The sequence below is a fragment of the Muscardinus avellanarius genome (genome assembly GCF_963383645.1).
Source record: "Muscardinus avellanarius genome assembly, chromosome: 20".
In the NCBI taxonomy this organism is placed as follows: Eukaryota; Metazoa; Chordata; class Mammalia; order Rodentia; family Gliridae; genus Muscardinus; species Muscardinus avellanarius.
This window is the reverse complement of record NC_137806.1, coordinates 5,062,561-5,350,918: the sequence shown is the minus strand read 5'-3', so window position 1 is coordinate 5,350,918 and position 288,358 is coordinate 5,062,561. Positions and strand designations below refer to the sequence as shown.

Here is a 288,358-nt window from a genome sequence, read left to right as displayed (position 1 = left end):
TTCAAGGAAGTTCTTCAAACAGAAAGAAAATAATAACCGATGGGAATTTCAGTCCAAACAAAGGAATAAAGATGCCAGAAATACTAAATATGTGAATAAATATGAAAACAGTCTTTCTCCCACCTCTTTAAAGACACTTGACAATTCAGAGGACACATAAAAAAGTGTCTGGGTTAATAACGTAAAAGGAAGAGGAGGAAGTGTATTGTAAGGTTCTCACGTGTTCTGTTAAATGACACAATATTGTTTGAAATGAGGCTGCCTGGACAAAGTACGATTTCAGATCAGGTGTCATGATAGCAAAGGAATCAGTTCGTCATAAGACATACCAGTGCAAAGAGGCAAAGGTAGATAAAATAAAATACACGGGAAGGAAGTCAGGAAGAACGCATGAGGCTTGAACAGTGTTATTGACCCATCTCAGTGATTTGGCATTTATAAAATACCTAACACACGCAGAATAAACATTGTAAGTACACATAGGACATTTATCATGATAGGACTATATTTGGGCCACCAAAGGTCTTAATATTTTTCTGTGCGTATGTGGTACTGGGGATTGAAGCCAGGAGTATTCTGCCTCCAAGCCACACCTCCAGTCCTATTTTTTTTTTTTTTTTTGAAACAGGGTTCACTAAGTTTCTAAGGCTGTCCTCCAATCTGTGATCCTCCTGTCTCAGCCTCCCAAGTACTGGGATTACAGGCATGTGCCAGAACACCTAGCTCAAAAAATTTAAAGGATTAATAGCCAAAGCATATTTTCTGATGACAATGAAATTAATCAGAAATCAATAATAGAAAGATATCTGGAAATATTCCAAAATTTAGAAATTAACATATTTCTAAATAACACATCTTAAAAAATTGCAAGCAAAATTAGAAAATATTTTTTAACAGAATGGCGATGAAAGCAGTAGTATCTCTGAGAAGTGGGGGAATCACCCACAACAGGTCTCAATGAGAAATTTATAACTTTAAATGCTTATGTTGGAAAATAAAGTTTAAAGTCAAATGTCTCAGCTTCTACCCTAGAATTTAGAAAGAAAGAAAAAAAAAGAGCAAGGGAACCCAACGTAAATGGAAGAACTAACACAAACCATCTCTTTTCAATAGGAATTTCCAGCTAGTATTAGAAGGCAAGAGGCAACATAAAAGTTATGAGGTTTGGAAAGGAATATATGAAACTCTTATTACCCGCTGGCTGTGAGGCTGTGTGCAGAGTTCATCCTAAGGAGTTTACCAAAAACCAGCTACACCATGAAGTAAATTGAAGGAGGTCACAGGGTATAAAATCAACATGTAAAAATCTATTTCTATGTGCTAGTATAGAAGTGTGCTAGTATTAGAAATTTCTATTTTCTATATGTTAGTATTGGAAATTGAACTTTTTAAATATATCCAGTGGTGTCACAAAATGTGAATTTGGAAATAAATTTAACAAAATAGCCATGACGTGTAGATGAAAGCTCCAAGACTTTGCTGAGATAGATCTATATCAATGGTGAGACGTACTGTATTAATAATTCCGTTTATTCGATGCCATGAAGATGCCAGTTGTTCCTGAAATGATATATTCATTCAATACAATCCCAATCAAAATTCAAGAAGGATGTTTTTGTAGAAAATTATGTAGAAATCCAGAATCTTAAAAATAGCCAAAATAATTGTAGAAGAGATGAGCAATCACTGCTTGATTTCAAGGTTTACTACAACGCTAAAATAATCAAGACAGCAGAGTGTTAGCGTAAGAATAGACATAAAGATTCATAAAACTAGCTGAGTGTCCAGAAACAGCCCCATGCACACAGGGTCAACCAGTTTTGCTAAAGGTGCCAATAAATCGAACAAATCAAAACAAAGGACGCCTTTACCTTTATTTTATATCACCAAAGAAAATTGACTCAAAATGTATGCTAGACCTAAATGGAAAATCTGAAACCATGCTACTTCTACAGTAGAACAGGAGGAAAAATTGTTCTTAAAACACAAAATGTATAATCCACAAATAAAGAAAACTGGATATAAGAACATTTAAAACTTCTGCTCTCCAAGCCAGGCATGGTGGCGCACACTTATAATCCCAGCATTCGGAAGGCTGAGACAGGAGGATCACGGTTGGCAGACAGCCTCAGCTACTTAGTGAGCCCCTTTGCAACTCAGTGAGACCCTGTTTCAAAATAAAGAATAAAAAATAGTGCTGGGGGTGTAGCCCAGAGGCAGAATGCCCCTGGGTTCCATCCCCAGACCCCCCCCCAAAAAAAAATCCAAAAAACAAAACAAAACAAAAACATTTGCTCTTCAAACTGCAGTTAAGACGGGAAAAGGGAAGGCACAGATGGGTAGAAAATATTTTTTAAATATGTAAATTTAATAAAGGAGGTGTCAAGAACTTTTAAAGAATTCTCAAAACTCAATAATAGGACAAACCACCTGATTTTTAAATGGGCAAAGAATTTGAAAAGAAACTTCATGAGAAAAAGATTATACTAATGGCAAAAAAAAAATTGAAAAAAAACCTCAACATAATTAATCATTAGGGAAATGAGAATAAAACCTCAGTGGGCTACCACTGTATGTCCTACGATGCTAGCTTGCTCTTTCTTGCTTTCTTCTTTTCTTTCTTTCTTTCTTTCTCTTTCTTTCTTTCTTTCTTTTTTCTTTTGAAGTACGGGGACTGAGCCCAAGGATGCTCTATCTCTGAGCTACCTCTGAGCTACACCCAGTCCTAGTTTGTTTTTTATTTTGAAACAGGGTCTCTCTAAGTTACCACGTGCTGGCCTCAAGCATGGCAACCCTCCTGTCTCAGCCTCCCAAGTACCGGGATAACACATGTGCACCACTATGACCCGCTCAGCTAAATGTTTTTCAACTAGCAGTATGAAATGTTGGCGAAGGTGTGAAGCAGCGGGGACTCCTCCAAGCTGATAGGAAGGTGCTTTGGAAAACAGTTGAAAGTGTTTGGTACAGTTAGTCGGTACTTACCATGGGAGCCCACAACTCCATTTCTAGACATTGATCCAAGAGAAATGAAAGTTACGCCCACTTGGAGGTGTCAGTGCTCTTAAGAGCTTGCTTGATAATTGTCCAAAACTGGATTACGACAGACATCATCAACAGTAAGTGAAAAGCAAACTGTGGCCCATACCTGGGCAAAGAATTTGAAAAGAAACTTCGTGAGAAAAAGATTATACTAATGGCCAAAAAATGGAAAAAAAACTCAACATAATTAATCATTCCACAGAGGAGCGAACACACATCAAGGAGAGCCGCGTGGAGACCCTTCCTTGCTTACGGCTGCTCCTTCTGCCTGCCGCCACCACGCTTCAGCACCCTCAGCTCCTGACGCCAGGGACTCGCCCCTTTTCCCTCGCCAGCCTGGTGCCTCGCAGACTGACACAGCGTGCGAACCCAGGTAATGTTTACTGATTTAAAGAATGGCGCTGCTTCCCAGTGTCCATGGAGTTCTCAGCAGTTCTTGCCATGGGTTCCTTCTCATGCACGCTGTTTGGGTGAGGCGAGCGCCCTCCGTCTGGCTCCTGGGAGACTTACGGCAGAGTCTATAAGCATGGGGAAAGGGCTCCTTGGTTCCCATTCCTTATTCCCAACTCTTGATCCACAGAGTCTGGAGCTGAAGTCTCTTCTCTCTCTTCTAGACGCAGCCTGGCATCTGTTCCTCAACCAAATCTTAAGCTCATTGGGCCAAGATTTAGGATCCAGCTTGCAGCTGGGCTTCGGAAATATGTCCTCTTCCGTGTGTGGTCTGGGCTCAGTGGTCTCCATAAGCCTGCAAAGAGGCTCTGTCCAGCACTAGGCAGCAGAAGGGCCCTTCGCCGGCTCCGCCACCACATAGGCCAGGCTGCTGTCCCACCAAGAACAGCCCAGACACGTCTTGAAGAGTTCCTTAGGTTCCTTCCAGATGGTTCTCCGGGCTCAAGCTGGGCATTTCAGCCTCCAGCAGTGAAAACCCAGAGGCCCATGTCACCCCAGAAGGCACTGACGAGCTTTTCGTCTCTTGGAGCACCCCAGTGTGGTTTTCACTCGGTTAAAAATGTTCGCCGATTTGTCACCACAGCTCAGAAGACCAGGGTGGAGAGTAATGTCCTCTGTGGCTGAGGGCCGGCCTGGAGCCAGGGAGATTGCTTTTTCTTGGAATAGGTTATGCTTTCTGCTATTTGTTTCTTGATGTTTTGTGAGATTTTTTTTTTCTAGTAAGGTCAGGAACTTATAACATAAACATGCTTTTGCTTTTCTTACTTAACCCATGTTCCAAAATAAGCACTTACTTCTTGTTTGATTATATTAACTAGCACACACACATATGCATGCACATGTGTGTACATAAACTGGGGAGTTGGGGGAGATGATCTGTAGGCGGCACATTTTCAGAGAGTTCCAGTATATGAAGGCCTCCTGCTAGCTATGGTACAACTGTAATACTAGAATGTTCTAGAATGTTCTATAGAATACTAGAATGTTTCACATTTAGAGTACACACTCCATGCCAGACACGGTGTTAAGTACTTTTCGGGATTCATCTTCTTTAGTCCTTACGATGATCGGGTGAGGCCGGCTAGATGAGGGAGCTGAGGTTTATCCAGGTGAATGATCTGGCCAAAGTCACTATTCTAGGAGGGACAGTGGCGCCATCTCAGCTATCTAACTCCAGAAGCGTGACTTCTTATCCCCATGGGTTGAGACTGATAGTTTAGTCCTTGAAGTAAGAATGTCTCATGACACTTGTCATTTCATATCATGTCCCTAAGGTAAAAGAGTCAGTGTCTGAGGTCTGACTCTGCTTATTTATTTATTTATTTATTTATTTATTTATCTATATTTATTTTGACAGAAACAGCTGCTTGGTCTTTCTAGAACATTCTCTATCCTAGACCTACAGGAACTTGACCAAGCTTCTGGAGGGTTGAGAGGACAGTAGTGATTTTCTAGGAGGCTGCAAAATCCTGTAGCTCTGCTGGGAAGACAGCTCTCCACCATATCTAGAAAAGCCCGTTAGGCCCTTTCTATCCTCAGCCCATCCAACTTGTTTAAGCAATTCTTTCTGGAGGTGGTAAAGACAGCATGGACCCTAATTTCATAGAGCTTACAATCTAGCAGAAAAGACAAACAGACACATAAGTAAGCATTACAAGAGCTTGCCATGCAAGCAGTGCTTGGGGAGGGACGGGAGCCACAGGGCACCGCTCACCAGGATGGCACTCTCTGCAGAGGGGGAAGTATGGGGTTGGGGACCACGGGACAGGAACCGAGGTAAACACCGGGACAGTCGCAGCCAGGAGAGGAGACAGAGCAAGACCTCAGGGTGCTGAGGATGGCGTCAACTCAGGCTGCCCCAGGACATTTTCTTAGCATGCTATTCTTAACATCCTTTGATTGGTACATTGTAACCATGCATCATAACAAGGCTTAGTGTGACAGGTGCATACATGTACACAGTGCCTGGTCACCTCTCACAGGGGGAAATACACACGGCGATGAATATACGACAAAACATTCACCATCACCAGCAACCAGGGAAACGCAAATCAAAACTGGACTGGAATCCCACCTTTTACTCCAGTCAGAACGGCATCCGTCAAGAACACAAACATTAATAAATGCTCGCAAGGATGTGGGGAAATAGGAAACTTGTGCTCTGTTGGTGGGAATGCAAATTAATACAGCCACTGTGAAAATCAGCACGGAGGTGCCTCTGAAGACGGGGTCTGGAAGCGCCGTCCGCCCCGGCTATGCGCTCCCGGGGTCTTTCCAAGGGAACTGAAGGCAGATCGCTAGAGTGGTGCGTGTGCATCCGTGTCTGTAGCGGCACAACCGCACACTGTGGAACCAGCCCAGATATTTGCCAACAGGTGAAAGGGTTATGGGACTGTGATATTACATGCAATGGAATTTTAGTCAGCCACAGAAAAAGAAAAAACTACGTCATATGCAGGAGAATAGATGGAACTAGAGAATATTATGTTTAATGAGATTAGCCCCTCTCAGAAAGCCGAAGGCCATGTGTTTTCTTACATAGTGGAAGGCAGGGAGAAACTGGGGAACAAAAAAGGCTTCAAATAACCAGGACATTTTAGCCGGGCGTGGTGGCGCACGCTTGTAATCCCCGCGCTTGGGAGGCTGAGACAGGAGGATCGCACGGGTTCGAAGCCAGCCTCGGCTACTTAGTGAGGCTCTCAGCAACTTAGTGAGACCCTGTTTCCAGATAAAGTATAAAAAAAAAGTCTGAGAGTATAGCCCAGAGGTAGAAAACCTCTGGGTTCCACCCTCGGTACCACCAAAATAACCAGGACATTTTATTTTTTATTATTTTTCATTTTTCTGCATCTCACAGAAACATTTATTCATGCCACACAGTAAATGGTACGTATACAAAGGCATAGCGATGCTCGGTGCTCCTATCTAACACGGCGTCTTTAAATGTACCGGCAGATTGAAGTTTCCTCTATGTGTACTCAATAAGCTGGTTAGTGACCACGAGCAGGAGCAGGACCTTGCAATGCCTTACTTCTCTTATCAGCACTCCTGATGTTATAAATGATGACGCTCATCAACCCCGTTCCCATCCAAATCTCCTGGTAAACCTGGGTGTAGTAGGTTCATGGGGACCCAGGTTTTTTTTTAGTAATGGTTTGAAACATCTTGGCAGGACCAACCACTAAGGCTGCGGTGGACCCCCAGGCAACTCGGAAGAAGTAACCAGGACATTTTACTGACCATCAAAGAAGCCGTTTGACCTCCCTGGGACACCACAGGGGCTGGGGGACAACCAACAAAAAATATTTGATACAGTTAGGATTCTCGTGTTTCTGCTGGTGAATGCACGGGGCCAGGACATTTTTTATTCTCGTTATATATATAAACCACACTTCTTTCTTTCTTTTCTTTTCTTTTTCCATTTATTTATTTATTTATTTATTTATTTATTTATTTATTTATTTATCTATTTATTTAGTACTGGAAGTCCCCAGTACCAAAAAAATCCCAGAAGCATTTTATCTCTGAGCTACATCCCCAGACTTTTTTTTATCTTTTTTATTTTGAAATAGAGTCCCACTAAGTTCCTAGGGCTGTCCTTTAAAATTCGATCCTCCTCTCTCAGCCTCCCAAGCAACAGGATTACAGGCGTGTACCACCAGGCCCAGCTAAACCACATTTCTAACAGGCTTCACCCTGCAGAAACGTGATCTCACCCCGCCATTGCTAAGAGAAGTGTCTTTTGTCGGACATGGGAACTGCCATCCTCCCAGGGAGAATAATTCATTTTCCAAAGTTGGTATTTCTATGAAGTAAATTCTCCTCGACTTTTAAAGATTCCACAAAGCATCTGACAAGCCAGGAAAACCCTGAGATAATTATAAGACAACCTCAGGATGGTCCAGCTTTGATCAAACAGCCCAGCCACAGAGGGGAGCATCCCTGCCCAGAGAGACTTCGGGGTTGCTCTATCAGTTCTCAGAAATGTCTTTGAAGTGTCCTCGTTTATTTTAGAGTATTATATGAACTGAGCATGAATTGTGTAATATATCAGGTTATCTTAATATGAAAAGAATACATGGCCTCCAAATCTGTGATTCATTAATGCTCAAGAAACCAAGCCGCGGCACACCCCGGAACAAGAAAGTGTTTTTCACTCTCTACCATTACACATTGCTTTTTTTCCCCCTAACCATAAAAATCAATACTGTGCACATGAAATTCATAATAAAATCTGAAAATATTTCACAACACTTAGCAGTTGGGGCATACTGATTCCAACTCTAAACCCAAAACTTGGGACTCCTCCTAGACTTCTTTGGAGCTCTAAGTCAAAATATTTAATTTTTTGTTTTTGGTGTGTGTGTGTGTGTGTGTGTGTGTGTGTGTGTGTGTGTGTGTGTTGCTACAGATTGAACCTAGAGCCATTCTATCTCCAAGCTCCACCACCAGCCCTATTTTATTTTTAATTTGAAACAGGGTCTTGCTAAGTTGCTGAGGTTGACCTTGACCCTGCGGTCTTCCTGTTTCAGCATCCCAAATTCTGGCATTACAAGCATGTACCATCACTCTCAGCTTAAAGTTTAAAATAAATGATTAGAGTTCTGAAACCTTAACTGCTATTTTCAGCTGCCCTGCTGACTCCAGAAAGTCATTAATTCTTCCTGTGCTGTGGTCTTTTTGTCCAAAAGTTGCAATAACAATACTGACTTGTATGAAAATAAGATTTTAAGAAGACATTTTAAACATACATCAGTGACTGAGGTGTGCAGAGCACCCTTGACTGTGGTTTTCCAATTCCATTTGAATTGTTTAATGAGCACCATTCTGATAGGATAGGAATTCCTCGTCTCCTAGAAACAGATAAGAAATAAGGGGAAAAGATGGGCCAGGCTGCCCAAGGGACATGGTAACCCCTGAGCCGGCTAACATAACATCAACTTCCTCAACGCCCGCCCAATGCAGACAGCAGCCTCTAAGCTACAGGTCAGCCCAGTGTTAGGCTGACATTGGAAACACATGATCAAAGACACTCTTTTTGTTTATCTGTGTGTTTGCTTCTTTGTTTTGTTTATTCTTTTTGTAAACTCTTTTATTTTATTCTGGCTATGAAGGAAAGAAAAGGAGGAAAGAATTTACAATATCCTCTGGCAGTTACCAACTCCCTGATGGGGATAAAGAAAGAGGCCCACCTAAACTTCCTAGGACCGGCTGTGACATGCTCCTGATCTGGGCACCAACGGGGGCACCGACTGCTGCCGCCAGAGAACAGAGACCCGCAGACTCGATCGGAGCGCACCAGGAGGATGCTGGGCAGGGAGGCGACTCTTGGCGGGTTTCTTTGTTCTTTTTCATCGTAGTGAAGGAAGACTGAAAACAGGAAAGGAGAAAATGTCGTTGGTCTTCAAATCTGTGACTTAGGGTTTTTTTATATTACAATGTGGAATCCTATATCCACAAATGAAATTTAGGTGGAGGTCATTGGTCATATGCTATCAAACTAGAGAGTAATCCCATTCACAGAACGGCACAATGAGATCTAAAATGTTAGGCAATACAGATAAATGAATTCGCGAGAGGTAAGAATGAGATAAAACTCTGAATTAGAATTTTTGTATAGTAATTGCAATTTGTCATTGTTTTCATATCCAAAAAAAGAATTTTTATTTTATTTTTGGTACTAGGAATTTAATCCAGGGACATTCTACCACCCAGCTACACCCCCAGCTTACAATTCCTCTTTTCTTTCTTTTTTTTTTCTTTTTTTTTTCTTTTTTGGTGGTACTGGGGTACCTAGAAGCACTTCTACCTCCGGACTACACTCCCAGACCCATTTTACATATTTTTTTATTTGGAAACAGGGTCTCTTAAGCCAGCGCGGCCGGCTTCGAACCTGTGGGATCCTCGGGTTTCCGCATCCCAAGCGCGGGCATTACAAGTGTGCGCCACCATGCCCGGCACTCTTTTTCCTTCTCTTCTCTTCTCTTCTCTTCTCTTCTCTTCTCTTCTCTTCTCTTCTCTTCTCTTCTCTTCCTCCTCTTCTCTTTCTCTCTCTTTCTCTTTCTCTCTACCTCTCCCTCCCTCCCTCTCTTTTTTTTATTTTTATTTTTTTTTCTCTCTCTCTCCCTCCCTCTCTCTTTTTTTATTTTTATTTTTTTTTCTCTCTCTCTTTCCCTCCCTCCCTCTCTCTCTTTTTTTTATTTTTTGTGGTACTGGGGATGGAATCCAGGGCTTACTACTCTAAGCTATACTCCCAGACCCATTTTATATTTTATTTGGAAACAGGGTCTCACTAAGTTGCTGAGAGCCTCACTAAGTAGCTGAGGCTGGCTTCGAACCTGCGCGATCCTCCTGTCTCAGCCTCCCAAGCGCGGGGATTACAAGCGTGCGCCACCACGCCCGGCTTTTTTTTTTTTTTTTTAGACAGGGTCTCAGTAAATTGCCGAGGGTCTTGCTAAGCTACTGAGGCTGATCTTGAACCAATGATCCTCCTGTTTCTGCCTCTCAAGACTTGGATTAGAGGCCTATGCCACCACGCCTGGCTAACCAAAGAACCTAAAAATATTTAGTTGTGAGAGTTGAAGTGCGGGGGGAAAAGCAAATAGCACTGGCTTTGTTGGCAATTGACAGCAGCAGCTCCGTTTTTAGTTATCTTTTGTAACTTTGCTAATTAAATGATTTCCTGATTTAAGAAAATATTTAGTTGTACGTTAGCAAGAGATATTTTTATACCCAGATTCCTCTAAAATTAATTTTGCTAACTTGGACCATTTTAAGTAAAGGAATATTACAAAGGTTTTGTTAGAAAGTAGAGAAGAAGGAGAAGGAAAAAGAGGAGGAGGAGGAGAAGGAATCACCCTATTGCTAATGTAAACGTTTCCTTTTTTGTCTTGATAAAGAGCAAAAGGTTTCATCAGTTCCTATAATACCTTGAAGACTCATTATATTTATTTGATACCAGGTGGCAATGGCATAGAAAAAATCATCTAGACACAGGGTAACATTTCCTTGTGCACACAGGATTCTCATTCGCTCTGTTAGATATGTTTATAGCACACAAGTATCGCTGGCATTTTCCTTAATCTTTTTTGTCTATTTGCTGCCTTTATAACACTGGTGCCCTGAAAGCAGAGTCTCACAAATTTAATCTTTTCGATTAAATTTAATTTTCATATTTACTGGGCTATTTGTGAGAAGAAGGAGCAGAGGAAACCTTGATGTCAGAATATCACACAAAATTAAATCTCTGTCCTTGCAAATGAAAGAGTGTGCTCAGCACAGGGCTGTGCCCTTGCGGAATTAGATCTAGTATTGTTTCTGGTTTTTCATGTTGCTAAGAACTCTTTCTTGCCGTCTGGAAAATTCCTTTCTGAAATCATCTGCGCAATGTTTCATTTAAATTACAAGGTAGAATAATCATATGCATTTCACTATCATTTCTAGAACCACAAGGTCAATAGGCCCATCACACTAAAGGCACAGCACCACTTTTATGTGCAGTAAAAGAAACACACAGAAAAAGTACTACATTTCTGTCCAGCCATCTGCTGCTGCTGCTAATTATCAAGTATAACCTTTTGCCTGATTTGAGCTGTTCATGTTTGAAAATCTACTTCCTGAAATGGGCGCCTTGTCTCGAATATCGAGGCATTTGAATTTTCAATGAACCCAGAGGATGCAGAACTATTTTAATTTCCTAACAATTATAATTAGATTTTTCATACATGTGTGCTTTATGTTTGCTAATATGAACAGAATAACATTAGTTATGATGCCATGAAGTGGTTGTGTGACCTCTGTGTTCCAGGTCTGTGCTCAGCACTTTACAAGACTACCCCCTTTAATCCTCATAGAACTCTATGAAGTCAAAACTATTAGAACCACTTTTCAAATAAGGAAATGGAAGCTTAGTGACACTGAATAACTTACTATGCTAATGAGATTTCCATTGCTATAACAAATACCTGACAAACTAATAAGGAAGAAAAAGGCTGGGCCTGGTGAAACATACCTGTAATCCCAGTACTTGGGAGACTGAGACAGGAGGAGCGCAGGTTCGAGGCCAGCCTCAGCAACTTAGTGAGGCCTGTTTCAAAATAAAAACAAATTAAAAGGGGCTGGAGGTATGGCTTGGAGGTAGAAAGCCTCTGGGTTCAATCCCTAGTACTCCTCTACCCAGAAAAAGGAAAAAAAATTATTTGGGCAACAGTTTCAGAGGTTTTGATCCACGGCCACTTGGCCCTGCTGCTCTGGGCCTGTTGTGAGGAAGGAGCACAGAGCAGAGGAAACAGCTCACCAAGTAACAGCAAAACGGGAGAAGAGGGGCCAGGTCCCAACCTTCCCTTCCAGGGCACACCCTCGTGACCCAATTCCCCCCAAGGCCCCACTCCTGAAGGGCCCACCACCTCCGATAGCGCCAGTTTGCTGACCAGGCCTCCAACACATGGGCCTTTGGGGCCATTCCAAATAAGAACTCCTAGCGTTTACCCAAACAACAAGGTACAGTCAGTAAACAATGAGACAGCAGTTTGAAAGGAAACATTTTGACTCTAGATCTCCTATTCCTTTATTAGTATCTATATCAAAAAGAACTTAATGTAGCTTTGAAAGATAAGTGCTATATCTTGCACATAATTGGGATAGGGACTAAGAATACAAATGGGGCCAAGGATTAGCCCAGTGTATGAAATGCACAGTTCTTGCTTAGACTGAGCTCCAGTTTTACCTCCGGCTTTCTAGCAGTCTTGTCAAGGGCCTACAGGCACCTTTAAGAACCTGGTGCCTCTGTTATTAAACTGAATGATTAGGTCAAGTGCAGCACACCTGTTCTTCGTCTATCTACACTAAGATTCTGAAGACAGTTTCCTAAGGATCCCCATAACAGAAGCCCATGCAGTATAATGAAGTCTAGTGTCAACAATACTTGTGCAGCACTTGTGATGACGAATTGTGTTGGGCTGTTTCTTACTGATCTGCTGACACAGGCGAGTCGCACAATTTCATTAAAGCCACACAGAAGCACAATCCCATTAAAGCAATTCTCCAGGAGGTCACAGCGGCGTGTTCAGATATGCAGGGACCATCGGGAAGACCAAAGGCACTAATGAAGCCCAGAAAACTGCTTTGGATATAGAAAGTGAAGCCAAGAAAAACAAATAATAAATTCCCTATATTGTTTTCCTTCTCAAAAGAAAAAAACTGGCTTTTGTCTGTAGCTCTGACCTGATTGTAATATTTTTCAAGAAGTCAAAGTAATGCAACACAGATTTATGAGTTTTTATCTTAGTAATGGGTCTTTCCAAATACTGGGTACAGTGTCAACTGATCACTCCCTCTACTCTCACAAGTATTTTGTCTTTGTTTGTATAATTTGTGCTCACTTCACAAATATGCCTTTTTTATTTTTTTTCTTACCTCAAAAAATCTCATGCATTATGATCTAGCTTCCATGACCCCTGCAAAAACTTTTCTCTACCTTTGCTCACCTAACAGAATAGATCAAATTATACACTGTTCCAGTCAGCACTCTTACAACTAATCTAAAAGACTGACCATGTACCTTAGAGGAAGGATATATTTTCTTACAGTTTCAGGGTCAGTCCTTGTGAATCCAGGACCACAAATCTTACTCAGGGCAGCAAGAGGTAGAGAGAGGGAGAGAATGCAGACTGTGCTCACATCATGGGGGCCAAAAGCGAGCGAGCGAGCGAGAGAGAGAGAGAGAGAAAGGAAGAAGAGGAGAGGAGAGGAGGGGAGGGGAGGGGAGAGGAGAGAGGGAGAGAGAGAGAGAGGAGGAGAGAGAGAGGGAGAGAGAGAGAGAGGGAGAGAGAGAGAGAGAGAGAGAGAGAGAGAGAGAGAGAGAGAGAGAGAGAGAGAGAGAGAGAGAGATTGGGGAAAAACACGTGTATCCCTATGGCTGCACTGCCAGGGACCCACCTTCTCATCCATGCCCTACTGGACTGGGTCACCACCCAGATAAATTCACTGTGGTGGACTTATTCACTGCTGGAATCACAACCCTTGTGACTCAATCACACCAACTCCAAACACTAATTTATGAGTGGTTCAAGGGGCCACTGTATATCTAACCATAACATAAACTGTTTTCATAGCACTTTTAAACAGAGTAATAGGCCAGGTATTGTGGTACATGCCCATAATCCCAATAACTGGGAGGCTGAGACAGGAGAATTGAAGGTTTGAGACCAACCTCAGCAACTTAGTGAGAATCTCTGCAACCTAGCAAGATCTTATCTCAAAACAAAAAATTTAAAAAGAGCTGGGGGTATAGTTGGGAGGAAGAATGTCCCTGGGTTCAATCCCTAGTGCCCTGAGAAAGAAAAAAAAGGAGGGAGAGAGGGAAGAAGGGAAGGTATTCGAAGAGCATGTACTGAACATTTACCACACACCCAGCACTTTATCTTTAATATTTGCAAGTCAGTGAAGAGGACACTGGTACTATTTCCATTGTGTGTGTGTATGTGTGTGGTTCTGGCATGGAATCCAGGGCTTTTCTACCCCTGGGCTATACTCCCAGACCTATTTTATACTTTATTTGGAAACAGGGCCTCACTAAGTTGCTGAGAGCCTCACTCAGTAGCTGAGGCTGGCTTCAAACCTGTGTGATGCTCCTGTCTCAGCCTCCTAAGCACTGGAATTACAAATGTGCGCCACCACGCCTGGCTACTATTCCCTTTTTAAAATAAAGGTAAAATAATTTGCTCAAAGTCACACAGAGAAGGCAGATAGCAGTCAGTTCCTGCTCCAACCTTTCCCTAATGTACATCATTAGTTATCACTGGGCACCTGATATTTAGTTGTTATATAATCTTATCTCTTTCCCTTCCAAAAATAGAATTGCCCATCATGGCCTTCTCTACTTCTTCATTCCTCTACCCATTAGGACCTGGCTTCCGGCCCCCACACCACTGAACCTATGTCCTACTGGCCACCACGACTGTGTGGTCACCTGCACTTCCTCTGGAAACACCCGTCCCCTTGATCTTCCTGACACGCCCGCTTCCCTTTCCCCGGTACAGGCTCCTTCTCGCTCTCTCCGCCTCTTCTTCTGCGGACTCTTACTTTTTACCCCGCCCCTCCTCCATCCCAGTTCTGTTCCCAGCATCCTTCTTCTTCTCTGTGCGTGCTTCCGAGGGATTCGTCCATGCCCAGTTCTTTCTGGCCTAGAGATTTCTCTTGAGCAGCACTTTGGTGTAATCGGTGTTCCCTCGTAGCGTTTTCCTGGCCAGGCCTCCGCCATGCCCAGCTCTTCTCTTCCACGTTTCCCTTTGTAGCACCTGGTGCAGATCACATGCTCCGGAGAATGGGGGGAGCTGGATTAGGGAACGTTCCGGCAAGTCAGTCAACAGAGGATGCTGTGACCTAGAGATCCCTTTGGAAAAGAAAGAAGCTGGGCTCAAAAGACAGGATGCGCCGGGCGTGGTGGCGCACGCTTGTAATCCCTGCGCTTGGGAGGCAGAGACAGGAGGATTGCGTGGGTTTGAAGCCAGCCTCACTGGCTTAAAAGACCCTGTTTCCAAATAAAAATATAAAATAGGTCTGGGAGTGTAGCCCGGAGGTAGAAGGCCCCTGGGTTCCATCCCCAGTACCACCAAAAAAAAAAAAAAAAAGACAGGATGCGCTGGTGGTGGAGACTGATTTGACATGGGGCTGAAAGCAAGAATCCAACATAATTCCTAAGCATCTGTCACAGGCCACTGATGATAACATATGCAAAAGGAGAGCTCGGCCTTGGCCTTCAATTGACTTACGAGGTAATTGCCACAGTTTCACTTTATTTTGTTCTGTGCTGTATAGAGACATTCTTCTGTGCAAGGTGGACCCACGAGAGGAAGCCATTGTCCCTAGGTTGTGAGTCAACTGTGCCGATGCCAACGGTCTGAAAACACTGACCACAGAGGTGCTGTGGGTGGCGCATCAGTGTCCGGCCATGACTTGTGTATCAGTGGCCCACAGCAAACATGGACTAGTGTGTGCTGTGTGTGTGTGTGTGTGTGTGTGTGTGCGCGTGTGTGCGTGCACGCATTACTAGGGACTGGACCCAGAAGCATTCTACCTCCAAACTCCACCCCCAACCCATTTGCTAAATTATTTTTGTCTTGAAACAGGGTCTCACTAGGTTGATGAGCGTCTTGCCCGGTGGCCAAGGCTGGTGCTGAGTGTGTGAGGCTCCTGTCTCAGCCTCCCAAGTTCTGGTTTACAGGCGTGAGCTGCCACGCCTGGCTGTGGGTTGTCTTCTTCTGAGTGCCTGAGTACCAGCCACTGAACTCTATGCCTTGTGTGTATTTTCTCCTTTAAAACTCACCCCAAATGGAGAGAGGCGCTCATTTTAGGGGTGAGAATGACAATACTCAGAAAGGCTAAGTGGCTTGTTCAAGTTTATGAAGTAAATAAACCGGCTGAAGAAAGTGAAACCTAAATTAGTCTGATAGCAGATGCTACCCTTTAATAGGATGTTGTATGGACCCCAGGAGTCCAGTTTTCCAGGGAAATAATATTTTTGTTTGCTGATTCAGAAACTAGAATGGTAGTACCCAAGAATGTCTGCATTGGAGATATATGTTTATGTTTGATTGAAAGATTTTTTTTGTCCTTATGAATTCTTATATGTGACTTACATGTTTAAAAACGGAAGAGTGTGTGTGTGTGTGTGTGTGTGTGTGTGTGTGTGTGTGTGTGTGTGTTACTAGGGTTGAACCCAGGGGCATTCTACCTTTAAGCTACACCTCCACCCCTTATTTTGTTGTTGTTGTTTTGAACTGGGGTGTTGCTAGGTTGCTGTGGCTAGTCTTGAATCCACGATCCTCCTGTCTCAGCCTCCCAAGTCCTGGGATTACAGACTTGTGCCATTGTGTCCAGCTTAAAATGGAATGCTTTTATGCCCAAGTTCTTTCAGCACTTGACGGAATTCTTGGAATGCTATCTGATATTTCCAAGATACATCGATGGAGCTGATTCTTCATGGGTGGGTGTGGCTGTTGCCCTGAGTTCTTGCTGCTCTTCGTACACTCTGTGTTTTGATCAAAAGTGCTACTTCCTTTTCCTTGGCGAGACTCCAGAAGGCCTGACCCAGGATCCCTCAGAGCAGGGAGGATTTCAAGGGGCTTTCTGCAACTGATGAAGAAAGAGAACGGAAGACAGGTACTCTGGTGGAAAATTTAAAAATTCCCCCACAGAATGGGAACCTATGAAAAAGCAAATCAGAGATAAAGAACCATATGCGGTATGTGAGATGGAAAATATGAGCCTTTATCACAAAAGGGAGAAGGCTGCGAGGAGGAGGGAGTAGGAACACGGCACGCAAAAACAGAACTGGCGGTGGCTGAGAGCCGGCCGGAAGCAGGTTCTCAGAAGCGGTACTGCTTTCTTGGCAAACCCAAGAGGAGAAGCTGTCAGAAGGAGAGATGTGACAGGCAGCCCGACTCCACCAAGAGAGGAGACCGAGAGGACACTGCCTGCTGCTCCTCCGCCTGCCAATGCCCCGGCTTCTGCCCCCAGCCCAGCCAGGCCGCCCAGCCCCAAGCTCACCCCACACAGACACACGCCCTCCATGGAAGGCCGAGAGGAGCCCCAGCCAGACCGCCAGGCCCGGGGTAGAGAAGTCACATGACAACCCAGCACTCTCCTCTTTGCGCTCTGTATTTCTTACATAGAAGAAAAACATGTCCTGGGAGATAAAGAATTAAGAGAACAGTGCCTAAGTAAAAAGAATATGAAAGAAAAATTGTGTATACTAATAGAATGAAATTAGAAGACCTTCTGGGCTATTTCCTTTTTAAAATTATCTCCTTTTCATTTTTTTTTAAAGTTGTTTAATGTCCCTGAAAGTTTCTCAAAACTAGCAGTTTGTCCCTTTTTTCTAAGCACAAAGCCAAAAATAGGAGTTCTTTGGCATTCTCTTCGGAGGCAGATCTGGGCAAGCCTTGCCTGAGAAAGTCCTCTTTGCCCATTAACTAAGAAAGCTGTCAGGAAGGAATTCTGGGAATCATGATATGTGTGTATACACAGACGTCCAAATGGGAAACAGAGTTGGACCTGCTTTTCCTCAGTGCCAGACCATACTGCTTTTTCTCTGCTCCTTCAGTGGATGAGGAGGGGCAGGGGAATGCAGCATCAGACCCACGCTGCTGCCATCTCCCAAATATCCTGGCAACTGGAATCACCAAGGGAAGATGGCCAGGCCGGGTGTGGTGGTGCACACCTGTACTCACAGTACTTGGGAGGCTGAGACAGGAGGACTGCAGGTTGGAGACCAGTCTCAGCAACTTGGTGAGCTCTCAAAAACTTAATGACCCTGTCACAAAAATAAAAACTAAAAAGGGCTGGGGTGTAGCTCAGAAGTAGAAAACCATAGGATTCAATTCCCACTATCCCCCTTCCCCCAAGAAAAAGGAAGTCAGGCATGGTGCTACACACTTGTGATCTCAGCACTCGAGAGGCTGAGACAGGAGGAGGACCGCAGGTTCGCGGCCAGCCTCAGCTACTTAGTGAAGCCCTCTGCAACTTGGTGAGACCCCGTTTCAAAATAAAGAATAAGCCAGGCGTGGCGGTGCAAGCTTGTAATCCCCGCGCTTGGGAGGCAGAGAAAGGAGGATCGTGCAGGTTTGAAGCCAACCACGCTGGCTTAAGAGACCCTGTTTCCAAATAAAAAGTTTAAAATAGGTCTGGGAGTGTAGCCCGGAGGTAGAAGGGCTTCCAGGAACCCCAGTACCACCAAAAATTAAAATTAAAATTAAAAAAAATAAAGAATAAAAAAATAAGGCTGAGGGTGTAGCTGGTAGAATGCCCCGGATTCGATTCACATTACTGCACACACACACACAAAAAGGAAGATGACCAGGTAGGTGATTTAATTTAATGTGATTTTACAGACATTCTGCTGTTGCTAGAGTAAAAACACCTTCCTTATCAAAGGACATGTTCAGGAGTAATAGAACTTTAGGCTGGGGATACAGCTCAGTGGTAGAGAGCTCGCTCGCCTCGTACGCACAAGATCCTGGGTTGGATCATCAGCTCTCCAAAAATAAAAAGTAAAAAGTAACAGCTAACCTTAACTGAGCGCCTCCAGTGTGCCTCCATTGACACACTCACTAAGTGCTTTGTACACTCTCCCATTTAATCTCTACAACAACCCTACTATGAGGAAGTTCCATGATGATCCCTACGCTGCAGATAGCTGAGCCAAGGCTTAGCTGGGTTCTGTGGTTATACAGCAACCAATATTAAACCCACACAAGTCTGCAAAACACAATATTCATGGACACCTGGCTCTAAACTTACAGGTCAGCTATGGAAACAGGACTGGTGCCTACAAATACAAATATAAGCACGGGTTACTGTACACTATATGCCAAGTAAATGTAATGAACCACTACTGTCTCGGAGCTTGAGAAAAGGATGCTTTCAGCACAGCCGAGACAGAGCGGAGGAGGGACAACCGGCTGCCCATGAAGCAGACAGGAAGTCATGTTTCACAAACACTTTTAAGTTATCTACTTTGAAGGCAGCTGTGTGAAGGAGCTTGTGATCTCTGACGATGTGCTTAGAGGAGCCCCATCCTTTGGCTGCGATCTCTGCGCCTCCCCCTCTCCTCCCCGGAACGGCAGATTCTTCCACTTCAAGCCATCTCCCACGAAGGCCGCCAGCTGTCTGGACCTTCAGTTTCCAGGGAAGGTGACCCCAAAATAATTTGACTCTGTATGTGCTCTAACTTTGAACAGAAAGAAGGAAGTCTTTCTCTTCCTCATCCCCACACCACTTAAAACTCACAAGTATCTTTTGCAGTTTGGGGTGGATCTTTTAGGAGCTAACGTTGGACCAAAACTTCAGAGGTCTTAGTAATATTCTGGCCTAATTTAAAATATCCAGCATACTGCAAATACAATATAAAAATTGTTTAAACATTGGTCATGCTTATTTTAGCAAGACAACATCTGCCTAGAATTGGAATTAAGAATAATAAATAAAAGAGATGAATTTTCACAGAAGCTGAAATTAAAGTGTTTTATGTGTGTTTTATCCTCTCTCTCTCTCTCTCTCTCTCTCTCTCTCTCTCTCTCTCTGTTCTGGGATTGAACCCAAGGCCATTTTGCCAACAAGCTATACCCCTCAACCCTCTTTTTTGACTTATTTTGATACATGATTCTCTCACTAAGTTTAAGTTGCTGAAGGCCTTACTAAAAGTTGCCGAGGCTAGCCTCAAACCTCTGAACCTGTGGTCCTCTTATCTCAGCCTCACAAGAATTGAAATTACAGCCGTGTGCCACCATACCCGGCATGGTTTATATATTTCAATACATAGAGCGACAAAGCACCTCACCCTGTCCTATGCTGACTTCAAAAGAAAGTTAAAATATTAAAGTCTGTTATTTCCTCATCCTTGGCCTCCTGCACAGAATGTAGGCCTTAACTTCAGCACCGTCGGCCAATAGGAAAGAAGCCTTTACCACTTAGCACAGCAAGTGCAATGGCCTGAGTCACAGATACGAACCTCCTCTCCGGCATTCAGTCGGCCTGCCTGTGCAGGTCGGATTTGGAACAAAAGAAAAAGAAGCAGAGAGAACACTTCATTTTCAGATGTAGCAAGAAAAGATAAGCGACCAAAATGAGAATGCCAGGGAGCCTTGCACTGGACGCGGTGGCTCGCCCTTTGCATTTTAAAACATTGTTTATTATTTCTGCATCTTGCTTATCTGCATGCACACATCCCAAGGTGTTAAGATCTACAAGTGAGAATGCTCTCATACCTAAATTTATACCCATGCCAAACCGGACCCTTCTCTTTCATCTCACCATTAATTACACTCTTTGCAAGCACAAAATGTGCATTTTACTGAAACAACATGTAGGCATTTTATAAATGGGCCCCGAGTACTCATGAGCTATTTTCAGACACCGTATTCGTGAAACTATTAAAAACCCCTTACTCTTTGCCGTCTCTATTCTAAGTCGGAAAGTAAGCACAGGTTATTTACATCATTGCCCTGGAGACGCTAGCAATTTTGGTCTGGAAGATATTTGCATTTAAGATACATCATGCAACCGGCACCCGCTTATTTTTAACATTATGTTTATATACTCATCTATTATCCGCAATTCTCATTAGTACTTTTAAAGGGCTACATGAAGGAAATATGGAAACGTATCATGTCTTTATTTGAGTAATATAATTGGAGAATTTTGCTTTGAAATGAGAGTGAGACAGTCTCTGAAGAAGGCTGAATAGATATTTACTGCTCTCCACTAAGCTGGACCAGGAAGGAAACAGAACAAAAATTGCCCTGAATTCTTTTGCTTCTGAAAAAAAGTCTTAGACTCCTTCAAACATGCAGAATAGACAGAGAACGTGTTAGGACGGACACACACGTGTCAGAGAGAGCCCTACACAATCATGGACACCTGCGCAGAGTGGTGTACACATTTTGTTTTGTGGTAACTAATTTCCAACGGACACACCCTTTCAGTGTGTGTGTGTCTGTGTGTGTGTGTGTGTGTGTGTTATGTATACGTACACAGCTTGCCCTTTAGCAAGACTGAATAAAAGTAATTTCTTTCTCTGTATCCACTACCAGTTCCCTGTCATTATCCAGAGGCTCCTGCCTGAAAGCAGGTCTGGGAAGCTTCTCAAAGACCTGAAGGTCTTACACACTCCCGAGTGGATCTGAAAAACAGGTCTCCTGGGTACCTTCCCAAAGGGGTTGAAATCAGAGAACTCCAGTAACATATGCATACCTATGTTCTTAGCAGCACAATTCGTAATAGCCGAACTATGGAACCAACCTAGGCCTCCATCAACAGATGAATGGATTGCAAAATTATGGGAAATACACACAATAGAATTCTACTCGGCAATAAAAAAGAAAGAACAAAATCATGTCATTCGAAAGAAGATGGAAAGACCTGGCGAACATTATTTTAAGTGAGATCAGCCGAGCACAGAAAGAGAAGGGACATATGTTTTCTCTAATATACTTTGGGGATACGAAAGGGACTCTAGATCATGGAGGGGAAACTTTAGCAAAGCCAGATAGGAAGGGTAGGGGAAGAAGAAGATTGAGGTTACTTATTGGAAAAACTACATTCGAATATGTTTATACATGTGAAGATAATATTGTTAACCTGGGCACTCAGGATTGGGAGGGAGGGAAAAGTGGGAGTGGGGGTGGAGGGCACCAAGGCCTGTGTGTATGCATGCCACTGTCATGTCAGCATGTCTGTTATGATGTGAGCTGTAGTCAACCAATACGATTTTTAAAATAACAGGTCTGACAGGAGGAGCGCGGTTTGCAGACAGCCTCTGCTACCTAGTGCGGTCCTTTGCTACTCAGTGAGAACTTGTTTCGAAATAAAGAATTAAAAATAGGGCTGGGGGTGTAGCTCGGAGGTAGGATGGCCCTGGGATCAATCTGAGCTAGTTGTGGTGGTGCACACCTGTAACGCCAGTGCTTAGAAGGCTGAGAAGGAACTATCACGGGTTCAAAGCCAACCTCAGCAGCCTAGTGAGACCCTGTCTCAAAATAAAAAATAAAATAGGGGGTTGTAGCTTGGAGGTAGAATGCTTGAATTCAATCCCTAGCACTAAAGGAAGGGAGGAAGGGAGGAAAGGAAGCCTAGTCTGGGCGACAGAGCTTCTGGCCGGACTGGTCAGCTCCCTTCCATCCTAGACGCGTGTGTCCCTGCCCCCGATGGCCTGGCCATTCCTGACTTTCAGAATCAGGACTCCTGGGTCATGGACTAAACCCATCATTAGAATTTCTTCCAGCTTATCATCATGCTCTGCTAATTGGGAACGACGGGGCGAGTCATAAATGCCCAAGTTTCTTTATACCCATGACCTTGGGCCGTCCCTGGGCCTGCCTGTCACATCCAATCATCAGCAGTGGAAGCCGCCCTCTGGGCTCCCTTAGGGCCTGCTGAGCCCTGGCCTGGACTGCTGCCGTGGGGCCTCCCTGGCCTTCTCCAGGTCACTCCTCACCCGCCCCGCCTCCCCAGAAGCTGAGTGCAATAGGTAAAAACACTCCTGCAGTCCTAGGTCCTGCCTGTTTAGAGAATGGAACCCCGAGTGGCCCAGGGAGGTACAGCAGCCTCCGGTGCACAGGCCTCCCCGGCCAGCCTCCAGCCGGCAGCCAGCCCCTGCCAGGTCCCCAGCTGCAGCCTGCCCGCTGCCCACCTCCGCTCCACTGCCTGCCCATGTCAGAACTCCGTGATCCCCTCGGGACACTCGGTCTTTTTTAGCATGAGCTGTCTATGCCTTGGGGGCTGCTCCAGGTCAGCTGGCTTCCTCAGGGGGCCCGCCAGGACTCCAAGGATACAAGCCCAGAGCACCCCAGGACACGTAGGCTAGGGTACACGCCGAGCTGGTGTGGCTACTAGAAATCCCAGCATGCTTTTGTCAAAATCTAAGCGTGTGATAGCACACGCTTGTAATCCCAGCATCTGGAGGCGGAGACCGGAGGATCGTGGTTCCCACACAGCCTCAGCTACTTAGCGAGGCCCTTGGCAACGCAGTGAGACCCTGTTTCAAAACTAAAAAGATTTTAAAATAGGGCTGGGGGTGTAGTTCAGAGGCGCAGTGCCCCTGGGTTCCATTCCTGGTACCGGAAGAAAAAATTTAATAGAGAAGAAATGAGATGTTTAAGGCCAGTAAAGGAATAAAATCTGTCAGCCAGTGTCCAAAGGCCAAAAGCTGTCTCTTCTCTCATATGTCGAAGCTAGAGAGAAAAATAGAAAGAAACGGGACTTCAGATCAAAGAGGAGACAGGCTAGTAGGATAGTGGAAGGGGAGGAAGGGAGGAGGAAAGGGGAAAGAGGAAGGAACGGTTCAGATAATTCCCTGTCCACATCCAGAGGCATCACGAAGGTCTCACCAGCAAGCCCGGGAGCGAATGCCCTGGGATGTGGAGGGACCCAAGGGAGGTTGGCACGCATGAGTGCGCCACCCTGAATCTCACTATATTGTATAATTACAATGAACCATAAAATTATTTTTAGCTGGGCATGGCAGCACACACTTATAATCCCAGTCATTGGGAGACTGAGACAGGAGGATTCCAGGTTCGAGGACAACCACAGCTACTTAGTGGGGTCTCTGCAACTTAGTGAGACCCTGTTTCAAAATAAAGAACAGAAACTAGGGCTAGGGGTGTAGCTCAGAGGTAGAATGCCCCTGGGTTCCATCCCTAGTACTGCAAAAAAATTAATATTTTAAAAGGAAGAAAAATAAAGGTTTCAAAGACTAAGGACTTCTAGTCTCAAAATACATTTTGCTCAAATGAATGACTCCCACAATGTCTGTCTAATATGATGTGCTCTCTCTCTCTCTTCCTCGTGTGAGATTTTATTTTTTATTTTTATTTTTGGTGATGCTGGGGGTTGGACCTAGGGGCATTCTACCTCCAAGCTATACTCCCAGCTCTATTTTTTATTCTTTATTTTGAAACAGGGTCTCACTGAGTTGCAGAGGGCGGCATCAAGTAGCTGAAGCTGGCTGAGAACCAGGATCCTCCTGTCTCTGCCTCTCAAGTCCTGGAATGACAAGCGTGTGCCACCAGCCTGGCTGTGGGGTTTTTTTTTTAAACCCTGTCTTCCATTATGCTTTTATGCACATGACTAGGCCACAATCACAGCTTTATGGGCTCAAGATCATTCCAATGGACATTTCCCCTAGATCCACAGCACGGGCATCCACAGCATCAGACAGATTAAGGAGCGCAAGAAGAAGAGGTGCGGTGTTAGGGGCATCTTAGGAAATGTACACTGGAGCCACACAGAGCGCCCGTCTCGCCTCTCACCTTCCAAAGGGCTTCTTCCAGTTCCCCTCAGCCCTTATCTCTGTCTCTCAATTTAGGCTGAAACAACAAGGAGATGAAAGGGTCCAACAAGCAGATCTCTGTGGAAGAACAAAGACGGACAGTGGAGGGGTCGGACAGAGGCAGCCTCTGGCCGCGTGCCTGGCTCTGCAGGGCGGGAGGGGCAGCAGGATGTGCAGCCATTGGAAGAGGGCTTCCTACTTACCCAATTCCAGCCAGAGTGAGGGCTGGGGGATAGCGCAGTGGTAGAGCCCGAGCTTAGCACGCTGCCGGGACCCAGCACCACAAAGAGAATTGACTTCTAAGCTGGGTGCGGTCCTGGAGCACCTGCGGTCCCAGCTCCGGGGAGGCTGAGGCTAGAGGACCACTTGAGGAACGAGAGTGAGACTCCATCTCAAACAAATAAGCAAGCAGACAAAAAGAGGGGCCATTTGAAGGTTTCTGGTGATATTGTCATTGGAGGGGAGGCTTTGGGAAGGAGGAAAAGATGGGTAACATGGCAAGAATCCTGTTCTGCATTTTTCTTTGCAAAATTAGGGGTGAATGAGGGATGGTGGTGCACCTGTAGCCCCAGACGCTCAGAAGGCTGAGGCAGGAAGATAGCCTAAGCCCAGGAGTTTGAGGCCAGCCTCAACACGACGAGACTCCATCTCAGAAAAACAAGTTAGGGAAGAAAATGCAAATGAGGAAATTTCCTCCTAATCGTAGAAAATATATATCACTCAATGAGATACTGAAGCCCAAGCATATTTGACTAATCCAAGCATATTTGACTAATCCATGCTGAAGCTTGTCCTAGGAAAAGTCAAGTCACTCGGAACTAGGCTGTCCAGTATGGATCCTACCACCGCTCCCACACCAACTCCATGATGCTAAACAAGTTTCTTGACCTCTCTGGGCCTCAGTTTTCTTGTTTCAAAATGAGAATGGAATCACATCTTCACAAAATAGCTCTGAGAGTCCACTGACTCGAAATAAATATAAAGCCCCCAGAAGCTTGTCTCAAAAAACTGCCCGCTATTATTATGCTAATACTTAATTATCTTGTGCCTTCATTTATTATTTTGTAAAATCAAATTTGCTTTTACTGGCTTACAGTCCTTATGGAAAAAATAGGAGGGTGTTATGGAAAAGTTTGGAAAATAAGTCCCAGCAGGTCAACTTGAGAGACATATTTAGAAGAACTCGGTAGTCATCAAAGCATCTAACAAATAAGAAAGAAAGTTGTTCACACATCTTTCCAACAATCTCTCCAGAAGAATCATTAGTTCCAGTTGTTCTAAACCTCGGCAGGCTGAGAGAAAACGACTGTCTAACTGAAAAAAAGAAAAATGAATTTTCTCCACTAACCTTTCAAGTTTCCGTGAAATCCGAGTCTAAAGAGAGGCCGAGCTCATTTTATGTTCTTTTGATCATGTTGCCTGAAAATTTAGAAGTTAATAATTAGTTAGAATTGGTTCAATACACACTCTATGCCAAATAATGTCTTAGATGTGTTCATGCCTCTTGACAGGAGCCTTAGGAGTAAGAACTATTATTATCCCATTTTACAAAGAAGGTGAAGATACAGCAAAAGATGAAATTACCAAGTCTATGTGAGCCCGGGCTCCTGGCCTAACCATTGCATCAGGATGTCTATTGTGGTCAGAGGTACGACAAATGTTATTTTTCACCACGCCTGTAACATTGGTTGTGCTAATTTTGAAGTATTTTTCATTTGTCAGATCTATATTTTAAGAAATATTTCCAGATTTACAAATGTCCTTATCCTTTCTTGGAAAAACTTTTTACTGTGAAACCGTGTGTGTGTGTGTGTGTGTGTGTGTGTGTGTGTGTGTGTGTTACTTTAAGAGTTTAAAATGTAGCTGGGCATGGTGGCGCACGCTTGTCATCCCAGCATTCCGGAGGCTGAGACCTGGAGGATCATGGTTCACCGACAGCCTCAGCTACTTAGTGAGGCCCTCTGTGACTCAGTGAGACCCGGTTTCAAAATAAAGAATAAAAAATAGGGCAGGGGGTGTAGCTCAGAGGTCGAATACCCCTGGGTTCCACCCCCAAACCTGCAGAAAAAAAAAAAGAATTTAAAATGTCCTTCTAGAAAAATAATAATGGTATTGGTAAATGGTATTTTTTTCCTTCTATGTTAAAGAGCAAAATAAATTTTAAAAACTTTTATGGATCTTGCGAATATTTTCTTTTAATTGATGAACTTTAATTTAATTAAATATTTAATTCGCCGGGCGTGGTGGCACACGCTTGTAATCCCCGCGCTTGGGAGACGGAGACAGGAGGATCGCACAGGTTCGTAGCCAGCCGCGCAGGCATAAGAGACCCTGTTTCCAAAATATAAAAAAATGGGGCTGGGAGTGTAGCCCGGAGGTAGAAGGGCTTCCAGGAACCCCAGTACCACCAATAAATAAATAAATATTTAATTCAAACACCGAAGGACCCTGCTTTGTACTTTGCATTATCTCCCAGCTATTGAAACTGAGGGTCTGCCAACCTTGTTAAGTCAGAAATCTGGTGTGAACATAAAATTTAAAAATATATTTCTAGGGCAATAAGGAAATCAATTATGGTTTGACTCTTAGATGATACCAAAACACTACTGCTGATTTATTAGGAATGATAATGACATTATTGTTATTTTTAAACACAGAAATGAAGCAAATATAGCATCTTAATATTTTTTTTTTTTTTGGTGGTACTGGGGTATATATATATATATATTTCTTTTTTTTTTTTTTTTTTTTTTTTTTAGAAACAGGGTCTCCTAAGCCAGCACGCGAGGCTGGCTTCGAACCTGCGCGATCCTCCTGTCTCCACCTCCCAAGTGCGGGGATTAATTTTTTACTTTTTTTTTTTTTTTTTTTTTAGTGGTACTGGGGGTGGAACCCAGGGACTTTCCCACCTCCAGGCTATACTCCCAGACCTATTTTATACTTTATTTGGAAACAGGGTCCCACTAAGTTGCTGAGAGCCTCACTCAGTAGCTGAGGCTGGCTTCGAACCCGTGTGATCCTCCTGTCTCATCCTCCCAAGTGCGGGGATTACAAGCGTGCGCCACCACGCCCGGCTTTAGCATCTTAATTTTTAAATCTATAGTAGAAGTGGTTTCACTACTTTTAAATTACTTGAAATTTTTATGGTGAAGATATGCAATATTGAAATCTTACCATCAAGCGCTGATAGGCTTTTCATATTATCAACGGTGTGGACTTGAGTGTTTTTATCTTCTGTAGAATATGATGAAAATAATATGTCTATTTTAAGCAGATGTGATGAGATATCTTACCCTCAAAAGGTATTTAGTCACATTGGTACCATTCTCTTTAACTTTTCTCCTCTTCTCATATCTTGCATACAAATTTAGAATTAAAAATAATATTGAGATCCAGGTGTGGTGGCACACACTTGTTGTAATCCTAGTACTTGGGAGGCTGAGACAGGAGGAGCACAGGTTTGTGGCCAGCCTCAGCTGCTTAGTGAGGCTCTCTGCAACTTAGTGAGAACTTGTTTCAAAATTAAGAATAAAAAAAATAGAATTGGGGTGTAGCTTGGAGGTAGAATGCCCCTGGGTTCAACTCCATTACCAAAACAAAACAAAAAAAAAAAACAAAAAAAAACCTGTTAAACTGAGAAATGATAAGAAAGTTCTACATAAGCTGGGCGTGGTGGCGCATGCTTGTAATCAGAGTACCTGGGAGGCTGAGACAGGATTGCAGGTTCACAGCCAGCCTCAACTACATAGGGAGGCCCTCTACAACTTCGTGAGACCTTGTTTCAAAATAAAGAATAAAAAATAAGTTTGGGGGTGTAGCTCGGAAGTAGAATGCCCCTGGGTTCCATTCCCAGTACCACAAAATAATAAAGAAAAGAATATTGAGGTAGTTCACATTTTACCGAGTTTCTACAGTAACAAATTTTAATTTTAAGTAAAAGGAACACATTTCTATATCCAACTATCCAGTTCAATTTATATCAATAAAACATAAAGACAACTTTTCAGAAATGTCATTTGTGTAAAGTGAGATGGAGCTAGAATAGAAAAAGGTCATTTGACACAGTGGTTAGAAAAGTGCTGCTTAGCAATTAAATATTTTATGAGTTCTGCTTTTAGATTAAGTTTTGATAAGAAGTATATATTGCATTAATTAATGCTTGGATAACTATAAAATAGCTTCTATAGAACTCTCAAAATCCTCTTACCTGCATCACAATTAAATTGCTTAAGTATATTCTTCTTAATTTAATTCAATTTATGGAAATCTTTTAAACGTGCATGTAATGCTGAAAATTCAGCAACATTTTATAGCCAAAAAAATAAGTTCTCAAGTAGCATAAATAATTACTAATCATTTTCATAGCTACAGTCACCCTTTTCTTTGGTATAACATAGAAGATTCTTAGTAAAAGAACAAAAAATTATGTCTAAGTTAGAGAAAGAATCTTTGAGGAATTTGATAAGTTCCAGCTGCAAAGGACAGATTAAGAAGAATACTGATCCTGAAGACATATTCTTCCCCAGCTTCTCTCTCAGGTCACCCTATTATTGTTTATTGAGTATAAATGTGGCACTACAAATGATATTTATATTTTTGAAGCTTTTACAAAAGAACAAATACGTTTACCATTCCGTACCATGTGAATATTTTAAAATCTCAATTAAGAGTGAACATCCATCATTCTCACGAGCACATTCTAAAGGGCAGTGGAATAATTTAATATGTTAAATCCTGTCAAAAATAACCTATCAAGCAGATGACAAAAAAGAACTCATGCTTTGTAACTTTAAAAAACTGCATTTCACTGTGAAAAATCACCTGCCTTTAGGATCTGTTTCATGTTTCTTCAAACGTCTCATGTCAACCTTTCCCCAAAGCAAAATTTAAGATGAAGTTGCGTAATTTACTGTCATGCTTTCAACATATTATATGTATTCTTCCCTCTCATGGCTTTTTTCCCTCTCAGGTTCTGGAAACTATGAATTTATGCTCTCTGTGCATAGTGGGGAGATACGGGATTTACAGAAGGTGAGACAGTAACAGGAGTTGAAGGCAGGAGACAGAACTGGGAAAGAAAGTTGCTAATTTGAGAGAAGCAACCGAAGAGTTTGTGTTGTCAGCACAAACAGGAGATCAATCCACAAGTAAATAGTACAAATATCAGCGGCATGCTCCTAGAATATGGTCTAGTGTAATTTCACCAAAACAACACAAGTCCAGCGGTCTGTTACATACGAGAAGACCAGTCATATTTATTGGGTATCTCTTAGGTGCCATGAACTGCGGCAGGTAGCACCGTGACCTATGTAATCTCATGACACCAAAGCGCGTTCACACATACAGATCAGGAAACCGAGATGTGAAGGAGTTTTAGTCATCTTAAGTGATTTCTGTGGCCAAGTCGAGTTTGTTTGTTAATTCTAAAGCTCACAACTCTTCCACAATAGAAGTCACCTTGCCCTAACAAAAGTTTTATTCTATGTCTCTTTACCCAGTTAGGGTCCCAAGTTGAACCAACAGCATGTAGAGGAAGCTGGTATAAGAAGATCCTGTCAACTGACGTCTTGTAAATTAATTTAAAACTCAATGAGGAAACACATACAAAGGGACAGAGACAAAAACAAGCAAACAAACAAAAAACCCAATAACTTTGGTGAATTGGCTTAAATGAAGGGCTGACCATCTGAATCCCTGATTCTTTACCTAATTTGGATTATAATATCCCTTGAGACTCTGATGACAAATACAAAGTCAAACATTCACACGAACTTTCAGAGGGCTACAGGTCTACCACCTATGCACTTAAGTATGAAAAATGTATGCATATAAATGAAAGACTTTTCAGATACTTATATGTACTTTATGAACATAAGTTGGCCAAAGCTTAACAGGTCTACCACCTATACACTTAAGTATGAAAAATGTATGCATATAAATGAAGGACTTTTCAGATACCTATATGCACTCTATGAACATAAGTTGGCCAAAGCTTAACAATTGTGATGGCTTACCTTTTGAAAGATCTACCGCTGTCAAGGGTTCACCAGGGGCCTCAAATCATAAATCTACCAGCTGAAGGAGAGTGTTAGAAGCTCTCATGGTTAGATGTAGAAAGGCCCCTGAGAGCCCATGTATTAATGTTCAGAGGTGATGCAACTAAGTCATGAGGATTAGATCTCATCAGCGTGCACATCCATTGTAGTGGATTCACTGGGTGGTCACCTAGGCAGGAGGGGTGTGTCTGCAGAAGGTGTGTCCCTGGGGGTGGCCTTGGGAACCGTGCTTTATCTTTGAATCCCCTTGCTCACCTGTTCACCTGCTTCTGGCCTCCAAGATGTGAGAGCAGAGCCCTCCCTCTCTCTCTGCTTCCTGCTGCCAAGCCCTGAGCTCCACAGACCCAGCCTCACATGCACTGAACCTGAAATCTCCAAACACTGCGAGCAAACAAATCTTCCTTCCTCTGAGCTGTGTGGTCAGTTGCTTTGGATTATTGCAGTTGGAGTATTAATGAAGACAGAAGCCGTATAAGAAGGAGGTTGTGTAAAAACAGTGACATTATCATACCCCTCAAAGTTCTGGGGAATACAATCCAGCCTGAATGTACATTTCATTGTTGATTTCATTCTCACCCATTGTATAAAATTACATCCTAGTCATTTCTTGTAAATCAGAGGCAGGCCAGCCTTGGAGTCTCAAACATGATAGAAGGTGGGCCCTTGGTGCACCAGCCACCCTCCTGGTAAAGGGAAGGAAGTAGTTAGAGGAATGGGAACTTCATTGCCTATCATGAACCCTCCTCACCAAAAAGTTGAGAAGCTTCACAAAGAGCCCAGGAGAAAAGTAAGGCAGAAGTTGAGACAGTAAAACAGCTGTCATGAGAACAAAATTAATGAGGGTGGCCATAAATAAGGTCAAGCTCATCATTAGCCAGATTAACAGGATTTTTTTTTTTTTTTTTTTTTTTTTTTTTTTTGGTGGTAGTGAGGTTTCTGGAAACCCTTCTGGCTCCGGGCTACACTCCCAGACCTATTTTATATTTTTTATTTGGAAATAGGTTCTCTGAAGCCAGCGCAGCTGGATTTGAACCTGCGTGATCCTCCCGTCTCCGCCTCTCAAGAGCAGGGATTACAAGTGTGCACCACCACGCCCAGCTATGACACATATTCTTAGGTTAGTAAAGCTCTGCAAAAGATAGGCCTAAAAACACACTCAACCCGGGCGTGGTGGCACACGCTTGTAATCCCTGCGCTTCGTAGGTGGAGACGGGAGGATCACACAGGTTCGAAGCCAGCCGCTTTGGCTTAAGAGACCCTGTTTCCAAATAAAAAATATAAAATATGTCTGGGAGTGTAGCCCGGAGGCAGAAGGGTTCCATCCCCAGTACCACCAAAAAAGGTTCCATCCCCAGTACCACCAAAAAAACAAAAACAGAAACAAAAAAAAACACTCAAGAAGCTGGATATGATGGTGCACGCTTGTAATCCCAGTACTTGGGAGGCTAAGACAGGAGGATATCAGTTCTTGGCTAGCCTCAACCACTTACCGAGGCAACTTAGTGAGACCCTGTTTCAAAATAAAAAATAAAAAATAGGGCTGGAGGTGTAGCTCGGAGGTAGAAAGCCTCTGGGTTCAATCCCTGGTACCACCATCACCACCACCACAACAAAACCACACTCAAGGAAATTAAAACTAGTCAGAAATTAGTTTGCTTTTACCCATTGCTATTACTCACTTCCTATATCTTAATACAAAATATTTAGTATTTAATGTTACAGACCAAAACTCAACAACTTTTATCTGAGACATGATTCACACAAAAAAGGACCTAACAGAACACTTCCAGTTTTTCTAATATTCTAGGGGACAGTAATGTGCTGCAGACACATGTGGAAAATTACCCAGCGGTGCAACAAAAACAGGAAATAGGAAACTTCTGCCCCCTCCAAGATGAGGGTTATCTTCCGCTTCTTCCAGCCTGAAGTAAGGGGACAAGTAGAAATTAGACTGCTGTGGGAAGCGAACTGAATTTGTTCCCCTTATAAACTAGAAAGCCTTGAGAGGGGGTCGTATACAGACAAGTATCAAAGCAGGCACATTTTCCCCCCCAGAACTACGCTAACTCTCTGCTTTTCAGTCCCAACACTGGAGCCTCATGCGTTCAATCCTTTTCTCTAGTTCTCTCCCCTGCCCCCACCGCCCCATAAAAGTATGATCGCTATTTTGCAAACTTAGCAAACTTAGCATGCCTGCTACATAGAGCTGCTTCACATGTCAAAATTGTTCCGAATAACCCCAGTCGGGGGTGTAGCTCAGTGGTAGACTATATGCTTAGCATGGGGGAGGGAGGCCCTAGAGTTAATTCCTAGCACCAACCCTCCCCCCCCAAAAAAATCTTTCATAACTGCAGCAAACTTATTATTTTATTTCCTTTAGGTAGTTTAAGAAAAGCAACCTCATTGAGACAATTTCCAATAAAATATGAATGACTGATAATCTTTGCATATCCTACAGTTATTTGCATTTTAATAACATCCTGCAGAGAGAAAGAGAAAGAGAAAGAGCACACACAAACGCCACTGCTTTTGAACTGCTGGGAAGTCTGGTGCAGAGAAATGAAATTTAAGAAGGAAAAAGACTTCAGTTTGAGAGCAAACTGAACACAAATAAATCAAATTTGTTGAAGTCAGATTCCTGCACCTGTTTGGGACAGTCTCTTTTTTTCTGAATCCTGAGAAATTCTTGTGTGTGTGTGTGTGTGGGGGGGGGATTAACCCATGAGTGTTCTATTTCTGAGCTACACCCCCGCCCTTTTTTTTTCTTTTTGAAACAGGGTCTTGCCAAGTTGTAGAGGGTCTCATTAAGTTGCTGAGCCTGGCCTCGAACCTGTGATCCTCCTATCTCAGCCTCCCCAAGTACTAGTATTACTGGCATGCGTCATCATGCCCGGCTCCAGAGAAATGTTCCCTCCTGACACCAGCCCTAACACCACCCCCGCCCCCGCCCAGCATGGCAGCTGTTTTAGAAATAGCTGAGAATCTAGAGGTTGGGATAAGGGGTAGATATTTGTAATTGTTCTTTATAATTCAGAACCTGTTTATTTTGGAAAGATTTCTAAAATTCCGCCACTAAAATTGTGAAGTTTCTCCTTTCTCAAATATCAAGTTAATGCCTAAAAATCTAATCAAGAAACAGATCCTTCAGTGAGCCGTCTCCGTTGCTTCTGCTCTGAAAATGTCAAGAAGGGCCGGGCCTGGTGGCGCACACCTGTAACTCCAGTACTTGGGAGGCTGAGACAGGATGACCACAGATTCAAGGTCAGCTTCCCCAATTTAGTGAGACCCTCTGCAGCTTAGGGCTGGGGTGTAGCTCAGTGGCAGAGCACTCCCTCGCGAGTACAGCGCTCTGGGCTCAATCTCCAGTTCCAAAACACAAAAATAAAAAGACCCTCAAAGAAAAAATCAATCACTAAGCCAAACGTGAGGAGGAGGAAGGGGGAGGGAACGGGGTGAGAATTGAGAAAGGGCTAAATGCGTGATGTGTGCATGTGTGCCTCTACCATCTTGTACCCCATTAAGATGTATGGCTGCAATGCACCACTCAAAAAAAGGGGGCCGGGCTTGGTGGCGCACGCTTGTAATCCCCGCTCTTGGGAGGCGAGACAGGAGGATCGTGCAGGTTCGAAGCCAGCCTCTCTGGCGTAAGAGACCCTGTTTCCAAATAAAAATATAAAAATGGGTCTGGGAAGGTAGCCCAGAGGTAGAAGGGCTTCCAGGAACCCCAGTACCACCAAACAAGGGGGGGAAATGGTCTGAAGTTGTAGCTGGGAGATAAAATGCTCCTGGGTTCAATCCCCACTACTACACACACAGAGTCCGGGAGGGAGGAGGAAGAAGAGCAGAAAATGAGAGGGATTCTTAAAGCCTGCCAACTTACAGGTGTAAGTAACCCTTATCACAGTGTTTCTAGGTCCCTTTGAGTTTTACAGATGTCACTTGAAAGTAATAAAAACAAGATCGGAAATTTTCTAAAACAATAGAGCCGGGCATGGTGGCGCACGCTTACAATCCTAGCACTTGGGAGGCTGAGACAGGAGGCTCGCGGGTTTGCAGCCAGCCGCAGAAACTTGGTGAGGCCCTTGAGAACCTAGTGAGACCCTGTTTCCAAATAAAAAATAAAATAGGTCTGGGGAGGGGGTAGCCCAGAGTAGACGGCCCCTTGGTTTTTCTTTCAGTACCACAAAAACCCTTAATATTAGAAAAGCTTATGCATACATATACATGAACATACATATGGGGATATGGAAAATATATCTGTATATGAAGTGCATATACATGTATCTGTGTAAGAGAGTGAAACTAGTGCTAAGTTGGTTTGCTTTGTTTCATTATTATTACTTGCATTCCACATCTTTATACTAGGTGTTTGTTGGTCAAAGTTACAGACCCAGCAAGGGGGTTTCTATCCTTGGGTCAGCCACAAATTTGCTCTGAAAACCAAGAATTTCTCTCTGAGACATACTTCATGCAAAAAGGAACCTCACGGGATTCTCTCAGTTTTTCTAATATTTTAAGGGACTGTCAGGCACTGAAGATACATCTGGAAAATTATCCAGTGGTGGCCAGATGCAGTGGCGCATGCCTGTAATCGCAGCAGTTGGGAGGCTGAGAGAGGAGGGTCACAGGTTGAAGGCCTGCACCAGCAACCGAGCAAGACCCTGTTTCCAAATAAAAAATAAAAATGGCTGGGGGTATGGCTTAGAGGTGGAATGTCTCCGGGTTCAATCCCTAGTACAAAAGGGAAAAGATTAACTAAAAAATAAAAAATAAAATTCTGCCCCGTGGTACAATGATCGGATTTTGTTCTAAATCTATATTGTTTATCATTCAACTTACTCACTCATATTCATTGATAGAGTCATGCTGATAACTCGCAATTGGTCACAGGTGATCAGAAATAGCAAATATGGTTAACACTGGGCTAAAACCGAAAGTTACAGCGACCGTGGTGCCCCAGCACCGAACACCAGCACCTTTAAACTTTTAAACTGTCAAAGGAAGTGAAATTTGCAGTTGCTGTTTCCCGTGGATTCATTTCAGATCCAGTTCAACCCATGGCTCAACAAATCTTATTTCTGTGAGAGTCCATTGCAACCATAATCAAGATGCCTAACACGTGCTCTTCCAAATATCTAGACCCACCCTACTCTGAACCACTGAAGGGCCTCACCACTGGACAAAGGGTCAGTGAGGCAGGAAGTCGGTGAGATGGGGAAGAGGACACCAAGAGCCAGAGAAGACGTGAGAGTACTTTGTGTGTGTGTGTGTGTGTGTGTGTGTGTTGGTACGCGTGCGTGGTACTGGGGATGGAACCCAGGGGCCTTCAACCTCCGGGCTACACTCTCAGACCTATTTTATATTTTTATTTGGAAATAGGGTCTCTTAAGCCAGAGAGGCTGGCTTTGAACCTGCGCGATCCTCCTGTTTCCGCCTCCCAAGTGCGGGGATTACAAGCGTGCGCCACCACGCCCGGCTGGATAGTATATATATATATATATATATATATATATATATATATATATATATATATATATATATATATTTTTTTTTTTGGTAGGACTTCTTCCCCACTAGTGGAAGTTGTATTAAGGAGATTTAGAAAATTATTAATAGTGAGCAAAAACATGTAAGAGGGAAAAAGAAGGTAGGAAACATGGCCCCGGTCGCCATTGCTGAGGGAAGGCTGCCCTCCCCTTCCGATGGGGCCGTCCCTCGGTACTGGGCCAGGTCACTATTTAGTGACCGTATGAGGGAATTGCACGCGCTCTGAAGCGCACCGTTAGCACCAGGAAGACACATTTTGCCCTGCACAGTCCAACACAGACGGACTCCAGGGAGGAAGTTAGGTCGTGGAAAGCTCTGAAGTCAGATAGATATGAGCTCAGTTTTACTTTTGCCACTCGGCAGCTGGGTGTGCAGGGACACATTTCTGAGCCTTGGTTTTCTCATCTGTGTAATGGGTATAATGGAGCATACCTCCTAAGGGGGGTCTGTGGTTGTTGTCTTTGTGGTGCTGGGACCCAGGGACCTTCTACCTCTGAATTACACCCCAAGCCCTATTGTCTTTATTTGGAAACAGGGTCTCACTAAATTACAGAGGCTGGCCTTGAACCTGCGATCCCCCTGTCTCAGCCTCCCAAGTACTGGGGTCATAGGCATGGGCCACCACGCCTGGGTTCCTGGTCACTGACGAGTTCTTTGTGTGATACTCCTGGTGTGTGGCAGTGAGGGAGGCTATAAATCGATTAGAATGATCACGAGGACACAGGAACGCCAGTCTACCTGGTCCAGTCTATCTACTCTGGAAGGTTTTCATGGCTTCTGAGCTTAAGGCTTCTTATAGTCATCAAATATAATATGATGGAGTAACGAAGGTGCTCTTAAGGGGCACTTATGACAAGTAGCATTCGGCATAGGAATGGGATAATATAAGATGAAGTCTGAACTTTGACTTAATAAGTTAACATTTTTGAATGCTAGCAAAATGGCTCGGTGAGGAGGATGCAGTTTGTTGCTTCTTCATTGTCTCCCAATAGCACATCAAGGCGGGAGCCCAGTCCCTCCAGTCACTAGTCAGGTAATGGCTGGGGTTGGACCGTCCTCTAGAACCCATGCTGGAACTCAACTGCCTTCATGGTGTCAAGAGGTGACCTCTTAGCGAGGAGAGCAGGTCCTGATGGCCCCACACACAGATCCATGTCATTACTGCAAGAACAGGTCAGTCATTACAGGAGCAAGTCGGTTACAAAAGCGCTTCTCAGGAATCACAGTCCTGTCTCAGCCTCCCGAATGCTGGGATTACAAGCATGCACCACCATGCCCAGCTGATATGCAAACATTTGTATGTTGTTGGTGGGACAGCAAATTAGCGCAACCACTATGAGAGTCGTATGGAGATGCCTCAGACACTAGGAATGGAGCCGCCATATGACTCAGCCTGACCACTCCCTCGTATCTTTCCAAAAGAATTAAGGTCAGCAATACCATAGCAATACATGCATACCAATACATATAGTGTTACTGGAGATGGAACCCAGGGGCACTGTACCTCTGAGCTATACCCCCAGACCTATTTCTTAGTCTTTTTATTTTTTGAAACAGGGTCTCCCTGAGTCGCGAAGGGCCTCGCTAAGTAGCTGAGGCTGTGCACAAACGCCAGTCCTCTGGTGTCTGCCTCCCAAATGCTGGGATTACAAGCGTGCGCCACCGCACCCGGCACTTACCGTATTTATAGCAGCCCAGTTCACAAGAGCCAGGTCATGAAGCCAGCCCCAGTGTCTGTCGACAGATGAATGAATAAAGAAAATATGGTCTATACACGCAATAGATTTCTATTCTACCATAAGAAGAGGACAAAGTTAACGTCATCTGCAGGAAAATGGATGGAAATGGAGGCCAACACGCTAAGTGAGGTCAGCCGGTCTCAGAAAGTCAACAGCCTTACGCTACTTCCTCATGTGTGGGAGCTAGAGAGCGGAAAAGGAAATTTAAAAAGCTGCATCGTGAAAATAGAAAAGAAGCCAATAAAGCAGAGGAGGGGAGTCGTGGGGAAGGAAAGAGAAGGCACGGGGGACTGAAACAACCAAGTTATGCAAGGTGCATGTACAAGCCTATCACGGTGAGTCCATGTTTATATATAAGTACAATATACCAATAAATAAAATAAAAGTAAGATGAAAGGTGATTTTCCTCCTTTCCTCTGTCTCTTTCATCATGGAGGCCCGCCATCATGAAGTGAGAAGGCCTCGCCATGACAGCACCCCACTGCTGGACTTCCCAGACTCCAAAGCTCTGAGAAATAAAGTTATTTTCTTCATAAATTACCCAGTCTGTGGTTTTCTGTTATAGCAATAAAAATGGACTAAGATTAAGAACAAGTCATTTATATCTTGAAACTTCAGTTTCTCATATATAAACATGTTTACTCATCTTTTAGGGCTAAAATAAGCATAAAAATTATATATATAGCTGATATATACATATATATGCAATAAAAATTGGACCATTCTAAACAAATATGACAGTACTTGTTAAAAAAGTAAAGTCATTCAAGAATGATGCTCAAACCTTGCTATGAAATCATGCCCTTATCATGAAATTTAATATGACAAATATTTCTCAAAGCTCATCAAAGATAATTTGCATAATGAAATACCTCGCTGACCTCATTTTAAGGGGACCTGGAATACGGATGAGGGCTGTCATATATAAGGAGGCTTCCGGCTTTCCGGTTACCATGCTAATTAACAAGTCTTTGCAATGTTTGCATTTTAAAATTAACACGAGCTCAATAATGAACTCATTGAAATGATCATTAGTTAAAATGATTTCCTTTTTAAAAAATCTTATTTTTTCTTATTTCAAAAAGCATATTGTAAGTGTGGTGACACACACTTGTAATTCTAGTACTTGGGAGACTACAACAGAATGATCTCAGGTTTGTGGCCAGCCTCAGTACTTAGTAAGGGCCTCCACGACTTAGTGAGACCTTGCTTCAAAATTAAAAAAGAATAGCCCGGCATGGTGGCGCACGCTTTTAATCACCACGCTTGGGAGGCTGAGACAGGAGGATAGCACAGGTTTAAAGCCAACCTCAGCTACTTTGTGAGGCTCTTAGCAACTTAGTGAGGCCCTGTTTGCAAATAAAGTATACAATAGGTCTGGGAGTATAGCCCAGAGGTAGCAAAGCCCCTGGGTTCCACCCTCACCCTCAGTACCAAGAAAAAAAGTTAGAAAGAATAAAAAAATAAGACTTGGAGTGTAGCTCAGTAGTAGAATGCCCCTGTGTTAAATCCCCAGTACTGATATACAGATATATATATACACATATTATCTATAATATATAATATTATAGATAATATATACATAGCAAACCCACCTAATATATCTTAAATATATAAAATATAATATACCTCTCTATATATGTTTATATTCCTGTGAGAATCTCTACTCAGAGGTAACCATTATTTATATTCATAATGGAGAGTTATGGCTTTCTTTTTAATATATATTAGCATATAATTTGGGCTCAGGAGACAGACAGGAGAATGGCAAGTTGGAGGCCAGCCTCAGCAATTTAGTGAGACCCTAACTCACTAAAAATATAAATTAAATTTAAAAACAAATTAGATAAAAAGGGTTGGAGGTGTGGTTCAGTGGTAGAGCACCCCTGGATTCAAACTCTAGTAACACACACACACACACACACACACACACACACACACACTACACACATATAAAAATTTATCTTTTTGGGGGGTACTGGGGATGGAACCCAGGAGCATTTTACCTCCAAGCTACACCCCCAGCCCTGTTTTTTTTTCTTTATTTTGAAACAGGGTCTCACTGAGTTGCAGAGGGCCTCACTAAGTAGCTGAGGCTGTCCACGAACCGCGATCCTCCTGTCTCAGCCTCCCGAGTGCTGGGATTACAAGTGTGCACCAGCACGCCCACCTAATATATCTTAAATATATAAAATAAAATATACCAATATGCATAGAGAAGCACAGAGACACATATATCGGCTATAGAGTTTATAAAAAATATCATTTGACTTTGTTTCAAGGTCCATGTCATCATAAGAACGCTTGGTGGCTTTTATTACCCTCTGGAGGCCGTGCCCACTACTTATTTAACCTTTACCAAGCGAGGTTTCATCTGTATTTTTCTGTTTTGAACAACAAAGTTAAGAACATACTTGTAGCTGTACGTAGCTACTCATTCCTGAGTATTTCTCGAGAATAAATTGCTAGAGCCAGATGTGGTGGTTCAAGCCTGCAACCCCAGTACTTGGGAGTCTGAGATAGGAGGCTCACAGGTTGGAGGTCAGCCTCAGCAACTTTGCGAAACCCTGTTTCAAAATAAAAAGTCTGGGTGCGTAGCTCAGAGAGAGAATGTCCCTGGGCTCATTCTCCAGTATTAAAAGAAGAATTAATTACACACAATTCAGAGCATACGAAATAATAAGACTTCTAGTAAACACTGCTAAATTTCCCTTCAGATAATTTTTCAGTTGGGCACTTACTGAAAGTACCTAATTATTTCTATGTGTCTTCACTATTATTATTTACTTTTCTTATTAACATAAGCTAATGGAAACAAAGATTTCTATAATCTTACTACATGATTCAGCCTTAATGATTTGTTGTATATCTTTATAGTGTTTACAAGTTTTCATACTGCATTTTAATGTTTCTATATGGTTTTTGTTTGCCTATCAACCTTATTAATTTGTAAAAATCACTTAAACATAAGTTGAAAATTTTTCTTCTTTATTATTGGGGTTTGTTTATTTTTTGTTTTGTTTTATTTTGGGGTGCTAAGGGTCAAACACAAGGCCCTGCATGTGTTCATCAAGGGCTTCACCTCTAAGCCATATCCCAAGCCCTCCTGTATTTTAATTCCTCAAATTTCGTTCATGGTATATGTTGATGTACATTAAATTTTTATTTCCCTCTAGCATGGAGGTGCACACACGTAACCCCAGTACTTGGGAGGCTGAGACAGGAGGATTGCAGGTTCTAGACCAGCCTCAGCAATTTAGTGAGACCTTGTTTCAAAACAAAAAAATTAAAAGGGCTGGGGGCGTAGCTCGGAGGTAGAATGCCCCTAGATTCAATTCCTAGTACCACAAAGAAAAAAATTATTTTTATTACTCAAATGTGACCTTTTGAAACTTTCCCCTTTGTGTCATGCTTGAAAAGGGCTCCCACGTTCTTCTGTGCTATTTTATTTGTACATTTAGCTCCTTAATCCACCTGGAATAAATTTGGCAACTCATGTGAGACTGGTGTTCCTTTTGTTCTAAACCAATTTTCATAACACAGTGATTTATAAAGAATTATCCTTTCACGCTTGACTGAAAGGCCTTCACGTTCTTTGGGGCTTTCATGCGATTTTATTCTGCTCAGTTTAGCTCTCTGGCCATCCTGAATAAATTATTCTAGCTTCGTCCTAAAATCCAACATAGGTGAGCAACAAATTCTGCCTTGTAACTCCTTCTGGGGAATTTTTCTTGGCATCGCTAGAATGTTTACATTACCAAACAAGGATTGCCTTTGAAACATATTCTGACAGAATGCTTAGGCCCTTATTGACATGCTAAAAGGGGAGCTTTTATAATTAGAAATGCCCTGTAACTGCTCCCCTGTCCTGTAACCCCGGCCCTGAGCCCCCAAAGCTGTTCCCAGCAGTTTGGTCTGCTCAAGCCGCCTCTATCAGCCCGATTCTCTTGCAGAAAAGCTTTATGTTTTGTTTCTGCCCATGATTTCCCCACCAGATGGCATTTCTCATATCGCTGATACCCAAAAAAAAAAGTGTTACAAAGCTTGTTGAATGAATAAATAATGAATTAAACCTGATTTCATACATCACTTTAAATATCCAGCCACTCTCTATGAGATTTAACTTTATTTTGAACTATTGCTTTTATTTCCTTCTTTAAAAAAAGATGTAAAACACACACACACACACACACACACACACACAAGACTGTACACACACACAAAAAGAAGAGACATACTAAGCAGGCATGAGCTAATTAATTTTTTCAAATTGGAAAAAAGAAAAAAAAAAGTGCCAGAAGCAAAAAGAACTTTCAAAACGTGCATAGGGACTTTTTGTAAGTGGTGGCGCACGCTTATCATCCCCGCGCTTGGGAGGCGGAGACAGGAGGACCGCGCAGGTTCGAAGCCAGCCTCTCTGGCTTAAGAGACCCTGTTTCCAAATAAAAAATATAAAATAGGTCTGGGAGTGTAGCCCGGAGGTAGAAGAGTTTCCAGGAACCCCAGTACCACCAAAAAAAAAAAAAGTGCATAGGGAGCCAGGCACGATGGCGCACACCTGTGTATAATCCCAGTGGGCTTGAGCCTGAGACAGGACGGCAGGTTTGAGGCCAGCACATGATAACTAAGCAAAACTCTGTTTCAAAATAAAATAAAATAGGGATGGGGATGTAGCTGAGAGGTAGAATACCCCTAGGGTCAATGCCCAGTACCAAATAAATACATAAATAAATAATCAGCCAGATGTGGCGGCGCAGTGCTTGGGAGGCTGAGACGGGTGAATCGCAAGTTTGCAGCCAGCCTCAGCAGCTTAGCGAAGCCCTCTGCAATTTAGCAAGACCCTGTTTCAAAATAAAAATAAAATATGGATGGGGGTGTAGCTCGGAGGTAGAACGTCTCTGGGTTTAATCCCCAATGCCAAATAAATAAATAAATAAAAGAATGAATGAATAAATAAATAAATAAGGAATCAACTTTGTGTGAAAAATGAAGCAAGTCTCTGTATTTCCTGGGATACTTGTATCCCTCAGTTTTTTCTTCTTTTCCAGTTTCTATTTTTAGTGCACTTTTATTGATGCATTGTGTTGTACAACATGATGAGGTTCGGATAGAGACATCCATGCACACAGCACTTCCATCAAGAGAGACAACAAAGCCCAGCTGGTGGCCACACCTGCAATCCCAGCATTCAGGAGGCAGAGGCCAGAGGTCGGCGGTTCGCGGCCAGCCTCAGCAAATCAGTGAGGCCTTTTGCAACTCAGTGAGACCCTGTTTCAAAATACAGAATAAAAATATAGGGCTGGGGGTGTAGCTCAAAGGTAGAATGGCCCTGAGTTCCATCTCCAGTACCACAATAAATAAATAGACTAAAAAAAAAAAATAAAAATGAGCTGGGAGTGTAGTTCAGAGGTAAAATGCCCCGAGGTTCCATATCCCCCTCCAAAAAAAGATAGAAAACAAAAGCTAGGGAAAGCCCTGGGCATGGTTGGAATCGAGATGCCCACTACAATACTCCCCTGCATAGGCTCTGTCCAGCGGACCCTGTCAACCTCATAGCGGCCCTGTGGGCTCACCTGTGTGCACGTGGGACTCCGCTCCATTTTCTTCCCAGGACTTTCACTTTTTCAGTTAGCCTTATTTTTTCTGGTAACTTTAATTTTTGGAGATACTTTTTTTTTTTTTCGGAACTGGGAATGGAACCCAGGGGCACTCTACCTCAGAGATAGTCTCAGCCCTATTTTTTATTCTTTATTTTGAAACAGAGTCTCACTGAGTTGCAAAGGGCCTGCCTGAGTAGCTGAGGCTGTTGGGAACCTCAATCCTCCTGTCTCAGCCTCCTGTGCACCGCGGCACCTGGCTTGGACATTCTTTTAAAACAAATCATTCTCATCATTTTCCTTTTTCTTTTTTTCTTTTGTGGTACTGGGAATTGAACCCAGCGTCACTCTACCTCTATACCCCCAGCCCAATTTATTTTTTTTTTAACTTTTGTTAACATTTTATTGGTGCATTGTAGTCATACATCTTAATAAAGTACAAGATGGTGGAGGCAGACATGGTCCTTCTCCAATTCCCGCCCCATTCCCCCTCCTTCCCATGTTTGGCCTGTGATTGGCTTTCTATGTTTATTAATGCACATCATGAACATTAGAGAATTTCCCTCTTCCCCTCCCATCCCCTCAGTTAAGTCACCTTATTTGCTCATCTATAATTATCTCCTTCTTCATCTAGAGTTCCTCCTATGAACCATTTTCTCCCTAGGTTTCGCATATTAGGAAGAACATCTGATTTCTTATATTTTGTGACTGACTAATCTCACTTAGCATAATGTCCTCCAGTTCCATCCATTTCCCTGAAAATGATGTAATTGTGTTTTTTTTATGGCTGAGTAAATTTCTATTATGTACATATCCAATAGTTTTGTAATCCATTCATCTGTTGATGGACATCTTGGCTGTTTTCATAATTTGGCAATTGTGAATTGTGCAGCTGTGAACATAGGTATGCATGCATTAGTTTGGTAGTTTGGTTTCCTTTCTTTGGGTAGATACCCCGAAGTGCTATTGCTGGGTCATATGGTAAGTTTGTTCCCATTTTTCTGAGGATCTTCCATACTGTTTTCCAAAGTGGTTGCACTAATTTGCAATAACACCTCACTTCTCCTCATCCCCACCAGCATTTGTTGTTGTTTGTGTTTTGAATGATTGTCATTCTAGTTGAAGTTAGGTGAAATCTCAGGGTAGTTTTGATTTGCATCTCTCTGCTAATGATGTTGAGCATTTTTTCATGCATTTATTGGCCATTTGAATTTCTTCTTTCATGAGTTTTCTATTTAGTTCCCTTGCCCATTTGTTGATTAGGTTATTTATTTTCTTAGTGCTGAGTTCCTTGAGTTCTCTGTATATGCAAGATATTAGTCCTCTATTGGAGGAGTAGGTGGCAAAAATCTTCTCCCATTCTGTTGGCTCTCGGTTGAGGTTCTTGACGGTTTCCTTTGCTGTACAGACGCTCTTCAGACATCAATCCAACATACTGATCTGCCTTTTAGTTTTTTGTGCCTTTGGGGTCTTGTTGAGAAAGTTTTTACCTGTGCCTATATGTTGCAGTGTTGGACCTATGTCCTCTTCAAGGAGCCTCAAGGTTTCTGGTCTAATTTCCAAGACTTTGATCCATCTTGAATTGACTCTTGTGCTGGGTAAGAAAGTACGGTTTATTTCCTTTTTTTTGCATATAGTTAACCAGTTTTGCCAACACCATTTGTTGAACAGGCTATCTTTTTTCCAGTGTCTGTTTTGGGCCTCTTTGTTAAAAATCAATTGGCTGTAAGTGTGCTAATTTGTTTCTGAGTCTTCTCTCCTGGCCCATTGGTCTATGTATCTGTTTTTGTGCCAGCACCCTGGATTTGTAGTATATTTTAAAGTCAGGTATTGCCGGGCGTGGTGGCGCATGCTTGTAATTCCCGCGCTTGGGAGGCTGAGACAGGAGGATTGCACAGGTTTGAAGCCAGCCTCAGCTACTTAGTGAGGCTGTCAGCAACTTAGTGAGACCCTATTTCCAAATAAAGTATAAAAAATAGGTCTGGGAGTATAGCCCAGAGGTAGAAAGCCTCTGGGTTCTACCCCAGTACCACCAAAAAATTAAAAATTAAAATTAAAATTAATAAAGTCAGGTATTGTGATTCCCCCTGCATGGTTTTTGTTACCAAGAACTACTTTGACTATCCTGGGTTTTTTTTTCTTGTTGTTCCAAATGAATTTAAGGACTTATATTTCTGTGTCTGTAAGGAATGACCTTGGTAATTTAATGAGCATTGCATTGACTCTGTAGATCACTTTTGGAAGAATGGCCATTTGATGAAATTTATTCTGCCTATTCATGAACATGGAAGATCTTTCCATCTTCTAAGGTCTTTGATTTCTTTTTTCAATGTTTTATAATTTTCTTTGTAGAGGTCTTTTACCTCCTTGATTAAGTTTATTCCTAAGTATCTTATTTTTTTGTGGGATAGACTGAGTGGAAGTGTTTTCTGGATTTCTTTCTCAGTGGATTTATGGTTGGTATAGAGAAAAGCTTCTGATTTTTTTTTTTTTGGTGGCACTTTCTACCTCCAGGCTACACTCCCAGACCTATTTTTATAGTTTTATTTGGAAACAGAGTCTCTTAAGCCAGCACAGCTGGCTTCGAACCTGCGCGATCCTCCTGTTTCCGCCTCGGACATGTGCACCACAACGCCCAGCAAAGCTTCTGATTTTGAACATTGATTTTATATTCAGACATCATGCTGAATTTGTTGATCAGTTCTGTAAGTCCTTTGGTTGACTTTGTTGGATCATGTAAGTATAGTATCATGTCATCTGTAATAATAAAAGCTTGCATTCTTCAGACCATAAATGCAATGAATCTTACTTGCAATAATTGTTATATTAGCCTGAAGATTAGTTAGTGATGAAATGAAATGAGTACATTTGGAAATTAGACTACCTGAAGCTCAGAAATGAGCTTTACTGTATGTCCTGGTCCATTTTGTGCTACTCTAATAAGATACCTGAGATCGACAAACTTACAAAGAAGAGAAAAAAATGTTCACGCTTCCAAAGGCTGAGAAGTTTAAGATGGCAGGTTTGGTTTTCTGGTGAGGACTACTCTCTGCTTCCAAAGTTGTCCTCTGTTATTCAGCTGTCCATCAGCATCATCTGAGGCAAATCAGCTTCTAAGGATAAAGGGTTTACATTGTATCCCAGTCCAGGATTGGTTCTCCCCATTGCCTTTGAGCCTGTGATGAGGCAGTCCACCATGGCAGGATCCTGTAGCAAAGAAAATCACTCACCTCATAGTCAAAATGACCAAAATGCCTGAGAAATCAATATAGAGGAGGAAAAGTTTATTCTGGCTCCTGGTTTCAGCTATTCATTCCATGGCTATCTGGCTACAAGGCAGAAACATCACCATGGAGGGAATCAGATAGAACAAGGCTGCTTCACTCTTGAGAATCCAAAAATGGGTGGGCCGGTGAACCAGGGCCAGATAGAGACCACAAGGACACGCCCCCAGTAACCTGCTTCCACATTATTAACCTGTCAATGGATTAATCCACTGATGAGATTAGAGTCTTTATAATTCAATTTTTTAAACCTCTGAACATTTATTTCCTAACATATGAGGTTTGGGGGGACATTCCAGATGCAAACCATAATAACCAGGAAGCAAAATAGAAAGAGGAAGGGGCTGAAGTACCTTTTGAGGGCACATCCCCAATGACCCCAAGACCTCCCAGTAGGCCCTGCCTCTTAGAGTATCCACCACCTCACAACAGCACTAAGCTGGGGACCAAGCCTACAACACATGGGCCCTTGGGGACATAGCAAGTCCAAAGGACAGCAGGTGTGGGAAACGCTGTGTCTTCATGTGGCAGCAGGCCTAGATCCATTCACAAGGACTGGCCTTCATAACCTTCAGGAGCCTCCTAAAGACTCTCTCTCTCTCTCTCTCTCTCTCTCTCTCTCTCTCTCTCTCTCTCCCTCTCTCTCTTTCTCTTTCTCTCTCTTACTGGGAACTGAACCCAGGGGAATTCTACCTCAGAGCTATAATCCCAGCCTTATTTTATTTTTTTATTTTTTGAAACAGGATCTCAATAAGGTACTGAGAGCCCCCCTAAATCTCTAAGGCTAGTCTCAAACCGCAGTGCTCCTGTCTCAGCCTCCCAAGTACTGGGTTTACAGGCATGCACCATGATGCCCAGCTAAGACTGTACCTCTTAACACCAGGGCATGGCCCATTAAGCTTCAACACTCAAATTTGAGGGGGACACATTCAAACCATAGCACTGTGAATCAAAGTAATAGGGTGAAGATTTGAAAATAATTAAGAAAGTAAAAAGAAAAAATGCAGATGTTTCTCAACTTATGATGGAGTATCAGCCCATCATAAACTGAAAATAAAAGTCCATGTAAGATATCTAACCTACCACACAGTTCCAGCTCAGCCTAGCCCTCCACAGCATACTCAGAACACTTGTGTGAGCCTTACAGTCAGGCAAAGTCATAGTGTTGGCTTTATTCTGTAATTTTTAAAAACTGTATTCCAAAAGACTGACAACACGGTATGCCGTAGAGTGTTGGTGTTTTCTGCGTGTGATCGTGTAGCTGACTGAGAACCGTGGCTGCCGTTGCTTTCATCTGGGAGAATATTATATACACATCACTAGCTCCAAAGCTCCAAAGCTAAGATTCACAAAAAGCCAGATGTGGTAGCACATGCTGCAATCCCAATGCTTAGGAGGCAGAGACAGGAGGATCACAGGTTCAAGGACAGCTTCAAAAACTTAGTGATTCCCTCAGAAATTTAGTGAGACCCTGTTTCAAAATAAAAATAAACAGGGTTGCAGGTGTAGCTCAGAGGTAGAAGTACCCTGGATTCAGTCTCCAGTACCACACACACACACACACACACACAAAGATTCACAATATAATTCCTACTGAATGTGTGTCATGTTCACAACACTGTAAAGTCAAGAAATCACAGGATATACTATCATGAGTCAAGGAAGCCAGGCATGGCGGTGCACACCAGTGATCCCAGCACTCGGGAGGCTGAGACAGGAGGAACACACATTCACAGCCAGCCTCAGCAATGTAGAGAGGCCTTTTGCAACTGAGTGAGACCCATGTCAAAATAAAAATAAAATAGGGCTAGAGGTGTAACTCAGAGAGAGAATGCCCTTGAATTTCATCCCCAGTAACACACACACACACATACACACACACACACACGCACGCACGCACGCATGCACGCACACACAAATTAAGTTCAAAATAAAGCTTCACAATACAATTTCTCTTTACTGTGCATTGCTTCCAGTATTGTAAAGTTGCTACCATAAGTCAAGGACTGTATACACATACTGACATGTAGGAATTTAAGTTTTGAAACAAAATAGTTTGAATAATAAAGACAGAAATGCTGCAGGCATCATTAATGAATCCAATGTTTCCAAGTGTACTTGAAGATATACATGAGACCCTGTGGAGGAATGGAAGAACAGCTGTGGATGTGTGTAACACACACCCAGAAAATATTTCCAGCCACAGCCAATAAAGCGCAGGCATCAGGTGCATCGCAATACGACCGGCTTACAGGGCTTTAACTCTTGGGCAGCAAATTGGACTCGGCTTGAATGACAGCAGATGGCTTGCCTAATGAACCAACGCCAACGTGAGGGAGTATTTTAAGATTTAAGTACAAGAAAGATGAGCCGAGAATTTTAAATGAACTTCGTTAAGCATATACCTTGGATCAAGTAATGACAAGGATTCATGAGGGTATTTTAAAATCTGAAAATGCTTTCCATGTTGTTAATTTTACACACAACGATATTCATCCATCTACAAAGAAATGTTAAGCTTATAAAATAAATATGTGGAATAAGGTAAATATATGTGGAATATATCAAACTACAAAATACCTATAGTTTGATAAAATTATATTGGACACTATGCAATTATGTTTTATTAGGTGTGATGGAGAAGCTTCTGGAGATTATTAAAACACTGGTAAATGTATCAAGCACTTCTTCACACAGGTGTACTATGAATCCAACAATTTCATGGTAATTGCCTTCCAGGTTTGGATTTACTGTTTCCAAATTTTTATTATGTGCTAAATATTATAGAAATTCTTCCTAAAGACCTTTGAGGTGAAACGAAAGACATTTTTGTCTTATGAATCTAAAACATTATTTTGTTGTTTGCCATCAGAGTGAAAAGATTATTTTAAAACCATTTGGAACAGAACAGATGAATAATGAGAAAATAATCATGAAAAGTTTTGAAGTGAAAAAAAAAACAAATCCTTCCTCTTATAGGAAAAGAAATTTTTCAAGGAAAATATATAATGGTGTTCATACAAAATATTTTCCCTGCTCTATAAAAATAATGGAATAAAACTAATAGTCATAACAAGGACAGAGTACTAAAGTAGGAGTTCAAATATTTTAGAGCGTAATTATAGCACTATGAAACAGTGTAAGTTTACTGTTTAATCAGATGAGCTGTTACACACAGCAATAAGCAAATGTGTATGCCGGTTTTAAAAGCACAAGGCAAATGTGACCTAGAGCTAGCGTTTACATCCAGCTACCAACAACTCCGCTGACCCCTGCGCTCCTATCAGCCTGAGCGACCCTGGCTGCTACTGCACCTGATCTGTTTCGCGGTGGCCTCCCGCCGGCCTAGTGACTTGCTGCGGTGATTTGGCTGGTCCTCAGAGGAAGCGCCGGCTACTTTGTAGGCTTTTCTGCCTAACAGTCTGCTTAGAAGCATCATGGTGAGCTCAAGGAGCTGAAAGCAGTTCCCTAAGGCTCTGAGAAGTAGGGTCGGCAGGGAAAGATATAAAACACCATTATGGTTGGATCTGAAATGTCCCCCTGAACCTTAGGCGATAGAGAGGTAAGAGAATTGAATCACGTGGGCTCCAACCTGGTCGACTGATTCATCCGCTGATGGGTTGACAACCTGAATAGACGTGGAAGGGCGCGGCTGGAGGAGTAAGGCCACGGAGGGCACGACCAGGGACTCCGTCTCTCCCTGGTCCCTTCCCCTCACTCCTTCCTCCTTTGTCCTCCTCCTCCTTCTTCCTTCTCTCGTCCTCTCTGTGTGTGCGTGTGTGTGTGTGTGTGTGTGTGTGTGTGTGTGTGTGTGTGTGTCCTGGCTGTCCGGAGCTTCCCTGAGTCATGCTGTTTCCTCTTTAGAGCTGGCTGATCATGGACCCTCTGAAACCATAAGGCATAGAAACCTTTCCTCCTCTAAGCTGTTTCTTGCTGTGTATTTTGGTCACAAAGATAAAAGGCTGATTAATACAAATGCCATATTTTCTTCGGACACACCCAGTGGTAAGATACAAGGCTGGCAAAGCCCATAGCTGTAGGCCAGAAAGGATTCAGAAGCCGCACTCCGGAGTCCCCCTTTATCCAGAGTGGAACCCGCCAGGGATATGGTCAGACTGGCATTTAGAAGCGCACTCTCTCGGCTGCCTAAAGAATGTACTGCGGGAAAATGCAAATGGAGGCAATGGAGGCAAAGAAGTAACTGAAGGGACGTTAGAGAGAAACCAAGAAAGATAAAATGAAGGAATGGGATGTGTTTAAAGACAGGTACAACGGCTGGAGCCTATTACACATTGGACTGGAGATATAAGCTGAAGAAGAGATAATTTCTTAATTTTTAGCATGACATATTTTTATTCCCATTTATATTGAATTTTTCTATATATTGTTGTAACCAAAGTATAAAATTGATTTGTGTGCACCCCAGAATCCCACTTAGATGAATGGCATTTTGTCAGAAAGTGTAAAAAAAAAAAAAAAAACACCTGTTTTCATTGTTACTTCAAGATTAAATAATTTGTGGAGGAGAAAGCGGCCTACCATTGACCTGAAAGAGGATGTCTGAGCCTCGCATTTGGGAAGAATTGCTGGAACCAACGTCCCAAAGGCTCAGTCACCACCTCGGAAGACCCTGGGAACTCTGAGCCAGTGACCTAAGACCTGTGAGAGTCTCCCATGAAGAAAACGCATTCAGGCTCTTTGACCCCATATACACAGATAACTCAAAAATGTATGTTTCCAACCAGCGCCTCCAAGCTCCAGCCCCAGCTTCCCAACTGCCTATGTGAGTATATTCTGGGGAGCCTCAAAGTCAGCATGTCTGAATCCAAACGCAATGACCATTCTCCCAACTTGGTCATTTTTCCATGGTTCTCCAGCTCAATTAGTACCATCCACCAAGAAAGGAAGCCAGCAGTCACCCTTGACAGATGTGATTCACAGTCCTCTATCCTCACCAACACCTGCGATCTTGCTTCCTGACCCTCTCTTGAATCCATCCGACTCTCCCCACTCCCAGGACCCAAGGTCTGCCGGACAGTGAGCACAGGGGCAGCCGTTCTCCTCAGCAGCCGCAGGGGACAGAGGCGCCTTCTGGAGTTGTGCAAGGTTGGGATCCTGCCATATGAATCTCCTAATAACACGATTTGTGGTTCTTACCCCACTGGCCTCCAAAACCCTTCCTCTTCCTCTTTTGGCCCCACCGAACCTGTACTTCAAACTTCAACCAAACTTGAAAGTGTAAATTTAACTCTGCATCTTTCATGACTGAGACCCTGTGAAGTCTCCCATTGCTTAAAGGCTCGCCCATGTTCCAGCAGGCTCTGCGTGGCCTGCCCTACTTACCAAGACCCCCTCACATCGTGTTCCCAAGCTTCTATGATCAGTCCACACGGGTCCACTTTCAGTCCCAGGAACCTGCCATGTTCCCTTCTCACCCAGTGATTTGCACAATCCTGGTTAATCCCTTCTCATCTGAATATGGTATAACTAATTGACACTTCAAAATGCTGTCTTGCAACTGGGTGTGGTGGCTCACGGTTGTAATCCCAGCATTCAGGAGGCTGAGACGGAGGATCATGGTTCGCGGACAGCCTCAGCCTCTTAGGCCCTTTGCAATTCAGTGAGACCCTGTTTCAAAATAAAAAGAATAAAAAATAGGGCTGGGGGTGTAGCTCAGAGGTAGAATGCCCCTGAGTTCCATCCCCAGTACGGCCAAAAAAAAAAAAAAAAAAAAAAAAAAAAAAAATGCAGTCGTGCCTGGCTTGGAGGCACACACTTGCAATTTCAATACTTGGGAGGCTGAGATGGGAGGATCACAAGTTGGAGGACAGCTCACCAATCTAGCAAGACCTTGTTTCCAAAAATATATAAATATAAAGCTTTTGGGTTGCATCTCAGAAGTCGAATGCCCCTGGGTTCAATTCCTAATATCAAAAACAAACAGCAAAACCCGTCTCTTAGAACAGTAGACACCGGTGACAGTTCATGACCTATGGGCCAGCCAGGTGTTTCAGCTGCTCTGTCTAGGCCTGGCGGATCTCAACCAGGCTCAGAAGGGATGGCGATACTTTTTGCGATCTGTTACATTATCTTTTAGATACAGGCTCAAGATAAGATGCCTGGGGGGGGGAATCCTTTCACAAGCTTCCTGCCGATTAACCGCACTGTTGTTTCTTTACCTTCTTTGTAGCACTTGGCACAGTTGGAATTTCACACGTATTTGTGTGATCATTTGCTACGGTCTACTTCTGCCCCTTCATATACCTCTTCCCCCAAGACTTAGAGGTCAAGGAAACTTCAGTGGCCCTTTGTGGTATTCCCAGCTCCCGGCACGGGGTACACTTTGGATAAATATCTGGCTAATAAATTATTAAACTTCTCATTATATTTTTTCAGAAGATATACCCTGTCTCCATATGAAATGCTTTTTAAATTTTTTTATTTATTTTGTAGTACTGGGGACTGTATCCAGAGGTATTCTATCTCTGTGCTATACTCTCAACTCTTTTTAAATTGTTTTGTTTTGTTTTGTTTTGAAATGAGGACTCACTAGGTGCTGAGATCTCACCAAATTGCTAGGGCTGGCCTCAAACCTACGATTCTGTCTTATCCTCCCTGATAAGTCAGGTCCCTCCCCCATGTGAGGTCAGCGGGAACAGGAGGCAGAACCCCGGAAGCCAGAAGCGGAGATATCGCGAAATTCCAGGTGCCTCAAGACTCCAAGCATCGCGATACTACAGATGTCGGGAGAGAATAGGCATGCCTATAAAACATCAGTGCCTCTGATCTGCCACGTGACTCAGCCGCCAATCAGGACTATTCGCAACTCTCCAGATGAGTGGCCCAATGGCCGGCTGACTCTCCGGAGGGGCCAGGTCTGACTAAAGCAGCGGTCTCTGATGACCCGGTTGGTGTTTTTACCTCCCTCCTAAACTCCCTGACTCTATTTTCAACCTAACAGTCCCAAGTACTGGAATTACAGACATGTGCTACTATACTCAGCTAAAATCATTTTTAAGTGGCATTTTGCTTATTTGGTGGAAATAAACAGAGAATATTGAGTCTTGTCTCCAGTAAAACCCGTAAGGAAGAAAGTAAGCGTTACCACCTCTTTGGGATCTACCTGGGGTAAAGAAAAGACTAAATTTTGATTTAAATCACAACTTAAAATATAAAGACTGATGCAGGGCTTTCTCATGAACTGAGACCAACACACACACACACACACACACACACACACACACACACACACACACACACACAGTACCAGCTTATGAGATAAAAGCTAGCAGGTTCCACTGCAGATCGATTGGCTGGGTCCGCAGTGCCCAGGGGCGGCTGGCGACCGGAGGCCTGCCCTGAGAGTCCCCAGTGGAGCTGATGGGGTCTGTTCAGCTGCAGAAGCAGTCAAGATGGGCAAGAGGAGAAAAGGCTGGAGACGGAACCAGAGCATGGTCATATTTCAGAGGTCAGAACAGTAAGCAACCGAGGCCAGGTGAGGAATGCTCAAAGGATAAAGCAGAGGTAAGGAAGAGCCGGCTCACAAGCTCAGGGCGGAAAAGCTTCAGGAAGGAGGGTGTGGCCCACAGTTCGAGGGGCAGCAGAGAGGCCAGGAAGACCCAGTGTGAGACAGACATTTCAAAATGGCCTGTGCTATTCATGTTCTGCCTGCTTTTTCTCAAAGGCTTATTTCCAATGAGATATGATGGCTCACACCTGTAAACCCTGGACTGGGGAGGCTGAGACAGGAGGATGGAATGTTCAAGGACAGCCTCATCAGCATGATAAGACCCTCAGAAACCTAGGAATTGTTTTAAAAAACACACCAAAAAGGGCTAGGGGGTGTAGTTCAGAGATAGAAGGTCCCTGGGTTCAATCCCTAATACCAAAAAAACAAAAACTCAGATTGAATATTGTATAGGTTGCAAGAACGCAATTTACAAGCAGACACCCACCTATTTCCTCTTTGTCGATGACTTCCCACCGTGCTGTTTGGTATCTTGTTTATGTGCATAAGTGAAATTAGTTATTTCTGTAATTTGTCCCGCCACTCATGTCAGTAAGAAATACCAGTATAATTCCTGTATAATATATTCCCATAGTCCATTTACCCCTAATTAAATGTCACTGTGTCAAAATACCTCTAAAAATAAGTACGGGGTTTAAAGAGCATGAATATCTAGTAAAGCTTAAAGGACCTGTTAGCTCGTTACTACCAACTAGGAATTTTGAGGTCAAACTAGGCATGAGTTCATTCATTCCCTCGTGAAATGTTAACTCTTGATCAAATTCACTGAACCATCGGATCAGGAAAAAAGATAGAAACAATCAAAAGAAGAAAAACTAAGCAAGAAATACTGAATACACTAAGAGTTAAAGATGTCCATCTCTTCCTAATTATTTTCTGATTTTGAGTTAATCGTAAGCACCATCTTTTCACAATTGCTTTTTTAAAAAAAGCCTCTTTAAAAATATTTTATTAGTGCCGGGTGTGGTGGCACATACCTGTAATCCCAGTACTTGGGAGGCTGAGAAAGGAGGATGCAAGGTTTGAGGCCAGGTTCAGCAGCTTAATGAGGCCTTCCCCAACTTAATGAGATCCTGTTTCAAAATAAAAAATAAAGGCATAGCTTGGAGGCAGAATGCTCCTGGGTTTGATCCCCAGTAACATACACACACAAATATTTTATTAAAAGGGTTTCAGAAGCTGGGCGTGGTGGCACACGCTTGTAATCCCAGCATTTGGGAGGCTGAGACAGGGGGATCATGGTTCACAGACAGCCAGTAGTGAGACCTTTCGCAACTCAGTGAGACCTTGTTTCAAAAATAAAAAGACTAAATAATAGGGGTGTATCCTGGAGGAACAATACCCCTGGGTTCCATCTCCAGTACTGAAAAAAAAAAAAAAGTCTTTCAGAGCTACTATTTCCTTATGTTTTAATAGAATTGAACATGTATGTAATGTAAGAAAAACAGACTAGCTTATGCTTCTAAACAGTCAGCTATGTAAGTAATTTTTCCAATAATTGAGACTCTAGCTAAAATTCCATATTTCTATTCTTATCTATATGCTATTCTCTTGCCCCAGATTTGTTCCTGTACAGAGAATCTATAATTTTACTGCTTAAATATAATTTAAAGTTTTTTCTCAAGACCATTTGTTGTAAAAGCAGAGAAAACAAGCCTTCAAAAAAAATTACACGATTTGCTTAAAATTACAAAGAACTGAAAGGAAAACAGCCTAGACTCCAAGTTTCCCATACCACGCTTCCCCACCCTCCCACATAAGTATTCATAGTAGCATATGGGTGAAATTTAATGAATTGAATATTATTTTAATCTAACAGGATAAAGTGTTATCTAAGGAGAGTCACTCTTTTGAGGGGGAGTGGTACGGGGAATTGAATTGACGGGCATTCTGCCTCCAAGCTACATCTCCAGCCTCCTTTATTCATTTATTTATTTTATTTTGAAACAGAATCTTGTTATATTGCTGAGGTCTTGCTAAACTGCTGAGGCTGGCCTTGAACCTACACTCTTCCTGTCTCAGCCTCTCAAGTACAGGGATGACAGGCATGCTCCACCACACATAGTTAGGAGAATCGTTTTTAAGTAAATAAAACTTTTATAATATTAAAAAAATTTGTATATTATTTTGAAGCTGTTGCATTGTTCATTTCTTTTAACAAGACACAACTGTAAAAAAAAAATCACATGGCACTTGGATTTCAGAGGGGCTCATTAGACAATAATTCAGTATTTTTACTCAACCAGAGATCAACATAATTTGACAAAATTGTTAATGAGAGCTTAGTGTTACATTATAGTAAATAAACACTCCAAACCAATGTAATGCTAGATTGTAAAAATATCTATAAATTAATTCCCTGCCTATGTTCACAACTTTTTTTTGCTTTTCTTTTAATTAATTAATTAATTTTTGTGTGTGGTGCTGGGAGTTGAATCTAGGGACATTCTACCTCCGAGCTACACCTCTAGCCCTCTTTTAGTTTTTATCTAGAAATAGGGTCTCTCCAAGTTGCTAAGAGCCTCTTTAAGTGGCGAGACTAGCTTTGAACTTGCGATCTCCCAGGATTACGGGTGTGTGCCATCAAGACCAGCCATTCACATGCAAATGAAATGAATTATTTGCAGCTTTTCCCACAGAAGGTGGAGTCTATTTCCCCACCCCCCAGGCTCTGATTAGTCATGTGATTTGTTTTAGCCAATGGGACATTAGAAACGGGACACTAGTAGAGATTTGAAAGCCATTTCTACATTAAAACCTGCTCTCTTGCTGCTTCCAGAATCTTTCCCACATCCTGTGGGGAAAGCTTGGGGTAGTCTGCTGGGAAATAAGTGACGAGGTGCAGTAATGTGGTCCCCACTTAGAGATGAGCTTTCCCAGCAGAACCCCGCCAACACGTAGCTCCCACTGTATGCCTGGGAGCTGGTCACAGAGCCCGGCATGAGGCCAACACAGACCTGCAGAACAGGCCAGCCGAGCCCCATCCAAACTGCTGACCACAGACTCACCAGCTAAAAATGACTGCTCTTTGAATCCAGTAAGTGGAGGGGCGATTACACAGCAAAAGCTAACTGACACAGAGAGAGAAAAGAGAAAAGTCTTCAGAGGTGGATTAACATTTGGTAAACAAAGTTAAATTGGAAAGGAAAGAGCATCTTGCTTATCTAATACACAAAACCGAAGCATGGCGAGTCCCACAACCTTTTCAAAGGTCACATTTGTAATATGATAAAGATTTTGGACTGAAAATAAATCTAACTAGCTAAGGTACCAGCTCTGCTCTAATTTCTACTCCATGTACCTGACCTGAAAGTTCTATCAGATTATTAAAAGCTGATTTGGAATTCGGTGTGCTGATTGCTACAGTAATGAAAACTTCTAGATAATCTAAGCTGCAGCTAGTTGGGGTTTGAAAAGGACTGCTTCCTTAGTTGAGAGGGGAATGTTACTACCTTTAGAGGGACTAAGTTTTAGTTTTTATTGTTCTAAGATTAAAATCAGAATATGGAGGGTTTCCCACATATATACTTTGAGTATTATAGAATTTTTATAATCTATATACAGATGGTTCCCAACTTACAATGATTAGATTTATGATTTTTTTTACTTCACAATAGTGCAAAATGATATGTATTCAATAGAAACTATAGTTTCAATTTTGAAATAACTGACACTCTATAGTGAACTGTATTGATTAACTATGATGTATTAAATGCATTCTTTTACTTCAATATTTTTAAACTACGGTGAGTTTCCTAGGACCACACATGCAGGTCTCAGGGTATTCTCTGAGTTGAGTAAAACACCTGCCTTTGTAATAAAATGTCTAAGGTGTGGCAGTCCTGCACAGCTTCCTAAAGTAGTGAGAATAGCTATAAAACTAATGGGTGTAGGCAAAAGCACTGGCTAAACACAAATTTTGAAACTGGATATTTTTTCCCTGTGGGATCCCACATTAACAGACAGAGTGTGTCTGAGTGTCCCTGGTTGGGAAGCCAGAGCTCGCCAGGTGAGAAGTCATGTTGTCTTAGATGGGAGTGCTCCCACAGAGCAAGTAGACGGGAAACCTGAGCTACCAAAGGTGATCAATTGGGGAACTGCTCTGGGACTTGTCCTTGCCATTAAACTCTTCCCTTGTCCTATTATTTTGTTTGACCATGGCTGACATTTTCTGGCATCATGACATTGTAGATTAGAGCAGAGAATGTATGCATTTGGCATGAGAAAAGTCGCACCTAAGATAAATGGTGTAAATCATGAGGAGCGGGGTATGGGGAATCCCACACCACAGGGTCAGCTTCTGGCGCCTTCCCGAGATGTCATGTGTCCCCTCCCGTATCACCGGCGGCAAACTCCTACGATCAGAACTGGCGTCTATGACGAGCGTGGATTATCAATTACGAAGGCAGGGGCAGGGGGAGTCAATACTCCAACTTCAGCTCTTCCCTTTCTCTGACTTCCAAGAAAGGTTCCTCACTTGCCAAACCCAATCATAAATCAGAGAGCAAGGGAGCCCACTAATGGGTTCTGTACCGATCAGCCTTTAGGGGAGGAGTGCAGAGATAAGATAGAGTAGTACAGTGAATACAGGGTACAGAGAGAGCACACAGAAGCTGTCTGGATCAAACGTATAGGATGAAATATAATTTATAAGGATTAAAGACGGCAGAATAGAAGGAGAAAGTGCATTTCATTTGCTCCGAGACTCAGAACTCAACCAGCCAGAAGTCTGCTTCTTGGAAAGCAAAGGAAAAGAGCCAGAAGTCAACAGAAGCAAGACAGTTGAGACACAGTGGAACTGGCTGCAGCACAGAGGCTCTACACACCTGGTAGGTGGAGAGCGGGGCGGCATCATCACGGTGAGCCCACTGGGGCTGGAGGCTGCTGAACCAGCATCTCTCTGAGACCAATTCAGCAAAGAAGCAGCAGAATCCTGCCGAGCCAGTGACAGCAAAAAGTACACCAAAAGCAGCTGTTACTCTTTTCTCCACGCTTGAATACCTCCAGACTCGATCGCCCAGACACCCAACAGGACTTCCCAGTAATATCCTGCAGCTGCAGTTGAACTTGGAGCTGAGAATTTCCAAGACCTTCCTGTAGGGACCCCAGTGGCTTATCCTGCCTCGTCAAGACCAACCAGCCAAATCACCCAGCAAAATCCTGTGGCTACAGCGGAATTCATCCCTGCCTGCAAAGACCTGAGTGGTACGCACCAAGATTGTGAGTTAATAAGCCATTCCAGTGGGAGCCTGCCCTGCTTGGTTATAGGGACTTGTGCCACAACAAACACACCCATAGGGTATGTGAGTTGTTACATCACCCCTGTGAAGGTGGGGGCAGGGGCCACAATCAGACACAGCAGAAACGTGAGTTAGCAGACAGTGCCTAGGGACATTGGAGCAGGATGGACCCCCCAGTCCACAGTTTGCTGTTCCCCTGCAGGATCTCTAAGACTCACCACAGGACCACCAGCAGTCATGTCTGTGGCCTGAAAGAACTCAGCTAACCACCCTGCAGGATCAGAAGGCTGTAAACTCATGCTCTGTGGTGTTTGGGTGTTACAAGCAGCAGAAGCCAACAAGATCTCATGTGATCTCAGCTGCTCAGAGCAGTAGCAGTGTCCTTGGGGGTAAACAATTGAGACACCCAAGCCCCAGGCTCATAGCAGTACAATCTCTCTCCTCTAGACCTTGGCCCTGAAAGCAGAGAGGCCAGGGACAAGAAGGGATTCACGAGATCACAGCTACAGGCCGGAAACTCAACAATCTGTCAGCAGAGTGTGGAGCTGCCACACATGCATGCCCGTGACTAACAGCTCCACGTGATTATGACCAGCAGATCAGTGGTGGTGACCCTGCACTATCAAAGCTCAGCCAGCCAGGCCACGAGCTCAGAGCATAGCAAGCGCTGGCCCTGCTGAGCTTAGGTCCAGTGGCCACAGAGGCCTGAGGTCAGCACTATAGAGTTTCACAAATTCACAATCATCAGAGCAGCAGTGGTGTTTGTGGGTAATTAAACCCTACTAGAATACCGTAGTCTCTGAATGGAACTTCATAGTCTCTGAGCCTAAAGAGTTTGGGCCAGAGAATACAGTGACCTGCAGCCAATGAGAGATTTCTGTTTGCCTGCATTGACTAAGAACTATATCTTGTTAAAGAGGCTCTGGGGAACAAACTCAAAAGTTTGATTCTATGAGACAGATTCATACAGGCAAAGATATACCCCCAGCATAGGCCTCATTGTAAAGGGATAACAAATAAACATAGGATTCTCATACAGAGAGGAAGGTGGTGACAAGACAACTGAAATACAAACCTGAAATGAAGACCAATGAGCAAGCCATGAATACCCACATCTCAACAGCAAGAGAGATCACCAATACTAGCTGCAGGAAATACAAAAGGAGATTTCAGAATTTTGATTTTTAGTATGATCAAAGCCCTCATAAATAAAATCAGGAGAACGCCAGACCCCTGGAGAAACCGGGCCCACTAAGACGCTGGGTTCTGGGTGGGGGTCGCGCGCGGGGCACGCCAGCCGGGGCCCAGGGTCCCGACCTGGGCCCCAGGCCGAACTGCGCATAGCACGCCAGACCCCTGGAGAAACCAGGCCCACTAAGACGCTGGGTTCTGGGCGGGGGTCGCGCGCGGGGCACGCCAGATGGGGCCCGGGTCGCGGGACTCTGGGCCCCAAGCCGAACTGCGAGTAGCACGCCAGACCCCTGGAGAAACCGGGCCCAGAACAGAAAAAGATAAAAAAAATATCGGAGAGGAGGTAAGAAAGCCGTTATGGATGCCAGGACACTGGAGATGCAGACAAAACTTATCTAAATGCACTGGAACTTATGGAAAAATTCGCCGTGAAAGAGGACTGCTATTTCTCTATATTGTTAAGAATCTCAGACATCACCTGTAAGGAGAGAGTTTAGCGGAGACCAAGGAGAAATGTGGTGTTGAAAGAGTTCTCTGCGATGGTGGTAGAGACTTGTATTCGGGAGAAGCAGAAACCGGATCCTACCAACCTTATTTTTTTGGAGAAATTACACCAAATGTCGAATGCTACCATCACGCATGCTTAGGAACACTGGACAACATTCAGAGTGGAAAAAGAGCCTGGGAAGGATTTGAAACGGTGGAGGCAGTGGCAATGCCAGTGGTCAATACTCAGGGGAGGCAGAGATCTGATACATTACACCTGGAACCTTTGAAATAATAACCACAGAGACAGTGATCAGAACCTGCTGAGGGGTTAGGCGGGCGCCGGGGCCAGTGGCCGACATCGGAGCTTGCTGTGAGGCAAGGCCACTACTGAGGCCTCCGTGGCCGGGATTGGAATCTGCCGAGGGGTTAGACCGATGCTGGGGCCAGCGAGGCCGGCATTGGAGCCTGCCATGAGGCAAGGCTTGTGCTGGGGACTCCGAGGTCGGGTCCGGAACCAGCTGAGGGGTTAGGCCGGTGCTGGGGCCAGTGAGGCCGGCATCGGAGCTTGCCATGAGGCAAGGCCGGTACTGGGGCCTCCGAGGCCGGGATAAGAGCCTGCCGAGAGTTAGGCCGGTGCTGGGGCCAGCGAGGCCGGCATCAGAGCCTGCCATGAAGCAAGGCCAGTACTGGGGCCTCCTAGGCCGGGATCAGAGCCTGCCTTGAGGCAAGGCCGGTACTGGGGCCTCCGAGGCCAGGATAAGAGCCTGCCGAAGGGTTAGGCTGGTGCTGGGGCCAGCAAGGCCAGCATCGGAGCCTGCCGTGAGGCAAGGCCAGTGCTGGGGCCTCCAAGGCCGGGATTGGAGCCTGCCTTGAGGCAAGGCCGGTACTGGGGCCTCCAAGGCCAGGATAAGAGCCTGCCGAGGGGTTAGGCCGGTGCTGGGGCCAGCGAGGCCGCCATCGGAGCCTTCCATGAGGCATGACCAGTGCTGGGGCCTCCAAGGCCGGGATCGGAGCCTGCTGAGGGGTTAGGCCGGCGTTGGGACCAGCGAGGCCAGCATTGGAGCCTGCCGTGAGGCAAGGCCGGTACTGGGGCCTCCGAGGCCAGGATAAGAGCCTGCTGAGGGGTTAGGCCGGTGCTGGGGCCAGCAAGGCCGGCATAAGAGCCTGCCACGAGGCAAGGCTGGTACTGGGGCCTCCAAGGTCAAGATAAGAGCCTGCTGAGGGGTTAGGCCGGTGCTGGGGCCAGCAAGGCCGGCATTGGAGCCTGCCATGAGGCATGGCTGGTGCTGGGGCCTCCGAGGCCAGGATAAGAGCCTGCTGAGGGGTTAGGCCAGTGCTGGGGCCAGCGAGGCCGGCATCGGAGCCTGCCGTGAGGCAAGGCTGGTATTGGGGCCTCCGAGGCCAGGATAAGAGCCTGCCAAGGGGTTAGGCCGGTGCTGGGGCCAGCGAGGCCGGCATTGGAGCCTGGCGTGAGGCAAGTTCACTCCTGCGGCCTCCAAGGCCGGGACCAAAGCCAGCTTAGGGGTTAGACTGGTGCAGGGGCCAGCGAGACCAGAACTGGGGCCTCCCATGAGGCAAGGCCGCTGCTTGAGCCAGCGAGGTCTGGATCAGTCCACTGAGTAGCCAGGCCACTACTGGGACCATCAAGAGTGGGATCGGTACTTGCAACGCAGCATGCACAGAGAAATATCGCAGAAAATATAAATCAGACGCTTCTCTTGATCAGCAATAACTAGGAGGAAAAGGGCAACAGGAAGAGGTTGAGATATAGAAAGGGCCCTATAGTGAAGCAACTAATGTGACCAATCAGAGGGTATGTAATACTGGAGGACGGAGCCTCTTTAAAACGCAGGAGGTACATAAACAAATGTATCAAAGTAAATCACCAAAGAAGCGTGGAATGGAGGGAGGGGGAAGGAATGGGATGGGGGCTGGAGGAGGGCTAATTGGATGATGTGTGCTTGTATATCCTCTCAAGTCTTGTACTCCAATGTGATTGATATATGACTACAATGCACCAATTTAAAAAATAAATTAATAAAAAAATAAAAAAATAAAAATAAATAAATAAATAAAAATCAGACAGTTTACAGGAAATGAAAGAACATAAATAGAGAACATAAATTGAGGCCCTAAGTAGAATCAAAAAGAGGCTTTGAGTGAAATGAAGGAGTCAACAAATGAATTAAAAACCTCAATAGAAAAACCACCTCTAGCAGACTAGACAACATAAAAAATAGAGTCTCACTGACTCTTGGAAGACAACTATTCAAAACTGGCCACATAGTTAACAGTAAAGAGGACAATACAACATGACCAGAATATCCAAGAAATACAGGATAATATGAAAAGAACTAATTTATGAATAGGTCTAGAAGCACAAACCAAGGGTATTAGAAACCTCTTCAGATAAATACTATCAAAGTATTTCCCAAAAATAGAAAAATAATTAGACATACATGTGTAGGCAACATTCAGAACCAACAGGACAAGATCAAATAACTTCTCCATGCCACCTAATAATCAAAATGACTAACATTAAGGCCAAGGAAAGAATCTTAAAATCATAAAGAACAATAGAAAGGGTGACATTCAAGGGAAAAACAATAAAAATGACTCCAAAATTCTCAGCCTAAGTCATAAAAACCAGGAGAGGCTGGTATAACATACGCCAGACCCTGAAAGAAAAAAAACTTCCAACCAAGACTGCTATATCCAACAAAGATACCATTCAAAACTGATGGAGAAAAAAGACCTTCCAACAAGCAGAAACTAAAAAAAAAAAATCATGACTACCAAGCCAGCACTAGAGAAAATACTTAATGAACTTTGTAACCAGTGCTGTAACTAGGACTTTGGAAAATAACCCAGTCAAGAAATGGGCAACTGAACTAAATAAAAACTTCACAGAAAAAGAGATACAGCTGGCCAATAAATACATGAAAAAAATGTTCAACAAATAGCGATTTGGGGAATGAAAATCAAAACTACACTGAGATTCCATCTAACCCCACTCAGAATGGCAAACATTAAGAAGTCAAACAGCAATAAATGCTGGCAATAGTGGGGAAATAGGCACTCTTCCGCACTGTTGGTAGGATTACAAATTAGTTCACCTGCTGTGGATATCAGTGTGGCAATTCCTCAGAAAATTGGGAATGGATCCATAATGGATCCAATGTGATCTGGCTATACTACTCTGGGGTATCTTTCCAAAGGCACTGAAATCAGAATATGACTGATATACATGCATATCCATGTTTATAACAGCACAATTCACAGTAGCCAAATTATGGGACTAATTTAGGCATCCATCAAGGTGGATAGATTATAAAATTATGGGATATACACACAATGGAATTCTATTCAGCCATCAAGAAGAACAAGATAATGTCATTTCCAAGAAAATGGACTTGGAGAACATTGTGCTACGTGAGATTAGCCAGCCACTGAAAGTGAAGTATCATATGTTTTCCTCTCATCTACAGAACCTAGGAAATAAGGAGGATACGAGAGAGTTAGAGGAGAGACTCCAGTGGAGTCAGAGAGGTAGTTTAGGGGAAGAAGGGGAGGATTAATGAAGGAATCACTTCCAGTGACATTATGTAGATGTGTGAGAATGCCAAGCCAATCTCAACACCTGTATGTGGTGGGAAGCCAGGGGAGAACCACCAAGTGCTCTAGGCATGTATGTCACTATCGCTGTGATTTTACATTGTGATGTGAATCATAAAAATTAAAACTGTCAATTATAATATTACAATATAGAAATAATTGTTTTGCAGTACTGGGGCTGGAACTCAAGGGCATTCTACCTCCAAGCTACACCCCAGCTCTATTTTTTTTTTAATTCTTTATTTTGAAACAGGATCTCACTGATTTGCAAAGGGCCTCACTAAGTATTAGCTGAGGCTGTCTGTGAACCACTATCCTCCATTCTCAGCCTCCCAAATGCTGGGATTACAAGTGTGCACCACCACACCCAGCTAAGAATGATTTCTAAACCACTAAAACAGCAACAAAAATTAGAACAAGGCATATTCTTGGTCAATCCAAAATTTAATAGTATGTCATCTGCAATGATACTGAAATAATTTTAAAAGGTTGTGTGCCACATAGCTTTTTACAGTGATACTTTGCCATTTTTTCCTATGAAATGGTGGAGTTTTCTTCTCCACTGTCCACCTCTGGGCCTGCTTCCAGAATGATACAGAATTGATGTCATCTGTCTTCCAAGCTGGGACCCACAATGCTTTGCACCTCCCTATCGCCCTCTTGGAATACTGCTGGCCCAGTCTAGTCCTCCGGAGCAGGAGAAGCCCAGGGAGAGAGGGGCCCAGCTGAAAGCCTGCACCAGCATCCAGGCAGGGTGCGGGTCCAGCTGCGCCACCAGGTTGACTGCACCTACACGACCGGTTCCCGGCAGGACCCTGGGCAAGATCCCTGCAGAGCCAGGCCTGACGTTCAGACTCACGGAGGCTGTAAGCCACTGAGGTTGAAAATGGTTTCAAAACTCACAAATAAAATCACAGTGCGTAACTCACATATAAAGTTAAAATGTGTTTGAATGGTAAACAGGAAACCTGACAGCACTGATGCTCATATACAAAAAGCAAAATGACACGGAGAGCTTGAAAATAAAAAGACAGAGCCGGGCGTGGGGGCGCACGCTTGTAATCCCAGTACTTGGGAGGCTGAGACAGGAGGATCGCAGGTTCACAGCCAGCCTCAGCTACTTAATGAGGTCCTCTGCAACTTAGTGAGACCGTGTTTCAAAATAAAGAATAAAAAACGGGCTGGGGTGTAGCTCAGAGGTAGACTGCCCCTGGGTTAAATCCCTAGCACCACAAAAAATAAAAGAAAGAAAGAAAAGAAAAGGTCATGAAAAATAACCTGCTAACCAAAAAGCAGTGTCAGCTATAGGAAAAATAGAAATAGAAAAAGAAAAACCATGTTTAAAATAAAGCATGTCTTAAATTGATAAAATATACATGGTACCAGAAATATTAAAAAGTCATGGACCTTTATACAACTAGTGATGTAACCTCAGAGCATGTAAAGTAAAGGCTGTTTTAATATAAAAGAAAATGTTTAAGTTGAAAAAAATCGGTACCGGGAATTAACCCAAGAGCCTTCTACCTCTGAGCTCCACCCTGACCTTTATCATTTTTATTTTGAAACAGGGTCTGACTAAGTTTCTGAGGGTACTGTTGAACCTGTGATCCTCCTGTCTCAGCCTCCCAAGCACTGGGATGATAGCTATGCACCACTACCCCTACCTAAAAGAAAATTTGATAAAATACTATAGAAGTAAATAAAACTTAAAAATAACTAAAAATAGAGGATTATGCTTACATAATTAATAAACTCAACTAAAGAGCTTCATTTTTAAAGCTCCGTTCTGAAATTATAAGAAAATGCATCAAACATTCTCACTGATCTTAATTTTATGCCTTATTTCCAACACGTACAAAGAAGAAAATTACAGCAGGTGCCTGTCATTGGGATTTTTCAAAAGTAAGCTATTTTCCATATTTCCTTTGATCTTTTTTTGTTTTTAGGAACAAAATGCTACAAATACAATAATCATTTCTCATACCATTTATTTCTATCCCTCTTTAGAAAACATAGCTCTCCTTATTAAATTAGTGAATTTCCCGCCCTGTGTTTACACTACTGGGATTTTACACTACTGTTCATATATATGTTTCCGTAAGTGATATATAGGTTATTTGCATCTATTTTAAGATTTATAGCTGAGTGTGGATTATATGCCTGTAATCCCAGTATTTGGGAGGCTGAAACAGGAGGATCGCAGGTTCGAGGACAGCCTCAGCAAGTAGTGAGACTCTCATCAGCTTAGTGAGACCCTGTTCAAAATAAATAAAATAGAGCTGAGGTTATTCAGAGATAGAATGTCCCTGGGTTCAATCTCCAGTAACACACACACACACACACACACACACACACACACACACACACACACGTGAGCAAGATTTTTTCTTAATGCATTATGCAGATTCCTCTCAGGGCTGAGAAAAGTCTAGAGTCATTGCTGAGGGTTGAAATTCCTGGTGATGGAGAGGTGTTCATCTCCTCATGATATGAGAGAGGAGATGCTTTAACAAATAAAAATGTATATCGTACGGTGGCTCTATGGACGAGGGCAATCTCTTAATTGTCTTCAGTTCAAAATAATCCTTGTGCCAAGTTGCCATGCTTTGGGTGAAAATGTCCTTATCCCTACAACATAATGTTTTAAAATTAACATAAATAAGCATTTTCCTGCAATATTTTAAAATTCCAAATTGAATAGCCAAGCTGCATCCATTTATACACATAACATTAAGTTCATTCATCTTAGAAGCTGTGAAGTGTTTGATCCAGTGACCCATTCTTCTTGCTAATGACTACAGGTTGCTTCCTATTTTCTGCCATGTGGTGCAGTGCGCACCTTGGCATATACTGTCATGAGTGTATTATAAAGTCATTTCCCGGGGAGGTGGATTACTGAGTCATAGGTACTTTGCTAGAGTGCTGAACTGTGCTCAGAAGTCATACCCCAATTCTTACTCCAATGCATGCTCCAATTCACACCCCAATTGTGCTCCAGTTCACACCCCAATTCATACTCCAGTTCATACCCCAATTTGAACTCCAATTCATACCCCGGTTTGTACTCCAGTTCACACCCCAATTTGTACTCTAATGCATACTCCACCAGCCAAGAACTCAGGAACTCCTCACATCAGGACCACCACTTTGTGCTGTCGGGGTTTTGAAACCTGTGTCACTCTGGCGGGAGTGCTATGGGATAGCTCAGTTCAGAAGACCAAGGTCGACAGTTACTTTCCCACTGTTATCTAGTATCTAATGTTGGGAATGAGAAATATGCTATCTGTTTAACTGTCATTCTTGTCTAAAACACTATCTGTTTAACTGTCATTCTTGTCTAAAACAAATAAAAATCTTTGTGCTAGTGATTCAACTCAGGGATGTTCTGCTTCCAAGCTCCACCCCCCAGCCCAATATATTTATTTATATTATTTATTTAAAGCAAGGTCTCACTATGTTCCCAAAAGCTTCAATATTAACTGAAGCTGGCTGTGAACCTGCAATCCTTGTTTCACCCTCCCAAGTACTGAACTATAGGCATGTACCACCACATTCAGCTGTGTGTGTGTGTGTGTGTGTGTGGTGACTAACTTCTGTTTTTAATTTTTTTCTTCATGTTTGACATTCACAATTTGATTAGGTGTTGACTTTTTAAATTCAATTGATTTAAAACTAGATATGCTTCTTATTAGAGAGCTCTTATAATTCCCTAAAAATTTCTCAATCATTATCTTTTAAAATACCACCTCCAGGCTTCTATTCCCAGTAATTTGGTAAATTGGATGCATACATACAAATATAGAGCTGTGTGTGTGTGTGTGTGTACATGTTTCCGTGTGTGTGTGTGTGTGTGTGTGTGTGTGTGTGTGTGCTACTAGGAATTTAACCCAAGGGCATTCTACCTTTGAGCTACACCTCTAACCCCATTTTTTTATTGTTGTTGTTTTGAAACGGTCTCGTTAAGGTGCTCAGGCTGACCTCGAGCCTGAGATCCTCCTGTCTCACCCTCCCCAAACTAGAATGACGGGCATGCACCACCACACTCATCTGAGAGCTGCTTTCAAAAAATATATTCTTCTCAGGCCGGGCGTGGTGGCGCACGCTTGTAATCCCCGCGCTTGGGAGGCTGAGACAGGAGGATCACACAGGTTCGAAGCCAGCTGCGCTGGCTTAAGAGACCCTGTTTCCAAATAAAATAGGTCTGGGAGTATAGCCTGGAGGTAGAAGGCCCCTGGGTTCCATTCCCAGTACCACCAAAAAAAAAAAAAAATTTCAATTTATTAGCCGGGTGTGGTGGGCACGCTTGTAATCCCCGCGCTTGGGAGGCGGAGACAGTAGGATCGCGCAGGTTCAAAGCCAGCCGCGCTGGTGTAAGAGACCCTGTTTCAAAAACATAAAAAAAAATAGGTCTGGGAGTGTAGTCCAGAGGTAGAAGGGCTTCCAGGAACCCCAGTACCACCACCACCAAAAAAAAAAAAAAAAAAAAAAAAAAAATATATATATATATATATATATATATATATATATATATATATTCTTCTGCTCTCTAGAAAGTAGCAATCAGAGGCTATAAAGCAGTAGAGAGAAGCCCTATAAGGACTGAGACAGAGTCCCAGTGGCCCCGAACTGGAAAGCTAACAGGTCCGTACAAGGCTGCCCACATGGGCCAGGCACCGCACTCCTGGAGACCGGTAAGAATGCAAGAAGGGAAGCTGAAGGACAGCTGCCTGTGTGACCTTTGCTCTGGGAAAGCAGAGAGAGGCCATCTGCTGAGCACGTGTAACCACAGTACGTATTCACTGGGCTTGGAAGCCAAAGTCAGAGAGAGGCCCACACTGAACACCCTCTTCAGAAGAGTATTTTTCAGGCAGAAACTGCCAAAAATGTCCAGTTTTAAGGGACACACATGGTCAAAAATCTCCGAGGAGCTGGGTGTGGTGGCGCACATTTGTAATTTCAGCATTTGGGAGGCTGAGACAAGAGGATCATAGGTTCGTGGCCAGCCTCAGCTACCAAGTGAGGCCCTTTGCAATTCAGTGAGACCCTGTTTCAAAATAAAGAATAAAAAAAATAGGCCTGGGGATGTAGCTTGGAGGTCCAATGCCCCTGGGTTTCATTTCCGGTATGGCAAAAAATTTTTCTGAGGAAACAGAAAATTTAATTTCATAGCAGGTCAGAAGACTTCCATACACTAGAACCAAGTGGTCATTACTGCAGGAATGCAAGGCTGGTTCAACATTTGAAAATCAGTTAACAAAATCCACCATGTCCACAGGCTAAAATAGAAAGCCATGTGGTCATATCAATTGATGCAGAAAAAGCATTTGGTAAAATCTAGTCTCTTCTGGTAAAAACTCGAGCACACAGGATTAGAGGAGGATCTCCTTGATGTGTTAGAGAACAGTTGCCAGTGCACCTGCAGCTGACGTGGGCCTTAAGGCAAGCATCTCCCCATCACTCCTATTCAACATCCTGCTGGAGGCCCTGGATGGTGCAATTTTTAAAATACATACATAAGTAAATAAATAAATAAATAAATAAATAAATAAATAAATAATTGGGAAGGATGAACCAGGACTGTCTTTGTTCACAGGTAAGATTTTTCTATGTAAGCCGGGCGTGGTGGCGCACGCGTGTAATCCCCGCACTTGGGAGGCAGAGACAGGAGGATCGCGCAGGTTCGAAGCCAGCCACGCGCGCTGGCTTAGGAGACCCTGTTTCCAAATAAAAAATTATAAAAATGGGTCTGGAAGTGTAGCCCGGAGGTAGAAGGGCTTCCAGGAACCCCAGTACCACAAAAAAAAAATTAAAATTAAAAAAAAAGATTTTTCTATGTAAAAAAAATCCCAAAGAATAAAAAAAAAACTCCTGGAATTATGTGTGGGATACAAGGTTAATATAGAAAAGTCAGTTGCTTTTCTACTCATGAGCAATGAACAATTGGAATTTGAAACTAAATCACAACCACTATTTCCAATAGCAATTCTCCAAAATGAAATACTCAGGTATAAATATAATAAGCAATGCGTCAGACCTATGTGTAGAAAATTGCCAAACTTCAGGGAAAGAAGTTTTAGCCAGGTGTGGTGGTGCATGCCTGTAATCCCAGTACTTGGGAGGCTGAGACAGGAGGTTCACAGGCTTGAGGACAGCCTCAGAAACATGGCAAGACTCGGCAACTTAGCAAGGCTCTATTTCAAAGCATAAAAGGGCTGGGGGTGTAGCTGGGAGGTAGAATGCCCATAGGTTCAATCCCTAGTATCCCCCCCAAAAAAGTTTCAAAAGCCCTAAATAAATAGTTATTTCATTTGAGACCATGGATTGGAAAACTCAATAGTATGAGATGTTAATTCTTCCCTATTGATTTATAGATCCCACTTGATCCCAGTCCAAATCCCAGCAGTCTATTTTATGGATGCTGACAAACTAATTCTAAACAACGAATTCTAACAGAATATCAACACGACAGTGAAAAAACAAAACCGGAGAAGCAAGACCTCAGACCTCAAAGCTGTCAACTACAGCCGCTGAGACCACACGCTGTGGGCAAGACAGACCGAGAGGCCAGCAGGGTCCAGACGCAGGCGCGCAATCTCGTGAGCTGCTTTTGACGAGGGAGCAAGAGGATTCAGGGGAGCGGGGGCAGCCTCTCCAACAAAAGGGGTGGAAATGATCCACACACCGCGAAAGGGGTCCCAGGCACAGAGACTTTCTACTTTTGACAAAAATGAATCCGAAGTGGCCAGAGACTCAAACCCATAACGCAGAACAACAAAACATGTACAAGAAAACGTGAGAGAAAAATCTGTGCGGCCCTGGGTTTGGTGGTGAGGACTTAGACACAGTGGAGAGTATGATAAACTAAAAAAATTGGCCAGCTAAACTTTATCAAAATTTAATGCATCTACTCCGTCAAAGACTGCTTAGAGGATGAAACGATAAGCCACAGATGAGGAGGAAATATTGCAAAACAGACCTCTGATTAAGAAAAAAAGGCTTTCATCGAAAAACTACAAGAAACTCTTAAAATCCAACCATAAAAAATCTCAACTTTTATTTATTTATTTATTTATTTATTTATTTTTGTGGTACTGGGAATGGAACCCAGGGGCTTTCTACCTCTGGGCTACACTCCCAGACCTATTTTATATTTTATTTGGAAACAGGGTCTCACTAAGTTGCTGAGAGCCTCACTAAGTAGCTGAGGCTGGCTTCGAACCTGTGCGATCCTCCTGTCTCAGCCTCCCAAGTATTGGGATTACAAGCGTGCGCCACCACGCCCAACAAACATCTCAATTTAAAAGTGGCCTAAAGATCTGGAAAAGGACTTCACAAATGTTTTTAAATTTATTTACTTTTCTTTCAAGTTAAGTATCTTGACGTGGGAAGAGTATCCTGGATTATCCAGGTGCGTATCCAGGGTTTTTATAAGAGGGAGGCAGAGCCAGGCATGGTGGCACATACCTGTAATCCTAATGTTTGGGAGGCTGAAATAAGGAGGACCTCAGGTTCGAGGACAGCCTCAGCAACTTATCATCAAGGCTCTCAGCAACCAGTAACTTAGTAAGAACCTCTATTCTCTCTCTCTCTCTCTCTCTCTCTCTCTCTCTCTCTCTCTCTCTCTCTCTCTGTCTTTCTCTCTTTCTCTCGCTTGCTTGCTCTCCCTCTTTCTTTCCTTCCTTCTTTTTTCTTTCTTTCCTTCTTTTTTTCGTGTGTGTGTGTGTGTGTGTGTGTGTGTGTGTGTGTGTGTGTGTTACTGGGATTGAGCCCAGTGGCATTCAACCTCTAAGCTATACTCCAAGCCCTATTTTTTTTTTTAATTTGGAACAGGTATGACTGAGTTACAGAGGGCCTCACTAAATTTCTGAAGCTGGCTTCGAACCTGTAATCCTTCTGTCTCAGCCTCCTAAATGCTGGCATTACAGGTGTGCACCACGGTGCCCAGCTGTGAGACCTTGTCTTAAAATAAAAAATAAAATAAAAATGGGGCCAGGCATGGTGGCCCATGCTTGCAATCTTAGTACTTGGGAGGCTGTGATAGGAGGATCGCAGGTTCATGGCCAGCCTCAGCTACTCAGTGAGGCCCTCCACGACTTTGTCTCTCTTAGGAGGCCCTGTTTCCAAATAAAATATAGGGCTGGGGTGTAGTTCAGAGGTAAAATGGTCCCTAAGTCCAATGCCCAGGTGTAAATAAATAAATAAATATTTTTAAGGTGGTAGAGAGCTGGGCATGGTATCACATGCTTGTAATCCCAGCATTTGGGAGGCTGAGAGAGGAGGATCCTGGGTCACAGACAGCCTCAGCTACTTAGTAAGGTCCTCTTCAACTTAGTGAGAACTTGTTTCAAAATAAAGAATAAAAAAATAGGGTTGGGGGTGTAGCTCAAAGATTAAAAAAAAATATTAGAAGTCAATGTCCAAGAAAACAACATAGTCACAGACCCAGAAAGATAAGGAGAAAGCAGAGGTCAGAGTTACAGAGAGATTTTAAGATGTCAAGCTGCTGGGTTTGGAAATAGAAGAAGAGTGCATGGACCGAAACAAGAGGACAGCCTCTATATTCTAGAGAAGACGAGGAGATGATTCTCCCCTAGGACCCGCGGAGGGAGCACGGCTCTGCTAGCATCTTGATTTTGGCCCTCTGAAGTTCATTTCAGACTTCTGACCTCTGTAACAGGATAACAACAACAACAACAACAATAATAATGCAGCTTAAATAATAATAATAATAAATAACCGTATGCACTTTAACGCTACTAATTTATTACATTTCCTGAAACCCAGAGCCAGGCTCCCTAGGACACCTCATGTGGTCTGATTTGAGGGGAAGCAGCTCCCTAACTTGTCACAACCACAAAAGAAAACCGACCAAGTCTGGCCAAATCTACACTTAGTAGGCTTGCAGAAAGTTGCCCACCCAGCCACCCATCGAAGTGCACAGCGAGTTTATTTCTTTGTGGCCAGGCAAGTAGAATGAGGAACTTCTATCACTACAGGTGGGAAAGACTTTTGGGGTCAGGTTAGATGCACAGGACCCAGTTCCAGCTTTCCAGCTGTGCAGGCCCAAGGCCACGACTCCTGGTGCGAAAACGTTAGCAGCAGCCTGGTGTGGTGGCGCGCACCTGATCTCAGTACTTGGGGCGCTGAGACAGGAGGATCGCGGGCTTGAGGACACCTCAGCAACTTATCAAGACTCATAGCACCTAGCATGATCCTATTTGAAAACAAGAAATTTTAAAAAGGGCCGGGGTATAGCTCAGAAGTAAAATATCCCAGACTTAAATCCCCAGTAAATATCCCAGACTTAAATACCCAGTTATCTCACACACACACACACACACACACACACACACACACACACACACACACACACACAAAACAACTTAGAAGCCTGGCTCCAAGGCCTCTTCCTATCAGCTATCACCATAAACAAACAGCATTTTCCCACTTACTTAAATAATTTTACTCTTTATTTATGGCTTCTACAGATTTCTTTTTCCTTTTCAGGAAAGAATGAGCTAGCTATTTACTGAAAATGTTTTTGTTATATTTTCCTTTTATGTGAAAATAACTCTTATGTTCAAAATATTTAAAATAAAATTATATACTATTTAGAAAAGGCAAAAGGAAACATGAAATACAGGCAAAGGGGCAGTTAGAGAAACATTTTTAGTCATGAACCCAGATTTTATAATAGACAAAAGCATAAAATAGCCGGGCGTGATAGCACACACTTGTAATCCTAGCATTTGGGAGGCTAAGACTGGAGGATCGTGGTTCCGGGACAGCCTCAGCTACTTAGTGAGGCCCTCCGCAACTTAGTGAGACCCTGTCTCAAAATACAGAATAAAAAATAGGTCAGCTTGGAGGTCGAATGCCCCCTGGGTTCCAACCCCAGACCTGCAAAAAATAAAAAATAAAATAAACAAAACATGTAATCATTGCTTTAAGAATCTAGAAAAGGAATAAATTTAAATATGTAAAAAGTAAACTATGTATGGTGGCAAACACCTGTAATTCCAGTACTTGGGAGGCTGAGGTAGGAGTATTGCAGGTTTGAGGTCAGCCTTAGCAAGTAGTGAGACCCTCATCAACCTAGCAAGTCCTTTTTTCAAAAAATAAAAATAAAATATAAGACTGGGGGTTTAGCTTGGAGGTAGAATGTCCCTGGGCTCAATGTCCAGAGCCACAAAAATAAACAACAAAAAAAACAAATAAATAGATATAAAAGCTACATTAGAGGGGAAAACAATGGAAATAATCTAATAAAACTTCTTTCTGAAAAAGAAAGAAGAAAATACCTAAAGGTTTGGCAAAGAGAGTCAAGAAATATAACTTGAAATGTGAGTAATAGGGAATCATATGTTACTATTGATATAAACAATGCTAAATTATACAAGAATACTATTAGTGCCGGGCGTGGTGGCACACGCTTGTAATCCCCGCGCTTGGGAGGCGGAGACAGGAGGATCGCGCAGGTTCGAAGCCAGCCGTGCTGGCGTAAGAGACCCTGTTTCAAAAATATAAAATAGGTCTGGGAGTGTAGCCCGGAGGAAGGAGGGCTTCCAGGAACCCCAGTACCACCAAAAAAATAAAAATAAAAATAAGAATACTATTAGCAATTTATACCCATAAAATATGAAATCTAAGTGTTTAATTCTCTGGAACATATATTGTCAAAATTTATTCAAGAAAAGAGAAAAGTAAACATAAATAACTGACCCAAACCCAGAACTAGACATTATGTCGAGGGTTTTATTTTATTTATTTATTATTTTTTGGTGGTACTGGGGGTGGAACCCAGAGGCTTTCTACCTCCGGGCTACCCTCCCAGAACTATTTTATATCTTATTTGGAAACAGGGTCTCACTTGGTTGCTGAGAGCCTCACTCAGTAGCTGAGGCTGGCTTCGAACCTGCGCGATCCTCCTGTCTCAGCCTCCCAAGCGCGGGGATCACAAGTGTGTGCCACCACGTCCGGCCTATGTTGAGGGTTTTAATGAGTGACATCTCTTATTTAAACAGCTCCACAAAGAGAGAAAAAATGTGAACTTTCCCATTGATCTGTTATCAAAACCACACGACTTCTATTGATAAGGACGTTCTTACTAACTCAGCTCACTTATAGAGAGGTCCAGTAATATGTCAGCAATCAAACAGCAGATCGTTGAGTGCAAGAATATATCACTGAAAGGAAAAAGAAGATTCCATGGGCCAAAGGTTCAGGGAAGCAAAATACTTAGAACTAAGCCTAACAAGAAATGTGCAAGGTGGAGGTGAGATAGACTCACTGAAGGTTCACAAAGGAAACTTTTAAAAGGTGCGAATTCTGTGTTCTAGGTGAGACTCCTGTGTTCTAGGTGAGACTCCTGTGTTCTAGGTGAGAATCCTGTGATCTAGGTGAGAATTCTGTGATCTAGGTGAGACCCCTGTGTTCTAGGTGAGACTCCTGTGTTCTAGGTGAGACTCCTGTGTTCTAGGTGAGACTCCTGTGTTCTAGGTGAGAATCCTGTGTTCTAGGTGAGACTCCTGTGTTCTAGGTGAGACTCCTGTGATCTAGGTGAGACTCCTGTGTTCTAGGTGAGAATCCTGTGTTCTAGGTGAGACTCCTGTGTTCTAGGTGAGACTCCTGTGTTCTAGGTCAGAATCCTGTGTTCTAGGTGAGACTCCTGTGTTCTAGGTGAGAATCCTGTATTCTAGGTGAGAATCCTGTGTTCTAGGTGAGATTCCTGTGTTCTAGGTGAGACTCCTGTGTTCTAGAAGGAGCCTCCGTATTATAGTATCTCAATTTAGTCTGTAAATCTAAGGCAGTCTCACAAAGAGAAGTTCATCCGTAAGTTCCTAAGAAAGAGAAATTGCCTAAGTAGAACCAAAAACGGTTCTTAATGGAGCAATAATGGAAGATTTGACCAACTAGAAACCAAAAGAGACAAAAATAGTGACTTTTAAATGAGGTATTAAAAAGAAAAATAGACAAGAAACCACTAGAAATAGGAAGTCCAGAGTGTGAACACAAACATTTAATTCTGGTGGTTTTCTTGTTCTTGGGCATCACACAGTAGCCTTACGTAAACAGTTCCACTAAGAAGAAAGTTGCGCACTTTCCCAACCTGTCTGTTATATATGGTGCTGGGATTGACCTCATACCATGAACAAAAAATTAACCCCAGGGGCTGGGGCTGTATCGTAGTGGTGGAACCCTTGTCTACAACACCCAAGGCCCCGAGTTTAATCCTCAGTCCCACAAAAATACATACATACATAAGTAATAACTCCAGAGGAATTTAAAAACCAGGTATAAAAATAAAAGCAGGAAAGTATTCAAAGAAAATATGAGTTATTTTTATAATTGAAGAAGGGAGATGGACAAATTTGACTCAACTAGAAATGTAACAGGTTTTTAAAACAAATCACCCTTTAAGAAAGAGGCCATCAGTAGACTGAGGTACAACATTTGCAACCCCCATACAACACATAAAGGCTGTCAGTCATTCAGGATAAAGCTCCACCACAAAGCAGAGAGGAGGCAGGAAGACTGAACAGGCAAGTCACGGACGCAGATGTTCCGCAGCTGCTGCCGGGCTCAGCTCTGTGTGGGACGGGGCTCCAGGAATCGCTCTCCTGTCCGGGAGCATGAGCTTCCCAGGCTGCAGGATGCCGGGCGAGGGGCCTGGCCACCATGCCCTGACCTGCACAACTCCAAGGGGTCGCCTGAGCTTCAAGGTTCACCAGGAGTCGGCTGAAGCTTTGGTCGTGATCGAATGGAAGTGAGACTTCTCTGTCCATTCTGCTTCCTCCCATCCTGCTCAGGGGTTAGGGAAGAAGTGTCCTTTAAAAAGTCCTCTCAGCCGGGCGTGGCGGCGCACGCTTGTAATCCCCACACTCAGGAGGCTGAGACAGGAGGATCAGGCTTGGAGACGAGCCTCACTAACAAAACGAGACTGTCAGCAACCTAGCAAGACCCTGTCTCAAAATAAAAAATAAAAAAGGGCCCCGGGGTTCAATCCCCAGTAACACACACACGCACGCGCACACATACAAACACACACACACACACACACAAACTTCCTGCACTCTAATCTTCCTCTCAACACCTGCTTCCCAAGACTTGATCCCAAAGAATCAGTGCATATAAAAAGGGAGCTAGTGCCATTTTTTATTTAGGGAAATGTAAAAAATTTTATTGGTGCATTAAAATGACATATAAATGTGAGATTCGTCGTGTTATATTCATACACACATAACACAGTGCGGTCAGTTTCTTCCCCGGTGCTTCTCCTTTTTGTCCTCCTCCCTCCCCCACACCCCCCCCATTACTTTAGTAGTCTTCTTCATGGCTGAGGAAACTCAGTGGGTAAATAGACCACATTTTTGTTATGCAGCCATCTGCTGACAGACACCTCGGCTGGTTCCGTAAGTTGGCCCTTGTACATGGTGATGCTATAAACATGGGCAGACATGTACTTCTGTATAAATACCAAGAAGTGGTATATCTGGCCCATTCCTGGTCTTTTGAGGGATCCATACTAATTTTCATAGTAGTTGTACCAATTTGCCACCCTACCAGCAATGTACAAGTGTTCCTTTTTCTCAAGAGCATTTATTATTATTATTATATTATTATTATCATATTATTATTATTATTATTATTATTAGTAGTAGTAGTAGTAGTAGTAGTAGTATCATGTACTGGGGGTTAAACCCAGGGTCATTCTACCTCCAAACTATACCCCTAGTCCTACTTTATTTTTTATTTTGAAACAAGATCTGCCTAAATTACTGAGGGCCTCACTAAATTACAGAGGCTGGCCTTGAACCTGCAATCCTCCTGTCTCAGCCTCTCAAGGACTGGGATTACAGGCATGCACCACTATGCCTGGCTTATTATTTGTATTTTTGGTGATTGCCATTCTAACCGGAGTGAGGTGAAATCTTGAAGTGTACTTTTTTTTTTTTTAGTCAAAGGCTCTATTTTGTTTGTTAGATCGGCAATATTTTCAAAGATTGCCAATCTCTAGGGCTGGTGAGGGTGTGAAAAAAGCAAGCACTTTAGCTGGGCATGGTGGTGCACGCTTGCAATCCCCGTGCTTGAGAGGCTGAGACAGGAGGATCACAGGTTCGAAGCCAGCCTCAGCTAGTTAGTGAGGCTCTCAGCAACTTAGTGAGACCCTGTTTCCAAATAAAGTATAAAATAGGTCTGGGAGTATAGCCTGGAGGTAGAAAGCCTCTGGGTTCCACCCTCAGTACCACAAAAGAAAGAAAGAAAGAAAGAAAGAAAGAAAGAAAGAGAGAGAGAGAGAGAGAGAGAGAGAGAGAGAGAGAGAGAGAAAAGGAAAGAAGCAAGCATTTTCATACACAGTCTGGAAGCAAATGTCCTTAATATGTAGATTTCTTCTCTACGTACTTGGAGAAATCTAGTACAACCGCATTAAAAAAAAAAAAAACCATATAAAGCACCACATTGCTCCATAATCCGCTCAGCGCTTCTTCCTGGAGAAGCAACCCTTTCCTTCTCCCTTAGAAAGGAGAAGCTGGGGCCGTTGATCACAACAGCCCCTTCCTCTCTCTGGGCACAATGGTGAGCTCAGGGCCTGGCCGACCACAGCATCTCATTTCCTGGGACACAATGAGAGGGCCTGTGTGCACCTGATCCCAAGAGGGCCAGCATCTACCCTGCTGAAAACTGCTAGAAGATGTTAGAAGAGGGAAGCTCTGTGCGGAGGGGCTGGTGAGCCAGGGCCGCCCAGTGGCCGCCGTCCTTGGCTCAGGGGGAAAGTATTCTGTAGAATGAAATCAACACACACAGAGGCTGATCATGAGCTGGAAACATTGAACTTTGACGCAATTATCCGGTCTCCACATCCAGCTATGCCTGAGTCTTCCTCTTCACTAAACCAGTAATTTCCCCAGGATGGTTAAAACTAGTTTAAAATAAGCGTCTAAACCGTGCACCTGAAAAATATTAGCATAATTTGTTGAACTTTAGAGGACTACTTAAATACACGATAGTATTCATATACCAGGAGTCTACAGATTTTTTTTTTTCTGCAGAGAGATAGATTGTAGCTGGGCTTGGTAACAGACACCTGTAATCCCAGTACTTGAGAGGCTGAGACAGGACAATTGCAGGTTCAAGGCCTGCCTCAGCAGCCTAGTGAGACCTTCTATGTTTCAAACTAAAAAAAAATAAAGCTGGGCGTGGTGGCACATGCTTGCAAACTTTAATTCCAGTATTTGGGAGGCTGAGGAGGATTGCAGGTGTGTGACCAGCCTCAGCAACTTAGTGAGACCCTGTTTCAAAATAAAAAGTAAAATAGGGCTGGTTGTTTAGCTCAGAGGTAGAATGCCTTTGGGTTCAATCCCCAGTACCACCAAAATAAAAAAAGAATTGATGTGTAGCTTGGAGGTAGAATCCTCAGTACCAAAAAAATAAAAAAGTAGAGGAGAAGAAATCACTGTTGGTGCAGCCGGGAGGTTTCTTAGAGCAGGGAAGCGCAGGGCCCTGGTGTGGGCTGGGAAGCTTTGCAGAGCAGAGGAGACAGAGGAAGCAGAAAACGCAGGCAATACTGCTGGTTGGAGGTTCAGAGAAAAGGCCCGGCGTGGCCAAAACTCCCTGGTAGCTGAGGGCGGCTGTCTCAGGCTGAGACATTCCCAGAGCTCTGGGCCCAAGGGGAAGAGAGTGTGTCCTGGAGTCATCTCCACGGGTCCTGAAAGACAAGCAAGCCAACAGTCCACCAGTGGTCTCCACTCCAAAGCCAGAGCAGTGCCCTCCCGCCCACATCCTACACGGTCCCCAGGGAGAGGGGAGCTGGTTTTCAGGATTATCCTCCACTGAAGAAGAAGGAAAACGCCAAGTTTTGTTTGAGTTTAATCTTAAACTCAAGTTCAAGTTTCTGCTCTTCAGCTAGCCATGGAGCCGAGTAATCCGTGAAGTAGGGCTGAAAAAAGGAGAAAATGTCGTATTCACGGCCACTGTAGCCATGAGATCAGTCCCGTTACCCCAACGTGGGAAGGTCACCACGGCATAGTGTTAGGGAGATGGGGAGCAAACTAGAACAGCATGCACGGCGCTCTCTGCTTCCATAAAAAGCAAACACGTCTCATGCATGGACACACAGGTGCATAGACATGACCCTGGGGGGCTGGCTCAGAGGGCAGGGAGTGGGGGATGGGGCGTGGGAAGCTTGGCGCAGGCGTGGAGAGAGGGACTTCCCCCTAGCCCACGGGCTTCCACACTGTTGGTGCTTTTGATAGGAATGCATTTGGCTAATTTTGTGTGGCTATGACGGTCAAGTACCAGATGCGGTACTGATGCTGTGTACTTCTGTACGCCAGAGCCCTCTCAGGACCCTCTCCCTTGGCTTGGCCACCGCCTTACCCCTGAGTTGGTCAAGCAGCCCCTCCTTCCTCAGAGACGCTGTGCCTTGCAGCAGTGACAATGGCCGTCTTCGGGCTTGGCTTCACCCCAAACTTTGAGCCCCATGAGTGAGCACAAGGAATGGGTCTGAGAATCTCCTAGGATGTCTGCATTTGGAAGAATGAAGAAAAGAATTCCTGATGCATCCCTGAGTTCTATTTTGTCAAGGTTCCAAACACCAGTACCGTGACCTACTTCGATTTTGATTTTGAAAGCTAAAATAGAGAAAGTTTCAAGTAATGAAGAAAAAAACAGGAATCTTCTTTGAAAGTTTTATAACACCTACCAGCTGTCTACGGAAGAACCAAGCCGTACTTAGGGCAAAAACACGACTTGAATAGCATGAATACTCACCAGTCCCGTATTTTTAAATTCAGACCTAGGACTTTATGTAACACTGACTTCATTCATAGTTTCCTTTGAGTACAACACTTGGATGTGAGCTGGGACTAAAAATGTGTACGGGAATTAAAAGTAGTTTTTCTGAGTCTAAAAGCTCATGATGCCCAAGTCTACCTGTCTCCAGATATTATAAGAGTTGAGAAAGAAGCTAGAGGAAGGCTGGGGTGGCAGGAGGGACATCAGATTATTACCTGAAAGTAGACAGGACATATAGTCAGGGTACCCAAACCCAAAACTGGGAGAAAACTCAGAGACAGAATTCTGAGGTCCTTGTGAAGAAGATGGAGAAGTTTCAGTGGATTTGTAGACGCCGATATACTGAGCCGGGGGAAAGCTGGTGGCCGCTCAGGTTTGGGGCACGGGCGTGAGGGACGTAGAGGTACCACCACACAGCGTCCTGACTGATGCCCTGCTCCGGCTCCTACAGGAGGCTGCAGCCCTGGTTTTAGGAACGGAGAGTAGCGAGGGGGAAGTAGAGACAGTCTGGGGAGCGGCCGGGAGCTCCAGGCCCCTGGTTTCTCTTCCCCACTCCGGTTCTCCCCCCTGGGCTGATGGATGGGAACTGCCTGGGGTTAGACAACACAGAACCCTGGTGCTACCGGGACAGAGACAGACAGCCCTTTGTCCTTTGCTGGCTCCAAGTGCCAGGGCTTTGTATATTGTACTCAGTTCTTGAAGGGAGGGGAGACCATGAGGACCTCTTGCTTTGACTACTGGACACAGCCACAAGAAGATTAGTATTTCCTTGGGGTGTTTCAAACATACACATCAATTATTTTTCTAGATTTTTTTAGTGTAGCATCAATGTGGTATATACTCAATGTGGTATATACTCTACTGTAGAATTAAAGTACCTTCATCAAAGCAAACCCCAGGTAAGATTTCACTCTGGCTTCTTTTACCTTTAGGAAGCTTCTCATTAAGAGCGATAGATAACTGGGTGTGGCGGCACACACCTGTAACCCCAGTACTTTGGAGGTTGAGACAGGAGAACTGGATTGCAGGTTTAAGGCCAGCCTCAGCAACTTAGTGAAACTCTTAGCAACCTAGTGACACCCTGTTTCAAAACAAAAAAAAATTTAAAAGGGCTGGGGGCATAGCTTGGAGGTAGAAGGCCCCTGGGTTCAAGCCTCAGTACCCTCTAAAAGAGAGCAGTAAGCACTTACATTGGGGTATCCCTTGGTTGTAGACATATTAAAGGCACGAAGAAGGAGGAACTCTCATCTTCTTCTCATATTCCCCATTAAACAGTGAGCCAAGTTTGCAGTCTCCAGCCCAACCACATCAAAACGCTGTTTTAGTAGGTAAATGTGCCTCCCCCCACATTATATTTATTCCCAAACAGTTCAAATAATGGTATGTCCACATATGACAGTACCACTACTAATCTCACCACCACACACAGGGACGAGGAGAGTAACAAGTGTGCACCACCACGCCCGGCTTGATGAGGTCTTTAAAAGCCAAAAATTATTATTATTATTATTTTTTACTTGCAATGAAAAAAATCATTGAAGCATCCTACAAATTTTAATTTCTAAACAAGTAGACATCTGCCCCCCTAACTCACATTGAATCAAAAGAGCTTCTAGAGCCCTTCTTATTCTTATTAAAGTGGAAACGTCCAGGTGGCCCCAGAGTGAGGCCGCCACAGGAGGCCACTCCCCGCTGTGGCCCGGCCATGGCTTGCTGTGACCTCACGGGGGCCATCGTGAGGGAATCCCCACCACGGGCTGTCTAAGGCCCTCGCTGTGGCTGGGTTTTGTCCATCAACACAGGGAGCGCTTGGCAGTGACCTGTCAGACTCACAGGTATCTCGTTTGGTGGCTTGGATCTGATTTGTTGGTTTGGCTTTTGACATTGTTGTCGTTGTTGTTGTTGTTGGTGGTGGTGGTGTGTGTGTGTGTGTTTGGGTTTGTTATTTTGTTGTATTTTTGTTTGTTGTTTTGTTTTCTTGGTTAGCATCATTAGTTGCTACTGCAGCTTTCCATGGTCAGTGCTAGATGAGAGAGAGTAGAGAAGCCAGGCCTCGCGGCCAGCTCTCCCACAAGGATACCCTCATGGACAATCCTTAGGGACATCAGGAAGGGTGCCTTTGCAGGGGTCTCACTGGAGAGTATATCCTCACCAGGACAAAGTGGCTCCGAAGGTCATGTCTACATTTAGTGATAATCCGTTTGTTCCATCTGAAATGGACACATGAGGACAGTGGAGCCCTGGAACTGGTCCAGCTATTTGAGGTCATAGACACAGTGGCCTTCATTGTCCTGGTGATGGAGCCGGTGAGCAGGAGGGGCCTGCCGCTGCACCATCTGGCAGTCGGCTGGCTTGGAGGAGGAGGGCCGGTGCTCAGCCAGGTCGTGAGTGCGGTGCACTACTGCAACGAGAAGGGCAGCGTGCACGGGAACCTGAAGCCCAGAGCATCCTCCTGGACACAGAGGGAACGTCAAAGGCATTGACTTCGCGCTGAGCTGCGCTTCACCGCCGGGCAGAAATTGATCATGGCATGCAGCACTGCCCTACTGCGCCCCAGAGGTCTACCAGGGCTAAAGCTAGACCCCCAGGTAGATGTGTGGGCCTGGGTGTATGCTCGTGGGCGCCTCCCCTTCCATGCCACCATCTTGGCGCATCTGAGGGCAAGGGCACCGCGGCAGGGTGCTCGGTGTACCCTCCCCACATTTCCTTCCAGGCACGAAGCCTCATCTGTCACTTATTGACTGTGGACCCAACCCTGAGGCCCACGGCTGCTGAAATCCCGGGGCACCGGTGGCTGAGACAGGGTGAGGGGCACCCACCTCCTCCTACCCAGCTGCTCCCGAAGCCTTTGCAGACCCTGCAATCCTGAGTGTCCGGTGTCACCTGGGCTATGATCCACACCACAGCTGACTGTCAGTGGTGAACAGGGCGCCATGGCGACACCCCTGCCGATCCGACGCCCGCTGAGCCCCGAGCGGAACACATCCCAGGCTGGGGAGTTGCGGCCCCTCCATCCCCACCAGATCCTTCTGCCTCCCTACCTCTGCCAAGGAGAAGGGCCAGGGAGCCCGACCTGCACCTGTGGGTTCATGTCCTTTAAGTGCCTGTCAGCTGAGGAGGACGGACGCGCAGCTGAGGAAGGACGGGAGGAGAGACAACCTGTCTGCCATCCCCCAAGCTGCCCGCCAAGAGGACCCCCTCCCAGTGCAGCCCCCAGCATGGCCCTGAGGCCCCGGGCCCCTGAGAGCAACAGCCGGGAAATCAGACAGGTTCCAGGACAACCTCCCCAGCTTAGGCTGTCAGCAACTTAGTAAGAGCCTTTTTCCAAATAAAAAAAGGGCTGGGGATGTAGCTCAGAGGTAGAATACCTCTGGCCTCAATCCCCAGTATCACAAAAAAAAAAAAAAGAAAGAAAGAAAGAAGGAAAGAAAGAAAGAAAGAAAAAAGGAAAGAAAGAAGAAAAAAGAAAGGAAGAAAGAAGAAAAGAAAGATAGAATAACGCAAAGAGAAAGAAAGATGGCTGAGGTGGATAAAACCAGCTCCCTGGACCCTGACTTGAGCGAGTGGACTCAGCTGCAGGACAAGGTGCTCCGACTGCGGGGGCTTCTCTGTGCTGATTCCAGTCAAATGTTCCACCAGGAGAAAACTAGAGGCTATTTTTCCTGAGAAACTCCCCTTTTCCTTGAAATAATTTCTTTTTTTATTTTTAAAAAACGACTATAAAGTAACACATATTCATCTTGTGAAAGGTAAACAATGAGGAAGTCTATTTACTTACACATTTATTGTGGTGTAGGCATGTGCCGTCATACTCAGCCTGAAGAAGTTTATTTAAAGACCATCTACTGCCGAATGTGGTGGCACACGCCTGTAATCCCAGTACATGGGAGGCTGAGACAGGAGGACCGCAGGTTGGAGAACAGCCTCAGCTACTTAGCAAGACGCTTAACAATTCAGTGAGACCCTGTTTCAAAATAAAAAAAAATTTAAAAGCTGGGATTGTAGCTCAGATGTACAATGTCTCTTGGTTCAAACCCCAGTACCAAAAATAAGTTATTAAATGAATAAATAAAAAATAAAAATTACCTATAATCCAAACTATATCCCTGATAAAGTCCGGTCAACAGTAGGATATATTAGCATTTTACATGCATGTTTTGTATGCTTTTGAACACACCAAAATATACATACAATTTATATTTTATGTTCTATTTGTAATATTAATAATGAAGGATAATATTTGTTTCATTACATTTTCTGTGGAAAATTGGGGGGTGTACTGGAGTTTGAACCTGGGCCTCATACATACTAAGTATGTACTAAGTATGTACTAAGTATGTACTAAGTATGTACTCTACTAAGTATGTACTCTACCACTGAGCTACAACTCCAGCGTGAAAATACCATTTTTACCTGCATCATATTGTATGACATGATCTCCTGTAATTCACTTAACTGGCCTTCGGATGTTGGAAATTACTGTTTCTCTTATGGTATATATAATAAAAATTTAATACCCTAATGATGGATTCCTGTTGTCCCTGCAACTTCCTGTCTTCCATGGAGGCAAGCTTAAGCTCTCCCGCTCTGCTTGGAGAGAGAAGAGAAGACGGGCCGGAAGACGATGGGCCCATTTGTCAGGCTCACTGTATCCTACCTTCTCCAATTCTACTCTCACATCAGTCCAACCAAATAGGTAGCAACTGGTAGGTTCTTGGAATTTCTGCCACTGTCCAGGAAGTCCCAGCCAGCTACCCAAGGCCAGAAGAATCACCAGTAATATTTCAACTGGCCGGACGGTGGTGCATGCCTGTAATCCCAGTACATGGGAGGCCAAGACAGGAGCTTCAAGGAGACCAATGTAGCCTGACCCTGTTTCAAAAATAATAAAATAGGGCTGAGGGTGTACCCTGGAGGTAGAAAGCCCCTGGGTTCAATCCGCAGCAACAAATAAACAAAAACAAATTCAGTTGGAGTGGAAAACTTTAATCAGCTGGTGCCAGGCCCCAGCCAGTGCGGGAGGATTAGGGTAGACCCTCACCCCACCCGAAGAAGGAACATCTCCTGAAATTTTGGAACCTACTTACTGCATTCTTTAATTTCATATATTTCCTTTTGGCTATGTTTGACATTATATATACTTTAATGATGATCTTCCAAAATAATTTTTGGTGGAAAGAAAAAAGTCTCCAAATAAAACTAAATCAAGAAAGCTACTAATTTATTCTCTCAGTGAAGAATCCTAGTTGGAATTCTTCAATTGAACAAGAAGTAGTTTTTGATTTTTATAAAAGGGCAATATAACAGGAAGAACTCCATTTTAATTCCACTTCTGGTTGGATGCCTTCGTCAGCCATCATAAACCGCCCAGCGTGTACTTTGTTGGCGGTGTTTTGATGCTGGGGAGTCATACTGTTTTATGACAGTAAATAAAGTTGATTATACTAAAAGCAAAAACAAAATATCAGCAACAAGAAACAAGTCAGTACTGGGATCCTGTCTTCAGTGTTCCCATTTCTTGCCTCCTTTCTTCTGGGTGAACTTGGCTTCTCGAGCACCTCTTGCAGTTTGAAGGCTTTGGCATTCAGGTGCACAATGGGTCAAGTGCAGAGGGAGGAGGCGGTCCTGGCTGCCACCGCCGGCCCTCAGCTCCCATCTCCCTGCCCGTCCTCCAGCCTTGCTTCTCCTCAACAGGGGAAAGCAGGTGGTTTGGGCTCACCAACCCTTAAACAACGTGAGCAGCCTGAACCCTTCAGGAGGCCTAGACAAGATTCAAGATCGAGCAGGACATACCAATCGCTCCATTATCCTGCAAACTCCAAACACAACTGGTGATCACAGTGTTAGGTTGTGAACAAGCCGCGTCTGTGCACACCTGTAATCCCAGCTACTAGAAGGACTGGCTGAGGTAGCAGAATCGCTAATTCGAGACCAGCCTGGGCAACTTTGTGAGGCCCTGTCTCAAAATAAAAAATAAAAAGGGCTGGAAATGTAGCTCCAGGTAGAGCACGCCTGGGTCTGGTCTTTAAGTACTTAGAAGAAAGAGAGAGCGAAGAGAAGAATAATTAAAATTGGTTATGTTGCTAAATCCACATAGTATTTAGTGCTCAAGTTGAAACATTATGTCTAATCTAGCCTACCTTCTCCACTAGATATAAATGGAAACCTGCACAGACATAACATTTCTCGGCTGTGGAAACTTTAACTGTAAATGTGTTGGTAGTGATGAAAATTCCCTCTATGGAAGGGAATATGGTAGGTTCCCGGGAAGGCTCTAGAAGCGAGTCCACCCTGGACCTTAGATTCAAAGAGTTTCTTGCGCTGGGCTGTAACTCAGCAGTAGAGCACTTGCCTAGAACATATGGGGCCCTGGAGTCCATCCCCAGCACTGCAACAACAACAACAACACAACAACAACAAACAGAGAGTTTTTTTTGTCTCCCAATGAGACCTTAGAGCTCAGTCTAAGGTATAAAAATGTAAGAATTGGATTGGGTACGTTCCGAAGTCCTTGCTCCAATTCCACAACCCTTCCATCACACACAGAACACAAAGATAGCAGGAAAGGTTTGGGCAAAGTCGTTTCATGATGTCTTTGTGAATGGCAAACGTTAGATCACCCCAAGTTCTGCCCCGTAGCAGCCAGAGTCTCCTTGTGCGAGTGCCGCCTGGCTGCCCGTCTCTGCGCCTCTGTGCTGTCTGCCTCTCACGGGGCGACACTGGCCTCTGCTCCCACCCACGGTTCTCTGCTCTCCTGTGAGAAACCTGGCCCACGATGCCCACAGGTGCCCATGCCTCGGCCTGGCAGCTCCTTCTTCACCATCACTAACTTCAGGGTTTTGGCTTTTGCAGCAAGACCATCGTCGTGCATTATTAATACACAATTAAGTATTATACAGCTATTGTGGAACCAGTGCAGGGAAGCCCTGGGAGAAGCGTTAATGTCAGCTAGGAGGATCAGGCAGGCACCAGGGCAGAGAATAGTTGAGAAAAATTGTGCTCAAGGGCAGGGGCTGGTGAGGGGTTTCTGCAGAGAGGTGATGAGAAGCGATAATCAACGTCGACACTCTGCTTTCAAGCCTGGGTCAAGGAAATTTGTTAAATAAATGGCCTAATTGGGTTAGCTGAGCGATACGGATGCTGTTTCTAATATCACACACAAGAAATGAAGTGGCTTGTTGGGTGGGGAAGACACTGAACTTGGTGGATTTTTTTTTTTTTTTTAAATGCCTGTGGACAAATGAGGGCACCAGTTCAGCCAGGCACCTCTCTGAGTCAGGGGAGAGTTTGGGGCTATTTTCAAGTACTCTACATTTATCTGGTGGGTACAGTTTACAGAGGGCTTTTATGGCCAATATCTACTAGTTTTTTTTTTTTTTTTTTCAGAACTGGGGATTGAACCCAGGGGCATTCAACCTCCGAGCTATACCCTCAAGCCCTTTTTTTTTCCCTTTATTTTGAAACAGGGTCTCACTGAGTTGCAGAAGGCCTCACTATGCAGCTGAGGCTGGCCACGAACCTGTGATCCTCCTGCCTCAGCCTCCCAAGTACAAGCGTCCACCATCATGCCAGCTCTACTGATAATTTTGATTCTAACAAGCAGCCTATAGAGTTGTCCTTAGAGGGATATTTGACAGCTGGGCATGGTGGTGCGTGCGTATAATCCCAACACTTGGGAGGCTGAGACAGGAAGATCGCAGGTTTAAGACCAATGTCAGCAACTTAGCTAGGCCCTCAGCAACTTAGTGAGACCCTATTTCCAAATAAAAAAATAAAATAGGGCTTGAGAGTGTAGCTTGGAGGTAGAATTCCCTTGGGTTCAATCCCCAGCACCACAAATAGTGACATTTGTGTCTGACTATACCTGTTAGGGCAAAGAACATGAGGCTCAGACAGGTTGACTCCATCAATCAAGTAAGAGAGTTGTAGGTGAGGCCGGTGTCTTCTCACTACAAGCCGAAACTTTGTTTAATTACTTTAAAAAAATTTATTGGTGCATTATAGCCATACATCTTTTTTTTTTTTTTTTTTTTTGAGTTCCTGGAAACCCTTCTACCTCCGGGCTACACTCCCAGACCTATTTTATATTTTATTTGGAAACAGGGTCTCTTTAGCCAGCTGCCGGCTTCGAACCTGCGCAGAAATTACAAGCGTGCGCCACCACGCCCGGCTAGTCTTTTTATTTTTGAAACAGGGTTTCACTGAGTTGTGAAGGGCCTCGCTAAGTAGCTGAGGCTGTCCACAAACCAGGATCCTCCATTTTCAGCCTCCCAAATGCTGGGATTACAAGCGTGGGCCACCATACCCGGCTACTCATGCATCTTAATGGAGCAAGAGATGGTAGAGGCATACACGCACACACCATCCATCCAATTAGCCCTTCCCCAACTCAAAGAATGGCAAAGATTGACGCTAGAGGCGCAGATTACAGCAATATGAAAGAAGCTGAAAGAACAGAGACTTCAGACCACCCCTGTGTTTATTTTTAAAATTTATTTATTTAGCCAGGCGTGGTGGCACACGCGTGTAATCCCCTCGCTTGGAAGGCAGAGACAGGAGGATCACGCAGGTTCGAAGCCAGCCGCGCTGGCTTAAGAGACCCTGTTTCCAAATAAAATATAAAGTGGGTCTGGGAGTGTAGCCCGGAGGTAGAAGGGTTCCATCCCCAGTACCACCAAAAATAAAATTTATTTATTTATTATGGCGCTGGGGATCGAACCCAGGGGACACCCTCACACTGGTTACTTTTTATTTTGAAACACGGTCTTACCAAGTTGCTGAGACTGGTTTCTCGTATGCCATCTCTCAGACTTCCAAGTCCTGGGATTACAGGGGGGCACCTTTGCTCTGCCTGGCTGCACCCTGTGTTTAAGGAAGACCTGCCCATGAAGGCGACCACGGACCTGCTACTTTGGCCTCCCCTGGCCCCGGTGAAACCAAGCGAGCAGCAAGGACCCAGTAGGAATCCTCTGTGCTGCCCGGGGAGTGATAGTGACCACGCAGTGCTCCCCGGGTAGGCGCCCGAGTCCCAGGCTGATGCTCGCGGGGAAGTTGGAGGGGCCGCCGGCGTTTAGACGCGCGCACTCGGAATGGCAGGTGCCTGCGGCTGTCCACGGGGTACCGGGGCCAACGAGGATGGTGGGGATGCAGACTGCGGCGGACTCCAGTGGAAGGAGAGCCCCAGGAAGGGCTGGCGAGCGCGGTTCCCAGGCGGGCGTGCCCTCCCGACCACGCCGGGGGCTCGCCGAGAGGAGCCCGGGGGCCGGCTGGAGCGCCCGCCCAGGGTACCAGCGGAGCCTCCACGGGATGCTGGGCGGAGCGGGAGGACCAGCGCGGGGTCCCCAGGGCGCAAAGGATGCTCTAGCCCACCCGGGCGCCCAGCAAGGTCCTCCGCCCGGCGCCCCGAGGCCGGGGTCTGCACGGGCGTCGCCGGCGCCCCCCGCCCGCGCCCCCGCCCGCGCCCGCGCCCGCGCCCGCGCTCCCCGCCCGCAGCGGAAGGGGCTGCGGCGGGGTCCGGCCCCGGGGGCCCGCCCTGCGTCATGACGCCGGCGCCCAACGCGGAAGCCGGGCCGGGGCTCGGGCGGGCGGCGAGTGCGGGGCGGCCCGGCGGGCAGCGGCGCCGGCCGGGACGGAGGCGGCGGCCATGGCGACCCCCGGGCCCCTGGGCTCCTCCGTCCTGGCGAGCAAGACCAAGACCAAGAAGAAGCACTTCGTCGCGCAGAAAGTGAAGCTGTTTCGGGCCAGCGACCCGCTGCTCAGCGTCCTGATGTGGGGGGTGAACCACTCGGTAAGGGCTGGGCTGCGGCGCGCCCCCGCGACCCCCGCGGCGGGGCCGGGGTCGGGATCGGAGCCCGTGGCCGGGTCCGGGCCGGGGTCGGGGTCCGGGTCAGGGTCCTGGGTCGGGATCGGGGTCCGGATCGGGGTCGAGGTCTGGACTCGGGCCGGGGTCGGGGTCGGGGTCCGGGTTGGGGTCCGGGCTGGGGTCCGGGTTGGGATCCTGGCCGGGGTCGGGGCCGGGGCCGGGGTCCAGGGGCCGGGCAGGGATCGGGTCGGGGTCCGGCCCCCGGCTGCGCGCTCCTCCGCGCGGGGTCCCTGGTGCCCGCGCCCCGCGCCCCCGCCGCCCCCTGCGCCTTGCCCCTGGGAAGTTGGTGCGGGGCGCGGCTGCGGGCCGAGCCGGGCCGTCGCTCCTCCGCTGCGGGGCCGCGGGGCAGGTGTACCTGTCCGAGGCTGCAGCCTTAGGAGCCTCCTGCGGGAGCGCGGGGCTGAGGGTGCTGGGAGCTAGGGATGGGGGACCGCAGCCGAGGGTCTCTTTTTTTTTTCCTTTAAAGGCAATATTACTGGACACGAGGAAGTTTTTTTCTTTTTTCTTTTTTTCCCCCTGGGCAGAGAAAACGCCCGTGTAAATACGGCCCCGGTGGAGCATCGTCTCGCGCAGGGCCGGCCGCCGCGCGGCTGCAGCGCCCTGGCCGCCAGGCCGCTCCCCGCCGGGGATCCGGGCGGGGCGGGAGCCAGGGGGGAGCCCGGCGGGGCTGGGCGCGGGGCTGGGCGCCGCATCCCCTGTGGGGTTGCGGGAAAGGCCGGAGAGCTTCTGCGGAGGGAGCCCGGTCCCGCAGGGGCCGGTGGAAGGCGGCCGCGGGCGCAGGGTCTGGAATAACCTCCCGCGGGCCCTGCAGCCAAGAAAGTCCTGCAGCTTTGATCCGCGGAGATGGGACCAGGAAACCTGATAGGAGCTGCTGGCCGAGCCAGGAAAGTTTAAATGAGCTGGCGGGTTCCCCGTGACCTTACCGCCGCAGGGAGCGCGGGAGCCAGCGCTTCTGATGTGCACGGATGCCCTTCCCAGCGAAGGAGGTGGGGAGACCCACCCGGCTTCCCACGCCCAAAGAGCGGGGTGGCCCAAATGGCCCCAGAGCGCTGCTCTGCCCTTTTGCTTCTCAAGCTGAGATGGGAGGTAAGAAGATGAAGCTGGTAGAATTGGTTGTGTTTGCACGCGGTGACTTTTAAAAAACAAACTTGACAAATGAGTATTTCCTGTCAGGTTAATGCCGGATCTACTGAACTCCACAACTTCACCAGCCAATAGGGACGTCAGCTCTTAAAGCTGTTATACCGCCCAGCACCGGAATCTCCCCCAAGTTTTATTACAGAAATGCAATGAATTTTTTTCCTGTGTCCTAAGAATTTTACTTTTACTTATGTCTAATTTTACTTTACTCCATCTTACTTTGGTCTGATTTTGCTAATGTTTCGGTTATTTATGTAATTAGTTTCAAGGTCCTTCTTATTATAATAGGACTTCGTAATAAAAATAGGTTGTGTGTACCATAGTGCGTGCTCATATTTATGGATTCTTTTATCTCTCTTTTGGAGTTCTGGTGGCTTACTCCAGGGAGTGTTTGTGTCTTGGGGTTTAATTTAGTGTTGTCAACAATAAGCTCCTGGAAAAAAAAAAAAAAGTGCACTCTTCTGGGAATTAGTCTGTATTCTAGTTAACTATAGAAAATCTTGTAATTGGGCGCGTTTTACTGTAACCATGTCTGTTTCTACTTTGTATCTATGAATTGATACATTTGTTTTTCAGTTCCTTCCTAACTGGAAATACTTTGAAACTACTTAAGGCTTGTAGAAATCATGTATAATTAGTTTCCATAGTGTATAAGCATGTTATTCATTCACCAAATATATATCTGAGACGTACAGTGTCAACCAGCCACCGTGGGAAAGATTGCTAAGATGCCTCTCATATTTTTGTCCAAATATCTTTATTCTGAGAACTCTGCATTGATACAAAAAATCCTATTGTTTTCCAGTACAGGGGAGATGGAACCCCGGGGCATTCTACTTCCCAGTGACATCCCCAACCCTATTTTTTTTTTTTTATTCTTTCTAATTTCAAAACAGGGTCTCACTCAGTTGCGAAGGGCCTCCTTAGTAGCTGAGGCTGTCCTTGAACCTTGATCCTCCCGGTCTGAGCCTCCTGAATGCTGGGATTTTAAGCATAGGCCACCATGCCTGGCAGAAATACTATTTTCAAACTATTTTGTTTAATGTCTTTTGAGGGGAAAAATGGAGATATGTGTAAAGATGGAATCCAAGTGCCTGGATGATGGGTTGGAATCCGGTTGATTTTATTTCAGGTGGCAATGTCTGGCGTCAGATGTTTTATTAAGACCTTTTGGGCACCAAAGTTCATAGTATAATGTGAAAATAAATATGCATGTAATGTTAATGAGCAAACTTAGTGTTGTGTATGAATGAAGATATTTGAGAAAGCCTAGCAGAGAAGGAGCAGGTGATTAAAATCAGCCTTTTCCCTTTATTTCTAATTGATTGGAATTAGTTGGAAAAGATTTATCAGGAACGTAGCAATTTTTTGCTTTTAAATCTTCTTTGGACTTTTCATAGGATATATAGAAATAGTCCTAAATTTGGAGCACTGTAGGGAAGCTGCATATTTATTTTTTCCGTGTAGGCATCGTGATGGGATTGGCTTCTTCTTCAAGCTGTGGTGAAGCCTCACTGGGTCTGTGTTTGTCTTTTTTTCTAGCAGTTGGCCTTGGGATGCTAACCAGTTTTTGCATCAATGCGCTGTGCAGTGCGGTTACTAGATTGGATGGTTTCCAAGTTTGTTTGTTTTGTTTTCTACCTTTAGATTCAACTGTTTTTACAGTCTGGGGGACATAGCATCATTGTAGGAGCCGTAGAATGGTCATTGTATATAATAAAAGTTGTATTACTATTGCCACCTGGCAAATGGAAAAACATTCGTGGCGTTTTCGAAGCCCTGGCTGGAGGTGAAGGAAATCCTCGGTGATCTGAAGAGACTGCAAACTCAGAGTTTGTTAGATTGATTGCAGCCGGACTGCTTTGCAGTCCATTAAGTCAAAGTCTATTTGATTGAAATGTTAAAATCTCGCAATTAAGGTGAAAATGTTCAGGTCCATTGTAGCGGTAATGAAAAATCTTGATTTGGGCTATGCTCTGTGTGGAGAATAAGCCTGCCATTGTGCGGTTAATTTGATATGTTACTGCTTTCTAACTTAAAATGCCCATCAGAGAATGGATCAGTGCCAATTTTTATTTTAAGTATTTTAAGCAGAGAATATAATTGAACACATAAAGGGAAAGATGACTTAAGAAGGCAGTTTCATCTTGTTACTTTTAGAATTAAACTAAAAATGATCAGGCAGTTAGCTTCTTAAAATGATGTTTTAATAGTGTGCAGCATGTTGAACGATATGAGCCAAGTCTTGTTTTAAATAGATAGTATAAAAGATTTTTATACAGTGTGAAACGCAAGCCCTTTAGAAATTAGTTTTTAAAATCGTATTTAAATATCCAAAGGAAGACTTTCATTGTCTACGTAGAGAAACTGTGAAGGACATAAAACTTGTTTAATACAAATAAAGTACTTAGAACTGGCCAAGTAACAAATGCTAGCGTCTTTAATTTCAAGCAGTAGAAACTCAGATGAGCTTCTGCAGTTTTTATTAGGAGGATTTGGGGGCCTATCAGAAAGGACGATGGGTAACTGAACCATGAAGAAACAACCCTGGGTGCTGCTAAGACTTTCCTGTCCATTTTGGCTGTATTTCTTGTTTGTAGCTGAATGAGTTTCTACGCAGGGCAGAGCGCTAATAGTTTGTTTTTTTCTTCCTTCCTTCCTTCCTTCCTTTCTGAATCCATCCATCCATCTTTCCTTTCTTTCTTCCGTGTGTGTGTGTGTGTGTGTGTGTGTGTGTGTGTGTTACTGGGAATTGAACTCAGGATATTCTACCCCTGAGCTACACCCCCAACCCTTATTTTAGTTTTTAATTTTGAAACAGGGCTTCACTGTGTCGCTGAGGGCTAATTGCCAAGGCTGGCCTTGAACCTGCGGTCCTCCTGTCTTAGCCTTCCAAGTGCTGGCATTACATTTTGTTACTTTTACTCCGCGACAAGGATGATGTTCTGTCTCTGATTCAGTTACGAATGTCCATCGAAGGCTTCTTCTAATTGGCCTGGCTCTGGCCAGTTGGAGCCTCGCTCTGGATTAGGCAGATGTAAGAAAATGGCAGTAGCTGCCAGGTGGAGCTGGGCAGAGTCCTACAAGAGCAGCAGCCTGGGAAGGCACCAGGCAGGTGCTGTCGGTTATTTGGGTGCCTGTGTGTCCTGCATGCAGAGATCCGTGAGGGAACAACCTCCCAACGATGCACCTCATTTTGCGTGGACTGGAGAATACACAGTTTCCTGGGTAGAGTGTCCAGAGATTGTGTTGTTTTCTCAGAGTGGAGGAACTGAAATGGATTAGCACTGTGTTGGACAAATAGTGATTCCCTTAGGTTCATAGATTCATAGTTGAGCAAAGAAAATAATAAAAAAGAAAAGTTGGTCTAAAAATGATGTGAATAACGGTGCAGTGATATTGACTGAACGTAATACCATGAGGTGCTTAAGTTAAAGTGAAAAGTAGTGAGATAGTACATGAAATCCATTGAATGGAACCTAGTCAACATTTATTCAAGAACTAGTCTCTGCCAGCCATGGAGGTCCTTGCCTGTAATCCCAGTACTTGGGAGACCGAGGCAGCGAGAATTGCAGCCTCGGCAACTTACTGCTTCATAAATAAATAAAAAGGGCGGGGGGTGACTCAGAGGTAACATTCCTCTGGTTTCAATCCCCAAAACAAAACAGAACAAACCCCAGATCAAACTAGTCTATTCATACTACTTTCTTCTCTCCTTGCTTTTCAGAGGAAGGAAGCCTGCCCTGCAGATACACACGAAGTTTATTATTGAGAATGTAGTTCAGTACACCCTAAGGCATGGGACTGTCTCCTGAGAAGAGAGACCGTGTCCCTCTCTGTTTATGTAATGCCTCCGCAGGAACCACAGTGCTGAGAGTGCCGGGCCGGTCATCTGCTGTGTCCTCTGGGGAAATTGTCAGCAGGAACTGTCATGAGCACTAGACTTTACCTCACGTTGATAGGATACGCAGTCGCCCAGGGCAAATGGCCCTGCCAGCGTACACTTGGAAATAGACATTTTGGAGTTGGCAGGAATTGGTGCCCTTTGGCAGGATGGTTTGTGGTTGGCCAGATTAGGTCCAGATCCTGGCTTCATCGTTTATGGGCTCTTTGAATGCAGCCTTTCGCAGTTTGGACCTCAGCACGTGTATTCTTAGAACGGAGAGGATGACGATTACCTCATAGGGTTATTTTGAGGGTTAAATGAGATAATGTATGTAAAGCCTAGTACTGTAATTGGCACAAAATAAAGATGCAGTAAATGGTGGCTAAATTATGAAATTTAGATGCAGGTAGGCTGGTAGCGTATTAATAAGCACCAGACCAGTGCTTCTTCAAATGCAATGCGCATATACATCAAGTATGGCTTTTAAAATGGCCAGCTCTGATTCAGCAGGTCTGCTGGGGGCGCAGCCAGGGAATATGTATTTGAACCGATGCTGCTGATGCCGCTGGTCCGAGTGCTGGCCATTGAGGAACCCTGCTATGGAAGACATAGCTTTAAAAGTAAGGAAGAGCCGGGTGTTGTAACATGCGGCTATAGCCCCAGTACTTGGGAGGCTCAGTCTCAGCAACTTAGCATCCTATTTCAAAACTAAAAATAAATAGGTGGGGGTGTATAGCCCGAAGGTAAGAATGCCCCTGGGTTCAATCTCCAGTACCAGAAAAAAAATAAAAAGCAAGGAGAAATGTTCACCATTTGTCCCCTGACTGTATGCAGTGAGTCTTGGAAGAATGGTGACCCCAGGATAGGGTTAGAAAAGAGAAAGTTGCATGTTGGGAAGGGGTATTGTTTTCCCTTGTTCTTCTTTTTTAGTAACTGTTGATTTGGGGGCGGTGGTAGTTTGATCGGTTAACAATACGCCATGAATGTCAGAAGAGTGGGGTTCGAGCTCAGGTCAAGATGGGGTGTCTCTGTGTGTGAACTAGGTCTCTAAGGGAACACTGGGGCGTTGGCTTTGAGGGAAGGACAGAGGAAGAGGAAACTCCGCGGGGAGACATTTAATATTGGAATACCTAAGTACTGTCACTGACTCCTCCTCTATATTCTCTGCTCTACGAATCCTAAGCAGCTTTATTCCCCCTCCTAGAGTGATGCTAAAACCTCCTAGCTGGGGTCGCTGTGTCTACTTTTAGCTAACTTCTCGTTCTGTTTTTTGAGCCACAGAGTCCTGTGTGAAGGACTGCGGGCTAAAGACGTAAATACACTAAAACATAGAGGATTCATCCCGTCAAGTTCATGGATCCTTTGGGTTCTATCCAGGAACCACTTGGGGTTCATGAACCCAGTTAAGAACTCTTGAGTGCCGGGCGTGGTGGCGCACGCTTGTCATCCCCGCACTTGGGAGGCAGAGACAGGAGGATCGCGCGGGTTCGAAGCCAGCCTCAGTTGGCTTAAGACACCCTGTTCCCAAATAAAATATAAAATAGGTCTAGGAGTGTTGCCCGGAGGTAGAAGGCCCCTGGGTTCCATCCCCAGTACCACACACACAAAATAAATAAATAAATAAATAAATAAATAAATAAATAAATAAATAAATATATATATAAATAAAACAGTAACTTTCCTACAGATGAGCCCATGGTTTTCCACCTGGGCAATGGCTAAGGTTGGAGCCCCAGAGCCAGTTTTTGGTTGGCTGTGTGACCTGGGGGGACTCTACAGCCTCTCGGTTCCCTGCTTATCAAAGTCTATCAACTAGTGCCTGCTATGAAGATTGTTATGTGAGTTGAAGAAGTTAATGCACATTTTATTTTTTTTTTACTATACTGGGGTCGCATCCCAGTAAATTTACCATCAATATTGTTGAAAACATGTGAGTTTAAATTACCTTGTTTATCAGACCTTAGAGCTCAGCCCAGCCTACTTAAACCTGCTCAGAGCACTTATACTAGTCTACAGTCGGGCAAAGCTATCTACTGCAATGCCTATTTTATAATAAAATGTTGAATATCTTAACATAATTTATTGAAAACCAGAACGGGTATATAAGTATTGCTTTCTCATCATTATAAAGCCAAAAATTATCGTGGCACACGCTTCTAATCCCAGGACTTGGGAGGTTGAGATAGGAGGATCACAGATTCAAGGACAGCCTCAGCTACTTAGCAAGGCCCTGTTTCAAAACAAAAAATAAAAATGACTGGGAGTATATACCTCAGAGGGAGACTGTTCCTGATTTCAATCCCCAGTACCGCAAAATAAAATAAAATTAAAATTAATGAATAAATATATACTCATAGACATACATATAAAAAATAAAAGCCAAAAAATTTCAAGTCACACTATTGTAAGTATGTTGGAGGCTAAGTATACTTGGAAGATACCTAAAAAGTTGCTGGAACATTGTAAACTCTAAATAAATTTTAGTTGTTATTTTTTTCCAGTGAAGTAGGGTCTCATGCACACACCAGGCAAGCACTCTTCTTCTGGGTCACACCCCCAGCCCTGCCTTAGGATTAAAAGATTCTTAACTAGTAAAATACAGCAGGTGACTAGGTTGTATACTAATTGTTACTTTATCCCGGTTCATCGTACAAGGTCACCGCTGGACTCGACGGGCTTGTGTGTATGTGAGTCGTGAATTGTCACTTTAGAATTGATGTTTGCTCTTGCGTAGTGTCTGTGTTTTTCTTCATACTTTTCTTGAATCTTTAATGCCTCCGTTAGTTATTGGGTCGTCTGAGCTGTCAAACATCGAATTCACCTTCCTGAGCTGTAAGTTCCGTCAGCTACGGGGAATTCAGAGCTCACTTTTTCTTTTTTTAAGCATAAGTGATTCTGAGGACACTTCTGCCGCAAAATGCTTGCGCTGTGGGTCTGCCTTTTAAACAGCTCAAAACCACAGAGAAAACAGACCTAGAATGCCAGGCGTGGTGGCACACACTTGTAATCCCCGAGCTTGGGAGGCAGAGACAGGAGGATCGTGCAGGTTCGAAGCCAGCCGCGTGCGCTGGCTTAGGAGACCCTGTTTCCAAATAAAAATAGGTCTGGGAGTGTAGCCCGGAGGTAGAAGGGCTTCCAGGAACCCCAGTACCACCAAAAAAAAAAAAAAAACACAGACCTAGAGTAGATATATAACGAGAATCAGGCCTGCTCAGGGCGGAGGGTCTTAAATAGGTGGACATCACCTAGGCCTTATTAAAAGGATGGTTTTGCACAAAGTCCTGAGGGAGGTGGAGGGCTTAGCCCTGAAGACATCCGGAGGAGAGACAGCGCAGGCACTTGTGAGGCCTGTGCAGGAAAGTGCTGGCCGCCCGTGCGGCTGGGCGGTGGGAGGGGTGGTGTGTGGCTGGGGAGAAGACGAGGGCAGGTGGCACTCAGGAGCATCTTGAAGCCCGAGCAGGATCTCGGATCTCTTCTGCAATTGCAGAAGATGAGAAAAGTCACTTGAGACTTGGGGGGGGGGGGCTGCAGGCTAGGGGAGTGAGCAGCCTCCAGGCTGAGGCCCAGGGGAGGCTGCCGGCAACCTGCCCCTTTGTGGGGAGTGCAGGGTCTTGGGCCTCCCTTTTGGCCCTCGGGGACAGAAGGCGCACTTTAATTAGACAGGCGGATGGCAAGCACGTGCAGTTTGGAGAAACAGTGGCTCCGGTGGTCTTTGGTTTCCAGTCCCAGGGTCCCGTGGAGGTGCTTGGGTGGGAGGGGAATGAGCGCTGGGGAAATGAGCCCACCTCAGCTTGCTTTTGTCTTTGCTGTTTTTATATTATTATTGTTGTTGTTATTATTATTATTATTATTATTATTATTATTAATTGGAGTGCTGAATATAATGTACAGGAAAAAAAGCTTCTGCATCCAGGAAGATTGAGAACCACAGAGATAAATTGTGGGGAACATTAAGAGATGGTTGGAAAAAACGGTCGGAGGCCAGATTCGGAGGCTGAGGAGTTGCAGTTTGCCACAGGAAAACTAATAACACCTCTGACTAGGGGCACTTTGTAATCATTTACCCCAAGTCACAAGAGGTCCTGAGCCCCGAAAGTGTGCTCTTCCCCTTAGCATGCCTGTCCATGTGGCCTTTCCTGCTCCTTAGCTCCGCAAGTCTCTGCCTCCTGCCGGGCCACTCCGCCTGTCCCCGCCGCCCATCTGCACTTCCGCCGCTGTCTGCTCACTTTGGACCGCCGGGTCCTCTGCCTTGCAAACTTGCAGGAGGTCTTTGCTGCTGACCGAGCGGCTGTTTTGATTTTGATTAATAAAGTTCAGTTTTTCTTATCAAGTGCCCCCTACTTGCATGTAAACAGTGGCTGCCAAGTGGGGCAGTGTGACTGTGGTCTCTTCCCATCCTGGTGGCACCTGCTGGGCAGTGCTAGGTGCTCCAGAGCCTCCCATCTTGGAAACAAAATAAAGCCGGGTGTGGTAGCCCCCGCTGGAACTCCAGTACTTGGGAGGCTGAGACAGGAGGGTCGCGGGTTCTAAGCCAGCCTCCGCAACTTAGTGAGACCTGTTTCAAATTTTTAAAAAAATAATAAAATAAGATAGCTCAGAGGTAGAACTCCCCTGGCTTCAATCCCGATGCCACCACCACAATCACAAAGAAAGGAAAGAAACTGCAACAACATTCAGCCCCCACCCGCCCTCCCTGCCGCCTCCAGGCAGCTTCCTGTGGCCGCCTCTCCCCTGCTCACCTACCCAATCTAGCTTGCACCCCAGGAAGCTGCCCTCTGCACGTCAGGGGGACCGGGGTTTGCAAATCCAGGGCTCCCCTTGTCGTTTAGCGTCTCGTTGCTTTTCGTGTATGTCTTCCTGCCTCCCGTCTCATGTTTGAGCATCAGCTCTGCCTGCTTCTTCCTCTGGCCCTAAACCCTCTTCTCTGGAACTTCCTCACTGTCATCAGTTCCGTGTTTACCCGTTCACGATTTCTCTACAGCAGTGACAGAACACTTTCCCGAGATGTGTGTGATACCGTACGGATACCCGCTGCCTTATAGGTACCGGCCACATCCCCGCCTGAGCCTCCCAAAGCCTTTCCGTTGCATTACGGCTACAATCCAGACTCCTCTCTGGCTCTCTGTCCACACTTCCCTCTCGCCCTCACCCCCTTTTGGGCCCTGGAGGCTGAACCCGAGCCATTCTACCTCCGAGCTACACCCCCATCCCTATTTTATTTTTTTATTTTGAATCAGTCTCTAAGGCTGGCCTTGAGGCTGCAGTCCTCCTGTCTCAGCCTCCCAGGTGCTGGGATTACAGGCGTGCACCACCATAGCCGGGCCTCTTGACCCTCCTAATTCACTCTCTCTGGTTATCCTGCTGTCTAGCCACACTGGTCTTTAAACGAGATAAGGCCAGAGTGGCCGGAGCTTCTGCATGTGCTCTTCCCTACACTAGAATGTCCTTCCCTCCGGGCCTGGGTGCTGGCCTCCCGTTCACCTGTCTGAGCTACAGGGCTGCTTCTCGGATGGCTTTGCTGGCCTCCTGGTCCTCTTACCCCGGATCTTCTCCGTGACACTGAACACTCTTTGAAACTGAGTTGTTTACATGTTTATTATTTATCTCCACCTACTAGAATAGTGAGCTCCGCAGCAACCGAGATACTGTGTCCCTGAGAGTTGCATCTCTGCCCGTAGAGCGGCTCACAGCTGTTCTGGTTCTGTCCAGCGGTGCTGGTGCTCAGTAAACATCGCAGACCACTCCAGGGGAGCTGGGCTCCCCGGCAGGCCGCCAGCGCCCCGCGGGGCGTTACATTTTCACCAATGCATGCGGCTAGGTTTATTTTTGTTTTGCTGGAGCACAGTATTTAGTGTTTTGCTGAGCACGTTGTGCGGTGCATTAGAGAGGGGGGAACTTGCTGCAAGTTGGTGATAAGAGGCACAGGGTAACCGCAGGCCTGTGCCAGAGGGGGAGCTGGTGTTTACAGAGCACGCGGGCTCAACTGCCTCCAGAGAGAACGGGAAGGGCCTGGGAGCTGCTTCTCTCCAACAGCCCCAGAGCTGCGAGTCGGGGAGGCTCGGCGTGTTTCTAGACAGTCGTGATACTATACACAAGCGCTGCTGGGGATGGAACCCGGGGCAGTCTACCTCTGAGCTATGCCCCCAGCTCTTCTTATTTTTCATTTTGAAGCAGAATCTAGCAAAATTGCTGAGGGCTTCACCAAGTTGCTGAAGCTGGTGTTGAACCTATAGTCCTCCTGTCTCAGCCTCCCAGGTACTGGGATTACAGGAGCGTGCCACCATATATGGCTAGTCCCAAGTCTTTTAATGGCTTTGGACCTGTCTCTTAAAACTCCAGCAGGAAGAAGTGTGCCATAAGTTAAACTTAAAATTCCATAAATATCGCCAGGCGTGGTGGTGTACACTTTTTTTTTTTTTGTGACACTGGGGTTCCTGGAAGCCCTTCTACCACGGGGCTACACTCCCAGACCTATTTTTATATTTTTGGAAACAGGGTCTCTTAAGTCAGTGAGGCTGGCTCCGAACCAGCGCGATCCTCCTGTCTCCGCCTCCCAAGCGCGGGGATTACAAGCACGCGCCACCACACCCGGCTGGTGTACACTTTTGAGCTGAGACAGGAGGATCGCAGGCTCAAAGACAGCCTCAGCAATTTTGCAAGGCCATCGGCAACTTAGTGAGGCCCTGTTTCAAAATACAAAACAAAACAAGCTCAGAATGCCCCTGGACTCAGTTCCCAGCACCACACAAACAAAAACTAACTCCATAACCTTAGAGTCCTCATCCCACTGTGCCCCTTCGCGGCGGGTCTCTTGTGCCCGTGGGTTGAGCCCGCTGCTGCTTGCTTAGGTGCCAGTGGCCATGTGTGTGAGGCTCATTTTGGCTGTGAGCTGCTCATCTTCCTGGGCCAATTATTTGAGGGGGACTCTTTGAGTCTTAGGGTGAGGGCGTGGCCCTCTGGAGACATCATTTGCTTCTGCCAGGTGTCTAAGGGCATTAAGACCTGGAAGTTTGGGGACCTCGTGGGGACATATATTTGGGCTGCAGTTCCCTCGGGGTACAGCATTGGACCCACATGTGGAGTGGGCCTGGGCTCTGCCTTCTGTCTCTCTTACCCCACGAGGCCAGCAGAGCTCTCAGCCAAAGCGGCTCCTGTGTCTACCTTGCTATTGTCTTCAGCATCCATTTCGATTTTGGCAGGGCCGCTCTCGACTGCATCTTCAGATTTTTGATGTCTCTAAGATGTTTAAAAAAAATAAAAGCTTTCACTCAGGAAGCTTACTTGTTTATAATGGCAGAATTGGTCTGAATAAGCCCATCAGCAGAATTGGAAATCAGCACCAAAGCGTCTTCTCTTTATTTATTAATTTGTAATGCTAGAGACGGAGCCCAGGGCGTTACATTTGCCAGGCAAGTGCCCTGCCACTGAGCTAGCTAGAGCGCTTTAGAGAAGGGGTGCCACACCGGGACGCCCTGGGGCAGTTCTGGGGCCTCCCCTGGGTGGGCTGGGGAGGGAGTCGGTGGGGCACACTCTCCGCCGGTAAGGAGATGAGAGCCCCTGCTGGCTTTTCTTGGTTGTGTATTCCAGGATTCCTCATGTCACATTCCCAAGTGGTGGGACTATTTTGTTTTGTTTTTTCGATGCTGGGGATGGAACCCAGGGGCATTCTACCTCCGAGCTACACCCCATCCTTATTACTTTTTTTTAACAGGGTCTCACTAAGTTGCAGAGGACCTCACTAAGTAGCTGAGACTGGCCGAGAACCGCGATCCTCCTGTCTCAGCCTCCCAGGTACTGGGATTACAAGCGTGTGCCACCACGTAATGGGATTTTTACTTTAGCCTAAAAAGTTTGGAGATGCTGCTTTAAGCAGGCAGACAGTTGACTTCTTATTCTATTTTTTTTCGGTGCTGGGAATTGAACCGAGGGTCTTAACACATGATGTGAGGCCAGTGTCCCATCACTGAGCCGTACCCTACACCCCAAAGTGGATTTCCTTCTGAGCCTTTTGACTTTCCTTAGGAATCATTCTGCTTCTGGCCTGGACCTGCTGCTGCCCCTATTGCTCACGTTCCCAGGTACATCCAGACCTTTCACAGGTGTGCCCACACTCTGAAGTTCCTGTGCTCCAGAGTGACCTGTGTTAGTAAAACAAAACAAAACAAAACAAAAACCCAAAGCTCCCTTTTTTCAGAATTTGCCCTCACTCACTTCTATGCCCGGGAATCTTTTCAACGGGCCCCTCTTCCTAGAGCCCGACCTCGGGCTTTCCACTGCACTGGGACTTGGAATGTGTTTCCCGCAGAAACAGCCAGGTTACCAGCGCAGGTTGGAATACACCCGTTTATAACTTGGGGCCTGCCTGCACCCTGGGGAGAAGTTCAAATGCTTTGGCAGAGAAAGACCTGTTCAGCATGGTTGCTTACGGCAAACCCAGAAGGCTCCCGCTCCGTACACATACATCGAGTCAAGGTAGGAGAACAGAAACCAGCTTAAGTAACATCAAAAGAAAAAACAGGTCAGAGGAAGCTAAGATCTGCACCTCACTTTCTCTTGCTCTTTGGGCGTCAGTCACGGATTTAAAGCTCGCCAATGATTTCTGATCCAGTAAACAGCCGATAGTAAACATTTTTTACTAAAGCTTCTTTCTCATGTGTATAAATACGTGTGGCTTCTGTGGAACTTAAGTTCTTATAAGTCTAGCTGTATGGTGTATTTTTTGAAAAATACACAAAATTAAAGACAAGTTACCATACCTATTCTACCTAGATGCAGCCAGTGTTAGTGTTTTGTGTTTTTTTCCGTATCTTTTTTCCATCTCATTGAGATTATATTGCCTGTGCTTTTCCTTATCTTTTTAAATATTCTTCACAATAACAGCTTTTAACACTCAGTGCCTGGCTAATAATGTCATGACGCTTCAGGAGTCCATACGTTGGTTCTGATACTCGGCTGTCATAAATAATGTTCCTCTCAACATTTCTTTGTATAAAGCTTTTTCTTATTTTGGATGATTTTTCTAGAACAGATTCCACTTGGGGGAGTTACTTAGTCAAAGCGTTTGAATATTTTAAGGCTGCAAATTCCTTTCAAACAAGATCACAATAGTTCATAATCCCAGCAATGTGAGGTTACTTCTTCACCCCATCTCCTGCAGCAAAGATTGGGATAAAAAAGGTATACTTTTTTTTTCTTTTTAAATAAATGCTCTTTGCTATAGTTTGGATCTTAAATATCCCCCAGAGGCTCGGTGTTCAGGCCTGGCCGCCTGTACTGGGGGAAGTGGTGCAACCTTTAAGGATTGGGGCCTCGTGACTAGTGACTGGGGGTGTGCCCTTGAAGGTGGCTCTGGGCCTAGCCCCTTCCTCCTCACATCTTCCCTGCCACCAGGAGGTGAGCCTCGCCCCACACCCTGCCCCGAGGTGCCTTGCCACCACAAACCCAGACCAGCAGGACCAAGCAGCTGTGGCCTGGAACCTCGGAAACCACAGGTCGAAGTAAACCTTTTCTCCTTTTAGGTTGGTTGCCTCAGGCATTTTGTCAGAGTGGTGGAAAATTGGCCAACCGGAGCCTGTCCTTTGAAGAGGGCCGCTTCCGTGACCCACTGCTTGCAATTTTTTTTTTTTCATTCTTCTTCAGACACCTCAGTTTCCTGGAACCATAAGGCACATTCTTGTTGTTATTTGTTTAAATAAAAGCAACGGGCTAAATATGTGTTTACCTAGAAGACTAGAGCCTGGGTTGCAGGGGACGGAGCAGGCCAGCGGGGCAGGAGTCAGCCAGAGTTGGTGGTTGGTCAGGCAGAGGGAACCTGAGCCCCGGAGCAGGTCAGTGTGCCGCCGCCAGACCTCTGTGACTTACACTGTCCCCAGCCAATGCATTCGGTAGCAGGTAGAAGCAGACAGCTGGAGTCAGGAGTTTGTAGTTGGCCATCCTGTCTGATGACTTCTTAACCTGAGATTTGGCCTATGGGAGATTTGGATGAAGTTATTAAAAAAATATGACATGAAGTCCACACAGGTCCGTAATTAGAGCGAGCGTGTTTGCTTCTGGTGGGAAGCCATCATCCCACTGTGGCCCTGTAGTTTGACTTGAGCTTGATTCTGTGTGTGTCGGCTGGGTGTCACCTCACTCTCTGGTGTGAATTTGTCACTCACCTCTGGACCTCAGAGCCGCACCGAAGCCTCAGGGCCAGGCAAGGGGAGGAGACGCTCCTCCAGGTGCCCAGTGCCCCGGCTATGTCATGGAGATAGCATAGGCTCAGGAAGGGGAAAGGAATGTAATATTATGTAGCTATTACATAATATTTTAAAAGGGAGCATTCCTTTTTGCTGAGAAAAATGAGCCTCCTGAGAACACTGACAAACGTAAGGAACAAAAGCAGGCTCTTCTAGAAAAAAAGAGAGGGGCGTGCTCACCAGCCGCCCGCCTAGGGCACAGGTCCCTTCCACTGTTGAGTGCGTGTTACTGTGACCCTGCTAACTGCGCCTGGGGACCAAATCGCCGGCAACGTGAGAGGGATGCAGGCTTCAAAATCAGCTCTTGAGTAATCATTTCATTTAAACTGGGCCTTAGCTGATTCTGATTTATTAAAGCTTGAATTAAATAGAAAATTAAGGACCCTTTGTAAAAGATGATAATATATATCACACTTTTATTACATAATAGAGAATTGTATCCTATTCCATTATTATTTAAAAGTGTCTAATGTTTGATATGAAAATCTGAACAGACATTGGCAAGTAGGTGACTTTTTTAGCATGAATGAACCATGTAATTTTTCATTGATTTCAAATAAGAACTCATAAAGTGGTGGATATAAATCTTTTATATCCTTTCTATTTTTGAAAGAGTACATTGTTCCCTTGTGTGAAAGATTCCTGTATGGATTCCAAGAATCTTCAGTGGACAGCAACATTTTGAATGGAGTTGTTTTCCCTTTAGCTAGAATGACCAAGCACTACTTGAAATAAATTTATTCCCATTTCTGATCCTTCAAAATAAGAGGCCATCTAAGAACGCATTTATATTTAGCTATTTATAAAAAGACTATTTTGATGATATGTGGAATCCTCCTAATCAGTGAGTTAAGCTAAAAACATATTCTTGTGAATGTTGGAAATACCAGTTGAGAAGAACCTTTATGGCTACGTTCCTTTCAAAAACATAATCAAGTTGGAAATAATATAAATATCCATTAGTGGACTGTTTAGGCTAATGGTGTGATGTATGTGTATGAAGTACTCCGTGTTCATTGCACATGCTGACGGAGTTCAGTGTTCTGATATGAAATGATGCATGTGTTAAGTGAGAATTCAGAGTGTGCTTAAAATATCATATGTCCCAGCAGGGAGGAAGGGAAGGAGGGATTGCAAATTTTTCACTTTCTACTTATCTTTTTATAGGGTTAAAAAATAATTGACTGTGTAGTCCTTATTTAATTAGGGAAAAAATAAAGCAGTTCTAAAGTGAAGTGGACGGTGGGAAGAAATCTTTTATATATTGAATTTGATGAGATACAAATGACATCTATTTTGGTTGGCTTGATATCAAGTGTTTGTTCCCTTTATTAGCCATCTCAGGAAATCTCTTGATTAAAAAACTATTGATTGTGTTCAGGAAAATGATTAAGTAATAAATGATTTCAGGTCTTGTCACTGATTGTGAATTAGGGGAAAACAAAGACAAACTGGTGTTATTACCACTAATTTACTTAAAGTATTTAATTTACTTAAAGTTTTTACCATATACCTCATTAGTGAAAAATGTGAGCGTGTGCCTTCAATATGTGAATATTCATTTATAATTGATTTTTATGTTTTTTAATATACAGAAAATTTTAAAGGATTCACTATAAATATTAAGTGCTAAGAACTGTACTCATACACATTATCATTGAGATTATTAAAATTTATTATTAAAACCCAGTAGATATTTTTCTCCACATGAAAGTTAAATGGATGGATTTGTATCACTTTAAAAATGTCGACAGCCAGGCGTGGTGGCGCACGCTTGTCATCCCCGCACTTGGGAGGCTGAGACAGGAGGATCCCACAGGTTCGAAGCCAGCCTCGGCTTCTTAGTGAGGCTCTCAGCAACTTAGTGACACCCTGTTTCCAAATAAAATACAAAATAGGTCTGGGAGTATGGACTGGAGATAAAAAGCCCCTGGGTTCCACCCCCAGTACCACACACACACACACAAAATGTTGACAAATACTTTACAATAAAGAAATTTGAAGATCTGGTCCCATATTCAATTTATTTTGCTTTTAAAGGTTATAATTGCTAAAAATGTGACCTCACAAAGAACAACGATCTAAACTGCTTAAGTTCAGGATGACCGTTCCTGTTACCTAGTGATTCTCATTTCCAGACCACCCATCACTTACGCAAAAAATTTGGTTAAAATTTGACACATTTCTATTTTCCCTGATATTAAGTCTTTACAAAATGTGTTACAGTTTATATTAATAAGGATGGAAAGTGGTTAAAAATAAAATTTAAGAAACTCTAGTCATTGGAAAATGTTTGAGTTCTGTTTAAATACAAAAGTACATCTTCTTTCAAAATGTTTTCTCCATACAATGACCTTCTTTTTAAAAGAACAGTTATTTTCTTGCACATATTTAAACACACACACACACACATACCCTTCCTTCTGGGTAGCATACCACCAACAGCCACCTGCGACTATAGAGTAGTTCAGGAAATTGGAACAAATTATACTCATGTAAAAGAAAAATGTGTTAACCATCTTTAAGACAATTCAGTGTATTTCTCCCTGAGGAAACTGGCTGGACCCCTTTGCACGGTGAGTGTTGGTGGGGCCCCTCCCACCTCGCTAGGTAGAAGTTTTTCTACCATACCCATAGTGTCTTCATGAGTGAACAGATGCAGAGCCTGCCGATCAGTCTTGAGCTCCGGAAGTCACGCATGGCCAGCTAACTTGTGAACCTAAGTAAGGTTGCCCGTGTTGGTAACAGCTGAGTTTCTTATTTCTTATATAAAAAGAACTACACGCAGGTGCGCTCTGTCATGCCCTCGCCCCACTCGGATGTCCTGCCGCCCTCTGTGAACATTCCCGGAGACTCTCAAGTCCCGCAGGGCGGTGAAGGAGAGCAAGTTCCTGTTTCTTGGATCCCATTCCAGAATCACAAAACATCAGAACCCCGTGGCACTCTCGCCCCAACTGCCCCAGTTTCTTCATTTTATAGACGAGAAAATCCAGACAGAGAAATCAAGGAAGAGCACTTGGTGGTCGGCCTGCAGGAGAGCCGTCCCCGCGTGGCCCAGGCCAGGCCGTGTGTCTCTGCTGTGGAGACTGTGCTGGTGACCAGCAGCTCCCCAGATGTGACCCGCAGGGGCCTGTTGGTGTCTGGCTTCCCTGAAGACTAATTTCCTTCTCAGATCTCTCGTCTCTTCTCCTTCGTGTCCCAGATGAACCTGGCCTTGGGTTCATCTGTCACGTTCTGTGTTGCTGCGTCTTTAGACACGGGCTTCATCTGCCTACGACCAAGACATGAGGCGGCTCCTAAGTCGATTCTTATTTCCTGAGAAGTAGCCTTCTGAGCGGATCGAGAGGCAGGATAGAATCGCTCTTGGAAACTTTTCTTTTTTTCTTCCTTCCATGATGAAGGTGAAATCTTTATGTCTATTCTCCAGAAGCTCTTCGGGCTTTATTTATTTATTCCTTTTTTGTGAGACAGAACCTAGGGGGATTCTATCTACGAACAACCCCCCCAGCCCTATTTTATTCTTTTATTTTGAAACAAAATCTCACTAAGTTGCGGAGGGCCCAAGTTGCTGAGGCTGACCCCAAACCTGCCGTCCTCTTGTCTCAGCCTCCCAAGTACTGAGATACAAGCGGGCGCCACCTCCCCAGCCCCTCAAGACTTTTAACAGTGAAAGCACGTGTGAAACAAAAACAATAAAAGCCAAAAGCATTTAGTAATAAATACCAAGTCGTAGAGAGAGGCAGGCAGGAAAATATGCCTGCCGTTAACTTTGCACAGTCATGGTGAAGGAGACTGATGTTTGAACTTGAAATTTCAGACTCAGTGTCTTAGTTCCCATGACAAAACTGTGGTGTAACTGTTCTTTTCCAAAGGCAAATACTGGTTTATGAGAAATTTGTTATGAGAGGGATTGAATAACTGAATAAATGGCCCCGGCAGATTAAAAGGGCCTAAGGTTACGGTTCATGCGGGACGGTGTATACTCAGTTCTGTAAAAGCCGAGGCAAAATGTGACCCTGTGTATCTGAGCGACGCAGCCCAGGTATGTGGCTCGATCCTAGCCTGAATTTCTGTGAAGATCAAACTTGAAGAAACGATTCCTTCAAGAATTAAGTTTTCGAGTCTGGCTTAGTGACAAATTGAGGTTGCTACTGAGTGCCAGAGGGACATGCTTTGTGAACTGGTGCTTAGAATCGTCTGTCCACTGTGGTCTAATGCTGCGTGCTTTTAGTTACAGTCCTGACCTATGGACTCCTAATGGGGGCTGTTTCATCTCTTTAGGGGAAGACTGCAGCAGGACCTGGGTGTCTCTGAGAAAGTGTTCAACAGAAACCTCAGTTGAGGCCCCGAATTCTGAGCTATACAGCAGAGAAAAGGACGTGCAGGAAAAGAGATTGGCGAGCTGGCCCCGCGAGGATGCAGCTCGTGTAATGTGTACCTAGAACCGCATCCACCCGCCTGGTCCTTAGAAGCCTGGTGTGGAGGGTGGGCGGCGTCCCCTCGTCGACAAGCCTGCAGCACGGCCAGGCTGCTGGTGACAGGGATGAGAGTGTCAACACAGTGGACTATGGTGGCAAGATGTTCTCAGCAGCTCTCTGGGATTCTTTAGGAATGACTAGAAGTATGTTCTTAAGGGAGCTTGTTTTTTAGAAGTTAAGAGTTGTGCTTCTCTGAAATGTGCTCTTGAGTATGACCGGTCACAGCCCTTGTGGGTCAGCATTAGGCTAAGAGCAGCGTTTTCATTTTATTGGGGATTTGTAACTGAAAATGTTAAGTGACATCCAGAGGTAGCTGGAAAGAGCTGTCTCATCTTTTGTGAAATTAAGTAGAGCAGACACAAAGAATGGAGACTTCAAGTGTTAGGGAATCTCTCTTGCACGAAGATGACAATGTAGGGACTTGTGCCTCTGGTCTGGTTTGTTCTGTGCTGTGGCTGGAACCCAGGGCCTTGCGCTGCGTGCTCTACCACTGAGCTACGCTCCCAGTCCCTGGACTCAAGTTCTTTGCTGATGAGTGGGAGGTGAATTTTGAAAAGAAAAAAAAAAAAACTCAAAAAACCAAAAGTGTTTCTGAGAACTTTTAAAGCCGGGCGTGGTGGCGCACGCTTGTAATCCAGCATTCGGGAGGCTGAGACAGGAGGATCGGGGTTCACAGCCAGCCTCAGCTACTTAGTGAGGTTCTTTGCAACTCAGTGTTTCAAAATAAAGAATAAAAAAAGGTCTGGGGGTGTCGCTTGGAGGTAGAATGCCCCTGGGTTCCATTCCCAGTACCACACACACATAAAAAAGAACTTTTAGAGGAAAACCAAACCCAAACTCACTTCTTGGATGAAAATGCACATACAAGGAAATATACCCGGCTGGAAATTGATCATCCTGAGAGGAGGAGGGGAAGACGAGTGAAGCTCTATCGTGTATGGGCGTGAAGAGAAAGGTGACGGTGTATTGACAAGCACCCTGCGCCGCGTGCTCTGTTTATTTATTTCTAATATGAGGTCTTGATCTGCCACCCAGGCTGGTCTCAAGCGGTCCTCCTGTCTCAGCCTCCGGAGTAGCTGAGACCACCGGCATGTTTACCACCATGCCCTTTTAACTTTATTGAGGTCTTGGAAAATAATAATAACACTGCTCAGGAGCCACATGGGAGGACAAGGACCAAGGAGGGCACAGCCTGCTCCGGCCAGCCAGGTCAGATCAGCCAGTGGAACCCTGGCTCCTGGGCACCCGACCAAGAGGAGCCACCGTCCTGTCTCGGGGTGCAGTGGGGTGGCGCGGCCCCTTCGTGTGGCGCAGCGTACACAGCGCAGAGCTGGGGCCACAGCGTGCCTGGGCTTTCCCGGATGACCGGGTCCTGCCTCTGGGGACCACAGAGGTGGTGTGTGTTCACAGACATGCACGCTCCATCCTTCCTCCAAACTGCAACACATGCCCACTTGAGGGGTGGTGGAAACGTTCTCTCGGGGGCCCCGCAGCAGTGCTACCCGCCCCCCCCCACCGTGTTCTGTCCCTCGGTCAATGTTTATCTTTTTTGTGTGTGTGTGGTACTGGGGGTGGAACCCAGAGGCTTTCTACCTCCGGGCTATACTCCCAGATCTGTTTTATATTTTATTTGGAAACAGGGTCTCACTAAGTTGCTGAGAGCCTCGCTAAGTAACTGAGGCTGGCTTCAAACCCGCGCCATCCTCCTGTCTCCGCCTCCCGAGCGCGGGCTGACGAGCGTGCGCCCGGCTCCAGTGTTTATCCTTGATCAGAAGTGCATGTCACTGGTTTCATAATCAAGTGGCATTGCCTTTAGGAAAAAAGGGAGGAGGGGCCAGTTCTTCTATTTGCTTTAGACGAATTACTTTTCTTTCCAAACTCAGTTTTTTCTTCTGTAAAATGTACATTTCTTGCCATGTTATGAGGACCAAATGCAGTAAGGAATACCAGGTGCTTGGCGGTCTGTCTGTCTGTCTGTCTGTCTCTCTCTCATTCTGGGGATTGAACCCAGGGGTGCTCTACCTCTGAACTACATCCCCAGCCCCTTTTTCTTTTGTGTGGAAACAGGGTCTTGCCAGGTTACTGAGCGTTTCCCTGCATTGCAGAGGCTGTCCTCTGACCTGTGGTCCTCCTGTCTTAGCCTCTGCAAGTCCTGTGATCTCAGGCATGGCCACCCACTGCACCCGCTAGCCTCGCCGTGTTGATGTGTAGGTGAGGGGTGCAGCTGATACGATAGTGCCACACCCCACCCTCTTCAGCGTGTGCCCCTTGTAGAAAATCATCTTGAAAGAGGAGACACTGGAGTCTTTTTTTTTTTTCTTCTAGTAGTACTGGGGGTGGAACCCAGGGGAGAGCCTCACTAAGTAGCAGAGGCTGGCTTCGAACCTGCGCGATCCTCCTGTCTCAGCCTCCCAAGCGCGGGGATTACAAGCGTGCGCCACCACGCCCGGCAGACGCTCTAGTCTTACATCACTCTACTCCACAAGGAGAAGTGAAATTCTTTGAAAATTTTACTTAACATCTTCCAGCTTGTGGAAAACACACTAAGACAGTGAATAATCTTATAACAGGATTACCAGTGGCATGGATGGTTTCTAAGAGGCGACCAAATGATGTAAATGGCCTGTCGCCTCTTTACTTCGGGGAGGCAGCCCAGCATAGTGCCTACCTAGTAATTCAGACTTAGGACAGACTGGGTTGGAGTCCTGCTCCCACCCCGCCCCGCCCCGCTCTTGACCTTGGGTAAAGAAATGGCCTAGGTCTCGGATGTATAGTGGTGGCACCCAGCCCATAGGATCGCCCCCCAAAAATCCTTACCCCATTTTCACCCCCAAATAAGGTAGTTTTGAGGTGTAAGTAAGTTAATATACATGACGCCCTTAGAGAAGTGTGAGCTGCTATTTATTATTATTATGACAGTGCTGGAATCCTAATAAGATCAAGCTTAAAGAAGTGATTTAGAATAAAATGTCTTCTTGGGGTAAGCAGTTAGTTATTTTTCTTTCCGTAGGACTCAAGCTCTGAAAAGAGTACGGCCCTGCTCAGGGACGTGCTTATAGTGATCCTGCTTTTGTGCATCTGTTTTTTTTGACGTGAAAACGTTGCTTATGAAAAGCTTGAGCAGCCCGCAGAGACACGAGGCGGGCCATGCGGCCGCAGCCCACAGCTCCCACGGGCTGGGCTCTCTTTAGGACGCTGTCTTTTTGCAAGACCACGCCTTGGTGCAGGGCTTGCTTTCCTGTGCAGGACATGGAGGTGCACCTGTGCGTTTCATCTAAGGGGTTAGGTGACGCCACAGAGCAGTGCCATTTGGGTTTTAAAAAATACGTATAGAGGGCTTTGTTAACATTGATGTGCAGGGGTAAGCCCGGTGTGCACTGTAAGTGTGTAAAAGGGGGGCGCTTCAGGGAGAGGAAGGGGTCAGGTGGGGGTGCCTAGAGAGGGAGGAGGGGAGGAAATAGCTGTCCAGGGCCAGGCCCCTAAGGGCTCCTCCAAGCCCACTCCCCTGAAACCTCAGACCTGCCCAGGAAGAAGCAAACAGGCCAGTCTTTATAAAGTTACACACTAAAGAACGAATCTCAAGTGATTCTCTTTATGAATCTAATTCTCAGTAATGGTCGATTATTTGAAATTCATGATAAGTTACTACCAGCTCTTGGCCCCGGGTGTGAGTGTACTTAAGGAACTTTCTGGAGATAGAAATGCCTCTTTATTCATTCTAAAAGCAAACTACTATTACACCAGATACAAAATATTCTTCACCTGACCAGGGTTAACTACAAATTGAAGATCTAATACTGTGGCAAGTGTGACATCATCTGCTTTGAGCGAAATATTTCAGATATTTAGAGACCACCTGAGCTGGGCGTGGTGGTTTATAAAGTCCTAGTACTCTGGAGGCTGAGACAGGAGGATCACAGGTTCGAGGACACTCTGAGCCGCTTAGCAATACCCTCAGCTACTTAGTGAGACCCTGTTTTAAAAATAAAACATAAAATATGGTTGGGGGTGTGGCTCAGAAATTGAATGCCCCTGGGTTGAACCCCCAGGGCCAAATAAATAAGTAGAAACCATGTATTCTTCCCACCACTGCTACGGAAGCACCAGGTAAGTCGCTTCTGCAAGGTGATCCCCAGCCTTGTTCTTGGCTGTCTGGGACTCTGTACAGGTTTGACGGCTCAAATCCCCTATTCTGAGTCTACACGGAATCTGTTCTGTGTTGCTGCTGTGTGTTAACTACTGAGTGTTCTGTTATCGGTGTCAAGTGTTTCTATTCACACTGCCCTCTGGTTGATTTGGGAATTTTTTCTTTAAATGTATCTGAAATTTCCTCACTTTGTTGGGCCCCTTACTCGTCTCTAGCAAAATAATGAGCTGTTTTCATTTTTAATTTCTCTTCATTTTTTTCTGATTTTCCCTCCCTCCTGCCCTTCCATCCATTCATTTCTTCCTTATTTGTTCCTTTCTTTCTCTCTTTTCTTTCTCCCTTTCTCTCTTTTTTCTTTTCTTTTCTTTTTTTTTTTTTTTGATATTGGGGATTGAACCCAGAGACATTCTCCCTTGGCGCTACACCCCTAGCCCTTTTTATTTCTCATTTTGAGACGCGACCTCGCTAAGTCGCTGAGGCTGGCCTCAAGCCTGCCTTCCTTTTGTTTCAGCCTCCCATGTATTACCACACACGGCCTTTTCTTTCTTAAAAATACATTTGACGTAGTATGCTTGCAGTTAACAACATGATGTTGTAAGACACGGGTAGTAATAAAATGGTTAATACCATGCACATGAAGATATGCCTTACACGGTTGTGTTTTGTTCTACAAGCATATCTGAAATCTTCTTATTTAATTTAAAATCCCAAATACTGTTAATTTAATCATTTTAATTAGATCTGTAGTCTACTACTTGGTGTCCTGAGGCCTACATCTTCACTCCCTATACACTATTTTGTTTTCCTTCTCTGTATATTTGACTTTTTAAAAAGCATTCCATATGTAAGTGAAATCACGTAATATTTGTCTTTCTGGATCCAATTTCACTTAGGATCATGGTCCTCCAGGTCTTCCCATGCTGTGGCAAATATACGGATCTCAGGCATCGTTTCTCTTTCATCTGAAGTAGACTTTTTCTTCATCCCTTTTAAAAAAACAATCTAACTTATTCTCGCTTACTCGAACCCTAAGTCCACCTGGTGTCACGTAGAGTGAGTGCCTCCTCTCAGTATGACAGAATATCACATTTAGTTTAGATGGCATTTATTTAGCAAGAGCAGTGTGGCTTCACCTGTCCTGGTGGGAGCGAGCGCCAGGTTAAGTCCCTGACTGCGTGCCCTCTGCACGGCGCGGTAGGTCTCGCCACTGAGGCACTAGATGCCACTCTAGGGTTTCAGAACATGTAAAAATCAAATGCACTTGGTGAGCTGCATCAACATAAGAAATATAAAACTCTGAAATGTTACTAGCCTCCTTTCCACCATACTTTATTCAAAGCAGAAGATAGAACCCGCTCTCGTTCGTTATTGAGCGGTTCCTCAACCTGGAAAGATTGACAGGAAGAAGAAAATAGTTGTTTTTGTTACCAGCTGATAGCACTTTTCAGAACACGGAAAGGGATCCAGGGATTTAAAGTCTCTTCCGCCACTTCATTGTGATGTTTAGTTAAGATGCAATTTGTGGAAACTCTTGGGAGATTAGATTTCCTCTAGTAGATAAGAATAATTTTCTAAGAGTTCACGTCATCCAAGATGCAGTCAACCGCCTTTAGGAATAATGAGTTTCACGTTCCTGAAGTTCCCCGATTATGTGCTGGTTCAGCACGTTTCCAAGTTGTTTTCTCAGTGACAGACACGTTGGATAAGCACTCACAAGCTGAGAGGACTTCCGTGGGCGTCGGGTTCCTGCGGCATTCTTGGTAGTCTCATCCCCGTCCCCCGCGCTCAGGAATGAGTTGGAATGGGAGGGAAAAGGACATGATGGTGTAGAGAGTGCAAGTCTAAAAAGCCAGTTACTAACCAACTGTGATTATTATTGGTATCAAATTACAGGTTGAATCCCCTCACCTAACTAACGTGCTTGGGACTAGAACGGTCTCAGCTTTGGGATTTTTCAGATTTTGGAATATTTTCATATGTGTGAAATATCTTGGGATGAAACCCAAGGCTGCACGTGAAGTCTGCTTATGCTCCAGGTATACCTTGTACGCACAGCTTGGAGGTGGTTTTATGCAATATTGTTAACGTACCTGCGTTTGGCTATGACCTGGAAGTTTCCACCTCCGTTGTCATGTTGGTGCACAGTAAATTTCAGAATTTGGATTTCCAGTTGGAAATACTCAACTTATACTGACAACAAAACACATAACTGAGTCACCAATATGCAAGGCTGGAGTTGAGCCCTGTTGACCTCACTGTCTGCCGCTGTCAAGGGACATCGGCACTGGGGTGGGGATGGGTAACAGGATTAGGTAGCTTTTATTTTTTTAACCCCAGACTTTGATTCTGTCACGAGCAAAATTCCACAAGGAATTTTTTTTTAACAATTCTTTCTTCTGAATTTATTACCATTAGTATTATGATTCAGAGAAAGGATGACTTTGAAATGGAACGGAGGGAGCGGAGACTCAGGCCTCTCCCACTTTTGAGGAGTATGTATTCTCCTTTGAGCATGTATTTCTTGTTTTTCTAAATCTCTGTGTCTGCCGGGCGTGGTGGCGCATGCTTATAATCCTGGTGCTTGAGAGGCGGAGACAGGAGGATCGCGCAGGTTCGAAGCCAGCCGCGCTGGCTTAAGAGACCCTGTTTCCAAAAATAAAAAAGTATAAAATAGGTCTGGGAGTGTAGCCTGGAGGTAGAAGGGCTTCCAGGAACCCCAGTACCACCAAAAAATAAAATAAAAAATAAATCTGTGTCTTTGAAAAAAAGAAAAGAAGAAAAAGAAAGGAAAAAAAGGAAGGGAGAGAGGGAGGGAAAGAGGGAAAGAAGAAAGGAAGGGAGGGGAATATAAGAACATAAGAATCATCTTTTGGCTGGGCCCACAGCCTACTCTGCCTGTTTTGTAGTAAATACTTGACCTGATGCTAGATATCAAAAACATTGGTGCAAAAAAAGGAAAATCCGTTGAAGAGTGTACAGCTGTACTTTGTTAAACGCCTCTTAAAAATTATAGGCATATAATACTTTATGCTATGTAATTCTAAGTTCTAATTGCCAACCCATAACTTTAAACACTCTCAAATTAAAGCAGAACAATTTTCAGAATCAAAGTCCTATTGAGAATGTAAACATGAGAATTCTTGCAAAAACGTGTGTACACGGCAGCTGTGCCATGGTTAGAATTCAGTGAGCTTGTCGCCTGTAACGAGGCCTTTCTCATCACATCTGCCCACAAGTGTAAAAATACTCTGTGCCCACCCCTGTTTTACTCAGCTGGACCTTTGTGAAATAGCTAGCAGTGGAAGGGAAGCCCTGTGCATGGTACCCGAGTGGGCGCGGCTGGGGAAGGTGGGCCGGAGCGATGCTGTGGGGCCACGGAGGCCCAGCGCCAAGGACCTGGTGGGTACTAGGCAACAGCCCTGGAGAGAGTTGTCAGAGAACTCCACGGTGCTTTACACATGGCCCGAGGAGCCGGGCGCAGTGGCGCACGCTTGTAATCCCAGCATTCGGGAGGCTGAGACCGGAGGATCGCGGTTCGCGGACAGCCTCAGCTACTTAGTGAGGCCTTTCGCAACTCAGTGAGACCCGGTTTCAAGAATAAAGAATAAAAAATAGGGCAGGGGGTGTAGCTCGGAGGTTGAATGCCTCTGGGTTCCATCCCCAGACCTGCAAAAAACAAACAAACAAACAAACAAACAAACAAACACTAAATGGCCTGAGGCCTCGGGACAGTTTTTGGCAGGTGACTCTTGCTTACATGGAGGACTCTCATGGAGACTCTGGTACCCACAGACAAGGGACCCCTTAAACACGCAGCTTGAGTCGGGCGCGGTGGCACAGACTTGTAATCCCAGCATTCGAGAGGCTGAGACAGGGGAAGCGGTTCGCAGACAGCCTCAGCTAATATTTAGTGAGGCCCTTTGCAGCTCTCAGTGAGACCCTGTTTCAAAATAAAGACTAAAAACAGGGCTAGGGGTGTAGCTAGGAGGTAGAATGCCCCTGGGCTCCATCCCCAGGACTGCAAAACAAAACAAAACAGAACTCGAGCTGATGCTGTGTTTGGGGAAGGCGCTTTAGGCTCTCTGGTAGACACGCCATGTTTCACGAATATAATTTTTTATTTGAAGTTGGAAATGCTCTTAAGTGGACAAGGTAAGCCAGTTTAAACAAGTCTTTAAATTACAAAAACATATGCACAAGAGACTTTAGTGAAACAAAGTAGTAGAGGCCAAAGAATAATGGTAAAATGCACTGGTTATAAGCTTTTGGGGGGATGAGCGGATAAGCTTAAGCATTTTAAACACAATCTCCCTTTCACTTGGCCAAAGCAGTGGAGGGGCTGGCTATACACGAAGGGAAAAAAGATAAAAAGAGAGCACACTTACTGTTGAATAACTGTTAGTACCACAAATATTGATCCTGGCGTTTAATAAAAAGATCCAATCAGCTGTAGCTTCCAGATGGTTTAATTTTACATTTTGATATTAAGGTTATAACAACAGCAAATCGCTGTGGAAAATAAACTAAAAGATGGCTTGCCACAGACCTGAAACTGTGACTGTAACCAAGGACAGCAGGAAGGTGTCAGACACTTCCAGGAGGGACACGACAATAATATTTCAAGTGCTTACATTTTAAACCTCGCAAGTGTGCATGTGTACACTTCCTGGTGGAAAAGCCGTAAAGCCGGGGAGGGCTCAGGGGGGCAGGTAGAAGGGAGCTGCCAAAGCACCAGAAGTTGTAGTCAAAAAGGATCCTGTCGGCCGGGCGCGGCGGCCACACCTGCAATCCCAGTACTTGGGAAGCTGAGACAGGAGGCCACAGGTTTGCTGCTGACCTCAGCAACTTAGCAAGCTCCTGTTTCCAAATAAAAAAATAAAATAAAATAGGACTGGGGGTGTAACTCAGAGGTAGACCTGTTTCCAGATAAAATTATAAAAAATTGGTCTGGGAGTGTTATCTTATTATGGTTTTGATTCACGTTTTCCAAATGACTGTGAGCATCTTTTCATATACTTAGTCACCATTTGTATATCTTTGGAGAAATATCTATTAAATATATTTTCCATTTTAATTGGGATGTATACATGTATATGATACATATGATAGATAGATAGATAGATAGACAGACAGATGATATATAGATATGTATGTGTATGCATTTATCTTGTGGTACTGGAAGTAGAACCCAGGGGCATTCTACCTCTGAGCTACACCCCCAGCCCTATTTTTTATTCTTTATTTTTTGAAACAGGGTCTCACTGAGTTGCAAAGGGCCTCACTAAGTAGTAGCCGAGGCTGTCCTCGAACCGCAATCCTCCTGTCTCAGTCTCTCAAATGCTGGGATTACAAGTGTGTACCACCATGCCCGAGCTCTTTTTTTATTTTTGAGTTATATATTTTATTCTGGACATAGACCTTGCATCACACATGAATTCCCCAAGTACTTTCTCTGCTTTGGTGGTGGTTTTTTTTTTTTTTTTTTAGTATTGTCTGTGGGATTAGTTTCAAGTGCTTATGTAGTCCATTTTTTTTCTAATTTTGGTGGTGGTGGTTTCACCCTTAGGTGCCGCATCTAAGAAACCACTGCCTAACCTAGAACCATAAAGACTTGAGAGAATTTTAAAGTTATCTTATTTTATTTATTTATTCTTCACTCTGTGTTATAGCCAGTACTGCTATTTTTTAATGTGACTGCTTCAAGGACAGTCCATCTGGAACATATTCTTTTTAATAGTTGTATAATATATCCTGGTAGAAGCATGCCATGTTATATTAAACCATTACCTATTAATTCCATTTCAATTTTGGTTTCTTGCCACAAACAAACCTGCACAATTTGTACATTTTTATTTTGTTGTGGGGCTGTCACCTGGCAGGATATATTACCACAATTATTAAGATTTGTCCGACATCACAGAACACCACAGCAGTACTTGCATCCCCACATGTATTTATTTATTTATTTATTTATTTATTTATTTATTTATTTATTTATTTTTGGTGGTACTGGGGTTCCTGGAAACACTTCTACCTCCGGGCTACACTCCCAGACACCTATTTTTTTTTAATTTTTTTTTATTGGTGCATTATATTCATACAACTTATTGGGGTAAAAAAACTTGTGTGTACAAACATGTACTCATCGCTGATTTAACCCCTACCCAAATCCCACCCCATTCCCTCCCCGTCCCTCCCTTCCTTGCTTGGCTTAGTGATTGACTTCAATATATTTAAGTACATTGTGAGCTTTATAGATTTTCCTCTTCCCCCCTCATTTCTCCTCCTTTAGGTTATCTTGTTTGCTCCTCTTTTCTCCCTAACTCTCACATATTAGGGAAAGCATCTGATTTCTTATTTTTTGTGCCTGACTAATCTCACTTAGCATAATGTCCTCCAGTTCCATCCATTTCCCTGAAAATGATGTAATTGAGTTTTTTTTTTATGGCTGAGTAAAATTCCATTGTGTACATATCCCACAGTTTTGTAATCCATTCATCTGTTGATGGACATCTTGGCTGGTTTCATAGTTTGGCTATGGTGAATTGTGCAGCTATGAACATAGATACACATGCATTAGTTTGGTAGTTTGGTTTCTTTTCTTTTGGGTAGATACCCAACAGTGGTATTGCTGGATCAAATGGTAGATTTGTTCCCATTCTTCTGAGGATTCTCCATACTGTTTTCCAAAGTGGTTGCACTAATTTGCAATCCCACCAAAAATGTCTTAGAGTTCCCACTTCTCCACTTCCTCGCCAGCATCTGTTGTTGTTTGTGTTTTAAATGATGGCCATTCTAGTTGGAGTTAGGTGAAATCTCAGGGTAGTTTTGATTTGCATCTCTCTGATTGCCAGTGATGTTGAGCATTTTTTCATGCATTTATTGGCCATTTGAATTTCTTATTTTGTGAAGTGTCTATTTAGTTCATTTGCCCATTTTGTTATTGGATGCTTTGTTTTCTTAGTGTTGAGTTTCTTGAGTTCTCTGTATATTCTAGATATTAGTCCTCTATCAGTGGTGTAGGTGGCAAAAATCTTCTCCCATTCTGTTGGCTCTCGATTGAGATTCTTGATAGTTTCCTTTGCTGAAGAGAAGCTCTTCAGTTTCATGCAATCCCATGTATTGATTCTCCTTTTAATTTGTTGTGCCTTTGGGGTCTTGTTGAGGAAATGTTTGTCTGTGCCTATGTGTTGTAGTGTTGGACCTATGCCCTCTTCAAGGAGCTTCAAGGTCTCTGGTTTAATTTCCAAGTCTTTGATCCATCGTGAGTTGACTTTTGTACAGGGTGAAAAAGTGGGATTAACATCCAATTTTCTGCATATGGTTAACCAGTTTTGCCAACACCATTTGTTGAAGAGGCTATCTTTTTTCCAGTGTAAGTTTTTGGCCTCTTTGTCAAAAATCAATTGGCTGAAAGTGTGTGGACTTGTTTCTGGGTCTTCTATTCTGCTCCATTGGTCTATATATCTGTTCTTTTGCCAGTACCATGCTGTTTTTATTACAATGGCTTTGTAGTATAGTTTAAAGTCAGGTATTGTGATTCCTCCTGCGTGGTTTTTGTTGCTGAGAAATACCTTGGCTATTCTGGGCTTTTTGTTATTCCAGATAAATTTAAGGACTGATTTTTCTATGTCTGTGAGGAATGATCTTGGTAGTTTAATGGGCATTGCATTAAATCTGTAGATCACTTTTGGGAGGATGGCCATTTTAATGATATTTATTCTGCCAATCCATGAACATGGAAGGTCTTTCCATCTTCTAAGATCTTCTTCGATTTCTTTTTTCAGTGTTTTATAATTTTCTTTGTAGAGATCTTTTACCTCCTTGGTCAAGTTTATTCCTAAGTATTTTATTTTTTTGTGGGAGATCCTGAGTGGAAGTGTTTTCTGAATTTCTTTTCCAGTGGATTTATGGTTTGTGTACAGGAAAGCTTCTGATTTTTTAAGATTGATTTTGTATCCAGATACCTTGCTGAATTTGTTGATCAGTTCTATAAGCCTTTTGGTTGAGTTTGTTGGGTTTTCTAAATATAGTATCATGTCATCTGCAAATAGTGAAAGCTTAAGTTCTTCTTTTCCTATTTGTACTCCTTTGATTTCCTTTTCTTGCCTTATTGCTCTGGCTAGAGTCTCTAGTACTATATTGAAGAAAAGTGGTGATAGTGGACATCCTTGTCTCGTTCCAGTTTTTAGGGGGAATTCTTGAAGTTTTTCCCCATTTAATATGATGTTGGCAGTGGGCTTATTGTAGATTGCCTTAATAATGTTGAGATATGTTCCTTCTATTCCAATTCTCTGCAGTGTTTTTATCATAAATGGATGTTGAATTTTATCAAATGCTTTTTCAGCATCTATTGAGATGATCATGTGGTTTTTGTCTTTGATTCTGTTTATATGATGAATTACATGGATTGATTTTCGTATATTGAACCAGCCTTGCATCCCTGGGATGAACCCTACCTGGTCATGGTGAATGATTTTCTTGATGTGGTTTTGAATGCGTGTTGCTAGTATTTTGTTTAATAGTTTTGCATCCAAGTTCATCAGAGATATAGGCCTGTAGTTTTCCTTCCTTGAACTGTCTTTATTCGGTTTGGGTATTAGTGTGATGTTGGCTTCATAGAATGTATTTGGGAGAGTCCCGGTTTTTTCTATTTCCCGAAATAGTTTGAGTAGTATTGGGATTAGTTCTCCTATAAAGGTTTTATAGAATTCACTTGGGAAACCATCTGGTCCTGGGCTTTTCTTTGATGGTAAGCTCTTTTTGCTATTTCAATCTCTTTGATTGTTATTGGTTGGTTTAAGTGTTCTATATCTTCTTGACTCAGTTTAGGAAGGTTGTATTTATCTAGGAAGTTGTCGATTTCCTCCAGATTTTCCATTTTGTTGGAGTATAGTTTTTTAAAGTAGTTTCTGATAATCCTCTGGATTTCTACGCTGTCAGTAGTAATGTCTCCTTTTTCATCCCTTATCTTCATAATTTGGGTTGATTCTCTCTTTTTTTTAGTTAGGTTGGCTAGTGGTTTATCAATCTTGTTAATTTTTTCAAGAAACCAGCTTTTGGTTTTGTTGATTTTCTGTATTGTTTTTTTATTCTCTATTTCGTTAATTTCTGCTCTAATTTTAATAATTTCCCGTCTTCTGCTGGCTTTGGGGTTCAATTGTTCCTGCTTTTCAAGGGCTTTGAGGTGTGTCTTTAGGCTATTTATTTGAAGATTTTCTGTTTTTCTTATGTGAGCACTCAGTGCCATAAATTTTCCTCTTAATACTGCCTTCAAAGTGTCCCAGAGGTTTGGATATGTTGTATCTTTATTTTCATTTGTTTCTAGAAATTTCTTGATTTCACCTCTTACATCTCCTATGACCCATTCTTCATTCAGAAGTGTGGTGTTCAGTCTCCACATGTTTATGTTGTTTCTCTGGGTCTTCTTATAGTTGATTTCTAGTTTCATTCCATTATGGTCTGAAATGACACAGGGAAGTATGTAACATTTTTTAAATTTGCTAGTGCTCATTTTGTGTCCCAGGATGTGATCTATTTTGGAGAAGGTTCCATGAGCAGCTGAGAAAAATGTAAACTCTGCTGTAGTTGGGTGAAATATTCTCTATGTGTCCAACAGGTCCATTTGGTTAATGGTGTTCTTTAGTTCTGAGACATCTTTACTGACCCTTTGTCTGGAAGATCGGTCTAGTATTGTGAGAGGTGTGTTGAAGTCTCCCAGTATTATTATGTTGGGATTTATGTGTGACTTCATGTCACAAAGAGTTTGATTTATGAAAGTAGCTGCCCCTATGTTTGGGGCATAGATATTGATTATTGTTATTTCCTCTTGCTGGACTATTCCTTTTACCAATAAAATGTGACCTTCTTTGTCTCTTCTAATAAGTTTGGGTTTGAAGTCTAACTTGTCTGATATCATAGTTGCTACTCCTGCTTGTCTTCGAGTACCATTAATTAGCATGGATTACCTTGCTCCAGCCCTTTACCTTGAGTTTGTTCCTATCTTTACTTGTAAGGTGTGTTTCTTGTAAGCATCAGATGGATGGATTCTGGCTTTTAATCCATTTTGCCACTTTATGTCTTTTTATTGGGGAGTTGAGGCCGTTTACATTCAGTGTGATTATCGAGAGATAATTTTTAATTCCCAACATGTTAAGATCTTATTTCTGTTTGAGATACTGTTTATTCTTCTTTGCTTAGTTGTCTGCTGGATGGGAATTCTTGTTTCTTTGGCTCTGGCGTGTATTACCCATTTCCTCTTTGCAGTTAATCTCCTTGAGTATTTTCTCTAGCGCTGGTTTTGAAGACATAAATTCCTTCAGTTGCTGTTTGTCATGGAAGCTTCTTATTTCCCCATCTAATTTGATGGATAGTTTTGCTGGGTAGGAAATTTTTGGTTGGAAGTTGTTTTCTTTCAGAGTTTGGAATATGTTACTCCAAGCCCTTCTGGCTCTCATAATTTGGTTTGGGAAGTCTGGAGTGATTCTAATTGGTTTGCCACTGTATGTCACATGGCCTTTTGTTTTTGTTGCCTTTAAGATTCTCTCCTTGGCTTCCACATTAGTCATTTTGACAATTATGTGGCGTGGGGATCCTCTTCTCTGATCCTGTCTAAAGGGAGTTCTATAAGTTTCCTGGCCCTGTGTATCAACATCTTGCTCTATGTTTGGAAAATTTTCTGCTATTACTTCCTTGAAGAGATTGTTGATCCCTTTGGTTTCACCTTCTTTTCCCTCCTCTATTTCAATTATTCTTAGGTTAGCTCTCTTAAAATGGGCCCGTATTTCTTCAATGTCAGATTCCTGCTGTCGGGTTTTTTTTTTCTAAATTAGAAACTATACGTTCATTTTTAGAATGATCATCTTCAAGAAGTGAGATTCTATTCTCCATGTGGTCTAATCTGTTGTTTATACTTTGAATTGAGGCCTTTACTTCATTAATTGCATCCTTTATCTCTTTTTGACTCTCTCTAAATTATTTTCGAAAGTCCTCTATTATTTCTAAAGTTATTTTCCTAATTTGATCTTCTAGAGATCTTTGGATTTCTGTGTTATCAGATTCTGATGTCGTGGGGTTGTTGGCATTCACTGCTCCATTGTTATTTCTCTTTCCCATGATTTTGGAAGTTTGTGCCTTCTCTGGGTTCTTCCCTGAGTCACTACGAGTTCACTTAAGATGCTCTGGATCTCGAGTCTGTGGTATCTCAGTCACCACTACTCCTTTACTGGGTTGTATCACAAAGTCTCAGACCCAGGGAGTCAATCAAGGCTGCTTAGACCGTGGGGGGTGCCAAGTTGGGCATTCTCCAGTGGGGAGTTGTGACTATGGTATGATATCTCTGCCAATGCCACTCCCCCACTGGGCTGCACCGCTAAAATCTCCGACCCAGGCAGACTATCTGCGCAAGTCCCTGGGAGTGCAGTAGTGGGATTTCTCCCCTAGGGGCCTCAATTTGACTCACGGTTGTTGAGTGCGCTGATGGAGCTGTAGTGAACTCGGTGGATTCGCTGCCGCCGCCACTGGCAATATGGCACCACTGCCACGCCCTCGGCCGTGATGCGGCGTATTTCTTCTCTGGTTTTGAACTCCGCTCTGAGTCCTTACCAGTTGTGCCGTGCCCGGCCCTTGGGAGCGTTAGATGTTCCCTGCACCAACAAAACTACTGACTGCCGCCCCGGCTGTTTAGCACCTGCTCACCTCGGCTCGCTGTCCACCCCTCCTCTCAGGTGCCTGGTGGCTGGTTGAGTGGGTTGGTCTAGGGCCGTCCGGTGAACTCACCGCTGCTGCCAGCAGTAAGACGCTGCTTCTGCATCCTAGGCCGCGAGGCCAGAGTACCTCCTCTCTGGATTTGAGCTCTGTTTTGAGTCTCCCTCCTCTCTGGAGCCTGGTGCTGCTAGGGGAGATGTAGGCCGCGCCGCTCCAGCCGCTCTGCGCCGCGGCTCTGGCTGCTCCGCACCATGGGTCTGGCCGCTCCGGCTTCTCCGGCCGCTCTGCACGGAGGCTCTGGCTGCTCTGCACTGCGGGTCTGGCCACTCCGGCCACTCCGGCCCTTCCGCGACGCGGCCTTGGCTGCTCCGGCTGTTCTGGCCGCTCCGCTCCGCGGCTCCGGCCACTCCGCGCTGTCGCTCCAGCCAATCCGCGCTGCGGCTCTGGCTGTTCCGCTCGGCTGCTCTGGACGCTCTGCTCGGTTGCTCGGAACCGCGGCTCCGGCTGCTCTGCACCTCGGGTCTGGCCACTCCGGCCGCTCCGGCCGTTCCGCGACACGGCTCTGGCTGCTCCGGCTGCTCAGGCCGCTCTGCTCCGCAGCTCCCCCTATCCGCGCTCCTATTTTTTATATTTTTTTAAATTTGGAAACAGGGTCTCTTAAGCCAGCCAGACTGGCTTCGAACCTGCGCGATCCTCCTGTCTCCGCCTCCCAAGCGCGGGATCACAAGCGTGCCCACCGCGCCCGGCGCATGCCCACATCTATAGCAGCACAATTCACTGTCTCCAAGGGATGAGACCAACCTAAGTGTCTGTCAAGGGATGAATGCATACAGAAAAAGTGGTATTTACTCACAGGGAAGCTTTACTCAGCCACCAGGAAGAATGAAACTATGTCATCTGCAGAAAGATGGGCGGAACTGCAGAACACTGAGCTGAGCCGGAGTCAGGAAGTCGAGGGTTGTGTGTCTTCTCTCATGTACGGAGGCTAAAGAGAAACAGGAAGCAACATGTCTCCTGCACAGGAGAGAGGCGGGTAGAGTAGTGGCGGAGCTCAGGGCCAGGGGAGGTTCACGGAGCGAGGGGGAAGGAAGCAGACTTACTACGCCATGTGCCTGGGTGAACTCTTAACCCAGGTGCAATTGCGTGCATCAGTAAAGTGCTTTAAAGACTGGCAAACTCCTAGCCCAACTAAAAGAAAAGACCCAAATTAGGAAAAAAGGAAGGAAGGAAGGAAGGAAGGAAGGAAGGAAGGAAGGAAGGAAGGAAGGAGAAAAAAGACTGACTTGTCTGACAGGAGAACTTGAACACTCTACTCAGCTGGGTAGGAAATAAGACCATAAATCCACTATAAAGGAACTTTCTGTCCCATATATTAATTGGGTAGAGCTGGGCTACCCTCACAATCTGTTGTTCTTCCAACAGCTTTTTCCTTTTTTTAACTTTCTTTAAAGTAGGAGAAGAGACTGATTTGTATTGGGCAGTAGACTCCAACAGCCACCAAGATAAGTAAGTCAGCGTTCCCACCTTCCGTTCAGCGTGTATGTGTGGGTGTGCACACTTGCGTGTGTGTTATCAGGCCCCAGTAAAAACAGGAACCAATGAAGATACTTGTGTGGAGCCACCTGTGACACCGGGGCTCGCTGGGGAGGGGTCCACTCTGCCTCTCTGCTCCCTCCCCCGGCATCCAATGTCTTGCATGTCATTGAAGGACTGGCAGGGCTAAAACGGGGGCAGTGGCTATCTTTCCAGCAATTATGACAAAATACAGACAGACATTAAAAATAAAAGTTCAGTCATTAAAACTGAATATGATTTTTCTATCATTTATTTCTAATGATTTCAAAGGAGTAAAAACCCAACAGGAGCTTTAAGTGACATCCTGGCCCGGTGAAAACTGTTCACATGGTCAGCTTCTCAATTAGAAGCAGCAGCGTACAGATGAGTCCTTCGGTATTTTTAGACACTTTTGAGCCCGCAGTGGCCTACTGGATTGACTCTTCATTAGCGTCTACTTAGCCTCCTTTTAATAAGCCTTCAAATTGCTGCCATTACTTAGACTTTGGCGACAGGGCTACTTTAGGGCCTTAGCAACTGGTTGTGAGGCTAAATTATACTTCAGCTTCATTTTAACGGCATTTTCTGATTGCTTTGGGGATGTGTTATTGGATGGCGTGAGCTCAACTAAGGAGACTGACAAAAAGATGGCTTTGAGGATCTTTAACCTTTTTATTAATGAAAAACTTAAGATATTTCGAAAGTAGGAAGAAGAGTTCTGCTCCCCACTCGCCCCGCCTCCCTCTGCCCGTGAACCCGCTCTTGCTTCTCCAGCCTGTTTTGTTTCTTCCTTCTGCGTGGTCCTGTGGCAGACACGAGCCATGTGCTTGTTTTGTTAACAGGGTCTTACGGTGTGGTCGAGGCTGGCCTTAAACTCCTGGGCTCAAGCGGTCCTCCTACCTCAGCCTCCTGAGCGGCTGGCTGCAGGTGCATGCCACTGTGCTAGGCCAGGCCATAGTTTTTGGTCTGTGCTATTGGTGCAATAGTATATTTTGAGAATGGTATATTTTGAACCTTAGGAAGCAATGAAAAGAGAAAGCCTTGAGGGAAAGGAACCGACCCGCCCTTGGCCCTCACCCAGCATGGAGATGGAGTGAAGCCCTGAGGTGACATGGCGTCCACTTTCCTGGGAATGGTGGCTGGGAAATCCTAGGGAGCATCCCCAAAGGACCTCCCCAATACACAATGTGCAATACATTGTTTTACCAAAACAGAATCCAAATTTCCCTCTTCCAAGTTGGGAAATGTCAATGAAACAGTGTCTAAGGATGATGACCAAGAATTAAGAGGGCTTCAAAACTTCTGGCATTTTCATCTCCTCTGAATATTCTGGAGAATTCTGTTCGTGCAGTGTGCTTCTCGGGTCATGAGAAATGTTCTGGTCATTGAAGGGGACCATCTGAATCATCTTATCTGTGCTCAGGAGATTGTTTTCATTGAAAAAGCTTGACAAGAGGATTGCAGGCTCCAGGCCAGCCTCAGAGTACAGCGAGACTCTCAGAAACCTAGCAAGACCGTGTTCCAAAACAAGGGCTGGGGTGTAACTCAGAGGTAGCATGTCCCTGGCTTTAATCCTCAGTTCAACGAAAGAAAGAAAGAAAGAAAGAAAGAAAGAAAGAAAGAAAGAAAGAAAGAAAGAGAAAGAAAGAGAAAGAAAGAAAGAAAGAAAGAAAGAAAGAAAGAAAGAAAGAAGAAAGTAGGTTAGTTGGAAGGAAGGAAGGAAGGAAGGCAGGCAGGCAGGCAGGCAGGCAGGCAGGCAGACTTCCAACTATTGTTAGCTAAGGCCAAAGCACAGAACCTACCAAGCATGGTGATTGGTATGAAGCCGACGCACCGCCAGTCCTTGCTGGACTTTAACTGACTGGAGACAGGAAGCAACTTGGAGAGGTGAAAGTAACTCGTCTCCTTATTTTTGGCTCACCAGTTCCATCCTCTCCCCGATCTCATGGTTCTTAGGAGTGGAGGTTTGGTAAGTATGAAGAGAATTCTTTTGAAAAGAGGATTCCCCCAAAGAAAGAGACACCGGAGGAAAGGGATTACTAGAGAGTCGGTTATGCCCATGTGAAACCAAGTCAGAGCTTTATAATACCCACCATGGGCAAGACAGTGTGGACGAGCTGCTCTTATCCTAAATGTTAAAGCCGGGGGGAAAGCAGCAGAAAGACAAAGGTTCTGTGTACAGCCAAGACGGTGGGCAGGGAACGTGCCTGCACGGCACATTTCTAAAGATAACAAGTGGGCCTTTGAGTTGGTGAACTGACTTTTCGTTTGGCTATAATATTCCTCTGGGGTGGCTCCCTGGATTCAACAAGACAAAGCTAAAGAAAAACCTATTCTGTTTGCAGGAATATATAATTATCCATAGGAATTAGTGTCATCCAGTATATTACTGAGAAAAAAAGGATTAAATGCTGGTATGAATAAAAATAGTCTCTGTTATTGTTCTCCCTGGGGTATAATCATAAGGACTGTCAGTCAGCCTGCCGAGGGTCTAGTGTATTATCGTCTGGGCTGGGAACAGTGTTTTCGCTGTTGCGGTTACATAATAGGGTGTCATTGCCTCAGGAGCAGGGTTCTTTTCCTCTTCACAGAAGGTCTGGTGTGACGGCTGACTGGAGCAGAGAAGGAAGTTACAGTTGTTTTGGAATTCTGTTTGATCAATGTTTAAATCATGTGAAAATAATTTTTATACCTATTAAAATTTCTGTCTGGATATCCCATGCTTCTTCAAGTTTGATGCGCTCTGGGCTTGAATCCAGACGCCTAGACCAGACCAAAGGCAGTTGGTCCTAGCCCTAAGTCTTCTTTAATTGCTGTGGTCATTTTAGTTAATGAATTCATGAACATTTATTATATTGTCCTGAGGAGTTCAGGGCATTAAAAAAAGGGAGTAAAATCCAGTTCCTACCCATAAAGAATCAGGTTAGTTGGAGAGTCGTCAAGGTAAGCGTGAGCCTGGTGCGGCACTGCGGTGTGTTTGGGCCATTTTGCAACTAAGGGAGGCACCCAGGCCCTCACCAGAGGGAGCAGCGGGGAGGCTCTGCAGGAGGTGACAGCTGAGCTAGGGACCAGAGGCAATCCCATAATACCAAGTCCAGCGGAGCCCTGCTGGGGAGCAGGGAGAAGAGGCTCCAGGAATGAGATCTCTGGAACCGGGTTCCTTCCCAGCAAAGGAAGCCACATCACTACTAAGTCTTCCGAAGAGCTCACTGATTTCCTAAAACACCTTCATCTTGCTGCTTGTGCTGCGAAGCTGTTAGCCTTCTGGATGGCCCTTTAGGATACTGAGGGCTGAGCGCTCACTGTCTTGAGTCTGGCAACATTTTGACAAGGCCATCCTAAGCCAAAGCTGGCGACTCGTGCTTGGGTCCCCAGGCTCGCTCTCTCCTCTGTCTATTGGTCCTTGTCTTGTGTCTGTCTTGTCCGGGTTGCTGTGTCTTTCTGCACTTCTGGAATTCAGCCCTACATCCATCTCCTCTAGATCTAAAATGTTCGTTTTTATTTTCTCTGGCCCTTCCGCACCTCACCTCCTTACTGTAGATGTCCCACGGCCCGGATGGTCTCCTAGTCACACATTCCCAGGTGACCCTAAGATATGTTAAGTGTTTTCCAAAATTGGCACTAGCAAGAAATATGCACCCATAAGAAACGATGTTTTTAAGGTTAGAACACGTGGGTAAGGAATCTCTTTATCCACTTTGCCATTCCCCAGAGATAGATGTGAAGGTATAAATAGTTCATTGTTCCAGGACAGAGTGTTGGATTTCAGCTACTTTTGAGTCTCATCCCTATTCTGAGCCGCTGGGCAGCCCAGGAATAGTTCCCAGAGTGCTAGTGCTGACATAGTGGTCTTAATGGATTAAATTGCCATGCATGCTCCTTTTAATAATAACTAAATGCTGTGCACATGGTGGGGGAAGTTGAGACAGAAGGACCACAGATTGAGGCCAGCCTCAGCAGCTTAAGGAGTCCCTGTTTCAGACTAAAGAATCAGCCAGGACCTGAAGCTCGTACCTGTGATCCCAGTGTGTGGGGAGCTGAGGTAGGAGGATTGCAGGTTTGAGGCCAGCCTCCGCAACTTAGTGAAAATCTCAGCAATTTAGGGATTTTCTGTTCAAAATAAGAAATAAAATAGATCTGGAAGTTTAGCTCAGAGGTAGAATGCCCCTGGGTTCGGTCACCATGCCAAAATAATAATAGTAATAAGAAGAACTGTATATTGCTAACTGGTCTCTATCTCTATTCGAAATAGAATTACAAGGAGTCTTTTGGGAGGAATATCACTTACAGCCGATGTAGAGGCGATGGTTATAATCCCAGGACTGGGGAGGCTGAGACAGGAGGATCGAAGGTTTGCAGCCAGCCTCAGCAACTTAGTGAGGCCCTCTACAACTTAAATTAAAAAAAAAAATAGAAGCCGGGCATGGTGGCGCACGCTTGTAGTCCCGCGCTTGGGAGGCGGAGACAGGAGGATCGCGCAGGTTCGAAGCCAGCCACGCTGGCTTAAGAGACCCTGTTTCCAAATAAAAATATTAAAAAATTGGTCTGGGAGTGTAGCCCAGAAGTAGAAGGGTTTCCAGGAACCCCAGTACCACCACACACAAAAAATAGAGGTGTAGCCCAGAGGCCCCTAGGTTTAACCACCAGTACCATTAATAAAAATTTGCTTTACGTTGAGATATGCCTTTACATGGGTTTTGATATTAGAGACTGAATATAGATAATGTGTCACTGCATTTTTTTGTACTTGTTTTGACTTACATTGAAATATTGGCTATCAGAAGAAGTCATTGTACACTGAAAAATCTTACGTTAACTAGTTAATTGGGTAGTTGACTCCACCCAGCATGTGCTAATCGAAACATCTAAAAAACTGTTTCTTAATGGTAAGGGGCCTGCCTACTGGGTGATACTCTATATCTGCTTAGTTAGAAGAATACTCTCAGAGGCAAGTCCTAGACCTCTTTGTGTGTACGCACATGCATGTGTGCACAGATCCCAGGTCATCCGGACATCCAGGCAATGAAAATCGAGAACTGTGTCTTCTCAGCTGCCCCTTTTTCAAGAGGGCTGGCCCTGGCCCTGGGATCTGCTTGCACCCTTCAACCCCAGCCCCCTGAGTCCCTCGGTAGCACCCAGCACATCTGTAATTAACCGCAGTCCGTGCAGCTGCACTTGGGCCGCCTCGCTGCTCTCTCCCCAGTGGCGTCCACGCTGGGGCCGCTGCTGCCAGCTGAGAGCCCTAGTCGTGTGATTGCGAGGGTCCGTGGGACGCTTTAGACAGCGACTGGCCAGAGCGAGTAATCACTCAGTACCAGCTCCTATGAAAGATTGATCAGGTGTGAGGTCTTCCTCCAGAAGAGACCAGTAGTTAGTTTCATTAGGTCTTTCTTCCTTCTCGGTGCTTTTGTTTACTCACGTTTCTTATTTACTGCCAGAGTTATTCAGTAGTTTGTTAACTTAGCCACTCTGGTCATACTTGAGGCTCCTTTAGACTTACTTCATATGTACGTGTGTGGGTATACATATAGAAATACATGTGCATGTGTGTTTTCTCTAGGTCTTACTAAGAAATGGCTGCAGACACTATAGTTTAGCTGGTATCTGCTGGATGCTCAACACCAGGCTTGAAGTAAACGTTTATTCAATTTATCTGGTAACACACGCCTACGATCCCCGTACATGGGAGGCTGAGATGGGGGGTGTCAGCTTACAGCCAGCCTCAGAAACTTGGGGAGACTCTGTTTTCAACTTTAAAAAAGGGGGGGCTGGGGGTGTAGCCTGGAGGTAGAAGGGCTCCTCTGGGTTCCATCCCCAGTAGCTAACACACACACACACACACACACACACACACACACACACACACACACAGAGTTTAATGTTGCAAAGGAAATTATTTTTTAATATTTTCTGCATTGATACATATACATAGTATTTCATTTACTTTAGGGGTCATAAGGAATTTTATGGACTAGTTTAGAAAACCAACTTCTATTTTTAGGATTAAATTTTCAGGAAAACTCATACTCCAAATAATGCTTAGAATTCACTTTTGAAGCAGTCCAATTGTGTATGGGGAGCTTCCTGCCTTGGAAACCAATGAAAGGCTTTTGCATCCTACCCTGTTGAAATATAGTCCAGAATTATCTAGTTCATCCAGCAGAGCACTTTGCTAATTAGCTCAGAAAGGTCTCAGTTTTGCTGTGAAATCAACTCATTGCCTTTTTAGTTAATGATAGTCTGGGATGAAAATGCATGCTGAGAAACCTTGCCAGGATCTTTTAAAATTTCAACGTGGGTATTTTAAAAAACCAATTAAAAAATATTACACAGATGTCCACATAAAAATCTCAGGATTTTCCATGGCTAAGAGTCATTATCAATTCTGAAAGTATGACCTACTTCTGAACAATATTTTGAAGGGGTTTTAAGCTACTATTAGTCTCTGGGGAAAACTGTCTTGAAGCTGAATTTTTTTAGTTAAGAAAGAAAGGCCAAGAATGCACTTTCTAAGAGAATTCCAATTTTATATTTTATATTATAAAACCGCCCTGAGTGTGATTCCACACTCTTATGCCTGATAGTTCCTCTCATGAAAATTAAAATGCTAGTTAGTAAACACACACACACACACACACACACACACACACACACACACACACTGATTATACTTAGCCATTGGGATTACAGGATGTTTTCTTGTTTTTTTCTTTATTTGATTTTTTTAACAAGAATCCCATATTTACATAATATGAAATAAAAAATAAAACTTGATGGAGTTGGGGGCAAAATTTATGTCTAATTTTCAATTTTGTTTTATTAGCACTCTGATAGAAACCCCAAACTTTTAATGGAGTGTGCTACTTACACACAAAACCTGAGTATACAAATGTAATATTTTCAGACCTAGGAAATATTTGAGGCTCTGCAGTGTAATTTGAATTGAAATCGAAGTTAGCTGTTTCTTTTGTGTTAAATCCTTCAAACATTATTTATTAGTTTTAAAGCAAGGTATTTCAGAATTATGAAATTTTAGTTTATAAGCACATAGATATCAAACTGAAAATACAGAGAGGACACTGATAGACTTAACCATAAAAACGAAAACTGATACCAAAGATTTCTTCAAAGTTAAACTGGCAGAACAGAGCCGTCAGTGTTCATTAGCTCTGATCATGTGCCCGTGTTTACATGCATCCTTTCAACTAAACATTTATTAATTTAGCAAATGTATATATTGAACATCTATTACTACGTTATAGTCACAACAAACAGTCCTTTTTCCAGACAAGGAAATAGTCTCTGAAATATGCCCCAGGGGAGTCAGTTAAGTGGAAAGCCAGGGATTTAAATCCAGCCAGAAGTTGTCAGAATCCTCTCCATTTACTGCTGGCAGGAAGCTCAAATGTTGATCTACTGGAAGTCACCAGACTGTCAGTAGGAGAGGCAAAACCAGAAAGAATACGCTTCCTCTTTCCAGGCTGATTCCAGAACTGTGGAGTTTGTCAGCTGCTGCTTCTGTCTGTCTGTCCCAGGCCAACATCCCCTGGATGGTTCGGCACAGCTTGGGAGCTGCGTGGCTTATCCCCAACCCACACAGATTTGTGCTTTCCTCCCCAAGCCCCAGCCTGGGGTTTGCTAGCTTTCTCTAGATCGGCCAGGCACATTTTCTCCATTTCTAGGTAGGTGTCGCTCAGTTTTTAAGCAATGCTAGCAGTCATCCAGTGAGTCACATTTTGCATTTACTTGTTGGCTTAAGAGGATTATATTTCTCTCCATATGAACAATGATGTATCCTGCTTATCAAAACGGAGCTGGAAATGTATGGCAAGAACTTGTAATCAGGGTGTGAAACATTTTCAGTTGACTACTGGCATGCACACAGATATCAAGATGAGGTTGTCCTTTGGAAACCTCACGGCACATTTCAGAAACCATTTTAAGCATTCAGTAGATTCTTCCTGAAACATGGAATCCCTTCAGAGGGAAAATTCTCCTGAGCTTACCAAAGGCTCTTGGTTTTTTGAATAATAAGAGAAAAAGGAGAGAATTTAGGGTAGAGACAGATCAATCTAATGGAAGGATGTAGTCTGATAGCAGAATGTAGCTTCTCTTAAACAGTACAGATCCGGGGTCATGAAAATGTAATGGGACAGGAAATGAGCCCCTGGGGAGGAAGGTTGGTGCAGAATCTAGAACTCAAGGTGGAGGGCGCCTCCCTCTGCCCCCTGAAAGGTAGGCAGCAGGTACTTATTTTTTCTTCTTGTTAATTTCTTGCAACATCTTTTCAGAGATTGGCTTGACAATAAACTATCATCAAGACTGCCATTTAAACTGGGTAAGGAATTTTAATTCTCACAAATCAGGAGCTCCATTTGGGTGTCTGCTCAAATGTCACAGGATTCAGTCCATATTGTTTTCACAATGTTTGTCTTTTCTTTCTGAGACTGACTTTGTATGTTCTTAGCCTGTTCTTGCAGCCCCCGTCTTATAATCTGCGTCTAGTATCTGTAACTCTGTGCCCTGTAATACTGAAAATAATAAGTACATTTACTGATTCCTTCTTACAAGCATCATATGTTGGGTATATATTATACTACCATGAATCGGGGAAGTGCAAAGCAAGTTTCTTGTTCTCAAGAAGCTTGTAGTTTAAGTTTAAAAGTGTAAAACTAGCCAGGTGTAGTGGCACATGCCTGTGATCCCAGTACTTGGGAGGTTGAGACAGGAGGATCGCAGGTCTGAGGGCAGTCAGCAATTCAGCAAGACCCTCAGGGAGACCCTGTTTCAGAATGAAACTGCCAAGGGTGTAGCTAAAAAATAGAATTCCCCTGGCTTCCCTACCCAAGACAAACTAAACAAAACAAAAAATAACAACAAAGTAACACTTGCTGACTCCACACTGTTATCATGAGACCTGAAGAAAGTCAGGTCTGCAGAGAATGGGTACCATGATTGTTGTCTGCGGGGCAGCCAGGGAGCTCCCCTGCTCTGGAGAGGGGCAGGGTTGGGGAGCCGGGGGTGCGAGGTGGTGTTCAAGGAGAGGCTACTGTTTGGTATTTGCATAATGGAATCTTGTGAGTCATAAAGGGACCACCAAGACCATTCCTCATATCTGATTCCCTTCTGCCTTTCAAAAACAGAAAATTCAGGATTCAGTAAACATTTTCCAACATGTGAGGCATTATAGTAAGGAGGGCTGGAGGTACAGGGATGCCTGAGGTGTGCTCACGTTCTCCAGAAGCCCATGTCTACCCAGACAGGAAGACCTGGAAACAGCTGTTCAAGGTGTGTGGGTGTATGGCCAGCATCTGCCTCGCAGCCAGGAGGGCCTGGGAGTTCAGCCATGCCTGGGCAAAAGGCTATAGGTAAGCAGAGAAAGCTTCTCAAGAGACATGATATCAAAACTAAAGATAACCAACACCACACAGCACAGCACCCTGAACACAGGCTCTAGAAAGAGATCCCAGATCTGTCTTTTATGACTCTGAAGAAAAGCTTTCTACTTAGTCTCATGGTGCTTAGCTCATCCTGTGGGTAAAAGGACATGGATTAGGACTACATAGTACGGTATGTGCTTAGGTAAAGGAAAAGAAACTCACTGGAGACCAAAGGAAGCTTGGTTTTTCAAATGGAATCCAACTGTTGTAGCCAGAAGGAGCCAAAACCGCCCATTCCACCCTTTCCATGTTGTAGGCAGGGAGTTGCCAGATAGCTTTGATTCTGGCTGGAGGACATTCCACAGTACTGAGCTGCCCTGGGAATCCCGGAGCAGCCTGGAGATGTTCTTAGGGCCATTATGGAGCCCTCATCCGGAAAACCTGAAAAGCTCTGGGCTTTGCTGTCCAAAAGTATTCCTGGGATTAAGGATAACCTTGTGACCCTGGATGAGTTATATAACTTTTATGAATTCAATTTTGTCTTCTTAAAAAAGGAGAGAGAAATCCATCTTAATGGGATCATTCTGCACACTTTATGGGGTAATATATGTAAAATGCTTATGTTATTACTGGGCTTCGGGTAACTGCTTAGAGTTAGTTTAAAAAGAGGGACGCCCTCCTTCTCATTCCTGTGGGATTTTTTCTACATAGCAACTATATAATCTCAGTGGATTGATGAAATAGAGGAGCTTTGGTGAAAATCTGGCTAAAGAGGCTTATCATTTATTAAAGTTTTTTTTTTAAAAAAGACTGATGTGGAATACTTTCTAATTGCAGTCCTTAAACTCACTATCTCCTTGTATTTGGGCCCTTTGGAGGTTTAACTCTATTATCCTTCCTGTTTTTCTTTAATTTATTTGTATCAGTTTAATCTGTATTTTTTAAGTTTTCAGATTCCTACATGTACACAAATGTTAATATACCAAGGTTATCTTCTCCATCACTACCTATGATTTAAACGTTAGTGATATTATTTTGCAGTGTTTCAGTTCTTTCCATGTAGAACCTAGATATCCAGGATCTCTTCCATCTATCTATCTATTTATTTATTTACTTAGTGGTAGGGATTGAGTCCAGGGTCACCCTACCACTGAGCTACATCCCTGGCTAAGTCACCAAGGCTGGCCTCAAGCTTGCAGTCCTTCTGCCGCAGCCTCCCAAAGTTACTGGGATTCCAGGTGTGTACAGGTGTGTACCACCATGCCTGGCTACATTTTCTCATTACCAATTTTTTTTGGGGGGTCTGGGGATAGAACCCAGGGGCATTCAACCTCCAAGCTATACTCCCTGCCCTATTTTTTTAATTCTTTTTTTTTTTTTTTGGTGGTACTGGGGTTCCTGGAGTTCCTGGAAGCCCTTCTACCTCCAGGCTACACTCCCAGACCTATTTTTACATTTTTATTTGGAAACAGGATCTCCTAAGCCAGCGTGTGTGGCTGGCTTTGAACCAGCGCGATCCTCTTGTCTCCGCCTCCCAAGCGCGGGGATTACAAGCTTGCACCACTATGTCCAGCTTAATTCTTTATTTTGAGACCGGGTCTCACTGAGTTGCAGAGGGCCTAAGCAGCTGAGGCTGTCCGTGAATCATGATCCTCTGATCTCAGCCTCCTGAATGCTGGGATTACAAGCATGCGTCACCACGCCCGACTCCAGTATTTTTTTTAATGATTTATGTTGTGGCATGACATTTTGCCGTCACATATTCAGCGTGGGACAAACCTTCAGACTTGTAATTCAAAAGATCAACAGAGGAAGTTTTTAGAAAACATTTTTCCTGTAGGGTAAGTAAAGTCCTCGTGCATTTTATTCATAGCTGATTGCTTAGAAAAAATTACACGTTTCTTTTCCTGTCTGTACTTCTGGCGCCACATATTTCTGTAGTAGTGACTTCAGTAGAGGTTATAACCCCCAGAAATAGATAAGTTCCATTTTCTAAGTCCAGCTGAAAAATGACTTGGAAATGGCACCAGTTATATAGCCATCAAAAACTCTAAGGTTTTGGATCACTTAAAAAAATCGATGGTGTTAATAATCTTCCCATCTCATGCTTGGACGTTAGCTCTGCAAGTGGGCAAAGATGGCCTTCCTGCCTCCCCTACCAGAGTCTTGAATGTATGAGAACATGTTTCCCATATTCTAGCTATATCAGGTCCTGGTTTTCTTAGTGGGGTATAGTCTTTTATTTGTTTGTTTTTGAGATGGAGTCTTGCCATGTTACCCAGCTAGTCCCAAAGTCCTAGACTCAACTGATCCTCGTGTCTCAACCTCTCAGTAGCTGGGACAAACCACAGTACAGGTTCATACCACTGTTCCCAGCTAGCACGTATGCTTTTAGAAAGATAAAGACAATTGTGTTTACCAGTGTGTAACCCAGACTGGTTTGGGCCTCTTTCTTTCTCTTGGCAAAGCAGTCATCTTTTTCTTTGCTTTGGACTAGGAGGATTAGAGGAATCCTCTTGAAAAGAGAAAAATCTGAAATTGCTCTTGGAGGAATTGTTATAGACCCACAAAAGTAAAAAATGAAATTTAGAAAGTTCCCTGGGAAGATAAATATTAGCCCCTTGAAGTCTGGAAACTTCCTCAAAGCTGTCCATTGCCCTGAGTGAATGGGATGGTTCCCAGCCGCCCTCCAGGAAGTGGGCAGCGCTGCCCCGGAAACGAGCTGTCTCCGCCAGGGAGCTGCAGTGTGGTCTCTGCCCATGAGGGTGTCGTCCAGACAGAGGCCTGAACTCTGCAAAGTGACAGGCTTGATGTGTCGATCACAGTAGTAGGTGTTGGGAAATCTACGGAGAAAAATAAAGAATATCCCAGGGCCCGAGGTGCCTGCTACTCACTGAACCATGATGCTCTTGGTGTTGGGAACGAGAGGGCACTTAATTAGGTCCAAGGGTTTGAAAATATCGTTGGCAAATCATGTAGGATTCAGCTTTTTAAATCATTTTTCAGGTGATATAAAATAAATTGGATTAATAAAAAAGATAATTTGCCAATGAATGTGTTTTAAAATCTAGGTGTAAGCTGGGGGCAGCGATGTGTGTCTGTAATCCTAGTATTTGGAAAGCTGAGACAGGAAGATGGCAGGTTTGAGGACAGACTCAGCAACTCAGTGAGGCCCTCAGCAACTTAGTGAGGATGGGTTTCAAAATAAAAAATCAAATAGTGCTGCGGATGTGGCTCAGAGGTAGAATTCGCTTGGCTTCTATCCCCAGTGCTACAAAAATCCATACATGCATACATCCAGGACATTCTGAAAAACTGTGAGTGGTCCCGCACCAGTGCACAAGTAAATGAGTGAACTGTGATTCGAGATGCATCCTGGGATCTTCCCTAAGCATCCCGTCACGTTTACATTTCACTCAATAGTTCTGGAGCCACTATTCATTAGAATATGTTGAAGAATTTTTAAACGAGATAAGCCAGTATACAAAGCTGCAGCCTAAGCTCAGCCATCTGGAGATTATTTCAAACACTACGTCTAGAAGGAAAGGAATCAAAAGGATACGAGGTTGCTCTATTCTTTATACTTACCTGTATTTTCAAAACAAAACAAAAGACCACCGCCACAGCAGAGAGCTTCAGGCTTTTGCAAGATCAGAACATAAAGAGTCACTGTTCTGCAAGTCATGGCGGCAGTCACAGACGAGGGACTTGAACTCCTGCAGGGGACCTAAACCCTGTCTGCAGGCAGCGGTGGTTTAAGAACCTGTCCGTCTTTAGCTGGGCACAGTGGTGCATACATGTAATCCCAGTACTGGGGAGCCTGATACAAGGATCACAGGGTCAAGGCCAGCAAGTGCTAATTTAGGTAGACCTTGTTTCCGAATAAGAAAAGGCAAGCCGGGCCTGGTGGCACAGGCTTGTAATCCCAGCATTTGGGAGGCTGAGACAGGAGGATCACGGTTCAAGAACAGCCTCAGCTACTTAGTGAGGCCCTCTGCGACTCAGTGAGACCCTGTTTCAAAAATAAAGGATAAAAAAATAGGACTGGGGGTGTAGCTCGGAGGTAGACGGCCCCTGGGTTCCATCCCCAGGACCCTCCCCCCCCCAAAAAAAAAAAGAAAGAAAAAGCAAAGGCGGGGGACATAGCACAGAAGAAGAATGTCCCTGGGTTCAATCGCGTGTAAGTCTTCAGAAGCCTGCCTTCTTAGGGCCGGGTCCAGCAGAGCCGCAGCACCTCCCTCCCTCCTCCTCCCTCTCGTGCAGTTCGCACCTGAGACGCTGGCTTCTTTGCCCACTCTTTCTGCCCCCAGCATTCTCCTCTGTCGGGGCTCCAGCCCACTTTTCCCAGGGCCCAAGCCTGTCTTTGATTTGAAGTCTCCAAGCACCGCCTCTACTGTCATCTTGATACTTTGCGAGATAGCTGGCTGATCGTAGAGTGTGTGTAGAAGTGAGAGGAGAGGGCCCAGTGGTTTCAGCCTGCACACACTCCAGGACCCAGCTCTGCTGCTTGGACCCTTGGCTTTCTGCGGCAAAGGGCTGCTTTGCCCTTTGGGTCCAGCAGAAGGACCAGATCCATTCCCCAGGAATCACACACATGGCCGCCCAGATCACTTGTCCTTAGTTGTCTTAGAAGACTGGGTTTCTCGGAGACAAGACTAGTACTTTCAGTCTGGTTAACCACTTACTTCCTGCTGGCTCTTCTTAATTCTGACATCCCATACTGAGAATGCTTTTTAAGCATGGCATGGTGGTACACACCCATAATCCCAGAGACTCAAGGAGCTGAGGCAGGAGGATCACAAGTTCAAGGCCAGCCTCAGCAACTTAGCAAGACCATGTCTCAAAAAGGGACGGGGAAGTAGCTCAGTGGTAGAGACCCTAGATTCAATCCTCAGCGCCACCAAAAGTTTTTTAAAAAGCCTTGCACATATTTTGCTGTTTTCTAATATTTAATTTTTTCTGCTTTGTGACTTAGATCATTTTCTGCTCTCAGCATCTATTTTGGCACTTTTTTTTCCCTCCTTATGCAGTAAATTCTTGGAAAGTGAGACCTTAGTTTTCCATTTCCTTAAGAGCTGATTTTTCCCCTGGTGGGGAATTCTGTAAGTGCTGAGTGACCGTCCGACCCAGAGGAAATAAAACAGTTCATCCTCCAGGAGCGTTCTCATAGCATTTCTGGAAATAATTATGAGATTAAATCTTCCTGAAAAAATGACTGAAACATCTGTTTCTCAAATTTAAATTGGAAATTTTAATGGCCTTGGGCATCTGTACCCAGCAGAATCGCTTAGCACTCCAGCGCCCTGGCTGCAGGGCTCCCTTCCTCGTTCTTATTAAGTCTGTGCCTCCTAGCATGCAGGATGCTGCCGCGGCCCCCACAGCCCCTGCAGCGGTTACACATGCACAGTCCCCGCAGCCAGAGCCGCTCTCCCTTCAGCATTGCCCTCAACCTCCAGATGCCAGTTCTCAGACCTTACCCAAAGTTGAGCCCGCTGGGCACGGTGCCACACACCAATAGTGCCAGCTACTTCACCAGGAGTTCAAGACCAGCCTGGACAACACAGCAGGACTTTCTCAAGAGAGAAAAAAGGACTGTGGATGAAAACTGCAAAGCACCGTCACAGGTCAACATTATCCACAGAAACTCTCTTTCTAACTCTCTCTCTTTTTTTTTCTTTTTCTTTTCCTTTTTTTTCTTGGACAGTGCTGGGGATGGAACCCAGGACCTCTGTGCATGCTAGGCACGTGCTCTACCCCTGAGCTCCACCCCAGCCATGTGTGTGCTACTGGGGATAGAACCCAAGGTCATTCTACCTGTGAACTACAGTCCCAGCCCTATTTTATTTTTTATCTTAAAACAGGGTCTCACTTATTTACTGAGAGCCTCGCTGAGTTGACAAGGCTGTCCTCAAACCTGCGGTTCATCCATCTCAGCCTCCCACGTACTGGGATTACAAGCGTGCGCCACCGCACCCCAGCTTGCCCAGTGTCTGTGTGCTGGATTGAACCTTAAGAAGAAGGAAGAAGAAGATGGGGATGGAGAGCCTGTTGCCTGGATCTCACTCCCCTGCCCACAAACTGGCCCCTGCAGAAAGGATGGAGGAGTTCAGAAGTTTTAAGGAAGATCCTCCTCGCTGTGGCCCAGGGGCAAGGGGAGTCCTGTGCTGTGGGGCAGTCTCCTTTGTGAGACAGGAAGGACTTTCCATACATTCTCCCTTATCTGTTCTCAACAACCATTCCTCCCCAGAGGTGTCCTTGAAGGGTCCCTAAACTTAATTTGCAGAGTGGTTCACACCCCAGGGGCCACCCTTTCTGGAAAACATTTTAAAGGCAATATTGGAGCAGAACAAGAAGCCGCATTCCGACTGGGGGTCGTCCTTCTGGTGTTCCTCGAGTGGATATCGCTTGCCCTTCCTTACGATGCACACGTCAGCTGAGTTCTGCGGCTGAGGCTGAATTTGTCTCGTAGCAATAGACTTCTGGTTTTTAGTTCTGATGTGTATTTGGCTCTTCAGAAGCAAACGTGACTATCAACCCATGAAAAAAGAAATAGGACGCTGATGATTTTTATCATAAATGTTTAGACTCTGCAATTTCTGTCATTTCTTAGATTTACTATAACCACAGTGCTGATCACAGTGAAGACGTGACTTGGCGGAGGGAGTCAGCCCCCGAATGCCACAGCTTGGTGGGTCACCAGGCAGCAGTCACCAGAGCAGATGGTGAAGAACTGTGTGTAGTTCATAGACTCAGGAATATCAGGCAGCGGGTATCCAGCACCTAATGAGGACCGTGTCAGTCAGAATTCAGCTAGATAAGCCGGGAGGGGTGGTCCTTACCTATAATACCAGTACTTGGGAGGCTGAGACTGTAGGATCACAGGGTCAAGGCCAGCCTCAGCAATTCCTGTTTCAAACTAAAATGTAAAAAAAAACCTGGAGGTAAATCATGGGGATAGAATGCCCTGGGGTGCAAACCCTAGCCCAAGTAGAAAGAGGAGGAAGAAGAGGAAGAGGAGGAGGAAGAAAAGATTAACAATTAAGCTGTAGAGAACAGAATCCACTGGGCCTAATCTTGACAGGAATTAAACGTATAAAGCAGCAACTGTGGCTTGGAGGGCGTGGGGTTGTACTGTCCGATCGAGGTCTGTGTGGCCCTGGACACCTGCTTTGAGAACCGTGGCTTTTACCTGGGCCTCAGCAGTGCAGAAGGCACACCTGCCTCTGGCGCCGCAGCGAAGCCACTCAGCCTGAGGCGACACCTCTGCCCCTGCGGGGTCCACTGTCTGGGAAGACACACCTCACACAGGGTGGTGTATGCCTGTAACCTCAGTAGTTTGGAGGCTGAGAAAGGAGGATCCCAGGTTTGAGACCAGCTTCAGCAACTTAGCGAGACTCTGATTCAAAAATAAAAAATAAAATAAGGCTGGGCATGTAGCTCAGAGGTAGAAGCCCTGCCTCGATGCCTGACACACCAGAGGGCCTGCTTGGCCGACAGTCAGACCTAGATGGACGGGGTGCAGGTGAGGGTGGCGGCAGAGATGCGCTCCGAGTAGCCGGGCGCGGGCCGTGAGCCCGGAAGAGCCCGGAGAGAAGCTTTGCATCTGCCTGGTTGGCTGGGGCTGAGAGCACATTGGAGCCTCGGAGTGGAGCGTCACGACAGCACTGAAAACGGGTCGGGAGCCCAGAGGGCGATGGGAGCTGCAGGGACTGAGATGGGATGAGATCAGAGCCCTGCCCTGGAGCGGGAGCCCAGGAGAGGCCAAGGGGGCAGGACGGCCGAGACCAGCAAAATCACTCAGGTAACCAGTATATTCCCAGAGAGGACGGCATGTAGTTGATTTATTTATTTATTTATTTACTTACTTACTTTTTATTTATTTTGTGGTACTGGGATTGAACCCAGGATCATTCTTCTCGGCAATACATGCCTAGCCCTTTTGATTTTTCATCTTGAAACAGGTTTCACTAAGTTGCTGGGATCTCGGAGTGAAAGATCTCCAACCTGTGATCCTCCTGTCTCCGCCTCCCAAGTACTGGGCTTACAGGTGTGCACCACCATGCCCAGTCTGCAGATATTATTTTTGAAGATCGATTATTTCTAGAAAGTACGTGCTTTGATTCATGTGTCTAGTCCTGCTAACAGCTAGACCGTGCCTGGGAAAGCGAACTTACAGAGAGTGAAGTTCTCAGGGAAGACCGCCAACCATCTTGACGTACACAAGTGATGCCGAGTGAGAACTCGACACGTGAGGCCGGAAATTCAGCCTCTTAACAGTAAAGCTCAGCTCAGCTCTGCCCTCGCCATACACAGCCGATTACAGCCTGCTTTGTTTATTCCATGGCGGGTTCATAGGGCAGATATTCTCACTTCCATCTCATAGTTCAGAAAACGGTGACAAGACAGCAGGACACTTGTGACGACTCCTAAATTCCTGCAGAGGCTGTCAAGTCACCTGTCACGAGAAGTCCCTAAGGGAGAGGCACAGAGAGCCACTCTGGTGAGGGACCGGCCTAGATGTTGGGGGCGCAGCCTGGGGCGCTTCAGTGCAGATGTTTCTCCACCATCCCCAGGGATGGGTGCTGGGCTGAAACTTACTCCCTGTCCCCCAGGGGCTTATGGGAGAAGATAAATCAGGTACCAATAAGGCTGGCTCTCCCGAGGGCATTCAGTATGGAAGGGGAGCGGAGGGTGGCATGAACAACCTGAGGAAGCTGGAGATTTGCAAGGATCCTGGTTGTGGACTGAAAAAGGACTCTGCTCCAGGGTCTTCATAGGCCCAGGCCTCCGTCCGGGGAGCGCTGTGGTCATGGTAGCCTTCCTGCGGACTTGCTTGCGTTACGGACCAAAGCAGAATGTCCCTGAATTCCATCCATAGTATGAAAGGACGGATGGATGGATAAAAAGAAGGGAGGGAGGGAGAGATGGATAGATCTCTCTCAGTGTGTATGATGTGCTTACCACCCTGGGCACATGGTACCTCTGTGGGCTTCATTCTGAGGCTCACAGTACGTCTGTGTGTAGCCTGCATCCTTCATTGGCCACATCGATATCCCAAAGACATTGTGGTCTGGCAAAGCCGTTTCTTGCTCTTTAGGTTTGGAGTATGTTTTAAATAGTTACATTCAATTATATTCATTGCCTTGAAGCTTATGAGGAAACTGTGCCTGGTTCAGACCACAGGAGCCAGGGAAGTTTTCTATGTTTGATTGTGGTTAATCTGTTTTTGGTTCTTCCTGGAGAGAAACTACATTGGAAAAAAAAGAATATCATGTGTCAGGGTCCCTCCTACAGAGTCAGGGAGAGGTAGGAAATAACAGGAAAGCTTTAGATATTGAGACACTTGGAAAGGTCTAGAACAAGTGGTTAAATACTTTCAAAGACATTCGTAACAATTTCAATAAGGATAGTGAAAAGACGCTGTCAGTAGAAGCAGCCTCCTTCCAAGGTCTTTGTTCTTGGGTCCAGTAGTAACTGGGGGCCGTTTAATGTCAGCTCATGGGGTATTTACAGTGTGCCGTGCAGGCTGGAGGAATTAGCTGCCCCCACAGCTTTTAAGCTTAGTTGGTAAGTTCTTTAAGCACTTTCTATGCATAATAGCACTCATTGACACCTATTGTTTACCTTTTCCTGATATACTTTGTAGTGTATTGTGAGATAGAACTTTGCAGAAAAGATGACAGAAAACTCTGCACGTAAACACACTGACTTGTTAAGCAACCATGGCAGGGCGCAGGCTGGCAGGGGGCAGGCTGGCAGGGCGCAGGCTGGCAGGGGGCAGGCTGGCAGGGCGCGCTCGGCTAGAGTGTTCCAGGAAGGCTTTGAGGAGGAAGGAAATCAGACGTGAGCGGCCTTGAAGGGCGAGTAGGACTCAGGAGGACTTTCAGATAAGAGCGCTTGTCATGTATAAAGATAAGGCTGAGATGTTCTCCTTGATATTTTATTTTTGTCTTCTGAATTCTTTTCTCGGAACACGTTCTTATTTTTTCTCGTATGTTTTTGTTTTGTTTTTTCTCAGCCCTCTGCTTCCAGGGCGAATGAATGCTGAAATTCTCCCGCAACTCGCTGGAGATTTGGCTGGGTAAAAATCCCCAGGGGTCGCGTGCAGAAACCTGCTGTCAACAGTGCTCCTTCACGTGGCTACCGGGGTGCTCCCCAGGGGGCCTGACGTGCTCGGTCCCCTCCATCCCGCCTGTCCTCTGTGATCTGCGGGGGCCGTGTCCTTTGTCACCTGGGACACAGATGAGCTGCTGGCTGTGGGAAGAGGTGTTCTGTGACAGCCACCAGGCCAGCCGCAGTGTCTTTTCTGTGTTGCTTATTGTAGGCTGCACGGTGGTCCCGGCCCCTTCTCTGTTGCTGGGAAGATCACGTGACTCTCGATGGGGTTTGAGCTAGGAGGCCTGAGCCACCAGATCCCGGGAGAGCCTGTTTATCTCCAACTCCTGCCTCTTGCGTTTCCTTATCTGTGCCCTGAGCCCACCTCTGTCCCAGAAGCCCTTTACGAAATAATGACATGTCCACTTTAAGACAAAGCTGGAGAGAAAGCGCGCGCACACACACACACACACACACACACACACACACACACACACTGACACTTACATACCAAGTTATCTGGAAAGACTTAGAATCTGATTTTCCTGCCCTTTATAACGCTCCTCAAATGGTGTGTGGATGCATACTCTCCTAAGAGGCTGCCGGGAGAGAATGGAATACGAGGAGTATTTATTATTAATAATAGTATTTAAGAGGCCTTGTGTTTCCTACCCTGCTGTCACTGCAGAGCAGTAAAGCTTCTTTTAGAAAGCAGTTTTTAATCCTTGTGTGAAAAACCTTTGTAGTGTATATAAACAACACATTTTGTTTATTTTTAGTGAGAGACGCCCAGGGTTCAGCCAGGTTCATAACCTCCTCAACTCTCATCCTGGTTTCTTTTCCTCCTGACTTTTCTAGAAGAATCCAAGTTCTGCTTCATGTACACAATCAAAGAACATGTCAACCGGATATGGTGGTGCACACCTATAATCCCAGGTCTTGGGGGGGCTGAGACAGGAGGTTGGCAGGTTTGAGGCCATCCTCAGCAAGTAGAGGGACCCTCAGCAACTTAGTGAGACCCTGTTTCAAAATAAAAAATCTAAAGGGCTGGGGGTGTAGTTCAGAACCCAGGGGCATTCTACCTCTGAGCTATACCCCTAGCCCTATTTTTAAAACTTTTTAACTTCAGCCAGGCATGGTGGCGCACACTTATAATCCCCGCACTTGGGAGGCGGAGACAGGAGGATCGCGCAGGTTCAAAGCCAGCCTTGCTGGCTTAAGTGACCCTGTTTCCAAATAAAAATATAACATAGGTCTGGGAGTGTAGCCCGGAGGTAGAGGGGTTTCCAGGACCCCCAGTACCACCAAAAAGAAAAAGAAAAAAACTTCTAAAACAGAATTTCACAAAGTTGATGAGAGTCCCACTACTTGCTGAGGCTATCCTTGAACTTGCGATCCTCCCATGTCAGCCTCCCAAGTACTGAGATCACAGGTGTGCTTTCCCCGGCTTCGTCTCTTCTTTAATAAGTGTGCTTAAAGCTCTGGGCCAGGGGACAGGCTGGGGAGTGACGTGGACCGAATCATATCGTGCGCAGGAGTAACTCTACCACCAACATTATGCACAATTCGAGCACACGAACAAAACATCCCTAACACGGATGACCGAGGCGTGAGGTCAGCCCTCACCGCTGCAGCGCACGGGTCTCGACAGCCTGTTCCCCGCTGCTGTTCCCAGGAGGACCACCTTGAGCCCTCCCTGCCTACCACGGAAGACGGAGTGGCTGCCCCCTCCACTTAGAAATCTTGTTTTAGAGATGGCCACTTTTACTCTGATAAACAGATCTGCATCCAGACAGTTACCCTCAGCACAAGCGGCCTTGGTTGTTGGCTGCGGCCTCTCAGGGTTCAAGGCTGTTTGTTAGAAGAATCTGTGTCCTCAAAGCCTCCTAGATGGATGTCCACTCGCCAGAGGCAGAGCACAAAGCCAGGGGTGGCGGCAGCTGGGAGCCGAGTCGCGAGACGCGGGAGCAGAAGCTCAGTGAAAGACCCCTTGAATTATTTTTTACGTAAAAAAATATGATTTGCTGGAACTGGAGGATATCACGCGAAGTGGAAGCAGTCAGTCGCCAAAAGTGAAGGTCAGGTGTTTTCCGTTGTGTGGAACCTAGGGAGAAATTGGGGCCAGGAGGGATTCTACACAAGGGAGGGGAAACTATGGTGGCGTGATGGAGGGACCTACGGAGGGGGGCTCCGGGAAGGACGCCATCACACACACGTTTATCAGCGCCCGTATCGATGTTGTGCACACGGAGGGCGGCTCGCTGAGCGCTGTGTGTGTGCATCTCTGTCACACCGAGCTTCATCCTGATGTGTGACTACAGTGCACCAAGAAGAAGGAGGAGGAGGAGGAAGAGGAGGAGGAGGAGGAGGAGGAGGAGATGGAGGAGATGGAGAAGGAGGAGGGGGGGGAGGAGGAGGAGGAGGAGGAGGAGAAGATGGAGGAGGAGGAGGAGGAGGAGGAGATGAAGGAGGAGGAGGAGGAGGAGGAGAAGAAGGAGAAGAAGAAGAAAAGAATTTAAATGAAACGTCCCCTTCTCTCCTCATCTTGACTCCTTGGCCATATCTGGGGACCAACACTCATCTTGACTCCTTGGCCATATCTGGGGACCAACACTGTCTCCAGTACTTGGGATCTCGAGACAGGCCAGCCTCAGCAACTTAGTAAGGCCCTCAGCACCTGAAGAAGACCCTGTTTCCAAATAAAAAATAAAATAGGAACCAGGCGTGGCGGCACACGCTTGTAATCCCAGCATTCAGGAGACTGAGACAGGAGGATCACAGTTTGCGGCCAGCCTCAGCTACTTAGTGAGGCCCTCTGCAACTCAGTGAGACCCTGTTTCAAAACAAAGAATAAAAAACAGGGCTAGGGGTGTAGCTCAGAGGTAGAATGCCCCCAGGTTCCATCCCCAGTACCGAAAATAAAATAGGATGGGCAGTATAGCTTGGAGGTAAAACACCCCTGAGCTCAGTTCCCAATGCACACACACACACACACACACACACACACACACACACACAGCACAGAGTGGGTCCTTCAGGGCCAGAGCCAAAGCGAAGAGCACCCGGCTCCTGTGTGCAGGAGAGCGGCTTCAAAGGCAGTACTCCACTACTCTGCTTGGTCTGTTACATTCCTGAAATTAAAAATGGTTTACCTGGGCTAATTACATTATTAAATATTGTATCATCTGGGTTCATTGTTCAAGACATTTTCCACTCATTACCTGTAGCAAAGTTGGCAGTATTCTCTTCCACCCATTTGTATTCCTGAAAAACTAATTTATTTTTAATAACACATAAAACACATTTGCAATGTCATAAGCATTGCTATTTTCTGTAATCTGCACCCATTTCCTTTAAAAAAAAAAAAAAAAAACAATGCTTTCAAGATGAGTTTCTCTAGCCTAGTATGGAAACTGTGCCATTTAAGGAAATTTACTAACTGGCTCTGTTTGGGGAATTTGATACATTTTTTTCTTCTGGTGTCAGGGATTGAACCCAGGGGCATGTTGACCTCCAAGCTACACTGCAGCCATTTGTTCATTTTTATTTAATTAAATTAATTAATTGATTTATACTGGAACTTGAATATAAATGAAATTTTCCTTCTCTCCTCCTCTTGACTCCTTGGCTACATTTGGAGACTGGCAGTCTTGAACTCAGAGGTATTCTACCTCCAAGTCATACCCATAGCCCAACTTTTCATTTTCCTATTTGAAAACAGAGTCTCACTAAATTTCTGAGGGCCTCACTAAGTGTCTAAGGCTGGCTTCAAACCTGAGATCCTCTTGTCTCAGTTTCCCAAGTACTGGGATTACAAGCATGGGCCACCACAGCCCAACTTTATTTCTTATTTTGAAACAAAGTCTCCTTAAGTTACTGAAGCTCGGGAGTGGTGCATTTGCCCGGGCCACCCTCCTCCCTCATGCCATTTTGGCATGGGGCTGTAACTATTTTCTGTTTTTCTATTTTCTGTATTTCTATCTTTTTAATAAACATTTTTGAATCTTCAAAAAAAAAAAAAAGTTACTGAAGCTGTCCTCGAGCCTGTGATCTTGTTCCAACGATCTTCCCAAGAGCTGGGATTACAAGTGTGCGCCGTCACCGTGCCTGGCTTCTTTTTTATGTGCCCAAGTGGCATTATTTTGCCTCACACCACACACTAGGTGTCAGATACCTTCAAAGCAAAATTCTATGAAACGTGGAGCTGCTGCATGACTGTGGTTGTAGTCAACAAAAACCCAACTCAAGCCGTGCATGCGTGCGTGGTGGCGCACCCTTGTAATCCCTGCACTTGGGAGGCGGAGATAGGAGGATCGCGCAGGTTCGAAGCCAGCCCCAAGCACTGGCTTAAGAGACCCTGTTTCCAAATAAGAAAGTATAAAAAGTAGGTCTGGGAGTGTAGCCCGGAGGTAGAAGGGTTTCATGGAGGGGCTGCCAGGACTTCCCTGCTCCTCTGCCTCCTACAGATCACACTGGTGGACACTGGCCACCACTGCTCGTTACGCTCAGCATGGAGTGGTGTGAAGAGGCTAGCAGGGAGGCCCCCATTTTGGACTCTGAAAAGTAAGACTGTGGCTACTGGGAGCTGGGGTTAGCCCTCTACTGGGCGGCTATGGCCAGGGAGCAAGGGACTCAGTGATGCCCCAGAAAATGAGTCGCAGACATAAAGAATTGTTATTCCTGGAAGCCAAGTAGATTTAGGGTCCAAGCCGGGTGGAATTCAGGAGGTGAGTTTGTGGGTAAAAGCAGAGACCTCTGCCGGGTGGTCCCTGGAGTCACGTCTAGTTTTGCCATGAGTGACCTCGGGCCTCAGTCTCTTCATTTATAAAGCAGGGTGTTAGACAGAGGCCCCTGAGGGCCTTAAACTACCGTGTCTGTTGGCAGCACCATATGTCAAAAGATATAATAGAAATTATAATACGATTTATGATGCACAACCATCTACTGTCATATCTAGTTAGTAAGTGGGAATCACATGAGGAATTTACAGGCATTCGTTTTTGTTTGTTTAAAGTGGAACATGAATAAAACTGTCTCATTTGCTCCAAACCTCTCTAGGCTGTTGGAGCCAGTGATGACTTTCTGGCTTGGCGATTTTCCCCTTGATCTTGCTCTGTGTTTATTAAGAATATTAAAACTCACTCCCTTTCATCTAACGGCCGCCGCCTCTGCTCCGTTGCAGCTGGACCCCATTCCCACTTTGCATTAGGGAATTCAAAACGGAGCTGTGTTTACGCACCTCAGTGTCAATCATGGAGTCGGGAATCCACTTTCCCGGGCCATGGGGAAGGTAAATAAATTGGATCTAGTGAGAAGCCTGAATATTAGGATGTGCCCGTGATTGTCTCTTTCAGCAGAACTCCATGAACAGGGCAGGCAATCCCCGACGTTCTGCCCGGGTCACTAGGCCCCCGGCCTTATTACACAACGTCAGCAGAATCCACTCCCCGCGTCCGTTGTGGGGCGGTGGGCCCTGGCCAGCCTGTTTTCCTGTCCCAGCTGCTCCTTGGGCCTTTCGTGCCTCAGTCCCAGGAACAGGGCCTGGTGCCAGCAAGCAGGCTGACCCTTTTGTGGGATGAAGTCTCAGCCCCAGCTCACCACATCACCAGGGTGCTCTTTCTTGGGTACCACAATACCTGATGCTATGGAAGGAGCCGCTGAAAGAGGGAATTTCCCAGGATGCAAAGCCACATCATTCTTCTCTGATTTATGAGTCCCTATTAGGTTAAATCAAATACACATTTTTCTTTCAATATTCCAGAATTAATAATAAAAAATCCAGTGAGCTTCATGTGAAGGATTGTGTTTTAATAAAAGTGATAATTCAAAACACCTGTTTAACTCGTGATTTCCAATTCTAATCAAAGCTCTGTTAATCCTCTGCTTGGGACACCCTGATTTTTTCCTTTTTCTTAAACAAAAAAAGAAAGAAGGAAAGAAAAGACAACATGCCCATTTGATTGAAATTTGATTCTTCTTAGTAAAACTGCCAGTTTTAATTAAGTTTGGAAATTGAAATATGGCCGGATAGTAGATGAAATTCCGCCTTATAATTTCCTTCACGTGTCCTGCGTGTTCCAAGGCAGGGACTATGCATTTGTGGAGATGAGGCCATTAAATGACTCTTGATTGTTTCTGCTTCTATGAATTAAATGCAACTTTTAGTCTTGTTGCTATTCATAGAAACCTTTTTGTGCATATCGAAGGGGAGAGATCACTAAAACAGATCGTCCATTTTTTAAGTTATGGCTACTTTTTATTAACGCTAGCAGGTAGTCCATTTGAGTTTTTATCATTTTCCTTTTAAATGACAAATAGAGTTGTTTGTGAGTGATATAGTCATCTACACTTGTGAAGTGGTTAAATCAGGCTAATTAGCATATCCATCACCTCAGAATTGTCCTTTCTTTGTGGTGAGAACATTTAAAAGCCTCTCCTTTAACTGTTTTGAGACATACGTTATTATTCACCAGGCTTCTCCAGAATGCCAGAACGTATTCTATTTAACCGTAATTTTGTATCCATTGACCTATGTCTCTTTATTGGGGGATTTTTTATTAGAAAAATCAGAAGCATTCTGTGGTGTAAAGACTTGTGCTGTAGCTGGCCGTGGTGGCACACGCAGCAGGTAATCTCAGTACTGGGGAGGCTGAGGCAGGAGGATCGCAGATTCACGGCCAGCCTCAGCTACTTAGTGAGACCATCTGCAACTTGCTGAGACCTTGTTTTGAAATAAAGAATAAAAAACAAAGCTGGGGTTTAGTTCGGAGGTAGAATCCCTAGTACCACGAGAAAGAAAACAATAACTTGGGCTGTACCATTAAGGAAACCGGACTCCGGTCCTTCTGTGAACTCTTCCACCACTTCCCATTCTTACATCTATGATCTACCTTTTCCCTTGCACATTTCCAAGTTGATTTGGACCTAAAGAAAGTGTTGGGAATATGCAAAGCTTTCATTAAAAAAGAAAAACACCGTAATCCTCTTTGCTGCTGTTGTGCCAGGGGTTAACCAGGAGCTGCACCTCTGAGGCACTCCTCCAGCCCTTGTAAAAATTTTTTTGTTTGGAAACAAGGTCTTGCTGGGTTGCCGATGGTCTCGCTAAGTTGTTGAGGCTGGCCTGGAGCCTGCAGTCCTCCTGCCTCAGTTTCCCAAGTGCTGGGATTACAGGTGTATGCCGCCACGCCCAGCTAACCTAGCTCCTGAATAGAGAAATTAGGGGAAGTATAGGTTGGTCACTCTAAATTAATTAACTTGCTCATATTTTTAAATTTCTTTTGATATCCCTTAAGTATAAAATAAACAAGATTTTTTAGCAAGCTCAGCTGCTATTTCTCTGCCAGTCTTTGGTTTGATCACGCTCGTAGTAAAGGTTGATTATTACCTCAATGTCTTGGAATTCTTTCTTGATGTCCTTGTGTTCCATCTGATCTCTGTTTGCCTTAGATTTCCAGATAGAATTTAAACATTTTCTTTGATATCTTTGCTTGGTAGATCCTGTGTATCGAAGATTCTACTTTTCTCTACCTCCTTCTTGACCAGTGGTCTGGCCATCTCTGTTTTCCTGTTGCTATAATTAAGCTAATTTGATTTTGCTGCCCCCAGGTGAAAGCATGTGCTACTGTTTCTGGCTCTGGTCTCCAGAATACACCTGCCAGCTAGACCCCCTTGGCCTTGTTACTCAAACACACCCTCAGGGTGCTGTTACCAGGAATAATATTTTTTTCCCGTCATCAATATTTATTGAGCATTTACAGTGTACTAGGCACAATAGAACATAGAAAACGTTGTCCCTGCTCTTGAGGAGCTTACATTCTAAAAGGAAAAAAATACACCTCTTTTAAAATGGCATTTTTGTTTGGTGTTTTCTGTAAAGTACTGAAGAAATATTCTGTAGGGTGAGCTCAGGAATAATATTTTTAAGAGCTGGAGATCTGTGAGGACCTAAACAAAATTTTCTAACATGGGCGTAATACTTTTAGTCTTAGAGGAAAACTATAATAAATATTCTAAGGCACCATAAATTTTAGGCCTTCTGCTTCATTGAACCTCAAGTCCCATATGTTAATGGGCATGATGAAGTGTGTCAGATAATTTCTTTCACTTGAACAATAGAGAATAGTTGAGAATAACATTAAAAATCTTTTTCTTTCCCCGCCTTTAAAAATTAATCCCTGCCTGGTGAGCATGGTAGCACGTGTCTGTAATCCCAGTATCCAGGAGGCTGAGGCAGGAGGAACACTGCAGGTTCAAGGCTAGACACAGCAACATAATGAGACCTTGTTCCAAAATAAAAATTGCTGGGAGTGTAGCTCAGAGGTAGAACGAGCCTGGGTTCAATCCCTAGTATTCCCACCCCCAATAAAAAGTGGTTTCTGTTTCCTAGGAGATCAGTAATAGATAGATTTTCATTTGAAAAGTATTTAGATGAAATCAAGAGAAAGCGGAGGAAAGTGGAACACAAGTATTTGTTGAATTCCTCGGATCCTTTGATTTCACACTCATCTGAGGTAGAAATACCTTAAGACACACTTCAAGAAGAACTGAAGATAGACAGTCAAGAAACTAATTATTCGGCTGGAGAAGGTGAAGAGTTACTCAGAGGCGTAGGTTTAGGCCAGATTAACCAGAGAATATGGTCCACATTGAGCAAGTTAGGAGGAGACCTGGAGAAGGAATCCTTTGAAGAAAGGGGCCGGTGGCAGAGATGCAAGGCGTTCCTTTCCTATGATGTGCTTTTAATGTTCCTGACTAATTTTATAGAGAGCGTCTTTAAGTCAAAACCACATACTTTCTATTTTAATTATGTTCATCCATTCTAAGCAAGTACAGTCAGCCAGGACGATGAAACCTGCTTCAAAGTGCAAATTATCGTCCAGAATGCAGCCCTCCGAGAGCCCACTGGGGTATTAGCGCAGACCCCTCTGTAGGCCTAGATCCCCAGGGACTGTGCATGGGGGCGGGGGGTAGGGATAAGCTGATCACATCACGGAGCAGAGGATTTCCAAAGGGCAAGTTTTCCAGAAATGCTATTAATTTTCGCATCCATTACAGAACCATCGAAGCTCATCATGTGAATCAGAAAATGTTGCTAGGTACGCTGGTGAGGCCCTTTCAAGATACGAGCACTGCCCGCCCGCGACAGGACCTAGTATTGAATGGTGTGTTTCGCAGGGCTGCAGGGCCGCACGCTGCCCGTGCCCAGGGCGCTTGGCGGCAATGGTCCGAGCGCTGCTGTAGTCCTGGCAGCCTGTTAGCTGGCGCTTCATGCAAGTGGCTTCCCCACCTGGAAGAGTCCATCGAGCCTCACTGCACATGGAAGAGGAGACCAAACGCTCTAGTGCATTATGCCTTAGAAAGGCCAGTCTTGGGGACCATACCAAGTCTATGAGCAGAGTCGGGAGCTGCCTAAATTATCAGGCAGTGTAGTATGCCCAGGGACTGCCAGAGTTCGGAGCACACTGGGATGAGTGGTGGCAGGTCTGGATTCTGATCTTGACACCAAAGTAATATGTTGTGTTCCTTTAGGAGTGAGTTACTTTTTTGGTTTTATTGTTTTTCTTTTTTTCTTTTTTTTTTTTTTTTGGTCATCTCTTGGTTCTTTCTGTTCTTGAATTCACTAATCCATAACCTGTGAATCATAATGGATGAACAACACATGAGGATATGACATTGAAGATCCAGCTGGGCCAGGCATGGTAGCACACCTGAAATCCCAGCACTTGGGAGCTAGACAGGAGGATCACAGGTTCAAGGACAGCCTCAGCAATCTAGCAAGACCCTCCCCAACCTAGTGAGACCCTGTTTCCGAAACAAAAAGTAAAAAAGGGCTGGGGGTTTAACTCACAGGTAGAATGCCCCTGGGTTCAATCCCCAGTACCACAGTACCATAAAAAATAAAAAATAAATATAACCATTCATTCCAAATATAAAGCTTCTTCCACATTTACAGTTCCTTACAGTTATTTGCTCCCTACAGGTGTGTGTGTGTGTGTGTGTGTGTGTGTGTGTGTGTGTGTGTGTTATGGTACCCCTAGCTCTGGAATATTCTGTAACAGCTATTTATTGCTATGTAACAAATTACCCAAAGCTTGGCAGGCAGATTGCTCTGTTGCTTGGCAGGTCTGTCCTTTGGCCTCAGCCTGCTGGGTGGTTCTTGGTCTCAGTCTTGGGGCTGTGTCTCTGGGAATCCACTGGGGCTGGTGGCAGAGGATGGCCCTGTTCACCTGTCTCGGGTCAGCTGGGACTGTCGCAGAAGCAGCGCAGCAGGAAGCCCCAGGGCTTGGGCGCTTGTCACGCCATGCTGGGTCACATGTGCTATGTCCCCCTGGCCTTGGGGATAAGTGGGGGTAAATGTCTGTTTCAAGTGCACCAGACCTCCATCTAAAGACCAGAATCAGCGTGGGAGGGAAGGTAACGGTAGACATGGGAAGGTACGAGCTCTTGGAAATTATGAACACGCGGTGGACCGCACGATTATACCTCAAATCGCATTCTGGAAGTCTACCCTTGAAGGACAGGTCTACATGCCCTTCCCTAAGGCGGGAACTTGTTCAGAGAACGGCCTCTGCTTAACCGCATCTGTGCCCTGTGGTGGGAGAGACAGTATCATAATTCATCTGTGATGGTGGAGGGGGCTGTACTTCCCTGGGCATGGCGGGGAGCCGGCCCTGCTTCCTCCCGGTTCTTCGTTCTCTAGAAGCCCTTCTCTTCTCCTTTCCTGGGCCTCCTCTTAGAGATGCTCATCATTTTCTTTCTCCGCACTGAGTCCCTTTGTGCCCTGATCAGTTTCTACAAACCCAAACTCTTCCTACAGTTTAGGTTTGCTGATTAAAGATATTGTAAATATCTTTAGCCTCACGGCAACATCTGTAAAGACATGCTCAGCATCTTGGGATGAACGTGTGCCCACAACAAGATAACGCACCTTCCATGGACCCTGAGCCCACCTGCCGTGCGCTTCCTACTGTGGACAATAACTTCACCGTGCCGGTCGGTCTCAAAGGCTCCAGAGTCTTCGGCCCCCGAGCCCCTGCTTCCTGCTCCTCTTCCTCTTCAGCATCCGAGCTTCCTGTTCCGCTTCCTCTCTGAGCCGCCCCATCCTGTGCCGGCCGGTGCTCAGGCCCACACTGATTCCTGGTCTCCAGTCTTCCTCCTCCCGAACTCCACTGCGCACACTGAGCTCGACTGCTTAGTGTCCCCAGATAACCCACATAACCCTCCTACTCAAAACTTTCATGACTCTCAGTGCCAAGAAGAGAAGCAGCCTTCTCCCCCAGCACACGGCGCCTCAGTTTGGCCCCTGGTTGTCATTTCCCACATTCAATGATGCGTTCTGTCCAAACCCAAGACCTGTACCTTCAGTATTTCCCTCCCACATCTCCTGCTCACACTCAGTACTAACCCTCTTCCCTCCCAGTGCTGAAGTGCCATTGATGTTTCCTAAGTAGACTTTTTTAGAGAAGTTTCCAGTTCACAACAATATAGAGTAAGATGTACACAGTTCCCACGCACTCTTGCACACACACTCAGCCCTGCCCTTCTTCACAGTCCATCCCACACCAGAGAGGGACATTTCTACCTTGGATAAACCTACAGTAACACCTTGGTATTGACCAGGGTCCAGAGCTTGCCGTGGGGTTCTCTGTGTGTATGCCCTCTGGGTTTTGACTGATGTATTGGCACGTACGTACCCACCACTGCAGTATCTTACAAAATAGATTCTTTGCCCTAAAAAGTTCCCCTATGTTCTGCCTATGGATCTCTGCTTCACCCCAAAGCTGTAAGCCCTTCCCACAGTCATCTTCTGTCCCCAAACCTTGGCTGGAACCCCTTGCCTTGGTCAGCTCTCGCCACACAGATCTCTACAGATAAGGATGCATATTACATATTTAACATCCCAAACACCAGCAGTCATTTCCCAGGGAAGGACTGGAATTTACACAGATTTGAAGTTTTGGAAGGGAATAGGAATCGCCAGATTTCAAGACTGCTTTTAGAAAAATGAAACTTGACTGTTAAGGAAGAAGACATTTTTCAGCTTAGTAAAAGATCAAAGTCGGGCGTGGTGGCGCACACTTGAAATCCCAGCATTCGGGAGTCGGAGACCAGAGGATCGCGGTTCATGGACACAGCCTCAGCTACTTAGTGAGACACTCTGCAACTTAGTGAGACCCTGTTTCAAAATAAAGAATAAAAAATAGGGCTCAGAGGTCGAATGCCCCAGACCTGGAAAAAAAAAAAAAGAAAAAGATCAAACAGGAGTTGGTGACATTAGCGATGGTTTTGCTGTGTGTGCTTCTGGCACGGGCTCCCTTCCAAATGGCTTTCCCAGATTTAAAAGGCAGAGTGTCCTAAAACACTTTTCACTTCTACGACAGAGAATTAGACCTTGGAAAGGAAGACCAGGGTAAACTCTTCTTGAAAGCAATCTCTTTTTATAATGTGAATAATCAAGCCTTAATTGACTTTCTAAATTTGGGCTTTTAAAAGGTGCCATTTCATTATAATAAACAAGTACATAAATGCCAAGCCATAATGTATGCAGAATATAGCGTAATAGTGCTGCCGTGGGCTGGTGGAAAAGGAGCCGGAGCGCCCAGGCTGCTTGAACAGCATCGGCAGCAAATTATACGAACGTCCCCAAGTCCACAATGAACTTGGAGCATAAACAAGGACCGCAGGAGAGGAAGGCAGCCGCGGGACGAGCGTCACAGCTCCTTATGGAGGAAGTCGGCGCGTGGCAGTTTTACATTTGCACGCAGGGAGCAGGCAAAGCTGGTTCTGGAACAGTCTCTCCTTTGATAGAGCCGGCTTGGCCCGTCCTCTGGGCTAAGCTTTTGGTCTGTGCTGTCAGGGGTGGACACACATTTGACTTTCTCAGACTAGTCACACGCTTGCGATGACTGGAAGTCAGACTCTATGGTTGGATTTAACCTGTTCTGTTTTCAGTAGAAGCCAGCTGAGTCGCATCGTCTCCTACAGGACGGCACTCTGGACCTCGATGACCTGCCAGAGATGCGCTCCCGGGAGCCAGGCTCCATCGCCTGCTCAGTTGGTCCTTGAAGCACCCTTGGGTGGGAGCCCAGACACCTGCACCAGGGCTACAGCTGAGGCGTCTGGCAGCGGCTCCCACCCACCTTCCCCGCCGGCCTCCCGCTTGCCCAGAGCTTGCTGTGGGCAGTTGCTGCCGCCTGGGGCAAAGCCGGGCTGCGAGACTGTCTTAAAGCAGAGCATAAACATCTTTGGAGTGCGGCTTTAAAGAATGGTGGGCCGGATGAGAGGGACTCAGCGCCCTCCGAGTCTCCGGCCCCTGTGTGCGGGTTGCTGCCTCCGTTGCCCCCACCCCTGGCCACTGCACCTTCTCCCACTGCAGGATGAACCGCGCACCCTTTGCTGCCCACCCCGAGGGGCATCCCAGAGTCCTGGATGATAGGGATGGGATGGGGGGGGGGATTGAACCCAGGGCGTTCTACCTCCAAGCTACACCTCCAGCCCTTTTTATTTTTATTTTGAAACAGATCTCTTGTGAAGTCGCTGAGGCTGCCCTCAAACCTATGATCCTCCCATCTCAGCCTCACACATACTGGCATTCCAGGCATGTGCCACCAAGCTTGGCTTCTTTTCCCCTGCTCTTGATTAGCAGCGAATTGTACCAACCTGCAAAAAGTGGGTATGTTTGTTTTACACGGAGGCCTTGAGTTTATTTTATCTAGTTGCCTTGAGTTTATTTTATCTAGTTGCCAGCTACCCCTAAGCAGTTTTCTGCTGAATTCTTTAAGTAGTTGAACGGGTGTGTTTTCTCTCTCTCTCTCTCTCTCCCCTTCCCTCCCTCCCTCTCCCGCCCTCCTCCTCTTCCTCCTCCTCCTCCTCCTCCTCTTCTTCTTCTTCTTCTTCTTCTCCTTCTCCTTCTCCTTCTTCTTCTTATTCTCTCTCTCTTTCTCTAAAATTTACATGTTTTCATCTATTTATGTGTATATTAAACGAGGCAGTTGAGAGCCCCGGCGTTTAGTGACCACACCCAGACCAGAGCAGCGCCCTGACGGCTGTCAGCCACTGGAGTGGAGTCTTATCTGCAGGGCTGGGCGTGAACTATCTGGGCGGCCTCCCTCCCTCACAGGGCTGTAAAGATGACTGTCTAGGAGCTGTTGTAAAGCAATTAGCAGGTGCCTGAGGTGGAGTAAGCCCTAAACAAATGTTAGCCTTGGTGTTGTATTGCTGTTGCCAATTTTAGAAATGCCCAACACTGAGGCTGAAAAGGTACTGACCAAGTAGAAAAAAATAACAAAGGATAGCTAAAAATAAAATAAAAACCACAAAAAATTATATAAAACCAGGCTGCTTCGCCAAAAGTTTCTTTCTTACACTCTTGATTGAAAATGGTTCATGAAGCTTAAAAATGTAACAGGATCAAGGATATTTTCTGTCCTGTCCCCCACGATTTTTCCCATAATGCACATCTTGAAATAAGCCTTAAGGATCCCTTTATTCATTCACTCAACAGTGAGCCAGGCACCAAGCTAGTGCTAGGAAGAGGCTTTCCTTACACCTCTATGATGCGCTTCCTGCCCGGGGAACAGGGCGGATGAGGTGGTGATCCTGGTGGGACCAGAGAGAACCACCCCAGACACCTGTGTGGTGTGCGCTGGTTGGCATTAAAGCTGCTCCGCGGCACAGCCTGAGTTTCACACTTTACCTGAGCGCAGCGCAGAGGCGGCAGAGGACCACGGCGGGGCCACGGTGGCGTGGCTGTGCTAACAAGGCCGTTTCACCCTCGGCCTTTTGCTTTCCATTTCTAGAAAACATTTCAGGCATGCAAAAATATTGCTAAAAATATAATGGTTCAAGGAGCACCGGCATCCAGTTCATTGGGACACGAGCATCATGCTTACCCAGCAGGCCTTGCCTGGTCTCCCGCCCAGCGCTCTGGGCGTCCATTGTCTTTCCCAAGGTTCTTAAGTGTCTTTTGGAGAGCTCTGTGAGATTATGTGAATATCCTATTTCTCCTCGTGCTTTTGCTCACTAATTTTAGTGTGCATCGCCGATTCTTAGCCTAAAACAGTCAGTACTGCAGGGTTTACAAATTGCTGATTTTTTTTGTTTTCATTATTCCTTCTACATTTATTAGTTAGAATGCTACTCCAAGGACTAGCCTCTTCTCCCCCCCCCTCTCTCTTTCTCTCTCTCTCTCTCTCTCTCTCTTTTGGTGGTACTGGAGATGGAACCCTTCTACCTCCGGGCTACACTCCCAGACCTATTTTATATTTTTATTTGGAAACAGGGTCTCTTAAACCAGCAAGGCTGGCTTCGAACCTGCACCATCCTCCTGTCTCCGCCTCCCAAGCACGGGGATTACAAGCGTGCGCCACCGCGCCTGGCCTCTTCTTTCTGGGGTGGTGGCACATGCTTGTAATCTCAGTACTTGGGAGACTGAGATAGGGGGCTCTCTGGTTGGAGGCCAGCCTCAACAACTCGCTGAGACCCTGTTTAAAATATTTTTAAATAATCCATCTTCAGGTGTTATTTAGGTGTCACTTCAAAGTCATTCTTGGTTTGTGAAATATAATATAGAGTTTAATTTTTTTTAAAAAAAAGAATAACCTATTTAATGCTTAACTCAGCTGATAGATGACTTTCCTGGAAATAAAAATGGTTGCCCATCCTAGCATGTCGCGCTAGTTGAGATGGCCCAGGGAGCCCTTTGAGCACCTACACTTTTGAAGAATGCAAGCAGGTGAACATTTAAGCACTGCAGGTGGAGTGTACGTGGCAAATGCTGCTAATAGCTGCTGTCTCTTTCAAGGCCTCAGCAGTGTCTGTTTGGAGATGCTGGATTGGTGCATGTGTTTTAAAACTGAATACATCCTTTGGCATCGTTAACCCCAGTCTCCAGGGAGTGCTCTGCGCTGCCGGATTGGCTGTCGACACACTGGATGCGTGTGAGCGAGGAAGCTGATTGGTTTTCTCCTGTCCTGGTTGGTTAGTGTGGAGAGCTCCCGTTGCCTGAGTGGATGGTAACACTCTAAAGCATTACAGCACCCTTGTTATAAGATTTTTCTGGGCCTGCAGATAATGACAAAGATTCACAATATTATAAAGATGGTTCAAAAAGTGAATATAAACTTTTTAAAAATTTGAAATGATAGGCTAACCAGACATGGTACTGTACCCCTGCAATCCCAGTACTTGGGAAGCTGAGATAGGAGGATCTCAGCATAGGTCCGAGACAGCCTCAGCAACTTATAAAATGATATGCAAATGAATAAAAAATCTTTCTCAAGAACCACTGTGTTGGTGGAATTAGTGTTCAGTGAATATTTTATTCTATTTATTGCATGCAAGTAAAATGATTTTGGTAAGTCTTCTTGCATTTAATCAGGCCAAATTGTATTTACGTTGTAAATCAGAATTTAATCATCAACATTGCCGCTTCTGTTTTTCTGAGAAGTCAATATAAATATAAGGATTGGTCTTTGCTAGATATAATAGCAAAGTCACTTTTACAGTTTATAAGTGAAGGAATTAGTTACAAATTTGTTCTACAACCCTTTCTCCTATTTTATTCCTGAGGGCAAGCAGGAGTGTACAGGGATGAATAAAACTAGTTCTCACCCTGGGATTTCTTATAATCTTGTAGAGAAAAAAGAACTTTTCTCATTATGAAATTGGGGGAAGCATATGGATCAAACCCAGGGGCATTCTACCCCTGAGCTGCGCCCCCAGCCTTTTTTATTTGACATTTTATTTTATCTTATTTATTTTATATGATGTCTCACCTAAGTTGCTGAGGCTGGCCACGAACCTGCTATCCTTCAGTCTCAGCCTCTCAAGTACTGGGATCACGGCCCTGTGCCAGCACACTTGGCTACAATTTTTGTCTTATCCTACTGGTACAGCAGATGCTACCTGTATTCTTACCTTCTCCGCAGGCTGCCTGTACATAGGAAAAATTACAGTCCTCAAATTACTGCTGTCACTAAATGTCATGGGAACTCTTAAACGCACGCAGACAGAGCCCCGCAGTTAGAGGCATGAGTGAGCCGCGTAATTTGTCATGTGTCACAGCGAGTTTTCACAGAGTCACAGCAAGCGGCTTTCCTTCTCTTTCTTTACATATTACATTCTGGTTTAGCAAAAGCGAGTTAATTTCCAGTGTAAGATTTCACTTCCTCCATGAGCAGGGAAAATCCGCGTTCTCTTTCGGTTGCCTGGAGTTGATGCAAAAGAGACAGATGTTCATGAGAAACCGCGATGCTCCCCCGGGCTTCGTTTGCCTGAGAACCTTTGGGACCGCTTCAGGGACTTTTATGCTCTTTCTAGGAGTCTCTTTATAATGCTGGGGAGGGAGAATCGGGCCACATGCCCACAGTATGCTTGCTTTTTCTTTATTTGTTCCATTTATTTATTTGTTTGTTTGTTTGTTTACTTATTTATTGGTACCAGGATTGAACCTAGGGCAATTAGCCTCCAATAATTCAGTAAAAGTACCAAACAATGCCTGAAATATTTGAAAGGAAAAGTCTGGATATATTGTAATAGCCAAGAGTACAGTTCCCCGGTTTTATTTTTGTTATTGTTTGTTTGTTTGTTTGTTTGTTTTGTCCTGGGCTTTGTTTTTGGTTTTTGTTTTGTACTGGGGATCACACCCAGGGGCATCCTACCGCTGAGCTACCTACCCTTAGCGCTACTTTATGAAATAGGGTCTCACTGAGTTGCTAAGAGTAGTAAGCTACTGAGGCTGGCCTCAAACCCACAATCCTCCTGCCTCAGCCTCCCAAGTACTAGGATTACAGCCTTGCTCCCTGTTAAAACTCTTAGAAGTTCCCAAGTTTAAAATTCAGTGAGAAGTGCTGGGATTAAATGCGGGTGAATTGTGTCCTTAACTCGTGTTTATAGTTTATAGGGAATGCGAAATTAATGTCAGTCGATTTAATTACGAATTAGAATTCTTTGTCCTCTGGCTCTCTGGTTTATTTTGCCCCTCTCTTTTTATAGTTGACAAAATACATAAAATGGTGAGGGAGGAGTTGGGGTGAGAAGTACGTTATTTATGCAAAGCTGAGGCGATAGCAAGTACTCTTTTGCTCAAAATACTGAGTGCAAACAGAAGCACTTTTGTTCTTTTGACAGTCTGGAAATAGCTGTATTTGTGGAAAGGAGATATATGTTAACTGCCACGGTATGTTTTTGAAAATGAATTAATCCTAAAACTTTGACAGTTACTTTCTACAAGGCTAAAAAGAGGTGCTTGTTACTTTTGTTTTTTGTAAAACGCTTATTTGTGAGTACACATGCATGTGAGTAAATTCTGTTTCCAACCTAAAAAAAAAGAAATGGGTGGCACTAATGATTCTTTTTTAAACCCCATCCCTGCGCTCTAGCATCGAAACACAAAATCAGTTCGTACCTACAGGAGCAAGTGATTTTCTGCCGTTGCAGCGTGGAGATGCAGAGGACTAGGTGTACTCAAAAAGGACTAGGTGTACTCAAAAAGGACTAGGTGTACTCAAAAAGGACTAGGTGTACTCAAAAAGGACTAGGTGTACTCAGAGCTAAACTGAGAAATCTTCATAGCCACTTGCTGAAGGGACAGCTTATCCTCAGTCTTTAGAAGCATTCTCAGTGACAACAGAAAATTATGTAAGAAATGTCATCTGGTATGCCTTACAAACAATATCCTCTTGTTCTGAATACAATAGCCTTGGGTTATTGTTTGCTGGACAATTATTTCTTTTTCGGACAAAACTCGAGCTGCCTCTAAGTTTCCTCACTTTCTTTCTGTTAATCCATTTACACATGCCTGAAATCTTCTTTTAAACTAAAGAATCACGCTCACAGGAAAATGTGACTAAAACACACACCAGGTAGAAAAGCTCAGTGGGCACCCAGAAAAGCGAGCCTGAAGTGTTTGAACAGAGTACCTTTTACTTTTTTTGTTGTTGTTCTGGGGAATGAACCCAGGGGTGCTCTGCCTCTGAGCTGCACCTCCAGCCCCATTTTATTTTTATTTCGGAACAAGCTTACTCTAGGTTGCCGAGGCTGTCCTCCTGTCTCGGCCTCCCTACTGAGATCCTAGGCATGCACCACCATGCCTGGCTCAGGCTATGTTTTAGGAATTGAGGAAGGAGAATTGAAGACACAGGATTGGGATTTAGATGCTAAAAGTGCTGTGGGTCCTGTGAGCAGTTCGTGTCCTGCATGCTGAATAGTGTTCTACCACTGAGCGACACCCAGCCCTTTATATCGATTTAAATTCAAAACGTTCAGAGTTTTTGCAAGCTCCTCCAGTGTAACACACACACACACACACACACACACACACACACACACACACACACCAGCCCACTGAAGTCAACTGAGCTGGGCCTTTGCTTCTTCATAAAACATTGTGGAAATGTCTGGGCCACAGAGGTGGCTCGTGGCCCCCGGCTCGGGACTGTAAGGTCTAGGCAGCGGGGACCGGAGGGGCCCGGCTCTTGCTGCAGACTCACTCGGCGTGGATGTAAGGTTGGTACAGGCAAAGGACTCATCACAAAGGAGCCTTACCTTTTCTTCCAAGAAAAGCCATTAGCTTTTTCTAAGTAACTCCACTTCCTCATCTGTTCAGTGAGAACAGTATTACTTCAGCGTTGCCAGCGGGAAACTAGGCCTACGTGAATGCGTCTGGGCCACTCTTAAGTGGTGGTGTCGCGGCGGCTCATGGCGACACGGGTAGCAGGGCCGCTGGTGAACGCCGGGCCGCTTTGTTCTTAAGGAGTTGGACTCAGTGCCAGAGGAGGGCAGGATTGTCTGGCAGGACCTGTGGGCTTTCTTTGTTCCCCAAAGCCCATCCCAAATATCCCATTCTCCACTTTGGGAGTTTAATTGGGTAAGGATATGTGTATTGTAGAAAATCTCCTTTAGAACGATAGACCCCAAGGTTTTTTGATCATACACATAGGTGTACGTGTGTGTGTATAAAAGAGAGAGACAGAGACAGAGAGAAATCTGAGCATACTGACGTGTATTGTGAGTTATACATTATACTCTGATATAAATATTAAGGTAATATATGTTTTACAGCATCTAAAAACTAAAAGTCAGATTAAGTATTTTAAAATAATTTCTCACTCCAAAAATCTTTTGGTCTTACTAAGGATTGTTCAGGAATAGCAGTGTATTCACTTTTACTTTTTTTGAAAATTTTTGTTTTAATAGGGATTCTTTTTAAAGTTTTGCACATTTTAATTCTTGGATTTAATGGCGTTCATTGCTGAAAAAAATATACCTCACAAATCTTTCTAAATACAAGGGGAGGAACAGTATTACCAGCCGTACTTGGTAAGTCATCTCCCTGTTCTCAGCCCACCCCTCTCGTTGTACAAAGGTTTTAGTTGACTTGCAGATGGCTAAATTTCATTTTCCTCGAAAACTTCGAAATGTATCGGGCTATCTTTGCATTTTAAAACTTTCAACAAATGTGTTCAAAACCACTGGACAAAGTTTCTGGCCACATTTCTAATTGACTAGAACATTCTATTTCCAGGCTGTGGAGTGCTGATGGGAAGTTTCTCTTGGGTGACACCGTCACGTTGCTATTGACAACAGGATCACAAAAGTGGAAACATTCTCAAACATCTCTTTTGGGGTGTTTTTTAACCATTTTCTTTTCAAAGCTTTGGTTTTTCTTGGAAAACAGCTACTTTCTTTCTTAGTGTTGAGTCTCACCTTTACTCTGAAAGGAGGCTCAAGGGAGGTTAGATTCCTGCTGCCTGGCAGCAGACGCTAAAGACATCCTCTGGCCCCTGCGAGGTTCACCCATTTGTAAAGGGAAAGTGCATGACTCGCCTCTGAAATTATACGGCTCCTCCAGGAACATGTGCTTTCCTTTCCTCTCAGCCACGGACATACGTTCTTAAATAGAGCAGATAACTTAGCAAATACCAGAGCAGTGTTGGAAACATCTTTACTTTAATGCAACTCTAAAGCAAACTTCTCAGGCAGGGTGATCTATTCTATTCTTGGGTCTTGAAGAACAGGCCAACCGGTGATTTCTGTTAATCTGCCAGCACATGTTTGGTGACGAGAGGACTCAGGTGACTTGGATTCCGTGTTGGTTCTCCCGGGCCTTCGGCCATTTTTTCGTCCAGAGGGACGGCAGCATTCCCCGCTGCTCTATGGGTTTTGGCCTTTGGCTATTAAGGGAATTTACATTAATCATGATCCTAATAAAATTTCACAAAACACTAAATGTGGTAGTTTGATAACGCACGATGTCAAACATCATTGAAAATGCTATGACGTGTTCACTTTATACTGACTTCCCCATTTTAATAGCTGCATACTTTGTTCAACAAATACCTCAAGGCACAGGGTATACTTGGGTTTCTCGTTAACAAAAATGGATGAAAGACCTTTATTTTGGTGGTGGTACAGGAGCATTCTACCTCCAAACTCTGCCCCTCCAACCCTATCTTACTATTTTATTTGGAAGCAGGGTCTCACTAATTGCGGAGGCTGGCCGCAATCCTTCATTTCTCCTGTCTCAGCCTCCCAAGTCCTGGGATTTCAAACGTGGGCCACCACACCCAGCTTGAAAGACTTTTAAGTACCTTCCTAGTTGTTCTGATTGACCTTGAACGATTCTCGCCATCTCTGATGACGGCATTCCTCTGCCCTACAGTGTGACTGTGGAGAGAAAGCGAGGGAGCGGGGCTGTGCCTTAGCCCGGCCGGGTCCTTGGTAACCGCTGCTTGTGTTGTTAGCAGTAGCTTCGGCCTGTGGTTTCTCTGCAGGCATCCTTTTAAGCACTTGTTTGTTTTGTGAGGGTTAATTTAACTTAGTTAAAACCAGATGGTCTGATCTGCAAATCCACTCGACCGGGCACATGCAATCCTCAGTCAGCTGTAGTGCACAGACCAGAGCAGTGCGTGGACGGGGTGGCCACGGCGCGCCCAAGCCAGCCCCTCCAGGCCTGGAGCGCCTCCCTGTCATCCTTCACGGCAGGCAGCCCAGAGGGACCCATGAGGGCAGCGTCAAACTGCAGCACCAATTTTATAGAGATTATTCTTTTAAACACAAAATAGAGTTTCTCCTGGCTCCTCCCAGAGCACATGCGCCCTAGCTGGAGGTCATGGCCTTGGGATTACCCTGTGCGCCAGATGCCCCAGGAGTGCTTTGATTTTTCCTCTCTGTCTCTCTCTCTCTTTTATTTTTATTTATTTATTTTTTAGGTGGTGGTACTAGGGCTTGAACCCAGAGGCATTCAACCTCTGAGCTACACCCCCAGCCCTGCTTTACTTTTTGTTTCGAAACAGGGTATTGTGCGCTATTTTATTTTTATTTTGAAACAGGGTCTTGCTGCGTTGCTGAGAGTTTCACTAAGTTGCTGGGAGCCCAGCATGGAGTGGCCGCAGCATCTGGGGGGTGGCTCCCCTCCTCCTCCGCTGGTCAGCAGCCCTCTACTTTCTGCCTTTCAGGAAACCCTTTGAGATGTCTCCTCTCCTGCGGGCTGCCCTGTGGTGGCTTCTGTTGTGGCTGGTCTCCTCCTCCACCAGCCCCGCCACCTCTAACTTCCTCTGTTGTCCTTCTAGCACAGTTTCTGGAAGGGAAGAGATAAAGATGCAGGGTCCGTTCAGCACTTGAGCTGGGGGTCTGGAAGAGCTGCCTGCATGAAGCGGCAGCCTTCCTGCAAATGTGCTCTCAGAACGCATCTTGGGCCACGAACCCAGCTGCTGTTCTGTTCTGTGCAAAGAAAAGCCACGTACGACCCTCGCAGAGCCAGGAGCTGAGTGCAGGTCCCAGCTGGGAAGTCGGCTCAGGAACCTCGGTACCGACCCCTCCCCGCCACGATCAGGAGCACGTGGGCACTTGAGTTGCTTTTTTTTTCTTTTGCAGGTCTGGGGTTGGAACCCAGGGATATCTGACCTCCGAGCTACACACCCTGCCCTATTTTTTATTCTTTATTTTGAAACAGGGTCTCACTAAGTTGCAGAGGGTCTCACTAAGTTGCTGAGGTTGGCCGCGAACTGCCTTGAAAGTGCTCGGGACTAGTCTCTAGAGGGCTAGCATCCTACCCTCCAGGTGGAAGCTCCTGGTCATGTGATACCCACTGAGTACCAGTGTTGGGAGGTCTTCAATCCCAAGGTAGAAACCTTGACTTCTCTCTCTTAAAGGCTCGACTGGCTTCTCTACTAGGAAACCTGGGGGACAGAAGGTGGCCCCAACACCCTGGGGCCTGGAGCTCTTCTGTCTGTTCTGGGTGTCACCCCAGTGCCCTCTCTGGGGGCAGGCTGGCTTTAAAGGCTGAAGACGTGGTGACAGGTGGCCGCAGCCTGTTGGCTGAGCATTTCTTTTGTGTCTTTGTATGGACTTCAGAGAAGGGCCAGAGCTTGCAATGCGCTTGGTTAGGATATTGGATCTGTGGCTTCCCCGCCCTGCCACAGCCACACAAACCATAGAAAGAGGTCATCTGTACCTCTGGGAGGAAGGAGGACCCCTGCAGAAGTCACTCGGGACTCTGTGCCCAGGTGGAGGGTGCACGTGCAGCCCCGCAGCGGCTCACACCAGAGGAAGAAAGGCCGCAGCCGGCCGGATCCTAACTCCCGTTCTTAGAAGAAGCCAAAATCCAACTTTGTATGCCAGTTGTCTCAAGTCCGAAACATTGCGGATTAATTCGAGCATTCTTCTGAATCACTGTCTGGGCCAAACAGCACGCCATCTGGGATCTCCTCTCCAACTCCTTTTTCAAAGTATAAAGTGAGGTCAAGAGGCAGAGCTCTTTGCTCAGGACTAGACAGTGACCAAGAATCAGGCCCAGCTCTCGGCCATAGGCCTCCTGACTCCACGTTAGGGCCCTTCTGAATGGAAAACATTGTAGGTGTCTGTTTTCATTGGCAAAGTCTCCTTGGATTTTCTAAAAGCCAGTATTGCCTCTGTGATACTTGCACATTTGGGGCTTGAATTCAGTAGTTTCGTGTCAGGTTCTGTGGTTTATGGGAGGTAAAATTTTAACGTGACTCCAATCGTGTGAAATAAGTTGTCCCCAGGCCAACCCGGCACGTCTGCTGGGGGTCTGCCCCTGAGCCCTCCCCAGGCCAACCCGGCACGTCTGCTGGGGGTCTGCCCCTGAGCCCAAAGATACCACGTTGACGGATGGCGGAGTCTGGGTCTGTGTTATAAAGTAAGATTCAAGTAGCCATTAATCAAAAGATGGAATTAGCAGTTCTTGTTCAACAGGAAAATCCCCTTAAGTGTATTAATTTGGGCTTTCCAGTTGTGCAGGTGGATGGCAGACCTGCCCGGGCGCCTTCACCCACATCTCTGCTCAGTTCCGCGAACAGACTGATTTTATTTGGCTTGTCAAAATGAAGCATTTATTTCCTAGATGTTGGAAGGCCACTTACATTTCAAAAGAAGGTTTTAATTAAACTATACTCTGATCTTTACTTTGTCTTATCTGCAAAGACATCAAATTTTCCAAAATGGTCTTAGAAAGTGGGTATTGATGGAGCAGCTGTAGAAAATTGACCTCTTGCCCCAGGACAAATAAAAATACATTTCACAAACATTTTCAGCTGCCTGCTTTTTCCTACCTCTGTAATTGACTCTCATTGGTTCTGCCTGTCCCTCTGAAACCTCCCAACTTTCAAATTGCTGCTCAATTTGTGGCGTAGTTGTAATGAGAGGCATGCCATTTCAAGTTTGGGCTGCGGGCTTGAGTCACGCCGGGTCTTTGTTTCTTAAAGTTTTAAATTAGTTCAGCCTATATTTATTACACGATGATAAAAATTATTCCCAAAGAATCCTCCAGTTAGTGAGTCTTTCCCCCTAATAGAGAATTTAAAACCCAAATGGGCACCAAATAGATAGTAAAATTCTGATTTAAAAAATTATAGGTATTCTGTCCAACCACCAAATTTACTAAGAACATTAGTAGAAAAAAAGAGAACACGAACATTATACTTTTTCTTTCCTTCTCTCTTTCTTTCTGTGAAATGTTCCAGAATAGTCTCAAATTCCTTGGCTCAAGCTAGTGAAAAGGAGGCTTTCTTGATAATATTTCTTATAAAGATGTGATTTTGCTGCCTACACATCACAAACATGAACTTTGATATAAAAATGTCTCCATTTTGTGTGTTTATGGTGTTGGGGATTGGACCCAGGGGCGTTGTGCCTCCGAGCTACACCCTCATCCCTTTTTATTTTCTGTTTTGAAACAGGGTCTCAGTAGGTCGCTGAGAGTCTTAACACTGCTGAAGTTGTCCTCAGACCTGGGATCCTCCTGTCCCCGCTTCCCAAGTACTGAGGTCACAGGCACACACCACCGCACCCAGCTCAAATATCCCCATTTTACAAGCACATGGGACACAAGGATTTTCTCGAAGGATGGCCATTGATTTGAACTCCACGTGGGCAGTTCTGTGTCGGCCAGCAGCCTGCCGAGCCTCTCAGATGATCATTACAACCCTTGCAGCCGGCCTGTCTTCGCGTCTCTGTTCTCATCCAGCCATCCTCCCCACTCCCCCGACACAGATGGCTCGGGAGAGAGCCTGGGGAGGGAACGTGGGGTGCTGGTGGCCATCATAAAAACTATTTTCTTAGAGATGCACCTGAGGTCCTGTCGTTGAACTCAGAGGAGACTCAGTGTAAGTCCACGCCTGCTCCCGGCCGCCGGGGTGAGGCGAGCAGAGCTGGCCAGAGCTTCCAGCTGCAACTCGCCTCTTAAGACGACGTTTGTCATTTCGGTTTTCTGCTCACTCGCTTCCCAGAGTGAGCAAAAGTCCTTAGAGCTAGGGAGTCAGTGGGAGGAATCCTTGTGTGCTTTTTCAACCTGGGGCCACAAAGGAATTTGGAGATTATTATTGTTATTTTTCTGTGTGTGTGGTACTGGGGATGGAACCCTTCTACCTCCGGGCTACACTCCCAGACCTATTTTATATTTTATTTGGAAACAGGGTCTCTTAAGCCAGGGAGGTTGGCTTCTAACCTGTGCGATCCTCCTATGTCTGCCTCCCAAGCGCAGGGATTACAAGCGTGCGCCACCACGCCCTGCTTATTGTTGTTTTTTTAAAGGGTAAATCCAGCAAGTGGAAAGTACTTTCAGCCGGATGTGGTGGTGCATGCTTGTGATCCCAGCATTTGGGGAGGTTGAGACAGGAGGATCACAGTTCAAGGCCAGCCTCAGCTACTACTTAGTGAGGTCCTTTGCAACTCAGTGAGACCCTGTTTCAAAATAAAAGAATGAGCCAGGTGTGGTGGCACACGCTTATAATCTCAGTACTTGGGAGGCGGAGACAGAAGGATCGCACAGGTTCGAAGCCAGCCCCGGCTACTTAGTGAGGCTCTCAGCAACTTAGTGAGACCCTGTTTCCAAATAAAATACAAAATAGGTCTGGGAGTGTAGCCCAAAGGTAGAAAGCCTCTGGATTCCACCCCCAGTACCACAGATAAATAAATAAATAAATAATGAAAAATAGGGCTGGGGGTGTAGCTCGGAGACAGAATGCCCCTGGGCTCCTTCCCCAGTGGAAGGTGGGGGAGATTTTTATCAGTAATTATGAACTTGTATCCCTGTTTTGATTGCGAAGTCAGGCTCTTTTGTAGAAGCCAGCAGCACCTGAACGTCTGGTAAAGTGTAGGGGGTGTAATGTGGCATATTTATTATTCACTTTCCCTAAGCAATTAATTAAAGTTAAAAGTGCCCAGCTTGGCAGGGCGGCACATACTTGTGATCCCAGGGCTTGGGAGGCTGAGACGAGAGGATCGCAGGTTCCAGGCCAGCCTCAGGAAGTAGGGAGACGCTCGTCAATCTAGGGGGACCCTGTTTCGAAAATAAAAGATAAAATAGGGCTAAAGTATAGCTCAGAGCTAGAATGCCCCTGGGTTCAATCCCCAGGACCGCAGAAAAAACGAGCGTCCCAAGTCATCGTCATGTTGCGTTTTGCATTGCGGTTTTTTTCCCCTTGGGTCCTCGCTGATCTTGAATCCTTGGGGATCCGGCCGCTCTGCTCTTTCATCATCTTGCACGCTCCCACTTTATTTTTTTTTATTATTGAACTATGTTCTAAAAGATGCAGTCATAGCCAGGCGTGGTGGCAGACAGTACTTGAGAGACTAAGACAGATATTTCTTGTCCAGGATCCATGTTTACAGCCAGCCTCAGCAGCTTAGCAAGGTTCTCCACAACTTAGTGAGACCCTGTTTCAAAAGAAAAAAGAAAAGGAAGCTGGGGGTGCAGCTCAGAGATAGAATGTCCATGAGTTCAATCCCCAGTAACACACACATGTACACACACACACACACACACGCACACACACACACTTATATTTAAGTGGTAAAATATGGTTTGGGAGATAAAGTAAGCTCTTTTTTTTAATGATACTAGAGATGGATCCCAAAGGCATTCTACCTCCCAGCTACACCCCCAGCCTTTTATTATTTTTTGTTTCGAAACAGGGTCTCACTAGGTTGCTGAGGCTGGTCTCGAACCTGCGATCCTTGTGTCTGAGCCTCCCAGGTACTGGACTTGCAGGCTTCCCACCGTGCCTGGCTAAGTAAGTAGGCCCTTTCTAAGGTACATCTTGAGATCTGGAGGAAGGATGAATGGGTCCTTCTACTGCTCCCATCTCCATCTTACCCCATAACAGCTCTGCCGCGGGTCCCTCTGGGCGTCTGTCTGCACCGCCTGCGGCTTCCTGTGCAGGAGCCATAATTTGTAGGGAATTGTTTTTACCATAATCAGATTAAGCGTCGCAGTGTCTCCGCTACAGGAAAGAGGTTTCTTTGGTCCTTTTTATGTATTCTGGCTTGAATGAAAACCAATTGCTAATTATGTACTAGTCTGAGAACATAGTGTTTAGGGTGAATATATCTGAATTAATTGTTATTAATAATGCCTCGCAATTTATGAACGCATTCTTTGCTCGACTTAACAATCATCTAAATCAGTGACGTTTATTATTTTTTTAGTGTGGCAGCTTGAAGTGGCTTCGTGAGGCTACTTCTGAATGTCTGAGTCTCACAACCATTCCCAGCTGGGTCTTGCTTATTTATTTCTAGTCCGGGAGCCATTTATTATTCCCATTTTTGTTTTTCGACTTAATTGCAAGGTCTGTCTTCTTGCCAGTGTGAATTCGGTTTCGTATCCATGGGAGGGATGCTCAAGGCAGTCCGCAGACCGAGCCCCCGAAACAATAAGCCTGTGCTCTACAGGGCTGGAGGTGCCCACAGTGGATGGCCTCTGAGCGTCCCGCTGAGCAGAGGAGCCAAGACACCTTCTGCGTCGGGCTCGGCGCGTTTCCAAGGAGAGGCCTATGTAAATTCGACTCTGCTTTGTGTGCACCATATTTTTTTCATAAAGGAAAACTCAGATAATTGTTTCTAATAAAAAAATTGCCTGGGAAATTGATTCCGTACTCTCCGGGGATAGTGCTTATGATCCATAAAGATTTAAATCGAGCACCGAGGAATATTTCTTTTCCGTTTTTTGAAGCAAGACAGGGAATGTCAGAGGAATGATAACAGTGACCGGGTCTTTCCAAATTTAGACTGTGCAATTAAACCACAGCGGCTGTAATTGTAGACCTCGGTGTATATTCAGCTCCACATGCAGCTACAATTTAACTTCTACTTTTAAAAAATAAATCATCCTTGAGAAGTTTTTATCTTTTTTCTTTTTTTACTTTTATTTTTGCAATCCTGGGGACAGAACCCAGGGGCATTCTACCTCCAAGCTACACCCCAAGCCCTATTTTTTATTCTTTATTTTGAAACAGGTCTCACTGAGTTGCAGAGGGCCTCACTAAGTAGCTGAGGCTGGCCGCGAACCGTGATCTTCCTGTCTCAGCCTATAAGCGCGAGGCACCACACCCGGCTTCCTTGAGAAGTTTTTAACACAGTGTAGATTTTCAGGTCGACTTCTTATGAAGATTCTGTGCCTTGTTGTTGTTGTTGTTGTGGGAATTGAATCCAGGGGCATTCTACCTCTGTACTACACCCCAGCCCCTTTTATTATTTATTTACTTACTTATTTATTTATTGCGATACTGGGATGGAACCCAGGGGCATTCTACCTCCGAACCATTCTCCCAGCCCTATTTTTTTTTTTTATTCTTTATTTTGAAACAAGATCTCACTAAGTTGCAGAGGACTTCACTGAGCAGCTGTGGCTGGCCACACACCTGCGATCTTCCTGCCTCGGCTTCTTAAGTACTGGGATTACAAACATGCACCACCACACCGGCTTTATCTTTTATCTTGAAACACTGTCTCACTAAGTGGTTGAGGGCCTAAGTTCCTGAGGCTGGCCTTGAAACTGCAATCCTCCTGTGTCAGCTGCTAAAGTACCAGAATTACATATGTACGCCAGCGTGCCCAGCTCATACATGACTCATTTCCTCATCTGTGACTCTCAACCTCACCAGAGAGCAGGAATGTGGAAGGCTCTGAGGCGCCACAGTCCAACTCCCTGGATTTCAACCCTGGTGACTGACTCTAAGGAGCTGCCCTGACTGAGGACGACCTAGCGTGGGCCAAGTTCCAGGCACAGCTGTACGCAGGGTAGCTAGCTTCTTACCTAACGTCACTAAGACTCCATGTTCTTATCCGTGAAGTGGGGATGCCAATCGTATCTTGTCCACTGGCTTGTAAAGCTCGGATAGGATTGAACGGGGTGCTGGGCACATGTTCATAAGTGTGAGCAGAGAGGTCCAAGCCAAGTAATAAAGCGACCTAAGGTGCAGGTGGCCAGAGCTCAGTAGCTCCTCAGCCTCCTCCCTCCACCGCCCGCCCCTCCACTGGTGAATTACAGCACAGCCGGGCACACGTGGGCACTTTGTACGAAACCTCTGTGCCAGTCCTCCCCGTGCCCTGTTTCTATTGATGGTGACAACAAAGCCCTTTTATTGTGGGTCAAATGTTGGGCCCGGCCATTGTCCGTATCCATGCCCAGTGACTCGGCAGACAGGCCCGGCTGACCCTCACCTGCCTTTTGGGGATGACTGCACAGCATAAACAGGAACAAGACCGCTTCCCGGGGCACGGGCGCCGCCGCCAGCCTCTCTGTGTGGAGGTCTCTCTACACACTTACAAAGCGCTGAGCTGGATAGCACCGTGAGCATGTCAGCACAAACTGAGAGCGTGTTTGCCAAAGTGTTCTGGCGAATGTGAAACCCTTCACGGGTATCAAGGAACATTGCCCTTTTCTCGTTGAGTTCATTAAATCTTTGCAACCTGAAAACACAATATAAATGCGTCCTGAATTGTATAACTATTGCTTTCAGTTTTTTAGCTAGCCTAATAAAAGTTTAATGAACTCCAAAACCACTTTTATCTCCATAAATTAAAATGTATTTGGATTTCATAATGTATGTTTATTCCTAAGGGGGGGATATTATCTTTTCTTCAAAATAGCAATGATTAACACAAATAATTTTGCTTTATCTCATGAATATTATATAACCTACCTGAATATATGTGTGTGTTTCCAATTTAAGTCTCTATAAAGATACACAAGAAAGTATAAATGCTCTGCTGGAAAACAACCTGATAATCGGCATAAGCCAGTGGTTTATCAGTGTGTTATTTGCTTTCAGTTCTGGAGCAGGCAATACCGAATGGATGGGCAAGCAGAGCACCAGGCCGATCAAGGGAGATTTCCCCAAACCCAAGACTTTGAAAGATTTTAAGATTTTTGTCCTGAGCCGGGCGTGGTGGCGCACGCTTGTAATCCCATCATTTGGGGGGCTGAGACCGGAGGATTGTGGTTTGCAGACAGCCTCAGCTACTTAGTGAGGCCCTCTACAACTCAGTGAGACCCTGTTTCGAAATAAGGAATAAAAAATTGGGCAGAGAATGTAGCTCAGCAGTCGAATGCCCCATCCCCAGACCCGCAAAAAAAAAAAAAAAAAAGTATTTTTGTCCTAAAATCTACAAATTTACAACCAAGAGTCATATGTAGAATCTAGAATGTAACAAGTGGATTAGTTCAGCCTTATTCAAGATGCTAGCTCACTGCCAATATCTGCATCAGCTCGTGAATTTGAACAAGAAATGACAATAAATTTAGAGTCTATACTGGCCCAGTGACAGGCCAAAGGAAAGTGGTACCCAGGAAGGAAAACGGCCTCATGGTGATTGGACTGAGCTGAAAGGGCATGCCTTAGCCAATGAATAAATAGCTGCCAAACCTTCTCGTACACCCAAGTAAAACGTGCCCATGGGAAAATATAATATAGGACAGGGGTGCACTGTTGAAAAACTGCAGGGCACTAATCCAAAGCTTCTTTTAATCAGTAGACCCTCTGGTTCCTAAAGTTTGTTCACAGGTCATTACTTCTAGAAGCTTTGCAGGGGAATTGGGGTACGAAGGAGACGTGAAACGATTGGGAGCGAAAGGCATTCTGGTAGAAAACTAGCGCAGCTGTGAAATAGCTGATGTAACTCTGAGCCTGCCCACGCCTAGAGTCTGCAAATTGAGAGACTGGACTATAGAATCTCTGAAGTTCTTTTCTAATTTCAATTTTTTTTTCCAGTACTGGGGATGGAACCCTGGGACATTCTATCTCCGAGATAAAACCCCAGCCCTATTTTTTATTCTTTTTTTGAAACAGGGACTCACTGTTTTAAAATATTTAATGTTTAGTGCAGCAAAGGGCCTCACTAAGTAGCTGAGGCTATCCATGAACTACGATCCTCCTGTCTCAGCCTCCCAAATGCTGGGATTACAATTGTGAGCCACCAGGCCCAGCATTAATTTCAACTCTTTGATGGTGGCATTTTTTATACTTTTTTTGGCATATTATGGTCTCCCATCATAATGGAATTCATAGTGATAGTGACGTAATAATAAGAACTAAATATTCCATTTCTTGGGGGAAATCTGATTTATGAAGATGGGATTTACAGAAATAAAATACTCATTTCCGAGACGTGTGTGTGTGTGTGTGTGTGTGTGTGTGTGTGTGTGTGTGTGTTGGGGGGGTGGGATGTACTGAAAATTGGCCCAGGGGCATTCTACCACTAAGCTATACCCCCAGCCCTATTTTATAATTTGAGACTTGCAATCCTCCTGCCTCAGCCTACCCAGTAGCTGGGATTACAAGCTTGTGCACCACACAGACTTTTAAGTGACACCCACTCACAGCTGCCCGTCCCTCCAGAGCCACACTGGGTACCCTCTCTCAGGATGCCCTGCACCCTCAGCTGTGCCCTGGGTTCCGGGCACACACTGCCTAGACATCAGTGTTTCCTGCCCCGCCACTCATAGTGGGAACTCCTTGTGTTTGGGGGTTGCGTTTTGTACTGATTTTCCATTTCCAAGTGATTGTCCTGGAACCCCCCTGCTCCTTTACCCTCACACCACACTTGGCCAGTAAAATCCTCAGACCTGAAGGACCCCAGCCGCCTCCGGCCTCTGCACCACAGCCAGTGCTGCCCCCGGGCCACACCGCAAGAGGTACAGATCCGCTGGTTCCCTACAATTCAACTGTCAAAGGCGGCAAAGGCACTCTCCAGCCTGCCCCATCTGCACGCTTCTCCCTCTAAACTTGCCCTCTCACATTTTGTGATCACTCTTTGAAACTCTGCACTCTCTTTAAGCTTCTGAATCTCTTAAACTTGGCCCAAGAAAGTGTTGGAATTGGCCTTGGTTCTCAGGCCTGCTTGACAATCCCCGACGCCCCTCTGGATTAAACCCACCAGGGAAGGACAGTGTCCTGGGCATCTCATTTGCTTTCTGTGAACCCAGCAATATGTTCAAAACTCTGTCCTGGTCCTTGATTTGTTTTTGTTGTTGTTGTTTGCTTATTTTTGCTTTTTGGAACTGAGAATCCTTCAGAGTACATTCTACTGAAAGTATAAATCTTTAAAGTGATTTTTATTGCTAGCAGCGAGGGAGGTATATAGCCTGGGAACCAAGAAGCAAACCCAGTTAACCAAGAGAAAGGTCAGGTTTTCCAAAGTCGTTTGTCAAAAGCAGTCCCTGCCGTTCACTGCAATGTAAACGGAACTTGAATCCACTGGGTCTTTGCTTCCACTCGGAGCCGGTCCATCCACACCCCCTCTCCTGTAGTCCCAGGGCAACTTTCATACCTCCCCCAGCCCCCATGAAGGTTTTTCTGTTGGTAAATTCATACTCCACCCCGTATTTATTTTTAAACTCAGTTCCTGTAAGAAAGGTAGAAAGCCTACAGAACACGGATTCCACATTGTTCTTCAAGTGCCCCAGAGAATGAGTCGTGTCTGTCCATTAAAGATTTAAAGTCTTTCTCAGATAATGTTTTCCTTACAGGGAGAAGGTGTCTTGGGAATGCAGTCAAAGGCGCTCTGGGTTGGGGATCCGCAGGGGAAGGGGGAGAGTGGATGGGAGAAGCAGGGACAGGTGACCCGGAGAGTCCCCAATCCAGTGGCCACCAAGGCTCTGCGAGAGAGAGTCGGGAGTGAGGAAGGCTGGCTGAAAGGTTCTGATGGGGCAGGAGGAGGCGAGCTGGGAGGGGCAAGGATACGGTTTGTGCCAGCTTTGTTTGCGAGTACTTGTTCACACCAAGCCCTTCCCACCGGGACCGCAGTGACCGGGCCGCTTATTTTCTGTTTTTCTAGATCAATGAATTGAGCCATGTTCAAATCCCCGTTATGTTGATGCCAGATGACTTCAAAGCCTACTCGAAGATAAAGGTGGACAATCACCTTTTCAACAAGTAAGTACAAGTGCCGCCCTCTGCGGGACGGATGTGCGGCTAAGCGCAGGGTTTTTGTGACTCTTGGTAACCACGTAATTTTTTCAATGGGTGGGAGTAAAGTTTTCCCGATGCAGTTAATCCTGTGGTAAACATAACCATCTGTCATCTTCAGAGACGCGACAGCAGGCCCTCTGGGATAATGTCCTTCCCCCATATGGCATATTGTTCTCTATGAATATCTTATACATTAAAAGTGCTGTTCTCATTACAATTTAAATTTTTGAAGCTGTAAATTTTTTGAGCAGTTATGAACCTCTTCTGTCATCCACAAAACTTTGAAAATGATGCCTTTCTGATCAGAAATGACTATATCATAGAACAATAAAGAACGAAGGAACCCCCAGGCGTGGTGGCCCACCCCTCATCCCAGTACTTGGGAGGCTGAGGCAGGAAGGTCACAGGTTTGAAGCCAGCCTCAGCAACTTAGTGAGGCCCTCAGCTACGTAGTGAGACCCTGTTTCCAAATTTAAAAAAAAAATAGATCTGGAGATGTAGTGTGGAAATAAAAATGCCTTCAGTTTCACCCCCCAACACTACAAAAAAATAAATAATTTTTTTATAGAATGTGCTTGGATGTCAGGTTGGGCGAAGGGAACTGGAACGCCACCTTCGACATCACGGCGGGGCACCCGCTACCCTTGAGGGAGGCCGAGGAAGCTGGAGACGCAGCCACCCCAGGCTGCGGGCCCCCTGCAGGGCTCACCATCAGCCCGGCAGCTGAAAGCAGACACAGACACAGATCTCTGTAGCTTCAATTGTGTGACGTATGTGATAGTAGAGACGTGTGTTTGTGTGTGATTTATATATTTCATTCTGTGGGCACACAAAGGAAGAGGCAATTCTGAATGAAGGATTAAGACTCACAGAAACCCCTCCCACAGGAGAATCAGCGACAACATTCCTTCTTCGTGTGATTTTTATCTTTGTGGTGCTGGGGATGGAACCCAGGGCCTCATGCTTTGCTACTGAGCTGTCTCTACTGCCTTCCTTTCTTTTACTTTTTCTTTCTTTCTTTTTTTTTTTTTTTTTTTGGTGTGTGTGTGTTGTACTGGGGTTTGAACCTAGGGGCGCTCTCCCACTGAGCTCCATCCCTGCCCCTTTTTATGTTTTATTTTTGAACCAGGGCCTCACTGAGTTTCTGCACGGTCCAGCCTGTGGTCCTCCTGCCTCAGCCTTCCAATCCCTGGCCGTCCTTAATGGGACCATGGATCTAATGTGAAACGGACAAGCTCATTTCCCACGCAATACTGTTTCGAGACTGGCTGCCGGAGGGAATTTTATCAGTGGGAATTTGGGGCCAGGTGTGGTGCTGCACACCTGTGATCCCAGTACTTGGAAGGCTGAGACCGGAGGATTGATCACAGAATTAAAACCACCCTCAGCCACTTAGTGAGGCTCTCGGCAACTTAGCAAGACCCTGTTTCCAAATAAAAACTACAATAGGGTTGGAGATGTAGCTCAGAGGTAGAAGGCCCCTGGGTCCAATCCCCAGCCGAAAGAAGGTAGGGAGAGAGGAAGAGAGGAGGGAAGGGGTGGGGACCACCTCTAGCTTCTCCCCTCCCCTTCCGGGTTCCTGCTTCTCTGCTTTCAGCCAGTGCTTCTCCCGCCCGGTCCCTCCCCTTCACCTCATCTTTGAGGAAAAGCCGTCATGTGTCCAGGATGGAGGCTCACACAGCCCGGGTACGTGTGAGACAGAGTAGACGCTGTCACCTGTCGGTCCCGTCTTCCACCCGGATCTATCTGGGTTGGCCCTGTGAAATTGCCCCTGCCCTCCCAGACAGCAAACTCCCAACACCTCGCTGGCTACTGGGGGAGAGACTGGAGTCCGGTTATTCTTCGCCTGTCTGAGCTTTATCCACGTGATCATTTCAGAGAGAACATGCCAAGCCATTTCAAGTTCAAGGAGTACTGCCCGATGGTTTTCCGCAATCTGCGGGAGAGGTTTGGGATTGATGACCAAGATTTCCAGGTGAGCTGCTTTTGTGACATAGCCTCAAAGGAGAGATGGGTCCTGCCGGGCCTTTTGCTTTGTAAAACAGGAATTATGTTTCTGGCATGACAAGCAATCATATAGTGAAAATTTGCATTTTATGTAAGGAGTTTTCCATATTCTTTCTGCAGTAAAGAATTCTATAAATTAGGGACTTCTGAACAGCACGATTAGCTGAAAACTGTAAGGAATTACTCTTCTGGAGGAGAGTGAGTGTGGGCGTGCGTGGTGGACACTGGTTTCCAGGTGGAAGTTTCTTCCAGCAGAGCTGCCTGTGGATTCCCACACACGGGCGCATCTAGAGTCTGTCGGGTGCGTGTGCACGTGTTGAATCCACGCCTCCTGTCCATGCAGGGACCCCGTAGACATCTCCAGGACAGTCTTCCTGCTGACTTGTTGCTTTTCAAGCTGGTAAACTCTGGCTCCTGCCGCAGCGTTGGTAGGAGTCGCACTTTGTGCACTCGGGCTTCGGCTGCAGAGTGGCCGCAGGGCATTGTCACCACCCGGAGCCTGCCGGCCAGCTGAGGTGCAACTTCCTCTTGCTCTCGGTCCCTCCCACAAATAGTGTACACATGGCCCCGCTCCATGCTCTCAACTTTAACCTTGAAATAAGATAAATGTTTGACTGAGCTTTTAAACATCTCCTTCTTGTAAGGGGGTGCTGAGGATTGAACCCTGGGGCATTCTACCTCACAGCTACACCTCTATTCTAGCCTTTTGGGTTTTTTTTTTTTTTTTTGGTGGTTCTGGGGGTTGAACTCAGGGGCATTCTACCCCTGAGTTACACCCCAGATCTTTTTTTTTTTTTTTAAAACAGGGTCTTGTTAAGTGGCTAAGTGTTTCTCTAAGTTGCTGAGGCTGTCCTCGAACCTGCGATCCCCCTTTTCTCAGCCTCCCAAGTACTAGGATCACAGATGTGCACCGCCACACCCACCTATATCCAGCCTTTTTTATTTATTTTATTTTGAAACAGGGTCTCATTAAGTTGCTCAGGGTCTCGCATAATTGCCAAGGCTTAGACTACAAAACTATAGTAATAAAAACAGCATGATACTGGCACTAAAACAGATCCATAGACCAATGGAGCAGAATAAAAGACTCAGAAACAAATCTGCACACTTACAGTCCATTGATTTTTGACAAAGGGGTTAAAAACATACACTGGAAAAAAGATTGCTTCTTGAACAAATGATGTTAGCAAAACTGATTAATCATATACAGAAAAATGGAAATGAACCCCACTTTCTCACCCTGTACAAAAGTCAATTTAAGATGGATCAAAGACTTGGAAATCAGACCAGAGACCTTGCATCTCCTTGCAGAGGGCATAGGTCCAACACTGCAGCACATAGGCACAGGTAAAGACTTCCTCAACAAGACCCCAAATGCACAAGAAATTAAAAGGAGAATCAATACATGGGATTGCATGAAACTGAAGAGCTTCTGTACAGCAAAGGAAACCATCAAGAACCCCAACTGAGAGCCGACACAAGGGGTGAAATTTTTTGCCAACTGTTCCTCCAACAGAGGACTAATATCTAGAATATACAGAAAACTCAAGAAACTCGCTGCTAATAAAATAAATAACCCAATAAAAAATGAGCAAGTGAACTAAATAGACACTTCACACAAAAAAAAGAAAGTCAAATGGCCAACAAATGTTTGAAAAAAATGTTCAACTTCATTAGCAATCAGAGAGTTGCAAATCAAAACTACCCTGAGATTCCACCTAACTCCAACTAGAATGGCAATCATTCAAAAAACAACAACAGATGCTGGCGAGGATGTGGAGAAGTGGGAACTCTAAAACATTGTTGGTGGGACTGAAAATTAGTGCAACCACTTTGGGAAGTGGGGATCCTCAGAAGAATGGGAATGAACTTGCCATATGATCAAGCAATACCACTGGAAACCAAACTACCAAACTAATGCATGTGTTATCTATGTTCATAGCTGCACAATTCACAGTTGCCAAACTATAGAACCAACCAAGATGTCCTTCAACAGACGGATGGATTACAAAACTGTGGGATATGTACACAGTGGAATTTTACTCAGCCATAAAGAAGAACAAAATTATGTCATTTGTGCGGAAATGGATGGGACTGGAGAGCATTATGCCAAGTGAAATTAGTCACAAAAAATAAAAAAAAAAATCGATGTTCTCCCTAATATGCAGAAGCTAGGGAGAAAAGGGGTTGTAGGAGGAACTCCAGACAAGGAAGGAAAAACCATAGATCAGCAAATAAGGTGAAGGGGATGGGAGAAGGGAAGAAGGAAATTCCCTAATATACAAGATGTACATTCACAAACATATCAATCAGTAAACCAAACATGAGAAGGAGGGAGGGGAGGGAATGGGGTGGGAATTGGGGAAGGGCTAAATAAGTGATGTGTGCATGTGTGCCTCCTCTACTGTCTTGTACCCCATTAAGATGTAGGACTACAATGCACCAATAAAAAAGTTTTTTAAAAAAATAGCCGGGCATGGTGGCACACACTTGTAATCCCAGTACTTGAGAGGCTGAGTCAAGGATCGCAGTTCACGGACAGCCTCAGCTACTTTAGTGAGGCTCTCTGCAACATAGTAAGACCCTGTTTCAAGATAAAATTTAAAAATAGGGCTGGGGTTGTAGCTCAGAGGTAGAATGTCCCTGGGTTCCATCCCCAGACCCACAAAAAAAAAAAAAAAAAAACTTTCCAAATCTAGCCAGGCGTGGTGGCGCACACTTGTAATCCCAGTGCTTGGGAGGCTGAGACAGGAGGATCGCATAGGTTCCAAGTCAGTCTCAGCTACTTAGCGAGATCCTGTTTCCAAATAAAGTATAAAATAGATCTGGGAGTACATCCTCGAGGTAGAAAAGCCCCTGGATTCCATCCCCAGCGTTCCACAAAAAATAAATAAATAAAACCTTTCCAAATCTAATAAACGCGTTTTCTAATTTACCCTCAGTGTTAAAATCCCAAAATCATGCATTAGGCACCCTTTTGGTTCCCCGAGTACCTTATAAGTTGAATACTGGCGGGCTTCCCCGTGTTTCCCCTTAGAGTAGAGCCCCTGAAGCAGAGCGCACTAGTTGTTCACTTTGCAGAGGTCCGTGGGCAGCTGTGCGGAAGCTAGGGCGTCAAGAGGATGCTGGAGAGATCAGATCACAGGGGAGAAGCCTGGTAGAGCGAGGGCGGTGGTCGAGGAAGCAGGTGGGGCGGGGGTGGGGGGGAATGAAGGAGACACCCCCCTGCCCTTGTGTCCAGAGGTGAGAACACCAGGGCCCCTGGGGAAGGGCAGGGTGGGGCGTCGCCAAGTGCTGAGGGCCTGTATGTCACTGGGGCTCTGAACTACATTAGGATGTGGGGCTCCAAAGCTCCAATAAAACTATTAAAAAGAAAATAAAATTTAAAAAGTTTCCAAGTACTCCTCCCCTGCCTACCCAGGCGTGAGACGTCCCCTGCTTTGAAGACGCTGTGGTCGGGGAGGGCTGAGGACCGAGGGGCACAGAGGGGGCGCGCGGCTGGGGCACAGAGCGCAGGCCGGCCCTGCTGCTGGAGGAGCGGGACCTTCTGAAGAGTGAGTGCCCTAGCGAGCCCGCTTTGTATGCAGTGAGAAGGGGTAAGAACGGTGACTGGTCACTGCGTTTAGACGGCCTGGCCGTATGAGAATGAACCGGGCACTTTAGAAGACATTAGCAGCAGAGTACTCGGTTATCTAGAGGAAGTCTCCACTTGACTGGAGAGAAATACAGTGTGCTCTTCCTCAGTCCTGTCTGTCTGTCTGTCTCTCTGTCTCTCTCTTTCTTTCTTTTTCTTTCTTTGAAACAGCTACACTATTTCACAGAAACCAGCTTTTTAATTTTTATTTTATTTATTTATTTGTGGTACTGAGGATTGAATCCAGAGGCATTTTACTCCCAAACTATACCCCCAGCCCTTTTAATTTTTGTTTGGAAACAGAGTCTCACTAGGTTGCTGTTGCTGAAGCTGCCTTTGAACCTGTGACTCTCCTGTCTCAGCCTCCCAAGCAGTGGGATTATAGGCGTGTGCCAGCAGGCCCCACTAGAAACTGAATTTTTTTTTTTTTTTTTTTTTTTTTTTTTTTTTTTTTTTTTTTGGTGGTACTGGGTTCCTGGAAATCCTTCTACCTCCGGGCTACACTCCCAGACCTTTTTTTTTTTTTTAATTTGAAAACAGGGTCTCCTAAGCCAGCGTGGCTGGCTTCAAACCTGCGCGATCCTCCTGTCTCCGCCTCCCAAGGCTGGGGATTACAAGCGTGCGCCACCACGCCCGGCTAGAAACTGACTTTTGAGGGCCCTTGCTAGTGTCCTGTTAGAAACTCCAGTGCATTACAGAAATGAAGTGCCTACGTTTCTTTGGTTTTTGTTTGTGTTTTGCAGTACTGGGTCACCATCAATTCTGCTAAAGAGATATAAAATGATCAGATGATATTCTGAATTCTGCACTGCAGCAGAGAAAGGAATGTTGTTGTTGTTGTTGTTGGAATTGAACTCAGGGGCATTCTACTTCAGAGCTACACCCCACACCCTTGTTATTTTTGTTGTTGTTTTGAAACAGGATCTTGCTAGGTTTTTGAGAGTCTTGCTGGATTGCTGAGGCTGTCCTCAAACCTGCCATCCACCTGTCTCAGCCTCCCAAGTACCGGGATTACAGATGTGCACTGCCATGCCTGTCAAAAAGTAGGTTTTAAAGTCCTAAAGTGGCCAATTTGGTTGCTGAAATACTAAGAAGCTGCCATTTCCCCCAAAAGAAGACCGTGTCAGTTGATCCAGGTTCCAGTGAGTGCAGATTGCTGCGGAGACTTGACAGGGAGATGACTGACCATTGAGTACTGGGCAAGTCTGCTCCACTCTGGCAGGAGAGCCGGTGCTGGGGAGAGCTGTGCGTGCGGCATCATGCCAACCTCCTCAGCTCTGCCCGGTGCTTTTAGCACTTAAATTGCTACTTTTTCTTTGGCAACTGTATTTCTATTTAGAAGAAGACAAAGTGGGTGTGCAGAGTAACTTTAGTAAACCTGGGGTATACTTTTCTTCCTATTCCTGCGTTCCTTCCCGGTGTCTGTACTTCCTGAAGAAGCTTCAGCAGGGGGACCCCTGAGTGTCCACTGAAGCCAAGACTCTCAGTGAGAGCTGAGCCCTGTTTTTTGGCCCCTGAGGTTGGGAGGAAGGGAGGCAGGTGTGATGGCGCTGGTTCTGGGGTCCCACCTAGCAGATCGCCGTGCACTGCGTGGCCCAAGGGCAGACGCAGGGCCAGGAGCAGCGGGGCCATCGCTCCAGCTGCCAGACAGGGCCTTCACCATGGCCTGCCGGAGATCAGGAATCCTGTGAACACCAAAAAGCCAAACGTGTCTCGTGCCCCCTCCCAGCACCTGCTGAGCAGAACCTCCCACCCACCACCTGTCCACCTCCTGGGTGCTGGGGACTGCGAGTCACTGTGAAAGGTTGAAATGCAGCTGGGTGGAGCGTGTGCTTAGCATGCTCAGGGCCTGGGTCTGTTCCCTAGCACCACCACGATACAGATGGCACCCTCTCCTGCCTTCATCCGCGTGAGCTGTTTGGGATACTCCTCCCCACTCTGCTTAGAACGTTGGACCAGTAAGCCAACTCCGTGCCATCTTTTGGAGACACTGGCGTGCTAAAGAGGACGAGCTGCTGCCTTGCTGGGGTTATTTCCAGAGGTGCTTGTGTTGTTGGACAAGTAGCTTTCAGACATGGTGGCAGTAAGGACCTCCATCCTTTGATTTGTTTCGTATCCAGACTGTATTCATTAAAATAAAAGGGATAAAGCCAGGCGTGGTGGCGCACACTTGTAATCCCAGCATTTGGGAGGCTGAGACAGGAGGATCGGGGTTCACAGATAGCCTCAGCTACTTAGTGAGGCCCTTTGCAACTCAGTGAGACCCTGTTTCAAAATAAAGAGTAAAAAATAGGGCTGGGAGTATAGCTCAGAGGTAGAATGCCCCTGGCTTCCATCCCCAGTACTGCAATAAATAAATAAATATAAATAAATAAAATAAAATGGGTAGCCCAGCATGGTGGTACACACCTGTAATCCCAGTACCTGGGATGCTGAGATAAGAGGATCACAGGTTCAAGACCAGCCTCAGCAACTTAGTGAGACTTAAAATCCTAGCAAGACCCTATTTCAAAACAAATATTTTAAGCCAGGCATGGTGGGGCACGCTTGTAATCCCAGCATCTAGGAGGCTGAGACGGGAGGATCCAGGTTCGCAGCCAACCTCAGCTGCTTCATGAGTCCCTTTACAACTGAGAGCCTGCATCAAAATAAAGACAAAAAAATAGGGCTGGGGGTGTAGTTTGGAGGTAGAATGCCCCTGGGTTCCAGAAAACAAATATTTTTAAAAGGGTTGAGGGTATAGGTTAATGGTAGAATACCTCTGGGTTCAATCCCCAGTACCACAAAAAAATAAAATAAAATAAAACAAATAAACTAGGCATAGTGGTACATGCCTGCAATCCCAGTATTTGGGAGTCTGAGACAGAAAGGTCATGAGTTTGAGGCTAGCCTCAACAATCTAGAGAGACTCTGTTTCAAAATTAAGAAATAGACCGGCCGTGGTGGTGCAGGCTTGTAATCCCTGCGCTGGGGAGACTGAGACAGGAGAATTGCACAGGTTCAAAGCCAGCCTCAGCTACTTAGTGAGGCTCTCAGCAATTTAGTGAGACCCTGTTTCCAAATAAAGTCTAAAATAGGTCTGGTAGTATATCCTGGAGGTAGAAAAGCCCCTGGGTTTCACCCCCAGTACCACCAAAAATTAAAAATTAAAAAATAAAAGGGCTGCGAGTGTAGCTCAGTGGTAGAGTGTCCCTGGGTTCAATCACCCACCAGTGCCACCAAAAATAAAAATAAAAAATAAAATGGAGAGTCTTAACTTCCCAACTTGTCCTGTTTGTGTAAATGCATTTTGTTATACCTGAAAAATTACAGTATTGCTTGACAGAGACCACTCTGATAAAAATTGAACATAGTAATTAGCCTACCAAGTTGGCCTCTATTTGTGACCTTTAAAGAAGCTGAAAAGTGTCCCTGCTGTCTCAGTAAACATTTGTATCTTTCCTCTGATTTTGTTCTAGAGTGTCTTACATATAAAACTTCTTTTCCTTGCTGTTAAAGACAAATTCAGCTGGTTGTGGTGGAGCAAACCTATAATATCAGTACTGGAGAGGCTGAGACAGGAGGATTTCAGGTTCAAGACCAGCCTCAGCAAGTCAGTGAGACACTCGGCCACCCAGCAAGACCCTATTTCAACCCAGAAACCTTTTAGGGCTGGGGGTGTAGCTCAGGTGTAGGACACCCCTGGGTACCATTCCCAGTAACACACACACACACACACACACACACACACACAGACAAATGCATGCAACATTTCTAGACCAGTCATCGATTACAGTACTCTGTAGCATATGGAAGCCATGGCTGTGCTCGTACGTCCAGATCCCTAACTTTCTGCAGTACACCAGCACGTTTTAGAGTTACATGGCTGGTGTGTCCTTTGCCCAGAGTTGAATTACATCCTTCTGACTGCTGTTTGGTCCTTCTTGCGAGGTGGATGCTGCTGTGGCCTCTGCCGCTGCCCTGCTCTGCTTCTGCCCTGTGTCCACCACCTCATCCCCTGGGTTGTGATTTCCCGCCTGACTCTAGCTAGGTGTGTGATCTGCTACTGCGTGGCCGGCTCTGGGCAGACTCTGGAGAGGAGCCGAGGAGAAGGGGGCGCGATGCGGTCGCTCTGTTAACATGCCAGTCTACGTTGGTACCAGAGAGGTTCTCAGCAGCCCAGACATCTTGATGTTTTAATGTTCATCAGGAAAATCTTCACCCCTCTTCCCAGCTTTGCAAGGTACTGGGCCTCTTAGGACCGTCCTGGGGAGTCAGATGGCCACTCAGTTCATCTCTAAGCTGCCAGAAAACACTGCCCACCAGAAACCAAAACGTTATACAAGATGGAGCTGGTGCAGTAAACCTAGATAGAGCGCGTCATTGGAACCGAGCGCTCTTGTTCACTGCGTTGGGATAATATCGGGTTTCCTTTCCCCCTACCGCGCCTCCTGAATTAGAACCCCTCATTATTCACATTAGACGCCCTTTTTGCTTTGTCTTTGGAACCGAGAATTCTAATTTTAAAATAATTAATTTTCAAAGCTAACATTTTCAACTGTTGATGTCCTTGTTTCAAGTTTCAAATTCCAAGCCGTTCAGACTTTAGAGTCTTCTAAACTTTTGGAGGGAGAGTGGCTCCTGTCAATATCTCTGAAATACTAAGTCTGCACATGAGGACGCTTTTCACAGGTGGAGTTCCCTACTTGAGTTTATAAACTGCTGGAAGGCAGGACGGCGGCTGTCTGTCTTGGTGGCTGCCCACACCAGGGCTAGCGCAGGGAGACTCTGCAGAGAGATTCCTGGGAGAAAGGGAGAAAGGGCTGAGGAATCAGGGATGAAAACCTCACCCGATTCTGCTGCCCGTGTGTGGCTGGAGGAGCTTTTAGGGGCAGGATAGAGAGGAAGGCCCAGCTGGGTCTTGACCTGTTGGCTAGCGAGGTGACTGTGAGGTGCCTACATGAGGCTGGGGGGCAGACTGGGGTGAGGCCTCGTGGCTGTGGGATTCCCTTGTGGTCCCATCTTGTGTGTGTGTGTGTGTGTGTGTGGTACTGGGGATGGAACCCAGGGATATTGTACCTCTGAGCTACAACCCCAGCCCTATTTTATTTTTTAGTCTTTTTATTGTTTGAAACAGGATCGCATCAAGTTGTGAAGGGCCTCACTAAGTAGCTGAGGCTGGCCTCCAACTGCGATCATCCGGTCTCGCCTCTCTAATGCTGGGATTACAGGTGTGCGCCTCCACGCCCAGCTGGTCCTGTCCCTTGATGTCCGCACTGGCCTGGTCACTGCTGTGTGTGCTCCCTCTCTCCTGAAGCTCTTGCATCTCAGCTTCTTGCCGTCCTGGGTTTGCTCAGCCCACCCTTCCACATGGAAGGGGTCGGCTCCCTGCGCCTCACAGCAAGCCCTGGAATTTGTCCATGCCCTGAGCAAACGTGGACCTGGGCTGAGACCCAGAGGAGCTTCCTCTGATCTCATGGCCTCTTGGAGACACCTCACAGCCCATCAGCATCATGAGATTTCTCTAGTGCCTTTTTTCCTCTTCTCTGCAAGCTAAGCAAAGTACAACCACCGCCGCCGACCCCACCTCTGACCTGGGCATCCTGGCTGCCCGAGTTTCCTGCCCCAGCCTGCTTGGGGTGGCACCGCGTGACGTCCCACCTAGAGGGGTCAGTCAGCCATCCTGTCACAGATGCCTCTATCAGGTTGAACGCAAGCTTGCCTCCCATGCGCTTGGGAACCGGTCTCTGGTATTTAACCTCCATAGTCCAGTGCCGGCCTGGGATTTTAAGGGGGTCTCATGGCACTCTCAGCGGGCACCGCCACCCTCCTGCTTCCTCCGTTGGCCATTACCTTTCATTCTTATGTTCTTCTTTTCCGATAAGTTGTTTCATTATTGATAAGGGTTAGATCGCACTGCGCCTTGCCTCTCTTGGTCATGAAAGCCATTCTGCCCTGGGGATCACAGCTCAGACCTTCTTTGAAATTCCCAAGAGCTTAACATGGGGCTTTGAACACAGCGTGCATTTAATAAATCCTTGATGATGCTGTTCAAGTTAGCATGTTGGCCTGCAACTCTCTGGTGAGGTCAGAAAGCCACCTGTGCTCGCTCAGATCTGTCAGTCGTATGGAAGGCAGCCCTCTCCCCGCCTGCTCCCGTCTCCCGGGCAGTGTGATTTTAAGCATGTAATAGTGACCCTGAGCCATCAGCAGGGCCACGGTTGATTTCCAGGTCTCAAGTCCGTGAAACAAGTAGCCTCAGTCGGGCAGTTGGGGAAAAGATGTTTCCTGGGAGTTAGGAGACCTGGTTGAGTCTTGAGTTTTGGTGACTAGTGCCATGACCATAAGCTATTGACCTGGCCCTACAGTTTCCCCATCTGAAAATAGGGGGCAAGAACGGGACGCTCCCCAAGGCCCTGCCAGCTCAGCTCACATCTCGGACTCTCTTATTAAGTCACCTTGAGTTCACGCCTGTCACTTCGGTTCTTGTATATAATGTTGGCCTGTTCTCTTGGTAAGATGGTGGTCTGACACATTGAGGCATGCGGTATTGATTAGAAGTGGCCTTCCTTTCGATTAGCAGTGAAAATTTTCCGTATATGATTTGTAGCAAAGTGTATAAACTCCTATCAAAATGAAAAAGAGTCCTCAGATATATACAAGACTATATTATTTAAGAGAATTCAGTGTGCACACTACTTGGTATAAAAAAAGTACAGGGGAAAGTTAACAGTTACTAAATCAGGACATTTTTATGAGAGGTATAAAAGATTGGTGGTAGGAACCAGCTAATTAAATTGACCTTTATGTTTCCTACACACTCTGGGGGCTCCACTAATCCTGGACCTCCCGCTGCGGAAATAAACATCTTCAATGCAGACTGTTAGAGGAGTGGGGGAAGGGCGCCACCATGAATCCTTTTCTTAAGGGAAAGAACAGTAAATTTCCAATTATACATGTAAGAAGGCCATTGAATCTGTCTTTATCTGCCTTTATTTCCTGTTGAGGGGTGTCATGGCACTCAAGCTTCAAACACAGCTGTCCAAGATTTGAGATTAGAATATCACAAGACCAGATATGGATCTGGCTACGGGAAAATAAGTGCGCTTACTAAGTCGCAAGATTGGGGAAGACAGACTAAATGGTCATATTGTAAAAACCTGTCTTGCGCCTGATTGCTTGGCCTTAGAATGCGAACTTTTGTCCACCAATTTATTTTATCCTCATCTTCCCAACCAGCTCCACAAAAAGCCAAGGCGCATCCTTGGAAGTGACATTTGCCGACTGTGCCGTGTCCGCTGCCATCGTATGCAGACCCTGGACGGAGCAGGGAGCTCCGCAGGGTCCTCTCGCCCAGAGGCAGCTGGGGTCTGCAGCTGCCCAACAGATCGCTCCCAGGGTCGACGTGTTGGGGACCTTGCAAGAGGCGTGTTTGGGCCGCCCCTCAGGCAGCATACTGTATGATTAAGTGAAATTCTAGAAGAGGCAAATATCTAGAAACACGGAGTCCGTCACCGAGGGGCTCCAGAGCAGGGGATGGGAGATGCTGCCTCTGAGCACGGGGTTCTGCTTAGGTCCGCAACTGATTGCGCGGCTTTGTGAGTGTATTGAGGTGACGGAAGCCGGGCGTCGTGGCACAGGCCTGGGATGCCGGTACTTGGGAGGCTGAGACAGGAGGACCGCAGATTTTTGGCAACCTCGGCAATTTGACAAGATAAAAAATAAAATAGGGCAAGATGGAATGCCTCTGAGTTCAGTCCCTAGCAACACACACACACACACACACACACACACACACACACACACACTAAATTGTGTGCTTTAAATAGACCGATGGTGTGGTTTATAAATAATATCATTGTGAAGGGAATGTTTGCAATTTGAAGGTAGCCTGTATTCAAAGAGGTTTTCCTCCAGTGTTGAGTTTGGCTGCCTGTGTCTTAAGACACTTACACTATTTCCATTTAGAGTAAATGAAAGGGAGGAAGAGTTGACAACATGAAACCATCAAGTGTAATAAAAAGGAGGAGTGACCAGGGGAGAAGAGCGTTTTTGCAGGTTGTTTACATCTGTCATCAGCATTTTATCCCATACGCCACCTGTAAAAATCATTGTCCTTCTGAAATCTCTGTGAATTGACAGCAGTCACTAACGCTGAATAAGAATGGAAAGGCAAGTCGGAAGCGCAGACGCCGCTCAGACCAGCTGTCTTTCTTGACAGGCAGTCAGATGGCAGAGGGGCAGCATGGGAAGGCGCCGGGGAGGCCGAGAGCCCCTGGTCACCGCAGCGTCGGCCCGTGGCTTCCATTGCGGCCCTTGCTGCTCCCCCTTCCTCCCAATCCACCCACCCGCTTCTTCCCTCTTTTCCCATTGATTTGAGAGGATGTGGAGCTGCGTGCTGAGGCCACGGATAGGAGGAAGTTCTATCCTTAAAACTTCTTTGTAAAGCATCTTAAATTCTCTTTTAAAATGTTATTATTGAGGGCTATAGAAAATAACCAGCTATCAGCCAGGCATGGTAGCACATACCAGTAATCCCAGTACTGGGGAGACTGAGACAGAAGGATTGTAGGTTGAGGCCAGCCTCAACAATTTAACAAGACCCTGTTTCAAAGTAAAAAGGGCTGAGGGTATAGCTCAGAGACACAATGCCCCTGAGATCAATCCCCAGTCCAAAAATAATGACAGAGAGAGAGAGAGAGAGAGAGGGAGGAGAGAGAGAGAGAAAGGGGGGAGGAGAGGTCAGGTCACTTCTGAACTGGTAGGTTCAGATTTACAGATTTTGAAGTTAAATAATGTCACACTACGTCGGGACCTGTATCTCTCATTTGCCCAGGACAAGGAGTTGGTTTCTGTGCGCACCTCTCCGACCCCACAGGTCTGGCAGCTAACTCAGACAGACACACAGGTAGATGGGACAGACATCCCTGAAAGTGAGTCCTTGCCCTCGGAAGTGGGAACTGTCTTGAAGATAACCGAGCCAACCCACGGGTGGCGCTTTTTAGGCCGTGTTTGGATCAGTTCTGCAAGGCAGGCCTGTCCCTTTACATCCAGCGATCAGGAAACAAGAGGACTTCAGAGACGAGCCCGGAGGAGAAATTCCCATGGAGTAAGGGAGGTGGTCTAGGGAGGTATGGGTGAGAGGGAGGATCAGCGGAGGACTCACTCCATGACCTTATGCACATATGTGTGGACACCAGTGTCACTCTCAATGCCCTGTATGAGGAAGAGGGTGGGGAGGGGCGGGGAAGCCCGCCCAGTGCTGTGCGCACGTGTGTCCCCATCATTAAGAACTGCATTATGCTGTGAGACCAAAACCTACCAATAAAACGATAAAAATGAAATAAACCCAGTGATCAAGACGACCAAAAATAGTATTTGTTTATTTATCATGATACTAGAGTTGTAACCCAGAGGCGTTCTACCTCCGACCACGCCCCAAGTCCTATTTTATTTTTATTTTGAAACAGGGTCTCGCTAGTTTGATGAGCATCTCACTACTGACTGAGGCTGTCCTTGAACCCGCCATCCTCCTGCTTCAGCCTCCCAAGTTCAGGGATTACAGGCGTGTGCCACCACACCCAGCTGGACCAGAAAACATTTAAAATGGCGTGTTCTGCTTGGCCTCCTTTCTCCCGTGAACATCTTGGCCCAGCTTGCCAGCTTCACCTTAACTTCTTTTTCCCTCTCCTTTTCTTTGTTTCCCAACTTAGTACTGAGGAAAGGAAACTGGAATTCAGCATTCCCGCTATAAAAGATTACTCACTCCCTTTGCATTCTTTGCTGAGGAAACCCAGACAGTTGTTTTGATTTTGTTTTCTTCCTTCCTTCCTTCTTTCCTTCCTTCCTTTTTTTTTCTTTGTTGTGTTTTTATGGTAATGGGCATTGAACCCAGGAGCATTCTACCTTTGAGCTACATGCTCAGCCCTATTTTATATTTTGCAGTGGTCTAAGTTGTGGAGGGCCTTGCTAAGTCACTGAGGCTGACCTCAAACCTGCCATCCTCCCATCTCAGCCTCCCAAGCGCTGGGATTACAGGTGTGTGCCACCACGGATTACAGGTGTGTGCCACCACGCCCGGCTTCATGTGGCTTTAAGTAGAAAAAGACAGAGGGCGGGACATTCTTCTAAAAGAGAAGCCAGCGGTGGGAGAAGAATGAAAACCTCCAACAATTCTCAGACAGTGTGAAATAATTAAAATAGACAGGAGGAGATGTGCCCTGTGGTCTGAAATGTGAAAAATCCTTACAGCCAACATCATCAGCAGATGTACAGGACTTGTAAGGAATGCTAAGTGCCGGACATCTTTCAGCCCGCCTTCCTGCTACGTGAACTGGCTGACCCTGAGCCCGGGGCACAGCAACACCTAGTGTTCCTGGCGTGAAGCCTTGCTCCACAAATGCCCCTGTCTCCGCTCCTGCATGCAGAGAGGACAGCGCCCACTCTTCCCCTCCAGGTACGGTGGAGCAGGAAGAGTCTGCGAATGAACAGAGATTGCTCAGTACACAGGTTAATACAGTGTAAATAAAGGAGTCTGGACCACGTTCGCCCTGTACCTGTTATTGATGATACTGTCTACACGCTTTACTTGGAAAACTGAAAACATAAATATGAACTTGGACTTGCAGCTGGCTCACACTCTAAATTAGTATTAGGAGGTGTTTGTCACTGTGGAAAAGCCAGTATCAACTCTGGTCGTAGTGTCCAGCCGCCTCTGGAAGCCAGTGACTGACCCACATCCCACAGGACACAGTAAAGAACCGGGGTGGGCAGGGCGTTTCCAGTCTCTGGGTCTCTGCTCCCTCAGCTCTCAGTTAAATGGTTTGGAACAGTCTCTGAGGTGCTTCCAACTCCACTGCTCTTTGATCATGAGATTTACTTACACACGGAGACACCTGCAGGCCCCGTCAGCTCCGTGCCCGCTGCCTTCTCGCCCTACCGACCTTCTCCAGCATCCTGCGCAACGCTGCGGCTTCTCTGCAGCAGAGCGCAGCACCCTGAGGGGTTTCGTGTTCATTTGGCTAGATAGCAGACTATTTGCGGCCAGCGCGAGTTAGACTCAAGGCCAGTCTCGGCACTTAGTGACACCCTCAGCTACTAAGCAAGACCCTGTTTCAAAATAAGAAAATAGGGCTGGAGGTGTAGCTCACAGATAGAAAGCCCCTGGGTTCGATCCCCGATACCAAAAAAAGAGGAAGAACAAAAATAATATTACTGAGAATTAAACTGCCTTTTTTTTTTTTTTTTTTAAGTGGTACTGGGGTTCCTGGAAGCCCTTCTACCTCCGGGCTTCACTCCCAGACCTGTTTTATATTTTTATTTGGAAACAGGGTCTCTTAAGCCAGCGCGGCTGGCCTCGAACCTGCGCGATCCTCCTGTCTCCGCCTCCCAAGCGCAGGGATTACAAGCGTGCGCCACCACGCCCGGCTTAAACTGTTTTTTTTTTTTTTTTTTTTTTTTTTTTTTTGGTGGTACTGGGGTTCCTGGAAGCCCTCCTTCCTCCGGGCTACACTCCCAGACCTATTTTATATTTTTGAAACAGGGTCTCTTAAGCCAGCGTGGCTGGCCTCGAACCTGCGCGATCCTCCTGTCTCCACCTCCCAAGCGCGGGGATTACAAGCGTGCGCCACCACGCCCGGCTTAAACTGTTCTTAACATAGACATTTCCATTCTGAAAATCTTTTTTGTCATTCTCAATCTGATGAATTTCAGTTATCTTAAGAATAATTTAACATTGCCAAATCCTGCTGGTTAAAGTCACTGGGAGTTAAATTGATTTTTTCCTCGGGTTCTCTAATAAGCTACGAGAAGCAGATTGAGTTAATGGCAGCCTAGGCGCCGCACTTGGCAGGTGCACCTGCTTGCGCGCTCGGATCTGAGATGCGCTGACTCAGACTGTGCTGACCGGCCGCCACACTGCCCGGTGCATCCTGGGAGCTGAGGATGCGCTCCTGGACTCCTCCCCTCTTGCAGCCGAGGGCCTCCATGAGCATCGGGGCTGCTGCAGTGTGATTTTCCCTTGGATGGCTCATCCTGCTGGGTTTCATCCGGAAAGGATGGAAAGGATAAAGAGACCTCAGCATACCAGGAAGGAATCCTTGCGTTGAAATCCAGGTGACAGAATTGCCACCCGCCCTTCTAAAGCATAGGTGTCCCCTGTGTATGGCAGTGTTGTGTTCGTTGGGGTGGAGATTTCCTGGCAGCTCTATGAAAGACACAAGATAAACAAGGGGAGACTCACTCTCGTGTGAGAGAAGAGGTCGCTGTGCCCACGCAGAGCGTCAGCAGCATGCCAAGACCAGGGATAAAATAATGAAATGCCCACTCAGAGCCGTCCCTGCGCACCCTCCAGGTGGACCAAAAGAGAGTCTTTTGAGGAGCTGTGGCAGCGTGCACTCGCCCAGGCTCCTGCCTCCGCCGTGGGCAGCGCAGTTTACTAGTTGAGTGGTTGGCGATTTGCTAGTTGAGAACGTGTGTTCTGAGCCACCGGCCAGAGCTGGAATTCCAGCTCTTCTTTTGCCTTGTTACTAAACCTCTCGTTCCTAGTTTTTCACTGATCAGGTGACCACAGTAGCACCATGGTCATTGCACAGGGATCTTACCAGAATGGGGAGAGATACTTCTGTGCAAATGCTGGCACCAAGCAGGGTGCGGTGGTGTACACTACTTGGGATGCTGAGACAGGAGGGTCACAGGTTCAAGACCAGCCTCAGAAATTTAGCGAGACTCTCGACAACTTAGTGAGACCCTGTTTCTAAATTAAAAATAAACCAGGCGCAGTGGCACACGCTTGTAATCCCCACGCTTGGGAGGCAGAGACAGGAGGATCGCGCTGGTTCGAAGCCAGCCTCTCTGGCTTAAGAGATCCTTTTTCCAAATAAAAAATATATTAAAAAAAATAGGTCTGGGAGTGTAGCCTGGAGGTAGAAGGGTTTCCAGGAACCCCAGTACTACCAAAAATTAATTAATTAATTAATTAATAGTAAAACAGGGCTGGGGTATAGCTCAGAGGTAGAATGCCCCTGGTTCAATCCCCAGTAACACATACACATACACACACACACACTGTCTTTCTCCCCCTCTCTCTCCCCCAACTCTGAAAAGAAGAACAAGGTGTATAAAGTAATTCATTCTGATCCTCGATATTAGCCTCCTTTAAGGATGTTAGACTCACACCCAGGCTGTCTTCGTTTCATTTAAAAGCCTTGCCATTCGAGCTGTGATGACGGTTGTCAATCATCACCATTGTTGTCAGCCCCTCACCGAGTTATTCTGAAAGCCAGCGTTCTTGCTCTGACAGCAGACTATCCGGGGCTCAGAAAGCCACGCTCTAACCTGCTCTCTCCCCTCCTCCCCGCGCTGGCTGCCTACGGGAAGAACTCCTTGACCAGAAGCGCGCCCCTCCCTAACGACTCGCAGGCCCGCAGCGGGGCTCGCTTCCACACCTCCTACGACAAGAGGTACGTCATCAAGACCATCGGCAGCGAGGACGTGGCCGAGATGCACAACATCCTTAAGAAGTACCACCAGGTAACCATGGCTCCGCTTCCTCGGACCCCTGCGCGGGATGCTCCTGGCCCACTGTGGTCAAGGCCAAGGCCCACGCATCTCCCGAGACAGAATGAGAGCACACCTCAAATAAGAAACCTCTCCCCAGTATTCTAAAAGTGACTGTGTCCAGGTTAGGGCAGGGCAGATTACTAGTTAACTGTTAACATTTAGGGGTGTTTATGCTATGGAAGTCATTAGTTTTTGTTGTTATTTTGTTTGGGTACCAGGAATTGAACCCAGGGGCATTCTACTTCTGAGTTACACCCACAGCCCTATTTAATTTTTCGTTTTGAAATAGGGCCTCACTAAGTTGCTGAGGTTGGCCTCGAACCTGTGATCGTCCTGTCTCAGCCTCATTCATTCTTTATATAATCCTTTCCATCTCAGTACCTTCCTGTGTGATCATCTCAGTGATCTCTACAGTGACTGTGAAACTATTCTTTATGATCTGGCAGTTTTCTAGAATATTATGCTTGTGCCAGAAGTCAGGCGTTGACCTCAGGGTCTGTCCTCCGACACCTCCAAGCCCCATCCTGCGCTCAGGAGTCCTTCCTGTCCAGCCCCATCCTGCTGGGGAGAAATTATCTCATCGCCGCAGGTGCCTTGGTCTCTTCCTGCCCCCTTTCATTCCTAAGCATTATTTCTTGTAGCTGCCTAGAGATAAAATGAACTACCCTTAGGAGGCTCAGCCTCTATCCCGTAGAATACATTCCAGTGCGGTTCTCACAGGGGAGCGCAGGTTCACAGCTCCCAGTCTGTAAGCAGCCTCACTCACTGAGGACTAGTAAGAGCAAGGTGTGCAAAAGCAGACAGTCCAGGTTCAAATCCCAGCCCTGTCACTTACTAAAACCATGTGACTCCGGGCGTGGTGGCACACGCTTGTAATCCCCGCGCTTGGGAGGCAGAGACAGGAGGATCGCGCAGGTTCAGAGCCAGCCTCACTGGCTTAAGAGACCCTGTTTCCAAATTTAAAAAAATATTTTAAAAAATAGGTCTGGGAGTGTAGCCCGGCAGTAGAAGGGCTTCCAGGAACCCCAGTAACACCAAAAAAAAAAAAAAAAAAAAAACTATGTGACTCCTAGACTTTGAGGCCTGTTTCCCAATGAGGATATGAATGCCTAACTAGGGAGTCCTAAAAATTAAATAAGACGTGTATACCGAGTACGTAGCGTGGTTATCTATCACACCCTAGAGGCTCAAAATATACTGGAGGTGGTGATGGTATCATGAGCACCGGGTGTGATAGCACACACCCGTAATCCCAGTACTTAGGAGGCTGAGGCAGGTGGACACCAGTTTCCAGACTAGCCTTGGTAACTTAGCAAGACTCAGCAATCCAGTGAGAACCTGTTTCAAAATTAAAAGATAAAATAAAATAAAAAGGGCTGGAGGGATATCTCAAAGTAGAACGTCTCTGGGTTCAATTCTCAGTACCAAAGAACAATAGAAATAAAAATAACACTAATAGTGATTATGTCTTTTGAGTTAACAACAACAATTGCAAATCGTCTTGAGAGATTGCAGGCTCGTGGCATAAATATGACGATTGCTGGAACAGTGCAGAATCCTTCACGAACACCACAGCCAGAATTTGAAACATGCACATTCGCAGCTGCTTTTAAAGTCTGTCTTAGCTGGCTTAGGCTGAAGTAATAAAACTTCAGAGGCTGGAGGGCTTAAACAGCAGAACTTTGCCTGTCAGTTCTGCAGTCTGGAGGCTGGAGACGAGGGAGCTGGCATGGCTGGTTTCTGGGAGGCTCCCACGGGTGGCTGCTTCCTTCCTGCTACCTCCACACTCGTGGCGGGGACGAGGAGAGAAGGCAGAAGCTTTCTCTTGCCTCCTCTAAGAAGAGCAGTAGTCCCATCAGAACTCCACTTTCGTGACTTCCCAGAGACAATTAGGAATCCAACATAATTAATTTAGGGACACAAATATCTAAGCAGAGTCACACCTCTTGTGTGTATGTCACTGGGGACTGGACCCAGGGTCATTCTGCCTCTGAGAGGCACCCCCAGCCCTTTTTTTTTTTTTTACTGCAGGTCTGGGGATGGAACCCAGGGCATTGGACTTCTGAGCTACACCCCCTGCCCTATTTTTTATTCTTTATTTTGAAACCAGGTCTCACTGAGTTGCAGAGGGCCTCACTAAATAGCTGAGGCTGTCCACAAACCACAATCCTCCGGTCTCAGCCTCCCAAATGCTGGGCTTACAGGCGTGCGCCACCACGCCCGGGTCCTCTTTTATTTTTTATTGTGAAAGCAGGGCCTCGCTAAGTTGCGGAGGCAGATCTTGAACCTATAACCTTCCTGTCTCAGCCTCCCGAGTACTTATATTACAGACACGTGCCACCAGGCCCTGCTGGGTTTTGTTTGTTTGTTGTTTTTTTTTACCTAAACAACTCCAGATTCCCCTCAGAGGTACAGATCAGCCATCACAGAGAACATTCAAAATAAAATATTGCCAGCCTCGACTACATTAAGAAGGTGCTCAAAGGGTTTGAACAGCCACAGTTATTAAACATCAGCCTCTCAGAGTGTCTGCTTTGAAGGCAGCGCTCTTTCAGGTTTGTGAGCTCTGAGATTTCTGTTTTAAACCATTACTTTTGGTCATGCTTTATGCTCTGATATCGTGGATTATTTCTTGGCAGTGGCTGTTCTCCCAATCCTTGCAAATATGATCAATTGCATTTTGCTCGCAATGAAGTCTATAAAAATCTTCGAGCTATGTTCTGTTTCTGGAAACTCGGTATTGCCTCTAATTTGTTTTCTTAAAAGCATTAGTCAGCCTCTAAATTCATTTAACTTCTAATAAATCTTTTATAGCATCTATGGCTTTTGCAGTCTGTTCTACCAGGCTCGTGCTATTGCCTGTTGTAAGGGAAACTTTAACACACACAGATGGCGTCTCTGGGGGCGAGCACCAAGGTGCTAGCTCCCGCGTACATGAATTACAGATCGCAGCTTTCCACTCTCCACCCTTTTATTTTTCATTTGCATATTTCCCCTTGTTGAATTTTTTCTTTTACACTCATCCATCCATGCTTTTCTTCCTTCCTTCTTTCTTTCCCTATCTTTCTTCCTTTCTTCTCGTGAATGTGTATGGCAACCTGGAGCATCTCAGTTAACTCTCACTGCTATAATCCAAAATGACTGACCACACAACTTTAGAAGAAGAAAAGTTTATTTGAAGATCCGTCCAATGTGTATGTTAGGTCACAGTAACTGTACCAGGGAAAACACTTCAAACTGTGATTTCTTTAAAGCCTTCGGAGGAGATTGCAGGTTCACCCTGTGAGGCCGGGGTCTGAAGCTCAGGGATTGGCTGAGGCGGGGAGGAGAGAGGAGGAGCCCAAAGCTTCCCCCATGCCCTGGGGCCAGGAGCCAGCAAGCAAGGGGATTCAAGGGCGCAGCACAGTCCTGGACCCCCTTTCCCAACCAGGCTGCCACCAGCTCAGATTTACCTACGGATGAGATTCAACTCTCCCGACATCTGTATCAACCCTGAGCTCCTCAGGGGACATTCCATAACCGACACAACCTGGGCTTGAACCTAGGAGTACTCCAATCTACACCTCCAACCCTATTTTATTTTGAAACTGTGTCTCACTAAGTTGCCGAAGCTGGCCTGGATTTTGCAATCCTTCCATTTCAGCCTCCCAAGTACTGGGATTACAGGTGTGCCCGCCAGGCCCAGCGAATCATGTATTCTTTTTATACTTCTTTTCAATGATCTAAGAGCATCCAAAGCAGAGTGATAGCTTGGGACTGACAACGTGTTATTCTGGTAATCAGCTATGAAACCATTCTAATAAAAGGTGACGTACAATTGAGGTACCCGCTGCTTGATGACAACTCTGAGCTCAGTCCTTTGACTTTACAGAAATCAAAAGTGTTTTCTCTGGTGTGGCGGGTATGACCTAACCTACAGACTGGACATATCTTCAGTGTCCCATAGAATACACTGGAGATCAGAATATGTCCTTACCCACTACTGGGGCTTTAAAGTGCTAAATATTTCTTTTTCTAGTACCAGTACTAGAAAAATTGTTTATGTTTTAAGAAAAGATAATTTTTGTTGTGTTCTTCATTTAGAAAAGTCTAATTTAACCAACATGTATATTTTTTTCTTTTTAAAAACAGAATATTTTAAATATAATTTAAAATGTCAAAATGAATGAGAATCACCATTGCTGGTAACAAAGGATCGTAAATTGAAATCAAGAGTCAAAGACATAGCTTGTTTTGACCTGGTTGCTTAGGTAATCTCTGAACTCGGTTTCCTCATCAGTGTTTCATTCACACACTGTCTTATTCAGGTATTTACTTTTGGTCTTATTCCAGAAAATATTTAAGGTAGCCCCAAAGGAAGTTTGAAATACAAGATATAGAATAAGTGTCTGTGTATGGAGGGGTACAGATACATTGAGTCTGTCTCTAAGGAGAGAACCAGCTTTGATACAAAAATTGAAGAGGATAGCTTCTAAGGAGTTCCCCACACAGAGGATGCTGGACACGTGACCCTGTAAACAGTATCTTTACTATAAGCTGTGAAACACAAGAATATCATAGAACTTTTTAAAGAATAATCCTCACTATGGGTTGCTGAAACCACGCTGACATAAAATTTATATTTAGCTAATGCAGTTGTAGAGAGAGGAGGATTCTCAGCACCACGGCACCTCTGCCAGGCTGGCTTCAGGTAAACCTCTCCCGCTGCCCTCACACACCCCGTCCAGACAGGACGAGGTTCACGGTACCCTGTGGGGAGCTCTTCCTCCTGTGACCCGGCAGCCCTGCCGTCCGTGCCCGGGGAGGTCCTCTGGAGCTTTGCCAGCCTCTCTCGAGCTCTTCTGAGATGCGCGGAGGCCTGTGAGGTGTAGCCACGGGGCCCTTATCCCCACTCACAGCCCTCTGCTTTGAGGGTTTGTGTCTCGTCTTCAGAATTTCCCGTGCCCTGCTCCGGGTGGTCATCGGTTCTCCTATTTCTTCTTGCCTACTGTTGGCTCTTCCTTCACTATTAGCTGTGCTTCTGGACTACATGAAGTAGATAAGCCCATCAAATCGAACAGCAGCAGAGGAGGCGGGCTCTGGCTAGGGCCTCCCCACCCAGCAAGCCTGGTGGACCAGCAGCTCTGTATACTCCGTAGCTCCTTTATTGCTTTTTGTATCAATAAAATGTATTCGCAGTTGCCGCTGTATTCCAGAGAACTAAAACTATCACAAAGCCAACCTCTGTAATGGCCCCTCGCTATTTGATTAAATTCTTCCCAGGGTTAATTGTCTGACAAACCTCCCTTACCAGCGTCATGCCAAGGTGGGCTCAGAACAGGGACTGGAGCCACCGGCTGCCTCCACACCCAGCGGTGCCCTGGCCCCTTTGGGCAAGTTGCCTCAGCTCCTGACTCCTGCTTCTTGGTCCATAATAATTTGGATAATAAGCCGGGCGAGATGGCACACACCTGTAACCCCAGTACATGAAATGCTGAGACAGGAGAATGACAGGTTTGAGGCCAGCCTTAGCGACTCAGCAAGATTCTGTTTCAAATTTTAAAAATGGAGGGGTAGAGCTCAGAAGTAGAATGCCCCCAGATTCACTCCCCAGTGTGTGTGTGTGTGTGTGTTGGGTTTGGGTTCCCGACAAGCCCAGGGCCTTGCCCATTCCTTATTGCTCCCAAAGCCTGTCCTGAGGCCACACGGTGCTGAAAGAGCAGCGTTATATCTCAGACCAAGAGGAAATTCATAGGCGCACAGCAAGCTTCTTAAATCGTTTCTTTTGTTTTTTTTTTTTTGCGGTACTGGGGATGGAACTTAGAGGCATTATACCTCTGAGCTACACCCCCGGCCTTATTTTATAATTTATTTAGAAACAGGGTCTCACTAAGTTGCTGAGAGCCTCACTAGCTGAGGCTGGCTTCGAACCTGCGCGATCCTCCTGTCTCAGCCTCCCAAGCGCGGGGATGACAAGTGTGCGCCACCACGCCCAGCTGATTTTCTTTTTTCTTTTCTTTTTTTCTTTTTTGTGGCACTGGGGATTGAATTCAGGGACATTCTACCTCTAAGCTACATCTTCAGCCCTCTTTTATTTGTATTATTTTACTATTTTTATTTTATTTTATTTTTTGTAGTATTGGGGATGGAACTCAGGGGCCTTCTACCGCCGAGCTGCACCCCAAGCCCGATTTTTATTTATTTATTTATTTATTTTTGGTGGTACTGGGGTTCCTGGAAGCCCTTCTACCTCCGGGCTACACTCCCAGACCTATTTTTTACATTTTTATTTGGAAACAGGGTCTCCTAAGCCAACGCGCCTGGCTGGCTTCAAACCTGTGCGATCCTCCTGTCTCCGCCTCCTAAGCGCGGGGATTACAAGCGTGCGCCACCACGCCCGGCCTCGATTTTTTATTTTTTATTTTGGAACAGAATCTCACTGAGTCGCAGAGGGTTTCACTAAGTAGCTGAGGCAGGCCTCAAACCTGTGATCATCCTGTCTCAGCGTCCCTAGTACTGGGGTTATAGGCATACGCCACTATGCCCGGCTTGGTTTTCTTTCTTGTGATTGGGGAAATAACTTAAGGTTTGAACCCTTTCTTCAAATTTCTGTCAGCTACAACAGACTCAGGTCTTATAACTGATGAACTTCTCAACTGAGAAGTTAACATTGTCAGAAAAACATTCACCAAGAAAAAATGGTCAAAAGTCTTACTTCTCCAGATTGACTCCTCTTCCCTCCACTGGCCTGAGGCCATCGGGGTATTGTGTAGCTTCATTCTTAATGAGAATTAAAAGGCAGTGATTTCTCTGACACCTGGATAGGATCAAGTGTAAAGTCAACACACACTGGCAGTACCATTTTAAAAGTTTTACAAGCTCTGGGAAGGTCACGAGATAGATGAACCAGGAATAGCTTATGAAAATCACATCAGGAATATCTTATAAGCTGGGCATGGTGACATATGCTTGTAATCCCAGCACTTGGAAGGCAGAGACAGGAGGATTGCACAGGTTCGAAGCCAGCCTCAGCTACTTAGCGAGGCTCTCAGCAACTTAGTGAGACCCTGTTTTCCAAATAAAAATATAAAATAGGTCTGGGGTATAGTCTTGAGGTAGAAAAGGCCCTGGGTTCTACCCCAAGTACCACAAAAAAAAGAATATTTTATTTTAAGCTTGGGAAATATAGTATTTAAATGTTTTTCAAAGTGACTTAATGAATTGATAAAATAAACCTTTCCTGTTTCTTTGTATTTGGAAAACAATTAGTAACTTTAACTGGATCTAAAATTTATGCCCCAAATCTGAGCTCCCTTTAAATAAGTTAATTATTATTTGGGCCTGCTAGTGCATGCTTATAATCCCAGTCCTTGAGATTACAGTTTTGCAGCCAGCCTCAACAACTTATCGAGACCTCGATTCTAAATAAAAAAGTAAAATAGGACTGGGGTGTCGCTCAGAGGTAGAAAGCCCCTGGGCTAGATCCTTGGCACCATAAATAAATAAATAAATAAATAAATAAATAAATAAATAAATAATACTGAGACATGTCTTATAATCTGCATATGTGGGAGATTGAGACAAGAACATCGCAGGTTTGGGGTCAGCACACAGTAACTTATGAGACCCTGTTTCAAAATAAGATAAAGAAAGTGCTGTGGATGTAGCTCAGAGGTGGAACGCCTCTGGGTTCAATCCCCAGTACCAAAATAAGAATAAAATAACAACAACAACAACAACAATAATAATAATGTAGTCAGTGCTTCAGATTTCAGGGAAGGATTTTAGGGTGAGCACTTGGTTGCTCTGGGACCTCCTTAGAGCACCTCTGTTTACCCTCTCCTGAGGGACAATAGCACGGCTGTTACTATTTTAAGGATGATGTAAAAATAGAGTAAAACTTAGGCAACGTAAAAGCAAAAGAGCCGGGCGTGGTGGCGCTCAGCTGCAATGCCAGTCCTTGGAGGCCGAGGCAGGAGGATCCCAGGTTCACCACCAGCTTCAGCGACCTTCAAGGCCCTGCGCAACGTAGCGAGACCCTGCTTCCAAGTGAAAAATAAAATAGGGCTGGGATGTAGCCTTGAGATAGGATGCCCCTGGATTCAGTCCCCAGAACAACAGAGCAAAAATGGGGTCATGCTTCTGAATGAGCAGGTGATCCCCGAGCCTCGGCACTGCCACAGCGGCAGGCCAGAGAATCCTGCGGAGATGCAGGTTGGGACTCAGAGTCCCTGGGAGCCCAGCGTGTTTTAGAGTGTTTCTGAGTGTGGTGTGTGTGTGTGTGCGTGTGCATGTACTGTACGTGCTTGCACACACATATGCATATAAGAGAAACACAGACAGGCAAACTTGCTAAGTTGCCCCAGCTGGCCTTGAACTTGCAATTCCCCCCTCCATCTTCCAGTGTGTGTACCACTGGACCCACTGGACCCACTTTGGCTTTTGTTGTTACTGTGGCTGTTCACTCTCTGGAGAAGTAGTAATGTAAAAAGTACCTTACAGTTTTACATCCTATGACTAGTGTCACAGAAGGTGAACACCCGCCTGCCCCGCCGCTCCCATAAAAAGCTACAACAGATTTTTTTGTTTTTCTTTTAGAAACCTGAGGAAGCTGGGCGTGGTGGCGCACGCTTGTAATCCCCCCGCGCTTGGGAGGCAGAGACAGGAGGATCCCGCAGGTTCGAAGCCAGCCGCGTGCACTAGCTTAGGAGACCCTGTTTCCAAATAAATAAATATAAAAATAGGTCTGCGCATATAGCTCAGAGGTAGAAAGGTTCCCAGGGGAAAAAAAGAAAAAGAAAAAGGAAAAAGCCGGGTACAATGGCACAAGCCTTTAATCCCAGTACTTGAGAGGCTGAAACAGGAGATCACAGGTTTGAGGTCAGCCTTAGCAACTTAGCAAGACCCTGTTTTAAAATTAAAATAAAATAGGGCTGGGGGTGTAACACCTCTGGGTTCAATCCTGAGTACTGCAGAAAGAAGGGAGGAGAAGGAAGGAGGAAGAAAATAAGGAAGAAAGAAGGGGCGTGTAGCACCCTCTGGTCCTGGCCTCCCGGCCAGGCAGCCCAGGGTCTGGAGGGCTGCCCGCACACTCCCCAGGGAACTTTCTTGCAGCAGTTTTGCTCCAGTTTCTAGAAACCCCATAGTCCTCTGTGGACATCGCCTCTGCTTGTGATCTGTCCTCCCACTTCTGCCAGCCCCACAGTCCGCATTCTCGCCCTGACCTCTGGCCTTTCATTTTTACATTTCTCTTCTCCATCTCCACACCTCTCCCACTTCTGGGCAGCTTCTTCATCCGCATCATCCGGTCCTCATTCTTCGACGGCTCTAATCTGTGGTTGCGTGTGTCCAATGAGGTGGTTTGGTTTTGTTTTTCAACAGTTATCTTTTTTATCTCAAACGTTTTCTAGAAGATTTTTTAAAATCCGCCACTTCATTCTGATAGTTTCTTGCTCTGTGCTTATTTTTGAAAGTGCGTGCTATGTCTTTATAAAACATTTTACGCATGACTGTTCAAAACCTATTTCTGGGATTCGTAACTCTGCGGCTCCCAGGGAACCTGAACTTGCTGTGTCTCTGGTTGCTGACTCTCACACTGACCGGTCAAACCACGTGCCCCAGGCTTTGGGGCCAATGTGCTGATTAGGGGTCGAGGCCTGTGTAGGGCAGAGGGAAACGTCACCCCGCCATGCAGGCAGACCAAGATTCAGCCCAGCTTGGGGGGCACCACGGAGTGCCCCCAAGCTCGAGGCTCCTGTGCTGGACCCCAGTGATGAGCTGCCCTGGCTGAGACCAGGGGGCCGCGGCTGGGCAGCAGCCACTGGGGAATCTGAGCGCCACTGTTCTGTGGTCCCACTGGCCATATTTGGTTGTCTGCTGGGCCGTTGCAACCCCTTCCCTCTGGCAGGCCTTGGCAGACCTGGACCCCGATTAGGGTCTCTGATCCCCAGAGAGTTTTATCTCCGAGAGGAAGGGGCAGGGCTCCACACCAGCACCCTGGCGCCCCTCCCCACCTCCTGGCCTGCTGAGGGGTCTGTGCCCAGTGGGCCCCTTCAGGCCTCTTGCTCTCCGCCTGCTGTAGGCTGGGCCAGGCGCACCTGCTCCTTCCTCGGGCCCACCCCAGACCCAGGCCCTGATCATTTGGGGGCCGGAAGCTGGTCTAGACACCAAGCATGCCAACCAGCAACAAGGCCCCAAAGGCCCCTCTGCCTCTCACCCTGGGCACCGCCATCTGCACACACAATAAAGCACTTCCTGCAACATTTTACAAAGTAATTTCTTTTTTTTTCTTTTTTTTTTTATTACTAAGGATTGAACCCAAGAGTATTCTACCTCCAAGCTATACTCCCAGTGCTTTATAATTTTTATTTGGAAACAGGATATCACTAAGTCACTCAGACTGGCCTCAAACCTGCAACCTCCTGTCTCAGCCTCCTCAAGCACCAGGATTACCTGGCCACAGAGTTCCTTCATTTTTAATGACATTCTTTATGGATCTTCGTTGAGCTTGTAGCAAATAGAGTTAGGAGCGTCTGTGTTTGCATTTACACGCACTCTGTGTTTTCTCAGTTACTGAGACCTGCTGTAAACACGACAGAGGGATGCTTGCTCCTTGTAAGCCTGATTTGTTTTCTGAAGCTTAAGTGAAACCGTAGAATTTTATGTTGATATTCGCTTAAATGTAGACATTCTTATAGTCCTTCAAAACGATGTGAAATCAAAATAAACTATATTAACTGACACTTAGAAACCATTATCTCAAAACATACCAACATAGGAATTCAAGGAAAGTTTGAAATTTTTATTTATTTGGTCATTCTAAAACAAAGCAACCTATACTTTGAAGATGGCTTAATTTCTTTGTCTTTCTGTTCTCTCTGCCTGTCTCTCTCTCTCTCTCTCTCTCTCTCTCTCTCTCTCTCTCTCTCTCTCCTCTCCTCCTCCCCTCCTGCCCTTTCTCTCATTGCTGGGGTGATCTATAAACATAGTCAGAGGCACATTAAGGATTACAGATAATTTAACCTTTCAGAAACATTAAGTAAAACAAGATTTTACACTGAAGTATTAATTTGATGCTATATTAAATTGTCACTTCAAGTCTCAAAAAGAAAAAAGAAAATGAGTGAAACGTGATAATAACAGCAATTTCCAAAAGCCAGAGCCCAGGTTCACACTATCACGCAGAGACATAAATATTTATCCGTTGCGGCACCTCACTTAGAACCCTCTCTGCTGAAACCGTCAGTCAGCTGTGAATCTTTTAATGGCGTTTCATTTTGCGTGAGAGGAACAGCAAATCGGGGATTCATAATGCTTGTTATTCCCAGTGACTGCATAAGAGCAGAGGGAGCCGAGAGCGTGTGGCCGCTACGTTTTCTTTCCAGCGTCGGCTCGGTGATGTCGGTTACCAGTGCATCACAGCCCTGAGGAGCCTGTGGTCACACCAGACGTTCTACGGGAAACAGAGCAAAAGAGGAAATTTGCCCTTATTGAAGACACCATGGCGTCATGTATAAGTAGAATTTTTTAAAGACAGCTAAAACAGTAATATGTTATTGGAAGTGCCGGTTACAGACCAATGAGGACCCACTAATAGAAAAGTCTTCAGAGCACTTGGAGAAAAAACAGAAGCCACTATATGACCAGCACGGCAAGGAGGCTGAGACAGGAGGACGGCAGGCTCCTGGCCAGCCTCAGGGAGGCCCTGCACAGCTTAGTGAGACCCTGTTACAAGTCAAAGCTAAAATAGGCTGGGGGTGGAGCTCAGAGGTAGAATAGCCCTGGGTTCAATTTCCAGTACCACAAAAACAAACAAACAAATAATATAAGGATGCCTAGCTATGAAAATGTAACAGTGAGCAGTACTTAGTAACAAAACTTTTTAAATGCAAACATAAGAGCTGGGCTTGGTGGTGCACACTTGCAGACCTAGTGCCTGGGAGGCTGAGGCAGGAGGATGACAGACGACAGTGCAGCCTCAGCAAGTGGTGAGATTCTCATCAAACTGGTGAGACCCTGTTTCAAAGTAAAAATTAAAAAAATAGGGCTGGGAGTGTAACTTAGAGGTAAAATGGTCCTGGATTCAATCCCCGGTACCACAAACAACAACACTGTACATCCTTTAACTGATGGGGAAGAATTATCTGCCAGCCACATGACAGTGGTCAAACTGAAAGAATTATTTGTACCCTTTTTTTTAAGAGTAGCTGTAGGATTAAATGGTTGCTTCTTTATTCTTCCAATCTTGAAATTAAGCATGTAGAAGGAAAAAGGCAAAAATTTCTTAATTGTCTTATGATTGAGTAATGTTAAAAAAAAAAAAAGTAAATAGAGCCGGGTGTGGTGGTACACGATTGTAATCCCAGCATTCAGGAGGCTGAGACAGGAGGATCGCAGTTCCAGCCAGCCTTAGCTACTTAGTGAGGCCCTCTGCAACTCAGTGAGACCCTGTTTCAAAATGAAGAATAAAAAATAGGGCTGGGGTGTGGCTCAGAGGTCAAATGTCCCTGTGTTCCATCCCTAGACCCGCAAAAAATAAAATAAAAAATAAGTGAATAGATGTTAAGGATTTGTTTAACAATTTTAAAAAAAGAGAGAATACTCACACCAAAAACAATCATTAAGGAAAACCATGACATGACAGTACTCCATATATGCCCTTATTAATTTCAAAATATTTATTGATAAGTTATTTTGATAATTTATCTGTGATATTTAGGTTTCTAAAGGAACCCAAAAGCAACAGAAACATAAAAATAATTTTAATGTTTTTTATATTTATGAAAATACGACCTCACTTTATAAACATACACATAATATGCAGAACTGTTCAACTTTGGAAAGTATTTTATAGAGATCCTTTAAAACTAGGCGCTTCCATCATGCACCTAAAATATAACCATTTCTAGCTGGTGTGGTGGCACTCACTGTAATCCCAGGACCTGAGCAGCCATGGCGGAGGTCGCAGGCCCCAGGCCAGCCTCTGCTTCTCAGTGAGACCCTCGGCAACTTAGCCAGACCCTATTTCAAACTAAAAAATTAAAAGGGCGAGGGTTGTAGCTTGGAGAGGACCCCATCTTGATTCAATCCCCAAGACCATACCAGAAGGATGGAGAGGGAGGGAGGGGAGGAGAGAAGGAGAAGGGAGGGGAAGGAAGAAAGAGGGAGGAAGGGAGGGAGCCATTTCCCAGCATTTGAGGAAGCACAGGTGCTCCTGGCAGTGCCCTCCCAGCCCCTTGCTTCTCTTCTTCCTCCTCCCTCTGTCCAGGTCCTGCTCATCATTCGCCTTGTCCCCCCCGAGCTGACTGTGGGCCCTGTTCCCCTATCTTCACATTCTTCAGAACAAGGCCGGGCGTGGTGGCGCACGCTTGTAATCCCCGCGCTTGGGAGGCGGAGACAGGAGGATCCTGCAGGTTTGAAGCCAGCCTCTCTGACTTGAGACCCTGTTTCCAAAAAAAAAAAAAGTATAAAAATAGGTCTGGGAGTGTAGCCCGGAGGTAGAAGGGTTTCATCCCCAGTACCACCAAAAAAATAATAAAAGTCTATGCAAATCATCAAACATAATTCTTTAAACCTACTTAACAACAGATTGGCGTTACTGGGACTATGGCTCGCGTCCACCTCCTGTTCCTAAAGGATGCCCCACCTAATGCCTAACATTCAGGGAATGAGGAAACACTACGCTGGGTAGCTTACCCCTGCAGGGAAAACTCCAGAACCCTTTCTAAATTCACCCCCCCTTAGCCACGCGGCGGCAGTGTGTTTATAAGACTGACGTCCTTAAGCGATTGTTTTGTGATCGCGCCTTCTCCTTTATGGTTGCCACACATCTCCTTTTTTCTCCTGCTCTTTTCTCATGAAATGTTCTTCATTTATCATGGCCATCATGAGAAAACTCTTGGGCTTACCTTTCATCATAAATCACATTGGAGTCATTTTTCTGCTTTCAAAATCTGGAATTTTCACATTTATAACATCCAGAGGCGAAAGTCATGGTTGGTCGGTTGATTGGTTGGTTGGTTGGTTGGTAGGTAGGTAGGTACTGGGGACTGAACCCAGGGGCATTCTGTGTCTGAGCCCCAGCCCTTTTTATCTTTTGTGCTTTAAACAGGTCATGCTGAGGCTTTCCTTGAACCTGCAATCTTCCAGTCTCATCCTCCCAACTACTGGGATGATAGGCAGGTGCCACCATGCCGGGCTGAGAGACGGTATTAATTATAAACACAGCAGAGAATGAGGGAACTACGACACGTATCTTGGGTTGCTTTTTAAATTTCCTCCATTCATTCATTTTTAAATAATAGGTGCTTTTTATACTGGGTCCTGCTAAGCAGGACATTTTACACTGAACAAATAGACACAGTGCTACCTTGTACCGTAGTAGAACTTATTCTGAAGAGAAGCCTCACTAAACTAAGTGAATCCTTTGTGGTTGTGAAACACAGAAGAAAGGTTCTTGGCTGGAAATGGTAAGCTTGGCGGGGGGGTGGGGGAGGAATTGGCCAAAAGTAGAGAAAGGATTAAGGGAACAGAAGAAGGAAAACCAGAACGTAGCGTCTCAGAAGCCAAGGAAGGGTTTCAGTCTGGAAGGGTCCTGGGTTGGCGAGTCTGATGCTCAGCCGTTGCATTGGACCACTGCAGGGTCGCCCGTGATCTTAGTGAGAAGTTGAGGGGCAAAAGCCGGAGCGTGGTGTGGTCCAGAATGGATGGGAGATTAGGAAGAGCCGAGCCGGGCGCGGTGGCGCATGCTTGTAATCCCAGCATTTGGGAGGCCGAGACTGGAGGATCGTGGTTCGCGGACAGCCTCAGCTACTTAGTGAGGCCCTTTGCAACTCAGTGAGACCCTGTTTCAAAATAAAAAATAAAAAATGGGCAGGGGCTGTGGCTCAGAGGTCAAATGCCTCTGGGTTCCATCCCCAGACCCGCAAAAAAAGAAAAAAAAAGGGAAGAGCCGTAAATAAGTATAGACTTCCCAGAAGCTGGGAGAGCCAGTGGAGTGGAAATAGATGGAGAAAGAGGGATAGAAGATTACATAAAAGGGATTTTGTTTCTTTTTACTTTTGATTATAAAAATTCAAACATAAAGAAAATTGATACAGTGTACCCACCACTTCATTTCAAAATTATTAAGATTTGACCATGTTTGTATCATCTTGGATTTTTGCTGAATTATTTCAGAGTAAATGACCAAACCCGACATTTCTTCTCTAAATATACGCAGATTGTCTGAAACCTCAGTGCTTCTCCAGGAGCCTGTTGGGTTAGGTTGTGCACAGCATCCCTGAGTCGCGGCTGAGGAGTCTAATCGGCCTCTTTGCATCCACACAGAGCAGCACGTCATGCTGGATACAGTGGTCCCCAGCCCAGGTGTCCACAGCCCAGCTCCATGCTCCCCCAGAAAGCAACAGGGCCTCTCTCCCCCACCTGATGGGTAGAACTTCCTCTTTTGCAAAACTCTGACCCATGAAGGCTTTTAAAACCCCAGGTATCATCTGTATCTTGGGAATCTAAACACTTACAGATAGGCTTTGATATGATTTGTGGTTTTGAACATATTTTTCTCAGAAGTTTGAAGTTCATATAATATTATTTTTCATTAAAGAGCCCCACAGGGGAGCCAGACCTTTGAGAATGCTGAGCACATGGGGTAGATCAAATTTGGTCTTTTAGATAGAGAACTTGTGGAAGGTAACGGTGTGGATGTTTTTCTCCTAAAACAAAGACAATAGAACTTGTCGGTGAAGTCCTGGGTACCACTCAAAGGCTTCTTTTAGGATATTTATGCACATGAACACAGTTAATGTCTACCATGAGCCAGCCTCTCTGTCGCTCAGCAAAGATTTTGATCCAGGGCACATGTTCTACTGGCAGGACTATTTAAAAATAGTCTGCGATGGAATAATCCAAGCAGAACAGCTCAAAGAGTTAGCAGTGGCAGAGTGGCAGGTCCCAAGCAACACACACACACACACGCACGCACGCACGCACGCACACCACAACCCCTCACCACAGATTGTCCGTACAGCTCCAGAACTGAGCGGGTTTGGAGTGAAAGCGAAACCGGTGTCACGCTGCAATTTCTTACAGAGTTTTGTCATCGGGTCTGTAGAATGTGGTGTGGTACGCAGCGCTGGGTGAGGTGTGTTAACACACTGCTATGTGATCCTCACAAGCACCTTCCAGGTGAGGATTATGGTGTTCCTTTTCTGATCTAGGAACTTGTCCGAGACCCCACAGTGGATGGCAAGCCCAGGATGTGCGCACAGGGCCTTCTGGCCACAGGTGGGCCTGTCTCCCCCACTTACATGGTACAGATGCCTGCGGTCTGTGTCCAGGCCCATCTGATCCACCTCTCTCCAGAGGTGGGGAACGACAGGCATTTTTATTTCTTAGATCACATATGAGACATTTTCTTTTCAGCAGAGGACTATTTATCACCTGTTGTGCATTAGCAAAACTCAAGTTAATTTGTCATGTTTTGAAAGGAAAGATAGAAAATGTTCCATGCATCTGGTTTCAAATAGCAAGCTGAGAATGAAACTCTATCCAGAAAATATATCAAATTAAAATATCTAGCTCAATTATTGTAAATAAGAAGAAGGGGGAGCAGAAGCATCGCTAAAGCAACTTGTCAAATTCTGAATAGCAAAAATCAAATTCAGATGCTGATCCTCTCACTTTTTCTCTAATCGTCAAAACTAAGGGCTGGGGGGGGGGCACTGGAGGTTGAACTCAGATCTACCTCTTAGGTGCACCCCCAGCCCTGTGTTGTTGTTTATTTTCAAAGAAGGTCTTTCTAAGTTGCTGAGGCTGGCCAGGAACCTGTGACCCTCCTAGCTCAACCTCCCAAGTACTAGGATTACAAGTGTACCCCACCAGGCCGGCTAAAACCTAAGGGCTTTTTACTTCTTAAGATGGTTAAAAGTGCCAGGTGTGGTGGCACACGCTTATAATCCCCGTGCTTGGGAGGCAGAGACAGGAGGATCGGGGAGGCATAGACAGGGGGATCACACTGGTTCGGAGCCAGCTGCACTGGCTTAAGAGACCCTGTTTCCAAATTAAAAAAAAAAAAAAAAAAAAAAAAAAATATATATATATATATATATATATATATATATATATATTAGGTCTGAGAGTGTAGCCCGGCAGTAGGAGGGCTTCCAGGAACCCCAGTACCACAAAAAGAAAAAAAAAGATGGTTAAAAGTTACCAGACTTAGTTATAAGCAGTGTTTAATTGGGCATTCTAATTATTATTTTTAAATATGCCTTGTAAGAAAGAGAAAGAAAAATGCAGGCAGTATAAATTTTTAAAAGAATCGGAATTACCCAAAATAAAACCATTGCCATTGGGCAAGTGTCCTTCCAAACACGTCTGTGTAAATACGCACGGTGTGCTTGCAGTTTGTAATGGTGGAATTGGGGTATTCGAGCTGTTTACTCTCCCAGCAATTAGACACTCGTGTCGGGGGCACGGGACTTCTCTGGAATCTTCTTTCCCTCCCCCGTATTTTGTTTTGCTTTCACATGTGCGTGGCAGTGGGCGTGCTCCGCGCTGCGTGTCCCCACTCGCCCCTCCCCAGGTTGCTGAGGTTGGGAGTGGCGCTTCAGACAGAGCTATTTCATGCGTTTCCTCCCTCGAGCCTCTGTTCTCCCTGCTCCCTCCACAATTTCCTTCCACTATTCTGCTGCTCTCTCTCACTCATCTGGAGGCCCTTTTATTTTCTAATTTCTCTCTTCTATATGTGAGATAAAACATGACCCTTGACTTCCTGAGACTGACCAGTCTCACTTAGTATAATATTATCTAGTTCCATTCATTTTTCTGAAAATAACGTGATTTGGGTTTTCGATGGCGGGGTGAGACTCCATCGTGTGTGAGCACCACTTTTCTAATCCGTTCCTCTGCTGACGGACCACTAGGCTGGTTCCATATCTTGGCCACTGTGGATCGGCTGCTATAAACACGGGTATGTATTTAGCACTATAGCGTTCTGACTTTAATTCTTTGGGAAAGATTACAAAGAGTGATGTAACTGGGTCATGTGGTGGTTCCATTCCTAGTGTTCTGAGGAACCTCTATACTGATCTTCCCCCACCCCAACCCCCACTTTAAAGGAAGAAAATCTTACCTTTCCTTTAAAAAAACAGGGTTTAAAAAAAAAAAAAAGCTATTCTCAAAGAGAAGTAGCGCCATCTAGTGGCCCTTTGGGGTAGGATCATTAAAGTCCTCAAGCCGTGTTGTATTTTTGCAACTTTCACTGGCGATGGTGCTATCCTGGGACTTGTGCAGTGGACCCAGTAGAAACCAAGACCAGAGAGTCCTATCTGACCATGGAGCAGAACTAGGCTCACCGGGGTAGCAAGGGTCCCCTTTGACCCCAGCTCTCGTGGGCAATTTAGCTCTAGATTTTAACGTCTCAATGGAAAACAGGCAGCCTGGGCTTCTAACACTGGGCTCTGTACAAAAATTTTCTCTTTAGTCTTGACTTGAAAGGAGCTGACTTAGTGGCCAACTCGCTTTGCCTCAACAACAGGATTTAAGAGGTTGAAGACAGGGATCCCAGGTAGAGCATAATTTCACTTAAAGGGAATTGCAGAAAGGACTAATCACTACACACCTGCCTTGCATGATCGTGATTTTACAAATTAATTTAGAATGTTCGAAAAATACCTCTTTGGGAATAAAATTAAATTCCCTAACCTGCGTGTATACATGGTGCGCACAGATCTGATGCGCGACTGGTACAAACGTGATCGCTTTCTCTAAAAAGAACCTGATAGTTGGAGGTTTTCACTTTGTAGAGGCACCATATGCAAAAAGGAAAAAAAAAAAAGTTGTATTTTCTAAATGAGCTCATTTTGACCTCGTGTTTTTCGTTTTTCTTTCTTTCCTCGCAGTATATCGTGGAATGTCACGGGGTCACCCTTCTTCCCCAGTTCCTGGGCATGTACCGGCTTAATGTGGATGGAGTTGAAATATATGTGATTGTTACAAGAAATGTGTTCAGCCACCGTTTATCTGTATATAGGAAATATGACTTAAAGGTGAGATTGACTTTTTAACTTTTTGTTCCATGGCTCAAGCTTATTTATTCACATTATAAAGGTGGCAGTTGATCATATAAAATGCTTGGGGGGCCTCCGGAGCTTAAGACTACCAGGCAATTAGCAGTGTGTCCCATGAGGTTACACAGCCGTTGCTTTCTGACTTCACCAAAGACATGCAGTTAGAGATATCGTAGGTAAATAAATATTCAACACCAGCCATCTTATCTTGTGTTGAGCAGAACAGACCAAGCCCACACTCAGGAACGTAGCAGTCTGGGAAGGCAGATGGTAAGTAAAAGTCATGAGATGGCTTATCAGGGGAGGGTAGAGGTAGAAATAAAGGGCAGGACAGATATGGTCTTTATTGGATCTCAATACAAGGTATATCTGGAGAGACTGTAAGGAGATGGAGGCCGGAGCTAAGGGAAGAGAATTCCTGACAGAGGGGACGGGAGGAGAAGTGACTGAGACCGGCCATTTCACAGGAGACGGCATCACGGGAAGTTCTGAGAGTGGAAATGTGGGGTCTGGCTTCTGGTGTCACGGGCTGAGTGGGAGGTGCCCGCGTCAGAGATTAGCGAATGATGGCTTGCCTGCAGACCAGACCCAACCCGGGGCCATTCTTAAAATAAAGTTTTGATGGAATACCGTCATATCTGTGGTCTCTGTATTGTCTGTGGCGCTTGTGAACTGTAATAGGAAAGTTGAGCAGTAACCGGAGACCACAAACACTAACATATTTACCCTCTGACAAAGTACTGACCCCCGAGAAGGTTGGTTCTCAGGGTCTTTGGCCTTCGAACCCTTTTGGACTAAGAAAAGAGGAGCCTAAAAAGCCTTTCCTTTATGTAGGTTGTGGCTGTGGGTAATTATAATATTAGAAATTAAGCCGGGCTTGGTGGCGCACGCTTGTAATCCCCACGCTTGGGAGGCAGAGACAGGAGGATCGCGCAGGTTCGAAGCCAGCCGCGCGCACTGGCTTAGGAGACCCTGTTTCTAAATAAAAATGTAAAAATAGGTCTGGGAGTGTAGCCCGAAGGTAGAAGGGCTTCCAGGAACCCCAGTACCACCACTAATAATAATAATAATAATAATAATAATAATAATAATAATAGATATTAATATCAGAAATGTAAAAATGTTTATTTTATTTGAAATAATGACTAAACCATCATGTTAACATGTTTTATGAAAATAGCTATTTTTGGAAAGCAAGAACTTAGTGAAATATAAGTAACATTGTTTTACACTTTTGCAAGTCTTTGTAATGCCTGAGTCTATGTGGGACAGTTGGAAAACCATATCTGATCCTATTGTCGGCTTACTGAACTGTCTGTTATTTGATTGAAGTACGTGAGGAAAATCTGAGCACAGATAATGTAGTTGGAAAGAGGGAGGGGATGTTTTAATACTTTTTTCAGATAATTGGAGATATTCTTATTTGATTCTGTGCCCAAACTTAACAGTGGATAACTTCTCAAATTCATATCCGTGAATCCTTGTGCTCTTTTTATTTCAACCCATTGGCCTTTTTACATCAACTGAAGATTGGAAGGGGGGTCCTGGAGATTGAACCCAGGCACATTCCACCTCTGAGCTACACCTTTACACATTTTTATGTTTTTGTTTTGAGACACAGGCTCACTAAATTGTTAAGGCTAGCCTTGAACCTGCGATCCTCCTGTCTCAGCCTCCCAAGTTCTGGGAGTATAGAGATGTGCCACCATCCCCGGCTGTGCTGGGCTGGTGGTTTTCTGCCCCCCACCCCCGACATGGGGACATATGGGTTCCCTAAGTTATATGGCTCTTCCATATATTGACTCATCTCATTATACAGTATGCGGGAGTCACAGTCATCTCACTACCAAACTCCCGGGGAACGGCTTTCAGTGGATTGGAACGTTGGCTGGCTCGGGGCGGAGACAAGCTTTTGGAAATTCTGGTTTTCGCTTGAAAGCTCTTTATCACCGGCAACAAACTCTGTGGATTGTTTTCTGTAAAATGACAGCACACAGCTTCCCAGCGCGCAGAGGAGTCTAGCAGCTCTGTTCGTTTTTGAGCAAATATTTGCCAGTTTCTCAGAGCTGAACAAATACAAATTGTCAGTTGTTCTTTCAAATGAGAAACGTTGTTTCATGAAAAAAGTAGCTAGTTCAGCTCATAACTGAAACCATTGCAAAAAATGGTTCTGAGAAAGGTTTTCTTTCTCAGCAGAAGCATTTCATGTATATTTCCTGCACAGATAGTAGCGGTGTGGTACTCCAGGGTCGAGATTTAATGAAATTAATTTTATTGTTTCACATGTTTACATGATGCTAGGTTTGCTTTTATTATTTTTGGGTTTTGTTTTTTGTTTGTGTGGTAGTAGGAATTGAACCCAGGTGCCTTCTACCTTTAAGCCACACCCCAGCCCTATTTTGATTTTTTATTTTGAAACAGGGTCTCACTCATTTGTTGAGGACCTTGCTAAGTTGCTGAGGCTGGCCTCAAACCTGCAATCCTTCTGTCTCCACCTCCCAAATACTGGGATTACAGGGGTGTCCCACCAGGCCTGGCTTGTTTTTTTTTTTTTAATGACAAGTACTGTAACTACCACTTCGTGCCATTGCTTGACTTAAGCTAAGCTGCCAGCAGCCTTGCCCACCATTGCACTTTTTTTAGTGTCTATGTGAGTATCAAGACAGTGAAAAGGCAAATCATGTCAAATTAGTATTATAAAAATACTTAGTATTATTCAAATCAGTGTTGCCTTTGCAGACCCCTGACCACACTGAGAAATGCTCGTCTAAGTGAGGGAAACGGTACGGGCTTCTCCCAACATCCATCTTCTCCCTGTCCTTCCTCCCAATCTTAGCTCCAGCATTTGTCTCCCTGGAATTGCCCCGGGGGGGTCCCAGCCACCAAGTCTCTGCGGTGCTGCTCAGGGCACCCACTCCTTGTGCTGGGTTGATTGTCCCCTGGCAGGAAGCCAGAGGGACCCCTGAAGCCACAGGTGCCTTTTGGTTTTTGGCCCTTGGGTTTTTTGTTTGTTCAAGATTTTTTTTTCCCCCATTGTCTTTTGCGATGCTGTGGATGGAACCCAGAGCCTCACTAAACGCACCAAGCGCTGGGCTCGCTCGCAGCCCTACACGCGTGGCTTCCTGGCCACTCACATGTCAACTCCTGAGCTGCTGGAAGGAGACCTGGCAAGTACTGGGGTTACAAGCGTGCGCCACCACGCCCAGCTACACAATGAAATTTACTTAGCCATAAAGAAGAACAAAATTATGTCATTTGCAAGAATATGGTTGGAACTAGAGAAGATGCTACATGAGATTAGCCAGTCACAGAAGAAGGGTCACATGTTTCCCTGCACGTGTGAAAGCCAGAGAGACATTGGGACAGGAAAGTGACCTCCGATAAAGGAGGAGAGCCCCAGTGGCGTGATGGAGGGCCGGGGGCGGAGACTGGGCGAAGGAAACACGTCCACTGCACCACGTACACACACAAAGATATCGGTGCCAGTCTCAGTGTCGTGTCCGGAAGGAGAGGGAGCAGGTTGAGGACGCTCGCCAAGAGCTTTGTGCTTGTGCGCTCCGGTTACTCGGACCCTCGTGCTGATGTGTAGTCACAGTGCACCAATAAAAGGACGTTTTTAAAAGACTCCACCAACCCCGGCGTGGTGGCGCATGCTTGTAATCCCAGCATTCGGGAGGCGGAGACAGGAGGTCACGGTTCGAGGACAGCCTCCGCCACTTAGGGAGGCCCTTTGCAACTCAGTGAGACCCTTTTTCAAAATAAAGAATAAAAAATAGGGCCAGAGGTGTCGCTCGGAGGTAGAATGCCCCTGGGTTCCATCCCTAGTACTGCAAAAAAAAAAAAAAAAAAAAAAAAAAAAGTCTCACACCAGAAAAGGGAAGTTTCTCTGCTTGAATTCTTCCTGAGGGCACCCCAGCCATCTTGGACAGCCAGAGCTTTGAGGCCAGTTGTGAAATCCTCTGCAGCAGACACACACCGCAGAGATCAAGGACTGGGTTTTCTTCCACTTTCTGCCTCTCTGCTCAGCACAGGGCCAGGCATAAAAGAGCTGCAGGTAGACGTGTGTCTTTGAAGGAGTCTGCAAAGCGAAGGGGTCAGGACGCACCCGCAGGGGCTGGCCTAGAGTAGCAGGGAGGAGCTGGGGCACCCGGGGACAGGTGACTGGGGAGGCAGCCAGCAGGGTGAGGCCCGCCCATGTCTGGAAGGTGGGTGTTGGGGAAGGGCGCTCAGTACCCCCCCCCCCCGCAGTTGCCACAGCCAGCTGGTGGCGCCTTCCCCTTGGAAAATAATGAGACAGGTCACATGTGGCAATTGCGGTCGCTTTGATCCAGTATTTAATGTGTAGCTGAAGAGATTGTCAGAGCCGGGTGTGCCCGCATTTGCAGCTACTTGGGAAGCAGAGGCGAGAAGATGCTGAGTGAGATTAGCCAGTTGCAGAAAGGGAAGGGTCACATGTTTCCCTTCATGTGTGAAAGCCAGAGAGAAATCGGGACAGGAAAGTGACTTCAGATAAAGGAGGGGAGCCCCAGTGGAGTGATGGAGGGCCGGGGGCGGAGACTGGGCGAAGGAAACACTTCCACTGGCATGTTCAAGACCAGCCAGGGCAACTTACAAGGCTCTGTCTTAAAAGTGAAATTTAAATAGGCCATGCTGCTGGCCACCTGTAATCTCAATACTTGGGAGACTGAGGTGGGAGTGTAACACAGGTTGGAGGGCCAGTCTCAGGAACTTAGGGAGACCCTGCTTCAAAATAAAATAGTAATGGGGGTGTGGCTTGAAGGTAGAGTGCCCCTCGGTTCAGTCCCCAGTACCAAAGAGAGAGAGAGAGAGAGAGAGGCTTTCTGATTTCCAGCTGGTGGATAAATAAAAAATAGAGAAAGACAGGAGAGGTGATGATGCAGGGACGGTTGGGGTGTGGGCAGAGGACAGGATTCCTGTGGGGAGGACCACAGGAGGCAGAGCGGGCTCAGGCGTCCAGTGGTGCTCCCTTCTCCGTCCTCCCTCAGCCCCGCACCGCCCAGGACCGTGTTCCTGTTTGATGAGCGAGGCCCACAGCCAGGCGTGTACACATTTTTACTTTTCTTTCTGTTTCAGGGCTCTACCGTGGCTAGAGAAGCCAGTGACAAAGAAAAGGTAAGCGCGAGCTGGGCCCTGGCGGCTCCGTGTCCTCCGCGTCCTGCCCGTGTCACTTCCGTCCCCTCCTGCACAGCCCTCAACTGACGGCCGCTCGCTCTCCCCCCTGCGCCGTCGAAGTGAGATGATTGTTCGTTGTGTGATTCAGAGATTGACACGCAGCCTGCTTCCAAAACATAGTTGCTCACATGTAAACTTTACAAAGGTTGGGTTACAGCTCAGAATGCCCCCGTGAGCCAAAAAGCGGGGTCCCGAGGCCACCCGGCCACCGACTGAGCGGACGGGACCTTCTCTTTGTCTCTTTGTCTAAGTCAGTTTTCTCATCTGTCAAGCATCTGCCTGAACAGCTTCAGATTACAACTCTACAGTATTAACGTAGGAAGCTATGCATGACACACACCTGTAAACTCAGCTACTTGGGAGGCTGGGGCAGGAGGGTCTCAAGTTCAAGAACAGCCTGGGTAACTTAGGAAGACCATCTCTTAAAAAAAAAGTTAAGATATGATTGTCTCATTTTTACTTAAACATTAGAGAAGACAAGACCACATCTTTTTCTCTTTGTCTGATGTTGTACAGAAGGCAATATTTAAATCACACTTCGTTTTTTTTTTTTTTTTTTTTTTGGTGGTACTGGGATTCCTGGAAGCCCTCCTTCCTCCGGGCTACACTCCCAGACCTATTTTATATTTTTGAAACAGGGTCTCTTACGCCAGCACGGCTGGCTTCGAACCTGCGCGATCCTCCTGTCTCCGCCTCCCAAGCGCGGGGATGACAAGCGTGCGCCACCACGCCCGGCAACACTTCGTTTATTATACAAGATTATAGACAGTCGATGTGAAGGGTCAGTTTGAATAAGAATTTGAGAAGTAGATTCCTATATGTAAAAATGTAAACTGAGCCAAATCAACATGCTTCCGTGAAAGAGACCCATGGATCTTTACATATTCCTACTCCTCAGCTATGAAAGAGGCTTTTCCAGACTATTCCACTGGAAATCAAGACTCAAGAATATTTTTTAGTTTTTTTGTTTTTAGTGAAATTCATTTAGAATGTCATTCCATTTCCATTTAGATTTTATAAATGTGCTTGTCTACTCTCATTTTTCACCCAGAGATGTTTATGAATATCTTCATGATTGCTGTCCCAGCACTGGGGGCTAAAATAAGAGGCTGCCCAGGCACACCTCGCAAGGGCAGCCACCGGGAGGTAGGAAATGTCCCTGTCACATGAGGAAGGCCCTCCGGGTGCTTGGAACAGGTGTCGGGGCACCTGACGCAGACGGCGCAGGGCCAGGAAGGAGCTTCCTGGAGAAGGTGATGCGGGGTTTAAGAGGAGTCGGCCAGAGGAGGAGCAACGGGCCAAGGCCCAGGGAGCCCCAGGCGTTGGCCAGAAGGAGAGACGAGGCTATGGGGGGCCTTGGTCCAGTTGGGGAGGCCGATGCAGTAACCCCAAGAAGCTGGGGCCCGAGCTGGGGTGGCGGACCTGGATAGTCGAGGCCCGGGGCCGGGAGCGTGTGTGGAGGGCCAGGGACAGCCCTGCGTTTGTGCTTGGACAGTTGGGCAGGGCTCGCTGCGCTCACTGGAGCAGAGTACAGCACGAAGGCTGGTCAGCAAAGGCGGAGGAGGGCGGAGGCCTCCCTGAGGGTGTGGAGAGGAGAGAAGCGGCCCAGGCCTGAATACGAAGAGCACCACGTGACGGGGTCAGGAGGAGAGGGCCCACGGGCCAGCCGTTGAGGAGGGAGCGGCGCGGGAACACTGGTTGGTTATGTAGATGCCTCGGTGACCGTCTGTGGCGAGCCGGCATTTTGCCAAGCGTTGTAGGAAGGACGCAAGAGGGCCATGGTGTCTACCTCAGGGAACTTGTGTTCCAGGAACAGCCCAGAAACCAGAGGAGGAGACCTTTGTAGAATCGCACACCCCTGCCAGGCCAGGGAGGCTAAGGACCGAGGACTAGGCTTCCCATCAGCGGGGCCTGGCGGCAGAGGGCGGGTGGGGGCCAAAGCCAGATTCCAGCAGGGAAAGAATTGAGGGAAAACCAGGACACGGTCCTCGTTGGCCATCTGTGTTTCGTTGCACGTTGGTGAGAGTATAGTGTTACACTTGGACCTGCGTGTAAGCCACCTTGAAGCCAACGTTAGCTATAGGAATCAACAACAATGGCAGTCGACTCCCAAGATGCTGTGCGTGAACATTTCTTTCAAGTGCCAAACTTCAACAAGCCTACAAGTCTGAGAGGCTCAGAGGTTTACTATCTGGGGGGCTTACTCCTAGGAGAAAACGTCCAGTTGTTAAAAGGGCCGCACAGACATTCAGCATCCTGACCACAGGCCCGTCCCGTGGTGAGAACCGCGCGCAGTGCACACAGAATGACGTCCCTGCCCCGTCGCCAGTCTGTCCTTCCTCCCCAGGTCCCTGACACTCTTCCTACATTGGTTTTTATTTTTTTCCATTTCAAGCAACAAGGGCCAAGTCTGCAGAACCAGTAACCACTATCAAGGAAGACAGTTATAGCACTGGGTGCTGTGGCGCACACCTGGAATCCCAGCACTTAGGAGGCTGAGACAGGAGGATCACAGGTTTGCAGCCAGCCTCAGCTACTTAATGAGGCCCTCTGCAACTAAGCAAGACTGTTTCTAAATAAAAAATAAAATGGGGCTGGAGGTGTAGCTCAGAGGTAGAATGTCCCTGGATTCAATCCCTAGTACCACAAAGGAAAAAAGAAAGAAAAGAAAAGAAAGAATGAAAGATACAGCTAAGGACGAGATGTTGCCACACACCTATGCCAGACGCGTACAGGGGAAAGTCGCAGTTTTGATTGGTTTTGGGTTTTTGGTTTTTGTCTTTTTTTTGTGGTACGGGGAGTTTGACCCAGGGGCATTCTACCTCCACGCTACATCCCCAGTCTGATTTTTTTATACTTTATTTTAAAACAGGGTCTTGCTAAGTTGCATAAGGCCTCACTAAGTTGTGGAGAGCCCTAAGTAGCTGAGGCTGGCCACAAACCCAGAAGATCCTCCTGTCTCAGCCTCCCAAGTACTGGGATTACAAGTGTGCGCCACCATGCCCGGCTAAAGCCACACTTTGACACCTTGGAGATGTGCTGTTTCCTCAGGCAGAGCAGGCAGCTCCCTGAGCCCCTTTCCACCCTTCTGCCCACAGGAGGACGCGCTTTCCAGAAAGTGGCGCCATTAACGCCATTCTGCCAGCCTCCTCGCCCAAAATGTCCAGCCCCCTGTGCTGATGTAGCTCCTGTGAAAAGGGATAATATAGAAATGTGTTGAAACAGAAATGCCCTTTCCTGAGGATGCTGCTGGGATGCTTTATGAATACGTGGCCCTCGTTGCTCCCTCCCCGCCTCTCCCCTCAGTGCGAAGGAAAGCTGGGGCAGCTTGAGAGACCGGAAGCCACGCTTCCTTATTCTTTTCTTTTCTGTTCTGTTCTTTACTGGGGACTGAACCCAGGGGTGTTATACCTCTGACTATACTCCCAGCCCTATATTATTCTTTTTTTCTTTCTTTTTCTTTTTTTTTTTTTTTTTTTTTTTTTGCGGGTCTGGGGATAGAACCCAGGGGCATTCGACCTCCTAGCTACACCCCCTGCCCTATTATTTTTTATTCTTTATTTTGAAACAGGGTCTCACTGAGTTGCAAAGGGCCTCACTAAGTAGTAGCTGAGGCTGCCCGCGCACCGCAATCCTCCGGTCTCAGCCTCTCAAATGCTGGGACGACATGCATGCACCACCACGCCTGGCATTTTATTTTTCTTCAAAAGGGTCTCACTGAGTTGCTAAGGACCTCACTAATTTGCTGAGACTAGCCTTAACCCTGTGATCCTCCTGTCCCAACCTCCCAAGTACTGGGATTAGAGGCTTGTACCACCAAGCCTGGCCAGAATGCGCAGTTCTAACCATCGTGCAATACGGTCTTCTTTTTAGGAGTCTCTATCTCTATCTCCTTTCTTTTAAGGATATATAAAAAAATTATGTCAATCCCATTATTCATGACAGTGAGCAGGGAAATGTATAACATATGACCTGTTGACAGAAGCATTGCGAGAGGGAAATTCAGTGCACAGCCATTCATCCTGAGTCTTGGCAGTTTTTTAAAGTAGTAAAAGGAATTATTTTGGTTTCGTATAAAGAACCAATTTAGCTGGGTTTGATGGTGCATGCAGTACTTGGGAAGCTGAGACAGGAGACTGCAAGATCAAGGCCAGCCTCTGCAATGAATGAATCCCATTTCAAAATAAAAAAAATATATAAAGGGTCGGGGGTATAGCTCAAAAGTAGAATGCCTCTGATTTCAGTCCCCAGTACCAAAAAGAAAAAAGATCCGATTTTCCTCCATGCAAGAGGTTTGAATATTTCTTTATAACTTTTCAAGTGTACATTTTTATACATATGGTCTTTGGCCCCTATTCCTTCTACTGCACAAACTTTGAATTTGCCTACACTGTTGCCCAGGGAAAAACATCCAAGACATTAGACTTCTTTGGGAGCTGAGGCTTTGGGTAGTTCTTCCAGAAGGCAGAGGCTCCGAAAGGCCACTCGCCTGTCCTTGTATCGTACAGATGTTTCGTAGGCAAAGAAATCAGCTTAAGGGTGTGGAATATGAAAGGAAAACAAGTTGGTGATGGAACGAACGCTTCCTGCCCTAGGAAGAGCGTCTCTCCTTTTTAAATGAACTCCTTATAGCAGTTTGTTTAGAGTCTAGAAATATTTACTAAGCTGTAACACATTAAATAAGATATATTAGCTAGGCATGGTGGTGCACACTTATAATGCCAGTTCCTGGGAGGCTGAGACAGGAGGATCGCATGTTTGAGGACAGGCTCAGTAACTTAGTGAGACCCCATTTCAAAATAAAATAGGTCTGGGGATATAGCTTGGAGATACAATGCCCCTAGGTTCAACCTTCACACACACACATACACACACACACACACACACACACACACACACACTAATGTAGCTGAGCTCAAAACTTTATAAAAAATTTTCTTTGCTTTTCCTTTTTGCCAACTTTTGGGTTTTCTTTCATGATCAGCTGTTTTTTACTCTTCCCAAAAAAAATCATACAATTATTTTTCTTATAAATAAAGCCATAAATATAATCAGAACAATAACTGGTACCTCTGGTTTGAAATATTTAGAGAAGGCTAACAGTATTTATTTTCTACATTTCAGAATTTTATAAATGAAAGCAAATGATTTGCAAGAAAATTATTCTATTGCTATCATTGTATAGAACTTTTCCCTTCAAAATGACTTTGTAGCCGGGCGTGGTGGCGCAAGCTTGTAATCCCGGCACTTGGGAGGCTGAGACAAGAGGATCTTCTAGGTTCGAAGCCAGCCCCAGCTACTGAGTGAGGCTCTCAGCAACTTAGTGAGACCCTGTTTCCAAATAAAGTATAAAATAGGTCTGGGAGGATAGCCCGGAGGCAGAATGCCTCTGGGTTCCACCTCCAGTACCACCAAAAAAGAAAAAAAAATCACTTCGTAGTGCCAAGAACAATATTCATAGAGTCTCCACTGACACGGCCTAATTAGGCATCTGGATTCTCATTCTTAGATTTTCATCGGAGTCACATTTATAACCATTTTAATTCCCCATACTTTTAACTTGTTGGTGACAAGTTCTGAAGCCATCGTTTCAAATATTTAGTGATATAGGTGCAGACAAATCCCCTCCTTTGATATCAGCCTGACACGTAATTAGCACGATTTGCATTAGCATAATAATAAAGCCGGAGCTGCAGGAAATAAAGAAGTTATATTCTAACAATAATGGAATCACTTTCATGGCAACAAGTATCAGAACGCGCATGTACAGATGTCTTGCATTTTTTCTTTTTTAAAAAAAGTGAAACAGTGCTTTTTTTTTTTAACCATTGTCAAGTTCTGACAGCTGCTATGACTTGTTTTATTGTTTAATCCGTTCCCTTTTCATGGAAGGGCATCTTCCATTCACGGCTCCAGCAGTTTTGCCTGCTCTAAATGAGACAGAGAAATGCGGATCTCCCTGGTGGTCGATCTTTTCACAGCTGAACCGCAATTCCAGTGTGACATCAAATTAGTAATTATAGCTGAGCGGCCTGCCTCTTACAAATGACAGTCGGAGTGTGCTTCCAGCAAGCCAGCTGCTCAGCAGGGAATCCGCGCAAGGAAAAGAAAACAGAACTGGTCTCACTTGATCTCTGGGGGATTTGACCTGACTCTCTAAAAAGCCCGTGTTCTTGAGAGAGCGAGTCCTGGGGATTTACACAAATATGCGTTTTGTTCATCATTCTGCGCCGTTCTTCTCAAAACTCATGTCTGATTTCATTAGAGAAAGGAAAGCCCGCTTAATGGAGGCGCAGGGTCACAATCCGAAGACTTCTTTTAACATACAACCTCCTCCCTGGAACCCGTTTGAAAGAAAACAGCTGCCCGGCAATTGGCGTTTGTGGAACCATATTGGCAATAATCATTGTTGACACTTTGATGACGGCTACAAAAAGCTGCCGTGTCGATTCTTGTGCATTGTGAATCGCACAAGCAATTAAGAGACCGTCGCTGGCTCTGACATTTTCCCTATCATTGACTGAAGGTTCAGGAGAAGAAATCATTAATACCCCTGCATCTAAAACTGCTCTCCTCGACCGGTTTTGGGGGATTTCTTTGGTGATCTTTAAATGGTAGCGAGTTATAACTAATCTAATTAATCGCTGACTCTATCTGGTCTTCCGGGCTGCAGCAAAAAGCAGTGCCAGGCTCCTGGTAGATGCTACGAACACAAAGCACCATGCCCTTCAGGAAATCCTTCTTCGATTGCACTTAAAAAGCGTGTCCTTTCCAGTTAAAGGGAGATTGCCGAGGGCTTCCACCCTCCACTCAGCTAATGCTTTAACCAGCCTGGGGATTCTTTCCCTTCCTCTGTGGAAAGGAATCGTCTCCCTTTGCCAGGCAGCGCTGGGAATTCCTGTCCCTCCACCCAGCAGGCGAGCAAGCAGCTTCCCTTGGGGCGGAGGAAAGGCTTGTTTCTCAGGCCTTAGTTTTCATTTTCTTTCTGTCTCTCACTCTGTGTGTGTGTGTGTGTGTGTGTGTGTGTGTGTGTGTGTGTGTGTTACGGGGAATTGAACTCAGGGGCTTCCACCTCTGAACACCTCCATCCCTATTTTACTATTTTGTTTTTTATTTTGAAACAGAGTCTCACTAAGTTTCTAAAGGCCTAGCTAAATTGCTGAGACCGACCCCAAGCCTGGAATCCTCCTATCTCAGCCTCCCAAGTACTGGGATTACAGGTATGTGCCACCACGCCTGGCTTTGCGCCCTTTTATTATATCAGCACATGTCTACGCCCTAAGGGCCCTCTGTGTGCCCAGTAAGAGCATTCTGTGAAGTGGGCTGGGGAGGGTTTTGTTTTGAGGTACGCGGTTAAGCCCGGGCCTTACGCATGCTGGGCAAGCCCTCGACCACTGAGCTGTGTCCCGGCCCAGAAGCGGGGCTCTCCAGCTTGAGGGTTCTCAAGACTAGTAAGTGTGGCCTGAAAAAAGAGAGGCTCTCGTGCGACCGGCCCTCGGGGCATCTTCGATTTTCTCCCCGCAACAGCACACAAGTCCTCAAGCCCACCAGACCCCTGCTTACCGTGGTGTGTAAACTCTCAGTGTCCTGAGATTAATTTTATTTCATTGGAATAAATTCAGAATATCACAAATCGTACCTGAAGCGCTGCTGTTAGATTGTGTGTGTGTGTGTGTGTGTGTGTGTGTGTGTGTGTGTACACTATAGATTAAACCCAGGGGCATTCTACCCCCAAGCTACACCCCCTAGCCTATTTTTTTTTAAATAAGGTCTTAATAAGTTTCTGAGGGTTTCACTAGGTAGCTTGAGGCTGGACTCAAACCTATGATCCTCCTGTGTCAGCCTCTTGAGTACTAGGATTACCCCTGTGCACTACGAAGCCTGGCTGATGAAAGAATTATTTTAAGCTACCAACTCTTATTCAGCTGGTTGTAGAGAAAGTTGGAGTGATGGGATGACATCTAAGATGGATTATGTGTCTTGGATTTAAGCCAAGCTGCTGCAGATCCTCATAATAATAAAATAATGATCTTCACTAGGCTAGTGTTAAACAATAGAACCTAGCAAATTTCTTGAGTTTCCAGCCTTTGACACTGAGATCATCACCGTAGACATCCATGCAGCAGAACCTTCCTTCCGACCAGATTGGAACAGCGCCTTTTTTTTTTTTTTTTTTTTTTTTGTGGTACTGGGGTTCCTGGAAACCCTTCTACCTCTGGGCTATGCTCCCAGACCTATTTTTATACTTTTTTTTAATGTGGAAACAGGGTCTCTTAAGCCAGCCTGCTGGCTTTGAACCTGCGGGATCCTCCTGTCTCCGCCTCCCAAGCGCGGGGATTACAAGCGTGCGCACCACGCCCGGCTGGAACAGCACTTTTTAAGGTCCTATTTTGTAAGGTCTTACAGGCAGCTTACCACATCACCGCTCATGAGGAAAGACCAGACTGTCAACCTTGGACACTGCCACGTAGAGTTATGTTCATGAAAGTATGACCACGTTGGAAAAGGAGTAAAATTCATGTCTTCCATATTAGCTGAAGAACTTGAGATACAGGAACCCACAGCTGGGTCTCACCAGCCTTAACAGTTCTAAACGGCAAAGCGACAGTCGAACTTAACCAGTTTTGCACTCCTTTATGCTGCTGTTTCACAAGTCGGTTGAGGTATATTTTTCTTACCATATTTTACATTTAGATAAACATTCAAAATTAATGATGAAATTCCACATCTGGATGCTTCTCGGTGTAGAAATCAGTCCGTAATGACGTCTTGGATCATTCCCAAGCCAAGAACTTGTGTAGACGTTCTGTTCATGTTGTTAAGAAAGGCCGAGGTATGTAGTTTTGTGAGAAAACACCTGTTACCTTTGCCTCTTCTGTATGAGCTGTATCCATATTCTCTACTTTGCCTTTTTACATATTAAATTTGCGGCTTAGCAGTTTTGGGAAGTGGCAGTGATTTTATTATAAATCTTCTCGCGTCTCTTGTTACTCCTAAATTGATACCACATATTTGATGCTATTCCATCAAATTATTTTGATCCCGTCCCCAGTGTAAGGTTTTATGTAAAATTCTCTCCCCGACAGAAACACTTCTCAAGTGTAGTTCCAACTTCATAGGCTCTGATTTTTTCATATAAGGTTTTTGTGACAAGCCCGGCAAAGGAGTTTTATTCTGTTTTGCAAGTTAACTTTCATTTAAATGAACTCAGAATAACAAGTAAACTGGGAGAGTAAGCAGTCCCTAACATGAGACAATAGTTAGTACGTATCCTAAGCTGTGCGTGCAGTGCAGTGTCCCAGGGATGGCCCAGCACAGCACCAGGCACAAATCTTTGACATTGAGCCTGGCGGTTACATGCTCCTTAGATGGCTTGCCCAATGAGGGCACCGAGCAAAAATTCATTTCATTCTGAAATGCAAGTCCTTTAATCAGAGTGCTATGATCCTTTGCATTGAAACCTTCTGGTGCCAAAACCCTGTTTGCATTAAACACTCAAGTGTGACCGGGTGTATTTCATCTCAGGCTTCCATCCACACTAAAACACCATGCCTCTGGGCTACAGGGATGTATACGGCCTCTGTGCATTTGAAGAACATGCATATTTTTTAACTTTCCTGTTGTTAATGGCTCTTTTTGAATGAGGTGTAGAATGATAATAAGATCCAGTGTTGTTTGAGTTTTAATTCTGTGTATTTAAAGTTGTATTTCTGGCTGTAAACACAGACTTAAAATTTGTTGTTGTTTTTTTTTTAATTTTGGTCATCTAAAAGAATTAGAGCTTTTCAATATCACCAAAATAAATTTTTCTATAATTTCTGACTTTATTAAACCTGAAAACGTTCTACAATACTGATCTCCGTAGAAATGAGAGCAGTTATACATCATATTGTAGAGCCAGATGAAATAAGCATATAGACCCACACACAAATGTGTTAACCCCCATTTGAAATCAGTGAACTTAAATCATTTGGGTAATATATTTTCCTGTTGTGGTTTCGATTTTCAGAGATTCTGCAAAAATTGATAGTAATTTGAAAACTTTAGGTAGAAAAGTGCTAAGTGGTATGTGTATGTGTGTTTGTGTGTGTGTGTGTGTGTGTATGTGTGTTTGTGTGTGTGTGTGCGCGCGCGCACACGCACTTGCAGTACTGGGGATGGAACCCAGGGGCATTCTACCTTCGAGTCACACCCCCAGCCCTATTTTTTATTCTTTATTTTGAAACAGGGTCTCACTGAGTTGCAAAGTTTTGTTGTTGTTGTTTTTCTACTGAGAGTTGAACCCAGGGACATTGTACCTCCAACCTACGCCTCCATCCCTTTTTTTGTTTATTATTATTTTGAAACAGGGTCTTGCTAAATTGCTGATGGCCTTACTAAGTCGCAGAGTCTGGCCTCAAACATACAATCTTCCCATCTCAGCCTCCCAAGTACTGGAATTACAGGTGTTTGTGACACTGTGCCTGGTTATAATACTGTACCTTTAAAGTAACTAAAACTTCTTTACAAAAAACTGAGAGATGTTTATAATGAAACCATCTCCTTAGCAAGGTTGATGTTCCCAGTGAATTCACTATGTCTTAAGAATGAGTTCAGTACGTCCTCATATTTGGGTTGTATTTTCTGAATACTAAGCTTCTAGTTCATGATTTTTTTTTTACTTTAGGTCAGCAAAATAGCATTCACTAAATTGCCCCACTATTATAATGTACTTGCTGAGGAAAACTAGCCCATGGAAAATTCCATAAATTTAGTAAATATCATAAATCATGAATTCTTCATTACTTCAAGAAGTTAACTGACCCGATTTTTATTATCATAAAGCCATGTTTTATTTGTATTTTTTTTTCTGCCGTAATGGGGATGGAACCCAGGGTTATTCTACCTCTAAGATGACACCCCTAGCCCTATTTTTTTATTCTTTATTTTGAGACAGGGTCTCAACGAGTTGCAAAGGGCCTCACTGAGTAGCTGAGGCTGGCCGAAAACCGCGATCCTCCTGTCTCAGCCTCCCAAATGCTGGGATTACAAGCGTGGCCACCATACCCAGCTATGATTTGTTATCTGATACTCACACCATACTTGGGATTATGACAAGCAGACGATCTGAACCGTCCGTGCCGCTCAGCTCCGAGCCTTCTACATGTGTGGCTCCTTTCTTCCTGTCATGTATCTGTTTGTTAATCTCCACCTAAAGATGAGAAACCACGCCATGCGCAGGAGGTTAAGGGACCTGCGCGGTCACACCACGGTTAATTGGAGGGACGGAGCTCCGACCCAGTGCCTGGCTCTGCTTGTAGCCATTTGCTTCAAGCCATTGGCTCCGTGCTGCCCCTCCGTGGACCGGGGCCACAGCGAGGGGACCTGGGCTCTGGTATCTCCCAGCATGCAAGTGGGAGAGCTGCCCATCTGTGTTTTTTGGACAGCGGAAGCAGGAGAGCGAGGTTGCAGGGGGTCGAATGGGACGAATCCACTTAGGCCTTTGGGGTCCCAGTGCTTGTGCTCCCACTCACATGAGAGGCGGCGCGCTTCATCGCGAGCCCAAACCACAGCCGCAGAATTGCTTCCTAGGAGAGAAAACAACTGGTGTGCCTGTGCCCGGTGCTCTGGGTCAGGGTGCATGCACTCAGGAGCCTCAGGGTGCTCTGGGCCGGGTGCCTGTACTCAGGAGCCTCAGCTGGCTGGGGCTTAGAGCAGCTCTGGCACCGGGGCTGGGCACGGGAAAGGGTGTGAGAACAAACAGGTCTCTTCCCGCCAGGACAGCACCAGGGTTGCTGCAGCCCGGCTGGGAGCCTCCTGATCTCCACTGAGTCGGCCGGGAGAACTGACTGGCATCAGAGAAAAGAAACAGAGTGGGCCTGTGGTCCTAGGAAGGTGGCAGCGGCTGCAGGCTGGAGCCACCTGGGGGTCCACAGGAGGCAGCACTATCTGCAGCTCCTCAGCCCTCCCTCTTAACGCCCTCTGCCTCTTGGCTGTTCTAGGACATAAAGACACCCCCCAAAGAGCTAAACTCCAATGGCTGAGAGCTTAGAAAACTATTTTTTTTCCTTTTTTTTTTTTTTCTCTTTTTTGCAGGTCTGGGTTTGGAACCCAGGGCCATTTGACCTCCAAGCTACATCCCCTGCCCTATTTTTTTATTTTGAAACAGGGTCTCACTGAGTTGCAGAAGGCCTCACTAAGTAGCTGAGGCTGTCCGCAAACCGCGATCCTCCTGTCTCAGCCTCCAAAATACTGGAATTACAAGCGTGCGCCACCACACCCGGCTTGGAAAACTCTTGGGTATAAAAATCCAGAGTTTTAGAGGAAGTGTGGAGCCATTGCTTCTCCAGGATGTCACTGCCCCCAGCTTTGTGCCATTCTGCAGACATCGCCTTTGTGTGCGGTTCTGCACTGAGTCTATGAAGATTGTCAACTCAGAGTATAGTAATTTTCCTGACTGGAAAAAAAATGATGCGTGTCTAGTGTCAGTTCTGCTTATGGAATGGAGGGATACGATGAAAATTTTTTGGAAAAGATAAGTAATAAGGTTTTCTTGAGTATGAATGTCAGATGATATAATCTTGAATATCTAGTTATTAGTAAAAAGAACAAAGTTTTTGAACAAAAAAAATTTTGTATGCGATCTCTCAATGTATAATGCCAGGTTTAAATTCATACACTTTGCTGAGTACTCACATCAGTGGTGATGATGCTGGCGGCTGTGGTGATGGTTGTGGTGATGTGTTGATGGTGATGATGATGGTGTCGGTGTTGGTGTTGGTATTGGTGGTGGTGGCGATGGTGTGAGTATTAGCTGTAGTGGTGGTGGTATTAGTGGTGGTGGTGGTGGTATTGGTGGTGGTAATAGTGATGGTGTATTTGGTAGTGGTGATGGTGATGGTCCCTGTTGGTGATGATGGTGATGGCGGTGGTGGTATGATGGTGGTGGCATGTACCACTCATTATTTAAGTGTGCCGCACAACTTCTCACTGGATTCTCAGCATGATTATTTTTTTGTCCACATAAGTGAGAGCTGGGCTGCCTGAGTTCCCCTCTCAACTCATCAGTTACTGGTGTTATTTAATTTAGTTTTCTTTTTTTTTTTTTTTTTTTTTTTTTTTTTTTGGTGGTACTGGGGTTCCTGGAAGCCCTTCTACTTCCGGGCTACACTCCCAGACCTATTTTTATATTTTTATTTGGAAACAGGGTCTCCTAAGCCAGCGTGCGTGGCTGGCTTTGAACCTGCGCGATCCTCCTGTCTCTACCTCCCAAGCGCGGGGATTACGAGCGTGCGCCACCACGCCCGGCTTAATTTAGTTTTCTTATCTGCAAAATGTGGACAAGAATGATGTTAAGTTGTTGCAAAGAGCGGATGAGATGTCACGAGTGAACAAGATGATCTATGTGAAGTACTTAGCACAGCACCCATTCTCTGTATCAAGAAACAACCTGGGAGCGGGCAGGAGCCCTAGCACATAGGAGCCAGGATCAGACCTAGGGATTGGAGACCCCAAAGCCCTGGTGCCCCAGAGCCAGGATCAGACCTAGGGACTGCAGGCCCCAAAGCCCTGGCGCTCCAGAGCACAGCCTTGAGGCAAACACTAGGCGGTAGGTGTCTCCCAGCAGGGCTGGGTCCTCTCACAGCTGTCCTGCCAAGGACCCATCTCTGCCTCTGGATGTTTTCAATAAGCCCTTAGGTCTTTTAACCGACCTGGTTGCCCTTTTTTGAATTTGAGCCAATCTAAATACATCTCTAGTGCCTGTGAAATTCACAGGCAAGCTTACTAATACAGCACGGGGTGTCCACAGTTTTGCGAGGTGGATTAGACCTTGCCTGTCACACGCAGTGATGCTGCTGGGGTCAACCCGAAAGGCACTCATCTCCATTAATGTGACGTGCGTTGCAAACACATCTCTGATGTGTAATTTACTGCCTCGTCTGTGGTCTGTCGTGTTGGCTTTCAGGTTCCTTGAATTCACACGTACACGTGCACACACACGTCCTCTTCCATCTTTCCCTACACATATAAAATGAGTTGCAAAATTGAGACGAATATTGTAATCCTTAACACCCCCGACTCCCCACACACCCATCCCCAAAACAGTTACACAAAAACACTCAAGTTGTCTGCTTGGAGAATCACAGTCTTTCTGGGGCTCCTCTATTTTTGTGGAGATCAGCTTTAACCTTTCCTTCCCTTAATTGTGTGTTGCGGGCAGTGTTACCTTCTTGCTGTGCTTAGAATGTGTTTTGTTAAACATTAGGACCTTGAATCTTCATCTCCGTGAAACCTCGCCATGTTTACAGTTCTAATAGAAGAGATCAAATACCCTGTAGTTTGTTATGATTGATGTAAACGTGTGCTACATTCGGAATGCAGACATTCAGGGCTCCATATTTTTACGTTATTACATTATTTTTAAATTATCAGTGACAGACGTAAGGAGTTAGTCTACAAGGCCGAGCTCTTTTTTTTTCAAGACTCTCTGATTCAGTACAAAAGTAAAGAGATCAGCGTCCTGCTAGAATCTTCCTTGTCTGTGCATCTTACGGGCTTTTATCACCTCATTTGCTCCTATCTTTTGCCTGTACACGATGACAAGCTCCTTAACAACAGCCATCTTGACCTGCTTGCCCACGCTGGCACCCCGAGTGACGGTAGAGCCGAGCTACCTACCGAGTGGAGTCTTCGGCTCTCTGAGCCTTGCTCTGCCTACTCTACAGCGATCACTGTTTTAACAATAGTTCTGTCTGACTCAAAGTTCTGACATGATTCCGATTTTTCTCCTCTCAAAGTGAAACAAAATGAACAACCAAACTACCAACTTAAAAATGTAGACTACGTGCACATGTATGTGCGTGTGGGTAGTGGGAATATGTTGACATACACACATGTACTTTATCAAGTGAGAGGTCAGCGTAGATAGTCCAGGCATCTGACAGATGGCTCAGTCGGGATAGCCAGTGTATTTCCTTCAGCAGGGAGCAGTGTTAGAGTCAGGCAAGAAAAGATGTCGTTTCCATGGATTTTTTTTTTTTTTTTCAGTTTGGTTCACACTTAATGAGAAAAAAAAAAAGGACCATCCAGGGCCCATTACTATACAAAGAAAAGCAGTATATTATGTTGGATTCCTTTCCACAGAAAGAAACAAGCTGTGGTTAGCTGAAAGAAGTTGGGATAAGAGGTCGATTTTTTTTTAATTCTCCCAGAATACAGGTGGCACAGAGTGAAATAGAATAATCCACACTGTGTTAAAATTAGATGTATATGTTATTTTATATGGTGCAGCCAAAATAAAGCTTCTTTCTGCCATGACCCACATTTTTTGTTGTTGATTTTTGTTTTGGGGGGATTTTTTCGTTTTTGTGGGGGTGGGTGCTGGGGATTGGACCCAGGGGCATTCTACCTCCAAGCTACGCCTCCAGCCCATTTTTTTTTTTGTATTTTTTTTTATTTGGAAACAGGGCCTTGCTATATTGATAAGAGCCTCACTGAATTTCTGAGGCTGACTTTGAACCTTCGACACTCCTGTCTCAGACTCCCACGTACCGGGAATTACATGTGTGTGCCACCGCGCTTGGCTCACGGGCCACATTTTGACAGTCAGCCATTACTTTTCTTGGTTGGGGGAAGTACAGTGAGTTGCCGGCTCACCCTCCTGTCTACTTGTAAAGGGTAGAATTTCTCTTTTGAATGTGTGTCTTATTAAGAGAGATGGTGTCTTTGACACTGTCCAAACAGCAGTAGAATTTCTTTCTTGGCGGAGTGGTAAACAGGAGAGCTTGGAAGGGCAGTGTGGACCTCAGCTACTTGTTCTCCCTGACTCAAAAAAAAATACATACGATGATGGATGGGGCTTTTGTGAGACAGGATAACATGTTATTTGTAACCAGAACCCAGCAAAGACTACCCAAGAGTAGAGAGGAGTGGGGCTGGCTTTATAATTCTATATAGGTCTTCTTGTAAAAAAAAAATTAATCTAAGAAAATCAGTTGGGCCCATCCCAATGAAATATGTCACAAAAAGCCTTTTAATACATAGTATGACCAAGCCCCATCCCAGTGGGGTTGCACCCAGTGTTCCCGGCTCACTGGTCCCCCCGGTGGCATTCAGCCTACCTCACATGTCCGGCCTTGAGTTTGACCCCTGGGAGGTGAACAGGTGGCCTCAATTCCCAGACTCAGAGGGTAAACATGTTTCTCGATTTTATTTAAACTTCTTTCTCTCATTTGTTTTAGGCCAAAGAACTGCCAACTTTAAAAGATAACGATTTCATTAACGAAGGCCAAAAGATTCACATCGATGACGACAACAAGAAGGTCTTCCTGGAAAAACTGAAAAAGGACGTGGAGGTAAAGCAAGCCGCGGGCGGTCGCCACGGCAGCGTCGCTCAGCTGGGCTTTCGGAGCTTTTGAAGGCATCTATTTAAACTTTCAACCAAGGCAAAAATATGCATATTCTATGTTAGCCAGCTCAGATACAAAAAGATAAACCTTATGTTACAAGATCTGGGTTTGAGAAGAAGTATGGCAAACACCAGAAAGGCCTGCGGCCGTTTTCTGGGCATCACCACCTCCAGTCCCCTGTCTGGGGGGCTACAAGTAGTTAGAGCCATTTTATTTATTTTACTATTTAATTTTAATTTTAATTTTTTTTTTTTCCTGCGGCACTGGGGATGAAACCCAGGGGCATTCTACCTCTGAGCTACATTCCCAGCACAATTTTTTTTTTTTTTTTTTTTTTGCAGGTTTGGGGATGGAACTCAGGGGCATTTGACCTCTGAGCTACACCCCCTTCCCTTTTTTTTTATTTTTTATTTTGAAACAGGGTCTTACTGAGTTGCAGAGGGCCTCACTAAGTAGCTGAGGCTGTCCGTGAACCGTGATCCTCATGTCTCAGCCTCCCAAATGCTGGGATTACAAGCATGTGCCACCAATGCCCAGCTCCAGCCCTATTTTTTATTCTTTATTTTGAAACAGGGTCTCACTGAGTTGCAGAGGGCCTCCCTTAAGTAGCTGAGGCTGGCCGTGAACCATGATTCTCCTGTCTCAGTCTCCCAAATGCTGAGATTACAAGCCTTTGCCACCACGCCCAACTTAATTTTAATTTTGAGACAGGGTCTCTCACTAAGTTGCTGAGGCTGACCTCAAACTTTGATCTTTCTATCTCAACCTCCCAAAAAGCTGAGATTACAAGCGTGCACCACTGTGCCCAGCCACCTAAGGCTTTGATACTTCCACCAGCCACAAAAACAGGGTCACAGAGCTAGAGAGCAGCCCTGCCATATGGGACCAGCGCAGGGCAGTCGTACCTGTAGGGCAGAGGGGAGGGTGGCGAGAAATGAGGCCCAGGGGTCCAGGGGCTCTGGTCTGTCATGAAGGAGATTTCTCTCAAAATACTATTTTCTTTAAGAATTAAAAATAGCAGTATAAAAGCATTTCAACTTTCCGGTCAGACCTCCATACTTAATTCTTTTAGAAATAAACTCAGAGGGAGGAAAAGAGCATTTTCCTAGACCTCTCTGAGTTTCAAGATGGCACAAAGGGAGTTCTGGTTTTGGCGATCATTACTAAACTCGGCTTCTCCCGGCTGCTGCTTCTGTTCACGTATTTGCACTTTTGTCTTTTTGTTCTGATATACTGTCCCCCACATGCTAAGATCTGCTACTCAGAGAAAGGCTTTATGGAAAGACTCTTCTTCCTCATGTCATTAAACACAAATAATTAAATTAACTAGAACCAAAGAATGAATGACGTGCGTTTGATTCCCCATGAAGGCAGAAGCAGGGTTTTCATTTCCTTTATAATCTTGTAACCGCCCATTTCACGGCAAAACACCGAGGTTTACCCAAGTTTGTTCCTACTTATTTTTAGATCATTTAACAGAATTTTTTTTACATTATGCTAATCCTCATGATATACATGTTTCAATATTGGTTGCCTGTAAAGTATCTACTTTTTTTTTTTTTTTTGGTACAGGCTATTGAACCCAGGGGCATTCTACTTCCGAGCTACATACCTCCAGCCCTATTTTATTTTGAAACAGGGTCTCACTAAGTTGTGGAAGGCCGCACTAGGTTGCTGAGGCTGGCCACGAACCTGGAATCCTCCTGTCTCGGCCTCCCAAGTACTGGGATTACAGAAACGCACCATCACACCTACTTTTGTTTGTTTTTGCTGTACTGGGGAGGGAACCCAGGTGTATTCTATCTCTGAGCTACACCCCAGCCCTATTTTTGATTCTTTATTTTGAAACAGGGTCTCACTAAGTTGCAGAGGGCCTCACTAAGTAGCCGAGACTGTCCGCGAACTGCGATCCTCCTGTCTCAGCCTCCCAAATGCGGGGATCACAAGTGCGCGCCACCACGCCTGATTCGCCTGGCTACTTTTTTAAAATATAAATACAAATGTTTGTTTTCCTCATGTCATATTTCTTCTCGCTTTTTATTAATAAACATTTGTTTTTCCTCAGTTGTCAGTGATTAAAATGCAGATTAGTTCAGCATTTTCTCTTTATTTGGGAGTCAACTTGCTCTGATAATAAGTACAGAACCATGGGAAAAACACTCTGGGGGGTTACTGATTCATAAGCAAGCCTTTGATCCTGAGAATCACGTTCTTTTACCATTATGGTAATCGGCCCTCAGCTATCTGTGGCCGCCCCCCAAAAGGTCTTCATTTCCTTGCAGCGGGCTACAGATCACTCTGCTGCTTGGCCTCCAGGAATTTTGTGACTCTGCGGTTCGCACTCACTGTTGGACTAGTGAGGATCCTCGAGCCCTTTGTTGTGTCTAATAATGTCGCTGATTAAAGGATTGGATAGCTTAATCCCACGCTTAGCTGTTTTGTTGAAATGGAGGCAGAACGTGAAGTGTTCTTTCATTAAAAATTTTTCTCAGTGGCTGATAACAGTGTCCTTAGTTGTGAATTACGTGGAAGCGTCATTAAATTTTTAAGCGGATAATTACAGTGGAGTAGCCTGACATCTGATCCTGATAATGAAGCCAGAATGTAACCTGGTTTTCTTTTTCATCAGTTCTCGACTTTCTAATGTAGTTGACTGGCCTAACTGCTGCGGTTTGAGTAGTTTTATTTCGTTTTGTTCGGTTTCCATAATGCTCAAAGTAGAATATCTGAGTTTATTGTAGCTCAATAAATTGTGTGTGTGTGTGTGTGTGTGTGTGTGTGTGTGTGTGTGTGTTACTGGTACTGGGCACTGAACCCAGGGGCATTCTGCCTTTTATTTATTTATTTTTATTTGTTTATTTATTTATTTTGGTGGTACTGGGGTTCCTGGAAACCCTTCTACCTCCGGGCTATACTTCCAGACCTATTTTATATTTTTATTTGGAAACAGGGTCCTTCGAACCTGCATGATCCTCCTGTCTCCGCCTCCCAAGCGCGGGGATTACAAGCGTGCACCTGTCTCAACCTCCCCAGCACTAGGATTACAGGTGTGCTGCTTTTTTTTTTTTTTCTCTTGAAATCCTGAGCTGGGTGTGATGGCACACCGCTGTAATCTCAGTAGTTGGAAGGCTGAGACAGGAGGATCTCAGATTCAAGGCCAGCCTCAGCAATTTAGCAGGACCCTTTTTCCAAATAAAAAGGGAGAAGGGGCGCTGAGAGTGTCACTTGGGTTCAATTCCTAAGTACAGGAAGGAAGGAAGGAAGGAAGGCAGGCAGGCAGGCAGGCAGGCAGGCAGGCTGGCCTGTTCTTCTGTTCACTACCTGGGTACGTTCATCCGGGCAGCTCTGCATATAACTACACATGTAAGCACTTTCCTGCACCCCCAAAGAATGCAAAGCTTTCACTGTCTGCCCTGCTTCTTGTCAACTCAAGCGTGACCCTAGAGAGCGCCCTCCGTCTCTCCTCTCCCGGCGCGCCCTGATGCCCAAGTCACACCAGTCTCACCGCTGCTGTCCCTGCGGTGCCCGGGCGTAGCCTCGTGAGCGCTTCGTCTTGTGTGTGTGGCCCACCACCGTGCCGTGTAAGAAGGCTCTCACCATTGTGTGTGTGGCCCACCACCATGCCGTGTAAGAAGGCTCTCAACCATTGTGTGTGTGGCCCACCACCATGCCGTGTAAGAAGGCTCTCACCAGTTGCTGTGAGTCTGACTACGTTGCTGAGGCTGGTCTTGAACCTGTGATCCCCCTGTCTCAGTCTCCACCAATACTGGGGTTACTTGGTGTGCAGTGCCACCCCCGGCCCCTTTTTATCCTTAAAACAATTTCTTGAGAGTGAATACTTTTACTATCCCAGCTTGAAGGATGAGAAAACTGAGCCCAGAGACCCCGTGGAGTTTGCTCAAAGATACAACTAATTAAATTCAGGTAGGAGCCGAGGCTGTCAGAGACCACACTCCTGACTACGCGGATACAACATGCAAGCTACAAATGTCTGTGAAAACACACTGGAGACTTAGTATTCTACTGGCACATTATAATTATACAGAAAGATGAGATTTGTTACATACCCACACTTGCACAGAACCTGATTTGGTGGGTTTCGTTCCCCACTGTCACCCCTTATCTTTCCCCCTCCCTCCCTGTGGCCCCCCGTTCTCTATTCCCTTTGTCTTGGTTGAGACTTTGTTTTCTGGAAAATGCTCCCAAGGAGGAGGATTGCAGTTTTGAACAAGTGGTCGGATGTTAAACAGGGCGAACTAGAATCCTAATGTCCACCGAATGTTCTGGGAGATGGTGATTCACTAGAACAAATGTATCGCCAGCACTGGCAAAGGAAATTTGTTTTATTGTATTGTGGTCCTGAGGATTGAGTTTAGGGGCAGTTTACTCCTGAGCTACACCTCCAACCCTTTTTATTTTTTATTTTGAAACAGGGTCTTACTAAGTTTCTGTGCACTAGCCTTTAACCTGCGATCCTCTTGTTTCAGCCCCCCAGGTCCTCGGATCGCAGTTGTGCGCCACCATACCTCGAGAGTTTTCTCAAGTCTAAAGCGGCGTTCGCTCACTGCCCCGTGGCCACATCGGTCCAGGAGTGTGTGATGGGATTCATCGTGAGGAAGGGACAGCTCAGAGATGTGTTCAAGGCTGAGAGTGTAGCTCAGTGGCAGAGCTTAGCAAGCTCCCGGCCCTGGGTCCCATCTCCAGCACCAAAACTTTACAAAAGAAAACTGGTTTGGCATAATGAGTTATTAATCAGTAAGGAATCAGATTAGGTGGGATATTCTGAAAGACAAAGAGGCAGGTCAGTGTCCTGACAAGTAATTAAGACTGTGGGAAGAAAGGAAACCGAGGAACCTGAAGATTTACCTGAAGATTTAAAATGTGAAGATTCACGTTTTAAAATCCTCACATTTTAAAATCTGTACTTAAAAAATAAATACATGCCCAAGCATGGTGGTGCACACCGGTAGTCCCAGTACTCGGGAGGCTAAGGCAGGAGGATCACAGACTTGAGGACAGCCTCAGCAAGTAGTGAGACTCTTTATTAACCTAGCAAGACCCTGTTTCAAAATAAAAATTAAAAAATAAGGCTGGGGAGGTAGCTCAGAGGTAGAATGCCCCTAGGTTCAATCCCCAGTACCACAAAAAAAATTAATAAACAAGTAAATAAGTAAGCGGGAGGAACGAACAGGGAATTCCTGAGTGCTGCGTCCCAAGTCCCTGTTCCGGGCTGGACACTGCGGCGGAGCCCGTCTACCTCTCCGACCACCCACGGGCTCCCAGTCCACCATTGCTTCGCTGGTTCTCATCTCCCCCAGTCTGGGGGAGAACCCACGTCTACCTCTGAGCTACACACCCAGCCTTTTTCGTTTTTTGTTTTAAAGCCGCGTCTCACTAAGTTGCAAAGGGCCTCACTTCACTGCTGAGGCTGGCCTGAGGTCCTCCTGTCTCAGCCTCCTGAGTGCTGGGATTACAGGAGTGTCACCATGACTGGTTGCAATGCAGCCTTTTCTAAATATGTCCCTAGGATGCTGGCCCGTGGAACATGTTGGAGGAAACAGCTTGGGCAGCAGGCCGCTGGCTCCGGAGGCTCAGACTGCTTAACGTGGGGCTGTCCTCAGAAGAGACAAGTTGATTTGAACTCAGTCTTCCTACCAGGGCTGTGAAGGACAAGAGTTAGGGGGAGCCACGGCGGCGATGCAGCTCCCGTAGGCAGCGCGCGGTGCAGAGAGCTCAGGGTCCTAGACCCACCCCTTAGATCTGAGCCCTGGCCGTGGCCTCCTTGGTCTCTGAGCTGTGTGCTCCCTCCCGCCTGAGCACTCAGTTCTGGTCCACGTCCATGGGCCCAGGGAGAGCAGAGTGGGAAGCCGAGGATGGCTGCCTGGCTGGGCGTCTCAAGCAGGTTCAGAAGTCGGGCCAGCACCTGAGTGTTTGATTCTCTCCAGCAGCCACGGCCCGGGCTTCTCCTCCAGCACAGACGGGCCGGGAAGGCTGCTCCCAGGCACCGCTCCCGGCCAGTGTCCTGAGCCCAGGCACTGCCAGGATCTGCGGGCAGAGCGGTCTCTGCCCACGAGGTCGCAAGCTCGGCAGAGGGAGTTTTGGGGAAGCCACGGGGGCAGCAGCTTCCTCTCTCTGTGGCCCAGAAAACTGGCCAAAAGCGTGGAGTTGAAGGCGTGCTCGTGGCCCTCTCTGCCCAGAAGTCTGCTTGCTTCCCGACCTGGCTTCAGTATCCAAATGCAAGCTCTGTGTGCATTCCTTTTTGCTGAGCTCCTAGCCAAAGGGAACATTTCGCCGGCCCCAGGGGATTCCTGGTGGTAAGGCCACTGCATGGGCACCCGGGAGAGGCGCGGGCCGGCGCCCAGGTCCTCCCTCTGCGCCTTGCTCGGCTCCCACGGGCTCCTGCAGGCCTGGCCCTGCGGGTCTCCGCAGATGGATTCCATTTCATTCTCAGCTAGAACTTCAGGACCTATAATTGCTCTTTGTGTTTGGCTGTTTATTTCCTGAGTTCTATCAGAATAGCCGGAGGCCCAGTAGCCACTCTGCCTCACTGATCCAGGCTAGGCCCCAGCCCAGGGTCCAAGGCGACCCCATCCCTGTCCAGAGCCCGCCAGCCGGCCTCCCCACACAGTACATCCCAGTGCGGCATCCAGTGTGAACGGGAGAAGAAGGAGCGGCCCGAGCCCGAGCCCGGGACTCGGCATCTCCCACCCCCTCCTTCCAGGACGGGCCGAGCTGCTGGCCGGAGCTTAGCACGGTCCGTCTGTGGTGGAGTGGGACACTGGGGCCTGCGGTCCTTGGCAACGGACAGCGTTACCATCCCTCCACGGAGCGGAGCGCGCTGGATCCCAAAGTGCTGCCCAACCCATTTGGAGAGACTCTGCTGGGAGGGAGCGTCTCTGGGAGGGAGCGTCTCTGCTGGGACGGGCTGGGAGGGAGACTCGCTCCCTCCCAGCCCGTCCCCTGTCTTCCGCTACTCCTCAGCTGGTGTAGCCCAACCTCCAGGTGATGCAGGCCTCAGCATGCACTTTACATCTCTGGAGAAAGGATCCTGGCTCCAAACCAGCCCCGAGTGTGAGGCTTGTGTTTTGGCCAGAGAAAATGCCCGGGAGCGTGAGAACCTCTTGCAGGAGGCCCGGGACCCTCCCTGGTGGCCTGGTCCTTGTGTGCTCACCTGAGCTGCTGATCTTTAAGTCTTGGTGGTTGTTAAGATATAACTAGCAAGGCACTGTGCCCACCAGTAATCCTAGTACTTTGGAGGACAAGACAGGAGGATCACAGGTTCTAGGCCAGCCTCAGCAACTTAGCGAGACCTTTCGGATTTTAAACCCTGTCTCAAAATATAGTATAAAATAAGGATGGGGTGTAGCTTGGAAAGAACCCTTGGGTTCAATCCCCAGTGCCAAAAAACAAACAAATAAAAGATGAGCCTGACCGTGCCGCCTCCTCCCTGCAGTTCCTGGCCCAGCTGAAGCTCATGGACTACAGCCTCCTGGTGGGGATTCACGACGTGGAGAAGGCCGAGCAGGAGGAGGTGGAGTGCGAGGAGAACGAAGGCGAGGAGGAGGGGGAGAGCGACGGCGCCCACCCCGCGGGGACCCCTCCGGACAGCCCCGGGAACACGCTCAACAGCTCACCGCCGCTGGCCCCCGGCGAGTTCGACCCCAACATTGACGTCTATGGAATTAAATGCCATGAAAGTAAGCTTAGTTGTTACCAAGTCTTTGCATATGAAGTGCTTTGATTTTACATTGTGGTGTCCTCGGTAATCAAAGCGCAGTCACGAGCATGGAGCCCTGCGCCAGGCTTCTTCAGCTTGCAACGAAATGGGCTTGGAGATCACAGCATGTGGAAGGGAAGTGGAGTCTCAGGTACTGAAACGCAGTGTGATCAGGTCCTTGAATTCTGTGATGCTGATGGATAGTCTCTCTCTGTCTCTCTCTCTGTCTCTCTCTGTCTCTCTCTCTCTCTCTCTCTCTCTCTCACACACACACACACACACACAGATTGATTTAATAATATTTACAAATACTGCTTTTATATGCTATCTGTAAATGTATGTGTGTGTATGTGTGTGTTCATGCACGCGCTGGGAATTGAACCCACACCCTTGTGCACGCTAGCTAAGCACTCTACCACCTGGCTACACCCCCAGGCCTTACCTCCTCTGTAAAGTCAAAAGCGTCACCGTTTGTCCTGGGTGAGGCCCGTGTGTGTGGTCCACTGTGACCCTCGGGTGGCCTTCTTGTGGGGCAGGCACAGCATGGACAGCAGCCCTCTTCCCGGGAGCACTGAGGCCGGGCCCTGGGGCAGGGAGGACCTCTGATTTGCTGCTCTCTGTCCTCCCCCATGAAGGAAGGGGCCTGGGGCCTGTGACCCCTTCTGCAAGTCAGACCCACCTCAGTGCTTAATAGCTAGGTGATTGGATTTTTTAAGAAATATTATACTCCACCTTAGCTACTTTTCCACACACACAAAAAAAAGTTTTATGTTTTATTTTTTGAATGCTAAGACATGTGGTTCACCTTCTTTTTGGAGTAAGGGAGCAGGAGCTAGGGATGGAACCCAGGGCCTCACACATGCTGGAGAAGTGCTGTACCGCTGAGCTACACCCCTGGCCCTTATTATTTTTTAAAATCTCAGACAATATCTCAAGTGGGCTTGAACTGTGTTTTACTCACCAAAATTGTCTTTTATTCCTTCCTTTCTTTTTCTTTTTCTTTTAAAGCAGGTTCTCACTATGTTGCTGAGGCTGGCCTCAAACCTGCATCCTCCTGTCTCAGCTTCCCAAGTATTAGGATTACAGCATGCATCACCATACCCAGCTCAAACTTCTGTCTGTCTTTTTTTTTTTTTTTTTTTTCTGGTGCTGGGGATAGAACCCAGGGGCATTCTAACTCCAAGCTACACCCCCAGCCCTATTTTTTATTCTTAATTTTGAAACAGGGTGTCACTGAGTTGCAAAGGGCCTCACTAAATAGCTGAGGCTGTCGCAAACCATGACCCTCTAGTCTCAGCCTCCCCAATGCTGGGATTACAAGCGTGTGCCGCCACGCCTGGCTCTCAAAGTCATTTCTTACATACAGAAATATTTATATAGAGTCAAATACATATAACTGAAACATTATTTATTGTTAATCCTTTTATTGGTGCGTTGCAGTACATCACAGGGAGAGTCAAAGTGATACCTAAATACATGCACACATCAGTTAGTGGAAATATTGTATTTTTGAAAATACGCAGAAAGTTTAAAATGAAGAAGATAGAAACCTTCATCCATTTCTAATACTAGGTCCAATGAAAATTAGTTATGAACAATCTAGGCAATGGTAGAAGAGGATTAATAAGCATAATTAGTTGTCCGTGTGTGTGTGTGTGTGTGTGTGTGTGTGTGTGTGTTACTGGGGATGGAACCCAGGGCCATTCTACCTCTGAGCTACACCCCCATCCCTATTTTATATTTTATTTTTGAAACATGCAACTTAGAACTAAGTTGCTGAGGGCCTGGCTGAGTTGCTGAGGCTGAGCTTCGAACCTGCAGTGTCTTCCTGTCTCAGCCTCCCACGTACTGGAATTACAGGTGTGCAATTCTACCTTTTATAGAGCATTTTAAAATAGTATTTTTCGGTACAGCAAAGTCACACGCTATCATTAAAGAAAAAACAAATATAAAACACTCAACCCCATCCTTGGACCTCTACTGTTAATATCCTGGTGGCATGATTTTTTTTTTTTCCAGTTGAATGAAAACTGAGTAGGACCCCGAGCGGGGATGGTGGAGTCGGACGGAGCTTCTTATCCTCCTTCCCTTCCCTCACCCCAGCCTCGCAGCTCCCCGGGAGCCCAGGCTTTTCCAGATGTTGTCCCACGATCACTGCTCTTCTCCCTTTGCAGACTCCCCGAGGAAAGAGGTGTACTTCATGGCCATCATTGACATCCTGACACATTACGATGCAAAGAAGAAGGCCGCCCACGCTGCAAAGACCGTGAAGCATGGCGTAAGTGTCTGCGCTGGGAACACCGCCTCCCGCCGCTCAGCCCGTGCGTGGCTGGTCCACAGCCCTCGAGAAGGCTGTGCTGTCCCCGTCCACGAGTCAGGCCAGACTCCTGCGGCCCGCAGAGCCGCCCAGACCTTCCGCTGGGGACACCGATAGTGCATGCCTCACGGGAATATTATACAGCTCCTTCTGTGTGTGAGCGATGCCCAAAGCATAGAAGTGCTCAACATAGTCTAGTCTTTCAATACGAAATGTTCCCGGCTGAAGCAGGAGTGTCCGAAACTCGTGGGATTCTGTTTCTTTTCTCGTCGTGCATTTGTTTCTGTCGTAGAAGTCTTTTGAGTATAATAAGCTCACAGGTCATAATAGGAACCTTTCTCATGCTTGCTCAGAAGCAGATGATGCTAGGCATATGTTCAGTTGTGGAATCCCCGTGCGAGCCTGTGAGTGGGATCCCCGTGTGGCCCCTTTTGTCCGTGGGAGAAGCTGACAGCCTGCAGAGTGGCTTGCCAGGCCCTAGCGCTGGCAGTGGTGGAGATGGGGCCACCCAGGACCCTGCCCTGCAGGGAACCCGCCGCCAGGCTGAGCCTCAGTGAGCTGCATCCACCCACCTTAGGCTTGTATTGCAGGGCTCCTTTAAGGCCTTCCAGTTACTAAAATGCCCTGGAGCACCATGGGTTTGTTCTCAGCACAGGAGAGGCGCCTCCCACACACTGTGGGAGATGCACCAGAACCAGCCTGCTCCTCCAGTGCTCTCCGGGCTGGGGGTGCAGCGTGGTACTCGAGCACTTGCCTAGCATGCGTGAGGCCCTGGGTTCAATCCCCAGCACCAGAGGGGCTGGGGGGAGAGACTGCACGCACAGGGCATGGTGGCAAACACCTATGGTCCCAAATGTTGGAAGCCAGCCTCAGAAACTGAGTGAGACCCTGTTTCAAAATAAAAAAGGCTGGGGGTGTAGCTCAAAGGTAAAAATGCCCCTGTATTTGATACTCATTACCAAAAGAAAAGAAAAAATCAATTAAAGGCTCTTGGTCGCCGGGCGTGGTGGCGCACGCTTGTAATCCCCAAGCTTGGGAGGCGGAGACAGGAGGATCCTGCAGGTTTGATGATGCCAGTCGTGCTGGTTTACAGACCCGGTTTCCAAATAAAAATATAAAATAATTCTGGGAGTGTAGCCCGGAGGTAGAAGGGCTTCCAGGAACCCCAGTACCACCAAAAAAAAAAAAAAAAAGGCTCTTGGTCATCTGGTCATCTCAGAAATGGAACCAACCTAACAGCATATTCCATTGGCCAAAGAAGCCTTTACTCTTCTCAACAGCTGTGGTGTCTGGGCCACGTGCACAGTGCACACCAAGGCCCCTCGCACATTGGTGAGAGAGGTGTGCAGCAGCCCACGCCGCCAGAACCTTTTTCATGCTGTGCACCTGCTGAGGCACCGCCCCTTCCCCCAGACCTGAGCCCACTGAGGGCTGAGGGCAGCCCGGCACCCACCTCAGCAGGCCAAGGCAGAAGGGGGCAGGGTCCCCGTGTCGCTTCCCTGCTCGCACTGAGGAAACGCTCTGGGAACCGAGTCCCCTCTGCTGATAGAGGCCTCGTGCCTGGCTCCAGGGGCTTCCAAGGGCACGTGTGAGGTGAGCGGGTCCAGCGCTGGGCAGGTGCAGTGTCTGCCTCATCTTTTTTTTTTTTTTTTAAATTGGTGCACTGTATTCATACATCATAGTGGGATACAAACTTTTGTAGACATACATGCACACATTGCCCAGTCAGCCCCCACCCGATCCCCACCCCGTTCTCTCCCTATCCCCCCCTCCCATGCTTGGCTTAGTGATTGACATCTAGTATTATAGCAATTTATCAAAAATTAAAAATGATAATCTCACATAACAGTTTCATTTGTCAGATACCAAGCTTTTGATGTCTTAAAGATAACATTTCAATATTTCTTTTTGCTTTCTTTCTTACCAGAGATTCTATTTTTTCTATTTTTTAGGTGAAACTATCATATATTTATATATTTATTTTTCAGAAAAAAAAATCTATCCTAATATGGAATATGGACTCTAGGTACCCACAACGATCTTGAAAAAGAACAAAGCCAGAAGATATATATTCTCTGATTTCAAACCATATAAAGCTACAATAATTGAAACAGTGTAGTACTATTCTAAAGGCAGATATATAAACCATTGGAGTTAAATAAAAGCCTAGACCTAAATTCTTCCCTATATTGTCAAGTTATTTTTGACAAGGTTTCCATGAACATTTGGTGGTAGAAATAATAATATTTTAACTAAATACTGTTGAAAAATAATAATTACATGGAAAAGAATAAAATTGGACCCTTACCTAATCCCATATACAAATATTAACTCAAAATAGATAAAAGACCTAAATATAAATCTTAAGACTATAAACTTTTAGGAGAAAATCTGGGTCATAAAACCTCACAACATTGAAATTGGCAGTGATTTCTTGGTTATGATTTCAATGGCACAGGCAACAGAAGAGTATACAAACTCCCTAAAAAGTAAAAAACATATTGTATATCCAAAGACAATGTAAACAAAGTTAACAGTTACTAATAGAATGGGATAAAATATTTCCAAATGCTATATCTGAAGGTATATTAATATTCCAACTAGAAATCCTAAAAATTAACAACAATAAAGGCAAACAATACCCTTTAGAGATAGGTAAAAGACTAACATAAATAATGAATCTCCACAGATAACCAATCTTAGTTGTCTGTTGGATGGAAAATCTTGTTTCTCTAGTTCTGATGTGTGTTACCTATTTCTTCTTTGTAGTTAATCTCTTTGAGTATTTTCTCTAGCGCTGGTTTTGAAGACATAAATTCCTTCAGTTTCTGTTTGTCATGGAAGCTTCTTATTTCTCCATCTAATTTGATAGAAAGTTTTGCTGGGTAGGAAATTTTTGGCTGGAAGTTGTTTTCTTTCAGAGTTTGGAATATGTTACTCCAAGCCCTTCTGGCTCTCATGACTTGGTTTGGGAAGTCTGGAGTGATTCTAATTGGTTTGCCTCTGAATGTCACTTGGCCCTTTGCTTTTGTTGCCTTTAAGATTCTCTGCTTGGCTTCCACATTGGTCATTTTGACAATTATGTGGCGTGGGGATCCTCTTCTCCGATCCTGTCTAAAGGGAGTTCTATAAGTTTCCTGGACCTGCGTATCGACCTCTTGCTCTATGTCTGGAAAATTTTCTGCTATTACTTCCTTGAAGAGATTGTTGATCCCTTTGGTTACACTTTCTTTTCCCTCCTCTATTCCAATTATTCTTAGGTTAGCTCTCTTAAAATGGGCCCATATTTCTTCAATATCAGATTCCTGCTGTCGGATATTTTTTCCTAGATTAGAAACTATGCGTTCATTTTTGGAATGATCATCTTCTAAGAGCGAGATTCTGTTCTCCATGTGATCTAATCTGTTGTTTGTGCTTTGAATTGAGGCCTTTACTTCATTAATTGCATCCTTTATCTCTTTTTGGCTCTCTCTGAGTTCTTTTCGAAGCACCTCTATTATTTCTACAGTTATTTTCCTGATTTGATCTTCTAGAAATCTCTGATTTTCTGTTTTATCGGGTTCTGATGTTGTGGGGTTGTGAGCATTCATTGCTCCAGTATTATTCCTCTTTCCCATGATTTCGGAAGTTTGTGCCTTCTCTGGGTTCTTCCCTTGGGTCACTATGACTTCACTTAAGGTGTTCTGGATCTCGAGTCAGTAGTATCTCAGACCCCACTACTCCTTTACTGTGTTGTATCACAGAGTCTCCGACCCAGAGAGTCGATAGAGGCTGCTTTAGACTGTGGGGGGTGCCAGGTTGCAAGTTCTCCTATGGTGTGATATCTCTGCCACCGCCACTCCCCCACTGGGTCAAGTCCCAGTGAGTACAGTACTGGGATTTCTCCGCTGTGGCCCGCAATTTGACTCACTGTTCTTGAGTACGCAGGTGTAGCTGTACTGAATTCGGTGAATTCGGTGCTGCTGCCGCCAGTGGCAATATGGCGCCGCTGTCTGCCTCATCTTAAACACACCGTGCCGTGCACGTGTTTACCATGACCAGCATGACTCCATGTCAGTCTCCCAGGCACGCTCCCAGTTCAGTTCAGCTCCGTGGCATACCACGTGGGCTGAAATCGTGGGCCGTTTGCAGGACCAGAACGTCGCTCTTAGCCAAGGAGTGCTGTCTCAAGCTGCTTCCAGGGTCACTTTCTACCTTCAAGGCCTGGGCTCCTCCGTGGAGACGCCAGAAGCCCAGGTGTGGAAATCGCAGGTTTGTCCATAAACTTGAGTATCTGAACAAGGCACCAGCGGTAACTCCGGTCTCGCCCTTTGCCGCTGGAAACTGGCCAGGGACGCCTCAGGTGTGCTGGCCAGAGCTGCGCACCTGAGCAGAGAGAACACCGCACTGCGCTGCCGCAGGGGCCGGCTTCCTGGCCCTGTGCGGCGGTGAAGAAAACAGTGGCGCCCCTGTGCCCTGCTGCCAAGGAGCAGGCGCCCACTCTGTGGACGGGCGGCCAGCAGCCTGTGTCCCACCTGATTATAGCACCAGGAAAGAGCCTGTGACGGCCATCTTAGGGTCTAGCCCTCTGATGTCACAGGGGTTTTTTTGTTGTTATTTTGAGGGGGGTTTTTTGTTTGTTTGTTTGTTTGTTTGTTTTGGTAGGAGCACTCCCCTCTGAACTACGCCCCCCAACCTTTTAAATTTTTATTTTAAAACAGGGTCTCACTAAGTCGCCCAGGGCCCTCCTAATTTAGCCTCGACCCTGTGAGCCTCCTATCTCAGCCTCCCACGTACTGGGATCACAGGTGTGTGCCACCACGCCCAGCTGTCAGTCCTCATCATTTATAACACTAAGCCACTTCTCTCTGTCATAACTAAGAGGATCCTAAATACTAAGCCGTCTTTGCTGCCGTTACCAAAGTGTCCCTTTTACCAGATACTTGTGTTTTGTCGGTCTCAAAGCGTCTGCCTTCTTGAGAATGACAGGTGCTGTCCCGAGCCTCTGAAGGTCATCACGCAGAGTGTGCTCTGTGGAGGGACCGTCCCACCTATGCTGAGTTGATCATTTTATAAGTTGCAGCTGTCACCGGTGTGTGATAATAGCCTCTTGTGCTGGCACCAACCTTTGCTTCATTTCCAGACCCAGAAGGACATTGCTTCCTGGCCACAGTCCAGGTGTTCTGAGCGACAGTGAGAGCAGAGTCCACGGGGATTTACCGTGGGTGGCCGGAGGACCGGGATAGCTCGGTGGTGGAGGGCCTGCCTGGCATGCGTGAGGCCTGAGTGCCACCCTCAGCACCAAAAAGAAAAAGTATTAGCATTATATTCAGCTTCCGTTGGAAATAGGTATAGATACGCAATACTACTTTGTAGACATCACAAACACCGTATCAATATCCCTTTCTTTAAAACTGCCCAGGCTGGAGCCGAGATCTCGACCGTGAACCCGGAACAGTATTCAAAGCGCTTTTTGGACTTTATTGGTCACATCTTGACGTAACGTCCCTCGTAGCCGTGGACGGACATGAGCGTGGGAAGCACAGAGGTGGCTTCGGTGCCGGAAAAGTGAGAACTCAGCGGCGCTCCTGCAGGAAGCCGAGCGCCTCGTTGACGTCCTCAGGCCAAGATGACTGACTTGGGGCTACTCGCTTTAACAGCTACCTGATATTTCCCAGCATTGTTCTAGCTATTTCTGACTTCTTGCGCGCGCACGTCTGTGTGTGTGCGCGCGCTCATGCGCGTGTGTGCACACTTTTAATTAATTAATTAATTAATTAATTAAAACGGATCGGCATGGATCAGAATGTGTTACAACCCCCCTCAAAAAAAAAAAACAACCTGATTCCAGCTGTGGTGGAATGAATGAATGAGTGAATGAATGAATGAACGAGCAGGTGAGCGCAGGGGGGAGAGGGAGGGGCGCACGTGGCGCCACACCTGTCCGCATCGCAGGACGAACTGCGGATCCGTTTATTTTTCGAGTTGAAAGATGTAAGGCAGTATTCATAATAATAACAAAGATAATAATAATGAAGATAATAATAATGCTGGCAGTAAAAAGAACCCGCGAGCGGCACCCGCGGACCCCCACGCGGACCCCCAGCGGCTCGGGCACTGGACGGGAGCATGCTGGCGTCTCCGTGGGGACTGGTTTGAGGTTCTGTCGCTGCAGTTTCAGGGCCCCTGGTGTCCTGGAATAAGCCCTCCTCCTCCAAGCTGACCCCCAGGACTCTTTCTGTACTGTTACCAGGGAGACTGCTTGCTTCTCTTTTCTTACCTGGAGGCTTCATTGCTACCCTTGCGTTCAGGGTAGGAATTCATGGTACAATAACAAAGCTTATTACCTGGAAAGCGCATATTTTGGGGCAATAGTAGTCGCACCTCCTGCTGCAGGCAGATGAGCAAAGAATTAAAACTTCAGTTATCCTGTGACCCAACGCACATCTGACTTCAGAGGTTTATGTTTGGCCATTGTTTAGACAGTGTTGTTTAGTTACAATGATCCCTTTAACTGACACCCTCGGTTTTACTGTTTACATTATTAGGGAAACAGGGATATTTTTGAATCTAAAAATTTAATATCCAGCATGTGATTTTTGAAGTTTACATGTAAAGTCATTTTACAGTGTAGGTGAAATAATGTTTGTTATATTTTGAGATGTGTCCTGCAGTCATGTTTATGAGTGAATGCTGTGTTCATAGTACATGGTAGACAGTCTTTTACAATAAAAGAAAAGGGATTGTTTTGTCTCCGGATATACATTTATCAACCTAAGTTTTTTAAGAGAGTTAAACCAAATCTGGTTCTATAAGTTCATTGCCCCAAACTGTGCCGGTTGTTTCATCGAATACAAATTTCCAACATCGATCATGTATCTACCATTTCCTCTGCATTTTCTAAAAGGTGTCAAGTTATAAAATATTAGACTTGCTTAGAGTAGGTTATCAACTTATATGCTGTGCTAAAGCTGTGCCTTTAAAACTCTGTGTTTAAAAATAAGATGGTTTTCGTAGGCAGTTTCAGAAAAGGAAAGAAAATTCACCCTTCAATAATGACTTACAACTCAGCAAAGCCACCCACCCACCGGCTTCTCCCGCCGCTTTACTTCAGGGTTGGGGTCACAGTTGAGCCCAGCATTCCTGGGCTGCCTTCCCAGCCTCCGTGGAGCCAGCAGCAATTCCAGTCACCCACTATCTAAGACTTTCCGTAGACTCATTAGCCCCTGATGTTGACGCCCCTGTAACATACCTGCACAAATCCATATTGTCTGTATTTAAGTTAATCAATGCTACAATTTGGTTGCCCGCCCTCATGGATTCTGGCACCAGATCCATTTGAGGGCTTTGAAGTTCTGCTGGGGTTCCTCTGGCCCAAGGCTTCTAACCGAGGGCCCTGAAGTAAAGACAAGGTACAGGTATATGATTTGAGTAATCGTTTCCCTTGTGGCCAATCTGTGTATGCTTTTAGAGGTTTACAAAATGCTTTATTTTTTTTCTTTGTCTGTAACAGTCTCTGTCGTTCATTTATGTTGATAAACTGTTAGGACCGAGTGAGGAAGTTGCCTCCTGTCTCCTGTGCTAACAGTCCACTCCGGCAGGAGCCAGGCTTTACCGAATAAAGCACTTTGACGACTCACGAGGTGGCGTTTTGTTCCTCGGCTCCGGTGTGTTTCCCTCCACTGCAGACAGACCGTTCACACTACGAGAGCAGCTGAAGAGGCAACGGGGAAACCGGGTCCTTTCGGTTTCCACAGCCTCGCCTTCCACCCGAGGACCATCTTATCAGTAAATAATAATTCCCCCAATAAAACTTACTGTAAGATGGACAGGAAGAGAAAACAACTCAGCGAATATCCTGCAAGCCATATGAATGTTTTTAGTTCTGTAGCTCTATGCATCGGCACTGTTGGAACTTCAGTGGGATACCACTGCCGGGGAGGATGCCACTGTCCCTGGCTCCTGTGAACAGACACAGCGCTTCCATGGCTTTGCTCCTGAAAGTGCATAATTTTTTTTCTTTTTGTGGCACTGAAGATTGAACCCAGGGGTGTTCTACTCCCAAACTATACTCCCAACCCTATTTTATTTCTTATTTTGAATTAGAGTCTCACTAAGTTGCAGAGGGCCTCGCTAAGTTGCTGAGGCCGGCCTCAAACCTGCAGTCCTCTCTCAGCCTCCCAAGAACTGGGTTTATAAGCGTGCGCCATTACGCCAGGCTGAAGATGCTTATTATTCAGCCTATAGATGGGAAGTACCGTAAACTTAGCGCGCGGTTCGTGTTGTTTGGGTGCAGTTTGGTCCTCAAGGAACATTAGGCAAACACACAAAAAATAACTGAGCCACGTAGGCTTACACTAGCCATACATGTCTTGGCATCCGCTGCTCACCGCAGGAGGAGCGCGTCCCCTGCACCCACCTCCGGAGTCCTGACCTTCTGCCAGACATCAGCAATCTCTTCTTCCTCCGTGTGATAACCAAGAGCTGTGACTCTTCTGACAGCTGTGACCACAGGTGCCGCTCGAGTCTTTCATAATTTGCACAGGTATGTTAGAAATTCACAAACATGTGTGTGTGTTCAAAAGTGCTCTACCACTGAGCTACACCCCCAGATCCCTACTCAAGTCTTTTTCAATGTAACTTACATCATTTATTTTGGTTGCTTTTATTTCCTAACCATTCAACATGTCTGAAACTGTGATGCTATTTCCATTAAATTACTCTATATGAGTATGTGTGTGTGTGTGTGTGTGTGTGTGTGTGTGTGAGAGAGAGAGAGAGAGAGAGAGAGAGAGAGAGAGAGAGAGAGAGAGAGAGAGAGAGAGAGAGAGAGAGAGAAACTGGTCAAGTGTTTGGATGTTTGTGTCCCTAGTTCCATTTTTCCATAAGTTCTACAGATTCTCTTGCACACTTTTGCTAGAACAGTGATTTCTAGTGACACGCACGTCACATTGTTGCAGAGCTGCCTGGTGAGCAGGGAGCGTGGACCTCGTTTTCCTTGTGCGTGATCTGGATGTGACACTCTCTTCCCCTTCATTTGGTTATTTAATTTCAATTTTTTAATTGAAAATCGTCCTAGACCCATAAAAAGTTATTTCTAATTCAGAAAGGACAGAAATTGGCAGGAAGCATTAACCCTTCATATGACACTTTGGGACGTAGTAATTAGAGTCAAATGCGCGCCAGGCGTGGGGGTGCACATCTGTAATCCCAGTACCCGGGAGGCTGAGACAGGAGGGTCACAGATTTGAAGACAGCCTCAGAAACTCAGCAAGGCTCTATTTCAAAATAAAAATAGCTGAGGGTATAACTCAGAGGTTGAATGCCCCTGGTATCAATCCCCACTACCAAACAAACAAAAATAATAAAATGCCAGTACTTGGGAGGCTGAGACAGGAGGATCACAGGTTTGAGACTAGTCTCAGTGACCTAGCAAGACTCTGTTTCAAAATAAAAAAGAAAATTGGGCTGGGGTGTAATTTGGAGATAGAATGCCCTGGATCTAATTGCCAGTGCCACAAAATAAAAAAAAGAATTCAGTGCATGCTGTACGGAACTCTATATAATGAAGTGGTAATGTATACAGAGTGGACATGTGCTGGCCTGAAAGGCCAGTGAAGCTTACTGGGAAAATCAAAGTTGACCACGAACCTGCCGTGATTATCAAAAGTTCTTTCATAAGAGACAACCCTAAAGAGGAGAGTGAGTACCTTCTCAACGAAACTGAATGCCCTTCAGAAGTTTGTTCTAACTCTGTTTGTGCAATCTGGCGAAAAGCCTGCCAAAGGGCAGTGAGAGAGGACAAAAGATTATCCCTTCCTAGGACGGGCTCCCATAGATCCGTGTCTTATAAAATCCCACACGGGGTGCTGGAGAAGTGTGCCGGGTGAGGAGATGGTCAACCTCGGCATCCACAGAGAGTGGCTCACAATTGCAAGAGGATTTTACTCGGGAATGAGCAGAAGGTTACAATCTGGAGTATGTGTGCTGTGGTTCCGAGAGGCAAAGAGACATCAGGGTTTAAAGGCAAAATAAGAAAGGTTACACAGTCGTGAAGCTATCATCCTTGGCTACAAGGATTCACGGGGTGCTGCCGGGCCACGGTGGAATAGACACTTGCTGGGCGGTTGCCCCACAGACTCACTCTTGGATAAGGTTGCAGGGGATCTTTGGGCAATGCCGTGGTTTTCCGGAAGACCTTGTAATGGTTTTCACAGACGGGCATGCACGCCGCCCTTTAGGGTTTCCCTACTTCGCTTTGTTAGAGTGTGATGTAAGGGCCTCCATTTTAGTGCTGGTACCTTCCACAAAACCTGGGCCTGGAGTCTCCACGTCGCTGTCCAAGGCCACCTAGTTGGTGGCGAAGCCGGGGTGAGAGCTCAGCTCTGCTCCGACTCAGGAATGGGAGCTGAATGCAAGGCCAGCGGGCCTCGGCCCTCCTGGGACTGCAGCCCTCGCCCACACCGACCAGGGTTCATCCACACTGCTGCGTTTTTCTATGCGTTTCTTAATCCAACAGTTTATTGTTGTTTATCACTCGGGTTTCTTTATCTCCAGTTGTTTCTCACATTGAGGAATATAAAAATATTCCTAGACCTACTAATGGCAGTCCCCGGAGGTAGAACTTGGAAACCTATCACTGAAGTATGCTTCCCGGGTGCTTCTGATGATGCCCAGGTGAAATGGTAACTTGCCTGGATTTGCTGTTGTTGTTTCTTGTATTTTTGTTCATTTTTTCTTTGGGTGCTGGGGATTGAAGCCAGGGGCATTCTACCTCTGAGCTACACCCTCAGCCCTAGTTTGTTTTTTATTTTTAAACAGGGTCTCCCTAAGCTGCTGAGGCTGGCCTAGAACTTGTGATTCTCCTTTCTCAGCCTCCCAAGTACTAGGATTATAGGTGTGCACCACCATGCCTGGTTACTTTTTAAAAAGTAGGTGCAAGTGTTTGCTTGTTCGCTAAGTTGCTGAGGCTGGCCATGAACCTGTGATCTTCCTATCTCGGCCTCCCAAGTCCTGGGATTACAAGCATGTGCCACCATGCTGGACCACTGATCACTGATTTTAAATTCTGTTTCTAGGCCAGGTGTGGTGGCACACGCTCGTAATCCCCGCGCTTGGGAGGCAGAGACAGGAGGATCACACAGGTTCAAAGCCAGCCGCGTGCGCTGGCTTAGGAGACCCTGTTTCCAAATAAAAATGTAAAAATAGGTCTGGGAGTGTAGCCCGGAGGTACAAGGGCTTCCAGGAACCCCTGTACCACCACCAAAAAAAAAAAAAATTCTGTTTCTAGTCTCCTTCCCACTCTTTCCCTCACCCCTTTATTCTGTACTTTCTCCTAATATGTGAACAGAGCCAGCAAAGTACTGCCTGGGGGCAAAAGCCAGCCCACTGCATGATTCTTAATACAAATAAAGTTTTATTGGAACACAGCTATGCCCACTCATTTAGTATTTTCTATGGCTACTTTCAAGCTCTAGTGACAATATTACTATTGTGGCACAGATTCTGTGGCCCACAAAGCCGGACACATTTACTAGCCTTTTTAGAACAAGTTTTCTGACCCCTGGAGTAGAGCCTTTAGTATTAAAAATTGTTTCAGCAAAACCATGCATTTCAGCTACAATTTATTTGCATAATTCCTCATCTGCGATATGATATAAAGCAAAACTTGAAAAAGACCTTGAGGCTGGCCAGCAAAATTAAATATTCAACTCAGGAGTGGTGGCACATGCCTGTAATCCCAGTACTTGGGAGGCTGAGACAGGAAGATCACAGGTTCGAGGCCAGCCTCAGCAAAGCAAGACCCTGTTTCAAAATTTTAAAAAATAGAAAATAGGGCTGAGAGTGTAGCTAGGAGGTAGAATGTCTCTGAGTTCAACCTTCAGTACCAAAAAAAGAAAAAAGGAAAGAAAAGAAATATTCAAATGTTAGCATTTTATAGGATGCCCATCATAAATATATCCACAGTGGTTGCCTTCAATGAGTGCTTAGTTTGGGGGTCCCTTAGTTTTTTTGAATTTGGATACTTTGTTTTATTTTTGAAAAGAAAACAGAAAGAGAAAATAACTCAAGTTTAAAAGCCTGTTGCCCCTCACTAAAGCTGTCACAACTCCAGGGTTTTCACTGAAGTTACACCTCCTTTCAAATTTGCTTTTGTAAATTACTCTGGTGATCTTAAAGTGACGAGAAGAGGTGCTCATTTAGAAAGGGTCGTAAATTTAGCCGGGCGCCGTGATGACGCACTTGTAACCCCAGCATTTGGGAGGCTGAGGATCCAGGTTCGCAAACAGCCTCAGCTACTTAGGCCCTTTGCAACTCAGCAAGACCCTGTTCCAAAATAAGGAATAAAAAATAGGGCTGGGGGTATAGCTCGGGGTTCCATCCCAGTACCACAAAAAAAATAAATAAATAAAAGGAAGAGTCTTAAATTTAAGTCATTCTGTCTGTTAAAATCCTATCTAAACAGATGGTGGAGCTCTTTAAGATATGGCACATCCTATTTTCTCAAGAAACAACTAGCATCTCAATGCGTACCTTCCTTTGTGTGGTGGTGCTGGGGGTTGAACCCAGGGCCTTTTGTATGCTAGTGATGACACTGGAGGAAAGAATTTGGAGGAGGGTGCTGGAGATTGAACCCAGGAAAATTCTATCACGAAGCTACACACCCCGCCCTTCTATTTTTTATTTTGAAACAGGGTCCCACTAAGTTGCAGAGGAGATTCTTGCTGATGCTGGCCTCGAACCTGCAATCCTCCTGTCTTGGCCTTCCAAGTACTGCGATTACAGGTGCACACACACCACACCCAGTTTAAAGAGTTTGACTTTCAGAATATTTTTTTGTCTCTCTTGTTTGGGAAATTTGTTTCCATTAGCATAAAAAAAGGCAGGTTGGTGCACCCTGGGCTGTCGGCCTCTACCTACATAAACCACAGCCCCTCCGTGCACAGAAGAGACAAAGTTCTCACCCTGGGCGAAGGTGCTCAGGGCTTGCTCTGGAAGGAGAGAGGTGGTCCGGTGCTGATGTTTCCAAGGGCACAGAGGGCATGGAGACACGGAGATGTCCACCACGGGGCCTGCACACCAGCTTCGTTCTTGCTCGTGGTCTGGGCACCTGGAAGTCCCCGCAGGCTTTGGAGCAGAGAGGGCAGCACATGGAGCCATCCCAGCCCTTCTGTCTATGGAGGAGGCTGTGGGTCAGCACGAGTTAAATTCTCACACCCACATTCTCAGAACCCCAAGGAGGTTTCATCAGCCTGGTCACACCCAGGCGATGATTGGTGGATGGGTCCAGCCTTCTCATGGCTGAGTTGAATCACACGGGTCGCCGACGGCGCCAGATGTCGGGTTTCCTCATTATTCTTGGAGAGAATGTCCATTCAGCATTTGTTAACTTTACTTGTTAGAAAAGAGAGAGAGGCTTTTCACCCCTCCCTCTCCTCTCTTATTTTTTATTCTCACCTGTTTTGTGTTTATTTGTTGTTCCCCAACCATAATTCTCACAGAGGCAAAAACAAGAGAGACGTGTGTCTCAGAGGTCAGCAGCAGCCCTGAGGTCTGCAGGCAGCAGCCGTAGCCATCAGCAGAGGAGAGAGGGCCACCGCCTGGGTGTCCCGGACGCCTGGGAAGCCAGGCTAGCGCAGCAAGTGCTGCCAAGATGCAAGACCTCTGGATAGACAAGAAGGCAGACCTCCGGGCCTTGCTTATACGGAATGTACATCATAATCTCATTCAACACACTTTTATTGGGCTGCTATTATGTGTTAAGCCTCATGTGAACCACTGGTGATGTGAAAGTCAATGAACTGAAGAATTTTATAGACTAGCCAGGCAGATAACTCCATTAGCATGCCAGGACCGAGGGCCGGGGACCGTGGCGCTCTGAACCGTGGCTTGCTGCCTGGGGTAGATATGTGACCCCCAGACACACTCCACATTCTGAGTGGGAGGCCTCGAGGTCTTGTGCTGATATAGAACACGGTAAGAGCACACACTTAAACTCATTTCAGTCTGAAGCTGAGCCCGGCATCATGACACATGGCTGTAATCTCAGTACTTGGGAGGCTGAAGACAAGAGGATCACAGGTTCAAGACCAGCCTCAGCAACTTAGTTTCAGAATTAAAAAATAAAATAGCCGGGTGTGGTGGGCACGCTTGAAATCCCCGCGCTTGGGAGGCGGAGACAGGAGGATCGAGTAGGTTCAAAGCCAGCCACACTGGCTTAAGAGACCCTGTTTCCAAAAATAAAAAAGTATAAAATAGGTCTGGGAGTGTAGCCCGGAGGTAGAAGGGCTTCCAAAAATAGGGCTGGGGTATAGCGCAGAGAAAAAATGACCCTGGGTTCAATTCCCTGTACTGCCAAAAAATAAATTAAAAATTCTAAATTGGTCGGGCGTGGTGGCACACACTTGTAATCCCAGCATTCGGGAGGCTGAGACTGGAAGATCGTGGTTCACAGTCAGCCTCAGCTACTTAGCGAGGCCCTCTCCAACTTAGTGAGACCCTGTTTCAAAATAAAGAATAAAAAATAAGGCAGGGGGTATAGCTCAGAGGTCAAATGCCCCTGGGTTCCATCCTCAGACCCACAAAATATAATTCTAAATTGAATTATGGCTTCATCTTATAACTGCGGCCACTCCACAGGTTCCATGTCCACAATTATGGATACGGGGCTGTTATACAGCTCACATAGCTGTGCTGGTACACGTAAGAGCATGTATGTTGTATGTTGTACTCTACTTTTAGGACTTAGCACATGGTGTGTACTCATTTTTCTAAGTTGTTCAGGACTGTAGATATCTATCAGACAATTGTTACTCACTAATTAGAGGATTAATGGACTCACATTGGCACCTTTATCTGACATGGTAGCTGAATACGCGAGCGTGGACACTGCGCAGCTGTAACAGACAGACCAATGTTCTAGCTTCCCTTCCTTCCCATTTGTGAACCATGTTGTCAGAAACCTGTCTTTCCCTCTTGTTCACTCTGCCTTTTAATTTGATTTCTTCATGGGACGTCTTGGAGCCAGATCACCTGTGTCTTTTTTTTTTTTTTTTTTTTTTTTTTTTTGGTGCTCAGGGCTGAATCCAGAGGCATTCTGTCTCTAAGCTACATGTCCAACCCTTTTTTTATTTTGAAACAGGGTCTTGCTAAAGTGCTGAAGGTCTTGCAAAGTTGCTGAGGCTAGCCCTGAACCTGTGATCTTCCTGTCTCAGCCTCACTGGAATAACAGGTCTATGCCACCACGCCTGGTTGCTGTGTTAATTTTAACAAGTCAGCACGAGGTCAGTGTTTGAAGTTTACACTTTGAGCTGTAGGTAAGACACACTGGGCACTGAGGTGGGTCACCAAAAGAAATCAGACTGTGCCCCAGATGGAGGGATGTGTTTCCAGGAGTTTTTGTTTTGGTGTGTGTGTGTGTGTGTGTGTGTGTGTGTGTGTGTGTGTGTTACTGGGGGTAGAATCCAGGGGCTTTCTACCTCCAGTCTATACTCCCAGACCTATTTTATACTTTATTTGGAAACAGGGTCTCACTAAGTAGCTGAGGTTGACTCCGAACCTATGCAATCCTCCTGTCTCAGCCTCCCAAGTACAGTGATTACAAGCGGGCACCACCATACCCAGCCTTTCCAGCAGTTTTAACAGACAGCACGCGGTTATAAATCTGAGAAGGTTATATGCCTCAGGAAGCCAACACTCCAGGGACAGGAGGAAGCAAGGTACCCGACAGGAAGAAGGAAGGGGGTCTGGCTAATGTTTGCCCTCCACACCAACCTTCCAAAGAGAAGTGTCTCACAGAAAGATGGCACAGAAACCATCACCTCCTGTGACAAGAAAAACAGCTTTGAAATATCTGACGGACACCTAGTGCTGAGAGTGTATGGTGTGTGTGTGTGTGTGTGTGTGTGTGTGTGTGTGTGTGTGTGTGTTACTGGGGATTGAATTCAGGGGCATTCTACACCCCCAGCCCTGTTTTATTTTTTATTTTGAACAGGGTCTCACTAAGTTGCAGAGGGGCTCACAAGGTCTCTGAGGCTGACTGTGACCCTGTGGTCCTCCTGTCTCAACCTCCCAAGTCCTGGGATTACAGGCACGTGCCACCACAACTGGAAAGATTAGCTATATTTAATAGGAATCACATTGACAAGTGTGCCGTGTTGTAATGGAGGCATGGGAAGAACTTTGGGGTGAATTCCCAGCAGCGAATAAATGATCCCTAGATATTTTACTAAATTACAATAATTAAATAATGAAAAACCTCTGAAAATATTTTTGAAGAGCAACGAAGGTTACATAGCTTAAGAGAAAAGTATCGAATTACAGAGTCAAATCACAGAGGAAAACCCACTGACAGAAATTGCAGAGCCCAGCTTTTTGCCGGTGGCTTCGGTCAGCCCGTTCTCCTCTTGCACCCAGGGAAGGCACGCTCAGCCAACCCACCGGCGGAGGTCGCGCGCTGGGGGCCCACACTGCAGAATTCTCCTGTCAAAACTTCAAGGGTAGATTAGATAAGAGTGTGTGTTTCAGAAGCTAAAATTAAAGTGCAAATAAAAGAAATGCCTGTTCATGGAGAAGCCAAGTGTTCTCAACACAGCAGCCTGCAGAGGCTCTTGCTGACAGGCGCAGGCGGCAGCATCCTGAGTGTCGTGTGACTCGGGGGGCACATCTGTCACCCCGCCTGCGCAGTGCAGGCTGGCTGCCCTGAAGGCCTTCGAAAGCTTCTCTGAAACTGTTTCTTTGACAGCATAGTAATCAAGTCAATCAGCAGTCCCCATTTCCCAATCCTTTGGAGAGGGGTGGTTCCTACAAGCAAAAGCCCTGGCTGAGAGAATCTTTTTCTCGTTCTATCCAGTCATCCAATCAAACAAGAATTTGTTTGTTTGTTTGTTTGTTTGTTATTTTACTTTTCATGGCACTGGGATTGAACCCAGAGGTGCCATACCACGGAACTACACCTCAATACTTTATTATTTTGAAACAGGGTCTCACTAGATCGCCAAAGCTGACCTCTAACCTATGATCCTCCTGTCTCAGCCTCCCAAGTACTAGGATTACAGGCATGTGCCACCGCACCCGGCTTTCCCCCTCCGTTTCCAATTGCCTCCTAATCCCTTCTCGTAGATGTGAAAATTTACTGTTAAATGCTCCGCACTGCGGTGTTTGCTCAATGAACAACTTTCCAGGACAAGTGTTGAGGGCTTGAAAGAAACAAAGCATCCATCGCTGCCCTGCTTCTAAGAAGCCCTGTGTGCGCTGTGATTTCACGCTCGGAGCCGAAGGCAGATCTCACCTCTCAGACTGTATCCTCAACCTGCTGCCAAGCGCCTCTCCTCCGCTGACCAGGGCGCCTCTCCTCTGCTGACCAGGGCGCCCAGTGCGATGACATCCACCAGCCGCTCTTTCAGAAACGTGCTCGCCAGATAATCTCTCTTCCCTTTCATAATTCTTCAAATTAGGGAGAAGAATTCATGATGCATGAAATCTGAAATAATAAGCTTACTTCCTAAGCAATTAAATACTTAACCATTTTAACCCGAGGATGGGAAATCCAGCCAAACGCCTCTTTCACAGAGTCGTATTTTAATGAGGTTATGTCTTAGCGCCTTTGCCCCCACGCTGCCTATAAACATTAAGTGTAACTTGTGTGAACCTGTCTTTTTTTTTTTTAACTTTTATTTTTTGTTTTGTTTTGTTTTAACCAAAAGGATTCTGGAGTCTCTTCCTTACAGAAATTGGTGCTTTCTCCCTTTAAATGATGTCACTATTTTTTCTTTTCTTTTTCTTTCCTTTTCTCTCTCTCTCTCTCTCTTTTTTTTTTTTTTTTTTTTTTTGTGTGTGTGTGTGGTACTTGGGGTGGAACCCAGAGGCTTTCTACCTTCGGGCTACACTCCCAGACCTATTTTCTATTTTATTTGGAAACAGGGTCTCACTAAGTTGCTGAGAGCCTCACTAAGTAGCCGAGGCTGGCTTCGAACCTGCGCGATCCTCCTGTCTCCGCCTCCCAAGCGCGGGGATTACAAGCATGCACCACCACACCCGGCTTTTCCTTTTCTCTTAACCACAGCCTCAGGCTGGGACTGTAGCTGGTGGCCGAGTGCTTGCCTAGCATGTGTGAGGCCCTGGGTTCAATCCCCAGTACCAAAAAATAAATAAATACCCTTTGAAATCCCAGCTTCTCTAAAAACGTGTCCACGTTCATCTCTGCCAGCTTTGCCAATGGCCACAAGTAGCTTGTGGCTACAGGCTAAATTTCTTCCCGGTCTTTTAAATCTTTCCCCTTCTGATTTTTAATGCATGTTGGCCCAGGAAAACTGATCAAATTATTTGCAGGAGTTTTGGAAATGAGAAGTGGTGTGGTATGGAGAGCAGTTAGCTAGCAGTCGAACCCACCGCGCTAGCCCCACGGTGCAGGCCTGGGGCTCCTGCTGAGACTTGCTTGGTAGGGCAACTCTTCCTCCAGAAAAGCCATTTTCTCACGTTTTCTGTATAAGCAGTGTGCAGAACTGTTCAATAATACCTTGCACTGACACGCGTGTCTCCCACTTCTTTGTGGCAGCGGGACTTTAACTAACCTGGAGTGTCCTGTCTGGGATCTCATACAGCGGGACGCTCCAACAGCGATCACTTCTGGCCTGAACGTCAAACTTCTCAGGAAAGGTTCGGCCCTGAAGTTTGGATTGTATACCTCTGATTCCCGGCTTTCACCTCATGCTAGGAGAATGGGCACCCTCCCCTCAGACAATAAGTCCTATTAACCCTGGGGCGATGTTGCTATTCCCATCCAATCAGAAAGGTCACTTCCAGTAATGGGAAAAGGACACATTTGCATATATCACTGGCAGCGGCAGCCTTTGTCCTGTGAATAGTGCAGAGCTAAACAAAGGCTCCCAGAGCCCTTGGCTGGGGACTTCAGAACCCCTGTCTGTCCTGAATACGCAGCCCAGTCACAGCGTACAAGTATGACTGTCAGCTCAAGACAGCGTTGGGTTACCTTAGATGCCACAGGGTGTGTGTGTGTGTGTGTGTGTGTGTGTGTGTGTGTGTGTGTGAGAGAGAGAGAGAGAGAGAGAGAGAGAGAGAGAGAGGAAGAGAGAGAATCATCTCCAAGTTCCCATGGCTCCCTCCATATTTCCTAATTTTTTCTTATTTATTTATTTATTTTTGTACTGGGAATTGAACCCAGGGACATTCTACCTCCAAGCTACACCCCTAGCCCTCCCCCTTTTTTTTTTTCCATTTTGAAACAGGGTCTTGCTGCTAAGTTGCAGCAGACCTCATTAAGTTGCCGAGACTGGCCTCAAACCTGCCACCCTCCTGTCTCCACCTCCCAGGTACTGGGGTACAGACACGTGCCACCATGTCTGAACTGTATTTCCTAATTTTTTTTTCCGGCACTAGGGATGGACCCCAGGGGCATTCAACTTCCGAGCTACATCCCCAGCCCTATTTTTTAGTCTCTTTATTTTTGAAACAGCGTCTCACTGAGTTGCAAAGGGCCTTGCTAAGTAGCTGAGGCTGTCCTCAAACCGCGATCCTCCAGTCTCCTCCTCCCAAATGCTGGGATTACAAGTGTACACCACCACGCCTGGCCATATTTCCTAATTTTAAAAGGGGGAGGGCGATGAGCGGCTCCCGCTGGTGTAGAGGTGTATGCAGCGTGTACGTGGGTGCAGTGATTACTGCTGGCTGTCCGGTTGGGGTTTTTATTTTTATATATGTATTTATTTTTGTGGCACTGGGGGTGGAACCCAGGGGCTATATACCTCCAGGCTATACTACCAGACTTATTTTATATTTATTTGGAAACAGTGTCTCACTAAGTTGCTGAGAGCCTCACTAAGTAGCTGAGGCTGGCTTCGAACCTGTGCGATCCTCCTGTCTCAGCCTCCCAAGCACGGGGATTATGAGCGTGTGCCACAGGTTGGGTTTTTGTTTCTGTTTTTGTTTTTGTTTTAGCAGCTCACCCCTGTTGGGTGATGTTTATCTTCTCATCCTGATAGGTGATGAGATAGATAAACGTCACTGAAAGACTCAGGTTAAAATCAACCTTGCAAAAGAGGTTTCTAAAAAAAGCCTATGGAGCTGCCGAAAGTTCAACAGACCTTTCTTTACTGCTCAGCGACTGTGAGTCCTGATGCTCGGAATGGCCTGGTAGGACCTGGCACCTCCCAGCGGGTCTCATTCAACACATAACTTCTATTTGCTTTCACTGATGTGAGTGCCCTGGCCCTGCTCGCTTCTCTATCTCCTCTCGCCCGGGTGCTTTCTCTCTGAAACCTTCCAGAAGTCCCAAGAAAGTGCTTAAAATTAATCCAAAGCCGTTGAAATGAATGCTTCCAGGGAGGAAGGGGGCAGGTGCGCAGAGGGAAATACACCAAGGGCTGTTTACACCACTTTGAATCTCGTGATGATGTTTAATAATTACCTTGCGCCAATAAACGCACGTAAAAAATTAGTGCTTCCCGTTGAGGGCTCAATTTGGAAGTGTTCTTCCGTCACACCAGTGTTCTCCTCAGACACCCTCGCCAGCTCTGGAAGCTGGGGCCGATCACGCCCGCGCCACTGACTGCGCGCCGGGGGCCGTGGTACAGCTGGTGGTAACACCGTGCCCCCCGCGCCCAGCACCTCTGCGCTGCGCAGCACAGTGACCCGGTGGCGCCAGAGCTCCCGGGGCTGCAACCTGAGTTACCTGCAGGTCACACTGTTTTCCTTGTTTTCTACCGGAGCAATTGTTAGAATTACTGAAGAAAAATGATTAGCACTTGTGAAACTTCTTCGTGGGGTTGAGAATGAACATGGCCCATGGCCGGGATGAGGAAGGGCTGTGTGTCTAATAAGAAGCCAGCCTAGCCAGGCGTGGTGGCGCACGCTTGTGATCCCAGCATTCGGGAGGCTGAGACAGGAGGATCGCGGTTTGCGAACAACCTCAGCTACTTAGTGAGGCCCTCTGCAACTCAGTGAGAGCCTGCTTCAAAATAAAGAATAAAGAATGGGGCTGGGGTGTAGTTCAGAGGTAGAATGCCCCTGGGTTCCATCCCAAGTATCGCAAAAAAAAAGCCAGGCTCTCTGATACTGCAGAAGTCCATTTATATGACCTGTCAAAGGCTGTCAGTTTTGTAAAAGCGAAAACACAATGGTGGTTTCCATAGATGAGTCAGGGGGATGCTGAACTTCCTGAGAAATGAGCGCAGGTTTCAGTTATGCACGATGAGAAAGTTCTAGAGATCTGCTTTACAACACTGTGCATATAATTAGTAATCCTGTAGGGTACGCTGAAAATTTGTTAAGAGGGTAGGTTTCATGTTACATGGCTTTTTAGCACAATAAAAAGTTTCTTTTATTTCTCATCCTTGCTGATACTTGGTATTCATTTTTAAGTTATTGTTATTGATTTATATTGCTTAATATAATCTTATATTACCTTTATTGAACTATCCTGCCTTATCTCTTGGCTAACTGATTTTTAGCTAAATTTAGTTTTATAACTCCTCCATATTTTCTTTCTTAACTCCACCCGATATTATTTTTGTTTATTATTGATTTACATCATACATACTATTTGAACAATCCACATAAAAATGATGAGAATGAAGCAAATATTTGCCAACAGCAAAGAAACCAATATATTTTGCTTTCCTTCCTTCCATCCTTCCTTCTTTTATTCTATCCTTTTCTTTCCTCCTTCCTTTCCCTTCCTTTCCCCTCTTCCTCCCTTCTTTCTTTAATTCTGTTTATCTTCCTTCACCCCCCATCTCTCTCCACTCCCCACTTTTAAACATATTCCTCGCCAAGCTGGGCATGGTGGCACACGCTTGTAATCCCAGCATTGGCGTGGCTGAGACAGCAGGATCGCGGTTCACGGACAGCCTCAGCTACTTACTGAGGCCCTTTGCAACTCAGCAAGACCCAGTTTCAAAATAAAGAATAAAAATAGGGCAGGGGTTGTTGCTCGGAGGCCGAATGCTCCTGGGTTCCATCCCCAGTAACACAATAAGTAGGTAAGTAAATTCTATTCCTCACCTAGACTCACAGGCCCCTGCTTCCAAGAAGGCGGCAGAACTGGGTGGACAGGCGGCGAGTTTTCTCCACCTCCCACCACCTCCCGGCTCCACCGGAATCTCCTCCATTATCTGGAATCCCTCTGGTATCCCAAGTACCCGCTAACTTCCAAATGTGAGAAAAAATATATATATTACCCTTCACTTTCTGTGACTGGCTGGTCTTACTTAACATAATATTCTTCAGGTCCAATCATTTTTCTGCAAATGATATGATTTTGTTCTTTACCGCTGAGTAGAATTCCATTGTGTGGATTTCCCATAATTTTGTAATTCATTCACCTGCTGGTGGACACTTAGACCGGTTCATGACTCGGCTATAGTGAACTGTGCTGCTTTACACGTGGATATGTGTACATTACTCTAATATTCTAATCTCAGTGCTTTTGGAAAGACTCCCAAATAGGCGGAGAGTGGGAGTGATGCCCTGGCCAGGAACTCCGCTGCCCACACTTGCTACTGTGTCCACGTCCAGCTGAACCAGCCAGCGCCAGTTGGCAGGGTCTTCAGAGAACGCACCACAGTAGGACCCTGCTGTCGGGGCCCCATCTGCAAGAGGTGAACGTGATCGCTTCTGGGCTCTGAGCGGAAGCTCCCACCTTTTGAGGGCAGACCCCAAACCCAGAGGTACGGACGGCAGCCCGGGTCCCCTCATCTCCCGCACCCCCGGCCTGGCCTCGGAGCCTGAGCCACAAGCCACGCAGTGGACTTCACACACAGAGGGTAGCCTCAGGTGACCATGGCCATAGTGTTACACCATGCCCATGGAGAGCCAGGCTTCCCAGATACGTAGGAACCCCCAAGACGTCTTGTAAACTCTACATCACTGTGTTTCTTTTTCTTGTGTGACATAGTATGGTCGGATTAAACTGGATTTGCTATACAAGAACTTTGCTCCTTTGGGGATGGGGCGGGGCAGAGGGAAAGCTGTCCAACCCGAGAGGATGGCGCATCACCTCACCGGCAATGACTTAGAGTATCTGTACACAGCCCGAGGCAACGTTCTGGGGACCGGAAACCAGTCAGGCCTGCTAAAGGTGGGAAAAGTCTGGGAGGTCTGAGCACCTCGAAAACTGAGGCTGGTTAGTGCTTAAGTTTGAGATGGTTTCAGAGTCAGCCCAGCCTCCCTGACAAAGCCCCACGTGGCTCTCAGAACCTTTTCTTAAAATATTGTCAGTGTAGCTTTTACTCCCTTATTGTACATACACAGGTGAATGGTTTAAAACAGGACTCTGTCCTCTTCCCTAGCCCCTTGCCTATGGGGCGAGACTCAGTCCCCTCTGCTACTATGATTTAAATGTGCCCTTCAAAAAAGTTCATGTGTTAGAAACTTTTTTTGTTTTGTTTTGGTACTGAGGATTAAACCCAGGGATTCTATCTCTGAGCTACACCTCCAGCCCTTTTTATTTTTTGTTTTGAAGCAGGGTCTTGTGAGTTTGCCAAGTGTCTAAGTTGCTGAGGTTGTCCTCTAACCTCGGATCCTACCATCTCAGCCTCTCAACAACCGGGATTATAGGCAAGCACCACTACGCCTGCCCACGTGTTGGAAACTTAATCTTTCTACCTCATGAATAGATTAGTGGATGAATGAGGGTTCTGCCTTCCTGGATGGCTTCACGTCACTCTGAGGAGTGGGTTTGTTATCTCAAGGGGCGGGGGGGGGTATTATAAAAGTCACTCTCTCCAGCCCTGTTTCCACGTGATGCCCTCTGCCATGGTAGAGCACATCCAGAAGGCCCTCACCAGATGCCGGAGCCATGCTTGAACTTCCTGGCCTCCAGAATGGTACAAAATGTGTGTTCCTTTATAAACCTCCCAAGCCGGGCGTGGTGGTGCACGCTTGTAATCCCCGCGCTTGGGAGGCTGAGACAGGAGGATCGCGCAGGTTCGAAGCCAGCCTCAGCTACTTAGTGAGGCTCTCAGCAACTTAGTGAGACCCTGTTCCCAAATAAAATATAAAATAGGTCTGGGAGAGCCAGGCGTGATGGCGCATGCTTGTAATCCCCACGCTTGGGAGGCAGAGACAGGAGGATCGCGCTGGTTTGGAGCCAGCCTCGCTGGCTTAAGAGACCCTGTTTCCACATTTAAAAAAAAGCTAAAAAATAGATCTGGGAGTGTAGCCCATGGGAGTGTATCCCGGAGGTAGAAGGGCTTCCAGGAACCCCAGTACCACCAAAATAATAATAATAATAATAATAATAGGTCTGGGAATGTAGCCTGGAGGTAGAAAGCCTGGTTTCCATCCCCAGCACCACAAATAAGTAAGTACGTAAGTAAGTACGTAAGTAAGTAAGTAAGTAAGTAAGTAAGTAAGTAAATCTCCAGTCTCTGGTATTCAGCTATAGCAATGGAAAATGGACGATGACGTCCACCAAGCATTCCAGACCCTGCCCGCTCCCGGCTGGTCATGGGTCCCTCTAATCATGCGCTGTCGTTTTCCCAACAGGGGCCCTCTGCACTCCAGGCTTCATCGAGGGCCTACCTGAGCAGGCCAGGCTGATGCCGACCACCTTCCATGTGTGTGAGCGTGCACCCCACCTCCTGGATCTCTTTCCTTGGCCTCTCCGTCCATCCAACACTCTTTCTTCGGTGTCACCTCAAGTGGCCCCTGCTCCCTAAGGCGTTTTGGTCGCTCACCACCATTACCCTCCCCTGGAGCCTTCCGTCACTACCCCCAAGACTCAGCCAATGTTTGCAGGGGACAGGACGGACTGTGCTCTGGCTGAGTGGGCGCTGGGGGCACAGGGCGTGAGTCAGAAGCTGGGTCCTACCAAGTCCTACTGGGTTTTTCCCTTTCATAGTCTGCAGCTGGAGGGGCTGTTGGTCCTTCCAAATGCAGGCCAAGGCACCTGTTGAGGAAGCATCTGCAGCACTCCATTTCTTTAAGAATGACTGATGGCTTGTTTTGAGGGAGGGTGAGTCCAATGAATTAGAAAATAATAAAGCTGGGCATGGTGGCACACACCTGTGATCCCGTACTTGAGACGCTGAGACAGGACGATCACAGGTTTGAGGCCAGCTTCAGCAACTTAGAAAGACTGTTTCAAAATAAAAAAACGAGCCTGGGGATGTAGCTAGGAAGTAGAACATCCTGGAGCCAGTCCCCAGGACAGAGAGAGGAAGAGAGCAGCTCCATAGTAAAGTCCCAGGGATTGTTTGCCGTTCTTTCAACAAACAATTCTTTCTCTCTGCTGGGATTCAAAGATGCTTCCTCCCTCCCCCAGCACCTGCCACTGACCTGAAGCTGAGAGGAAAAGGCAGAGGAGAAGCCAACCCACCTACCGTAAGGATGGATGTGTGGGAAATGGTGGGCGGCCACAGGATGGGCTCGGCCTTGGGAAGAGCGGTTACCTCAGAGAGGAAGGCGGGCACTTGGAGCCGCACAAATCCGTGGGACGGGAAGAGGCAGGAGGAGGCCAGGAGCCAAGACCAATAGGCGGATGGGCGGGGCCTCAACCGCTGGGCCACGCCAGATGTTGAAGCATTTAAGACCTCTGGAGAAACGGCAAGTGTAGAAACAGCAAGATTCTTATAGAGTCTTCTGTACGAGGCAGTAATTCCACTCTTACGTGTTAATGGAGAGAGTTTAAAACCCAAGCTTAAGCCAGGCGTGGTGGCGCACGCTGTAATCCCAGCACTTGGGAGGCTGAGACAGAAGGATCACAGGTTTGCGGCAACCTCAGCTACCACTAAGTAGTTGCCCTTCGCAACTTAGTGAGACCTTGTTTTAAAATAAAGAATAAAAATAAGGTTGAGGGTGTAGCTTGGAAGTAGAATGCCTCTGGGTTCCATCCCCAGTACTGCAAAAATAAAACATATGTTCACATAAAGATATATACAAAAATGCTTCAATAAATATGCTTTATTCAGAACAATGGGGAAAAAATTCAGGCACAGTGCTGAAAACCTGTAATCCCAGTACTTGGGAGGCTGAGACAGGAGGATCACTGGTTCAAGGACAGCCTCAGCAAAGTCATGAGGCTGCAGCTTAATAAGACCCTGTTTCCAAATTCAAAAAGTAAAATAGGGCTGGAGGTGTAGCTTAAAGGTAGAATACCCCTGGGTTCAAGTCCCAGAAACACACACACACACACACACACACACATACACTTTCTGATGCACATGTTTTGAATAAATATCAAGAGCTTTGCAGCGAGAGGGAGCAGATGCGAAAAACCACATGTTCTAGGATTCCATTGAAATATATTTTTATTGAAAGAATTCCATAAAACTTTTTAAAATATGTTAATCGGTGCACTGTAATTATCCATCGTAGCGCGGTTCCGAGTGGCACAGCACACAGGCGCGGGTCTTGGCGCCTCCCGAGGACGCGCCTCCTTTCCACCTGCCTGTGAGGTTGGCAGTGGCAGCTTCTTATCTGGGCATAGCACGATTTGAGCCGTTTTCTTCCTCAGTTTCTCCTTTTCCGTCATCGCCTCCCTCCTCTGACCCCTCAATTATCTAGAAGGTCCTTTGGGTTTCCAGCTCCTCACCAGCTTCCGCATATGAGAGGAAATGTTTGCCCTTTGTCTTTCTGAGCCGGCCAGTCCCCTTAGCACAATGCTGTCCAGTTCTACTTATTTTCTTGCAGATGCATACCTTTGCTCTTCTTTAGGGCTGAGTCAAATTCCATTGTGTGATATACCACATGTTCACGGTTCATTCATCTGTTGACAGACACCTCGTTTGGCTCCATAATTTATCTTCATGAATTGTGCTGCTCTAAATACACAGACAGGCATGTATCACCACAGGATTCTGATTTTCATTCTTTTGGGGGTTTTTTTTGTTTTTTTATTTTTTTAATTGGTGCATTGTAATCATACATCACATTGGAATACAAGACTTGAGAGGATATACAAGCACACATCGTCCAATTAGCCCTCATCCAGTCCCCATCCCATTCCCTCCCCCTCCCTCGATTCCATGCTTGTTTGGTGATTAACTTTGGTACAACTGTTTATGTACCTCCTGCGCTTTAAAAAGGCTCCATCTTCCTCTATTCCATACCCTCTGATTGGTCACCTCAGTTGCTTCACTATAGGGCCCTTTCTATAGCTCGACCTCTTCCTGTGTTGCCCCTTTCCTCCTAGTTTTTGCTGATTAGGGGAAGCACCTGATTTTTATTTTCTGCGATATTTCTCTGTGCTTGCCGCGTTGCAAGTACCGATCCCACTCTTGACGGCCCCAGTAGTGGCCTGGCTACCCGGTGGACTGATCCAGACCTCGCTGGCTCAAGCAGCGGCCTTGCCTCATGGGAGGCCCCGATTCTGGTCTCGCTGGCCCCGACACCAGCCTAACCCCTCAGCTGGCTCCGATCCCAGCCTCGGAGGCCCCAGTAGCAGCCTTGCCTCACGGCAGACTACGATGCCAGCCATTGGCCCCGGCACCGGCCTAACCCCTCGGCAGGCTCCGATCCCGGCCTCGGAGGCCCCAGTAGCGGCCTTGCCTCCTGTCAAGCTCCGATGCCGGCCGTTGGACCCGGCATCGGCCTAACCCCTTGTCAGGCTCCAATCCAGGCCTCGGAGGCCCCAGCACCGGCCTTGCCTCACGGTGAGCTCCGATCCGATTTTCATTCTTTTGGAAAGATACCGATGCATGGTAGAGCCGGGTCACATGGTGGTTCCATTCCTAGACTTTTGAGGACTCTCCATACTGATCTCTTGACTACATGACGCGAAGGAGATCAGTAGTTCCAGGGTCTGGAAACAGAAGGCACAGGCACCAAAGAGACACAATCAACTTGTCCAAACAGCCTGAGCGTGGGGGTGCAGGTTACCTGGAGACACTTATCAAAACCCATTGAACCTCGTGGCTGGTGTCCCGTCCTCCACCACCTCCTCGGAGTCTCCAAGAAGGACCAGGAGAGGCCAGCTGCGCACAGCCCCATCTTCAGGGGTGGGTGCTGTTTCAGAACTCTGCCCACGCTTTGGGCTAGGGTAGGGCTAGAGCTCTCGTGGTGTGCCCGTGCGTGGGGAAGGGTCACGCCAGCCCACCCTGCCGGTGCTTTCCTGGTGAGTCTGGCAAGTACACACTTAGTACAATAGCTAGATGCACTTGTCTCGATGAGGATTGTGCTATTTGATGACTACTTCGGGGCACTTGGAGAGACAGTAACGAGCCCTCGTGTGCCTGCTGGGCCTCCTCCGGTTGTGGACACAGATGTGGTGCCAGCGGCCACAGGACTTTCGGGGTCCAGTGCGACATCCCTAACCCTTTACTTCTTACCTTTTTTTTTTTTTTTTTTTGGCGGGTCTGGGGCTGGAACCCAGGGGCATTTAACCTCTGAGCTACACCTCCTGCCCTATTTTTTATTCTTTATTTTGAAACAGGATCTCACTGAATTGCAGAGGGCCTCACTAAGTAGCTGAGACTGTCCACGAACCGCGATCCTCTGGTCTCAGCCTCACAAATGCTGGGATTACAAGCGTGCACCACCACACCCGGCCCTTTACTTCTTATCTACAGACAGGTTTCACAAAGTTGCCTGGCTGGTTCCAAACTTGCAATTCTCCTGCCTCATCCTCCAGATTTGCTGAGATTATAGGCCACACTGCCAACTGTTGGGTTTTAATTTTATTTCTTTATATATATGCTTTCATTGTTTTATTTTAAAGCTGGATTTTTGTCCCACTTAAATTTCACCCCTGAGCTGTAGTGACCCAGTGTTGTTGGGTTTTTTTGTTTTTGTTTTTGTTTTTGTTTTGTTTTGTTTTGTTTTTGTAGTACTGCGGATAGAACCCAGGGGCATTGTACCTCCAAGTATACTCCCAACCCTATTTTTTTAGTCTCTTTATTTTTTGAAACAGGGTCTCACTGAGTTGCAAAGGCCTCACTAAGTAGCTGAGGCTGTCCACGAACCACTATCCTCTGGTCTCAGCCTCCTGAATGCTGGGATTACAAGTGTGCGCCACCATGCCCAGCATGACCCAGTGTTTCTTTTGAGGAAGAAATGTAGGGCCATGTTTAGTACACAGGGCTACTTAAGAATGATAGCAGGTGTCATTTTGTTTTGTCAACACGAGGATTAATATCGTCTTGGCCTGTCAGTTTTAGGTGTGAGATGTAATGGACAAATGCTTTAGAAGGGGGTTTAATGAGTTCTCCACCCACAGCTCAGTCAGCCAGGGACCTGCCTCCCCCTGAGAGCTGGGGACAGAAGCCAGGTCTACTCCTTGCTTCTTTATCCAGTACCTAGCACAGTACCTGGTAAATAGTAGGTGCTCAATTGACGTTTGCTGCTGGATGGACACCGGTGACTGCATTCATGTATCCCCTGCAGTGTTTCTTCCTACAAACATGTTCCCTTGGCTCCTCGTCCAGCAGCCCCTGCGAATCTCTAAGCATACTTTAGAGAGGTGAGCCTTACTTCACCCCACACTGATCAAACAGCAGCGCACTTAGTTAAAGGTCACGGCCAGATCAGGAAGTCCTTGACCAACTCAGAAAGGAGTTGGGTCTGCCACGTCTGACTCTCCTGTGTCTGCCACGTCTGACTCTCCTGTGTCTGCCACGAGCACAGCCGAGCAGTACATGAAATGACGTCATTGGAGTGGATTCTCACATGTCAAGGAAGGATCCCATGACACGCGCTCCTTTTCAGGTGGGAATCCACACAACCTCTGAACACCCTGGAAACTGAAGGACGATTGGTGCAGTCACATGACCCGTGGCTTTCTGGGATCCACCATGGCGTCGCTCTTCTGGTCTCAGGGGCCCGGATGAACTGTGTATGCGAGAGAACCACTTGTTTCCAGCGTGACTCATGGCTTCGCTGACGGCCTCTGTCATCCGGCTGTCAGTAACAGGCTTGTTAAGGAAGTTAAAGCGTGACTTTCCATGCTTCCTTGATGCTTGGAACTTGACGGCAAACCTGCTCCTTTATTTCCCATGCAGAGCACTTATCTGCTGTTTATGAAGCATGGACCCCGTTCCTTTCAGGCTGGCCTTTTGGGGGAATTGGCACGCCAGCGGGGACTCCGGGAGAGGCTTCCCCTGCTGAGTTCTTCCCACTTGAAGAAAACTTCCATCCTGAAGCCCCTGGGCTCTTCACCGTGGTGACTGTTCAAAGGCGGTAAGAGGTGCTCCTACAGTTAGCAAATATTTGTCAGAAACATAACATGTGAGGGCAGCAGAGACGGTTCAAGGGAGTGTCCCAGAGGCCCTGCCTTCTTCACTGGTAGAGAGGAGACCGTGGTCGCACTGAGAAGCCCCTGGGGGAGCAGAGACCTGCACACTGTGACGGGGAGGGCTGAGGGAAGGGACCAGAAGTTCCTGTGCCCTGGGCAGCACAGTGCAATAAAAGGAGACGTGATTAGAGGCCTAGAACAATAAATCGACTACAATTCTAAATTAAGGAAGAGGGGTTTATAAATAAATAGGTGAGAACAAGGTATCAGTAATAAAACCTACACAACAAACCCGCACGCACATCAAACTGACACAGTAACTTTGGTTTACAGCATTCCTAATTTCCACCAGATTCAACCCTCTTATCTTTATTGCATTATTATTATTATTATTATTATTATTATTACTTTTTTGGCACTGGGGATTGAACCCAGGGTGTTCTACATCTGAGCTACATCCCAGGCCCTATTTTGTTATTTTTAAGCAGCGGGGAGCTTTGCTAAGTTGCTGAGGCTGGCCTCGAAACTTCAATCTTCCTGTCTCAACTTCCCATGTACTGAGATTGCAGGTGTGCACTGCCACACCCGCGTCTTAGTATTACTTCAAAGGAGAAACTGTCAGGAACCTGAAATCATTCCAGGCCAAAACTTGGAGCCAGACCAATGGGGCCGGGCTGTGTTCTACTCTTACCAGTTTGGTAACAGTAGAACAAACCAGATAAGGTTCAGTTTCCTGACGTGTAAACTGAAGATAATAACCCGCATTGTTCAGAAGATTAAACAAGGTGATGTGCAAACTCCTTAGCATAGAGCCCAGCCCATGAGACGCAGTCAAATAAATGACAGTCGTCATGGCAGGTGTCTCCGGCTTAGCAGGCCGAACACCGAGTTGGTGCTCCTCCCGGTGGGGGCCTGCGACTGGCATGCGATGATGTTAACCGAGTGACTGGCCCACTCGGCTCAGCAAAGGTCCCTTCGCTTCACGTAAACGCTGCGTCCTATGAAATCAACATGACGTTCGTTCCGCAGTCCCGTGACCCTCGGGCTGCATTATTTTAGGAGAAATCTGTGCCAGAAAATGCTCTTCTCTACTGGACCTCGGAGAAGATGAGCAAATGGTTCTGGTCTCTTTTCAGAAAAACTGCCAAGGAATGCTGGCAAGGGCTTCTGAATGTGAGAAGCCAAAATGTAATTAAGAAAGTGCAGGAGGGTGTGTGTGTGTGTGTGTGTGTGTGTGTGTGTGTGTGTGTGTGTTACTGGGGATTGAACTCAGGGACACTCTACCTCTGAGCTACATGTCCAGCCCTGTTTTATTTTTTCTTTTTCTTTTTGTTTTGTTTTTATTTCTATGGTACTGGTGATGGAACCCAGGGGTATTCTGCCTTTTTTATTCCTTGTTTTGAAACAGGGTCTCACTAAATTGTGGAGAGTCTCACTAAGCAGCTGAGGCTGCCGCGAACCGTGCTCCTCCTGTCTCAGCCTCCCAAGTACCAGGATTACAAGCATGAGCCACCATGCCCAGTTTTATTTTTTATTTTAAAACAGGGTCTTACTAAATTGCTGAAGGTCTTGCTTAATTGCAAAGGTTGGCCTGAAACCTGTGATTCCCCTGTCTTGGCCTCCCAAGTACTGGGATTACAGACGTGTGCCACCATGCCTGGCTATAGGAGCTATTCTGACACAACAGATCGTGGCTGCTGGGTTCACACTTGAAGAGTTATGAGGTTTCTCCCCATTTCCTCCAACAAGGTCTCTCTGGGCCTTTACAGGTGACACCTTCCGGTCCCACCCCCCTCCCACCTTCCGTCGTCGGAAAAAAAAGACCAAGTGAAGCTTTAAAAATAAAAATAATACATTTGTTCAAAATTAAACCTACTTTATTGGAAAGTAAGACCTACCATCTAGCAGAAAGAAAAAGAAAAACCTGCTTCCTAGCTCTTCTGTTCAAAACAAGGGCTTTTTGAAACTGGTTTAGTATATAAATGTTGAGCTTTTTTGTTTTTTGTGGGAGTTTTTTTGGTGGGCTGGAAGCCCTTCTACCTCCGGGCTACACTCCCAGACCTATTTTTATATTTTTATATTTGGAAACAGGGTGTCTTAAGCCAGCGAGGCTGGCTTCGAACCTGCGCGATCCTCCTGTCTCCGCCTCCCAAGCGCGGGGATTACAAGCATGCGCCACCACGCCCGGTGCTAAATGTTGAGATTTTTAAGTGAAATTTCATACAGTCAGCTTGTTGGCACACTTAGAAGGAAAAATGTCAGCATTGGAAAAGGAAGGCCAAAGAATAAGCAGATTACAGTGTCGCACATCCGAATATCCGGGAGAGAAAGAGAAGAGACGGGAAGGTGTCGGTGGTAAAGCTGCCTGAGGACTGATTTCTTAGCATTCTGAACACCGCGTGTATTAAATTAGCTGCATGGTTCAAGGGTATCTGCCTTCTGAAGCTACTGTGCTTGGGACAATTTCGTGGTATCCGCTTGGAAGTTAAATGCAGCCTGTGCCAACTCACTCCTATTTTGGAACTTCGCCTCCAAACTCCTTAATAAGCTCCTCAGATGTCCCAAGAATACATAATCCACATTTGACAGCACAGCTTTGGCAAAAGTTGACAGTCGGCAAGAGAAAAGCGGCCCCTGCTTCCTGGGAAGGCAAAGGCTGTGCCCACAAAGACAAGCGGGCGACGATTGCCCCGCCCTGGCAGAAAGTTGGCGCTTCTGGGTCACAGCTCGTTTTCCTGCCAGTGTCCGCTGCTGTCTGTATCCCTGACGACCGCCACGCTCACGGGACTGACGTAGAATCTTGGTGTGGTTCTGATTGGCATTTCCCTGCTTCCTAAGGTTGTTGAGCATTTTTTTCATATATTTCTTGGTCATCTGGGTTTCTTCTTTAGTGGAGTTTCTTTCAAGCCGGGTGTGGGGGCGCACGCTTGTAATCCCAGCATTACAGGCTGAGACCTGAGGATCGCGGTTCGCGGACAGCCTCAGCTACTTAGTGAGGCCCTCTGCAACTCATTGAGACCTGGTTTCAAAATAAAGAATTAAAAAATAGGGAAGGGAGTATAGCTTGGAGGTCTAATGCCCCTGGCTTCCATCCCCAGATCCGCAAAAAAAAAAAAAAAAAAAAAAAAGAATTTTCTTTCAGTCCGATTTTGCCCATTTATTGGGTTGTTTCTGTGGTGTTCGATTGTGTGTGTGTGTGTGTGTGTGTGTGTGTGTGTGTGTGTGTGTACTCTTCTGGTATTAGTCTTGTCAGAGGAGTAGCTGACAAAGATTTTCTCCCGTTCTGTAGGCTCTCTCTTCACACTCTTGATCTTTGCTGAAGTTTTAATTTGATTATATCTCATTTATTAATTCTTAGCTTTACTGCCCAGGCTGTAGGGGCTTATGGAGGAAGCCTCTGCCTGGGCTCTGCTGGTGAGTTGGTGGTATATTTTCTTCTAGTAACTGCAAAGCTGCAGGTCTAGTCTCTGGGTCTCTGATCCATTCTGCATTGCCTCCAAGCTGGGTGAGAGGGGCTTCACTCTTCCATGCGTGGATACTCAGGCTGCCAGGCACCATTTGGTGCAGAGCTGTCCTGGCTGCCTATCCTGAGATTTCTCCTCTGAGTCCTACGCCCAAGAAACTTTGACAATGACCAAAAACACATATTCTTCAAGGTGAAAAGGGGAAGCCAAGGATGGTGGTACATGCCTCTAATCCCAGTACTCAGGAGGCTAAAACAGGAGACTTGCAGGTTCAAGGCCAGCCTCAGACATTTAGCAAGACCTTGTTTCAAAATTAAAAGTGCTGGGGGTGCAGCTTGGAGGTAGATGCCCCTGGATTCAATCCCCTGTAGCAAAAAATAAAAAAGGGGGCACTGAAAGTAGGCACCATCTGACTGCACAAAATGGTGCCAGCTGCAGCCACACCTGAGTCGCCAGCGTCACTCTTGGGGCCTGTAAAACTGAGCGAGCCCAGCTCGACTCTTGACAAGACAGGGTGCGGGAGCTGGGGATGTAGCTCCGTGGCGGAGCTCCCGCCTAGCGGCATGACATCCCGGGTTCCATCCACAGCACAGCAAAAACCAAACACAAAGCCAGGCTGTGCGTGTGCGGGCGGTAGAGCAGGCGGGGAGAGCAGGCGGGGAGAGCAGGCGGGGAGAGCAGGCGGGGAGAGCAGGCGGGACTCGGCAGGTGAGCCCTTGGGGTGAGATCTGGGAGGCTTCCAACCGGCCACTCTCTCCTGGCCTTCCCAGCAATCCGTGTGTAAACACGGGTGGACAAAAAGAGAAATGAAGACATGCTCAGAGCCCTCTGAGAACAGATCTGAAGAGGTTCAATATGTGCACATGTGGGCTCATGTGCTAAGTGCCCAACTCTAAAGCATATGGTCAGAGATTATGCCTTCAATTTGGAAAAAATCACTAACAAAAATGGTATCTCCACCCCCAGAAAGCCTTTATAATTAGGGCAGAATAACAACACCGGGTTCCCAGGGAAGCAGGCGCGGTGGACACGCGTGTCATCCCCGCGCTTGGGAGGCGGAGACAGGCGGATCGCGCAGGTTCGAAGCCAGCCGCGCTGGCTTAGGAGACCCTGTCTCCAAATAAAAATATAAAAAATAGGTCTGGGAGTGTAGCCCGGAGGTAGAAGGGCTTCCAGCAACCCCAGTACCACAAAAAAATAAAAATTAAAATTAACAAAAAAATAGAGTTCCCAGAGGCAATCCAGCAAACCAACGAAAAGATTACAGAAAACGTCTTCTTTTCCATTTTGGGAAAATACAGGAGTGAAAACGAGACTCGAGCTGACGGCAGGGTCTGTCCTTTCGGGCCACTTGCATTGGCCCATTTGATACGTTATTTCTATTCTTTGCTTTAAAATATTTTGCAACTCAATTCATAAAAAAGCAGAGATGTCTATGCTGGAATCTGTTAACATAGACAGAAGTCATTGAGCCCAGTGTGGTGGCGCACGCCTGAAATCCCAGTAACGAGGGAGGCTGAGACAGGAAGGTAGCAGGTTCAAGGACAACCTCAGCAACTTAGCAAGACCCTGTTTCAATTTTTAAAAAAAAAATTAAATAGAACTAGGGTCTAGCTCTGAGGGAGAATGTCCCTGGGTTTAATTCCTACTACCACACACAAATACGTATATGTATATTGAGAAAGAAGAGAAAGAGAGTTATTCTTTTTAGAGAAAAAATAAAGACCATATCAGCAGTTACATGATTCTATTTCAGTACTCTGACTTCAGTGATAGAAAACTACTAAAAAAAAAAAAAAATGCCCTGCTCCAAATAAGCTCAAGAATTGAGACAGTTTACTCCTCAATTAGCGTCACAATTCTCAGATTTAATTAGCTTTGATACATAATACTGCAGAATCACATTACCACTGAGTTATCTGGCAATGCGGCAAACTGATCACTGAAATCATGAAAGCATTTTTTAATAAAATATCATCTATAAAAATGTTACAAGGCCAACCACAGACTAGGACAGTATTTTAATCGGTTAGGAAAGATGAGACCCGTTTGCTTCTTGATTGCTAGAAGAATTATACGATATTGCAATCCCTACAGAAAGCAGTACAGTAAGACGCAGGAAGAACCAGAAAGATTTGTCTCCTCTCTGGAAATGGGCCATTAAGGACTAGAGGTATGGGCGTGCGTGCGCTCTCGTGGACGGGGACATGAGTCTGGGCTCACAAAACCCCAGCTCGGCCCCTCCCTTAGTCTGCTAGCACTGCTCCCTGCTTCTGATTCCAAATTTGTAAAATGTGACTAATAAAACTACCCCTTAGGGCTTTTAGAAGCCTTGAGTGAAATGAAATATACTTTTTAAATGCCTGGCAGAGTTCTTGGTATAGAGTGAATACTTAATATAGTTACACTATATTATCAATATCCATTAGAGTCCGAAAATTAAAATTGAAAAATAATTTTTATTTTCAGAGGCATGGTTTCATATATTAGGGTAAATCGGTAAAATTGTCTACATATCCATTTTCTTAATAGTCTATAGAAATAATGAGATGTTTATACAATAACATAGCAAATAATATGTCTTATTGAAACAATTCATGTGAATACATTATTTGAAAATAAGAACAGTTATATAAGGGCAGGGAAATTGTGGCTTGTTAAACATTATTTTAATGTTGCTATACTTCCATTTGTAAATTTAAGTAGTATACTAAAACCCTGCCAGGCAAGAATGATTTTATATTTCAGCACATTAAATACACAAAATGCATTTTATATTGAAGAGGGGGAAAAAGACTCAGGCAGGCACAGTCATATATGTCTGTAATTTCTGTACTTGGGAGGCTGAGACCAAAGGATCGAAGGTTTGAGGCCAACATGCAATAATTAAGAGAGACCCTGTTATAAAATACAAATAAAACCAGGTTGGAGGTATAGCTCAGTGGTAGAGCACCCCCAGTTCAATCCTTAGTGAGGAAGGAAGGAAGGAAGGAAGGAAGGAAGGAAGGAAGGAAGGAAGGAAAGAAGGAAGGAAGGAAGGAAGGAAGGAAGGAAGGAAGGAAGGAAGGAAGGAAGGCAGGCAGGCAGGCAGGCAGGCTCAATTACTTCCCTAATCATGTATATCTATTTAAGTCAAGATATTTCTGTCTTAAGAGGCTCTCTACTATCAAACTCGAACTTTAGAGTTACCTCGTTCTAGTTTAGACACAGAGAAGATTATACAGAAGAAGGAAAAAAAGTTACTTTGAACAGATATGGAGATGTAAAACAGTTTTGGAGCTAGAATAAAGTG

General features: G+C 45.8%; 1 protein-coding gene and 1 pseudogene across 2 annotated transcripts; one reads left to right on the top strand and one right to left on the bottom strand.

Annotated features, from left to right (window-relative positions):
• Positions 1 to 6,479: 6,479 nt before the first annotated feature.
• Positions 6,480 to 6,653, bottom strand: LOC308277681 (ATP synthase subunit ATP5MJ, mitochondrial-like; annotated as a pseudogene). Its single transcript has one exon. The product of its transcript is annotated as an ATP synthase subunit ATP5MJ, mitochondrial-like (transcript).
• Positions 6,654 to 91,042: 84,389 nt separating this feature from the next.
• PIP4K2A (phosphatidylinositol-5-phosphate 4-kinase type 2 alpha) lies at positions 91,043 to 256,918 on the top strand (the record flags this gene model as incomplete). Its single annotated transcript, XM_080716894.1, has 10 exons — positions 91,043 to 91,186; positions 181,462 to 181,559; positions 183,474 to 183,570; positions 200,593 to 200,745; positions 219,654 to 219,800; positions 224,916 to 224,954; positions 241,235 to 241,348; positions 248,856 to 249,099; positions 251,294 to 251,397; positions 256,838 to 256,918. The coding sequence occupies 10 exons, from the start codon at positions 91,043 to 91,045 to the stop codon at positions 256,916 to 256,918; spliced, it is 1,221 nt and encodes a 406-aa protein (XP_080573020.1).
• Between the last annotated feature and the right edge of the window lie 31,440 nt (positions 256,919 to 288,358).